General features: G+C 39.9%; 2 protein-coding genes and 5 long non-coding RNA genes across 40 annotated transcripts; 1 reads left to right on the plus strand and 6 right to left on the minus strand.

Annotated features, from left to right (window-relative positions):
- The first annotated feature begins 206 nt into the window (after nucleotides 1–206).
- Nucleotides 207–4492, plus strand: LOC145428949 (uncharacterized). The gene is made up of 3 exons (XR_013909303.1): nucleotides 207–348; nucleotides 445–576; nucleotides 4225–4492. It is a non-coding gene; the product is annotated as an uncharacterized LOC145428949 (long non-coding RNA).
- A 15417-nt stretch (nucleotides 4493–19909) lies between these two features.
- magi1b (membrane associated guanylate kinase, WW and PDZ domain containing 1b) lies at nucleotides 19910–161316 on the minus strand. Of its 34 annotated transcripts, none has more exons than XM_080302027.1 (39): nucleotides 160464–161316; nucleotides 100571–100687; nucleotides 77327–77446; nucleotides 75450–75692; nucleotides 72367–72592; nucleotides 71430–71512; nucleotides 70812–70847; nucleotides 67519–67576; nucleotides 66503–66618; nucleotides 65275–65394; nucleotides 62496–62681; nucleotides 61714–62373; nucleotides 51176–51207; nucleotides 50037–50081; nucleotides 49561–49605; nucleotides 48473–48517; nucleotides 48009–48053; nucleotides 47643–47687; nucleotides 47392–47436; nucleotides 46896–46940; nucleotides 46034–46078; nucleotides 45137–45181; nucleotides 44598–44642; nucleotides 44232–44276; nucleotides 43981–44025; nucleotides 43532–43576; nucleotides 43077–43121; nucleotides 42795–42839; nucleotides 42275–42319; nucleotides 39984–40230; nucleotides 35972–36063; nucleotides 34994–35186; nucleotides 33068–33445; nucleotides 31212–31415; nucleotides 28555–28648; nucleotides 28372–28456; nucleotides 27369–27512; nucleotides 25228–25366; nucleotides 19910–22046 (listed from the first exon to the last, which is right to left on the minus strand). In XM_080302027.1, the coding sequence occupies exons 1-39, from the start codon at nucleotides 160759–160761 to the stop codon at nucleotides 20728–20730; spliced, it is 5910 nt and encodes a 1969-aa protein (XP_080158153.1). In that variant the 5' UTR covers nucleotides 160762–161316; the 3' UTR covers nucleotides 19910–20727. The 34 variants fall into 34 exon arrangements, with proteins under 34 accessions (XP_080158153.1, XP_080158151.1, XP_080158152.1 ...); XM_080302025.1 differs by having other exon boundaries at nucleotides 66485–66618; XM_080302026.1 differs by having other exon boundaries at nucleotides 160452–161316.
- Nucleotides 161317–197381: 36065 nt separating this feature from the next.
- LOC145428952 (uncharacterized) lies at nucleotides 197382–198026 on the minus strand. The gene is made up of 3 exons (XR_013909309.1): nucleotides 197886–198026; nucleotides 197666–197769; nucleotides 197382–197561 (listed from the first exon to the last, which is right to left on the minus strand). It is a non-coding gene; the product is annotated as an uncharacterized LOC145428952 (long non-coding RNA).
- An 8757-nt stretch (nucleotides 198027–206783) lies between these two features.
- On the minus strand, nucleotides 206784–209853 carry LOC145428953 (uncharacterized). The gene is made up of 3 exons (XR_013909310.1): nucleotides 209088–209853; nucleotides 207956–207984; nucleotides 206784–207528 (listed from the first exon to the last, which is right to left on the minus strand). It is a non-coding gene; the product is annotated as an uncharacterized LOC145428953 (long non-coding RNA).
- A 21621-nt stretch (nucleotides 209854–231474) lies between these two features.
- Nucleotides 231475–234458, minus strand: LOC145428954 (uncharacterized). The gene is made up of 2 exons (XR_013909311.1): nucleotides 233344–234458; nucleotides 231475–233227 (listed from the first exon to the last, which is right to left on the minus strand). It is a non-coding gene; the product is annotated as an uncharacterized LOC145428954 (long non-coding RNA).
- A 607-nt stretch (nucleotides 234459–235065) lies between these two features.
- LOC145428775 (uncharacterized) lies at nucleotides 235066–241918 on the minus strand. The gene is made up of 5 exons (XM_080301515.1): nucleotides 241234–241918; nucleotides 239696–239826; nucleotides 239395–239542; nucleotides 235518–237654; nucleotides 235066–235195 (listed from the first exon to the last, which is right to left on the minus strand). Exons 1-5 carry the CDS (start codon nucleotides 241916–241918, stop codon nucleotides 235171–235173), a joined length of 3126 nt encoding a protein of 1041 aa, XP_080157641.1. The 3' UTR covers nucleotides 235066–235170.
- A 37007-nt stretch (nucleotides 241919–278925) lies between these two features.
- On the minus strand, nucleotides 278926–281311 carry LOC145428955 (uncharacterized). The gene is made up of 3 exons (XR_013909312.1): nucleotides 280615–281311; nucleotides 279851–279878; nucleotides 278926–279421 (listed from the first exon to the last, which is right to left on the minus strand). It is a non-coding gene; the product is annotated as an uncharacterized LOC145428955 (long non-coding RNA).
- Between the last annotated feature and the right edge of the window lie 7047 nt (nucleotides 281312–288358).

Raw genomic sequence — 288358 nt, forward strand, 5'->3', positions numbered from 1 at the left:
GCAGACTGCATGATGAGAAACCTGGCCTGTAATGGAGTATTGGCGATTTACCGGGTCTGCATGTGTGCAAATGGCTGCGGCTAGATTGAGCAACAAGACAAGGCCACCTACAGAGAGACAGCAATAGAGAGAGAGAGAGACAGAGAGCAAGAGAGAAAATCAGAGGAAGGGGCTGTGCAGATAAGACGGGATTAGATTGTGAGAGCAGAGAGAGAAATTGGTCAGCTCAAGCAGTAGTCTTTTCCGCTTTGTAAACTGCTCTCAGAAAATACACAATATCCTGACTGTGCCTTCTTAATCAACTGATTTAAGAAAGGAAAGGCTTCCCATTTACCTCAAGATAAGAAGGTAAAAAATATCATTTTTCCAACTGTCAAAATATTTCTTCATGTTCGTCTGTAAATGCAGCGCTGAAAAGACTTTTTATCTGTTTAACGCCTTCAGGGAGCAGAAGACACTGGGCTGGCCTAGGAATAAAAATAAAGACATATCTTCAAAGAGCATCTCAGTGGAGTCTTCGTCTCATTCTACATTTTCCATACCTTGTGGCTAGAATACACAAGCTCACAAAAAGTGGTAAGCATACAGTACGAGCGGGTATTAATTTAAGGAGGAAACGTGAGTGAAGGCGTGAATATAAAAACAGCTTTTTATGATCCCTGAGACGTTGGAAGATTGGAAGTACGGTGAACACGGAACAAAAACGTGCCGAGCAGGAGGAGGAAGAGAGGAAAACTAAAAGTGGAATAACATAATAATGTTGCCGCGTCTTCGCCGCCAGTTTATCCAGTGTTCTCAGCCTGATCGTACCCGCCTCACTGTTCCTCTGTTTACGATCAGGCCCCATAAATTCACACATAGGACAGACTCACGCAAGCTCCCACTCGCCCGCTGTTTGTGCTGCTGGCATCCTTTTACAGTACTGATAGTTTGAACACCCAGGGATTATGCCTTCATAAAACACTCCTTGTCTAATTAACAGCCTGAGAGACACATGAAAGGGAAAGGATTTTTTTCCCCCTGCCTCTTCTTCCCTTTTTTCTTTTTTCTTTTTTTTGCTCCTCTGGCCTACCTTTTCTGGCAAATTTGGAAAATACAAAATGATAAAAGACAAAAAAGAGAAACAGCTATCATGTTAGGATACAACATAGGAGATGTCCATCATTTGCAATGTACACTTGTAGTGTGGATTGCATGTTTTGTCATACTGTTGTACTCTGTAATCGATGCTCTCATTCATTTACTCAAACATTCATCTGCAGAGTCAGCCATATTATGTGCACTAGCTAAAGCTGCCTGTGTCAGCATCCGTGTGCAAAGTCAAGGACTCAAATGCATAACTTTAATACAATTAAAAACAGGTCACAAAGGGCGCCTGGCTCTACTTTAGCCAGGCTAAACACAGTTTCCACATTAAAAAAAAGTTGTGTATTTTAACCTTCTCTGGGGATCTACTTGGTATTCACAGTTACCCTTGAATGGTCATAGAAGAAACTGTGGTTCTTGGCACCTCTACTGTATGTTTGCTTAATTTTTAAGCCCCCAGATATTGATACGTGGCTGCACTGCACAACCTCAACCCACTCCGTGTCATAAATAAGAAACTACAAAAGTGGATGAGACTTTGTTCCTCAGCATCCTCCAAAATGAAAATGAAAAATATATTTAGAAAAAGAGACTGCAGACACTCTGTAGAGCCACACTCCAGACTCTTTTCATCTGGTAAATGATGGCTTTCCTCACTTCAAAGGGCAAACGCAACAAAACTCGATGACCCTTAGAAGCTCGACTCATCATCCACGCGGGCGCTCTGCAAGTTTACCAAGCTGTATGGGTGTTAAACATCTGAGGGCTCCTGGCAAACATCATCAGCTCCATAGAGAACTCACTTACGCCCAGAGCCTCTCACGAGTCACACCCCATTAAGATCAAAGGTCAAACGAAAAAGCCTTGTAGACCTTGAGAAGTAAAGTAGCGTAGAGAATCACCACACAGACACACACAGAAAACATCCAGGGTTAAGTCTAGAGACTCCAAATCAGGAGGTCTGCTAGTGCTCAAGGGCCACTTCATCCCTCGTGTGTGTGTGTGTGTGTGTGTGTGTGTGTGTGTGTGTCTGTGCTTGAGAACGGGGGACGCTGACTCAGCGTGGAGCGGCTTATTTGACCGCAGTCAGTCTCGTGGGAGCGTTCAGAACATCAGGGGCCAAACTGCTCTGAGAGTCATGCGATAACCTCTGGTGACCTCTTTGTCTGACATCATCACTGACAGATAGATGTAAGCGGGGCGCTGGAGTGACTTCCCTTATATACACAAAGGGGAGATTTAGGGTGTTTGAAGGAAAAGAAGGACCTTGTGTCAGCTCGTGCAGTCAGGCAGTTTTCGCTCTAGTGTTTTTAGCGGTTTTTATGTTTCTTTCACACAAGTGGATATAGAGCATTTTCACAGTGACAGCTCTAATAAAAAAAAGAAGGGAGAACAACCTCTAACTTGCTGCCAAAGTCAAACCCCAGAGTAGGAAGCAAAGCCAAAAAAACAAGTGCAACAGAATGTCTAATAATAACAAGGCCTAGCTACCGTAAACGCGTTGACATCACACTGCTGCTGTTCTTATGGGTGACTCTGTACCAGTGACACAAATCAGACCCCACTCCTTCACTCAGCAGACGTCACAGTGCTATTAGTCCCACAGTGCTTTCGCAGGCATGTGACATCAGCAGGGTGAAGTATGGGCGGGGAAATTTTGGGTTGGGTACACTCTTTAAGAAGATACGATCTTCTGAGAAGCATCTCTGCGAGTGTTTTGCTCACTTTGTACAGAGCTGTCTGTACTTTCTGTCCACACACAGAGGGCCGGACAAATACACAGCGATTAGAAGAAATGATGCACATAGCGAGCGTCAACATAAGCAGAAATTAAATAAACGTATCCTTCCTGAGAGAACTGCTGTGTAAAAACATGCAGAGAGAAAAGCAAAAAAGGGTTTTTTTCTGCACAGCAGGCAGAGCAGAGAAATGTCCTCTGGGGTTCTTCCTCTTGAGAAGTCCCCATCAGAAAGTGGACAAGCTGGTCAATGGGGGTCACGGAGTATGCTCAGTGCTTCTTTCCCACAGAACTGCCTCAGTTTATATCCTGGCTCCTACATACCGTGTAATGCTGCCCAGAGAACTGTCACTTCCTTGAAACCACTGGTCAGCAGAGGCCCTGCCAAGTCAGCGATTTTATAACACATTGTTGGCCCGAGTTTGCCTTGAGAATATTGCCAAAACACAAAACCTGTGATAAGTTGATAGCAGTGTCTTTCTATATTCGGGGGGGGGGGGTCAGTAGTTATAAATAACCCCTTCCCGTGCGCCATTTACTCCCTCCGTCTCAAACTTGTGGCTCCGTGAGTCGCTCCAGGATGTATGTCCCCAGTCAGACATGCATGGGGAAGTACACGTTTGAGCTCACAGGCGTTTCACACAACACATCCGGCTCCGCCAGGTATGAGACAGACCACGTTCTCGTCCAGCCACAGCCCTGTCCTGTTAATCACCAGCCCACCACCCTTGCATTGTCCAACACAGGGTGGGATGTGGGTGTGTATTGGCAGTTACCTTTGACCCACTGGAGCAACTTATGCACACACCTTTCACAGTCTTCATTCATCCCTTGACTGCCGGGCGTCAGATCCTGGACACACACGTGCTTACTCACACTTACCATCAGAGGATACCCTGGAGAACGGAGAAGAATTCATGGAAGGAACATGGACTCTCTCTCCTTTACACACACACACACACACACACACACACACACACACACACACACACAGAAACTTGTCCAATGCTCGTACAACATGAGACGCATGCGATATCATCACTCAATAACTTTTATTGCTCAAGAAAATATCAGAATCAGAATCAGAGTTTGCTGGCTTAAGATGCGGATTTCTAAACAGAAGCAGGAAGCGCTCCTGTTTGTTCTTCTGATCTTAGTACATGAAGTTTTTATGATTTCCCAACTGAAAGAGATCAGTCAGGATTTCTGGTACAAAACAGAGAAAAAAAATCCCCACCCCCTTTCCCAACTTTCTTACACCCCTTTAAAAACTATTGAGACATCCTGTGGAGGATCACCATACTCACACAAAAATGCACTACAGTCACACGGTTGCCAATAACAACATTAAATCCACAAAGAAATCGAAAATATTAAATGCAGTTTCTTTTTCTCCATAGCTGTGCCCTCTGTGATTCGCTGCCATGCCTCTACAACTGCACTGCGAGGATTTCCCGTGTAAATCAGTAACAGGTACCAGGGAGATATTTTCTGTTTGAGCCTCAGGTGACAAAGCTGATTCCTGAGAATGGCAAACTTAACAGTAAATGTGGACTTTCTCAGTCATTGACTGGCTATTGCCTTCTGTATTTTTACTGTAAATGTGGGCCTCTTACAATGGCAGTGATAATAAAACCACTTTTCACTCCAAAGATGAATAAACAAAAACTGTCTTCTCACTGCTTTAATTTGCTAATGGCTGTTATCAAATACAGAATTAAAAGGCACACATAATGCCCTCAAGGATAGTTGTCACAGAGATGCATTCTTATAAACATTGCCCCCTCTCCCAAATCACAGCGACAAACGATGTTCTCTGTGTTTGTAGAAATCAGAAAAGAAGGGAAGATTAATGAAGAGCGCCTGGTAACTCCTGTATTTTACCTGTAAGCCTCCTTGATTTATCTCCTCTCGCTTGAGGACTCAAACGGGCCTCTGTCTTTCAAATTGAAACTGAAGTTATTTCTTTTGGGCTGCAGCTGCCATAAAAGGGTGCACAGATCACTGGTCCTTTTAGATTATGGCCAGGACAACTCCTGAGATGTGAAACCAGCTTTTTAGCTGTTAAGTTCTGAATTCAGCAGGAACTTTGACTCCTGTGTGGTTCTGGTAGGCAGTCAGTCTATCAGATGTGATAACTGTATTTGATTTTCTGAAAATATCTGAAGATGGAAAAAAAAAACCCACTGAACTGAAAGATGAATAAATATTTTGTAGAGCTGAGGGAATCTACGAAGTGTTGTGACTTTATTGTTCCAGGTCAAACCTTTTTCATGCTTGGAATTTTACTGGAGAAATATGAATCATTGTTCTGAAAGAATACAGTAATCTCTTTTCTATCTACATTTTAATGTTGCTGCCATTGAAAATAGAGAAAGTCATCTCTTTGCTCCAGGATCTTCCATAGGTATAACTTTACTAACCTTAGTGAGTTTGATTCACAGTTGTTGCTACTCAGTAATTAGCCAGTCATTCAGTTGCATATATAACTTAAGCTGACAGAGATCCGACTGGGATCAAAATGTTAAAGCTGTAAGTAACAATGCAATTTTTTCACAGGGAGTGATCCAGACCATGATGTTTAAAGCTCCCTATTTTAACTCTTTTTCACCTTTGGATGTGTATTAGAGGTAACTTTTGTCATATTCCACCCATGCTTCCTGAGCTAAATGACTGGTTCTGCATCAGAAGTTAGTGAAGATAATCTCTGGGCTACTCTTGGAAAAACCCGGAACCTCTTCCTGTGCTAAAACGTGTCACTAAGGGTACAGCGGAGGTTGTCTAATGTCATCTTTATGGGGTAAAGAGTCAACAGTTCAAAAAATCCTTATTCATCTTCTATTGGGCCGCTGTGCTGTCCATTTATTCTACCTTCAGTTCGATGTTTAGTTCAGATCTGTTCTAAGGCCGCCCTCTCTTTAAGCCAGCTTTCTCCCAATTGGGTGTCCCTCACAAATTTGACAGCATTTAAGGCTAGGTCACCTTTCACAATTAATGTGTTTTGATCATAGCTAACCCAATGTATTTTAAATATACGCACAGCTGTAGCTCAGGGGTGGAGAGAGTTCTCTACCAATCACAAGGTCGGTGGTTCAGCCTTGGATGCTCCAGTCTGGTTGTCTAAGGAATTTTACTTGGACCTCAAGTTGCTCTCCGGTGCATTCATCAGCAGTGTGTATGAATATATGTGTGAAAGAGTTAGATAAGTAAGCGTTTGTGTGAATAGGTTAATGAGGCATGTTTTACGGAGCACTTTGAGTGCTCAAAAACAGTAGAAAAGCACTATATAAGAGCTAGTCCATTTACCATTTAAAATTTTTATAGTTAGGTATATATGCTGACACAACAGCTTCCTTTCTACAGTTAAAAAGAAAAGAAAAAAATAATAACTTACTAGTTTATCACTAGATCTTCCCAGCTGTAAAAATCTACCTACTAGTTGGGATGCAGCCTGGTTTTCTGAAAGGACCGCCTTTGCGTGCCCACTCCAAAGAACCCAGTTTCCTCTGGTCAGCCACTTTACACCAGTAGAGCACACTGAGCAGGAAGTTTACAGCCACCACAGTCAACTCAAAGCATGCCTATCTTTGTTCAAGCAACCAAACAGTCTTTGTTCTGCGCAACAAAGGAGAAGCCTTAAAAACAGAGAGCACAGAGAGTGTCTCAGGACTGTTTGGTGCCATGATACAACTCAATACTGTGCAGAAAACAACTACAGTCTCCAGATCTCCACAGCCTCAGGCACACTGACAATAATCAGGCCACACTAACTCTATCATTTGTGGAAATGTTTATTCCAAATGTATCGTTCATTATTTCTGCTTTGTATTATGCAGCAAGCCATTCGAGGTCAGAACGCAGATGTATATCTGATTTGTGTTTTTCTTGGCCGACTGCAGCCTTATTAGCATGCTGTGGAACTTCTTGCAATTCCCTCTGTGGTGGAGATCAACTGTGTGTATGTATGTTGCACTAAAAAACCAATTTAATTTGTGTACACAGTATATATATACTGTATGTGTGTTGTATATGTTAATGCATTCCCAGATTTGCAGCTTTAAGTCAGTTATTGCCTTATGTTCTCTTAACTTTGTGTGGATTATGCATTCCAACTTTATCTCATTGTGTTTATGGGGCTCTCTAATACAAGCTGTCACTCCACATGAATCTTTGCTCTTAACCAGAACTCCCTACAAAATGGTCCTTACAGTGGAGCTGCTGTTATAATGGGAATAAAAACTCTGAAAGGGCCCATGAGAAATCACTTAACTTGTGTTGGCTCAGCATAATTCTGTAGTGGGTTCTGCTGATGACTGTGTCCCCGGTCCTCACAGCCTGTCGTTAACTCTGCCGTGTTAAAGATGAACTAGCACTTTGATGTAGTGATGCATAAAGGGCCATGGAAAACGCACCGTGCAGTGGTCGGGTCATAACTCAACTTGAAAGCAAACCATGTGTTAATTGTCCGTGAGTGTGTTTGCTGGATAGACGCACAGTGTATATAGGGAGGCATGCAATCATTCTTTTTCATGTAGTAAACACCGAATCGACCCACGCAGGCCTTCCAGCCCTCTTTGCAGCCTAAGCTAGAAGACTTTTATATCACTCATTAAAGGAAACAGTCTAAGAGGCCTTATACAACCTTTGGCATTTGGCAATCTGTGATTTGAGTTTGCAGAGCTTCCAAAAAAAAGAACATGTAGTGTGCTCAACTCCACTGATAAGATTCATCCTCTTACCCTTGTACAGTGAGACCAGTGTATTACCAGATGGTCTGTGTTCTTTAAAATCCAAACAGGTCAACGGAAAATGGGAAACCCTGAACCACCGAGAACTATGCATGCTTCAAAAAGCACTTGAATATCCAAACACAAGCAACAGTAGAGGGCGTCTCACCACAATATCACTGACCCAGAGTCAGCATTTGCCCCAGTGGAATCTGCTCACACTCTGTTAGACTGAATCAATACTGTGAACAAAGAAGCTTCAGACGGTCATCTCCTCTCCAACCCTGGCTTTGATGAATACAGTCAAACACACATACATGCACAGAAATTCCTTCGGTGACATATTGATCCGTTTCTCTGATGGAGTCCTTGGCCTCAGATGTGTGACACACTGGCAGGGAACCCAAGGTTTTTATAATGGAGAACGGGGGCGGGAAACGCAGATTGCGCTTCTTTTCGAGCATCAGTCACACTCAGCTTCGTGAGTTATGGTTGGCGAGGCGACGGCATGTTGACACCATTTGCCACAAATCTGAAAACAGTCTGTTCACACAGCTTTGAGGGCATAAGACTGTGATGTCTAAAACTGGCCACAAGATGCCACTGTGGGACACAAACCTTAACTGATGATTTTCCCTGCTGAGACAGCATTTTATAATCATGCTTATGTTTATGTTTGTAAAATCTTTTCATTTATAAATCGGATATAAAGTAATCTGTCTTTTTTCAAGACAAGTGGTGGGTTAATTCTTTTTAACAAGTGCAATGTAACCACAGTCTTCTGTAGCAACTACAGTATTTAAACGAAAGTCTTTTTTTGGCATATCCCACATTAGAAACCAAAGAAAGTTGTAGTTTTCACTTTATTTTTTTTCAATTGTTACCAATACATAAACTGTCCCAATTGATTTTCAAGAAAGCTGATGCACAATAGGATCAATAATTTATTGCCTGTCTATTTTACCTTCAGAAATCTGAGTTTCATGTCATATTTTTCTTATATATTCATATAAGACTAAGAGTTTGTGAAAGTCTAATCTATTTTTATTAAAGTTTAAAATATTCCAAAGGAAGCATCTTAAATTTCCCGTATTGCAGCGGCTGTTTTTGTTTACAATTTTAATTACGGTTATGCTTTCAAACCCTAACATACTTAACCAAAGAACGGGTTGCCAACCCAAAATTGCAACAACCCTGATGAACAACAAGAGTTTTACTTCTGCTAAGAAAGCTTTGTGATTGATATGTCCATCTTTTAGCTAGAAGTGATTCATTTTTTGAGTTTATCTGAAGCCTTGAGTTTAATTTTTATCATTGTGGATTATGGCAACATTGTACATTTTGGATCGTATCTTTACAAATACAAACAGTGTGTGTACTTGCAGTGCTGGCCTTGATTGTCTGAAGAAAATGTAAAAACTAATCTGCAGCTGGATATCCTTTTTTATCCAGGAATGCCATTCGTGGATAGTATGAGAGGAATCTTCAGCCTTGTTGGAAGTATGCTGCGCTTCTTTAATAATGTCAAGTTACCAGTCATAATATAATAATTGTACCAATTTAAATTACATGAGTCATTTCACAGAAGAATTAGTGGAAATGATTAACAAGTGTGGGATATGAGGATATTATTATTTGTTGCTCTCTAGGCCTGGATTTTATAACGGAAACCATAGCAACATTGTGCAGGTTATACGGTTACAAACACTGAGTCGTTGCAGCTCAACTCCTTATGAAAATGTGTGTAAGTAATTAATGTATTCAGCTAATCAGCCGAGTTCAGATAAGCAGCTTTTTTGACTTTTAATAAAACACCTGCATTAAAGATAAATTGCAGCTTAATAACTGCTCGTTAAAATGCATTTGATTTTTACAACATTTTTGCATTTTGTATGCATTTTCTAGAAGATATTGGGATTTTAGTGTTGTGCCTTTAAAATAAATATCCTTTTTTTCAAATGTTTAATTATTAAATACAACCTGATCTATGACAGACTAAGTTAGGTGGCAGTGCAAAATCTTTCACACTGCCAGAACATTGTGATTTCGTGTCCTCAGCTGCTTCTTCTAGCACTAAACCTGCTTCTCTTCAGCACTGTCTTTGAAGTGTCACAGGAGTGTTCTGGGAGTTTTCTGCCATCTCATCAGCAAAAAGGAAAACCAGCACTCATCCACTCAGAATAACAATAATGAAGCCACTTCAGCTGGGTCCTCCACATCAGCCAGGTCAAACTGTAGAGCTCTTACTCCCTCTACTTATGTGGCCAACCGGTGTTGTTTTTTTCAGCCGAGGGACAAATTACACTCTGTGAGAGCTCATTTGAAGACATGACTGTAAATCAAGATTTTTTTTTCTTAAACAAAAACCCAACATCACCGAGACACCTAGTGGCCAGCTAGTGAAACGGTTTAGTGTCTATCAAGACCCTGAAATAGTTTATCACAACCTCATATAGCCTGAAGGAGCAGCAGCTGTTTGCAGGAGTTCTCATTAGGAATAACACGAGTTAGTCTTCAAACACCTGCCACCCCATTTAAACACGCCTGTCATAGCCTAATTACAAAAAAGCAGTCAGCCAGTAGGAGATCCAGATCATTTTAAATATTACAAATTCAAAACTTTGTGTCATATACAGTCCAAAAACGACTCCTAACCTAAAATACGTTTTTTTGAACTTTGGATTCCAGTGCTGTTCTTAGTGCATTGGTTTGATGTACAGTAAGTATTAGAATATTTGATTACAATGTAAAAATGTCAGCGGAAGAAATGTTTGCTTTTGCTGGAATATATTACAGCCCATTGTCCAAAAACGACTGGACCCTATACGAAAATTTACAAATTTTATAAACTCATGTTTTATTAAGGAGAACGTTAGAAAAAACATATGAAATGTTTAAACGTAGAAAATATCCCAGTTTACAAAAACATTAAACATCTTTGAATTTAATGGCAGTAATGTGATTCTCAACTTTTTTGAGATAAAGTCAGTAAAAAAAGAAAAAAGAGCAAGAAAAGTGAGCGGTACAAAAAAGAAACAGCTGGAGGGAAATTAGGTTAACAGGCAACAGGTCAATAACATGCTTGGTTGTAAAAAAAAAGAGCATCTTTGAGAGGCAGCATTTCTCAGAAGTGAAAATTGGCAGTGGTTCAAGAATCTGCAAAAAAAATGAATAAATAAAAATAAACATATCTTCAAATTTCAGAATAATGTTCTTCAATGTACAATTTCAAAGAATTTGAATATTTCATCATCTACATTACAAAATATCATGAAAAGATTATGAAAATCTGAAGAAATCTCTGTGCATGCAAAAAATCCACATTGGATACCCAATATGGAAATGTACCAAATGTCCCCAGGCGACCTCTGAGCATTGGCTCAGAAATCACTGTCCGTGAACATAATTTTCTATGCCATCCAAAACGCAGGTTAAAACTCAAAGATGCTATGATGTGAAAATGGTTCAGGAGAAAACCTCTGCAGTCAGTCAAATCCACACTCAATTAAAAAGCTTATTTTTGGTCCTCATAAACATAAAGCAACCATTTCGAATGACATGCAACTGAAATATATGAAATCAAAGATTAATTACATGGAAAATGTACATGTAATCAGATTACTTAAAGTCAACATTTAGGACATAAATGTAGAATTAGTTTTGGAAAATATGGATGCCCCATCCCTCCAACTGAAGAGGAGAATGACCATCTGGTCATCAAAATGACTATTTTTCCTTTTCCTTGTAAAACTTTTCCTTTTCCTACTCTTTTTTTTTGTGTGCCTGATCTAAAAACGTTGCAAATCACATTTTTGGCATCCAATTCATAAATGTGTTAACGTGTATTTTTAGGTACATTTTCCCAGGTTAAACATTTGATATGGTTTCGGTTTTCTATTGTAAATAAAATATGGGTTTTAGAGATTTAATTGCATTGCATTCGGTTTTCGGAAAATTTTTGAAAGCAATTTTCCTGCTACCCCGTAGTCTAGTGTCCTCCTCCACCTCTGGAGGTGTTCTGGGCATGTCCCACCAGAAGGAGGCCCAGGGTTGACCCAGGACACGCTGGTTATATCTCTCAGCTGGCCTAGGAAGACTGGGCAGAAACAGTTGCAGGTAAACAGTTTCATCACCAAACCGAATTACCAACTGTCATAAGATCTGAGTTGCTCATTTGTGGAACCAGGAAAACATTTTAAAACACTCACAGAAGTATAAATTGTATGTACATGTGTTGCCTGAGCATTACAATAAAAAGATTTGGCATTATTTTTGGAAACAATTTTCCTGGCACCCCCGTAGTCTAGTGTCCTCCTCCACCTGGTTTCAGTCTCCACTCCTGACTCTCCTCTTCTGTCGTGTCCTACATATGTGGTACTGTAACTCAGGCCAGAATTCTACTCTGCTTTGCTCACTTTCTCTCCAGTTACCTGAGTACCTTGTACTTGTGCTCGTCTTCTCCCTCCTTGAAATCCCAGTCTCACTCTGTCTCAGATACTTGCCAGTCTTGGAACTTGTGGGAAACTGGAAGCTTAGACTTTTTGCTGGAAGAGTGGAAATATATATATATATATATATATATATATATATATATATATATATATATATATATATATATATATATATATATATATATATATATATATATATATATATATATGGAACGCCATAACCAGGTGGCCGGCATAGTGTACAGGAACATCTGTGCGGAGTATAACCTGGAAATCCCGAGGTCAAAATGGGAGATGCCCCCAAGGGTGGTGGAGAATGACCGAGCTAAGATCCTGTGGGACTTCCAGATACAGACGGACAAAATGGTGGTGGCTAACCAACCGGACATAGTGGTGGTAGACAAACAGAAGAAGACGGCCGTAGTGATCGATGTAGCGGTTCCGAATGACAGCAATATCAGGAAGAAGGAACACGAGAAGCTGGAGAAATACCAAGGGCTCAGAGAAGAGCTCGAGAGGATGTGGAGGGTGAAGGTAACGGTGGTCCCCGTGGTAATCGGAGCACTAGGTGCGGTGACTCCCAAGCTAGGCGAGTGGCTCCAGCAGATCCCGGGAACAACATCGGAGATCTCTGTCCAGAAGAGCGCAGTCCTGGGAACAGCTAAGATACTGCGCAGGACCCTCAAGCTCCCAGGCCTCTGGTAGAGGACCCGAGCTTGAAGGATAAACCGCCCGCAGGGGCGTGCTGGGTGTTTTTTATATATATATATATATATATATATATATATATATATATATATATATATATACACACACACCGGTACTTTTTCATTGCTAGATAGTGCCAATATTTATTTCTTCCATTTCCACCATACAATGATGCATAAAAATCACAAATCGGTGCATTAAAATTCACCAGATGGTGGAAAATTAAGTATCTGATGGTCAAAATTTCTTGAAAGACTGTAGGCCCTAATGTGTTTTCCTCCAAAGCTAAAGCCAAACCTACACTGCTGTTGCCAGGTGCTATTTATTAATGTATGAAGGTTACCAAAAAGAAGTATATTCAAGCATTGCAAATATACCATTTGGTATCATCTGCATGCCGAGTAATGGAATACAGGTGTTTGGTACTTGAATAAAGGGATTTAGCCTTGAGAAGTAGTCTCATCCAAAAGATGTTTAAGAACAAGCCCGGGTGTAGTTGTGAATTCAGTTCACATCATTAGAACTGCGAGCGCTATTATCCAAGGACAACAACCTCCTATGTCTATGAATTTGTATAACACTCAGAACTAATAAATCCAATGTAAAAGGCATTACTAGAACTTGTTCACCTCTATGTGTATGAATGAGAATAGTCTATCTCAGGTCTTTTTGTTTCCTCCTTTTCCAAATTCCTCACCCAGTTAGCAAAACTCTCAGTACTCCTTTTGTACGTTGCCAAAGTAACGCTCACTCCCTCTCTCCTCAGCTCCTTTGAAGCAACTTCAGAGCATCAATATTTAACCTGACATTGTCAAAACTAAAAAAAGAAATGATGCTGAAGGGAAGGCAGCGCTTTGAAGCATGTTTGCCTGTAGACCTGCGCCGAACATGACTGATTTCCTCTCCGAGTTTGTTGACAACACAGGCAGGCAGTGCGGATCATACAGTCGTAACACACACATTACAGTCATTACTGAGGAAGTGCTTGACTACATAGCAACTAATGGGATTTGGTGTTAACCTGATGGATTGCTCACAATGGCACAAAACAGGAAGGCTACATCACATGCGTGACGGACTGTTCATGTGTCCTCCTTCTGCTGACAGGACAGGGCGGCCAATCTCACATGTAATACTGACAGAAGGACCAAGTTGCGTCCCGTGAGCTCATTGCAAAGTAAAACTCAAAGGTACCATGAACAGAAGTGGCAGATTTGACTCATACAAATGAGTGTGAATAGTGCGGCGCAGAGTAGAGGAGGAAATCTCGAATGAGTTTGCCGCTCGCTCTAGCTTCGCTCATTAAAGTTGAAAAATTAATGACCATCGACTATGTTGTCGTGCATATTCACCCCCCACAAACCAAGATGTTATATTACCTTTCAAACAAAATATTTCACAGTGAGCATCAGTAGCTGTGCACATCACCATTCAAATGCACTTCCCTGCACGTCAGCACTTTCAGAAGCACCAGACTTTCAGACTAGATACTGTGGCTCTGTTCAGAGTGCAAACATGTGGGCGTGAATGCATGTCAGCACCGCATCTGGATGAGGACATGAGTGAAGGTTACATGTAGGGCTACTGGTTCGAGCTTTGGTCTCGTGTGTGGTTTTAATCAGTATTGTCTAGTATTAATATTTCAGTATGCATTTCTCTTTTTTTTTTCTACAGTTGTTCGGGGTCTATGACACACCCAGATGTGACCCCATAAACCTTTGAAAACAAATGCATAAGACATAAATCACGTGCATCTTTTGAATGAGAGAAATACATTTTCATGTGTGACAACTGATATCTGGAACATGAAGGTCCCAGACCTAATTTGACAAGGGCCAAATTGTGGGCAACGTTCTGCTAGGAAACGTTGGGTCCTGCCATCCACGTGGATGTTACTTTAACCCATCCCACCAACTTTATCTTAGCATTTTTGCAGACCATGTACACGCTTTTCATACTCCATATGCATACTGTGCATGCTCAAAATATGGTGTAGAAGAAAGTCTTCCTGAAGTAACCATGACCAAATGGCCTCACACAAAGTTTTTCAAATGAATCATTCAACAGTGCAACAGGAAAGCTGACATCTCCACATGCATTTCTTATGAAAGTATAACTATTTCATTGCCTCAGCTCAGAGCACCTTTCAGTGGGCCACTTCTCTTCTGAAAGGGAAGAAGACAATCTGAAAATTCTATTATTCTTTCCATGAGGTGTTAGCCATACCTCTGATCAGGGGAACTGCTTGCATTCAAGGGGACACAGACCTGAAAAAGACTTGACGCACGCTAACTGCACAAAGTGAGAGATTTATTTATTAGACACTCACACATGGACACGTTTGAGCAAAGGAAAGCCAGAGGTGATGCCTCAAGGGAAGGCAAACGTTCAGTGTCTTGGCATTGCTGAAGGAAGGGTCATTCAGGGGACACGAACCCTCCACTTATGAAGTCACATATGGGACTTCAAGATCAAATCACAAGTGATATTTTGTCAACTTAAACAATCAAGACTTCCTCTAGATGAGCCCTGATTCTGATGCATGCCTCAGCTCTTGCGTGCTATTACTGGAGTCCACCGATCCTCTTTTTAAGAAAACAAACAAGTTTCAATATAATCACACGCCTCACCCACAGCAGCAACACTTGCACATAAATGAGTACTTACAGTGCTGTGAAAAAGTCTTTACATTTTGCTTTAATGGAGTCAGACTTTCTTGTACTTTTTAAAGCTGTCTTGAGCAACAGTTCTCCAGGCTTTCAAATCGTCTTTCAAAGTTTTTCTTTGGACATTGGTTGCTTTTACACTCATTTTCAGTCCAGTCTTCGGCCATTTTTCAGATGTAATTTCCTTTTTGTTGTTCATTAACCCTTTAAGACCTACCATAGAACCAAGGCCGCCAGAGCTTACTTTATATTTTTACATGCTGTAGTGCCATTTTAGGGAGCATTTCAAGTTGCTATACATGAATACAACTGTTATAGCCCACATTTTAATAATATGTATGCATTAAGTCCATAGTAACGACATAAATTGCAAAAAAGTGCAATAAACTACAAAAAAATTGAAAATCGTTTTTGATTTTTTTACATATATTTCTACTTGGAGAAATTTAAGAGGTTTATCCCTCAAAACTTTAAATACAAAAAAGTTGCAAAAAATAGTTTACAACAACAGGAAATTTATTTGGAGTGGCTTCATAGTTTTATTTTTGAGATACACCAATTTTTATATACTGCAGAAAAAACGAAAAACAATCTTATGATGCAAATTTGCAAAGAAAACAGCAGGTGCATCAAAATAAACTATTTTAAGCAGTGCAATTTGAGTTCTAAGCATCACAGAAACTATTCAGAAAAGCATAAAGTTAAACATGACTTATAAAAATACCAGTATAGGCTTTTAAGGGCTACAAGTAAAAAACTACATTTTCCGCGAAAATGACGTCACTTCCGGTTTCGGGCAGGTAATGGCGAACATGCGATCGTTCATGCTGACGTCTATTTCAATGTGGGAAGTGTTATGAACAGCTGATCGGATCGAAACATACTGAAAGTCATGCCTTTAAGAATTCGAATAGGAAAAAAACAGCAAAGACCTGACACAGGACCTGAGAGACACACTCGGTGTATAAATGCTCAGTCAACAATCTCTTTATTCCATACAACACTTTGAGCATTACAAACGTCCAGACGGGAGATGTGGACAGGAGGGTGTCCGTCAGATCTCGAAGTGTCTAACCGTTTTGTAATTCTTATAGCTTCAGCCCCCTCCAAAGTCATAAAACCTAAACATCCACATTCTTTCTCTCTCAGTGAGCCTAAGTTATGACCTCGGCTTCCTGTGCAGTATGTTCTGTTCTTTCTAATCAGACAAATAAGGCCATGATTCTCTGAAAACAGTATTTCTTATAAATCAGCAGTATAATGCATCATAAAACAGTATAATGATTTCACAATCTTTAATCCAAGGCATAATGTGGCCTGTAGCCGTATAATGATTCAACAATTCTTTGATTAGAAGTATAAGGTGGTATAAGATAGTATAATAATCTCACACAAGAAAACAGGACTGTTCAGGAAAAGGAAAAAAAACACCAATTATGTATAAACTAGCTCTACGCTGCTGATTATTTGACACAATGCTTGTGGATTTATTTTTTAACTGACTGATTACAGCTGGGACCAGGCTCCTCACACTTTGCTTTTGAATAGATAGCTTTAACTCTTTGAAAAAGATAAATAAATACAATTGTGAAACTTTTTCTTTCTTCTAAGTGAAATCATCTTGGTCCTCAGCACACAGCCAAAAATAACCCAGTGCTGTTGTTTTCTCTTCTCCCCCCAGCCTTCGTATGTGCACATCTACAATTCTTGTCTGCTGTCAGCTTAAGGGAAGAGCCCGTTGCATTAGTGTTGCCATGGCAACAGGGCAGTAGAGGATATCTAAGGTCAGAGCAAGAGCACCTGAAGCTTAGCTGATGGGAGAAAAGAGGCTGTCGGTGAACACTCATGTTGTTATTGGACATTTTATTACTGCTGCTTCCTCCTGCCTGACACTGACATGATAAATTGTCCCAAGACACGTGTTGTTAATCATTTCTGGGATAACACAAGAAATAAAACCAGGGGCTCTGCTCCTGCGTCAGATGATGGAGAGTGGAATAGGTCTTGATAAAGAGGGGGCAGAGATATTTAAAGAGAAGGGAGAAGAGATTTTCGGTGCTGGAAAGTGGATTGCATCCATTATTTAGGAATGGTTTCCTCTTCTGTGAGGGGACAGGGAAGAGAAATGTGTTTGCAGGATACAAACTCCAGCCCTCTGTATTCTGTAGAAATACTAAATAACACATGCTTCTCTAATAGGGAAAAATGTCGGCATCCAATGAAAACAATGCAAATCGTATAGCCTGCATTAAATATACTCAAATGGATATTTGCAACTTGGATTTTTGCACTTACTAAAAAGTGAGCCGAAGAATTTCCATGTAATGCTTCCACACTAGTGCACATCCCATAAATGTAGCTATGCAAAAACAGTTTCAGATCATTGCATCAAAAGGAGTGGAATGCATTGAGGCTCCCTTGAATTGCACAGAAACTGGGCCAGAAAAAAGCTCTGATATGTTACCGTTTGATCACGATGCTTTAACTCTGTTTCACATTTCCTCTTATGAGCTGCACAGATTGTGTCCGCAGGGTAATCTGGAATGCAGATTTTTGAACATATGGCATTAAGTACCTTGGCATGTGCTGCAGGAAAAAGCACAAACTTCATATGATGCAAGCTCAGAAAATCTTAAATTCTCCCCATATTTGTGTAAACATACAGTTAGCTCCATAACATTTCTTTTTCCTGGCTCATCTGTTTTTTTTCAACAGCAAAGTGGGCTTAAAAGCAAACGATCAATGCGACTGAAGTGCAGGCTTTCAGCTTGAGTTCAAGGGGCTTGCAAACAAACCGGAACGACAGCCATTTCAATAGTGAGCTCTAAAGCGATGGGACGATTGACTGACAAGGGGTTTCATAGACAGGTGAGGCCTGCTGCTGCCATTTCATTTCAGAGTTGATTCCAAGTCTTACATTTTGTAACTCTCAAAACGAGATTCAAAGTGAGGCTGACGCAAGAGACTGAATAAAGATAAATTTGAAGAAAAAAAAAAAGCAAAGAAAAAAAAAAAGCCTAATATCGCAAAAATGGACGACACAGAAGACAACTGAAGCAGATGACTGCAAATTCTTTCCTCTGTAATGAAAATCATTCATAACTTTTAGAACACTCAGAGGCATATCACTGTAAAAGAGACGCCTTCGGAAATTGGAATACAGAGTTTCATCTAAAAACAAGCTTTGGACAGATGAAACCACATGATGGGAAATAGTGGGAGGAAAACAGTATGGAGAAGGAAAAAAAACACATCATGATCTGAAACATATCACATTATCTGTCAAACAAGGTGGAGGCTGTGCGGGCATGTGTGCCTGCCAGTGGAGCTGGGTGACTAGTGTTTTTCCCTGACAGCAGCAAGTAGCAGGAGGAATTCTGAAGTTGCTCAGATTCATCCAAATGCTGTGAAAAAGAACAACAGACGTTGCTTCACATTTCAGATGGATAGTAATCCAAAGCATACTGCAAAAACAATCCAAGACTTTCTCAAGGCAAAGAAACGGGATATTATTCAACTGCCAAGTCTGCCTTGACTACAGCCACCTTCAGCCTGAGGGAGGAAACATTTGGTGACATCTATGAGTTTTAGACTTGAAGGATTTATCATTAAAAACAGATTTATTTCCTGTTTATTACCATAATCACCTTTGAGGTCTTTGAGAAGTTGGTGAAAATTCCTTTTTTCTTTTTGTAAATTAAAGCTGAAGTCGGTTCAAATGTTCAAATTAAATCCACTGTGGTGCAACACAAAAGGGTGTCATTGTCCTAATGTGTAGGGACAAAACTGTATGAGCATCTCATGCCTTAAATTAGAGTGTGAAGAAGGTAGATATGAGAGGTCATCCCGATTTCTTATCGCTGAATGTTAGGAAATGTTAAAGAGGTTAAAATGCACTTGTGTATCTTTCAGGGTTTTGTTTTTGTTTTTTATTGCCGTGGTGAAGTATATTGTGAATTGGTATTTACCGCTCACCCAGGGTGACTACTTGGTTTTTATCTAATCTCCACATTGTTTGTCCCAGCATCACCACCTTCCTTCTGCCGTCACCGTCCTGAAATAGACACGCAGCATCCCCGCTGTTTGTTCTGTATCAAATGACAAATCTCGCAACCACAAGAGTGGATGGAGGAGGAAGGGGAAGGACCGTAGAGGGCGATGGGAGAAAGAGGGCACTGAAAAGGCACAAATCAAAGTAAGCTGTGAAGAGGAGTGAAGGAACATTTTTAAGGTCGTCCTTTTGGGCTTTGATGTTGGGGAAAGGACAGAAGCTCTTTGCTTTACTTTTCTTCAAAGGCTTTATCTATATGCATGCACTTTTGGCAGGGCTGAGATAACAATGTTAGTCTCCCCACTGTTTTGTTTTCTGCCTGGCAAAATGAGAGCTCAAAAAAAAAAAAAAAAAAAAAGCTGTTAGTGTACATCTTTCTTCCCATCCAATATCTGCATTTTTTTCATGTTACTTAAGCAGGTCAATCAATCCCAGAATGACTCCAATGGCAATAACAAAGGAGAAAAAAGATAAAACAACTGTTCATTTGTTGAATATATTATTTTATTTTAACATCATCATCATAGTTTAACTTTTTCATTTTCCCTTCCTTCATTTAAAATGATCACCTCTGAATGTACACATACTGCAAACTGTCAAAAATATACAAACAAATGCAGGCTTGTGCTATAGTCTGGTCAAATGTCTAAAAAACAGTGGCACTGGAAGGAGAGAGAGTACGAAGGCAAGAGAGAGAGAGACAGAGAGACAGAGCGAGAGAGAGAGAGAGAGAGAGACATTGAAACCGGTAAAGACATGCACAGCATCATTGTGAGCACCTGTTATGGTGACCCAGGTGCGCAGTACTTCCAAGGGATCTTTGTGGAAAAGTACATATATTTCATCATCTGACAGTGGGGCACACAAACTGCCCTCCACATATCAAACCCGAAACAAAAATGTTGTTTGTTAATGGAACTGTTGTTAGGCACATCATTGTTTTTTATGGTTTTATATTTTCTGGAAAAGTCTGAGTATCTGTAAATGTAGAATACTTTAACAAAACAAAGAAACAAAAAAAAACAACAACCCCAAAACAAAATGAGAAAACAAAGAAAATCAAATATACAGTTTAAAAAAAAAAAAAAAAAAGAGGAAAAAAAAAACAGCTTTCAAAACTACGACCTTGTTAGTAACTCAGTGTTGTTACAGTGTGTGTGTGTGTGTGTGTGTGTGTGTGTGTGTGTGTGTCAGCATGTCTACACAAGTTGGGTGCGTTTCTGTAGAACAAAGTGGTAGTGATGGTGAGTATTTGAGGTGTTTTGTGGATGGTTGCTGTGATCAGCTGACAGCTGTCCAATCAGATGCTCAGGTCTTTGGGATTCTCCTTGTAGGTCTTCTTGGGCTCAGGGAGCGTGGGCTTGGATGAGCGACTGGTGTTGGTCTTGTTCTTGACCGTGCTGTAGTATTGCGTCACTTGAGCCGCCACAAAATTGTCATCGTCCTCTTCATCCTCCGAGTCGTCCCTTCTGAAGCTCCTGATCGGGGATATGTCTCGTCCGAGACTGCGGGAGCGGTACCAAGGTTCAGGGGTGCTGTCTCGGCTGGGGTAGCGCTCATCCCTGTCAAACCTCTCAGTCGAACGACCCCTCAGCTGTGTGCTGTCAAACCTCTCAGTCGAACGACCCCTCAGCTGTGTGCTGTCAAACCTCTCAGTCGAACGACCCCTCAGCAGCGTGCTGTACTTCTTGTAAGCTGAATCTGAATCTGGAGTGCGTACTCTGGGCAGGGTGATGTCTCTCTGGTTGCGAGACGCCATGTCCTTCAGCAGGTTATCCCCCCCTCTGTAGGACCTGTCCAAGGTAGAGGCTTTCATCAGCAGGCTATCTTCTCCATAGAGGCGGTCTTCCCTGCGCAGTGGCGGTGTGACCTCCCTGTTTAAGCGGTCTAGGGCTGGGGACTCTCGCAAGATGCTGTCTTCCAGACGGAAGGTGGATTCAGGAGTTTTGATTGGCTCCTTTAATACAGGCTCATCCACAATAGGCTTCTCGGTGCTGCGGGTCTGTCTCTCTGGGGAGCGATACCGGCGGTAGGGGTCTGAGGATTGGGCCCGGCGTCTGGTGGGGGACTGCTGCCGAGTGCGGTAGGGGGACCGATGGCGATGAGGGGAACGATAAGGGGAACGGCGAGGAGAGCGGTAGGGTGAGCGACGGGGTGAGCGGTGGGGCGAGCGGTTGGGTGAACGGTGGCGGCGGTGGCGCCTGTCTGGAGAACGGCCTCGGCGCTGACCCCCATGTCGGTCGTCCAGGACGTTATCTGCACTGCGCGACCGGGTGTGCCCCTTATGAGGTGACCGATGGCGGCTGCGGTGGCGATGGCGGCCATCACTTTTCTTGTCATCTTTCTTCTTGGGAGTGTTCTTCCCTGTCGACTTTTTGCCCTTGTGTTTTCCCGTGCTGGTTTTCTTGCTGGGGGAGTGGTGGCGGTGGTTGGAATGTGTGTGCCTGCCAGTGCCGTGGGAGCGGCGGCCTGGCTCCTTCTTGCTGCGGGATGATTGTTGGGGTTCTGGTGGGTCGCTTGACTCTGATGGTGCACCGTTCGGGGGAAGAGTGTTCACTTCCGCAGCGTTTTGTACCCCTGAGGCTGGGTTGGCTGCGCTGATGTTGTTGGTGCTGTCGTCTGCAACACATTGGGACATACAAACGAGGGCAGGGGGATCAAACATGCATCGACACACTAAAAGCTTCTATCTGCTTTCACATTTATCATGCTGAGTCACTCAGACATGAAGCCGAGAACACTTTCAATGGAAGCCATTCTGATGTTAATACCAGCAAAGATGGCAAGTTGTTGGATGGCACAGCAGCAGCCAATGGTAAAACAGTGTAGCTTACACAGATTAAAAAAGGCAGTGACAGAGTTATGAAGCAGCCATTTCTTGAAGAAACCCACAACAAACCTGCTCCTTGGTCTAAAGGGGGAAGTCACCTCTGTGAAGCAGAACGCCGGCTTCTCTGGTGGCTGGACCGGATGCTGGTTACAGTCAGTGTAACTGCTGCTTCATACTGATGATGCTGCTAGATTTGACTCATTAGCCATGCTCTTTCATGTACTGTCAGGGCACGTTGTAAATCTTTAGAATAAATTAAATGGTCGTGATGAGATCCAGAGACTAGAAGTTGCTCTAAGTGCATTGCAGTTGCAGCGGGTGAAATTTAGCATTTTGCTAAGAAAAAACAAAACTGTATGGAGCGCTTCCTCTTGCTAAATCTTCAACAAAAGCTGCGACAACAATGCTTTGATCAATATGGCATTTTTAAGACAAAACTTTACAAGTGCTGAGATGGCAGAAGAACCATTCACTGTTCTAAATACTTCACATCGTTGGCCCTGAGATATAGTGAGTGGGAGTAAAACTCTGGCTCCTGTCAATTAAGTAAATAGTCTCCACCTGTAAATATACACTTTTTAACATTATAGCTTAGTTTGAAAATGTACTGCAAATGATTCTGGAGACCTTCAACAATGGATCATGGACAACTCGAGGAGAAGAGTTGACTCCCAAAGAGAACCACTGGTCTGAAAGTATCAAAACTAATTCCCAAAGATAAAATAATCTGCATTTTCACTTTTGACTTGTTTCCAACAGGTTGACTGCAACTAGGACATGAATGAAGTATCCAAAAGAACGGCTATGGCAGCGGTGACACTGGAGATGTAGTTGGGTGAATGGATTTGTATGCATGAAGCAGCGCACAGGCACGGTTGAACTGAAGCGACACCACGCACATCAGGACATAGAAGAAGAGAGAGAGGAAGACAGGAAGTGGGAGAGAGAGCCGAGATGAGAGGGGAGGACAGCTACAAACCGTGGTCTGATTTTGGAGGACAGAGGCCTCCCCCATCTTGTCATTTCTCATACATGCAGTGAGATGGGGAGCGACCATCCCTGAAGGAAGACAAGAGCCCAGCACAATACGAGAGGAAAGGGAAGATACACAGAAACAGAAAGGAAAGAAAAAAAGAAGAGCACAGTAGTTTAGAAAAATATGGAACCAACTAGAAGGAAGAAAAGGAGAATTATTCAGTGTTGATTCTTAATGAAAAAAAAAGTGTTTATTTGATCATCGACTCATTCAGAATAAAGAGACAGTCCAGGAAGTTGCCCAAACCCAGTGAAGACCATCAGTTACAGAGTAAAGTCCCCTGGAAACAAGCGTGCACACATCGGACATAGGAGTTGCCACACCCACCCACAAACAAGCGCACACACACGCCTTAGACACGTTAATGAAGAAGCAGCAGAAAATCAAAAAAATGAAACAGTGAGACTGGTGCACAGACACACACACGCACGCACACACGCACACACACACACACACACGCGCACACACACACACGCGCGCGCACACCAGCAAATTAAGCAGTTTTACAGTGCTGATAGAAATCAAAAGAAATACTGGCGAGACTGTCAAAGGTTGTGCCAACTAAAAAAAAATAAAATAAAATAAAAATAAAGATTTTTAAAAAGTACAAACAATGATCCAAAATATACAAGTTCACATGATGTCACATCGGTGCAGGTTTTGACAGCACATTCTCAGCTCAAATAAACTTTACATTGATGAACTTTTCAAAACAGGCAAAATGTATCCAGTCAAAAAAAAGCAACAAAATGAAAAAGAAAACATTTAAAATGACTTGTGACTATCAAAACTAATCAATACGATTAGAAAAAAAAGGAAAACAGAAAAGAAAGAAATGTTCCATAAATATTATGGAAAGTAGACAATAGAAGGGGGAAAAACAATTTACACTTTTGACATGTTCATGCAGCAATAAACTTTTATCCATTAATATGTGGCTTTGATTCATGGCTCTGTACACTGAACAAAAATACTTGTAAAAATGCCTCTTTTTTTTTCTTTTTTTTTTAAAATCATCACTATAAAAAGTTAATATAACTGGAACGAATCAACGTCTTTTTAAACGGGGATGGGTGGAGTCCCTATCTTCACAGCTTTTCCATAACACTGACAGTGGGTGCAAAAAAAAAGTCCATGGATGAGTGAGTAATGTCAAGCACAGTATAGTGAGATTTACTGAAAATGGCAAAGTGGGAAAAAAAAGTCTTAGACTGTCTTTTTCTTCGCAACACAGTTCTCACTTGGAAAGGAGTTCAGTAGCTTACATTCACCTTCAATAAATATCATAAATATGTTTGTCACATCCTATCCAAAGCTGTGAAAGGTCCCATTTTATCACGGGATGCCACGGATCAAGTTTTCTCTTCCTTTTAATGCTAAATTAGCATGTAATGAGAAATGAGAGACATCCATATTACTTCTCACCCACAAGAAACATTGATTTTCTTTCCTTTTTCTTTACTACTCAGGTCAAACCCTGTAAACAGTTTCCTTTTTTTTTTTTTTTTCCATGTAGCACTGAAAATCAGACCCACCACCTTCCTGTTAAGTCCCAGCAGAGTGCTTTTGCTCAGTGCCCAGAAGGTGAAAAGTGACAGCGAGATGACATGACAAAACTGAGAGCAGGTGACAGCAGGAGGGGGTGAGAGCACCCACAGGAGCAGCCTCGACCCCCTCGCTCTCCCACGAAATCCCAAAAAAGCCCAGGAGTGACCGCCACCACAAAGAGACCAAAAGCGCGAAGCAACACCCCCCACCCCCCTGACTCCCCTCTCCCATCCCTGGTAGGTTTGCTCCAGGGAGGGGTGAAGGATCCTTGGGGAGGGGGAGCGATTTAGTTCCTTCACCTTCAACCCACCACCATCCGCTTGAGTGTCCCCTGGCTCAGGGTGTGAAGATGGGCGAGAAGGGAATGTTTTCGTAGATTGACCCACCATATTCAGGCACAGAGCCGTCACCCCTCTTGAGCACCAGATGGACTCGCCGGCCTCCATTCTTGATGAGCTCGATGGCTCGCGCGTGCTTCATGCCCTTGGTGCTCTCGCCGTTGATCTCCAAGATTTCGTCGCCGACCTAGTGGGAAGGAGACCAGGGGGGGACAAGAGTGACAGATGAAAATGGAAAAGAGAAGAGGTGAATCAGAGGGAAAGGTGAGAGACAGCAGGAGCCCAAATAAGGGGAGGAGACCGCAGAGCCACACGCGGTGCAAAAGAAAACAAGTGAGAGGAGGGAAGAAGGTACACAAGGAGAAAGATAAGGTTCAAAGGGAAACAATGACACGAAGGGAAGGGTGGAGGGGATGAGGAGGAGTTAATTATCAAATCTGCTGAATGGTAATCTGCACAATAAGAAAACAAGTATATATGGAGGGCAAACTGCATCAAAAAGCAGCAAGCGTGACACGGAGAGTCAGAGAGGGAGAACGACAGAGAAAAAACGAGAACTAGAAGAAACATTTTTGCTTCCTGATTCTTTGAATCCACTCCTCAGGTTATCTGTCAGTGCTGACTGCGTTAAGGGAATACTTCTCTGGCAGAATACGGATCTCTCGCTGACACCTCTCCCTGCCTCACAGAGCTGCGACTATTAATATCTCTGCTAACAAGGTGCACAAACACCAACGGCCGGGTCCATATATGCATATACTAATGTGCTAACGAATGTGCGCACACACACACACACGCTCCCACACACTCCCTAACTGCAGCATATTAATATATATGAAAAACTATATCTCAGATTCTAACAGTGTCTGCCAACAGGCTCCCTCCGTGCAAACGCACAGTGAGAGAATAAATAAAAACACCTCACACTTCATCAAGCACTCCGGGGAAAGTGCTATTATTTATGTACAATTAATCAGATGGAAAGGTTAAATATTGCAGTTTCATCACAGCTTTTGTGGCATGTATGAATGCCACTTTACGAGCTTGTCGTGAAACATAAATTAAAATGTGCATATTCTGTTTGCGTGTCTTCATATTACAATCAGTGAACCGTCTGCATGGCCGAGCCCGGAGGTGACTGTTTGCGAGTCAGTGAAGCATGGCTTGCAGTAATTGGGGGTACATTATGCAAAAGCAATTATACTGATAAATAATATTATTGCGATGGCTGTAAGGTCTACAAGGCTGCCATCAACCCCCCCCCTCCTGCCCCCAGCTAATCAATAAAGTCAACTGGCTTGTGCTGCACCTGAAGGCAAGGATTTATAAAATTATAATTGGTATTTATAACAACGGTTACAATCAGCAGTCGTTTTTCAGATATGCTGTTATGTGCACCCCCGACAAAAGATAATTTTATAGCGTTCAGGCAAGCTGACGGATTAAGGAATGAGAAAATTTGACAAATAGTTAAATTAAACATTCATTTTAAAAACACTCTGGATTACTAAGGAAAAAAAAACCCGGAAAGAGACGTAATTTTTCTTAGCTAAATTGCAGAGCTAATGTCTCGCACAGCTCCACCAAAAATAATGAAGTCCGAACATTTCTCATTAACATTACAATTATTCCACTAGAACGCTTTTTTCAGATGATTTCAAACTATGCTGACAAATGCCAAGACGACTATATTACAGAAAATTAACTAAAACAACCGAGGGAACTGTCCGCCGTTATTTCCAGACAATCTGTTGGCTGTTTCCAAAGAAAGCAGGCTGTTAAAAAATAAAACTTATTTGGAGGTATTCTAGCTACTGAGGGAATATTGGCATCCCTGTTGACACAGCTGCATATAACCTTAAATTGATAAAATTACATCACAGTTTTCCATAATTAAGTATAATATTAAAGGGGTACAAGCAGTGGTTACATTTCAATAGGCCGTCCAACATTTCCTGTAAAACAGCTCCATGTTATGTGGCTGCAAAAAAGGCTGTCTGTCATAAATTTGTATGGTCTAAATATGAGCACAGACGACGAGATTGCAGTGTTACTTGGGTAAGTGCTGTTTTTCCAGCACTAGTTCTTATGATGGTCAAACTAAACTTCAGTGTTTGGTGGCGTGACCCTTTCAAGACCCCGAGAAAACAACCTCTGAGCTTCTGCGTTTCCCATTTGTGTGTCCATACCATCATCTTTCCGTTGCGAACAGCTGCTCCGTCCTCGGCTAACCTCAGCACGTACAGGTCCATGTTGTACTCGCGGCCTCCTCGCAGGCTGAAGCCGAAGCCTTTGTTGTCTCGCTCCAGGTCCACGGAGTAGAACTCAGAATCCTGATGGAGTCAGACGCCATGTGTGGAGGGAGAGAGAGTAAGAGGAGAAAGGAGATGTTTGCATCAAAGTCACCTTTGTGATTCAGGTTTCAAGTGTGCGCATGTGTCTGCGTTTGTGTGTGCTTGTGTGTGCGTGTCTCCTTTGAAGGGGGATCCTATTTCAGAGGCAAGGGACAATTGCCACCTTCAGGCAAGTCTCACCTTAACAGTTGTGCTACGCTTTTCCCCTTGGTGTGTGTGCGGGTGTGTGCGTGCGTGTGTGTGATTGCGTGTGGACATGCATATGCTCAGGTGTAAGGACGCTGAATTATTGATGCTGTGGGCCCTGGCCTGAAAAAGTAGAGAGGGCGCAGACGAAGAGAGAGGAGGAGGTCTGGGAACCACACAAGGACGGGCAGACAGCCTCAGCAGCTCCTGTCTTTACGCCCTCCTAATCTCCTCTGCTGGAGGATCAATGCTATCTGTGAAAGCCATCTCCACACCAGCAGATTAATTCAGCGGTGAACAGAGTGGACTGAGGGGCTACTTTGAAAGCAAACAGGCTTTCCTTAATATGCACACTCAGATAACGCCAGCAGGTCGGCGTAAAGAGATAAATAAATAAAAATGCACTTGGTTTGTCCTTGGGAAGGTAAGTGGGTATATTAGTTGATAGATGGAGGGACAGGGGAGGGGATGAATGACTGTTTAGATATCGCGAAACAGCTGAATGGATGTATGAAGAGACAAATTTAGATTAGATGTGGGTAGAAAAGTTGATGGAGTGTAGAGGACTGGCGTGTTTTGATGGAGACATGAAATGGATGGGTGTCCGCATGACTGATGTAACTGCTAAGACTGCGGCGCCTCTCTTCCTCACCTGAGTGCTTGGGGGTTGCTGCGTGGGGGGCTGGGGAGGGGCGGCTTGCGGGGCAAATGACTCCTGTTTTGGTTTAGTGTTGGTCCTGAAACAGAAAAGGCGTGACATATGAGGCCTAAGCAAGGGGTCGCTCCAAAAGACATTTCATTATTAGGCAAGTCTGTTTTCTGCCGTGCTCCTCACCTGGCCTCCGGTGCGGCCTGTTGCTGAGCGGTGTGAGTAGTGGTTATAGTGGCGATCTTCTCTGCATTCGTCAACAGAGATGCGTTCGATGACTCTGCGGAGGGCGGAAGAAGAGCAAGTATATCGTCACATGAGATAACACACAAAACAAAAACAAAGAACGAGAATGATTGTGTTTTTCAACCAATGAGGAGACGGGGGAAAAGGCTTGTAATTGAATATGCTGTCATTTTGTATAGACATACTCTAACAGAAGCCTCTCCAGTTTCCTTGAAAGCCTGGGCGATATAATTTAATTTCACATGTGGAGACATTTCATTGTTTTCCTTGTGTCAACCCGACCTACAGGGTCCACCACGAGGCTCGAAACCAGTTTCCAGGCTTCTTTCACCACTTAGCCATGTTCCCGCACACTTGGGTAATACTGCGGTTTGTGCCATCAATCATTTGGTAAACGTCCAAAGGCTGTACATCACATTTAGGACTGAAACTAATCCTTTCTGCCTCTGAATTGTCAAGTAGGGAACATTTACGCCAGTGGCATTAGAGCTCGTGCTTACTCCGTCTTTTATCTCTGCACTGATCCACTCATTTTCAGTTATCAGTGAAAAACACCAGACAGGCCGTCATCACGCGACACCTGCTGCATAAAGAAACCTTTGTTTTATCTAACGACCTCATCCTTCTTGGCCATCTACCGGCATCCTACATTCGATTACAACTCTGCACCTCCCCTTCCCCAGTCTGCTACTCGCCATTCTTCTCATGGTCACTTCCCTTCTCACCTATTAATCTCCTTTCCCTCCGGTACTCCACTGGAGCCTGGTGGCTCAACCATTCCTTTGCCCGCTGCTCAAGATCTACAGTGTCGACCACTCGAGCGGGAGTGCAGGTGAGGTGAGCTTCACTTGAGACGGCAAAGAGGGGAACCATGAGGAAAACCTTCGACCACCCTTTCAGTTTTGCAGTCTCACGTTAAACTCCTGTAAAAACACTATCACTATCTTTCCCTCTGCCTGATTTGCATGAATCACTTCCTTCTTTTGTCGCCTCTCTTCATTCGTCTCTCCTCCGACTGCTTTCTCTCCGGATATTACTTCTATTCTGCGTGCGACCTACTGCCTGCTTTCCCCTTTCTCGCTTAACTAAATAAATAAGTAAATAAAACGTGCACAGAAAAGGAACTGAAGCGTTCTGGAATTCGTCTGTGGCTTTGACCACGCATTTGCCCTCCAGCCCTGAATGGCGTGAGCCGGGAAGGACAGCAGGTACAATCAATTCAAGGGAGGTAAAGAAAACGAGCACTACAGAGGGTAAAAGGATACGAGAGCTACAGATTACACTTAAAATACAACATGTGCTAACAATAAAAATCATATCACATACAGCACGTCTAGCTCTCTTTTCTCACACAGTGGAAAGAATGAGGAGGGCTTTGTCTGTGCTCCAAATTTATGCTGCAGAGACATCAGCTCTGATGAAGGTATTAGTTTCTTGTACACGTATTACTGAGCAGCAGCAGGGAGACTCCCATGCTCGTTTCCTCGACACTGCAGGCGTACCGAGCATCAGCTACTACAAAACTCCATCTGTGCTCTCACACGGTGAGGGGGTTGAGCTGAATCAGACTTCACCTTTAGAGGAAGCTCTCGCTATGGCGCTTGTTCCCATCAGAAAGCTTAAAGATTGGACTGATCCACAAAGAAATTGGCGATGCTCAGCCATTTGTAAACGGAGGCAGCCAGAACAGTCATTCAGAGGCACAAGTTTAGAAACACAAGCCACCATCTCTGCCCGACACTCTTTCTGCCTCTGTGTCAGACGGCGTCTGGTTGTTTGACACATGCACATAAACACAAACCAGAACTTTTCCGATAAAGCATATCCAGTTATTCCTCGCCAGCGCCTTCTCTCTTGCTCTGTGTCTTCTTGGCAGAGCAATTTTGGCTCACTGTTCTCATCAACTGCTCTGAAGGGAGAAACAAAAAACCCTCTCCATCCATAAGAAGCGAGGCGGAAAGCAACGAGCAGCGGACAAATAGCTCCTATTCCTACCAGTGTGCAGGTTGACAGGGAGTATTGCCTTTCCATGAGCACACACACACGCACGCTTAATTAAATAGCATTTGTGAAGCACGCTAGGGTGATATGTCAGCACAAAACACAGAAAGTTCTCAGCTGCACAGCGCAACATACAATGCACATAAACTTTTCCTTAAATCCACTTTGACAGAGGAGACACACCCACATGCACAGAGGAAATTCAGCATCTCTCGGTGCCTGTCTCGCTCGCCCTCTCTCCGCTCACGCACGCATACACACCGAAATCTAAACGGCTCTTGCATGTTTTAAAAATGTGGGCACGCCAAAGGCAGGAAGCTAAAAAATATCAAAAAAACAAAAAAACAAACAAAAACCCAGCAACCTCCCAAATATCCCCAAAGAATCACTCCTGTCAACACTGCGGAGGCGTTATAGTCACTTTGAAAGCCACTGAAGAAAGTGCACTTTACATAACGCCGAAGGAATACTTAATAACAACAACGACAACCCAGGAAAGTGAGAACAAGTCTCCTCAAACATAATCAGGAATCTAATAATAGCTGATATGAGGAAAAAATTCGGACCTGGTTTTGGATTCGCTTTTCTCTACTCACCATCTCCAGGAATGATGCGTAGTGTAACTGTGTTTCCAGCCTCCTTGATGAGGTTGACGATGTCCGAGTGGGACTTGTTGGTGATCGAGCATCCATTCACAGCCAGGATGCGGTCGCCGACTTTCAACTTCCCGCAGCGGTCTGCTGGGCTTCCCTCAATGATGCGTCCTATTTTGTGGGGCATGGCCACACAAGCATTTCCAGCTATGGTCAGCATCGATGTGGATGTGTAATGCATGCGTGATTGAGTGTGTGTTTGCGCGTGTAAATGTTGGGGGATTGTGTTTGGTGAGAGGAGGAAAACGGGAGGGAAAAGTGGGGAAGGAGCAGAAGAAGAGGACCAAGAAGGGTTAAGGTTAATTGACCCGCAGCCAACAGTCAGCCAAGCAAAAGTCACTGAGAAGAAGAAGAGGATAATATGCAAGCACTGGAAAAGAAGGGTCAATTTAAATGTGCACTGCAAAGAAATAGGAGGATTTGTCTTACTATTTTCTCTAAATAGTTTTTCCAAACGATTCTCAACATCTAAAAAACTCTTGTTAAGTTAGAGCTCTGTTTCATCTGCATCCCAAACACCTGCAACTGCAGAAAGTTAGACTCTGCAAACATACATCAGAGCTGACATCTCACCAGCTACCCTGAAGTCTCTCTGTTTGTTTCACTCTGCAGGCCGACATCAGTCACTACAGACTGACGCCCCCAATCACTCATTACTCTCGCCACCCTCTCCCCTCCTTACTTTTCATTATTATTCTTCCATCCTTCCCGCTGCATTCACACTTTTAATACACAACAAACTCATCTGATCCCAACCCGTTTCTGTCCCCCTGAATAAACCTGACCATCTAGGACTGTGAAATATCAAGAGCAGCGGAGAGATAAATCTTCCTTTACACGTTAACTGAAATGAAAGCTCATCTACTAGCCTATGCTTTCCGCTTTGGCCTGTGAAAAGGAGCTTCACTTTACAAAAAGAAGAAAAAAAAAAAAGCCAATCTGTAAAGCTAAGCGTTCACAGACCTTTCCAGTGCTGTACACCCACACAGGGAGAGAAGAGCATGGTGCAATGTCCTTCTAGTGTAGGTAGGAAGCCATAGCAGCGAGCAAAAAACGTACCGGTACATGGAATACGAGTAGAAAAGATGCAGTGCTACGAGTTTGTAAAAGCAACGCTGAATCTGATTTACTTGCGTTGCTGTGCAATATCAAACAGAGAAAAACGACACCATTCACCAGCTAAGCAATGAAAAAGAACCTCACAAAAAAGAAGAGAAAAGAAGATAACGTTTGAGTAAGCGAATATCTCTAATCACATGCTGGAAAATAAATAGAACCCATTCACGTTGATCATTTCCCCTATTTATCTTTCTTGCAGTGCTCATTCTCATTAAACTGCTATTAGGATTTTAGTGCCAACCTGCTCCGCACAAGCCATTTAAGTTCAGCTGAATAATACAAGTGGCTTTATGTAAGACCTACTTCACTTGTGATCAATTATGAAAGCCTTATGTGAGTGTGAGCAGCAGCTGCAGGCAAAGAAAGGGTTTCAGTGTCTTGGTTTGACAGGCTCAGATGAAAATGAGAAAGAAGAACCACTTCTTTGAAGAGTGTTGATATTGATCTGGTGGGACTGTAAATAGCCAGACTGTGCACTGGCTGTCAGGCTATTTAGCGTTCAGTGGTTTTTATAGAGGATTCAAAGGATTCCCGTAGTGCAGACGAGAAGATAAAAGGTGATGAGGCAAAAGCCAAAGTGTGATTCGGGTTTTTGCTGAGTAGAAGTGATTTTTGAAATAACAGCATGAGCCGCCATCAACGGTGCGCTGGTGGTGGTGTTTGCGGGTGCTCGTGCTTACCGAAGGTGGTGCCAGCTTCGGGCCTCGACACCGACGAGACGATGACGAAACCGAATCCTTCGTTCTCGCCGCGGCGGATCTCTACGTCGTAGGGCTGCAAACCGGATGAGACGACAGCGGGGGTGGCGATGGGCGGCTGAGAAGAGGTGGTGGCGGCCGCAGCGGCGACCACGGCGCTGCCGCCGCCCCCGCCACCCACTCCGCCTCCTCCACCGCTGCCGATGCCAGAGGTGGAGCCGCTGCCGGAGCTTACTGTGTTGAGGGAGTTCTGGCTGCCCTGTGGGGTGCGCTTCCCAATATCTTCTGTGAGACTGGGGGCCTGGGTGCTGCTGTGGTGCGAAGACGCCGGCGATGGAGGCATGTCTCCCTCTGCTTTAACTAAAAATGGCAGGAGGAGGAGGATATGGTGAGAAAGATACATAGATGAGGTGCAAAGTGCAAACAGGAGGGTAAGAAAAACACAGATATAGAAGATTAACAGTAAAAGATCACAAGGGAGGTGAAACCAAAGGTGAGACATTCAGGAGACAATCATGTACAAAACAGAGTGAGAACCTAATGTAATGAAAGCAAAGCTGTGCAAAAACATATGACAACATCCCTAAACGTTACGTGAGCAGTACAATATTAAAGGAGGCAAATAACAGATATTTAGCTCCTCTAGCACACCTAGTTTATCTTATGATTAAAAAAAAAAGGACAGCTTTGGAAGAAGGCCTCTTCACCAATCTCTGCTCTCATCTGTTTCCAAGAAAAGATGAACCGAGGACGTGTTCTGCCTGCTCTATCTGGACATTTCATTCCACATTTCATTTCCTGTACAGCTGCTCAAGGAAGGCGCCTCATATTCTCGACGCTCCGAGGCAGACAGGGAGCAGCAATGCACTAATGTCTGGCTGCTGTCACTGGGCCGAAGGTTGGCCACCCTCTCCATCATATTTATGGGCCTTTTTTTTTTTTTTTTAAAGGAGCAGAGCTGTGTTGACCGGAGTGAAGTCAGCGGTGGGGCGTGGGTGTTAGCTCGTGGTAGCGGCTGACCACTTCCACACCCACACTAAATTCTAAAAAGGTGAAAGGTTGACCTTAGATATATATTAAGAAGGCCTCTGGGCTCCTGATGGAAGTATGACTGACATAAATGTGGCTGTTGGTAAAGCAGGGAGTGCATTTCTAAAACTGAACAATGTTTTACTGTAAGCAAAGCTGCAAAAACCGAATATAAATGAAGCCATCTCAGACTGCTCTCAAAACTGATTCAATACACATTAAAATTCACTGACATGTTATCAGTGAATACACTATATGTAAACAAACTGATCAGTTAGAGATATTTATACTTTTTGCAATTTATAAAACAAAACAAAAAATTACAGTTCTGCTAATTCTGAATCCTGCATAAAGGAATCTAAATAGAGAAACAAATGATGGTCATTTTTGGACTATTGGTCAACAAAGCTACTAGCTTAACTTGAAACTACTTGAAATTGGATCCTGACTGTTTATAAGAGGATGAAATTAACTGACTTAATAAAACATGTTCTGATTGGTTGCACTGTGGACGGATATACCCGTTTGTCTTTTGCAGTACACTTTAAAAGTTCTGCAGTATTATTTGTCACTGTTATTTGAAGTAAAATCAGTAGAATTCAATAATAAATGGACTGCCACATTCTTACGGTACTATTTTCTATCCATCTGTGTATTTTCACAGAACCACATATTGGTGGATGATGTATCAGAATCAGTTTTCCTTTCAGTATCTTACACACTTTGCTATGTGGACTGGAGTAAATGACCTACTCTACGTCCTGAGCCACAACAACCTGAGTGTATTCTTGGACTTCAGTAAAAACCCTCTCTTGGACCTCTTAGGAGGTCTTTAAAAAGCTTAAACTACTCCTCCATCTCGAGCTGCTTGCTTCTCACCAGCGTAAGTGCTTTTGCGCCGCACTGTGAGGTTGACATGGCCCTGCTTGGCAGCCTGCTGCATCAGCTGGACCACCAGTTGGTGCGACTTTCCCACCACCGCCGTTCCATCCACGCATATCAGCTCATCACCGGATCGCAGGCGTCCATCTTCATCTGCAGCCCCGTACTTGACTATGTGGCCAATGTAGATCTGAAACGCAGCAGACGAATGAGGTTGCCGTGCATTCGAAACCACGCGTCGACAAAGACTGCGCAGCTATACGTTACGCCGCACCTTTGCAAAATAAATGCATGGAAAGCGATCAAGCGGTATTCTAAAAAGAAAAAGTACGACATTAAAGTGCATGACATATAAAAATGTGTCGATTTTCTCAGCGGCCATAAACTTGGCATGCTGCACAGCTACAATTTAAACTTCAGCATTAAATCTTTACTATTCTCTCAAGCCTGTAACAGCAGTAACCCAAGCCAAACTCTAAAGTAAATCATTATTTTTTTTCCCCCTTCAAGAAAAGCGGGGGGGGGGGGGGGGGGGGGGGGGGGGGGGGGGGGGACGGGGACGCAGTGCAGGCTAGTGTAAACAAGAACAAACAACTTTGACTCTTTAAAGGAAAAGAAAAAAAGAAATGGTGTGTGTGCAGGGGTTTTTTTTCTTCCCTGACTGGTTAAGGCTACATTGGTCAGATCAGAGAGAAGCAATCACAGATATGAAATTGCTGAATTCCAATACACAAGCATGGACACGCACACAAGGGGAAGATAAGAACTGTTGTGTTGAGACTGTTGAAAGAAAATCCTATAGCTGCTGCTCCCACTAGTGCTGGGAATATAGCATCCTTTTCATCATTCAAGCTACACAATCTTGTCAGTTTATCCATTTCTTCGGAGATGTACGGTGAAAAGTGAGGAAATTGAAACGCAAACTGGAGAGATTTCAGCCGTGAGATTGAAAAAGATTGAGGGAGAGAGACTCACAGGCTCTCCTGGCTCGTTGCCTCCGAGGATCCTGAAGCCGAACCCCGTGTCCTTTCTCCACAGGAAAATGTCCTGCTCCTGGAAGTCTGGAACTGTGAAATCAACAAGCTGCCATAAACACTTATGCACAAGCACAGTTGGCCTTGTGGGATCTCTATTCCTGCACCGTGATGCCTTCAGACATTTCATTTAATACCCTCAGGTACACAATAAGCCAACCACAGTGTGAGCATAATGAATACACCTGCTCTTCTGAGACAATCAGATATGTTTGTTTATGTCAGCATGTAAATACTGTCATCATTTGTGTTCAAAGCTTTGTCACTGTGGTAGCACACTGCACAAAGACAGTAAAAAAAAAACAAAAAAAAAAAAACGAGCCATCAAAAGATAAAAAAGATCTATTTTGGGCCAAGAGTATAATTTTAGAGCGAAAACAAACTGAAAAGACAGGCTGAGAAAAAAGATATCGTGTCCATCGTTCCCATAATTAGAAACGATCAGATTATAATTCCCTTCTGATCGTTTCAGAGTATAGTTTCACTTTCTTGCAGCTTTTTGAGACAACCTTAGAGATGCTCAAATGGGCTACAGTGTTTGTCTTGTGAGGTGATGTGTGACACGCGATGCATCATTTGGCTATGCTGGAGTGCACCTTCCACCTGACCCCCCCACCCTGAGTATGGCTAGTCACAGCACACTCGTAGCCACGAGGCAACCGTGTGCATACGCTAGTAATTCGAAAGGTGTCGCGATATAAAAAGAGGCATCGCACCGCAGCGAGTGACAGCTCATGGTTAATGTAGCAGGGGAGACTGAAGCGAGCTCAGAGCCCAGAGGACAGGAGGAGATGATTTGCATGCGTGTGGCCTTATCCCATTGTACATAGGAGCTTCTTTGCTTTAAATACGCGGCTTTGAATCCCCATATGAGTACGTGTGCATGCATTTCCATGGGCGCAGATGTGTTATGTGTGCAGACAAACATCTCTCAGGGAGATTTCCTTTTTTGCTCCAGCTGAAGCTGCTGCTGCCAAGGCCGCTAAAACCACTAAGAGAGGGTGGGATGGCAGAAAGCATAAGCAGTCTGCTTCCAATCTGCTCCTTCAGTCAACACTTAAAATCCCCACGGAGCGCAGCTATCTCTTCCAATCTATCACAGGGTTACTGTGGAGGAACCAGAGGAGGAAAGAGTCAAAGGCTAACTGTCGCAATCTGCACCCGCACTCAGGAAGGTCAACTGCACACGCTGCTCCTGCCCATTAATAGACCCATAAGTGATCCCCACAGTGAGGCAACTGGGCATGAACGGATCAATATTTTCCCAAGATAGACGGCCCTATTCAAAGCTGTGAGTGATGATGTTACAAAAAAGGAGATAATTTTTTTTTTTTTTTTTAAAACCCCAAAATAATCGTAATGAAGCCCAACAAAAGCACGAGCAAGCTTCCTCCGCTTTTACAGCAGGCTAATGCTGTGCGAGATTTTGGGACGTTTTCTTCCTGCAAATGGAAATCACTCCCTGCACGGTAAGTTTAAAGACCTTGATCTCGGCAGAGTTTTTCATTATAGTGAATGCTGCATGGAAAAATGTCTCTGCCCTATCCAAGGCCTGAGAACTATGGAGTGAGTTTTATGGAGAGAGCTCAATGAAGCGTGAGGAAGTGGAGGTTTTACACCTGCTGTTCATCCCGTGCTGTTCAAGGTATTTCGCCTTGTGACTCTATACCTCAGAGTGCTCAGCTTTCTCTTATATTTCTCTTTACATCCCCTTCAAATGTTTTGATCAACTCTCCTATTATTATTCTTTGTTTTTGCTTTTCTAACATTTTACCAGATCAAACTGGCTGGGCAATTTAGAAATCCCCTATTGGGATGTCATCATATGAGGGCGGGTATGTAGACAACATCCCTCCCACCCTTGGTTGTGGATTCTTTCACTCCATTTCTATTATTGTTATTCATTTATTTATTACAAAATCAAATACTATTGACTCAACTAATCATGGCAGCTTTCCAACAGGTGTCTGAACCACTGCCTACGCTCAGCCCTTCATTTTTCATTCTTCTTCATCTAAATAATGAAAATCCTCAACAAGTGCGCCTGGAAAACTGATTAGATCTTTAAAAAATAAATAAATGAAAGAATAAAAACCCTTTGCAGATGTCTCTCTCTTTTTTTTTAACTTGACAATGAATATGATGGTTATTCTTTTTAATTAGTGCAATCCCCTTGCTTTGCCAAGGCAGGGGGTGGGGAGGTTTACAATCCGCCAACATCTACTCCACTCTTGTACTAATTATACATCATGTGCCTCTTAAGGGAAGTCTAAAATAAAAGTGTGTCAGTGGTGCTGTTGTCTGGCACTGGGTGAAAGCGGCAACTAGTAATTTTAAGAGGACACAATCAACAACACACTGGAGGCCTACATGTCTACAGCTAGTAACAAAGTAGCATGCTAGCTCTTTTGGGAAATACTATTACTATTCAGTTTCTTGTGGAGTCTCAGTTTCAAAGATTGACACCACTTTGATAGCTGAATGCTAAATGTGAAAGAAAAGCCAATTAGCTTAGCTTGGGGGAAAAAAAACCAAGGAGATGCTTGCCATGGCTATGCCAGAAAAAAAATACATGTACCTGTAGACATAAAGCTAGATTCTAGTAATTTTACAAGACAGCCTATATACAAATAAATGTAAACTGCTTTCTTTATTAGCTAAGCTCCTCATCTACCATCACGGACATCTATCAGCAGTTTTCCTTCAAGGCAGTGACGGAGTACATATGAAAATATGTAGGTGAATTGATTTTACATTCTACAATGTCCTCCCAATGTAAGGTTTATGCCCTAAATTAACAGTACTGATAACTTCCAAAATCTTTATTTATATTTATTTATTTATTTTTCTGTAATGGTAAATCCACCAGCATGCACAAGCTCTTTTATCTAAACCAGCAGTGGGGAACTCCAGGCCTCAAGGTCCGGTGTCCTGCAGGTTTTAGATCTCACCCTGGGTCAGCACACCTGAATCAAATGATTAGTTCATTACCAGGCCTCGGGAGAACTTCAAGACATGTTGAGGAGGTCATTTAGCCATTTAAATCAGCTGCGTTGGATCAAGGACAGGTCTAAAACCTGCAGGACACCGGCCCTCGAGGCGTGGAGTTTGACACCCCTGATTCTAAACCATATATTTAACCTCCTAGGACCTGGCGTCCACATATGTGGACATCGCATTTTGGGTTATTTAGACCAAAATACTCAATTTTGCTCTACAAGGGCCTGATATCCACGTACGAGGACATTATACTGCTACTGTTCTATCGAAATTTTAAACGAATATCCTCATATGTGGATCTCATTTTTCTTAGAAACAAAAATTAGGTAAAAAAAATTAATCTGGTAATTCTTTGTTTTTACATTCATTGGGTCCCAATCAGCCCAAATATCAAAGAGAAGTTAAAAATGCATGCTGTGGAAGAGTTCGGGTCTTAGGAGGTTAATGCCAAATGTCAATATTTTACATTAAAGAAAGCTGAAAAAATAGCAAAGCTCAATTATGCTCATTAATTTGCACCCCTGAACAGAAAAGTTTTACTGGTTGATCAGAACATCAGACTTTAAAAAAAAATGTATATATAATTTCTGACTTCTCTGTGAAGTCCAGTGTGCCAGCTCAAATTTGGGTATAAAAATATGAATTCAATTTGTCATTTGCCTAATAAATAATAACAACAAACAAATTTCTTTGACAGACTCCTACAATATTTATGTTTTATCACAGGCGGTATAATATAGTTGTTAATCACTATGTGTAGTGGAGCATTTGAGCGCAAGCCAGTCTTTAGTAAAACATAGATCAATAAATAAATATAAATATCTGACCCAGCTTACTTACAAGCACAAAACGTTCCCCAAAATGAGCAGTACCACCAAGACACCAAGGGTCTGCACCGAGCCAATACCCCATGCTGCCCTCATCCAACCGCCACCAGAAATGAATATACTTACGCCTACTTTCATACATGCTCCTGGACTGGGCCCAAATCTTAAAGGGGTCCGGTTTTCTCTGGATGGTCCCGTCTCCTGGGGAGTCCTGGATTGGGAGTCCCGGCAAAGGCTGCGAGGGAGGTGGGGGCGCGTTGCTCTCACTGAGAGCGGGTGCCAGGGAAGAGTGCACAGGCGAGTCTGTGTGCGCGCTCCGGTGGCTGGAAACACTATGCTGGGAGCTGTTCTGGCTGTCCTTTCTTGACAACTGCTGTTGGAGAAGCAGATCAATATCATTTGACTGTTTCAAATCTTCTGCACAGGAGCATGGAAGCTGAACTCAAAAATGACTGACAGGAGGAGACAAAAACATAAAAAAAAAAAAAGAAGGTTATTGCATCGTCAACAGCGGAATAGAAAATATGAATCTGGGTTGTGGTTTGTGAGAGGAGGAACAGGGACAGCGGAGATGTGAATACAGAGCAATTCTGAATTAGAGTTCAAAAAGATTAAACATGGCTTCTCCTTGGGGTGAAAGGAAGCACATTCTAAGAGTATAATGTCAACCATTGTCGTATTGCTCCCTTATTTAACACAAAGAATAATCAAGCTGTTTTATGCAGAGAATTCTTTTAAAGCTAACAAAGAAGGAGAAAAAAAAAAGAGGACCTCAATGGTTTCTCATGATTAAGTCATTCAGCTATGGGAGAAAACTGTGGAACTTACAAGAGTACATTGCCTATTCCTTTTGTTTAACAGAGTGGAATGTATTAAGAAGGAGCTGCATTCCGTGCTGTATATGGAGGGATAGTCACAATGAATAAAGCACTCCAGGGTTTTAAAAAGAAGAGAGGACTTTACTGGTGAAGGTAGAAATGTAAAACTGCTTATAAATTGCCACTCGCCCCTCAATAACATGCGCACTTAAGCATCTGTTCGAGGATTCGAGTTGAGTAAACCTCACAATCCCGAGCTCAGGCACAGATACGCTGCGAGTATCGGTAAAGATCCTGTTTGTCATCCTTGTCACAGCATCTCTCCTTTGCAAGCATCACATCGTCACCATTGGTCTGCAAATTCTCCACTGCTGCGAAGAAGCCAGCGACGTGAAAGGGTTACGGGGCAGAGCTCGGGAAAGAAAGGCCGATATTTTAAGACGGTAAGCGAAAATGACAGCAGTTCAGTCTCTTCACGTCACGTGACTGCACATTACTTTGGACGCCGAGGACAAAAATATACCAGGAAAGGGTGGAGGCAAGTGGCTCGTCTGTTCTCAAATATCAAAGTGTTTGGCCTTCAAAGTGCAGTCATGTCTTCACACTCATTACTCGCTGAATCACTCTCCTACACCTCTGCAATTCATGTTTATATTCATCATCCTTGTTAGACATAAAATAAGCTTGATGCTTTAGGAAATATTAAGTCGGGGCTGTGGCTCCAGCTGGAATGCTTACTCTGCTGGTGCTGCAAATAACCTCACTAGGGTTTGTGGTGTACTTAAAAAAATAAAAATAAAAAAAATCAATAGAGTCATATACTTAATCAGAAATGCAGGTCGTGTTGATGCTAAAGTCAGACCTGAGGACTGATTCTCAAAAGAAAAAAAAAAAAAAACCCAGGCCAACCAATCTGTGTTTTTTTCTTGTTGTTTGATGCACGGAAAGTCCAAATCCTATCCCCCTCTTAAATGAAAACAAATCTCCTATACTTGATGAATCTATTAGATTTTGACCTTCTGCAGTCATTGCGTTGTTCCTCGGTGGCCTGCGAGTAGTTTAATACATGGGTTTGTGCTGCTCCAATAACTTATTAAAGAGACAGAAGATGGGACGCGAGAGGCATTGGTAGGTGGGGCAATGAAAGCAAATCCTCACTGCTTCCTAAGACTCAGCTCAGTCCTGCTTAACGTGACGCATCACTGGTTTAGCACACATACAACTTCTTAACATAACATGCATTTAAAAAGCATACCCATCACCTCGATTATCTGCTATAGAAATCCCATCATAATCATATACCCAGCATTAATATCATCACACATCCCAACAATTTTCTTCCCTAGCTAACTGAAATCAGATAGGGTGGTCTCTATAAGTAGAAGCCAGTGGAAAATCATCCTGCAAAACTATTCTATACTATTACTGTACTTTCACTCAGACACAGCTAATAGTGACTTGATGGTTTAGCACTGGCAACTTTTCCATCACCTCTGTTACGCTTTCAAGAACACCATCACCATTACCTAACTAGCACCACCATACATGACATCAATCTCCCACCAAAATTCTGTACTGTATCTAAATTATATCACATACCCTTCTAGAGTAATCGTTGTATGGAGGAGCCATCGCAAAATCATCCTGGAAAAAAAAATAATGATAAAAAAATGAAAATTGCAAAAAGCTCCTGAAATATGTGCAGAAAGTGGTTTAGGCATTGTCTCAACAAGGCATCAGATGAAAAGCAGCATTTTTGGTCGACAATCTGTTTATATTATACTCTACACCAATATAAGGGCAAATTCTGGCTTTTAAAACAGCACACTTATAACTTGAATGATGGTCCCTATCTTATCCTTAAGGACAAGGCATCTAAAACAAATTGAACATTATAGCTCTGTCCTGCTATGGCACCAATAGTTTTTCTGCAGCACCCAATCAGCCTCAGATATCCAAACCTGTTAAAAACATTATGATTTTTCACATTTATCAGTGGGAAGTTGTTCATCAGCTCTATTATCTGCTGTAAGAATTCAATTACTGTTATCAACCCATCACCGTTATCCAAACCGGTCATTCCCAAAACCTTCACCTTCTCTAAACAAAGATCACATACCCTGCTTCCATAAGCTCTGTACCGAGGATCCATCTCAAAATCATCCTGCAAAACAAAATTGGCAATCACAGATTGAGTCTACAAAGTGCTTTAATAATCAAAGTTCTAAACTTCGAGCATTTTAGCCTCATACACTAAATGCAATATTAAACATTATGTAATGCTAAAATGATCATCGGCACCTTTTTCGTTGTGTCATTTATCAGCCTAGGATTATCAAACCAACACCAATATCACAACTTATTTCTAAAGCCTTCACCCCATCTGAACAATATCACATACCCTCCTACTGTTATCTGTGTATGAAGATTCCGCATCAAAATCATCCTGCAAAACAAAACAAAGTTTAGCTCCTTGACTCTTTATTGAAGCCTCTTGATCTTGTAATATGTGCAGAATTTGGTTTAGCATTTGAAGGGCATCATCAAACGCAATGTTAAACATTATGCTAAAGATTATGCTAAATATTATGTAAGGTGGGATGCTAAAATCTACATATGTCATTCAGTATTAGTGGTGCTGTCACAGATATACACTATATCTGTCCATATGTACTACTAAATTAAGAGCAATAACTATATTAAAATATTAAAATTAAAATATTCTGTTGAAACTTCATGCATTAAACCCATGATCTTTGGCACCTTGCCCATTCCCTCTATTGTTTTTATAAGCACCATCTACGCACACAAGGTTATTCGCGAAAAGTTTCAATGTATCTAAATGACATCACGTACCCTTATTCTGTTATCTCTGTATGGAGGAGCCATCGCAAAATTATCCTGAAAAATATATATTTTTAAATGGATACAAATGAATACAAAAGAAGCTCCTGGAATACATACAGAATGTGGTTTGGCAATAACTTGCTTAAATAAGCTATCTGGGTAGTAGCATTGGTTGCTTCCAAAAAAAAAAAAAAAAAAAAATGCATTAATGTGTACAATACAATCATGAACACTGACTGTTAAATTATGTGCTTGTAGTGAGATAAATGTTCCTCTCTGTTATTGAGCCTGAAGGATGCAATATCTCCCCAAAATTAAAAGATTAGCTGTGTCATGCCAAGCTGCCAACATCATCACACAACCAAAGAGTAAATACAGTAAAAACATTATGCATTAACACATTTATCATTGGGAGCTTAATCCTAAAATCTTCACGTCATGTAAACAGCATCACATACCCTCCGAGTGTTATCTCTGTATTGAGGACCCGGCTCAAAATCATCCTGCAAAACAATATTGGCAAACACATTTTCAGTTACATACAGTCTGCAGAATCCCTCTATTAATAAAGGCATTACATCATGCAGCATTTACACTGCTCTCCCAGGCACCTTATCCATCACCTCTCTTATGAGCTAAGAATTATAGAACCACCACCAATGACGGCTCATTCCTAAAACCGTCACCCCATCTAAACAATAACACATACCCTCCTAGTGCTATCTGCGTATGAAGATGCCACCTCAAAATCATCCTGCAAAAGAAATTGGCAAACATGTCCAGTCTAATAATGCCTGAATGACACTTCTAAACTGCAACAAGGCCAGTGTAGCACCCGAGCTCCATGCTATGGCTCCATGCTCATGTAATATGTACATTTATGTAGCACAGCATTAACAGTCATAAGTAGTTTGTTGAGTCACACATAATATCGTTCTGTGTGAGACAATTTAAGCCTGAATGCATTAAAATATGATCACTTTGTATTAACATTATAAGAATACCATCTCTATCATCTGCCCAGCACCAGTATGATTACACCTCACTCTCAAAAACTTTAAATGGCATCACGTACCCTTCTTCTATAATCTCTGTTTGGAGGAGCCATTGCAAAATTATCCTGAAAAATAATAATAATATAAAAATTAATACAAAAAAAAGCTCCTGAAATACATGCACAATGTGGTTTGGCAATAACTTGCTGAAATAAGCAAGGCTGTCTTTTAAAGCACATTATCTGGGTTTGGCATTGGTTGCTTCACAAAAAAAAAAAAAAAAAAAAAATCATTTTTGTGTACAATACAATCATGAACACTGACTGTTAAATTGTGTTCTTGTAGTGAGATAAATGTTCCTCTCTGTTATTGAACCTGAAGGATGCAATATCTCCCCAAAATTCAAAGATTAGCTGTGTCATGCTAAGCTGGCATCAGGCCTGACTATGTTTTTTTGTCTTTATGGGCTACAGAATTAACAGCAATTTAGTTTTTGTGTCGCACACAGACAACATCACACAAGCAAACAGTAAATAAAGTAAAAACATTATGCATTAACACATTTATCCTTGGCAGCTTAGTCCTAAAATCTTCACGTTATGTAAACAGCATCACATACCCTCCTAATGTTCTCTCTATATCGAGGATCCGGCTCAAAATCATCCTGCGAAGCAAAATTAGCAAACACATGTTTAGACTATAGGACCCTTTTATATTATCAAGAGGAGGGTTCTATTTTAGTTTAGCAACTAGACTTTTTGCAATGTATTCATGATTGTGTAACATAGGCAGATTGTAGTTTGCTAACATCTTGCTAAAATAAGCAAGGTCTTCCATTAAAAAGCATCATCTCAATGATGGCATGCATTGCCACACCTGAGAAGCTAGCATTTGAACTCTAAATGGCTCCTTCCTTTTTAACATGATGGTATCGGCCTCCAACAGGAATGTTAAAGTTTAACTCTGTCACCAGCAGGAATGACTCATGTTCACTGTCTTTATGCACTGTAACGCAAGGAGTCATAATTTCTTTGAGGTGTGACACATAAATAGCCTCATACACTAAACGCAATGTTAACCTCCTAAGACCCGAAGTCTTTCATGACATGCATTTAAATGTTTTCTTTGCTATTTGGGTTTATTGGGACCTGATGAATGTAAAAACAAAGAATTACCAGATTTTTTTTTTACCTAATTTTTCTTTTTGAGAAAAATGAGATCCACATATGAGGACATTGGTTTTAAATTTCAATAGAACAGTGGCAGTATAATGTCCTCGTAAGTGCATATCAGGCCCTTGTAGAGAAAAATTAAGTATTTTGGTCTAGACATCCCAAAATGTGATGTCCACATATGTGGACACCGGGTCCTAGGAGATTAAACATTATGTAATGCTAAAATGATCATTGGCACCTTTTTCATTGTGTCTTTTGTCAGCTCAGGATTATGAAACCACCATCAATATCACAATAACTCATTGCTAAAACCTTCACCCCATGTGAAGAATATCACATACCCTCCTACTGTTATCTGTGTATGAAGATTCCACATCGAAATCATTCTGCAAAACAAAAATTGGCAAAGACATGGTCTGTTAGACACAGTCTACAGGGTCCTTCTAACAATATCAGAAAGAAAGATCTGCACTAAAACCAGCCCAGTTTAGCACTTGGCATTTTTGATATAGAGTCATGCTTGTGTCCTTTGTTATTTCAGCATTGTCTTGCTGAAATAATTTAAGACTTTCTTGAACCCGCCTTGAATATTATCTGTGAGAAGAATCCACATCAAAACCATCCTGCAAAAACAAATTGGCAGCCATGTTCTATCAGACAAAGTTCAAGCAGGCAAAGTTTAGCTCCTGGACTCTTTATTTAAGGCCTCTTGATCTTGTAATATGTGCAGAATTTGGTTTAGCATTTAATGGGCATAATCATGATGGTGGGATATGTTCCTCTAAAACCTAGATATGTTGTTCAGCATTGGTGGGGCCGTCACAGATATACACTTATACAGTGCAATACCATCATGAATGATAACTTGAACTGTATGCCGATCACAAGATGGAAGGTTTCCGTTTCATTTAGCCTGAAGGTACAGCACCCAAAGGGAGTCTTAGTGCGGTTCTGAAAAATGAGCAGCAGGCCTAAATTGGGTTCACTGTCCTTATGTACTACTAAATTAACAGCAATAACTAGAATGCAGGGCCTCACATAAACAGCATCTTGCATTAAAATATTCTATTGAAACCTCATGCATTAAACCCATGATCTTTGGCACCATGCCCATCCCCTCTATTATCTTTATAAGAAGACCACACCGTACGCACACATGGTCATTCCCGAAAAGTTTCAATTTGTCTAAATGACATCACGTACCCTTATTCTGTTATCTCTGTATGGAGGAGCCATCGCAAAATTATCCTGAAAAATAAGAATGTGCAGAATGTGGTTTGGCATCGTCTTGGTGAAATAAGCACGTCCCTCCTTTAAAAGGAATGATGTGGATCGCTCTAAAACCTATACATATTATATTGTAATCCAATGCTGTCACAGAAACAGCTTTTTAAAACGATTTGTTTTTAATGAGATTGATAGTTCCTCTCTTAATTAACCTTGAAAAACATTGGGTTAAGCAGAACTTCAAAGTTTACCATTGTCCTACTAAGCTAACAGCCAGCTTGACTTTGGTTAACTGCCTTTGTGTACTACAGAATTAACAGTCACATTTACTTTTCTGACAACCAGACAGTTAGTAAAACCAGTATGAACATGATTATCACTGACAGCTTATTCATTGCTTTCATCCGTTATAAGAACACCATAGCCATTGTCATTCACAATACTTCCACCACCTCTGATTAATATCACATACCCTCCGAGTGTTATCTCTATATCGAGGACCCGGCTCAAAATCATCCTGCAAAACAATATTGGCAAACACATTTTCAGTTACATACAGTCTGCAGAATCCCTCTATTAATAAAGGCATTACATCATGCAGCATTTACACTGCTCTCCCAGGCACCTTATCCATCACCTCTCTTATGAGCTAAGAATTATAGAACCACCACCAATGACGGCTCATTCCTAAAACCGTCACCCCATCTAAACAATAACACATACCCTCCTAGTGCTATCTGCGTATGAAGATGCCACCTCAAAATCATCCTGCAAAAGAAATTGGCAAACATGTCCAGTCTAATAATGCCTGAATGACACTTCTAAACTGCAACAAGGCCAGTGTAGCACCCGAGCTCCATGCTATGGCTCCATGCTCATGTAATATGTACATTTATGTAGCACAGCATTAACAGTCATAAGTAGTTTGTTGAGTCACACATAATATCGTTCTGTGTGAGACAATTTAAGCCTGAATGCATTAAAATATGATCACTTTGTATTAACATTATAAGAATACCATCTCTATCATCTGCCCAGCACCAGTATGATTACACCTCACTCTCAAAAACTTTAAATGACATCACGTACCCTTCTTCTATAATCTCTGTTTGGAGGAGCCATTGCAAAATTATCCTGAAAAACAATTTTTTAAACACATGAACACAAAAAAGCTCCAAAATACATGCACAATGTGGTTTGGCAATAACTTGCTGAAATAAGCAAGGCTGTCTTTTAAAGCACATTATCTGGGTTTGGCATTGGTTGCTTCACAAAAAAAAAAAAAAAAAAAAAAAATCATTTTTGTGTACAATACAATCATGAACACTGACTGTTAAATTGTGTTCTTGTAGTGAGATAAATGTTCCTCTCTGTTATTGAGCCTGAAGGATGCAATATCTCCCCAAAATTCAAAGATTAGCTGTGTCACACTAAGCTGCCAAAATCATCACACAACCAAAGAGTAAATACAGTAAAAACATTATGCATTAACACATTTATCATTGGGAGCTTAATCGTTAAAATCTTCACGTCATGTAAACAGCATCACATACCCTCCTAATAATCTCTCTATATCGAGGATCTGGCTCAAATTCATCCTGTGAAGCAAAATTGGCAAACACACATTACTCTGCAGGGTCCTTCTAATAAAACCTCAAATGAAAGTTATAAAAAGGGTCAGTTTTGTGCCTGGTCTCTGATGACAGAGTCATGGTTATGTAACATTTACAGAGTGTAGCGTGCGATCAACTTGCTTTAATAACAAGAGGCTTTCTTTAAAAGTCATGATCGGGATGGTTGCTCCAAAACTTGCATATATAATGTATCATTGGAGCTGCTCTCACAGATGTGTGGATCAACCATACTGTATGTAATAGCACCATCATGAGTGCTGGCTTTTCAACAGCGCACTGATAATGAGATCAATGGTTCATTTCATATTCAGCAAGAAGGACCCAGCATCCAGAAGGTCCAAAGCTTGTTGTGTCACACCTAAGCAGCCTCGTAGAGCTGAAATGTATTATGCAATAACACCAGCACTACTGGCACTTTATCCATAACCTTTACTATTTGCTGAAGGCACCAGAACCATCATAAACCCACCACAGCCTAAAGCCGTTCTAAACATGATCACATACTCTACTAGTGTATTTTCTGTAAGGCTGATCCAGCTCAAAATCATCCTGCAAAACAACCCCCCCCCCCCCCGTCCCCCCCCCCAAAAAAAACAAAAAACATGCTCAGTTTACAGACTCTTTCCCAGAACAGGTCAGGTCAGCACCTGGACTCTTTAAGAAGAGAGTCCTGCTCGTGTAATATGTGAGGAATGCCGTGCATTATTTTGCTGAAATAAGCAAGGGCTTTCTTAAAAAAAAAAAAAAGGCATCATCAAGATTGTGTCATGTGTTGCTCCGAAATATGTTTTTGTTCTTCAGCATTACTGGTGCTTTGAAAGACGTGGGGATTACTCCTGCACTAATGCACTCCATCATGATTGCAAGCTTTTGAACTGTGTGCTGATAACAAGATGGATGGTTTCTCTCTTATTTAGCCCGAAGGTACAGCACCCAAAAGGAATTTTAAGTTTTTCCAGTTTAGCTCAGTCAAACCTTCTCCCCATCTTAAAAAAAACATCACATACCCTCCTAGTGTTAACTCCGTATGGAGGATCCAGCTCAAAATCATCCTGCAAAATGAAATCGGCAAACACGTTTTGTTAGACACCGTCTACAGGGTCTTTCTGGTAATACCTGAAATAAAGACTTTTGAACTGTACGCTGATAAAACGATGGATGGTTCCCATCTCATCTAGCCTGAAGGTACGGCACCCAAAAGGAATTTTAAAGTTTAGCTCTGTACTGCTCTGTCACCTGCAGACTCATGTCTTTATGCACTGCATTATGTAGTGACATAAGAGTCATGATTTGATTTGTCACACATAAATAGCCTCATACGCCTAAACACAATGTTAATGTTAAACATTATGTAATGCTATAATTATCACCGGCAGCTTATCCACCATCTCTTTTATCAGCTAAGGATTATCAAACCAACACCAATAATATCATAACACCTCATTTCTAGAAACCTTCCCACCAACTAAACAATATCACATACCCTCCTACTGTTATCTGTGTATGAAGATTCCACCTCAGAATCATCCTGCAAAACAAAATTGGCAAATACATGGTCTGTTAGACACAGTCTACAGGGTCCTTTGAATAGTGCCACCAAGTAAAATTACTGAAAACATTCTGGTAGCTCACTGCCCAGACTGTCCTGTATTTATAAAACAAAGTTTTGGTTATTCATAGATTTTTTTAAAAGTTGGTTATAGATAAATATTTTAAAAAGAAAAATTAGTAGTAGATAGAAAAGCTCCTTTTTTTTTTTTTTTACTAATATTTAACAGTTTATGTCTTACGTAACTGCTTTGGTGTAGTGAGAATGGCAATGGTGAAAGTCTTTAAGCTGTAAAACTTATGAAAATACAGTTAAAAGTTTCCTTCACATTTTCCAAAGCCAGATTAGATTAGAGTCTTTGCTAGGCCATTTCTGCCCCCCTCGCCTTATGTTTAACATCGCTTCTCTATAAAACTGTAAAATATCCTGCACCTTTAGTGGTGCCTACACAGTGGGGGGGCTTACCCATGCTGTGCGCATCATGAGTGACGCTTGAACTGTACCACTTATGCACAGCTATGAGAATACCATTAACTACCCAACGCTAATACTACAGCACCATCATTTCAAAAGCACCACTGCATATCCTCCTAGTGTAATCTCTGTGTGGAGAGTCAAAATCATCCTGCAAAACAATATTGGCAAACACGCCCTCAGTTGCAAAGTCTACAGGGGTCTCTCTTTTAATAAAGACATTACAGGATGGAGCAGTCTCTCAGCTGTGATCATACATCAATGCTCACACTGCAAACTTAGCACCCAGTGTGATGCGATCATCAGCGTGTTAGCAACCCAGCTCACGCGGTGCATCAAAGCTCCTCGTCCCATCCCCCGTCAGAAGGGGGGGGGGGCTGATGTGAAGCTACAGGAATCTGCCCCCGCGCAGTACAGTATCCCATGTCCACAAACCGACCCACAACATGAGCACAAGTTGCAGCGCACAGAGAGGAGTTAAAGATGAGGTGGGAAAGGGAGAGATGATGATATTGAAACATCCCTCAGAAAGATGCACACATGTGGTTAGAGGACTGAGGTGGATGGATGTAAAAATTAAGATTAAAACAACTACTTACCAGTTTTGGGCTCTTCTTTGCAGGTGCCACTCCTGTGAAGCCAGACAGAGAAACAGAAGGAAAAAAAAAGAGAAAGAGAAAAATGTTACCAAAGGAGTTAGAACATTTATTTCACATTAAAATAAAGGGGAAATTTTAAAAAAGACATGGGTGGGGGAAAAAAGATTAACGCAGACTCCCCAACATTGTCACAACAGAGCAAATCTAGCTCTCGTCTCATTCTCTTTCCTTTCCTCTCTTTCCCTGCTTGATTTCATTCGCTCGCCCCTCCGTGGCTTACGTTTTGGAGGAGGGGGGGGTGTGGGGGAGGTGGGGAGCAGGCAGCGCGATCTATCTGCATCGCTGCCGCGGCCAGCGTTTTGGCTTGACTGGTGCGGCAGAAGAGCGCGGCCAGCGCCGGGGGGCTAACCCAGCGCTCCCGAGACCCTGGCTACCCAACGGAGGCGCGCACAAGTGAGCGTGTGTTTGAGGGAGGACGAGTGAGAGTTAAGGGGAAAGACAGGATCCTGGAAAGCACCTAAAGCGAATAAAAAGAAGATTGTCAAAGAGGAGAAAAGCAAGCTTTGCTCCGGAGTTCCTGGCCGTAGCATTACCCATGGAGAAGGAGTCCAAGATATTGAACATTAAATTATAGGCAACCGTCAGTTCCCCTCTTACTGAGACCATCTTCCTGTGTCCGCTGAGCACCGCGCTCCGCTGTCAAAGGCTCCAACATCTATAGGCAGTTGGCGCGTCCTCCCAGTCTTTCCCTTCCCTGCTGCCTTTTCCTTTTTTCCCTGTCCCTGTTCCTTTCTCTCTCTTCCTCTCTCTCTCTCTTACTTCACTGCACACTGTCCTCCCTCCCTCCCTTTTCTTCCCTCAGCATCATCACCCTCCCTCCCTCTTCTTCTTTTGTACGCTCCATCCCAGCCTCCCCTCCCACCCCCACATGCTGGTAAACATCTACGCAGCTACACATGCACTCTCACAGGCAGGCTTCTGACACAAATCAAGGTGTGCTTATGACAGCCACGCTGCTTCTGCCCAAGTGAGCAGTGACCAGAAAATATCGTTTGCAGCAAGATCGTTGTACCCGACAAAGCGCGCGCACAGACGGAAAAGACTGACAGATTACTGAAATACCAACACAGCTCAGCTCCGACCAGGTAAATGCGCTCCTTAAACATATCGCTCCCTCCCTCGGCTCTGCGTGAAAAAAGCAGCAGTGTGAAGTCACGGATATGAGAACGCGTGGAGGAGTGCGTGAAAGAAAGAAAATACAAGAAGTGTGGTTTTATTTCCCTCTACAACGTTACAGTTCAGCAGTGAGTGGAGTGCTGGCCAAACACAAGCTCCTCTGACATACAAAAGATGTGTTAAAGCACGCACAAGAGTAGGCTGTGCTTCATCTGCGAAAATGGGCCACTACTGTGTGTCAATCCTTTAGGGAAGATGAGAGGATAACATCTCTCTCTCTCACACACACACACACACACACACACACACGCTCTTGTCTTCTTTATCTCTCAGACATCTGGGTTCATTCACAACTGACAGCTCCAGCTGTGTTGCGTCTGCAGTTCTTCCTTCTTTCCCCGCTACTCCCCTTTTCAAATCGATAGGAATCGTTCATTCAGAAGTGCGAAACAATCTGATATATAAAAAAAAAAAAAAAGTTAAAAAAAAAGGATGCATACTAGACATAATCCCACTGAATCCCAAGGTTTTCTCTTTGGACCGAGGAGGCTGTCAGTCAAGGACTCAGGACAGTGTTTTACTATCCTTCATCTGTCCACTGCAATTGATCTGCCGCTGCTCCCTCTCAGTGCCTCTTAGCGGCTCTGCAGCCACACAAAATTCAGAATTTCATAATGTGCAGCACATGTTTTTTGCTTGCTTATTTTGATTAACAGCTTTAAAAATTGAAAGACAAACTGAATATGTTTGTTATTTAAACAATAACAACATGACAGGCGTTCATTTTTGTGCTTGCAAGCTGCATAGCGATATTTCTAGTCTTTTAATGATGCTGTACTCTAATTAGTTGCAAGATACTCCACTAGGTGTTTTGACAAGCGTGCCACAACTTCCTCAGTCTTTTGTTGCCTTCGACTCAAACCTCACTTGAACATCAAATTCCAGTTTAATAGACTGAAATCTGCAAGTGCATGAATTCCATTTAGAGTTTATGCTTTTGTTTAATATTCCAACTTTTTGGAGAAACTACATCGGATAGGAAAACCTGAGATAAATCAATTATTGAAATAAATGTCGGTTTCAATCATAAAGCAAATAAAAACAGGGAAAACACAACTGTGCAAAGGTTAGCTTTACATCTGTGTGCGTCTCTCAGATCAGAAGGGATTGTGAATGTTTGGGCCAACTTCCGGTCCTAATTACACACACGAGGAGGGAAAGAGCATTTTTAGACAGGTGGGCAATTTGGCCTGGCCGGCAGACTGACAGCCTGAGTGAGAGAGCTCAGCTAAATCCTCAGCGCCTCCAGCTCTCAAATAATGGACCAGAACCACTGTGGGCCCTTTTGCTCATTTTACTCTGCTTAACAAATCTTAAACACAAGTGGCACGAGACTCTTTCGTAAGAGCCAATAATCCAACTACTAGGATTTTTCTTTTTTATGATTGAAGATATCAACAGAGCGGCGTGAATTTCAAAGACAGGAAAGTAATGAACTCTACTGCATCTTTGAGGACTGTGACAGATTAATTTAAGTAGCTTGAAGTAATACTTTTGTTTGATTGCCAGAGGAAATAAAACACCTGAAGTTGAGGGAAGATGACTTGGTTTTCTTTTCATATGAACACCCTGAGTTTACCACAACAAAGAATTTTAGGCAAAAACTAGCACAGTTTAAAGTAAGAACTGTTACTAACAGAATCAATATATAAAAATCGAAGCACTGACACACCAAGTCAAAATCTGTGTGCAAAAAATTCAGCAAAACAAGCTGCCAAAGGTGGGTACAGTCTGACAAAAGGCAGTACACCTTGTACACGACCCTGCAACAGATAGGAACTGTTGCACCAACCTGGCAACCCAGCAGTTACTAAACGGAAGCCATTACTAAGCAGATTATGTTGTCTGTCCACAGTGCGTGTCTGTGTGTATGTGCTACTAGGTCTCGGCGAGGAGTGATAGCTTCCAACAGGCAGGTCCATCTGTCACCGTGGCGACAGTGCCTGGTGACCGTGGGGAACTGACAGATGGTCTCTAAGCAACGCTTGTTGTGGTGAGCTGCTTTCTGCTGTACAGTGAAGGAGTGAAAAGCTCATATCAGCCGTGTCCATCGGCATCCTGAGTGTGACAGTCATGCTAAGTGCAGCGTTACTGAGGATCCTTCTATGTGTGCCTGTGTGTAAATAGAGAAATTACAAGTGCCAGTGTGGCTAAATAGCAAAGAGGACCAGGTTGAACAGGTTAAAAAAAGAAAACGCAGTGGAAGGTAACAGGTTTTCTTATGGGGAAAGAAACTGTCCTTTTTTCCCTCTTTAAATTAAAAATGGTGAACTGGGGAGTGTTTCTCTTCTAGAACTTTAAATCTGGGGTGAAATCCCCTCCTCCCACAAATGCACACATCCGCCCAGGGGAGACCCCAGCGCAAATTATCTGCGGAGCATTGTCATGGAAACAAAAAGATGGTGCAATGTTGGAGATTTACGACTCGCCCAGTGGCTACAGAGGTGTGAAGACATGGGAGATTGGTATGGGCTCGGAGAGCGAGAAAGGCTCACTTCGTCCCCGCCGTGCAACAAGCAATGATTCACCAACTCGAGCCCCTAGCGAGCCAAAAAAACGAGCAGAGGTGAATCGTGGGCACCCGGTGGGCAGGCTGCTCCCGCGATCATTGCTTTTCTGAACTGCAATGCTGTTCGTTATGGTGCCACTGGAACGTTCAGTCAGCAGAATTTTTAATGCGAAGTGGGCAAAAATACAACACTTCCTGCCCATACAGTGAATTGATTTCCTGCTTTAGTCTGTGCAGGGAGCCATCATCAGCGTTTATCTCTTTCTAATGGCTGTGAAGAAGACTGGAGACACTAAACGAGTCTTATGAATGTGCGTGCCGGTAACTCCGAGTTTGTTTATGTGGGTTATGCAGTTTCACATAATTGTGTTCCCGTCTATCAGTGTGCGCCCTTAAAGAAAACAGATCCGTGGAGTGCTTTTTGACAGGAGGCACTTACAAGCCATCAGTGCACTTGCCCACCATTACGCCAATAAGAGCCATCTACAGTGACAACGACCCACTTGGTGTTTTTACCTTCATACCTTCCTTAATCCTAAGGTTACCCTCCTTATGTTCCTTGCATGCTGATGGAAAACACATAGGGAAACTTGTATTTAAACTGTGATTGTCTTTAAGGGTACATGAAGTCACCTGCATGCTGCATAGAGATAAATAAGGGGATTTTGCCCTCTTGCTATAACACCAAGGCTTCGATTACAGTCTTTTGTGGACCCGGACATGCTGGAGACACCACATCTCCTGTAACTTCTCTGACGTCCGTTACCTGGTTAGCAGGCACGCGGATGTTTTCACTGACCCTTGTGGTCGCTTTCAAATGAGGAAATTTACATCACTCGGTCCCAAGTGAACTCTAGTGGACTTGTGAATGCTGTTTCTAGGATGATTTGTAAGTGAATGCTAATAGAGTTTTCCAAGGAGCCATGCAGTTAATCTAAAGTCTTGGACACGTCTTTGGGCCCCTCATTTATTCAAAGGAAATAAAAGAAAGTAACTTTACAGGCAGCGGGGGGTTCATCAAATACTTTGACACATGAAATAATTTAAACCTCTTGGCTGTTTCACTCCTGTAACCCGTTGCTTGCTACGGAGAGAAAGGGTCCATATCTCACTTTGAGAGCAGAGACGCAAGAGGCCTGATTGCCAAGCAGGGACTGTTGTGTCACTGATGATTGATGAGTCATGAAGTAGAGGGAAAGAGAGGAAAAGACAGAGAGCAGAGCATCATGGGGGTTTCTACACTGCTCTTTCATCATCTCTCTGATCCTCTGACATCGTTCCTGCCACCATTTTTTTCCCCTTCTCCCCTCATCCACTGCGGCTCCAGTTAATTAAAGGAAAAGCCTAAAGCCTTGCCCCTACGGTAAGGGACTCCATGGGCTCTGTTATGCTTTACGGGTTTTTTGCTGGCTTGTTTTTAGGCCTTTTGTCCCCTTAGAGGAAATGGTCGGAGCAAATCAATGCAAAGTTGTTTTCACTGATTAGATTTATCCTATAATTAAACCTTTCCACAGTGGTTTAAGAGGTGTCTTTCAGCATGACAATGTCCTCATCCATAGAGCTCGAGGAGGTTACTGAATAGTTTGCAGACTATGATGCAAATGCTGGTAATCACATGATATACCTTTTACAGTCACCTGATCTCAATTCAATTAAATACCATTGAGTGACTTAACACGTGTTGCACAGCATTGTCCACCACCATCAAAACACCAAATGGGGGAATTGATTGATACACTGTATTAGTGGTTATTTAATGCTTTAAAAATAAGAAATTCAGTAACCTATTTTGTTCTGGACATAAACTGCTGTGGATGCTGGGAGGAGGCGGCACTGAGACAAGAGCACGCAGAGCAGAAGGGAGAGAATTTTCTCCTCTAATGTTAATTTAATTGGAATACCAGAGGAAAGCGCCATCAGAACATATCAACAGCCAAGGCATGTTGTTTTTAATTTGTTGGAAGAAAGTTTTAATTTGTTGAAGCTTCCGAATCAAGAACGTCACAAAAGCCACTGTATCCAAACCTTTATTATTAACCTTATGATATTTTTGTCCTTCTTCTTATTACTAGGACATCAAGCAGAGCTTTAATAATCCCTCTCAAAGAAAAAAACTACCAAGAAATACATGGAACTGTCAGCTTAACGACATTCAAATGACCATTTTCATTATTTCATTGTAATTAGTATAACAGATTTCCACATTTCCAAAACTGTCCCTTGTATCTGGGCTTCTCCACTGTTCACACAGTCACTTTAGCATTCACCTTGACCACAGTGGTGTTGAGAACTCCCTTTTTATGAGCCAGTTTAAAGTATTGTTTTCCTAAGTCGTTCCTCTATTAACACCTCCGGTTTCCACCATTCTTCCGCCTCCCCCTAGCCCGTGCTGCCAAGCTGCTTCCTGAGCGAAATGTGGGTAAAACCTACGCTTACATTATGTTGTCAGATTACAAGTAACAAGCTGTGTCTGTGCTGTTAGTCGATTACTCACACCCTCATCGGGCCTGCTTGTTTGCAACCCTATGCTCATTTGCGCTGCCATTAGTAAACTACATTAGGTTATTATTGAGCTGAAGTGGCTGCGCCTGTGTTTATAAATTTACACTGTGTTAATAGATTACCCGGAGGACTTTCCACTCCCATTGCTCCCATTTGCCCTGCTTAGTGAATCAGGCCCTTAATGTAAGTTGATTTTTCCTTTAATTTGTCATCCAGAGGTACGTATCCTTCCCCCTTCATGTACATTGGTATGACCAGTTTGCTGCTAGCCCAGCGCGCATTACCGTGCATTCCTGCCTAGATTTTCAAACAGGTAAAAAATGAAAGAAAATAATGCAACTCTGCATCCATGCTGAGACAAATAGACGTTTTTTTTTTTTTCCTGAGCTGACTAATGACACGAGCTGCCGGAGCTGCTAGGAAGCTATGTTTCAGAAAAACTGCACCGAAACTAGTTTTCACTGACAAACAGCTATACAACAGGTGTATGCACTCCTATGGACAAAAGAGAGTGGGGTAATGGAAATTAGCATCTATGCAACGGCAAGACATCAGGGGCCAAAATGAATTATGCTGGTGCATCAGTGGGGGCAGGAGAAGACAGGCAGGGGAAAATGAGCCCATTACAGGAGTGTAATTAGACAAATGAAAGCACAATGGATTAGGAAACCTGACTGAGGTAATAAATCATTCCTGCGCGCTTATAGGAAGTACATGACAGAGTGTCAAGTGTCTAAAACCCACTATTTAACCTACGAAGCACTGTTAAAGTGTCTCCACGCTGACCCATAGCTCTTCCTCCAAATCTATTAAATGAGGGAGAGAGGCAAGTGAGAGGGGGGGCATACTGTTGCACGCAGCGGCTTTAACGAGTTCGCTTCTTCGTGCGCTAGTCCTCAGGGATTGGCTCCCATCTTTACGTGGGCGAGCAGGTGTGAATCTCCATCCTGGCAGTGGGGGAACAGAAACGGAAAAGGAGGGACGGAGGGGCGGAGGAGAGGTGGATTTCCACCAATTAAGGCTGAACCAGAGTCTTTCTGCCTTTAATCTATAATTGGATGCATGATCATGAGACTGGCTGAGTGAATGCCTGTAAGCAAGCAGCGTTTGGTTGGAAGGAGAGAGACACAGAGAGAGAGAGGGAAGCAAAGAAAAGACGTATGTGTATTATAAGCAAAGCTGACATCAGGACCCCAATTAGAGGCCAGTGTGCTTTGCTGCTACTGGTGGAGTGATCCTGATTGAGACAGCAGTGAAGAGAGTGTGAGCAGGACAGTAATTAAGGCACCATGACTAGAGCCTTAGATGATGTGCTCCCCAGAGTGTAAATGTAAAAAAAAGAAAAAAAAGAAATACACATGACAATCGAATGATGAACAGCAGCACACACACACACACACACACACACACACACACACACACACACACACACACACACAAAATGTGCAGCCTAAACATGCTTAAAGACTCTAAAGGATGGGAAACGTGTGGGAGGAGGGGATACACAGTGGGACACTGTAAGCTTTGATGGAGAAAAAGGGACCCAGGTATTCGCTCATTCTCTTAAACTGATTTAGCCAGCCATAAGATCTAAACAAAGTCTACTCATCAATCCTGCCACAAAAAGGCCATAGGAAAAAATGATTTGTCCAGTGAGAACACATTGGAGATGCGATCAAAAATGGTGCTAAAGCAAACATTCAGCGAATCAGCAGAGAATTAATTAGGGGAAAATGAATTGTCAACTATTTTGTTAACTTCAAAGTGTCATTGCTCAAGTTATTTATCAAGACAATAAACATCAATAATCTGTGTCTTCCAGTATTGGAAAGGTCAGAATTTGCTTTGATAAAATTGAAAAAAATGATCAAAAGCAAGCTACACCTCACATCACGCTACTAGATTGGCGCTACATCATGCTCACATACCAGTATCCCTAAAAGAGCTGGAATTTAGTTTTTGGGTTTCATGAGGTTTATTCTTGACTAGCTAGCACCCAGGAGAGAACCACTGCTGTGCACCGGGTATTTTTAGTTGTCTTTGTGAGTTTATTCTGCAGGCTGCTGTCTGTTTAAATGAAAACTCATTATATATTGATTTCAGATTCACGGCCAGAAAAAACATCTGAGGATGTCTGCTTTATTTCCAGGAAACTTAAACTTACATTTTCTTTCCTTCTTTTTTGATAACTTTTATTCTTGCATAGACTTCATAGCTTCACAGCTCTCAGAATTCAATTGTTGGAAAGACATGAGATTTCTCAGTACTAATGTCAACATGACTGGAGTATTGTCATGAGAATTTCTGATGTCTTGCTTTTAGGAGCAGAAACATGAAAATCAACATAAAATGCAGTCCAAAGTCACAAAGACTGATTTAATTTGAAAAAAAAAAAAAGTTTAGATGAAGAAGGTGAAGAACTAATCTAATTTGTACCTTTGCTGTCCTATTTCTACATTAAAAGTTAGATATCTGATGTTGGAGCCATCAAGTCAGCGGATCACTTTCTAATAATAATCTGAAGGAAATGTGTTAGTTTCCTGCTTTTGTATCCACCCTTTTGTAAAAACTCTAGTGCAATAAAAGCCACCATAAAGCGCATTCAGTAATGTTGGTTCGCTTACAATGCTCCTCATACTTTATCCATACCATCCTTGTGTTTCCTCCAGTATCATTCTACTGTCATAGTCTGTCTGTGTCGATCGCAGCCAGCCAATGCATTTACAGAAGCCCAATTAAACTGACGTCTGTTTCCTTGACAGCCCATTAAGCTCCTGCCTGAGATGAGATGAGGCCGAATCGCTTTACGTGCTTGTGTACACAAGCGTGATGAGGAAATGCTACTCATTACCAAAAGCGAGAGGAGGGTAGAGAAGCCGTTTGGTCTGCATAGTTTTTGGAAGGTTTAGCCATTTGTTGAGAAGTCAGACAAACAGACTGTGGCAGAAAAAGATTGAGATACAACTTCAGAAAGAGGAAACAGAAAAAAGATTCCATGCGAGATTACAGTGCGAGCTGCCTGCCATTCATCTGACCAATTTCCCTTGGCAGTTCTGAGCACTTAACCTTATGACGGAGATAAACTGCATGCGTGTACACAGACACACACAAAACCTTTTAGTAACTAGAATTAATAAGCCCTAAAGCAAGCAAAAGGAGAGTCTGGCAGAGAAAATGGTCCAATTACTTGTATCACACGGGGCGTTTAGAGCGGCGGAGGTCTGCATGTCTGAGGGGGGATTGGAGGGAAAATACTGAAATTCAATCATTTCAGTTTTATCCTATTCACAGTTGCTTTGTTTCCATTTAGTGCTCCTCTGCTACCGTGATTTTCAATCAGAAGCCATGACAAACGCTGAGTGGCGCACGGCGAATTACAGGCATTTACACGCGGCTGCACCATTTTCACAGCACTAACGTTGACCGGCTAGCACCGAATTTTTTTACGTTAAGGGCAAAATGTCGCGGGCTTATATCGAGGCGGAGAGCCAGGTGGGTGGATAAAAGGCATGCCGGCACAATTGGTGGCATCTTCAAAGTGATGATCTTGAACGTGGGACTACACTAAAACCCCAAAACACACTAGACATTCTCTCTCCCAGCAAACACAGCAAAAAGAAACAGAGCAGACTGCAAATGAACAGAGACACAGAGAGAAACTGAGTTTTTCTTTTTGAAAAGGAGCGAGAATATTCATACTCTGACCTCAAAACACCAACTAAACCTGAATTTCTCTCCTCTGTTTATCCCTCTTTCGATACTTCTCCCATTTAACCTTTTAGTCTTCCTTCTCCACTTCCGCCTGTCTTCCATTTCAGGAAAGCAGCTATAACTGGCTTGTCAGAGCCGATAACTGTAAACACCTCGCTCTCTCTTCACACTACACTACACCACATCCTCAAATGTTATTTCAACTTCCTCTGCGGCTCCTTCCTTACCGTAATTATCCTTCTAGCTTTCCTCCTTTGCAATCTCTTGTATGCTTCCACCCTCTATTTGCATGAATAAATAAATGTGTGTCAATAAAAGAGCACGGTGAGCGGGAACAGCCTGTAAGGCAGAAGCCTATTATTTTTTTTCTGTCAACAGCATCAAGCAGATGCATGCGAAAGGTTTCTTTTGTTTTGCGCTGCTTCAACATATGGGCACATAACTCAGAAACTGCTGCATTTCTACTTGACACCTGCTCCCAACACGTTCCTCATCTCCATCTGCTGTCACAATTTACTAGACGAATGACAAATTTACCGACACGGCGAGTGAACGCAAAGAGAAGTTAGCCTTCACTCACCTCTTTGCACCAGCATGGTGACCTCACTGCCTTTGGGACACTTGCTGAGCAGGTCAACCACCTGGTTGTGGGACATGCTCTGCACATTTCTCTTGTTCACCTCCACGATGATGTCGCCCTCCCTGAGACCGCGGCAGCGTGGGTAGTCCACGATCTGTTTCACTCTTTGCCCCCCACCCCCGGGACTGTCAGCAATGGTGAATCCGAAGCCCTTGTCTCCTTTCTCCATGTGTACGGTGATGAGCTCTGGCTGCGTTGCGATGGATGAGGCCAGGGTGACTACATCACTAGGGTAGCCATGCTGGGAAGAGGTATCAGAAGCCACCTCTGTGGAGGGGCTGTGGGGTCGGGGGAGGCCGTTGACGGGGACCCCGCTGTTGGTTGGACCATTGTTGTTGTTCTGACTGCCGTGGCTGGACGGCGAATCGTAGCTGTTAGAGGGCTCCTGGCCGTTAACGATGATGGGCTCCTTGTTGTCGAGGATAGCCACTGAGGTAACCAGGCTGGTGTTTGGGTCGTCGGGGTCAAAAGGCAACGGATAGCCACGGCACAGCTCCAAGTTGACCATGGAACCAATTGGAATCGATTGGAAGATCTTCACAACTTGAGCATGGGTGTAGCCGAGCACACAGGTGTCGTTAACACTCACAATCACATCACCTTAAAGGGGTGAGAAAGAATGAAGTCCATTTATTTTTGTCAAGTAGAACATCCATCCATGCGTATCCAATTCAGGGTCACCTGATGCAGCTACCCTTTGTTAATAAATACAGGATACTTACCAGTCTCCATCTTGCCATCAAGGGCGGCAGGGCCATCTAGGACTAGGCTCTTTATCTGCAGGAACTCATCTGGCTCATCCCCTCCCACAACAGTAAAACCAAACCCCCTACGACTCTTCTTCAGTTTGGTATTTATGAATGTCCCCTTCAGCTCAGATCGGTTCCTGGTAAAGAAAGGCTTCCCTCCTAAAAACACAGACACAGATAGCTCAGCTTTCACCACATTGGATGCCACAGCAGATACTCAAGAACTGGGTTAAGCAGCAGTTGGATTCAGTTTGCAAAGCCCTGGAGCTACTAAACCTCCTCAGGTAAAGAATTATTGCTACAGTGAAGAGCCTTTGCTCGCTTGTGTCAAACCATCTCTGCGCAACCATCGCAGCAGGTATCATTAAATGCACAACAAATCTTCTCTGATTGGTGTTTGTCTTGAACAGGCAAGGACAACTGTCACTGCTTGACGATTGCTCACATGGTGCAAACAGGTCAAAACAGACCTATTACAATAAAATGATTAATCAGGTTAAAGGGAATGTCTGTCCCGTTTGTAGCAACTGAAAATAAAATAAATTCATAATTATAATAAAGGTCAATCAAATGGACCAATATGGCAAGGCCATGATGATCCACTTGGTAAAAATAAATCCGCTTGGCATCTTTCTTGGCCTTAAGACAACAATTCTGATGGCCAAAGATCCAAACGGGACAATAAAAAAAAAAAAAAAGTTAAAGGGAATGAACAGAATCATAAGCATCAAGTCAAACTGAAGGCTTAACTGATCCCATTTGGCAACTACATTAAAAGTTCATATAGAAAAGACTGAGTATGGTTGAATGACTTTCTTCAGCACATGCAACTCAGTGAAACATTGAGCAAAACCGGAAATAAGAAGCCCGAGTATAGACATGCAAAGCCTTTAAATCTGAACTCATCTACTGTTATCGCCGCTGGAATCAGTCCATATTAACTTTTTGATAATAATGATCATTTATTACTTATAATTTTAATTTACAACGTGATGATGTGATGGGACAAAAACAGTTTAGACAGGAACTTATTTCAAAATAGTATGACACCACTTCAGCTCTTTGAATGTCTAATATGCAGGCTGCTGTTTGCTTTCACTGGCGGTTTGGCATTTGAAGACACAACAGGCGCACCAGATATCTGTAGCCTGAATAGCAATGACATTGCTTCAGATGAAGGTCACATGACCGTCGTGTTCGCATAAGCGATGTCTCCGGCTTGTTTCAATCAGCTGCTGAAATCTCATCTGAGAAGACATCTGTATCACTCCACACTGGTTGTGAGGGTTTAACTGAGACACATCTATATGAAAAAAATTTGACAGTGATCTTGTGAAAGAACAACTGCTCAAACGACGACAACGACATCTAAACTCGATTCTCTTTTTCTTGACTTTGCTATCTAATTATACGGCATTAAGGATAAAGTTTATCTTTTCTACTAGGAATGAAAAACAAACAGATGAATACACAGGCACAGGCTGAGCTCCGCTTCTCTATTAAAGGACACGATGCATGCCAAACGCACAATACTTCGGATACACAAATGATTGAGGAGATGTTGGCAGAGAAGAAAATAAGAAGAGAGAGGATGATGAAGACTAAAGGAACGTCTGTGTGGTGACCTGCAGCACCACATTAGGTTATGGCAGTGCTACAGCTTACGCATTCAATGAAAAATGCATTACCCTTGGAGTCGGTCTGTGCCCTTGTGTTTTATTGTCTACATGCATGTGTGTTTTCATGCTCAGTGCCTTTTGAATTGGATTTTTTTCCCCTAGACTAGGGAAAATGTAACTAAACTGTGTGCTGATATGGGTGGCTTTATCCACCAGGGATCTAGAGATGTAAGAACAGACCAGGAAGCGGGGGGAACATGAAAAGCAAGTGTGTTAGATTAAAAGATTTCAAAAGTGATGTCTTTCTATGGAGTAATATGGAGTGCCGGCACAGTCGAGCTAGCAGGAGTTTGAGACTGGGGGTGTGGAGGGAGGGGTAAGACAAAAAGATGGACAGCACCAAGCAGTTAAACCAAAGCAGAAAGCTGGGCGGGACCAGACAAAAGGCAGCGAGACGGCAAATGTGCGCTATAAAATAAAGAGATCGATGAGGGAGAAGGAAAAGGCTGCCGACAAAGCAGCAAGAGAGAGTAAGAGGGAGAGACAGGGTGAGGCAGTTAATTCTCTGCCATGGCTGTGCTAATTAGACAAGCTGCTAGTGGGAGGCCGGTATAAAAGGAACTGGCAACCAGGAGAAGGAAACCCACTGTAATGGCGAGACTCTCTATTTGTGTGTGTTTGTGTGTCACTAAATGATGGGTGAAATCAGGCCATTATGTGGAACAACACAGCAGAGGTTTCCTGAGAATCAACACGTTGCCACGATAAACACAGGCAGAGGGACATTTATGGAAGGGCACTCGGCAGAGCGTGTCTTCGTAAAAATATGCAGACTGGACGCAATTTTGTTTAGTGCACATGTCACGCGAGTTCAGTTTGACTTATAAAAAATGCATGATGTGATTTATACAGAGAGCAGCTTTACAGTGTCAGTTCAGTTCTGGTCCTCCATCACGACAACTCAAACAGGGCCTGAGGCGCTGGCACAGGAAAACAAACTAAGCTGTAAAAGATGAATTTTGTTTAACTTATAATAAGTCGCTCTGGGTGACGCCGCCTGGAAACAAAAAAGTTATGCATAATCCTCATTTCGCTTGGTTGCAGGCTTTAGCTCTCTGAGGATGACAACTTACGTTTTTGTCCCATCGCGTTGGGCACTGCGGGCCCTGTCTGAGGGTCCCTGTAGGTCTCCTGGTGGTTGGCAGCATAGCTAGCCAACGGAGCCCCTGCCATCGTCGAGTCTTCGATCCATTCTGCAACAGCGAGAGGCACATGTTCTCGAGATGGAGTCTAGACAGGTGCAAAGTTGTCCTACTTGAACGAAACTGAGGCTAAGACAACACGTCCTGCTGTGCTGTGTGCTTGCAACAAAGCAAATGCAGCTCCGATGAAGCCGACAGAACTACTGTGCAGCGTGTTAATTACAGTGGATGAAAGATTGATGTGAAGCCTTCTACCCACTACAGGTTCATGTTTCACTACTGAGCTCAGTATGAACACAAGCATTAATATGGTTTCGCATCTCTCTTCTCAATAAAACTTGTGGTGTGGGAAACCAGAAACAACTGATTCCCTTTTTCTTGACTGCCTACCACCTTTGATTAATCACCTTGCTAGCCTGCAGTTTGTCATAATATTCATAACAGATAGATGAAGTAAACACGTGTTTGAAAAACTGATTGGGTTTTTTTTTTTTTTATCTTTTACAGAGAGATTCAACCTTCAATTGGGGGGAAAAAAAAAAATCAGCAGGTGAATCTAATGTTTTATGCTGAATGAGCAGAATGTGGAGTGCAATAGGAGAATTCCCTCTTGAGTTGACCTGCATTTGCAATTAATTTCACTGTAGGGTGTCCTGTGAATATGCAAAGAAAGGAGGACAAGAGCATCACTGAGCTACCCGTTGCTTGGTTTTGGGCAGCTGTCTCAGAAGAAGTGTTTGGGAAGAGTTCTTATTAGTGTTACAACTGGCAGCATTTTATTAAGTAACACAAAATTAAGGGTCTCCACTCCAGCTCTTAAGCAGGCAGGTGGGAGCCAAACTTACCTTCGTCCAAAGCAAACAAGAATCAAAAGGTAGCACAGAAAACTGAAATTAACTTCAAAAAGGCTGCGTGGTGCAGCCGCAAATAATAGTTATGCCTTTATGGGAGGGCACTTAGCAAATCATAAGGCAGGAGCTGGCAGCAAAAATAAAACCGTAGCAGTAATAGGCATTGGCAGATAAAGTCACACTCGCTCATACTCACACAGACAGACACGCAGAGCATGCAGGCAACTCATTTATACACATGAATAAGAAAGAAAGAAAATGACGCCCCTGGTGGGGGCTTGTGAACGAACCTCGGATGTAGCGCTCACCTTCAGGTGGCTGCTGGCTCTGGGGCTGAGGCTGCTGAGGCTGCTGCTGTTCCAGCTGCCTGCGCTTCTTAGCCTCTAGCACCGGATTTTCATACTGGGTCTTCCTGTTGATATGACTTTGGGACGGTGGACGGAGTGGATGAAAAGAACATAAGAATACAGAACAAGATGTAAGGGGGGGTAAAGATCAGCAGGAGAGTAGAGCACAGCAGGGACACGGAGAAGAGGATAAGGTAACAGCAGAGCGGGAGAGGGTCAACAAAGGGCGAGGGGATTGGGGTGGGGAGTGGAGAAACATGGCGATAAGCTTTGATTAATACATGGTGGCACAATGCACACACACCCACGCTTACACAGAAACCTCTCTTTGAGATGCACATGACACAGCCGTGCCTACAAATCACATCAAATAAATCCTTTTGTGCTGATGGCTTAATTTCGCTGAAACCACAAACATCTTTCACATTACAGCCTGGGAGGTTTCCTACTAACCTAACTAGCACTGAAAAATGGAACCTGAAAGTGCCAAATTATACAGCAAATGAAGGAAACTGTGAATAATGTATATTAGAAAAAATATTGCAGAAACAAAGAGGGGGGGGGATGCCACAGCCTTGGGCCCACAGGTGCTGCTTTGAACAACATAAAAAAAAAGAAAAACTAAAAAAACCCAGCATAAAACATATTTGTATTAATGCTGAGGCCCAGGGGCTTCACACAATATGAGATACGCACATATGTGCTCGCACAAACACGCTCGCTGCATATTTTTGTTCATTTATTTCCGAATGTTAATGACACAAACAATGGCCTACATTTTCCAGGACACAAAAGGACTGAAATAGCTGAAGCAAGAATCTGGCTGTGATGTCTTCCATTAGCAGTGAGGTTAAGAGTTTTTGTTGCTTGAAAGAAAAGAAAAAAAGAAATGTGTGGATGTACTTCTATTTATGCACACGAAGAAGAAGCTGGGAGCTATTTCTAGATTTTTCTGCGGCGTCAGCCTGTGCACTTACTCAACATAGTAGACTCCATACACTGGATCATCTATTTTCTCCCATCCTGGAGGAAGTTCTGTAAAGAAAAAAAAAAAAGATAATGAGACAAAGGAAGTAAGTAAATCTTGACTTGCAGGAAGCCGTGTATTGAGCCATTTGTGGCAAAGCCAGGAAAGACCTTTTGCCACGCCATTGTAATCGGCCCGTCAGTCAGTCTCCGAGGCCAGAGCAGCTCAACAGCTTCACAGGCTGTCTGGCTGTTCTCACCTCTGTCCCCCTCACAATGCTGACATTTCCACCCATCAGATAAGAACAGAGCAAGACCCCCATCGGCACAGGTGGATGTATGAATGCGGGGAGGGGGGTAGAGAGATGAAAGGCACATGAGAAGGAAATCGTGAGAAGGAAGTGGACAGGAGCACGGGAAGTGGGAAGAAATACAGGGAAAAAACGGCAATGAAGAAGAGGCAGCTAAAGTTATAAATGACAGGAAGCAGGTGGAAAATTCCAGGCTTAGAAACCTTTGTGCAAAATAAATTGAAGCTAAATTCTGTGAGATGATTGGTTGGTTTCTGAATGAACGACTTCTCTTCTTTTCTTTCCCCTCATACAGAAGAAAAACAACATTCTACAGAATATCACACAGAAACACACGTCTCTAATCAGTGCGCTGGAAAGGTATGGTCGAAAAGTACCTGTCCTTGGCTAAACAAAGGCTCTTTAGTTTTCACATGGATCGCTAAGTGTCTGGTAGAGATTGTTGCAGATTTGACTTCACATTCGTCTCTTTGTGGGCAGAATTAAAACCTGCTTGAGTAGAACTGAAAGGGACACTGTTCACACTGATGTAAGGACACGTGTGCGAACGCTAAAACAGGTGAAAAGGTGAAACTTAAAAGATGACCATAGAAAGACATGAATATGATGCCAATGTGCAATCATCCAGTGGTGCAAACTTGCTGCAGCGCAAAGCTGTTATCTTCAACTGAGCCATCTGATTCACTTCTCCCGCCTGATTACAGCAGCATTGATTACTGGCCATTCTCCACACAGATAATGTCAGACGCTTCTAATTGGCTACAAACAGAGATTGTCCGGTAATCCTCTCCTGTGACGAATAAGTTCTACATATTACCATTATAATTATTATTATTGTATATATATTTATATTTCTTCATACATTCTTATATATTTCTATACTGTGTATTTGTGTATTGTGTATTTTGTTGTACAGTTGTTTCATTTTATTTTATTCCTTCCTAGTTAAATTTACCCTTTTTAATTTTCATATTTATTTCCTATCTTATTCATAGCCTTTTTTTTTTCCTTTAGGTCACGAGCAGTTGTGTAAGCATTTCACTGCATATCGTACTGTGTATGACTGTGTATGTGACAAATAAAATTTGAATTACCCCCAGCCAATTTCTGCTCTGCCCTGCGTGCAAGTAGATAGTAATTACAATCATCCAACTTGGAGAGCTTCCCTCTGCTTTTTAATAAGGAGGACCTCGGCTGGAGTGGAATCAGCTGCAGATGCAGACACACAGAAACACGCCGCCGCGGTCTACATATTAATTTATCATTTGTAAGTGAAACCAGAGCCAACAGCTCCGTGCGTGTAAGCGGCTCGGGCTTCTGTGGGTTCCGTCTTTTTCTACACCTGCTGAAGTGCATCTAAAAGCACAAGCGGCAAAGAAGAAATGCAAGGTTACGGGAAAGAGATGTCGCGAGGGTGAACGTGCAAGGCGAGCACGGTAAATTATCATTTAGATGTTTTGAACTGGAACGTTAAATGGAATGCGGTCCCGCCTGGCGTCACGCACAAATTTTAATCACCCACGTTATTTCACACTGCACTAGTTCCAGTCCGGGAGGACCACCTGTGTGTGTGTGTGTGTGTGTGTGTGTGTGTGTGTGTGTGTGTGTGTGTGTAAGCGCACAGAGAGGACGTTCTGTGCTGCAAACCTACTGAAAGCCTGGTTTCGCTGTGTTTGCAAACACAGATGACAACAGCAAAGACAAAGGGAGGGAAAGTCGTCGCTCATTAAGCCGTGTTTTGCTCTCACCCCGTGTCCCTCTTCCCACTTTCTAGAACATATTGTGATTTCGAGGGGGAGACGAGCGTGATGAGTTACGCGTTTAACTGTTCGCATCTCATTCTGTTGATATAGAGCTGTGATTGATTTCTCCGGAGGAAGAGTCTGCCACAGAGAGGCACTTCTCGCGCACGTGGGTGTACGTGAGAATTTGGGCATGCGTGCCGGCGTTCATAAAAAGGCTTTCGTCTGCTCGTCTCCTTCAGGGGCAGGATTTAATTGCGGTTTCTGTGCCCACCTGCATCGGAGGGCGCCGATCGATAATTATTGAGCATGTTCATCCAGTTGAGGATGTCTTGTGGACAGGGTTGGGGGGGGGTTGTCTGACCTGAAGATTTAAGCGCTGTTGATGCTTAGCAATTGGAGTGGGTTTAAAAATAAAGAAATAAAAGCGTGATAGATTCTCCGTTTTCCTTGGCAGCATCTCATCAACCTGTTTGGATCTGGTGTGCTCTCTTTTTCCTGCTTTTATTGCTTTTTGCTGGAAACACCTTCTGCTGCTCGGGAAAAAAAGAGCTGGAGAGACTAAATCGAAGCAGTTTCTCTGTAGTTGAACCCTTTCATATTACATTTAACCATTTTAAACAGTGCTAATATAGAATATATTTACTAAAGCAGTAATGACGGTGATGAAAACATCCTACATTCATACAGATTTTCATCACAGTATTAGATGTGGGCGTTTATATTTTTCCCCCCTTGTATTGCACCGTGTACCCCCAAGTGAAGTCCAAACATGTCAATCATTATTCTGATATATTTCCTCTAATGGAATAATTCATTACAGGTGCATAACAGTGCGGGGCATCATCTCCAGACACCATTTATCCTGCACAGGTGGCCTCACCGCTCTGTCTGAGAGGCTAGTTAGTGTGCTGATGGGCATCAGAACAAAAAGACCTGTAGCTGTCTGGCTCAGACAGGCACATTAGGAAACCATCATTACAACAATCTTCTCTGGATCAGCTTTTTGCCTCTTATGTCTGATATGATGGCCTTCTGATGTGGGAGTGTTTTGTAAGGCTGTGTAGTGGGTGCATGGCTGGTGGCATGGGGGTTTGATGACAATTATGTTCAAGGCCGCATACAAACGCACATTTAAAAATCCCACGTACTAATGGAAGGGCAGACAAATGTCATGATGTGTCATTTCTGAATGATTAAAGTCACAGTAACCTAACTGATACATGTCAAAAAGATGAGAGAAGTTCCTACCTAGGTCATTATCCAGCTCCTCTGTATGTACCCCTTCTACTCAGTTGAGTGGACGGCACAGCAGCGCCACAGGATTGTTGTTGGGAAGGCAAAGGCAGGGGGGGTGAATTGAAGCAGAAAGACAAACATCTGTGAGTTAGGCGGCTGTAATAACAACATCTGGACACTGGGTGGCAAGATTTAACCAAAACCAGAGCAACAACCTCTGAAAAACCATGTTTACTAAAATCAGGCGGCACTAAAGACTGGATCTCTGAATGTGGTTTGACATCATAATGGAGTTGAGCTTGTGACCTTTTCTTTTTCTGTATACTGTAACAATAGACTACAAAATTGGGGAAGGCAATTAATGGAAGTTGTAGGTCTTGTTGCTCCAAGAAACAGCTGGAAGAAGAGCAAAGGTGGCACCAGCCAGTGGACTGCACACCATTTTCTGTGACCCAATACTGACACCTAAAGACTAAAAGGGTGAACCTCTCAGATGTGTTATGAGAGTCTGAGTTTTTGGGTGCGGTGTAGAAAAACATGCTCTAAACAACGGAACAAAACAAATGAAAAAATATCACCTCCTTTAGCTTACAGAAGATTTTGCACAAACATTGACAGACAGACACGTACCATCATCTTCAGATTCTTCCAGGGGTTTCTGAGGTTTGTCCAGGCACCGAGGGTCTATCCAGGAGGTCGTCCTTGTATTGTGGCTAAGCAGAACACACAAGACAGGCCAGACAAGACAAATTATTAGAGGGTAGCTAATAGACGTCGGAAATTTGACCCTGAAACAGGTGGAATGAATGATTTATAAAAAAGGAAAAAGTGACACACGGCACTTGATCATTAACTGAAAGCCCTGAAAGTCTGGTCAATATTGCTGAGAATAAACAGGAAACATTTAAATCTGAGCAAATTGGAATGCTTTTACCATGTTAATAATAGTAAAAAAAGAACATTATGATTGTTCATTTTAATGGGTGTAGAGAAGAATAACACAGCTGGAAGGATCCTAAAAAAAGAACAATATAAACGCAAGTAAGTTACAGTGGATATTTAAAGTTTTATGCCTCATATTAAGGAATTTCAAATCTATTAGAATCTGTTTGACAAGTAACAACAACAAGGAGTAAGGCATCATAGATGACCAGGTAATCTGTAATAAATTTCTTGCAGACTTTAAATTGGTTAAAGGTTCATGGCTGTAGGAGCGATGCAGGAGGAACTCTTTGGTATCCTGAATTATGCTTCATGTAGCCGCCGGTAATGTACGCTGCATTCTTTAAACTTTCATGCTTCCTAAAGCCTTCGAGTACTCTCCACAGCGACACACGTCTGTCACATTAAGATGAAACCTGGATCTGGTTTAGACGGTGCAGACGATGGTTAATACAGAAAGAGAGTCAGCCATGAGAAAATGTGTCACGTTAGATAAAGTCATGTCCCATTTTAAACAGAGTTTAATCAAAATGAAAGGAAGCTTCATTCAGCCACATTGACAGTGAACACTGATAATATCTGATTTAAGAGTAAGCACTACTGGAATCCGACCTTTGGTACTTACTCTATAAAATAGACCTCTCCGTTCTCGGTATAGGCCATCTCCCAGTTGTCGGGCAGAGGTCCCAGCGGATCCTCTGGGGGAGGATGGCTCAGGTGAGTGTGTGTCTGCTGTGTGCTCTCCGTGATGGCCGGTGGTGAGGGGGTTGTCCCAGCGTAGGACAGGTCACTCTGGCGGGGGGCGAAAGGGCGCACCGAGTGATGAATCTCGTCTAATTCACTAGAGTCTCCTGGAGGGACAAAAAACCCAGAACACACACAGCCTGGTGTCAAAAATCTGTCAACTAAAGGACGCCAGTAACACTTTCAAGGAGCAACAAGTAGCTGTGAAAACAATGAGTTAACCTTGGGACAATGGTGCGCTCCATTTCAAGCTGGGATTTCCAAGCTACCAGTTGTCAACCGGAAAGCTCCCACCAAACCCAACTCAGCAATCCAACATGGCAGCAGTGCACGTAAACATGAGTGAAACTGTAAAACTTGCAATCTGCTGCACTACTGTTGTGCATCTGTGACTCGCTGAATGATCCACACACAGAGCACTGACCGCACTTTACTAGGATGCACTCAATTAGGAAATTCCATTTGCTCTGGAAGATGGCCGAGGCAAATGGAACGCATCACGAGATCAACTAAAGAAAAATTTATTAACAACTGTCTTCAAACAAACAAGTGCTCCTGTTGATTACACCGTTTTTTTAAGTATCGTCACAAGATACAGCCTATTATGTAACCTTAAAGTCTGTGCGGTAATAGAAAAAAAACATACATTTCCTAATACATTAAGAATTATTGAAACATCATTTGAATGGGAGTTTGGAAGAATTCCAGTCATTTAGTGTATTTCTGTAATGTTTTAAATTTCCACAGGAATAAAAATATCACCTGCCTGAGCAGTCTGAATAATTTAAAGACTAAAATATTTGAAAAAAGTTTCATGAGGCTGTAAAAATCCACAACTAGATGACAAGAAAGCCTCATGTCAGTGAGTTTTTGCATCTACTTATTGAATGAAATCAGTTATGTTGCTATAGCATGTTTCCATTTAGCCCAATAACTTCCTAAAGACAGAAGTACTTTGGGCTTGTTTCTTTCCTCCTTCAGTAAAGAATGCTGAGTGGGAAGTTCACGCCTTGAAAGTGCTAGCACCTTGCTTCCTGCCGGTTCATTTCCACACTCACACTCGAGTGGCACTTGTCACACAATCACAGAGAGTTAAACAACTTCTGGTGCCACATTTGAAAAACACATGTCAGCCACAGCTTTAAGGCGGAAACTCCTTAAATTTCCTACTCACCGACTAACAAGGAAATCCCAAAAATTACTCCAGTTCATTTCTTTAATGTCAAACAAGCAGCACTGCTGTCATTTTACCAACTTAAACTTAATTTAATGGACTATTATCCCCCCAAAATCAATTTCACATATGGAATCTGCTCAGGTGTCTAATGCTCGCAGCCAGATGGCACTATTTTACATGTGTGGATGCAGATACGCAGGCAGCAGATGTAGTCAGAGCCAGAGACCACTTACTCACCAATCAAAGAAGTTCTTGTATTCTGCAGCCCCTCTCCACAGCAAAGGGCTCTTTCTCTCTCCACTTCTTTTGTGCTTTCTCCTACTTCTTTTCTGAGCTTATCCTTTTTCACAGTATAAAAACCTCCCCTGCTTGTTTCTTTCTCCCTTTTCAGTCGTTGCTTTTTTAGACTTGCCCTCTTTCTCAGTCACCTCCTCTTTCTATTTAATTTCCTGCTACCTTCTCTCCACTTCCATTCGCCTCCCACTTTATCCATCACCTCTCAAATGATTTTTCTCCCCCGCTTCTCCTCTCCCAAAAATTAAAAGTGAAAGAAAGTGATTCTCAGGCTGATCTGCAGGGTCTGTTTGCTTTGGTGTCCAAATCAGCTGAAGGAGCGGTGAGTCCCGTGAAACAAGGAGGAGTTAAAAACAACCACAGATGCTAGGTGGTTACAGGCAAAGTGTGAGAAAGAGGAAAGATCTCTTTGAAAATGCAGATAAGCATTTATAAGTGTCAGATGTGATGTATCACTTTGGGTCTTCTCTGTGAAAAGAAGGCAAATTTAATTTAGCTTTGGGTCTGCTGCCAGCCTTCTGGGTCCATTCTTTTATCTTCTGTCCAAAGTTGTATTCAAATGAATGTGAGACAAAAATGCTGCTCTTAACACCTGGCTTCAAAACATGGCTTACACGCATCTTGAGTGACCATTTGCTTTTTGATTTCAGGTGCCAAGCTCACACCCTACTTGAGAGAAGGACACACACATCTGTGCTGAGCTGGCCAGAGAAGATGAGTGCACTGTGTGGTGCCACAGCTTGTGTACACAGCTACCAAGGCGTTAGTGCGGGCAAATCAACTGTGCTTTGGTTTGGTATTCACATTATTTTATTTAGTATTTGCTTTTCTGGCTCCACTCATATAGTATTCAATACTATATTGGATAGAAATCAATTATCAGTTCCTCCAGGAAACACTTTTCAGATTAATATTTTTTATGGAGTTAAAATGAAATAAAAATGAACAGGAAATCATTTGAGATGCTTTAAAAGATCTTATTTTGTCAGATCACTTATCTGAAGTCTAACACCAATTTATGTAAAGGAGGGTTATCTGCAAGCAATCAAGTATTAATGTACTCAGTGTACACGCAAAAACAGTGCTCTGTCAGTGTTCCCTTCATGACTCAATAATGGGATATTCTCGTCTCATCAGTTTAAAATTTTAACCAACTATAGTTGTTATTCATTTAGAGTTATTCACTTCAGTCTCCCTCATGTTTCGCTAATCTGACTTGAGTAAATGTACCTTTGCAGATGGTTTAAACCGTGGCTCTTATTATGCATTTGTTATAGCAGAGGGTTATTTTCTTCAACATGGCAGCGTCCTGACAGAGCCATACATGGTCATTTATACACGTGCTGTTGTACTCTTCACTAAAAGCAAACAGCAGAGTGCTTCTTCAATGCACAAAATCATAGAGATACAATGCTCAGTGTTACTCGAGTGTCAATCTAAACTTATAAGAGACTCTCCGCCCATCCGATTTCCTCTCCTTCCTCCGCACGTACCTGTAAAGCTGCTGTTCATGTCATGGAGGTCCTCGTCGTCCTCCTGCTGCTGCTCTCCAGGCACTAATCCAGCATTGTGCATGTCATTGTAGGACTTGGAGCGTCGGGGAGTGGAGTGCTGTGAGCCCGGCAGGCTACTCCTGAGCCCGTCTGGCAGTGGGGCATCACCGCTGTTACCACTACTGCTAATCACTTTCCCACTGGGGGGCTGCACTGGTGGCTTGGGTGTCCCATAATAGTTACCTAGGTGATGAAGGAGGCAGAAGGGAAGATGGGCGGGGATCAGAAAGACACAGAAAAGAGTAGTGGGAGGGCATAAGAGGAGGGGTCGAAGGGCCTTTTGTGTGTGAGTGAAGTGTGTGTGTGTGTGTGTGTGTGTGTGTTGAAGGGGGTTTAGTCACAGTCTTTGTATGCAAATTGTGAAGTTGAGTTTGTCTGTGGGAGAATGCTAATCTCCAAAGCAAAACTGCTTTTGTTCTTTTTTTGTGTTTAATCTCAAAAAAGTTTCACAAGCAGCACCCCCCCCCCCCCCCTCCCTTTTTTGTTTTATAACTAAACAGTTACTTTATTTCTCAAATCACTTTTTACTGCTATAGCTTAATTAAGCTGATATTTTCTAAGTCAACCTTAAACACCAGTTTCTCAGATAACAGATACTCTGACACATGCACAGCACCTGCTTTCCTCCATAAAAAATCCTCTCCATTTCTTCAGTGCCAGTGCAACATTTTGGTTTAACTGAAAAATTCAAATTCAAACACACAGAAAATCACTCATGCTCATCCAAAGAGTAACCAGGCAGAGGTAAAGAGACTGTACCATCTGCAGACCAGCATCTAAAGCCACAGTCTTAATGAGCGAATGGTGTTTGCTCCAAAATATAAGTAAGCTATACTGAGCTAGTCTAATTATTTTGCATTGGCTTGAGTACAATTAATCAACCATGCTCACAGACCTAAAGGATAAAATAATTAAATTCTAGAAGCCGATAGTTACAGATGATTCATAGTTTGAACTTTACATTATCAGAGGTGAAGATATAATAACAGCGAAAAACCTGCAGTCAAACATGATGGAATTATCCAAGAGGATAATGTTTCTGCTTTTCTGTAAGAGCAAAACACCCAGGTTTACACCATGCACAGACTGAAGAAGGTGGACTGATGTTTACATACTGTAGTTTCAGTTGTCAGTTATTATACGCAGTCTCGAACCACATTTTAGATCCTAACCAAGCTTCAGACTTTACTCTCACACACTTCAGACCTGTCTGAGTTTGACAGGCATTTCAAAACATTATGTAATAGATATGATGGGAAAAGCAAACTACATGACGGTTAACTTGTCATGTTGCAGAGCTCTGTGTGTGCCCTCTGCTTAGTAAAGACACGGAGGCTTTTGTGCTCTCTGCAAGTTTCATTATGGGCGTATCTTTGTGTGGAAATAAATAAAGTTTAAAAACTCGCTCAGAATAAGAGTAAAAGCTGTCTGAGATTTTATAAAATGGGTCTGTGTTGAACAAATGTTCTGTGTAGAAGTATACGCCTGTGCCTTTGTATCTCTTCCAGGAAACTGTTAGCTCAGTACGGTATCTAAATGTTATTCAGTTAATTTCAACCTTTACACTGTGTCTCTTATTCAGAAAAATAGCAAAAGCTCCAACAAACTACAAAATGAGTCTTCTAATACAATACAAGCAGCAGGTTTTAAAGTGATTTAAACCCTGTTTGTGTTATATTGTTGTTGGTAGAGATGGGAGGCTCGATCTGCTGGTTCTACTTCTAAGATTCACCTGTCCAGGTGTCTGCAGGACGGTGGGTTTTTTTTTCTTTTATAGTTGGCAAGGTCCAACAACTACAGCAACCTTTCTAATTTACCATCATATGTTCCTATCTCCAAGAGGGTCCCACTTTTCTCCAATTCCAGGAATTGCTCTACTGAGAGGAATTCGTAGTCCACGCCAGGAACTTCTCCTTCACGTGGGGCACGGGTAGTACCTAGACAGAAAAACAGAGAGAAACGTAAAGTTAGACGACTTCTTTTTTTCCCATTTCATTATGTGACATTTCATCACCTTGGGAATCTGAGTGCTATGATGTCAAATGAACTGCCATGTGAACCCTTTGGGATTTCCCACACACTTCCTCCCCATAATGCTAATCTTTCTGTTCCTATATCCTCTCGTTTAAGTTGTGCATATATATCCACATGCATTAGAAGCCTCCATCGCAATTGGTGCAGAGCGAGTTGCAAACAGCAGAGCCTAAAAGAATGATTATCAATTGTCTGCTATGATGTTATTTCTCGGGTGGGGTGTGAAGTATTGTAGTGGCACCTCAGTGAGAGCCTGCCATATGTGCCGGGGTGGAATGGGAGTGTGTGTGTCTGTTTCTGAATTGGCATGCAGCCTGTGAAATTCTAGCACTTGCCTTTAATGGCTGCAGACAGTTGGCCGGTGTGGCACCAGCGGTAAACAGCTTTACACATGAAACGCTGTGTTTCTATTTAACCATTCAATGTTTGCCTGACTAATGCGATTTCCACGCTATTGTACGCGCCGCTCTGAAGTTCTCTTTAGCGTTATCTCACTCTCTACCTAATTGATTGTATCCTACTCCAAAAATCGAATTATTCTGGCACAAATAAAAGCATCCAGTGCCCATGGCAAAATATCTTTTTCTTCTATTTAGTGACAGCAGAGGGCTTTCCCTGCTTTGCCTTCTTCCCTTGAAACCCCTTTCTTCCATCTCCCGATCTGTCTTATCTTGCAATCATTTTGTCTCCAGTGGGCTGCTAAGCAATAAGCTGGTAAAAATAGATGTGTGAGAATACGGGGAGAGGCTCCCACTGCAGCCACGTTCGGTGACACTGGTGATAAATCACAGATGCGCACATCCTAACTCGAGCAAGCGTACAATGCACACAGAGAGTTTCCACGTCTGAAGATAATGAATCTCTTATACAAATATTCTTGACGTGCATCAACTCAATCATCTATTACAGTATATCGCCTATTCTATCACGGTTATATGCCATTGTATGAAGGACACAGACAGGGATAATCTTCTTGTGCATTACCAGAATTCGCAAGTAGCGCCCGCAAACATCTAATTGCTTGCGCACCAAGAGGAAATTGATTTAAAGTCAATCGGATACCAGTCGCTCTTTGCACGTTCCCAGGCAGAATTTCTTTTTGCCGAATGTCAACCGTAAAGAGTGCTCAGACAAGCCGGAGTGTCCAGCCGACTGTCAGTTCGCTTCGCATACAAAAGCGGCCATTGATTCGACTCCATTTAGACGGTGCTGCTCTTAGAAAACTAAATAGGAAGAATTGTGACCAGTGTTTCAAAGGGGGTGTTAAAAAAAAAAAAAGGGAGAAAAAAAAGCAGAGCCTTGGCTTATACCCAGGGTTGAGACACTGTTATCGCTATAGGCCTAATTAATTCAATATCCCCTCCCCACAAAAGCTCCATTGACCAAACTGTGGAATGGTACGAGCAAGAAAGACAGGTTGAGAGCCGAGCATAGAGACTCCTGCGACTGTGCTAAGAGTTAATATAATCCAGCTGCTGGTGCACACAACGAAGCCTCGGAGGGTGTTCATCTAAAGCTGGCTGCCTTGGGGCTTAATGGTTTCAGCGTATTCACGAGTTGAGTTGGGTAGGTGGGTGTTATGTAGAAAGAAAAAAAAAATCATCATTAGCATTTCAGGAAGATGATCAAGGAAAAATGGTAAGACACTGGCAGTCACACTGTAATGCTGCCGCTGCATCAAAAACATCCCTCCAAAAAACTTAAAGCATTGCAGCCTGCAACTGTATGACACACACAGCAATGAAAAACTGTTTTTTATAAGGACAGAATAGAAACATTTAAGTCATTTATGCTTCTACAAGCATCCCGGGCCTGAGTTTCTGCTAATGAGAGGAATAATACAATGTGGGCAGGAAAGTTGCTAACTTGTGAGAGAAAGAAGTTTGTTTTCCAGTTACAACTTCTTTAGCTTCACAACTTCCTTGTCAAAAATAGGACCACATAGTTATGGCTCCATTAGAGAAAGCATGCACGATGTAAGGCATGACACGCCAGCATTTACATCACGCACAGTCGGTTGACCCTCTGAATGGTACTTCCTGTGGTCAGTTTTGGAAAGCATCGATAAAGCTGCTCACCTAAACTGTTCAACTTACATTCCTGCAGGATACTGAGCACTACCCATTAACACGTTGCATCCCACTTCAAGATACTGCCACACTTCCCCTGAATACTGAACTTACCACTAACTGTGTGGAAATTCTGCAAAACACTACATTTCAAGCAATGTCAAGTTTCTTTTTCTGAAGTATGCAGTGGCTGTGACTAGTCAATCCCAAACACCTTACCTAATATCAATAGCTTCAAAACATGTGTATACAACAGCCATCATAGAGGTTGTACACAACAAAATGAAGGAATTGACGTCTTTTTAAGAACAGAATTCATCAGCAATCCATTTATAAAATTAGTGAGAATAAAAAGGTCCAAAAGCGAACACATAACCTCAACCTCCAAACACAATCTCGACAGACCGAGTAGAAGGTTTTTAATTTTATATTAGATTAGTGTGTCAACTACCTTAATCTCGCACAGCTGAGCTAACACTTATTTTAGGTGAAACTGCAAAAAAGCCAATAAGCCTGTGTTTGAGGGTCAGCACGGAGGCTTGGGACTAGTTTTATTCAGCAAGGGGCTCTCTGCTGTGATTGGTGAAAATATAATAATGCATATCTGACTGAAGGGTATTTAGACCTGTCCTCACAGACACTTCACTACAAGGGCAACTATCACTGCTACTACTGCAAATGGAGTAAAAGAAGCAGTACTATAAGAAAAAACACTTGCCCATAGTGAGAGCAGGGGTCCGTGTGCATGTCTGCACACAGAGCAGGTCAACAGCCTCAAAAATACTGTCGCTGTCATAATGTGTGTTTTTTTAAAAAGTGTGGCTTTAAAGCTCTGCAGGTTTTTAATTTCTCCATTACCTGAAAGTGCTTTCACTAGAGCTTATATTTGTTTGTTAATATGTGTATGATTGTTGTTTAGAAATATGTACACGACTTTTATTAATTACACTTGTTCAATTCCTCTTTAATTCACATATCTAATCAATGGCAGTGCATTCGGGTGTGTAGATATAATCAAAGCAACCTGCCCGAGTTGAAACTGAGTGTCAGAATGGGGGAATAGAGGTGATTTAAGTGGTTGGTGCTGCCAGATAAACTCTTGTGAGCATTTTAGGAACTGCTGATCTACTGGGAGTTTCATACACACAACAATCTATAGGATTTACAGAAAATGGTCTACAAAAGAAAAGATTTAATGAGCAGTGATTCCCTGGGTGAAAAGTCTTTCTTGGCGTCAGAGGAGAATGGCCTGATTGTTTTGAGCTGTCAGGAAGGCTTAAATAATGACTTGTTTCACTTTTTGTATTCAGAATAGCATCTCTGAATTTGCAAAACATCAAATGAAGCAGATGGTCTAAAAGCAGGAAACCGAAGCTACATATTCACATGGGCTGGGACATGAGAAGATGGGAAAACGTTGACTCGTCTGATGAGTCTCGATTTCTCCTGCAACATTGCTGGGGTCAGAATTTGACATAAACAACACGGAAGCAACCGGTTCATACTGCTGGTGCAATCGGTTGGGAGTTTTTTTTTTTAGCACACGTCGGGCCCCTTAGTACCAACTGACCCATCTTCTGGTGGCTGCTTCCAGCAGAATAACACACCATGTCACAGAGCGCAAATCATTGGAAAGTGCTTTCTTGAACATGACAGTGAGTTCACTGCACTCAAATGGCCTCCACAGTCACTGATTTCAATCAAACGGGGCTCCTTTGGGATGTGATGGAACGAGAGATTCACATCGTGGATGTGCAGCCGACAAATCTGCAGCAGCTGTGTGATGCTGTCATATCAATATGGATCAAAATCTCTGAGGAGCATTTCCAGCATCTTGTTGAATCTCTGCCATGAAGAATTAAAGCAGTTGTGAAAGCAAAACTGGATTCAAACATGTACTTGCAAGATGTAACTAATAAAGTGGCCATTAAGTTATATGCAGTATTTTGTTTTAACTTGGGGCCCACTTGCAAGCAAGATCTTGATCACAATTAAACTTCTTAATTAAATAAATAAAATAAAAATACATTTGCATATCCTCCTGGTAAAACAAACCACTTTGTGTAGGATCAAGACTTTTTGCGCATGTTTGTGTGAACATATGGAGCTGTGCCTGACCTTTATTCCTTCCTGTCCGCCTGACTATCCGATTGTCTGTTCCTTCCCACAGATAAGAAACCAGCAAGCTGAGCCCAGCAGAAGGTTGACTCAGATACCCACAGTCAGAAGCAGTCTTCTGGCTCATATGTGAATGGCAAACATGCGCGCGCGCGCACACACACACACACACACACACACACACACACACACACACACACACACACACACACACACACACCTTTTGGCCTGTAATAGTATAAACAGGTTTGAGAAGCAGACACTTCCTACTCAGTGTCCTTGTCATAATCAGCAGCTGTTCCCCCTCTGCCAGCCAAAACATGCATATGTAAGTGCCCGCACACAGACAGTGGGGAGGGAGGTGTCACCAAATGGCATGGTCTACGGATAATGGGGGTGTGGGTGGAGGGTAATCACCTAATGGAGCTTTATGCAACGATCTCCTTTGCAGCACACACATACACTCATAAACACCGCTTCATTATCATAACAGCTACAGAGGGGGCGCTGCCCTAGCTAAGCCGTGTACCACCTATGGCGATCGGATCAGACTCTACGAGGAGAGCAACTTAAATTCAGCACATCTGTACTTATTGGGTGCGGGGTGGAATGGATACTGGCCACCTTTGCTAAAAAAATGTTTTTGAAAAGTCAATGATCATATTGCTTCGATGCCCCTTAACTTATTGGCCAAATAATTAAGAAAAGTAAAAGCAGAAGGTAGACAAGAAGCAAAAAGGGAGACAGAAAAGATATACTGAAAGCATTCAGATGAGGCAAATAGTCAACATGGCACCCAAACTAGAACAGGTATTTCCACCCAAAAAATTTGATAAAATAAACAAATAGTGTAAATAAAAGTGGTACTAATGATTTTAACTAATATTGGATCAAAACATGGCTTATGGCAACTTAACTGTGTGAGAGCACAACAAGATGAAAGTCCTTTGAAAAGGAAGTTTTAAGGCTTTTGAAACATGAACACATTTATTATCGGCTTACTTTAGTATTTCAAAGCGTTCCAGCAAGGCCTGTAAAACTTCTGTGATTTTTAATGTTGCCATCCTCAACAGTTGGCAACATCATGTCCACTATCAAACATGGCCATGGCTGGCTTTATCAACTGTGAACCTAATTGTAACCAAGTGACAAACTTCACTTTGTACGTTGAGCTTAAAAAAAAAAAAAAAAAAAAAAAGGTAAAATACCATTTTCAGGTATACAATTGTTCCTGGCTAACAGAAGGCCCCTTCAGACTGAATTTCTCAATCATTTCAAAGTGAGGACATTCTGTCAATCAGACATGTGTCACCTTCACTATAACAATCTTCAGTAGTATCATCTGTCGTTTGTGAGATTTCATAGGACTCCGTCTGACCTATAACGCACGAGGTCAGATTTGTCAAACCTCGGCACCTTAATTCTGATACCAGATTTATGACTGAGGATTTCAAATTTTGAATTGGATCCATAAACTTTAGTAAATGGATTAGTCAACTATAACTGACAGCTCAACTGTCTGTAGTCAAATATATAATCAGTCATTTTCTGTTAGATATGAATCGATGCTGTCTTCATGACGGGATTAATTTAACCTACACAGGGATGCTGCTGCATCAGGGAGTGCAATTATTTCCCTGTTTGGTTTCCTCTATTTGGTGCAGCAGGTGTGGAATACAGTGGTTCCTCGCTGTTTCGATTGCTTTTGGTGCAATTTTGCACTTTTTTGGTGGTGGTGGTGGTGGGGGGGGGGGGGGGTGTTTGTGTTTGTGTTTTTTTTTCACAGCACATTGTGTTCTGCGTCCTGATCGACTGTAGACCATCTTCAGTCAATCAATCTCGTGCCGTGTCTCCTGTACAGAACAGAATCCGTCCAGCTTGTCAAATTTACATAAACCTTTGCTAGCAGAAGACAACAAACGCAACAGTGTTGACGTCAAAGGATTATAAGGCGCATTAAGTTAAACCAAACAGTCAGATAAGTCAAATTTTACTCATTCTTCTTGCTTCCTCCACTTCCGTACCATTGATTCATTAATGTTGAATTCTCTCGCAGCTGCTCTGTTCCCACGTTCTGGACCTGAAATCAGGTCTTGATCTTTGGTGTCATTCTATAATACTGGACTTGGTTTGAACTTTGAGAGCATTTAAACAAGAAACGTGTGAAAATGTCAACGCCTGTCTGAGAAAAGTGTAGAAAGTGTGCAGTGAGGGGTTTTACAGCCTTAAAACATCTATAATAATTGTAAAAAATAAAGTTAGCTATTTTGCGGATTTCACCTATTGCGGGTTATTTTTAGAACGTAACACCCGTGATAAACGAGGGACCACTGTAAACCCAGAGGAACTATTTCTGGAAACAAGTATCAGCAAGGCTTTGTCAAAACTCAGATTGAATGTCATTATTCTGAACTGTTGTAATGTGTGGAAGTTCCTTCCAGGAAGTTTGTTTTTCGGGGGGATTTTTTGTCAGGGAGTGAGCAAAAGCAACATACAAAAGGTATATGGTGAGGTCAGTGTGTGCCTCAACGTTTGTATTCGGTTGCATTTAGGCACCAGCGTTGATAACACGTTCATCTTTGCCGTCTGAACAAAAATTAGATTCATCTCTAAAGAAGGCAGTTTGGACAAAGTGAGACTGTGAGAGAGGTTAGAAAGCAGTCATTTCTTTATTTTGCTGTGCTTTAAATCAATCATTTCTGTCAGTGAGCTGCAAATATCACGACAAGACACATGAGCACAGCTGTTATCTTGTGCACGCCAAGCTCTTAATGGGATAGTGTTCAGATGTGCCGTGCTGAAAGTGATGTGTAAATGTTCGTAACACACTCTTCCAGAAATGTATTTAGGGTGTGCATCCAGCGAAGAAGCCGCCACGTTCAGATAGTGTCAAATTAACCGAAATGACTGCACGTTCTTACAGCAAAAGCATTGAAGTCCTCTGACTTTGAACTTTACTACATTCTAATAGGCACAATCAAAAACGTATTCACTCACTACAACAGTATCTGCTTCAGGGTCTACACAGCCCATCACCGACGAAACTAGATCACTCCGCTCTTCATTCAAGAAACACTCCCTGTAATTCTTTCCATTTTCTCCATGTTCCTCTAGCATTACAGTTAGAGGTTTCATAGGCAGATAAGCTCATGAACTCTGTGACCTCCCAGTCATCATCCTGAAATGTTTAACATCCCTCTTCCACTATAGCCTAAGACTCCACGTTCCTCCCTGCAGCAACTCCCCCAGCTCCTGACTCCAAAACAAGCCCATTGCCATTTTCTCGTAGCATTGCAACACTCAACATTAGTCAGCGTTCCTTGTAAACACTTGGGAAGATATTTGCAATGACAATTTTGTTGTCAGTGCTTTGAATTGAATATTGAATTGAATTAAGTGCTGTCAGGTTTCCAGTGTTGTCCACCTTACGGCTGCACTGAAAACTACTGATACTAGCTGAAGTTTTGTATAAGCCCCCCCTAGTTTCACTATATTAAAGTTGCTAAAACCTTAGTGATAAATTCCTAACTTGGTAAGCAGATAACATTTCAGGGCTTCTTATTTGAGTTGCTCTTGAACCTTTTCTTGAATGATGCAGTGTTCAAAAGTTGTTTATAACACTTTTAAATCAGCTATTTTGATCGTGTAAAGATCTGGATTGCACATGCATGTTTCTGTTGGCAAGTAAAAGTAAAAGAAACCTTCATAATTCTTGAACATCTGAAGTTTAATGTATTTACAAAACAAGTGAATGACGACTACTTTAGTGACCTTAGTAATAATCAGAATTTCGCAGAATCGGGTTTATCAGCAATCAAGGGCATAATGTTGCACGTGCACGTCTTTCAAACCACAATCAATAGATGACAGCAACTAGCCACGACCCTCACTGTGACCTTGGCCTGCCCACTTTGTCTAAACTGTCACTCGGCTTACAGCAGATCAATATCAGACTGCCTCCTTTTGTGCCAATGTCCCATTATCCAAACTGAACCGGGGTGTTCAGGGTTCATATTTTGGTTCAACGACGAGGAGAAAAATAATTTGATGTGTAATGGTGACACATATTACATACCAAAGGAAAAAAAAAAAATCAAGACTTCACACAAGATGACTAACAATAACTGTCTCTTTCACAAATACACGGCCTAAGAATTTACATGGAATCTCATTACTTATCAAACAAAACATGCATGCAGTACACCTTATGATTTCCTGCTCTAAAGCAAAAAACTGATATAATGATCTTTACAAACTAACTTCAAGCACAGCTGACACTAGTGCCAGAGAAATCCAAGCAGCTCATCCATATTTAATTGATGGTAGACTATTTTGAGGGATCGTCTCCCCAAAGCAACCAAGTTGCCAAATAAGTCGGGACGCTGTGTGGAGACTGAATCTAATGTTTTATAATCATTTATAAATCACTCGTGTTTTAATTGGGAAAAAAATATTATTTTGGGGGGGGAAACCCAACTTATTAAACTAGGTGATATGTTTGAGTCCAATTTTGACAGAGCCATATTTAATAATAATTATTAACCACCTCCTCGAGAATATGCATGGTAGACTTAACTGTTGACGAGGCAGTCTTTCACAGCATGGTGAACACTTCCACACCTTCACCTCTAAAAAGCTCAACCTTCTATAAGACACTAACCAATTATTGTTACTGACCTGTTTCTTAATAATGTCATCAGCTGTAAAATGTCCAAATAGCTGCTGTTTTGATCATTTGTCTCCATCTCACCCTATCCCTAATATCCTTTCTCACCCCAGCCCTCTGCATGTCCTCCTTCACCGCATCCACGAGTCTTCCTCTGCTCTTTCCTGCCAGTTTCCTCTTCAACATCCTTTGTCTAGTGTATCCAGTACTCTGTTCTGAGCGCGTCTGAACCATCTCTTGCCTCTCTAACTTTATCTTCAAATTGCTCAACCTGAGCTGTCCCTCTGATGTACTAATTTCTAATCCGCTCCCTCCATCCCCTACCGGGTCGGCATCCTGTCCAAACCACACATCATAGCAGGTCTCACGACCATCATGTGAACCTTCTTTTTCGCTCTTGCTGCCATCCTTCTGTCGCAGATTGGCACTGGCACTCATCTCCACCCACTCCACCCCACCTGCACTCTCTTCTTTACGCCCCTTGTGGACTGTCCATTGCTTTGGATGGTTGACCCCAGGTATTTAAACTCTTCTACCCTCACCACCTCTGCTTGTTGCAGCTTCACTGTTCCACCCATCTCCCTCTCATTCACACTCACAGCTATATGTATTCTGCCAACGTTCATTCCTCTTCTCTCTAGTCCATGTCTCCATGTCTCCAGGCTCTCATCCACCTGCTCTCTCCTCTCACTACAGATCACAGTGTCGTCTGTGAGCATCATAGTCCATGGAGACTCCTGCCTGGCCTCATCTGTCAACTTGTCCATCACCACTGCAAACAAGAAGGGGCTCAGAGACTATCCCTAACATAATCCCACCCCACCTTGAATCCATCCGTCACTGCTGCCCCAGACCTCACCAATGTCTCGGTGTCCTTGTACATGTGAAGTGTCATCTTTGGGGTATTTTTATAAACCACTACATTCTGTTTTAATTATATTTTATGTAGTTTTTTTTCTAACCTTACTGGATACAAGGTTGGACACTAGGTTTAGCAACATTTGAGAAGTCAGTGCATGATATCTCAGTTAGATTTGAGAGTACAATGACACAAGAGCATGACAACACTGTTTAATTATTCTTCACTTAAACATATTCCACAACACTATGAAGGACAGAAGTCTATGAGGACTTGAACCTTGATGAATTATATAGGAGACAGAAGACCTAACATAGGAGATGTTCTAGTAGACAGTAGCTGGGCAACAACTGAGTCAGATGATAGTCAGTGACAAAGTAAAAGACAAAAGTAATCTTAGCCATATTTCCTTAACACAATGACATTAAGGCAGATGAAAAAGAAGTAGAAGGAGGCTCTACAGGCACGCACACAGCTTCTAAAAATAGCCACGTGTGATAAATCTGTTTATTTCCTACACTTGCATTCCCCCAGAGCAACAGAGGACCCTGGGCACATATCCCCCCAGGCCGAGGCCGGGCCTTTCATTTTGGTGGTGACCTACATTTAATTCCTTCCACAAGGACAACGCAGGGCTTGACTCCATGGATGACTTTGTCATCATAGCTGGGAGCTGGGAAGTCGCCCTCCTTGACATCTTTATTTGATCCAGTTTGAAGCTTTAGTTTGGCAAAAATCATTAGGGCATCTTCAGCCCGCTTAAATCTTTAAGCTGTCATGGTTTAAAATGAGGAAAAAGAACCAGGCTGAAATATACTTCTTTGATATTACTATCAGCTGGTCTTTTAACTCTTAACCCCTTGGACGCTAACTTGGAGTAACCCTTGAGCTTTTTTCCAAAAGCAGTTTCAGTCATATTTCAGGCCTATGGTCTCTGCCTCTGCAGCTACCCTTGGAAAAACTCTGAAACTATTCTAATGATCATTAAATCATGTCTTTACTGATATAGCAATAAAGGAAGGGTCTTCAAATGTTGTCCTTAAGGGGGAAAGATTTACAGCAAGAAGGTTCTTAGTGCAAATCTCAAGGTTTGAGCGTTTCTAGATGATGGTGATGATGAAGGTCACCATGGAAATATAAGGTTCAACTTAAAAAAAAAGCAGTGACCCAGGTCAGGATATCCAAATAACACGATTATAATAGTTCTAACCTTGAAAAACTGTTCCACACAATTACTGTGTACCTGATATTTGAATTAAAAGACTTATAGGTCAAGCCTGTCCAAACGGCATTTCTTTATGAATTCTTTCACAACGACATCCAAGACAAATTACTGCCGCACACGTGCCGACTTTTTAAACATGTTTTTGCACGTGATCGATACCTGCCTAATCTGCAACAGCCACACCAGAAAGCAGAAGTTATTTTGTCACTGCTGATGACGCAACAGTATTGTTAAAAAAGCAACATGAACTGGGTTAATGCACACATGTCACACTGTATGGTTATAATTAGCAATAGTGTGCACACCGCAGCAATTTCTGTATAAAAAATTTGCAGCATCTATGTAAAACCATGATGTATTTGATTACACACACGCACCCTTTCAAAATAAAATAATTTTTGATCAATCACAACAATAAAGACATCTTTCTTTATTCAGTGCAATTGTTTAGATATCAGATATATCAATAAAGGATACTGTGCCACAGACAGGCACAAAGGAGTGTATTTGCAGGCTGTAGCAGTTCAGGTGAGCGGTTTAGGAAGCATGCAGAGGGTTCTTTCACGTAGAGATAGCATGAGAAAATACATTTAATGATTTTTTTTGTATGGAGTCATTTTAAAAACTGACAGCATGATTTTTGTATTTTTGGTTTGTTTGTTTTTTTTACTGGAAACTGTCAAATTGACTCCAACTAATCTGTATTGGTGCTGAAAATAACTTATCAGTTTTGTAATGGGGCACTTCAGGGTATGCCCACACTATATCAACAGACACGCTATATCAACAGAATGACCAGTGTTACCTAAAAAACAAATGTCATTCAAACATCGAGGTTCAGAGAAACAACATACAGATTAGTGGGTTTCTGGATTTAGAAATAAAAGCAGCATATTAAAACAATCATTGTTTGTTTCAACACTTTCACCACTGAAGTGATCAGTGCTGTGAGTGAAAAGTAGGCCATCATAAATGTGTTTGGCAATGATTCATTATCATAATTGTTCTATTAATAGAGCCAGCTGTTCTTATTCGGCTTCTGTGCTGCCATTCAGGTCACTCAGGACAGGAGTTATTTGAAACGGTGCATTTTAAGTGGTCTGTGACTGACACATAGACAATGGCGCCACTCCTAAACTCTGACAGCATATTTGGACAAAATGTTGTTTTTCTACACGTGATAAGACACACACACAGACACAATACAAGGCACAATGTATTCCAGGTTATATGTATGAGCTAGGGTAGAGCAGAAGCTGTTATCTGCAAAAGTTGGTTAAAACTTTCATGACACGACTCAGTGGATAGTCCACAGGGACTTGTGATGTTCACTCCCTCTGCTTCCATTCCCTCCATCACTCCTTTCTGCTTCCATCACTTCTCCAGTTCATTGATTAAGACCACAGGCTCCACCCAGTCTCTGATCTGCTCATTTGTGATTTCTCTCTCTGCAGTACGCTTGGCAGTTATAACAGCAGCTTGTGTGGTCGGGCAAAACTCTTCCTGTTTCGGGTTTGAATGGTGGAGAACTGTGGTTCTCCTCAAGTCTCACACCGGGTCCCACTGTAGGCCCAAATCTGTTTTTCTGCTCTAATGTTGCTGATGTCATACAATGCAGAAGTATAATTACAGCTTAATTCATTTTGGCTACAGCACTTATGTAAATGACCAGTGATACCGAAATCCAGATGTGAAGGATAAAGAGGATTCGCTTATGGTTTGCGTCAAGTAAAAGAGAAGACATTGTTTGTGCCTGGCTACTGAGATTAATACAATGCATGCTACCAATATTAACTCTTTCCCCATCAGATGCCTGCTAGATGTAACCTTTGTCCCTTTTCTCAACAGAGTGGTCCTATTTCATGGCTGCTTCACAAGTTAGTATAGTCAAACCACAACTTTATTGATATATATCAGGGGTGGGGGAACTCCATGCCTCAACGGTCGGTGTCCTGCAGGTTTTAGATGTGTCCCTGATCCAACACAGCTGACTTAAATGGCTAAATAACCTTCTCAACATGTCTTGAAGTTCTCGACAGGCCTGGTAATGAACTAATCATTTGATTCAGGTGTGTTGGCCCAGGGTGAGATCTAAAACCTTCACGACAACGGCTCTCGAGGCCTGGAGTTCCCCACCCCTGATATATAGTTATGTGCCAAAACTTGGGGGAGGTTGCCAGATGTCATCTTTATGGGGGTAACAGTTAACACTAAAAGGCATTCTGGTTAAAAATCTACACCAAACATTTCAGATTTTGGTCATTTTTTAGTCATAGGATGCTAGCAGCTGCAAATGAACTCTTGACCAGCTATCTTCTAGCAGCAATGAATAGCAGGTTAGAGAGGTCATGCAAGTTCATGTCCGTAAAACTCGATACACCAGGATCTTTTTAAAACATCTTCATAGACAAATATGATTGTCTTGACGTCACATGAGGCTGATTACCAGGGGTGGGCAATTCCAGGCCTTGAGGGTTTTAGATCTCACCCTGGGTTAACACACTTGAATCAAATGATTAGTTCATCACAATTCCTCTGGAGAACTACAAGACATGTTGAGGAGGTAATTTAGCCATTTGAATCAGCTGTGTTGGATCAAGGATACATCTAAAACCTGCAGGACACCAGCCCTCGAGGCCTGGAGTTGCCTACCCCTGCTTTATATGTAGCCCTTTTTACTAGTCTCCAACTCTTCCAATCAACTAGACAAGGCACCTAACACATAAACCTATGGGACACAAAGTGCCTATGGTTTGTTCTTATAACTGTGACAACATCCAGACAATTTATTTTTTAGTCAAACTCATTACAAAAATTCCATAATCGTTATAAAAGAGAAAAGCTTATTTTGGAAAGTATTTACGCATTTTGCTTTTGGTAGATTAAACACAAGACAAGAATAAGGGGGGGGGGGCACCACACACACAAGGTAACTATAGCCAAGTTTTCAGGGTTTTTTTCCTTCAAACGGGCCACATTTTGTTGATTCACTGTGGTTTATTAGAGCATCTGCTTTGATTAAATAGGTGCCAATTTAAAGAATACTGTATGTAGCTGGTGGAAAATGACAAGGAAGCAGCACGGATTATGGGCCTGCCTCAGAAATCTGGCTACAGTCTTAGACCCAACTGTTGTGCAGAAGCTATTACAAAAGCATTTCCCTCAGTCTCCACAATAAACATGCTCTCATGTCAAAGCTAGCCGGCTAGTCCAAGTCCTAGTCCATTTTCCAAGAAGATACTGAGGCATGTCTTCATGGATAATTTTCAAGACGCGCACAACCACATGCACAAGCACACACACACACACGTGGGGGGGTAGCAGACTGGCGCTATAGTCCAAAACCAAAACAGAGCCATCCACCATCTTGGCCAGAGCAAGCCTGCCAGTGTTTTTTTCCCTTCTTTTTTCTCTTCCCCTTTTGGTGTAAGAATGCACACACACACACACACACACACACACACACACACACACACACACACACACACACACACACACACACACACACACACACACACACACACACACACACACACACACACACACACACACACACAATGCAGGAGGGGTCACAAGCTGACTGGGGTTTGTCACCACGGCAGGGGGATAAGGCCATCTGTCTCAGTAAAGGGTTAATCCAACCAAAAGCACAAGCCACAAATTCCAGCATTTTCCAATCCTCACGTTTCTGTTTACATTACATCTTTTTTGTTTTTTTGTTTTGCTTTATGTTTTTTGACTTTTTTTAGGTTTGAGGAGAGGAGCAGTTGCAGTCCATTGTCCAGGCTTTCAAACAGCCCCAACACCCCAAACAATCTCCCTTATGTGGTGATGATGGGCAAACAAATATTAAAAGGGACCATTTTTGTTGGGGTTTTCTAGACCTATAGTTGGTTTTCATTTGCGATTGACTGCTTTGAGTCAGGGGAGGTAGTTTTCGCCACTCTGGTTGGCTGAAAGAGGTATGCAAATAAGAGACAACGCACACATAAAAATACAAATACACACACCACAATCAGATCAAAGCAGGATTTCTCTTGACCCGCTATGTTCTCCATTCTTTCCCTTTATAAGAAATTCATTCAGCCCCATATGATTCCCATACAGATAGATGAGGACCAGGTTAAAAGGAGAGAGCTAATAAAATCCACTGCCAGTAGTGCAGTGTGAAGCTAAATCAGGCAGAAACCTGCCTGAAAATGCCCCTGCGCACACACTCACAGCCGGCCTTTGTCTTTTTTATTCCACCCATAAAGGAAAAAAGCACCATGGGCTAGCTACTACCTACAGCAATATGAAAATGGAAAAGAAAGGCTCTAAAACGATCCATTTAGAGGGGCGGGGTGGGAGCAGGGATGGGGATGGGGAGGGGGTCATCCAGACATGAGATCGAAGAAAAAGAAAAAAAAGAAAGAAAAGAAAGGTTGGGGGGGAGAAAGAGGAAGGATGAAAGAAAGGCAAAAGCTAACCGTAGCATCCCAGAAGCTGCAGACAGACAAACATACAGGCGGCAGTTTGCTGCTGGAGGCAATGGCTTCCAATGTGATCACACATGTCAACAGATCACACAGCCTTAACAGAGCCATCACAGGGCTGAAGAGCTTCCACCACAAACACACATACTGTACATTCACAAACAGGAAGTGACACTTTGCGCACACAAACACACACGGGGGCAGCGTGTCGGGCCACAGACAAAAATACACACAGACACGAGCATACCTGAGACAGACAGACACAGACACACACAGCTTCCGTTTGACCACAACACATCAGCCTCCATTACTGCCAGCGATGTGCCTCCGTCTCCCTCGCTCTGCTCCTCATACCTTCCGCCTGATGCACAGCCATCCCCATCGCCTGCCTCTCCATCCCAACCCCCAACCATTAAATCACAGCAACCCTAGGTGTCTCTTCTGCAAAGAAAACTCAAATCAAAATACCTCAATCAGGGAGCCTTTGAGGGGGGGGTGGGCTTCTGCTCCTTCCACTACAGTCCACAGAACAACACCACGTCAACAGGAGACAGGAGGAAAAAAAAAAATCCAATCAGGTGTAGATGAGGAATGAGGAGGGGGGAGAGAAACAACCCAAAAAACAAACAGTGCAGCTCCACCGTTCCTTCTCCTTTCCACCTTCTCCTTCCTTCTCCTGTGTGTCTGTCCTCTGTCCAGCTTTGTGATGCTAAGCTAACGAGAGCTAAGCTAAGCAGCATCCACACACTGACTTATAATGCGCTCCCGTCTCATACCCACACACACCAGCGCTGAGCTGAGCTTCAGTCTCTCTCTCGCTGACTGAGCCCCGCTGTTTTCCGTCTCGCAGGCACCCACATGCACCCGCCCACTTCCCCCTGCTCCCTCCCCTCCTCTTGGCTATTCACCCCTATTCTTTCTTGTTCTCATAGATCCCATCGGATCCCAACGACACCTCTTGTTTCACCGCTCCTCTCAGGACACTGATGTTCTTATACACACAAACACGTACGCTTGCTCTGGCTGTTGAACAAGTTCCTGGCAAGTCATCCTTGACCGACATGTGACTAGGAACCTTTTGCAGCAAATAAAGATGTGGAGTTAGGAGGTGAGATGAGAGCTGGCCACAGAGGAATGGACTGAAGTGAGACTGAGGCTGCATAAATATATATGTCAAACGCAAAAGAAGGAGCTAAATAGCCTAATTCCTACACTGCTGATATTTATAGAGGTTACAAGTCTGGTAGATAGATAAGCAAACTATAACACAACTAATCAACCGGGATAACTGCAGAACAATCCCAAAAGAACGAGTTCAAAGGTCCTTCATGTGAGAGTCAAGCTGAAATATGGACAAACAAGAAAAAACATATTTAAACTTTCCAAGTGGAAGAAGCTGCTATGTTGTGCTTTGTTGTTAAGGAAGGGGGCTGGGAAATGCAGTGCAAAGATATACAATGGAGTAAGGTCAAAGGTCAATAAAATCTGCATGCATGGAAATCTCACTTTATTTTGAGTGTGGTGTTGATGGACTGCAGAGCTCAAAAGTTAAATTTTAAAATGTAATGAAGGAGCAACTGCCATCAGGAAAAAAAAAAACAAAGTAAATCACTGCTGGACACTTGCATTGGTGCGAGATTTAGCAATAATATTAGCATTTAATCTACAAGGTGTGCTGCTTCTTACGCTCCAAGGGACTTCATCTATCACAAATCCCCTTTATGGCAGCAATCCTTTGATCCTGATAATGGTTTTGTACCCCGGAGAAAAAAATAAAAAATAAAAACCATTTTGCCTATTCGGCAGTTACTGTTTCCTGCACAGTTGGCTTCATCTACCTGCAGCATGCTGGGAACCCCCCATTTTAAGTGTGCTCCAACTAATACAGAGATGCTGTTTTGTGACCTAGAGCCCTACCCCTGTGGTTTAAAAAAACAAAAGTCAGCAAAAACAGAAAATAAATCTGTACAACAACAATATTCCTATGTCTGCATGAAGCTACACCCAGCAGCTGGTTAGCTAAGCCTTGCAGCCGTTTTTGAAATGAGCAGACACAAATACTGTTTTGGCTACCGTTTCCTCCTCCTCCCAGTTGTCGGGCTAAGCTAACTGTCCCCCGGTTCTATAGCTTAACTTCTGACATAAAGAGATAAATGTATTTCAGAAGATTCTTTTAATTCGCAGATGTCAGCAGGTGTGGTGTGGATGGACTACTGAGATAATGCCAATGTATAGTTCTGTGTCAGTACAAAAGTTGCACTCAAGTATGGCCGTGGTGTAAGGTGTTTGGAGAAGTCCAGCGCGTGGCAAACTTGGCTTTGAGAGATGGTTGAATTCAACAAAGAACTGGTTTAACAGGTAGGATTAGTTGTTGAACAGACATGTTCGAATACACTTAGGAGAGCTTCCCTTACATAGTGCGTGACAGATACCGGACACACGGATTATTTGACTGACATGCATCCTCTTCTCAGGAAAAAAAAAAAAAAGAGCCTCAAGTTTAGATCTAGGTCTTGTTTTTACCTTGTAGTGCCTTTACTTGACTTCATTTGCTGCTTAGAAAGGGCACCGCCACTCTCAGAGCTTTGTGCATTTCTTTTGCTTTGTTGAGGTACCACTGTGTGATTGCATCTCCGACTGCAATTTTTAAAGTATGACTAGAGAGGCGGCTTGTGTGTCCGTTGTTGACACAGACGAAAACCCGCTCGTATTGGACAGGACAGTGAGCTCTGATCCAACCACAGGTTATACATCTAAATGCTTATTCATGTTTATGTTAGCTTGACTAGCTAGCTAGAATCAACACTGATTTGAGTGTGTTTGTCCCCCAATCTTTCCATCCCCTCTCTCTTTTCTCCTCTCTGCCCATCCCCCCCGCTTCTTGCCCTCCTCCCACACCCAAACTCCACCCTACCCCCATCTCGATCCCCACGGCTTCAGCCCACACCTCCCTCCAAGCCGTCCTCTTAGCCTATATACGGGTCGTCCAATTGTCTGCACTGCCAGTCCCGCAATTCATCATCACTCACACACACACACACACACACACACAGACAGACACACACACGTGAACACAGACTTGTGCAAACCCTGTCCATTTGAGGAGCGATCCCCAAGCCATCGGCATCACAACAACTACAGCAGACAATACTGCTTACTTGCCTTGATGCAGGCGAGATCAGAGCTCCCTTTTCAAGGCTTGTCGACACAGAACGGCGAGATTTAAATATCAGGTATTAAACCCACAGAGCAACCGTCTTCTTCTTGCTACTGCTCCGATCGTTGTAACTGGCAGGGAGGAAAAAAAGAAGAGGAAGACAAAGACTGATACAGAAGGAGAACGGGAGCAGCAGTGGCAGCGGGAGGACGAGAGGCAGTGGTGTCATGAGTTGGGGGGGTCAGGAATGAAGAGGAGGAGGATAGAGGGAGTGGAGGGTCGGTGGGGATAATGGGAGACTGGGAATGTTTGACGTACAGATGGGATGACCACAAGGGAAGCAGATAAATGCCTCGGCAGATGGGGGAGGGTGGGAGTGCTGTGCTTCAAATATTAACAGGGTTATAGGGACAGCTGACTTTTTTGGACATGCGAGTGAGGAAACTAGTTTATGGACAAATGACAACAACAACAACAAAAATTCTCTTGCACTTCTTGTTAGTCATTTCTCCAACCATGTTTTAAAAGTTCATTTTTATCTGGTTTTTACCCCTTAACTATATAATTAGTCCAATTCCACTGTGCCTTTTTAAAACTGCTGGTTGGATGGTAAAATAGCCTCCAATCATTTTTCTATGAAGCGAGTGTGTCTAACTGTTTTTTCTGAAACTGAACATTAGGATATTTACACCAGCTGCTTATGTTTTTTTTTTTTAATAAAGCTACATTCAAGTTTAAGATATAGTGAAGTGGCGTATGGACAGCAGACAGCAAACACGCACTGAAAACTGTTACAAAATACTGTTTAATCCCTCCGTTGTTGTGTAGTTGTTTAGGGAACCAGTGTGTGTGATATTCTTGCCGATTTCCAGAATAAATCTTAAATCAATTTCTTTACCTTGCTAAGAACCAAAGCAAAACCTGTTTTTCCATGTTTTTTCTAGAATGCACTGACTTTGGAACGACGTCACTCCCGAGTTCCGACATTGGAGCTCTAAAGAATCTGGATCCTGGTGTTTTTCTCGTCTCCCTCACCCAGTCGCAGCAGATAGCTCCCCCTCCATGAGCTTTCCTGTTAAAACAGAGTTCTTCCTTCCCACCATTGCCAAGTGCTTCCTCGCAGCGGGCCACCTGATTGTTGCGGTTCTCTCTCCATTTATTGTACAGTGTACCTTACAATGTAAAGAACCTTGAGGCGACTGTTGCTGTGATTTGGTGCTATATAAATAAAACTGAACTGAGCTAAATGTCAAGCAGCTCACAGGTAATACATGGATTTTGACCTATAGTGCTCTGACAGTGACAGGAGGACTATAAAAGTGTAGAAAGGTTGATTAAGCTGCGATACAATTTTTGCCAAATTACACCAGACCTCTCTCTCCTTCTGTTTCTCCACCTGCTGTTTGCTTTTTAAAAAAAAAAAAAAAAAAAAAAAAAAAAAAATCACACGAGCACAGGAACATGTGAAAGCGCCTTGATCAAGGATCCGACCATTATAAACAAAGATAAACACTGACCTCACACAACTGCAGGTCAAATGCAAACACACCCATTTCACAAACACGTGCTTTTTGCTCTGACTGTGATGGGCATAAGGATACATTTAGTCACTGCCCCATGCAACATGACCTCAAACAACACAAAGAAAATATTAAGCTGTTGCAAAGCATCTCTGAATTCAATATTCTGGTAAAAGATGGACTCTCCACTACGAGCCATGACAATGAAAACTTTAGAGTCCTATTAAACATGTGGCCCGGAGAACACCTTCATGCACAGTTTGCTGCCAACAGCAGCGAGGTTTTTACTGGTGTGCCTCGGACCACTCCGTAATTAAAACGGCTGGCCCCTCCCACCATCTACCAGTGTCTAGCTGACATATGGCAGTGGAGGTAATGCAGACAAAGTCAGATAGTAATTTGTGTGAGAGACCATGAATAAACTAATTAAAGAAAGCCAGCTGATAAGAACCATGAACATTTTCATCCTTCGGCAGATCCTTTTCAAATCCAATTCCAAAAGAATGAACTTAAAATCCAATATGGCGAGGACATGGAAACCATTTAGCTGTTGAATAACGCTGATGAACACTTTCATCGCAATTTGCATACTGTGGATTTTAATTTATACTAAAAAACAAAACAAAAAAAACAAGCAAAGTTTTTATTGTGGAAATTGTGAAATTATGTAATATTGCTATTGTGAGACTGATGGATATTACTAAAGATCACTATATCACTGCACCACAGATGCAAATATTAAAATGCTGAGTAGAGACATTTGCAGACAAGCCAATCATTTATGCAGTTTTGCTCTTTCCCCCTCGCTTATTATAAGTCAGGCATTCTGTAACCACGATAAGTAGGGATTTCCAACTCGAGCAGCAGGATAATGATTCACTATCCTCTGATTGGTCCAACTGGACCACTTTCAATGTCCTGTGCAATTCAAGGTTAAGTCAAAATTGGCAACAGGCATCAGGCATAAATCTACTCTAGGAATATCATCTGTCTATAAGAATGCTATTATGTTGTTTATACAATAACGCCACATCATTAGCACCAACACTGTATTCAAGTGGTTTTTTTCCTGGAGCAGAGAATGAAACTTCAAATGTCTAATTCCACTTTGAAGCAGTGGATATGAGAGAAATATGCGGCATTAGAAAATAAATGTGCTTTCAAATAACTGTTGCTATATCAACACTAAGAAAAAACACATCAAAGACACCAGGCCTCTATTCCTGGATTATCCAACCAGAGAAGATACTGGTTAGTGATAGAGGGATGCTGATGAAGCTACAGGTACTATATTTACTGCCTTTATTGATCCAGTGGTCATGAGATACTACTAGGCTATTCATCGTCTTATATGCTGGTAAAAAGAAGGCAAATCTACTTTTTGAGGTTTGCGAAGACATGTTATCTATCATCCAAGAGGCTTCTTAAGTAAAAAACAAAAAGGTGAATAGAGGTGGTGGCTTATGATATCAGCTATCAGCCACTTACAATGCAGTCTTAAGACCTCCTCCCAGGTTCTTTAACTCCAACACTCACACCTAACCTAAATGGATCTCAATAGGCAATATGATAGAGTGGGGCAAGGCCCTACATTGGTTTCACCTTTAACCCCTGGTTATGCTAATGACACCCCTTTCTTCACACCATGGCTTATGTGATGACTCACATGATTGATAGGTCAGGACCACCTCCAAAGATCGCAATCCCCACTAGGGGTTAATGCTGCATTCCAGAAACCACAGAACTCGGGAGTGACACCACTCCTGAGTTAGCATGTTCCCAAAAACACGAAAAACAAGGTAGAGCGATCCAGGCTTTACTAGCAGTTCAGCAAAACACTTGTTTTTTGCACTTAAAAGCACATTCATGGATATGGCCTGGTCAGTGCTCTGAGTATGGCTTATTTAGTGAGTCACAAATACACAACAGTGGCATTACAGAGAAGTTTCAAAGTTCTATGTTCAATGCCGCCATCATGGACTGTTAACTCTGGGCTGCTCAAACTTTGTGAGTAGGACATCAGAGTTGAGAGGGTGTTCCTACTGGGAGCAGGAAAAAAAATCCAACTTTCAACTTATTCAGGAACACACCATAAATGTGCGAATAAGTGAAGAATATTCTTGGATGAGCGGTAAAACGTCTTCACAAACTTGACCCTACACAGACTACACTCTCCATTGTGGAAACGGCAGATATTTTTTCCCTTGATCTAACTTGATCTAACGTTACTTGACAGGATGGGTGGTGCGTGCAGCATGCCTAACTTTGTGTCAACTAGTTGATGATTAGTTTGGAAAGAAGGCAGAAGAGCGGGATGAACAGAAATGTTGTGTGATTAAACAGATGAAGTCATGATTAAGGTTTTTCAGGAACAGGATATGAAGCAATCAGTCCTGCTAATTGCACGGCCAATATTGGTTTAAAGACAAACAATCAGGCTTAATTAGAAACAGCGGTAAAGGGTCTGTGTGAGGCAAGCAAACTCATTCATACATGGATCTAAAACTAATGAAGCCTGGATGTGAGACGGCGGTTTGCAATGACCTAAACGAAGAGTTTTCTGATTTTGTTTGGATGCTTACACAACACTGTCCCCTGGTAATGGTAATACGCTACTGCTTAAACAGTATTTAGGGATGGTTAATCATGTGCAAAAGACTGATCAATACTGATGTTCTTTAAGAATATCGTTGCTGATGTGAGGAAGAGGAAGAGCACTGGATAAATGACTGATGGTCACGTACCCTAGAATCTTCTGAATGTATACTGTATGTATGTATACTGTACTTGGACAGACTTTGATGTATGCGTTTGTATGATTCCTTTAATTATGTGTTTTGATGCAAGTCTCATACATTTCTTGAATGCATACTTATTAAAAAGAACGGAATGTGAAAGACACAAGAAGGATTCAGCAAAAGACATGTCATGAACTCACAAGGCACAGCGTGACGGTAGAGGTTGTCTCTGATGGTCTGCTGCAGTTCGTGGTCAGGCGAGGACTTCTGGAAGCGCTGGCTCAGATACTGCTTCAGGTCCTTGGTCAGCTTGCTTCCTGTGATTGTGAACACAAATGTATCAAAACAACTGAAGTAAAAAGCAGGCCAGCACACATAAAAACATCACAAGAGCCAAAATGACACTGTTAATCCACAGCGGAGTGTCAAATGACCACACCGCTTGGCTCCTGTGAAAAGAAATACACAGGTTTGTCCTGCAACTACAGTAAAGCTTGATGCTGAGCGAGTGCACAGCCGTGAATTGTACACTTGCCATCGTCACTGAGAGGGGGTAGCTGGCCGCTCACTCTCGCTCCAGCAGGCCAGGACCAGCCAAATCTAAGACTGCTAGCACCATGGCTAACACAGAAGCAGCCCTCCTACCGTTTAGCCATCTGCACCTCAGACACACATTAGGCAACTAAAGGGCAGCATGAGGGGAAAGTGTCCATATGTGTGTGTGTTTGCTCCCGAATCTGTGCCTGTGTGTGGTTATTACAGATACTGTCCACGTTAGTGGCAGTTCCACGCCTGTTCAAACGCATCACATGCAGTCTGAGAACATAACAGAAAAAAAAAAAGAGCCGAGATGTCTGCCGTCACCCTAAACAGACTGAAAAACTGGGTTTTATACTCAATTTATACTCGATGACAATTTCATGATCGAATTTCGTGACAAGACTCCTTCAGGCAACAACAAACATCTTATTTTCTTCATTAGTGTATGTCCCATTACTCATTATACAAATGATGTATCTCCCATCTTTGCATGGCTGCCGAGACCATTTTTGGTTGTCTTGGGCAAACAACCAATCATAAAAGGCCCTGGTTTCTGTTTCCATGGAAACTGTGTGTAAGTGTGTATGTGTGTGTACATGCGTGCCGGTGTGTGTGTTTAATAAGATGATTGAGATTGTTACCAAAGTACAGAAGAGCATTCTGCATTGGTTAGCAGAAAATATTGTTTTTGTTTTTAATGATGTAAACCTACAATGGAAGCACACCATGCACAGGTATGGTGCGCCTGCCTTTTATTTGATTGTGACCAAATATTTTGTCTGTGATGCATGACAATATACATGAAGAAGCACAAAGTAGATGCAGAAACATATGGGCAAATTATCAAATTGTGGTTTGGAAGCAGTCGGGTAATTAAAATGTCAGCATAGAACACATTTAACTGTTGTTCCTCTGAATTTGCAGTTTTTTTTCCTCATCTTCATTTTTCTGTTTTAAATAAAAAGTTCAAATTTAATATTTCTCTTAATTTGTATAAAAAATAAAAATTTTTTTTAAAAAAGCGTCTGTAGATCACACTCCTTACTAGGAGTTAATCCAGCTCCATGTATTGAAATGTAATTGACTCCGTTATAAATAAACTGAGGTCTTCGACCACTGCAAAGGTGAACCGTTATAAATCAGTTTTACTAATCGATGATGCGTAAGCTGTCTATAAAAAGAGGTCAAGTCTTCCATCACTATCTGAGCTTGCTGTTGGGAGGGTATGCTGCTCCTGGCACCGTCCCATACAGACATATCACTCAGTTGTAATCCTCACAACAGGTCACAAGCTAACTCTCACGCCAACAGAGAGCCTAACGCACTCTCTGATGTGCTCATGTACACAATTACTAGAGGGCCATGGGTACTCCTTCCTGCCAGACTTCAGACTGATTGTGTAACCCAATGTGAAATTTGGACTGGACTCCCTGCAATATCACTAAAAGGTCACCCAAAGTGAATGATGGCACAACATAGTACAATTTAGGTTTTTCCTAGTAATGTTAACTCAATATTGTGGTATATTTTTAGCCATAAAGAGGTGTAGCCACTAATATGAATCAAGATCCAAAAATGCTGAATTCTGCAGTTCCAATCAGGCTCAAAACCAAGTGCTCATCAAACTCAGCAGCAGCTTTTGTGCATCATCAGTACACATTATTTTGGCTGATTAAAAGATGAGTCACTCTTTCAGATGAAGCAGGCCGGCTTAAGAAAGCTAGCACAATCCTTTTACGTGGTTGGTGATGGGTGTGCCATCAACAGCACCTCAAGGAGCAATTGCATAAGAGCTAATCCAGTTACATTGAGTCTGTCCTCCCCCAACTCTCTCTTTGTGTGCCATTATCTTGATGGAACAACGATGCTTTCGTAAAAATGAGCAGCCATCCTTCAAAGTCACAAAAGTATGAATAACAAGACCCTAAAGGACTGCCAGAGTAGTAAATGATAAGAAGATAATCAACATGTCCCAATGTAATTAAGTAGATAGCGCTATCTGTCATCCTTCTGCTCCTGTACAGAGCTGATAATTAAGGCTATCCACTGATCCCCACCTGGTGTCAAAATATGGCATTTAACAGTAAGCATTTAGGGGAAAGTCTGACCCAATTTCAACTACCTGCATAGACCAGGCTGGTACTAAAGCTCACCATTACAAAGAAGCTGCTTAAGCCTTTTTTCCCTAAAACTGAAATTACCTGCTAGAGCTCCATATTAAGACTCTATGCCAAAAGTCAAGTCCTAATATATTTCATCTGGCACATCTGAAAGGAACACAATAAAACAAAGCAAAATAAAAATACAATTAGGATTTGTTCAGGATACAAGATCCAGATGTGAGAAGCAAATCAAGTCAACTTAGATGTTACTTGCCTTGGAACTCAAGGCAAATACAAAATAAGGAAAAAACAAAACTCTGAATCAGTCTCTTTTCAGAAATCACAAGGCCCACAAACTATTTTTTATCTAAAGTCTGCATTTGGCAGCCAAAAGAAACATACAGCTAGCTAACAGTAGAACCTGGCTGAAGGAGATGCTGATAATATTTACATCTTTTCAAACTGTCGAGCACAAGCTTCCCATCACACGTTAAATTATTCTTTTCTTCTAATGTAGTTGGACACTACGAATTCTCCTGACATTTAAACCTTGAGTGGCAAAGTTAATTTTAAGGTCCACCAGAAAGGACAGTAGAAGTACAGCCAAACCCCCAATCTTCCTGCACACTGTGGTACTATTACTTCCATGCTTTAAACGCAAGCCAAATAAAAGCACACCATCTTGAACAATGTTCTACAAGAAGTGCAGGATGAGTGACCACTAGCTTTTCCTTGGCCGGTACTTAGATGTCTGCTGGGACCAAGTATGCATGAGGTTCGGGAGTCAAATGAACCTCTTTCTGCAGCTACACGATGTACTCTGTTGTTTCTGGTATGAGGTCAAATACCATTCGACCACATTTCCTATTGCCTTTCCCTTCCCAGCTGAGTACTTTAAAACCACTATCCTTAAGTGATCCAACAACGTGAGATTCTTTTGTGTCTTTTGCCTCCAAATATGTTTTGGTTGATGAAACGGTAGGAAAAAAAAAAATCCACTGTTATTGAGTGGATAGTGTACCAGCAATGAGTCAGGTCAACATGATACCTCTCATGATCACCTCTCCTTAAACCTTAAAAACAGCTAGTCAGCTCCTTAAAAAGACTGCCAAGTATAAATTTAAACCATTAACTGCTACCAAGGTGCTGTTTTGGTACCATCTATACAATGACACAGCACTCTGGCTGTGATGGCAAATAGCGCCGCTTCTGTATGTAAAATGAACATCTTAAAAATCTTTCAGTTTTAGTTTTGAGCTTTAATTTCAGATCGTTTTAATTCTGATGCCCTGATGATTTTACCTGTAATTCAGTTAACACAAAAACATCACCGAACTCTATGAACCTGCCATGATGGAACAAAGAGCAGGCAGGCAGCAGACTAGAATTCAGAGACCATTTAGCCCAGAGGCCACCCACCCAAATCATACTGCAAACACATAATTAGAAAAGACGTATCCCTAAAACAAAGCCCACCTGTTATAGATTTTCCATAATCCCACTGAAACAAGCGAGATTTTCTAACCGGAGACGTGCGATCTACAACAGAAGGGAGGTGAGCGAGAAGGTTTTTTATACAAAACAGAGAGAGGCAGGGTCTGTCACACAGAACGTGAACATCAGAGTAAGTCAGGCAAAACATCAAAAGAGTTTTTAGACATAGCTGAAATGTGGAAAGCCCCTCTACTTTCCAGGCATCTTCCCCCACTGAACCCAGCCCGGCACCCCTCGGCTGTGATCAGCCAGCCAAGTCCCTGCTCAGACATGCATAGCCAGCCGTGGCACCAGCTAGACCCTCCACTGGCAGTTGACATCTGTATTCACAGCATGGAAAAAGAAAACTTCATTGAAACTCGATCCTCCTTGCTCGCGGGGCAGCCTTAGTAAGAAAGGAAAGGTTTGACCGATTTCTGCTGATTTAGTAATGGGAGGAGTCACGCACCCGTTACACTCTAGACAAGGAATGGCATTGCATAGTGGGGGAGCCCCCAAAAAGCTGGCTCGATATCCAGCAACCTACAGCTACACGTTGGCTACATAACCCTGCTGCTGATCCTAAAATTAATCTTACATGTTTGCACAGTTTTAAAGTAGCTGAGGCTGTCCATTTAGGACTTGGGCTCAGGCCAAAATCCAAACGTACTTAAAGTTGATTACTTTTTCTGGAAGAATCCCATAATGGAAGTTTGACATGCTCTACATGTAATTCCAGACAAGTACTCGCATAAGAGAGTGTGTTTTTCCCCGCTCACATTACTCTCAATAACTTGCAGAAAACAAACTATCATTTCTAATTTTCTCCGATGTGGCAAGAGGAAAAAGATGTCAAAACAGACTGAGTGCTCATGCCACAGCTCAAGGAAACATAGCACTTATAGGCCAGTTGGTACATCTTTCTGTCCACTTTGATACAGAGTGAGAAACCTCGGCAGCCGTTGGATTGATCATCAGTTTTCATCGATGCTGCTTGCAGGTAGAACCCACCATCTGATGGTGATGCCCTCACCTGATTTTTAACATTTTGCAATAGTCTGCATTGTGATTTATCACCTTTTTGTTCAATTGCAAATTATGTCCATGAAGTTATTTCATAGCTGCAAAATGACTTTGTAAAACATATTAACCCTGGTACTAAAACCTGCAGTAAGATAGAGTTTATTTACAGTTGGACATCAGCATGCTGGTCTTATTATAACCATAAATTCCCCACCGCTCTGACTTAAATGTATTTCCTGCACTGCTTAAAAAGGCTCTTTGTGCAGAGGCATCTAACGATTTTGACCGCAGGTTCGGTCTTCGCAGCGGGCAATGGTAGATGCAATCGTCCTCTTAACACAAAGCAACACAAAGTGACAAAGCAGAAAACACTGTCATATGCCAGCGAGGATGCCAGCCTGTTTTACACTTAGCCAAGCCAGACTTGGCAGTGCCACCATGTTTGGCTGGGCACTGGGTGTCGTATCGATGTAGAATACACAAAGAGTCTGGCACACAAGGTAACAAATAACTTTTTTTTCCTCCGTCCTCCTCTCACGAATTGTCTTTTGAACATCAAGGGGCATGTTGCCAGGCAAAAGCTATGATTAGAACTAAATCCTCCCTTTCTCTGGGCTGTTTATTGTTAAATTTAGTTCCTCCAAAGTGGGACATAACCGGCTTTAAAGTCAAATGGATTCATGCCATCCCAACTTGACCTACTACAAGTTAAATTTAGCTATGTACACAAGCTGCCCAGAGTCATGTCTTATATAATCACCTCTTAAGTGAGCAGTCCATCCATGGCTCTAGTTAATCAGATAATCGGGGCTAATCAGCATTTAATTGATTTAACTCAGCAGCTATCTACACTTAACATTTTCATCACCCCTGATCAAAGCTTAGCCATATGTCATAATGATTAAGAAACAGGCAGAGAAGTCAGAGAGAGCCGAATGTGACCCTCGACCAGTGACCTCTAGATAGTTCACATCCATATTATCACCGATAACTAAACCACCATGGTTAGGTCTGTGTGCACCAGCGGAGATTATGTAGATCCCTGCGGGTGAAAAACATGGTAAAATGAGGATGGCAGAAATACTTTCCCTTCTAAGTTTTTTATTAAGGTCGTTGTCAAGATATTACTATAATGAACAGCCCTTTGAAAAAGAACTCCCAAACCACCAGGCAGAGATTTCACATTCACAGAGCAGACAGGCATGTGTGTCTGTGCGAACAAGCCCGTCTTTGAACTCAACACTACCCCCTAGGTTGCTCTATTAGATGTGGCTTGCATCACAGCAATAGATGGGCTCTGTATCCATAGCAACAGCTGCCAGATGAGTACAGGCTGTGGTAAAAGGTGGTGATGGGAGACAGCAAGGCATAGTCTGCTGCCCCCCTCTGGACTATCAATGCTTTACAAAAATACAAGAAAAAGCAAAAAAATGGATCAAGAGCCACATTAAGAACAGTGACACATGGAACTGAGTTTTTAATGTAAATGTGCTGCTCGGTGCAATATAAAGAAATTACGACTTACTCTAAACGTATGCATGGCTACTTCACATGTAAAATATTGCTTGAACTGATAAAAATGTCAACAAAGAGACTGAAATACTACAGCTACAAAGACTTCACACTAAACAAGAACTAAAATGAAGTTTAGAGCTTAAAGGTAAAAGAAAATAAATAAATAATCTGCCGCAATAGTTACAAGATGAGCTACATGAACCATAAATCTGAAATGCCTATAGTGAGACATCGGTACTATAACCTCACGGACAAATTACCGATGCAAAACTGAATGAGGTGTGTGGATGCTAAAAAGATTAGTTGAAAAACAATGTTGAGATGTATACCTTACAGTTAACTGAACAATGTAATCAAGTCTGCACATCAGAGGTACTGGGAACTCTGTGAAACTCAAAAGTGGTCTTTGCAGTGACTAACTGAAGTGAAAAGATCACAGACTGCCTTCAGCGCTCTGAGACGTGAGTTTAAGTCAATGTGTTGGGTTTGCAGTTTTGTGTCACGATTTCTTTAAAAAGAACTGCTAGCGGCCTCGCGTACGCAACCATGCAATTGTTAGACACAGCATTATGGATACTGTTGTACTCGTGCGTTTGCAACAAATCGCGTGAATGTGTGACTGAATGAGTTTTCGGTCAGAGGTAGGGGTACGCCGCTTCTCAATCAATGCCTGCATGAGGCAGCGGAGATCTAAATTGAGGACTAAATGCACTCAGATGCTGAATAATGTATCTGGATATGACTTTGACTGAATGACAAAGCCATCTGTTTTCTCAGAGGAAAATCCATTTTCACCAGCATTTTTGTTCCCCCTAACCAGCCCAGTATAGCAAGAAAAACATCAGAGCCCATCAGGAAACATAGGTTATCCTCATAATGTCAGAAACGGTACTCAATTAAGTGCAAATCAGATCTTTTTTGTGAGAGGTTGCTACACAAATTGCTTGTTTGCTAGCATGTTTCTTGAAAATCTTCACAGCTGAGTGAGTCTCAAATTAGGTGCATCACTTTGCAGCCGAGGCTGTGAAAGCGCAGAAGATGCAGGACGAGATATGGTCTTTTTGGTGCAGCGGTGAAACAACAAATACAAAGTTTGGTACTTTGACAGATGCACCTCGTTGAGTCCAGATCAGAAGAAAAAAAAAAAAAGCATATCCAACACGATCAGGGTTAAGTCTCTGACACATTTTCAATCCTGTCTATATGGTTGCGTGTCCCAGAGCTGCTTGCCTGTTTACTATATTCCTAGATTGCTTTCATTGATTGCAGTCCTTCACAGAGGGGAAAGAAATCCTCAGAGGATTTACATCAGCATGTGGGGCGGCAAAAAAAGGCTGCAGTAGAGATATCACTTCCTCATCTGCAATCTGACAGTGGACTGTGAGAAGCACATCATGCAACCATTCACAGGTTTGAGCACTGTGTGTGTGCTGCATGCATGTGAGTGACGTCGAGTTGGTATTTGTAAAGGCCATTATTTACACAATATGAGCACCTGTCTGATGTGACAAACACCAGCAATCCGCTAGCCAAGGACTCAGACACTATAAATAATAACAACAGTGGCTGGATCCAGATTTGTGTGGGTGCTGAACAGTGCCATAAGTTCTGTGTTATTAATATTGCTTTGATGCCTCCTACATACAGTATGAGCCTGTGCGAACAAAGAGGCTTCCAGATTAGGCTTGTGAGTGAGAGGACCCATCATGCATGGATCTGTATATATTTACAGTCTCCATGATCACCACAGAACCAAAAAAAACAAAATAAAGTTAATATGCAAAGTAAATCAACATCATAATAACTGCTTAATTAAGAGGTTCATTTATTTAAAGCCAGGATTTACTCAGCTAACAATGAGATTATTGACTGACTGACGTAAAAGCCTCTGAGACAAGTATTTTGGAGATAATTGCCTCTCCATCACCGTCCCTAATGCACTGACAGGCAACATTTCAAGACCAATGAATGTTCTAGTCTCCTGTGACAGTCCAACTGATTGGCCCTCTGATACGAATAAGGTCCCCGGCTGGAAAGGAAGACCTGTGCTTTAAGCCAGACACAGACAAGGGAAGCACAGGACTGTGATACGAAGGAAAAATCCACTCAAAGTGGAAGATGGCAAAAACGTGTAAGATAAATAAGAACAGGCAGTAAAATGTTTACACTCAGTGAAAAATGTGATGGCAGAGGTCTCTGTGTGCACACATAGGAAAGACAGACACAGAGATAAGGGGGATCCTGGGACACAGCCACCTTAAACCTTCAAACACAACAACTGTCATTTAGCAAAGTGCTCTTCTTGTACAATCACAACCAGAAAGACATGTGGCAGCTGAAGAAAAGCCCATTTTAGAACAACTCGCCACTATAAATAAAAGCCCTGCTCTGTTATTAACCTGGTTACGGCATGACACATGGATTTTTCTACTCGATGATTTATGCAAAATAATACATCACTTAATGCAATTAAGGACAAGTTATGAAAAGCAACAACGACCATCAGGACCAATCAGACACAAATTGTACAATTTTTAACTACAGCATCATCAGTATCTCCCACCTCTGCAAAATGCATGCACAAGCACAGAGGTAACAGTGCTAATTACATGCCTCGTTGTGCTGCGGTTTCTCAGAGGTCCTAGATTTAGTCTGTATGTAACTAATATAATACAACCATAAGGATTATATCTGATGACACGAGCAACATCAGATTGTTGAGCTTTGAAAAGAACCTCCAGATAATAAAAAGAAACCTTTGGTCGTGATGACGCGGTTATCGAAATAGCTATACAGAACAACAAACTCCACAAAGGTCTCTAAGCTAACTTAACTATGTGCTGACCAATAAGCACCACCAAAGGCCTGTTTCCCCCACCCCAAGTCCAAAATTCCCATGTATGCAGCAAAAGCATGACAGTAATCCAAAGCAAAGATGTGCTCAAAATATCAAGCACAGACCACCAGAGGACTTGCTGGCAATTTCTGTGACTAAGCTGAAAATGTCCATCTTTATTGGCCCTTTAGATTGCTGAGATGAATTACCATAATATGTCCTGGCCTCTCTACACGCTCTATTCCATTTCAGAGAAAGATAAATTGGTCATCTGCTGGGGTGTAATCAGAGTCAGTGTGTGAAGTCACCCCAGGACCACAGTGGGCGAACACTGCATCGACAGGCCAACCACTGGTCAAAGCCACGGATGGATTAAAGGGAGGAATAACTTAAAGAATGGGGTGAAAAGTGGCAGAATTACAGCCGTGTCACAAGCAAACTAGTAAAGCAAAACACAAAAATGTAAACAAGTCAGGAAAACATCAAGTCATAAAGAAAATAATAAAGAAAAAAGAAAATCACAGAGAAATGGGAGGCTTATTGTAAGCGTGTTCATATTAAAGACAGACCCAGAGTGAGGTACGTCCCTCCTGCCTGTCTACAACTGTACAACCAGCTGTTGGGATTCCTTGTGTTCATTGCAGATTTCCTGGCTTCTAATTGGCCACATGGGGAAGACTCAGTTATTCTCTATGATTAAACAATGTCTGCCACAGTCGGCCTCACCTCGGAGCCCAGGGCGAGCTCATTAAGTCTGCCACCAGGGGGCACATGTCACTCAGGATCATTAAGTATGAGAGACTGTGAGTGCTGTGACTGTACAGCCTGTTTGCTGATTGTTGGCTGTGTTTGCTGATGCCTTCGGTTAGAGGTGTGGCCACGAATAACAACTGTAATTACAACAGACACCTAAACAGATTCCCCAAAAGAGTCTCCTGAGCTGATCTGACAACATGCCGAGTTCAGAGGAAGAGGAATCCCACAGAGCGTTTTAAGTGAATGAGAATTTGTTTTTATATAATTAAGCCTGACCACCCTTTGGAGTCTATCCCAGCTGCCATACAGCAAGAGGTGGGGTACGTCCAGGACAGGTTGCCAGGATAATAAGGATAATTCCAGTGTTTATTACGTGATTATTATTATTGTTTGATGCACCCTTTTGTTTGCTTCTGCTAAATTGCTTTAATAAAACATCCTGTGTTTAAAAAATCCCCATCGTGGACATTCACTTTTAACTCTTTGTGAAACAGGTAAAACTTGTGTATCTAGTTAAGTGTTCTTACAGGTTACAGGTTTCAAAACCCAAAAACTTTTCGGGATTTAAATCAAATTGGAGATAAGATGCTATAAATGCAAACAAGCTGGTATGCATGCATTTTTGGGAATGTGTCTGCCAACAAAAAAGTAGACAAAGTCAGTATAAACAAGAAGGTTCTTGTCATGCAAAATGTCAGTTCAATGTCACGTGTGCCCTTTCTGTGCTGGGCATCGTAGATTTATGGATATAAACTTCTTTCTATTACATATCTTGAAGAGCAGACCACCTCTTCCGGTTCTGTCTCATCTCTTTCCCCTCTTATGCAATTCCTTACTTGACCCGCCTTACATCATTAAAATACTAATTTCCTTCCCTCTGCCACATCCTTTGAGCCATCAACATCTACATCCAATCCTCCTCTTCTTTTTCCATCCATCTGTCCATCCATGTCTCATGCCTGAAGAGGGCATGACTGACCCACTTTCCCATCACACTGCTGACTCAAGACGCGCTCAAGATGTTGTGTGAACGCATTAAAAAAAAACAAAAAAACAAAAAAAACAAAACAAAGGCAACGCAGTCTTGCTCATGCGGATGAACACTGAAACGAACTACATCTGCTGGCCGATCTAATTTTAGAAACAGGATGAGAACGCACACGCGCGCACACTTGGAGACATACAGTGTGAACGCGAGAAACACAAACTTATCCGATGTGCACCATGCTGATCATCACTTTGTCCACCTTTGTAACGCTGTGTGTTATTCTGTTGTGGAAACGCTGACAAATGTTATCTGAATACCATAGTTAAAAAAGAACAAGTATTAGAAAATACCTACTTACACACACACACAATGAAATTTCAGAGTTGTGGGCTAATAGGGCAGCAGTCACTGCCGGTTACGTCTACAGTCGTTTCTGGGTCAGCATCAGGCATGGCTCATCCAGCCCTGCATCCCTTAACAGCTGACTCCAGGCCAGACAGGATGTGACACACACACACACACACACACACACACACACACACACACACACACACACACACACACACACACACTTACAACCAACAGGGACAGATGAGCATGAGCAGTGCATTGGGTATTAACAAGACATTTACTAAACACTCAGAAGCAAACTGTCATAGCAAACAGCAGTACACCAAAATTCATTAGTTAAAAAGTGAGGCGCTCTCATGCATTCAGCACCAAACACACACACACAAAAATACCAAACTCTTAAGCCCGAGTGCCTGCACAGGCAGCAAGTTCTCATGCATCAATTACTCCACATCACACTCCTGCCTCATGAACGCATGTGTCCTTGCACGAGTGCATCATGCATGTGTTCATCTGCTGCCCGTACGGTTATCTACGGTTATTTCCCAGCTGTATAACATAACGAGCAAGATGAAGCCCAATGAACCATGTGCTGCACTTTGTCTATGTGTGCGTGTGTACGGAGACACTTAAAGTGAATCTGCGTCTATCTGCGTATGTAACTCGAGTTGTTCTAACACACACAGAGCAGGAGGAGAATGTGCAGAATCCGACTGCACACATGCACGCACAGAGACATGTGTAGCACTTAGCACCACAGTATTACACCAGAGGCTCAGGCTGGAGAGAGCCCAGGTTTGAGGACACCAGTTCACCGCCTTAATCCACTGCAAAGGTCCAATTCCAAACCACGGTGACGAAGCACTGACGAACAGGACACATCCCCCCAACGCCGCCGCCGCCGCCCAACACTGTGCTCTGCCCGTGTCGCAGCTTCTTCTCCACTGCTTCCTGTCAACAGGAAAAGCTGAACTGCTCGACTGGCTGTCAAATGTGAAAGCTCAGATTTTCCTTTAAAGTGTGCTTATCATGGACAGACCATTTCATAACCGTAATTTAAAAACTGCTGCATTTCTACCACCACCACGTTTTTCTTTGAAGGAAATTACTGGAAGAGGCCATAAAGTAAACACAAAGACATGCATTCAAGGCCAACACTTTCTCACCCTCTGAGATATAAATTACCCTGTGGAAGGAGACCACCAAACTGAGACGGTATGCCTTATCCAACTGAAAAAGAGCCTGAAGGTGGGGCATCATGGTACCACTTATCACAAGCAGATTTCATCTCTGCAGCTGGGGCACAGCTTCAGTCATGCCATCATATTATGCTTGGACTTAAAACAACTAGCATCTTCTTTTCCCCAGCATGTGCACAACTTAAATCCTACACCACACTGCCTAAGAATAACCCTTAAATCATCCTCTCACCTAATCTTAAACCTGTCAGCATGGACGCTGTCCAGATACCACCTTAAATCTCCCAATTTTAGAGCCAAGACGTGACCATGTGATGAATCTTTGTGATCAACAAAGACGAGAGAGAAAAGAAACTCCTTGAAAGTATTTACTCTGAAAGTGTCTTTAAAAGTTACTCTAAATATGTTACAAATCATCTCCACTATATAAAAACATACTTGAGAATATCTACAATTTGTTTGTTATTCATTAAATCTTTGTTGTTTAAAACTCTTTTGGAGCCGTCGGAGCGGCCATGTTTTTTTGCACACAATGCATTCTGCGATGATGACATGTATTGGTTGTCAGCAGTATGGGCGCTTTTGTTCAGCTAACCCGTTTTGTTTTTTTATAGTGTAGCAACGATATTAATTAATTTGCCTATTAGTGACCTGGTTACGACCTGGTAGACCAGCACTATACTGGTCATGGAGGCTAACAAGGGCTGCCCAAAGAACATCTGGATTAAGACATACGGCTTCAACGTTCTGGTGCACTGTGTTGCATGGAGAATCTGTAAAAACAACGATATCGTAATTTCACTGTATAATAAAAATTAGAATTATATTAATGGGTTTTTTTTCATGTGGTTATATGATACCATGGATAGTTGCTGCCATAAAATTGAGCTCTTTAAAACAAACGTTCTCAGTCGCCGTTGCCATTGGCAAGCAGTAGCCGCACAGACACCAGTAGTTTTCCCTGACTCTCTCGTCCTCGTGTGACGGATCGTTTTCATCTTCATCTAAACTAAGTGCTGGTTGACTATTTTCATCCTCTGTCTCGGTTTGCTCTGGTTCAAACTGGAAAGGTTGAACAGAAGCCATTTCCAGTGCGCTGCCAACTGTGAACTCGATGCGGTGCAACCGTATGACGTCACTACCCAGAGTGCATTGAGAAGTAAATAACAATGGCGGCCTACTGGTAAACTAGTTTTATATAAAATGTGCTTAAAAGGAAAACATTTGGAGTATTTTAATACCACATATATATTATCGAAAGCACAGTACATATTTTAGAGCAAACATGTCTTAAAAGCCGGGGTTCTTTTTAAGTTCTAGTTGCACAGGCCTCAATCATCCGCTGCATATACTTTATGTATGATTAGAATCGTTGTGTGATTGCTGTGTCTCAGTTTGCTGTAGTATAAGGAATAAATCTTCATGTATATAAAGACCTTTACAGCTACCTCACTTGAAGTTGAATTTCCTCCTAAAATAAACTTACGGACAGCCTATTTAATCCATTAAGCTGACTTTTCCTTGTGTTGCTGGCCAGTGGTTTAACATAAGTGGTTATGGTTCTGCTTATTATAATACATTTAACCCATATTCAGTTATTATCAGTGCAAACTGCTTAATAATTATCATATTCCTTGAGATGATTTAACTAAAATCATTTTGTGTTCATTTTTGGTAGAAACGTAACAAAGAGGCCCAGAGCATATGAGCGAGCAGAGTCGCATGGATGATGGATGATGTTTATGTTGTCATTAATGGATTACTTTTTAAACAAAAGGCAATCTATTATGAAACGGTGCCCTTTGAATTTCTGCAACAAAAATGCTGGAGCTAAAATACTTTCAGATGAAGGACACTCGGTCTTAATGCAGCCTGATAAGAGCAAAGTCGAGAGTCCTGCAAAGCAGTGAGCCACTCAGCCGTGGGAGAACATTAGTCAAACTTGAGGATGAAACAGAGTGGAGCATGGAAGGTCTACGTTATTGGCAGACAGGGAATCAGCGGGCTGAGAGCCAGTCATCACCATCAACTCTTTACATCGTGCACCATCACGTGTTTGAGCCATGCAAAAGCATCCTAACGCGTGCAACTAAACGTCAACAGCTCATCTTTCACTGCGACGGCTCGGCAGGATAAACACTGGATCGATGCTAAACATCGCTCCTACGCACAGATACTAGGTTACATTTTTGCATCAGTGTGAGATATTGAAGGTCAGGTGTCAGTATGATATCATCTAAAGCCTCCAGGTTTGAATCAGTTCATATCCGACAGAATTGGTCATTCAGTGATGTTAAGTGGTGCCTAAGTAGACATTTTCTACCTCAAGTCCATCCACGGAGCATTTCCAGATATTTGGTGAATGACAAGCAAAGCAAGGGACCAAAATTTAAGGTCTCAGCTGCATGTTTCATTAGCAACAGCTTAAATTTTAATTTTCATCTTTGGCTCTCTATGGATGAGGAGCTGTGCTAGCAGCCTTTTCAAAATTAGGGTCCGTGAACCAGTGAAGCTCTGGGGATTCTCATGAGACAGCCCAGTTGGAGGTAGATGGAGACTGATGGAGGGGTGATGGGGAAGAAAGGTACAGGCGAGGGCAGTGAGAAAGAGGTGAGCACAACAAAAACCAAGAATTTAAAGTTTTAAAGTGACTACTTCCATCTTGCACATGAAGCTGTGAACAGTTATATACTGTTAATCTCTGAAGACAGTCGAACTGGTTCAGGCTGGGAGGGCACTTGGTAAATCAAAAGTTAGCAGCAAGGCAGAGCAAGTGAAATATTTAAAGAGAACAATATCTCTAGTGCCAAACAGGATGGAGTTGCTGTTGGAAGGCAGTAAAAGTAAAATTGGAGGGAGAGCAGAGACAAAACACAAAAGCAAAAAAAAAAAAAAAAAAAAGTGAAGGACAAGCAAAAACAGAGGAAGAGGAAGGCAAAAAGGCAGGGAGGAGAAAGCCTGGAAGGATGCCAGGAAAGGGAGTGTGTCACCGATGTGCCCCCGTTACTCAGGGGAGGATGCGATAGGTTGACCGGGAACGCCCCACAAACTTTACATGCCGAAGCTCCCGAGGTTCTCGTGTCGCTGAAGTCACCGATTGGACAAGAACAACTACATTACAGGCTGTGTGTGTCTGTCACACTGTTAACTGCTGCTCAGGCTTTACCTGACACACAGCAAAAGTTGACTAATAATTGACTCTGAATAAGAACTTGCTTTTTAACTCTGAAACCAGTGAGATTCAAAGTGAGAACAAGCATCAGGCTGCCACCTGGTCACCTGCCATTCAGTAAGATCCCCGTAAATATACTAAGAACGATATTTCTCCCAGTTTACTTTGTTATACAACAAATGACCCTTAATGACTTTTCATTCAAAAAAGATAAAGTTTAATTTATTCATGAATGTACAATAATAATCATTAAAGTGTCTTCAATTTAAATTCTTGACAGATTTCTTTTAGCAGTCCCAGATGCCAAAAACTGGCTTCCTGGGATCTCTCAAACTGCACTGAAATTGAGAGATGCGTTCAAGGTGCTATAAATGTGTAGGCAAATGCTATATTCATGAGATAAATCAGTGAAAACTGCTGTATAATTCGCCTCTTCCCCTTTAGACAACTCCCCATTGACAGCTTTATCATGCTGCTGCCCAATGTTGGATTTTTCCGCGGTTCTGTGGCCAACCTTGAAAGCTCAATTCTCACAGAGACCCTGGATTTCATGAAGATCAGAAGAATGGGATAAAAACTGTACTAAATATCAGTAACAGTGACAAAGTGAGCATGGTTGCAGGCCTTGTCACTGGATACAGGCAGATACAGTCTAAATATTATCATAATCCCCCCACTGAAAGATAAAGAAGTACGGAAAAATCTGCTCATGTTCACGACTTCCTTTCATTCTTCTGGATACAATTCATGGAGTGAAGTAATTTCTACATTGTTCTTCCTGTCACAACATGTGGATTAAAGGAAGCGTGTTCTGCTGAAAAACTGCATTCGTCACAGTTTATTTTCAACTACATGTGCAGGTGTGCCACATGTGCAAGTCAAAAACAATTTCTCTTACCTGATCGCGTGGTTGAAGAAGAGTCATGGTCATTTTCAAGGATCAACAAGAAAACCAGGAAAATGAAAAAGAGAAAAAAAAAGTCAGGTTAGAGTTCATGCCGAACCGAACTTACAGTAGCTTCTTCAAAGATTCTGTCTCAACACATCACGTCATCAGTTATGCGGCATCGTGAGCAGCTGCGATACTAGTTTGCTGACAAAAATCCATCTTCAAAGTATTCAAAGCTGCTTTTGTGGTTGTTCTCACTAAAGTTGTGAAAACATTTAATTCTGTGGCAGAAAAATCGCCAACAAATTTATTAGAATTGCGCCACTGAAAGATGTTTTTTCCTTAAATCAGGCTAAAAGGCACCATATTCCTCAAAATTCAGAACCAGAATTGGAAAAAAATATAAATAAAAGGTTAGCAGCAAGACAGAAAGAAAAGTGCATCTTAAAATTTTAAAATAAATGTATGATAATGATTGTATTACACTAAGATTTAAAGTTGATGTAAATGGTTGCATGTTCTGTAATAGTGGCTTGGAACATCAGCATCAGTGGGATCTACCGTGGGAAAAAAACGTAATTAACTTAAATAACTTTGATTTACTATGATTGTTTTTCTCTGCACATTTGCACTTTATTGATTTATACAAGATGAATTTGGATTTTTTATGCTTAAACTCCCAGATCGTTATATTTGCCCAACCAGTTTTATTGTTTGCCGTGTACTTTTGATTGGCAAATATCTGCCATTTTCTGTACATATGTTCAATAAAGTTTTTTAGGGGGGGGAGAAAAAAAAAGTATTTTGTGATTCCCCCCCCCAATGATTCTCGCCATTGTACAGTGTTAACTTACCAAGTTTACAAAACACTGGCAGTGGAAGTAGATACACCTATGGTATAAATTTTAAAATCCTAGGTGACTTCCTTCACACAGGTGACTTTCTTATCACTTTCACAATATTTTCAGAAAACCTGAAGTTGACCTTGAGGTTTCAGGTCACTGAGAGTCAATGTCGTTGAAGATTTTTTAGCAGATACACCTATGGTATCAATTTGACAGTCCTGCGTCACTTTGTTCTCAAGATAGCGCGTTCACAAACTTTGGCGTCCACGTCCAGACCAACAAAACCCCAAGTCAAACAGTGATCTTACAGTCTTTCTGTTATACTACAGTATCAATATACTTTGGGCACTATGGGATGGGAATCGATTTTGTGGTTGGTGAGATAAGTCTGGACCAAAGACTAACATACACCTGCTTAGCCGTACATTAATTCAGCAATCAGGCAAATGTGTAGCAACAGAGAAACTCAAAAGCACAGATCAGAAGTTGTAGAGGTTTACATCAACCATCAGAATGAGGGAAAATGTGATCTCTGTGACTTTCAATCTTTGTGACCTTGCTATAATTGATTGCAGCCAGATAAACTAGATTGAATATTTCTGACCTGCTGGGATTTTCACAGCTACACTCTCTGAAGTTTACCCAGAATAGTGCAAAAGCAAATATCCAGTCATGAGCAGTTGCACATATAGACAAACTTGTAGTACCTGTCCTACAATTGTTCTCACTTGCAATTTACCAACTCTGTCTGCTTGCGTGTTCAGAAGCTCTAGTAAAATTCATTGAAAAGGCCACGATCAGCAAAACTGCTGAGGAAAGTAATGTTTACACATAAACTGAGGTGTCACATGGGCCATAAGTGAGTTCTCATTATGCTGTGGTTCAACACAGCAAAGAATATCAGTGTCATTTCGGAAAAGCAGAATTTCGAGGGAGGTAAGTGAATAAAATCCCATTACAAATCTTCACAGCCTAAGAAATTCTAGCCTAGGTGAGCCAAGACAAACACTTAACGGGTCCCTGCAGCGAACGCCATCACAGCATGTCATCACTGCGGGCCCTGGCGAGCCGGAGGAACGGCAGATGAAAATGTGGGTCGTGCTGGAAATTGAATTTGTTTTAATTAGGTGGTGAGGGCTTATGGTGTTGATGTTAGCGCTCATGCTAAGTCCCGGATGCAGTCAGAAGAGTTAGCGTTAACTTGAGCAATGTGCGGGAGCCGGCCCCAAAGCTAACATTACGCAGAGCCAAGGCTGCTGAGGCTTAGAGCTGTGTTTACCTTGGAGTCTGGCTGGGCAAATGGAGAGTTATAACTCAGCAACGCTCGGCTCATAAAAGCTAAAGAAAGGCACAAAGATTCACCAGCATGAAGAAAACACAGTGGCACACCTAGAGCAATGACACAGTGGTGTTTAAACAGTAGCCGACTGAAGCGAAACCACTAGACATAGACAGGTCTTAAAAATCAAAATGAATCTGCCTCCCAAAAAGTAGAGAATAGACGTCGTTGCACTCACAAATCAAATCCACTAAAAACACTAATTAAAAAAAAAAGACCAAACAGAGGAGGAGGAAGAAAAATCAGATAGGGAGAGGTAAGTGCCTCGTTGATGAGAGCAGGTTATGAGTGTTTGCGATTTAAGCCTCGTTCCAGCAATTAATATTCTTCCAAACTGGGGCACGCTCACCAGCTCTGCCTACTCAAAAAGGTGGATCGTTAATCATCGTTTTGGAGGGGAAAGCAATCTTCCGCCAAAGAAAAACGAAATCTTCCGGCAACTGTGGGCAGGTAAGCCCCAATAAGTGTTGGGGTATTGCGACAAAAGACACAACACAGCTGATGAGAGATTGAAAACCAGGAAAGAGGAACAGACTGAGGGAGAGAGGAGGAGGGCGCCGACGCTGACAAGCCAATCTAGAGGATTCATCAAGCAGACGGGCAGACTGAGAGAAACAGACGAAGGAAAAAGGAGAGACAACCAGAAACACAAAGAGGTCAGGTATCATATCACTTGCCACACACTGTCCGTCAGAAGGATCCCCCCCTGCTTCCTCCGCCTCCTCTGAGACAGTCAATTAGTGGTTTAAAATGTTGTCAAAATGACACTGAGTATTAATCAGTTTATATAAATGAAAGACAACATGAAAGAAGCCTCAAAGAGTCGTATTTGAGTGAATATGAACTCAGGTCACCACAGGCTTGCTTGTACATAGCGGCTTCCAAATATTAACTATGGGACAACAAGGACCAAACCCCTCTTCTTTACCTCGCTCTCACACTTGATTTCTCTTTGTAAGCACTGGGAAGAAACAGAAAGAGAAAAGCCCAGCACCAGTAACATATGGGAGAGTGAGCAATACTTCTGGTTTTCCGATTCTCTCCTCCTTTGCTCTGACTGTAATAACACGTTAACCTCTGGGGAACATCAGGTTGCACCCACGATTCATAGGTTTCTGAGTGTATGTGAAGTGGAAATGTGTGCAAAGTTCAAGGTCAGGTCACAAATATGTACCCAGAATTTGGGAAGTAAGAGGAAACAAATTGTTCCTCTTCAGGAGAAGTTTCCTAAATGTTTAGCTACTATTAGTGCAAAACCTCACTCGGGTCATCTGAACACCACAATGTTACGCAGGCTTTACAAGCTGGCTACTTTCCAGCTCAGAGGAGCGGATGTTTTCACTCTTCAGCCATTGAACTAAAAATACTACTATGTCTTAAATTAAGTCACTGCGTGGTAAAATACTAGCTACTGCTACCAGAAAAAGGACTTGCAACTTCGTTTCCGAGAATCGAAATGGTTTTGGTGACACAAAGAAAGAAAAGCAGTGATGGTCACTTGTTGGGTGAGGAACAAGAGGACGAAAGAAGAGAAGGAATGCACAGAGGATGTGAGTCAGAGAGCAGGGGAGGAAAGAGAAGAGCTGAGGAAGAGGGTGAGCAGGAGAGCAAGCCACTTGTCCCCAAACAACTGAAACAACCCAAAAACAGAGCAAGCATGGCAGCCTACCATGACCTTGCTAATGGAGTCTAATGAACCACTTTAGCAGATCCAACCATAGACACAAAATAAACATCTCCCTAGTGCACTTCTTTAGTTTATTTCTTTAGGGTGCGGTGGGGGTGGGACTTTAATTTGAGGTCAAACATGAATACGTGCCTGAAAACTTTGCAAAAGCTGTTTTCTTTTGTGTCAAAATCTTTCAACCAAGAACTATTAAGGAGCGAAGAATTAGTTGTCCATTTATATGCAAATGAGCTTCAATCAGTGACAGCTCACTGAAAAGGATGAATGCAGTGAGGTGTGGCTAACCCCCGAATCCACTGGAGAACTTATTTTTTTGGGGAAGGGGTGTGGATGAGATGGTTGGGTGAGGGACGGGAGGTGAAACAGAGCACACAGTGATGGAGTTCTCTACTGATGAACCAAGACTTATTCCAGGCAAAACAATAAGGCTGTTATTGTAAAAGTAGCGGGTCTAGGATGTAAATGCATCAACATGAAAATATTAGAGAGTCATATACACAACTGATCAAGGAACTGTTTTCTGCTGGTGAGATTTTTGTAATTAGTAGTCTTCAAAGGTTCAAGTGCAATAGCTGAATAGTGTATTTATTCATTTATTTATAACTTGTCTGCATATACTCACTAACTACTAGTTAAACTGTGAAGAGCGTGACAGAAACTGCAAATGGAGACAGAAACCTGTTGATTTCAGTGGCAATGCACAACTTTTACTTTTCGGTTTGCATTGCCGTTTTTCACGTTTCGCTACAGCTCTGTGATTAGTTAGCAAGTGTTTGCAGGCCAATCGATGTCTTGCATGCAAACTGTGGGTGACTGTGGAAATCTGCCTGCAACCAAAGCAATCAAGCAGTTTTGGTGCAGCAACATTTTAGCCAAACTACAACCAGCAACCACTCGCCAACCAGTCAGGGAATATATGTTCTTGACAAAACCTCCAATTTTCTGTAAGGTGTGAGTAGCTTGTGTGGATGGTCGGCAAGATATGGCAGTGCTTCATAACAAGTATTTGATTCTGTTAAACAAAATATGGAAAATAAGTGAAAGTTTTGTAGATGCTTGTCTTTTCTGCCCCATCAATTATTTTGCATTGTTATGTCAAGGTTTCTTTAGTCTGTATAACCAATTTTTTGTTTTGTTTTTTATTTGAGAGTGAGATGACAAAGTTTTTTTTTTCAGATTTTTTTTGCCTCCCCTGGTACAAACAATATAGAAATAAAAAAGAAACAAAAAGAACAGAATTTTCATAAATTAAATCCAGGTTGTACCCTGCCTCTCGCCCTATGACAGCTGGGATAGGCTCCAGCGCCCCCCGCGACCCTGAAAAGGATAAGCGGAAGCGAATGGATGGATGGATGGAAAAAACGTGTTCATTAAAAATCTATCACAGATTTTGAAAACAATTTCAAAACTGCATTTGCAGATGTCCCTCCCCCTCCTACCCTACCTGCCCGGTGAACCTCCCTATCAATTACAACAGTTCTCAACTCTTAATTTACTGAGGAATGCAGGATCACGAGACATGCAAAAGATGTAGTAACTTCACAGCATGCAGTCCCCCATTACAGCTAACTAAGCAAGTCAGCAGCAGCCTTTCATGACGTAAGATGGAAAAGGAAAAAAAAAAAAAAAAAACCCTGAGTGGAAAAATCACATCTGATCACATAAATGTTGGAAAAACAAACATGGATAAACATAACAATTTGGGTTCAACTCGCTCAGGAGGCAAAAGAGGTGTTTAAGAGTGTGTGTGTGTGTGTGTGTGTGTGTGTGTGTGTGTGTGTGTGTGTGTGTATGTATATTAGTTGTGGTCGCTCATTTATCCATGCGTGCGTGGTAAAGTATGCATTCCAGTGAGTGGGGAGAGAAGCACTGTGAGGCAAGAGATTGAGTGAGTGAGAATCAGTCACCGTTAAACCACATTACAACAATTAGGCAAATGTGTCCCCCCAACCCATTCCCAATTGTCGTAATACCCCCTCCCTCCAATGTTCGCACTCTGCCTGCAGCAGAGTCTGTATGCAAGGCTGCTGAACTAGAAACAGCTCTTCAAACAACCCTCTACCTCCTAACACACACGTCAGCTACCAATGGTTTGATGACCCCGTGTCTTTCCTGGAAACTGCATTAGCAACTTCAGCAACACGGTGGAAGCATCTGTCTGCACATTCTTAAACACTTAGTGGTTCAATTTAGGATTAATACAGTGGATTCCAACAAGTCAACAAATTGGTGAAAAACCATATAAAAACCAAACCACCTCCAAGGTTTAATCTTTCTTGGATCCATTTCCTTGATAGTTTTAACAAGTTGAAGATTTATCACGACAGAATATTGCACACAACATTAGGAGGGTTTTCAAGAACTTCAACCTGATTGGTCAGTGCAAAACTAAAGTTGGCACCACAAACCTGAGAGAACTGCTCATCCATAAACCCTTTAAGGAATTCTTCATAAAGCAGTTCAACATAAAAGCGTATCATTAAAAGCTCATTTGGCCACTTGATCATTTAGCCTTGTGCCTTGTTAATGAGTTCTTAGTCTGGCAGGTACTTAGGGTAGGAGTTTTTGATAGCCTGCAACAGCACCTCAGTAACGCAATGACTGATTAATAAATTAGTAAACAAGTGATGACAGACACAGCATGGTTTGTGGGACTGCGTAGAATTTTTAGCGATTTATCGGTGGCGCCCCATCACAGTGGCCTCCACGCAATCTCCCCACCTCTTGAACTGCCAGGTTTCAGAGAAAGACGCCAAGCTGGAAATAAGCTGAAGATAAAGATGTAGAAATATGTTTTTGGAAAGGACTGGCAGAGTGGTGCGTGGGCAGAAACTAAAAGAGATCGCAAACCAAACATGTACAGGAAGGTTTGGCAAAACACCAAGAGTTCCCCCCCACATAACTTCATGATGTTTAACAGCAACGAAAGGAAACAGAACATCAAAATATCAGAACAGACCTTTAAAATGACCAGCCTGGCAGGTCAAATCGGTCAACTCACAGAAGAGAAACCAGTGAAATTACTGGTCGGAGGTCAAGAAGAAAGGAAAAGCACTACTGAGATAGGAACCACGTTACCACAGCAAAAATTAACAAATGGTCATGTAGTCTCATTCTCCACAGTAATAGTTTTAAAAGAGAAAACCAATTCTGGTAATCATTTATTAGAATCCAGTCAACTGCAGCACAGTTTCACTGTAGCATAACAGTCACAAATTCCTTCTCTCCACAACATCCCAAAATCTAGGCCAACTTGAGTAAGAAAAAAAAAAACAAAAACAAAAAAACCCAGAGTCCTCTAATTTGTTACCCAGTGACACAGCAGTGGTGCCAATGTAAAAGTCTGTGGCGAAATGCAACTGAAATCTGGATTTCGATTAATTACCACATTTGACAAAAGATAAAACAGTTTCTCTTATCTGTTTTCTAAAGTTCTAAAATCCTATATAATCCTTTTAATGCATTACTTACTTCAAATAGACTCCTGTGGTATTTCACTGGCTCAGTGGTCTGAAACCCTGCTAATAAGCCGACATTACTTTCAGACTCTCTTTGAATAAAAATATCACCTCGAGTCCTTTCCAATGTAAAATGCAAGCCAGTTTGAGAGCCGCTTCTAAATGTCATTTCCAAATCTTGGGGTTTCTAGGTGAGGTTTTGCATAACAAGACAAGTGAACGCCTGGAATCTTTATTCAGAACACACACGCACACAAAGGAGCGCCTCACAGAGATGTCACCTACAGTGCTAAGTGGTTGCTTTGTTACCCAATGGTTTGACACAATAATCCTTTGTAAAATTATCCAAATGCTAGAGTTATAGAAATAGCACAATATGCCATTTCTCATAAGTGTCATATGGTAGGGTGTGATTTGTAACCTTTAAGCAATATTTGCATGCATCTATAGCAACCCTCCTCTGAAGCTACAGGTAATATCCTTAAAATACATCAACAAACAGCAGCTATTAGAACTATTTAAATGTAGGGCTGAAGGATTATGGAAAATAATCTAATTGCGATTTTTTGCCCCAATATTGCGATTGCGATGCGATATGCGATTATTTTTTAAGGTCTTTGTCTTCTGTATTATTAAACAAAGACAAGCAATACATCATATAGTATGGCCAATACTATATTACATTAATTTGTGTATGAATGCGAGAGTGAATGAATAGTGGCATTGTAAAGCACTTTGGGTGCCTTGAAAAGCGCTATATAAATCCAATCCATTATTATTTATTATTATTATTATTATTTTAAACTGTTCTTTCCTGGAAGACAGACCTCTGTTATGATGACATGAGGTGATGCATGAATTGATGACTGACATTTTTATTTAACTTCTTCAATCACAACAGTATATTTGAACATACACAATAGTTTATTTTTAGCTTACAAACATCTGAGCATAAAGTGCTGACAAGGAACCCTGGTGTAAACATTAAAATGAAAGTCAGTACAATGTGCAGATTGCAGAAATATACATTAAAAAAAAATCAGTGGCTTTACCACACTCAGTTTTTCGACATCTGTGACAGTCATTCAATTAAAAAATAATATTAAATAAATAAAACTAATAAATAAAAAATACACACATCTTACTGATCTCTGCAGTCAGTAACATTACACATAAAGTGCAAACATAATAGCAATTGTATAAACACACACACAAACACGCCTTTAAAGTTTAAAGGCGTGAAATTGGACGGTCTAGCCTTCTGATTTGCTAATCAGAAGGCTAGTTCTGATTAGCGTCACCGCTGTCTCGGTGGAGTTTAATAAACTTGGCCGTCTGCTTCTTGCTATCTAAAATAATAATAACTTTAATCTCAGCCAAACCGATTTACTCACGAACAAACAAAACACTGAAAAAAGCCCAACAATAACATTTTTAGGTTGTCTAAGTGACTTATATATTACGTTTAACCCGAGCAGCGAAACTCCGCGGTGATCTGAAAATGATGTGCCGGGAGTTGTGCCGTTCTCGGCCGCATCAGTAATCCTCGAGCTCCCGGCTAGCTGTCGAGCTGGTGGGTAGCAGACGCCTCTGAAAACGTCGAAGCACTTTTGCAAATATGGGATATCTTGATAAACCGAGCAGATATTTGATGTTTACACAACTACTTTCTCGCCTGAAAATATGTTAAAAGTTTATTTTGTGACCCAGAAAGATTAGTATGAGTAATTTTAAAACTTAGTAGCGGCCGCCATTGCTGGAAACTGGAGTTTGGCTGGGCCGCGCTATGAATTCTGGGATATGGTAGTAATTTGGACAGCCTTATAATCGCAGTATAATCGCAGCCTTTGCGGTTAGAAAATTGCACTTGATCATGTCGCGATATTATCGCAAATGCGATATATCGTTCAGCCCTATTTAAATGTCATTTGAATATTTGAAAAACTCAGAGTAAAGAAAGTTTCTTTAAACTTTACTTTTGAAATTTCGCTAAGACTTTCACTTGGTGATCTCAGCGTTTTTTTGAGGTGTGATTTTTATCATTTTTATTGGTTATTACAGGGTCTTCATCATCATAATACTCATCTACTAATTTGTAGTTAGTAAGCATGTCTCTGACCCTTTCATTACAGTTGGGAAAACAAAACTTAAAGTCCTGTGATCTAGATCAATGCTCCGGTCCAAAGAAAACAAAAGGCGCCACACACACGTTTGCCAGTGATCACTCAGCGGCGACCACATTAGGCCATCAGCCTCATACTTGGCTAGCAGATCTATGCTAACAATGTAGCTGCAGGGACCTCGCAGAGGTAAAAAGGTCATTAGAAAACAGACATCAGACTGAATCCAACAGCTGTGAAGTAAAAAAGAAAAATCAATAGCTAACTGAGATGTATAAGGAAAGAGTGGTGAGCCAGAGGTGGAAAGAGCTCAGGGTGGCATGTGGTAGGGAGAAAGATGAGTTATACAACAAGGAGCTAGGGGGAAAATAAAATACCCAAACTGAGCCAATCAAATGCGAGATCAGGACAAAGAGAAGGTAGATGTGGGTGGGAGCCTGCTTCTTAAAAGTGAAAGAATAAAGAATATTACTGTCAACGAATTAGCTGATACGTCTTTCCCAAAAAGCTACGCAGCATCTGAAGCATGAAAACATGATGTTGAAAGAACAATTCTCACCTCTTAGAGTCACACCAAGAAGTAATCTGAATCTACTGTAAAACTGGGAAAAGCATGTATTAATGCTTCGATAAATGAATGAAATGAATGAAAACCTTCTATTGGTCATCAGGGCCGTGATTATTGCCAGGCTGAACCAATGTGTACACATTTCACCTTCTCAAGTTCCTCGTGCCTGAAGGACTGACATGCCGTGAAACTTAACTTCTTTTTGAGGAAGGTTTGGAGGAAGTAGCAGCTTTGATGGACCAATCATTTGAGGCACATGGTCTAAGATGTTTCATGACCACCTCTACGTCTACCAAACTGGTTAAATCACACACACAAAAAAGACACCCCTCCACAACACAGTTGCTTTTGGATTCACTGTAAAGTTATTTTATTATCGAACTTGGGGAGGGAAAAAAAAAACAAAAAACAAAAAAACGTGGAGAGACTAGAAGTTCCGATTTAATTAGTATGCTTTCGGTGCACTCACACTCCATTATTTGAGAGGCTCAAAGAGGTCTATCAAAGCCAACGCTGGCACCGTTTGCAGTTAAGGAAACAATAACGACAGAGATAACGCTCTCCATTACAGTCAGAGCTGGAGGAATCCATCTCCAGATAACCTCCATTTGATTGGACACTTTAATCAAAAGGACCAAATGTCTGTATTCCAATCTCATTATGCAGCAGAGCAGAGGAGAACACGCTATTGAATTAGCTTCAAAGTCAGCCTGGAGCCTTCGTGCAGCATTGTGTCTGCACATGCAGAGTACTCTGCCATGACTCTTGCTTATTAGCGAGTACCGTCTGGCACAGAAAGGACCGAGCACAAAGTGCATCTAAGAAACTTTACCAGAGATGCATTTTTGTCTTGGATCACTCACTTTTAACCTTTTCATTTATTGTAAACTATACAAATTGAAGCTGTCACCTTTTATGCATTTACATGTCGACTACTCTACCCTATTGAGATGGCCATGTAGTGTTACTGAGACAAAAAGCAAGTTATAAAACATGAGCCTTAATTGCCAGCTTCTAGGTGCCGGTGTTACCATAAACAACAGCTCAGGGCGCCTGGAACACTCTGCGGCCATAAACAAAAACCGATTGAAGGCTGAGGCAGGGAAATCGCTGGGAGGACAAAAAAGAATGCTGCTGTCAAAGTTGGAAAGCTGGCCAGTAAATAAAGTTAGCTTTCATTCCTGTCCGCCACGCCAGGAGGCTAAACTTCAGTTTCTCAGATGTGTGAACTTAAAGGTTGGAAAGTGAAGATGAATAGTGCAAACTCTGGGGCTGCCTGAATACTTTTCACTCTAATGACACACTCTCCCATAAAAACTAATAAAAGAAGGTCCAATGTGTCTAATATCAACATGATAACATACTGATTTGTGTCGGAAAAATAGGAAACCCGACTTTTTCTTCTCCAATACTATATATGCAAACTGATCAAACACAAAGCAGAACTATTAAAGCCAGATAAGGAAAGCAGCCTAAGTAATGCAGTGTGCAACATTATAAAGCATCAAATACATCTCGTATATTGCTTGTGCAGATGGTCTGCCAAGGGGCTGCTGGAAAAAGGCCCCTTGCATACGCCTTTGTATCGGTGTGCAGTACTATGGGATTTAAGCTTTGCGAGCATATACTGATAACATAAGAAAAATGGTTACGCCAGACACCCTGCATATGAGTTTAAAATAGGAATCATTGCTTTTTGCTTCTACTTTATCAAATTTGGGATTCAGTCTTTAAGAATTTATATATCAGCAAACCAGTAAAGGATGTACCAGAGTTCATCTATTTGAGCAGTAAGGTGACAACAGACAGTGATTTTGACAAGGAGCACAACATCATGACTAAGGCTGCCACAAACGATTATTTTGATAGTCGACTAGTCACTGATTATCTTTGCGATTAGTCGACTAATCAGATCATCATCCATTAGACGTAAAATGTACAGCTTATTGCACCAGCAGCATCTGCTCTTACAGTGGGGCAAAAAAGTATTTAGTCAGCTACCGATTGTGCAAGTTCCCCCACCTAAAATGATGACAGAGGTCAGTAATTTGCACCAGAGGTACACTTCAACTGTGAGAGACAGAATGTGAAAAAAAAAAAATCCATGAATCCACATGGTAGGATTTGTAAAGAATTTATTCGTAAATCAGGGTGGAAAATAAGTATTTGGTCAATAACAAAAATACAACTCAATACTTTGTAACATAGCCTTTGTTGGCAATAACAGAGGTCAAATGTTTACTATAGGTCTTTACCAGGTTTGCACACACAGTAGCTGGTATTTTGGCCCATTCCTCCATGCAGATCTTCTCGAGAGCAGTGATGTTTTGGGGCTGTCGCCGAGCAACACGGACTTTCACCTCCCGCCACAGATTTTCTATGGGGTTGAGGTCTGGAGACTGGCTAGGCCACTCCAGGACTTTCAAATGCTTCTTACAGAGCCACTCCTTTGTTGCCCGGGCGGTGTGTTTTGGATCATTGTCATGTTGGAAGACCCAGCCTCGTTTCATCTTCAAAGTTCTCACTGATGGAAGGAGGTTTTGGCTCAAAATCTCACGATACATGGCCCCATACATTCTGTCCTTAACACGGATCAGTCGTCCTGACCCCTTGGCAGAAAAACAGCCCCATAGCATGATGTTTCCACCCCCATGCTTCACAGTAGGTATGGTGTTCTTGGGATGCAACTCAGTATTCTTCTTCCTCCAAACACGACGAGTTGAGTTGATACCAAAAAGTTCTACTTTGGTTTCATCTGACCACATGACATTCTCCCAATCCTCTGCTGTATCATCCATGTGCTCTCTGGCAAACTTCAGACGGGCCTGGACATGCACTGGCTTCAGCAGCGGAACACGTCTGGCACTGCGGGATTTGATTCCCTGCCGTTGTTGTGTGTTACTGATGGTGACCTTTGTTACTTTGGTCCCAGCTCTCTGCAGGTCATTCACCAGGTCCCCCCGTGTGGTTCTGGGATCTTTGCTCACCGTTCTCATGATCATTTTGACCCCACGGGGTGAGATCTTGTGTGGAGCCCCAGATCGAGGGAGATTATCAGTGGTCTTGTATGTCTTCCATTTTCTGATGATTGCTCCCACAGTTGATTTTTTCACACCAAGCTGCTTGCCTATTGTAGATTCACTCTTCCCAGTCTGGTGCAGGTCTACAATACTTTTCCTGGTGTCCTTCGAAAGCTCTTTGGTCTTGGCCATGGCGGAGTTTGGAGTCTGACTGTTTGAGGCTGTGGACAGGTGTCTTTTATACAGATGATGAGTTCAAACAGGTGCCATTCATACAGGTAACGAGTGGGGGACAGAAAAGCTTCTTACAGAAGACGTTACAGGTCTGTGAGAGCCAGAGATTTTCCTTGTTTGAGGTGACCAAATACTTATTTTTCACCCTAATTTACGAATAAATTCTTTACAAATCCTACCATGTGAATTCATGGATTTTTTTTTCACATTCTGTCTCTCACAGTTGAAGTGTACCTCTGGTGCAAATTACTGACCTCTGTCATCATTTTAAGTGGGGGAACTTGCACAATCGGTGGCTGACTAAATACTTTTTTGCCCCACTGTATATAACTATCATTAGCTTACAGCTTTAAGTGTTTAAGGTCTGTGCTAACTAAAAATAAAAGGCAAGATGATAGTTTATTAAATTTTAATGAAATTTGCACATTGTTTCAGTGAAGTTTAATAAACTCCTTGCTATCTAAAATATAACAGGACACTGGAGTATATTCTCGAGCATCTCACACTTCTGATAATCAGCTGTCTGCTTGACGTTTATTCAGCTGAGCAAAAACTATAACTTTAATCTCAGCCAAACAGATTCACTCAGGAACAAATAAAATACTAAAAAAAAAAAAGCCAAACAATAACATTTTTAAGTTATCTAAGTGAGTTGTATATCATGTTTAACCTGAGTAGCGAAAGACGGCGGTGGGTTTGAAAACGATTTGCCGGGAGTCCGGTGTTCTCACGGGCTCTAGTGAGCCTTGCCCCCGGCTAGCTATCGAGCTAGTGGGTAACAGACGTCTCCGAAAACATCGGAGCGCTTTTGAAAATATGTGGTGTCTTGATAAACTGAGCAGATATTTGAGGTTTACACAGCTACATTCTCACCCGAAAACATTTTAAACGTTTATTTTGTGACCCAGAAAGAGTAATAAGAGTAATAATAAAACTAACTAGCTGCCGCCATTGTTGGAAACTGAGCAGGGCTGCGCTATGAATTCTGGGACACAGCTTCTTTTTCTTCGGGGTTTAACGGCAGCTGGCATCCTTGTACATGCAGTGCTGCCATCTTCTGTTTCAGTCCGTTATTACACTCTTAAATCCTACTACTTATTCCTGCGTCTTTTGGGATCTTACAAAGCTTCAAACAACGCGTCGACTATTAAATCAGTCGTCGATAGTCGACATAATCGTGACTAGTCGACTAATCGTGGCAGCCCTAATCATGATAAGGTGATGTTTGGAGATCCACTAGCAAGAGCTCTAAAGTCAAAGGCTATTATGAACAATGTCCTTTGTCAGTGTTCTCCCATCTTTAGGTTAAACATCCTCACAAATGAGTCTCTCTGAATGGATTTACACTCACTTTAAGACAGACAGTCCTATGCCACGGAGAGGACTTGACGTGTCTGATGTACACTACCCAGCTCACTAGCTAGAATTGCTCTGTACAGGATGCCTTAAATGTTGCGTCTACAATGTTATTTTCTTCTGTCTGTATAATAAAATATATATATCAGTAGTATATCAAATTTCTCATTTCAATGAGCAATTGCAACATTCCTGCAAACCCTGAAGCAGATGCTAAGAATGCATGTGTTGGCCAAACTATGTGAACAGATAAGATGCTCCAAATAAACTGTTACACTAACTACCCCTTTATAGATGTGAGGAGTTACTTTCCTGTCTAGCAATCTCGGAGGAATCTAAACACACTAATGGGAGGCACTGATGGCTACAGTCAGATGAATCACCAGACTTAAAAAATATGAGCAGAAAAAGGGACAGTGAGTAAGCTGAACGAGGTTAAAACAGAGAAAAATGCTCAAAATAGCAGTAAGGAGAATACATTAGTCTGTTAAACGTATCCCGCTTCGAGCACATTTGTCACAGCTAAAGAATATTCAACAAGCCTATACTTCAACAGCAACAGCAGGTGTTGCTGTCAGAGTATGGATCAATGTAACAGAGAACAAAATAAATGTTGAAGAGTCAAAATGTTCCAGAGAACTTTAAACCCCGAGTGTAAACCACTCTGCTCTGGGCAAGATGAGTGAAGCTGGACCGTCTCTGCCCATTCAGAAAATCAGCCACAGCTTTCCAAATGAAGCTCTTTAATTGGTCTTTCAGTGGGGACTGGGCATGGCTTTGTTGCCCCAATTCTCTCTGATCAATAGCATGACATTTCTGCTGTTCACTCTTCTAATTACATTTTGGGTCCAGGAGAGTTTTCATTCTGCAGCTGTTCCGATTTAGCTCCAGTAAAAATATCAAGAATAAGAACTGACAGTTTGATTAAAATATAATTTTGTGCCATACTATGCAAAAAATATTACTAAAAAAACTAAACTTTTGAGAAGCTTGGTTCTTTTCCTCAGCGATAACCAGTGTTACGGGCTTGCACTGAAAGTACAATGTGTTTCAAATGTTTTTTCAACCATCATTTAAACACGTGAAATGTCACAACTACCTTAGGGCACCACACTATTCCACTGAAGTACATTGCATTCAAAAAGGCAAAAATCCTTTGCAGAATTGCACGACTGGAGATAACAAAAGGCTGCATAAGAAGTTTTTTCCATCTTGATCCTGCATTTAATTACATAAATTTATGGATGAGCATGAACCCGATGATGAATGTATGCAGACGTGCATAAAGGAAGGGACAACAGAAGAATGTGAGAGTGTGTGAGTTTTATATACAACCCCAACAACTCAGCTGACACAGCAATCAGAACTCGTGGGGACACCGATGACTGTGTCACACAGGTAAAGAGGTCAATTACAGATGTACCAGTTGCACTCTTCTTGGTTGATTCCAATTTCTCATTTTTTAAAAGTCTGACATAATCCAGCTCTTGCTGATCGTCGCAAATTTTATGTTCACGCTCATATCAAACGCTTCTTAGCATAAGCTCTTTTTCCCAAGTCATCAACAGGTTATCAGACCTTTTACCATATCTTAACTACTAGACAGAGCTTGAGACACAGCTTAAGAACTAATTTGCAGTATACACCACTTCATCTAACATGTTTTACATGTCCACACGAAAAGCTTGAACTACACCTCCAGAACACTGCTGACTGTGCTGAGCAGATTAGTCACTTTAAAATTACTGACATGCCAAAAAAAGATTTGTGAACCAACTGAATCTAAACTCCAGGCATCGAGTGCCGGTGTCCTGCAGGTTTTAGATCTCACCCTGAGTCAACACACCTGAATCAAATGATTAGTTCATTACCAGCCTCTGGAGAACTTCAAGACATGTTGAGGAGGTCATTTAGCCATTTAAATCAGCTGTGTTGGATCAAGGACACATCTAAAACCTGCAGGACACTGGCCCTCGAGGCCTGGAGTTGCCTGCCCCTGCACTATAGCCACTATATTTTATTTACTGGAAGAAATGTATCAGTCCCCTCGCCAACAGTACCCCTTTGTTTTGCTTTAGATCTTTATATTGCATATTCCTACCAACGGGCGTTGCTGACCAGCTAAAAACGGTCCGATTCAGGTCAGCTCACAATCAACTGATGGATCTCTAGGGGTGGACGGTCCATTTGTGATCTGTGATCAACAGTGTGCACAAACACACCCATTTATTTTCAATTAAGTGAGCCAAGAGCGCCAGCGTGAAGCATTAGTATCAAGTTCATGCTAAGTCAACCCTTTTCTCCTGAGACAAAAATCAAGCTTCATATTGACCACATTACATCACCGACCTCATGAGGCTCCAAAGTAATCATGTCATCATAAAGCAAAGTGGAGTGCCTTGGGATCAATTACAGTATCAATTACAGTATCAATTTACAGATGAACACACACACACACACACTCTGAGCTTTATAGATGGTAGTGGTAACCTACTCCTGACCTCAGCTTGACTGAATGCAGTGAGCCACTGCCAAGTCTGCAGCTTTAGTCACAGCTGGAATAATAAGTCACACACTGCAAAGACACAGTCATCAAAAAGAATGCATGGAAGCCCAGAAAAGGAAAGATGAGCACAATATGCTGTGATTGGGGGGGGGGGGGGTGTTAATGGCCTTCTTCATTGAGATCCCTCAAGGCGAGTATTGGCATTGACAGAGATGTTACACCGACACGTCTGGTGATTCCCTTTCATTTTTCCATTTCTTCTCCTCTACCGGTCCGGCTAACTCAGAAATGCTGAGGCACCATATGGCTGCATGCTGCGGCATGTACTACTGGGGAAAATCATTTGGATAGCCTCTGTGATTGGAGCGTCATATATATTCATTTGATATGTGGCAGAAAAGGAGATGGGATGGAGGGATGTGATCCTCTCCGAGGAAAGCTGCTGATGAATATCAAGATCCAACAGCAGCAAGCAGGTGATGGAGTCCGTCTGAATTAGTTTGTTAACAGCAACTAAATCGTAGAAACAAGCATAAAGTGGTCGCGTGCAACTAAAAAAAAAAAATTGGGATAGTGTACAGACGAAGCTGTAGGACTACTGCTATGTCTGGTCTCACGTTCCCCAACATAATAATGAGAGCAATAAATGTATTTTTGGAAGTGAGAGAACCTTTTATTAAGTACAGTCTCTCTTCACGCTCTTAAACAATAAAATCACCAAGGGAAGGGCAAACAACAGGATCCTCATCGCAACATAAACCAACTGTTTTTATTGGGAATGCGGGTTGAGTTTGCAAGCACAACAAAAAGCCACCGTTCTCAGAGAGAGGTCCTTTCAGCAATGATCTACATCCTTTGATTTATCCATTTATTTTTTTAACTCAAAAGCTAGTTAACAAAGAAACGTCAGTTAGATTTGGCAAAGTTACAAACTTCCTGAATGCATATCTCCATTTCTCTGAAGCAACTTTCAACTTGAAAGTGACACTGATACTTGAAAACTAAAACGTGGCAAACGGCTGCAAACTTTTGATAACAGAAAAATACGCGGGACGGGAAATTCAGCACAGGCTAACTTGCACCTTCCCCGTACCTGGGCATCCACATTTCCTAACCACCGTTCTCATCATAAATATAAGCAGGTGAAGTTTCTCTGCCTCGCAGCACATTTATTAGGCCTCGTCAACAATTACGTCTACTTCAGCATTATGTCAAGCAATAAGGCCCTCGTAAAGAATATAACACAGCAAGGCCTTCATTTCTGAAATGTTGCCACTTCGCCTTGAAGAGCGCAATAAACACAAAGTAAAAGCAGCTTAGCATAACAGTGCTTACAATATTGAGAATGTCCCATAAGCAGCAAGTTAGGAATAAAATACCTTAACAAAACTCTTTTTTTAGGAAAAATAAATAAATAAATTAACCTAATAACTGCTAAACAGCTTGTGAGGTTTCTCTCTGGGGGGAGGGGAAAAAAAAGAGCCAGAGGTCCGATCTTACCTTCACCTCAACTTGTCCGGTGCAAATCGTTATGTGCAGTGTGGGAATTCAGGAAGAGATCGGGCACTTTTCTGTCTCCTCAGCAAGTCTAGTGTGATTAAACCTGTATGCGAGTGTGTACAAACATGCACACATAAGCATGCACGCTCAGCTGTCACATTGTCTCGGTGGGAAGGGCAAAGCACGGGCATGACTGTATCATCGCCAAACTACTAAAAAGAAAAAAATTGGAGAAGCCATTCCAAATCTCAGGAGCCATCAGCCCACCAACACACGAAGGTGGGCTGATGTGTCACAGTTTGAACACAAAAAACATTCCCCCCCTTTTCTCAACATACTTTGTTAACTTATGTCAAAGGCTGGGAACATACCATTCTTTCAAAAATGGATGTGGCGGCCTGGGATCAGAGCACACATCTGTTGTTTGTACAGCTATTTTTTTTTTCCAGAGTCCAGAGGCGTGGAGGAGACAAGGGGCTTTGAAAATGTTCTGCAAGTGTCCTAACAGTAGATGTGGAAGATCAAAGAGTAAGCAGAGGGAATTAAAACACATGTATGTATGCTGAAACCGAAGCGAGGCGGCGCAAATGGGAAGACAGAAACTGGCCGCATGTGTAGAGGATGACATCAGACCACCCACAATCCAACTGAGCAGGTCCGACCACATGCGTCGCATTCAGAGCCCTTTTCATCTGCTCCGTTTCACTCTGCCAAACTACCCCTGATTGCTCATTTTACATCCAAGCTTATAAAACTGTTTCTTGTTGCATTCCCGAGAGTTCACCAATACAAAGCCCTACCCAAGACAAAGTCGTCAACTAAACAGATCAAACACTAAAATATGTCCGGGCCATCAATGCTCCTTTTACTTTTCTTTTCTTTTTTTTTTTTTTTGGGGGGGGGGGGGGGATTTCTATAATGCAGATTGATGTCCAGAGGAAAATAAATAGTTGATTGGTAGACTTAAGAAAATCTTGTTTGTCAAAACAAACTGCAGGCATGATTAATGCAAAGCTATTAGCCTGGTAAAAGCAATCCATCACAGCCTCAGAAGAGAAAGCGTGGAGAGAGAAGAATAAAAGTGTGAAACTTCAGACATGGATGAGTTATTGAGCAAAAGTGACTGAAGGAGAGGAGACCAACCAGGAGAGAGACAAAGACAGCAGGTGGAAGGGAAGAGCAGAGAGAGTGATTATGCACGAGACACGGGTAGTGTCAAATGAGACACACACCAAGTTACCATCTGCCTGCCTGCCACAATAGTGGGGTGCACTGAGTCCTCAGATAACCTCTCTTTCTAACTGAACCTCGTGGAGCAGTGATTCATCAGCCAGTCAGTCCCACACAGAGCGGCACACAATGCTATTTCCACTATCTTTGGGTAACACTGAAGAGGAACACAAGGGCCTAACATCTGGAGTCCTCTAAGTACTCTAATGAGAAAGCACCCTGACTATTTCTCAGCAATGCTTCAGGAGAAGTGGAGGAGCTCCAGGAAAGTGAGGTAGGTCTAGCTGTCCAAGTATCCAAACAAACATTACACTGAATACTTTCTTTTTTTTTACTAATCGTTATTCACTAACAGTCTTTCTGCACATGTTCCAAATCAAAGCATGAAGTGCACGGCTCTTCATCAGACACAGTTTGTCCATGACTGGGATTAGCTATTCAAGCAGACAGTCCACCACTTTTGGATGAATTATCATTGAAACCTGACGCTGATTACCTCGATCCCCAGACTTCTCAGCTAGCACCACCAACAGGTGTTTTTCTTAAATGCCTTCAGTAGACACAAGCCACGAAGACAGGAATGTGGTGAACCACAGCAACGGTTAGATCAAACCAGCGAAAAACAAAACAGTCATATTTGACAGTATTTGGACTCTTGCAGTATGTGCTCCAACTCCATGGTCATCTGGATGCAGCACTAGTACTAGTTTCAACATTTGGATCATTAACAAGTACACAAACATACCAAACTATGTGATAAACACAGTACCGAAGAACACCACTGTGCCAAAGTACACTCTCTAAGAGAGGCAAGCAGACTTGTCAATTTCCAACTATGGAACAAGGTCAACATGATTCGGGGAAGTCTTTTGTCTGTTCAGTCAGCATTTCTCACACAGGGCTCCCACAATCCTCTGAAAACCCCGTTTCCAAGCTGATTCCGACACTCCCGAGCACAAGTTGGCTCGTTCATATGCCACACTCCTGCCTCCTCAGGTGTGATATGAACTCGAAAGTATACTGAAATATGATATTTTACAGGCAGTCTGTCAATTTCAGGTGTTTCAGCCAAGTAATTCAACAAGCTTGCTAGCAGATTGGCTGTCACATTACTGGCAGACTGTAGGCGGGCTGAGGGTTCAGGTACCGGGGACAGGAATGCAAGGCATATGGTTGTGATTAAACCAGGGGCGGCAGAGCGCGGCGTTTACATTAGCATGCTGCCTATGGGGCTGTGCAGCTTTATGGAGGTGCTGTGCCAGTCACCGCGCTCACTCTGCTGTGCTCTGTGTTTGCAGAGGCAGAACTGAAAACTGAAATAAGAAGCAGCAGCAGTGTGTTTGTCTACCTGTGTGCTGTACAGACCGAGTTTATTCCTTTGCAATGACTGGCATCACAACAGTTTTGAGGTCTCCAGACTGCAATTATGTTTAATTTGTTTAAAACAAACAAAAAAAAAAAAAAAAAAAAAAGTCAATTTCGCTGGACAATTTATATTGGGAAAAAAAGCTTTAAATCTGAACATCAATTCTTATTACAGTCACCAGAAAGGTGTTGACTTGCAATGGTTTGAAGGCAATAATCTTATACAGTACTGCCAAAGAAGGCCTTATTGTATCGACTTTGAACATAAAAGTGAAACGAGACCACCCCTGCATGAAAATTGATTCTATTACCACAGAAGGGCAGAATACAAGTGAATGTAACTGCAAGCCCGCTATAGGACTCAGACAGAAAGTAGAAATGACGGACAGACAGATGGAGGAACAGAGGGAGTGAAGGATGACCAGGGGAGTTGGTTTGAGTATGTTTACACTCCTCCTCTTTGAGCAATGGGAGGGAGTCATTAATACAGACGAGCACTCGCATCTGACACAAGCGAGCATGAATCAAATCCGTCTTACACACACACACACACACACACACACACACACACACACACACACACCACCCAAAATCCCTAGAAAGTCTCATGATCCATTTCATCAGCTATTCTGTGACACTGACATTGCTTCACTGAGGTTTGCTTTCTTCTAATATACTTCAGGCAGAAAAGGCGGATGAGCGTGTTGCATTCAGGTGTGAGCTCAGTGTGGGAAGAAAGAGCAATCGTGTCAAAGCAAGATTTACGTTAAATAAATGAATAAATATACTGCAATTACAGAGTGAAACACATGTTATAACAGGCCTACAGCCGACTCCTCTGAGACTTTTTGGTTTCTCGCCATAGTCCAGCTACTAATGACCAGTCGCATTTAAGCAGGCCCAAGAGGTTTTCAGGTAACAGTCAGTGGCTACCCAGACTATTACTAGCATGACACACAGAATCTCTGAAGTTTTGTTGTATTGTGGGTAATCTAAGAGCCTCATTTGGGTTAAAAAAAAAAAAAGTCTACAACAGTCTCTATTTTGACATCAAAATGCCAATAAAATCATCAATCATAAAACAGCTTGTGTGGATAGTTTAAATGTGAAGAATAATTTTAGTTGCCCACCTCCAACACAGTACCAGCACAGATGAATTAAGAAAGAGCTAAAAATGAAAGAGTTCTGGCAGTTATCTGCTAAACTCTGCTGCAAGTTGACAGCAATACCTGCACGGGTGTCTGAAGTGAGCGTAGCATTTACTCCACTACTTTTTCTTCTAATACAGATGATCTATTGACCAGGTGGATCAGTGGGGGAAAATATTATGTTAAACAATGCTGTAAGACGGTTGTTGACCCTTCCCAGTGTGCATGAACATTTGGAGTGAATGTGAACTAAAATGATGCTTGCTATTCAATATAAAAAATAAACAATACCCAAACTGAGTGTTCAAAAATCTGTGGGTGTTTTAGTACCAACTTGAAGCCATAAGCAAGCATCTTCCCAAGTCTCAAGTCATTATTTTTATTTTTCAAATAACACCACAGTCCTATATTTAAATGAAGCCAATCCAGTTTTACATAAGGAACAGATTTCATTAGGCTTTTCTTTCATGATTTGAAATTGTATTTTGTCTAACATCCATCGGAAAGGACGGTTTAGTAACTGTCCTGACAGAGATTGGACACCATCTGGTGAAAGATGAGGGGCACGGTGCACCTGCAAAACCATTTTTCCTGCTTTCTATCACAGTCTTAGATGAAATCTTAAATGAAACAGCAGGTCGACGTCTTTTAATATCATTCCACTGTTTTCTTCCTAAACATTAGAAAGCATTTTAAGTCTTAAAACACAGCCGGCAGAGGTACTTCGGACAGCTGGATTACTTAAAACACACGAGTTTAAATGGATTGAAGTCGTATTGAAGTTTCTGTGCAGCTGCTTTTAACTTTCCATCCATCAATCGTCTTCCGCTTATCCAGGCCCGGGTCATGGGGGCAGCAGCCTAAGCAGAGAATCCCAGACCTCCCTCTCCCCAGCCACCTCCTCCAACTTATCCGGGGGAACACCGAGGCGTTCCCAGGCCAGCCGAGAGAGGAGTAATCTCTCCTCCCCTTGAAAAAGAGGCATCCATCCATAGCCCACACTGTAGGTACCAGCAGATTTAAATTAAATTTATGTAAGCAATCACATATCATATTAATGGAAAACACGCATATATAATCTCTCAAAGAGAATTCAAACCGTCAGTCCCTGTAGTACAACAACACACCTGAAGCACAAACAGGACTTTAGAATGATTTGTAGCTGCTGTATATTAACACAGTCCACTTTGGGCTGATTAGGCGGGGGATCGACAGCACACAACCGTTCCTTTGGCCATGAAATATAGAGGTAATATCTGCTGGAGGATCCTGACAGCTTAACGATTCAGTAAGCGCTGTCTGACAAACATGGAGTGTAACCACCCAATCCACCTCGCTATAATTCCTGTCAAATAAAAAATACATTTGAACAATGTTGTTCTGCTGTTTTTGCTTTATTTTTTTACTTGGTGATACTTGTATTGATGGTTTTCAGTGGTTAGGACTTAAGTCCCATAAAACTTTTCTCACAGTCCAAAAAAAGCCAAACAAAAAAAAGAAGCATGAGAGGCAGTTATTGGCCTAGAGTGCTTCCATGTTTGCTTAACAAATGATCAAATCTAGACAATGCAAATTCCACAATGTCAACTGGCTGGGATTCTTACGCAACATCACCACAGCCACCATCCACCCAAGCCATGCATCCAGTGTCTTGTTTTGGCCTTGCTCTCATTCAAGGTTCACCTTCTGTGTGTAAGAAAACATGAGAGCTCCACCACAGTGTCAACAAAGGATCTGTTTGGTGTGGGAACACAACGAAAGCCAGGTGCCCAGGGACAACATAAGAGGGGCTAGGAGGTGGACCAGGAGAGAGTGACGAGTCTGAGTACACAAAGACAAAATGAAAAAGCATTTAAGACAGAAAGATCTGAAGGATGGAAGTAGTAGCACTACACTGGATTTATCCTCATGTGATGTAATTGTATTCATGGCAATATATGTTTGGAGGGAGACAGGAGCATGTGACTGAACACAAAGATAGACAGGGATGGAGATGAAAGGAGGAGGGGTTAAGAACAACAGAGGAGAAGGCTGATTTGGTTTTAACACTGGAATGAGTCTCGGGGGAGAGGAGGGAAGGAAAGGGGGCTCCAGGCCGCCTCAGAGCTGTCTTCTCTGTAAGGTTTGTTCAAGCTGACCGTGGCAGACGAAGGAAACTACGCACGCCCAGACTTTATGACCCGTGTGGATTCTGTTCAATCAGTCGAGGAAACAGACAGATCCCAGGAGAGACTGAGCAAGAGAGCAAAATTAAGTTAAAATGGGTGTGAACTAAAATGCTAATGAGAGAAGAATGAGGCGATCCTTCATCCTCACGGTTCCCACGCCTCAGGCCTCAGAACTCCCTGACCTCAGCTGGTAATTTTTATTTTTAAAGTGTTAAAAAACTAAACAAAACTGGGATTTGCTTTTTATTAAAGCACAAAATGAGGAGCTACGGAGATGAGTTTTGGGCTGAGGCATTGTGGAGGCATCGGTGGAGCTGGGCTGGTCTGTGTGACTGCAGCCAAAACTGGCACTGGAGTTACAGTGCTCATGAAAAGGTAATGTAAAGATCATATTGACAGTGACAGATGTTGCCAGCTTGCAACTGAAACAGCTGGAGAAATTTTCCAGGAGAACAGATCACCCAATACTAGCCGGTCGTGTCAGGAGGGCTGACGTTAATGAAGGAAAAGCTCAAGCGACGTCTCTCTAATTGGATTCTGAATTATTCACAAAACAAGAGTGAGAGACTCTTTAATTCTAAGATAACAACTTCTGTTCTACAAGACGCTGCGCTGACACTGATGAGCATGAACAAACTCTCCTCCGACTCTTCGTCGAGACCTACGTTGTCCTCTGCCTGTCACTCATCCTACTATAAATAGAGTGATGGGCTCTGTGGTTAGCCTAGCTGAGCTGCTGAACATCAGGTAGGCTGAAAAACCTCCCTGTACAGCTGGCACTTAGCAGGGCAGAAACACATCAGAAATGGACCAGATGAGCAGGTACACACAAACACGCACGCTTAAAAAAACAAAACAAAACGCTTGTCTCTCATCCTGTGTCTGCTCCAATTCATCCAAGTGTCAGGCAGATGGGATGTGTATGTTTGTCTGGGTGCGTGTGTGTCGTCTTTTCCTGCCAGGAACTGAGTGGAGGTTAAGCCAGGATTGCCGTTTGAATGGGTGACTTCCCCACATATACTCGACATCTGAGGGACTATGTGCTTTTAATAAACTTCCCCTGGGAACGGTGACATAGAGCCAAGGCGCATGCGTTAAAGCCTTTGGTTGACATTTCATTAGCAAACAGTAGCTGAATACAGATCCATTGCTGACTCACATCCAGCAAGACACAACCGCCTTTGGAAAACAGTATGAAAATATAGAGCCGATCCTATGTTTGGGACAGCAAAGCAAAGTCACTTTTATGACCTTGTTTGTGCCTCCTGGCGCTCGATGATTTAGGCAACATTAAAGAGCTGTATTTAGACCGCACAAAAGCATGTGTGCCAATGCACGGTTGCCAGCGCTCACACATAGAAACACACACACACTACACACCCTGTGGTCAAGAGTCTGGCTACTTAGGGAACAAAGCAACACATTTTCCTCTGCTGTCTTTTACAATGGAGCGCAAAGTATGACATCATTTGTTTAAAGTTGCATTCAAACACAACTGGCTTCCCTGCAACTGTTTTCCGGTGGAAACTTTAATGCCTTCCCATAGTAATCTGCTTCCCTTCAACTCTTTAAAGTAAACACTGCCTATTTTAAAGCGCACCCTGTAGTTGCTATGTGTTCACTAATTATGATCCCCAGCAGCTCTAGTAATAATTACACCTCTATGCTAAAGATTAATCATGAGTGAAGTAAGTTGCCATCACAGTGTTTTCCAATGTTAATCCCTTAGTCTTCTCTCTTTGGCGTGGCACAGATGAACAGAGGCTGGGACTAAGGAAAGCCAGCCTCCCTTTTGGGGAACAAAGCTACAGGAAAGCACAAATTTCCAATCAGAACTGTCGAATAAGGAAAAGACAGAATGTAAGTAAAATATAGAGAGCTTAGAGCAGCAGTCTCCAAAATGCTGTAAAATAATTTTCAAACTTTTCTGTTTTGGTCAAGTGACAGAATAGCAATTTCATTAGGAAACAGAATGCACTGACACCTCAGTGGAAAATTCCAATTTTGGTGATGTCTGGCACATTCAGGTTCCCCTCTGCGAATATCAGTCAGCCCACCCCAAAGCGCTGAGTACTTCACCCAAAACAGACCATTCATAAGCTCAGAACCTGAATACTTCACCCAGTAGGCCATCTCTACTGGCCTTAATGTGCTTCTGTTTAAAAAAAATAACACAAATGTCCACAAAACAAGAGTGTCTAAGACCCAACTCCAGCCAGATGTGCACAGGCTCTTGTACCCTGCTGTCTGTGAAGAGATATGGCAGGAATGTGCTCTGTCCATATTCAGGCAGCCAAACAAAGTTATCTGCCTGCAACATCATCAGACTAAAAGCTTCTCGCTCTCCCAACCACTGTTTATCTACCGCTTTTCCAAGGCCCTGTGTGTGTCCGGAAACATTTTATTTAGCAAATTAGCCATGCCCCCGGAGATGACCGGAGCCTTGGAATTCAGGACCCCGTTGCCAGGGCAACCTAAAGGTCACCTGACACCAATCACCTCGGACGTCATGTTTACCCTGTTCAGATGAGCAGCTGGGATAAAAGTGGAGGGGACGAAGAGGGCTGGAGAGTGGCATTTTAACCAAAGCTAAAGCCACGTCGGCCTCATTTAAGTGCCGTCCACAGTGCACATGTGACGCTTACACTTTAAACTACGACAATTCAAATATCACGCCCGCCGCGGTTTGACTGCCCACAGGAATTTGCATTCCCCAGCATGATAACATGCTGTGGAGGGAGGCGGGGTGAAAACAGGGACGTATCTAGGCGTGGCCACATTTCCAGGAAGCGTAGCAGTCTTTCTAGTCTTTATCTCGCTCTTAGAAGGCTTCTGTGACGGAGCACCTGCTGACAGGTGCCACGCAGGTATGCCGCAGTTTCACTCCAACCTGTCCAACTAGCTCAGCTACAGGAACAATGGCAACATATTACACACCACACACACCACCCCTCAGGGCAGTTTAAATTTGGAATTGTTTTCTCAGTTTTGCTCACTGATGAAAAACTAGTTCAGGATGCTGCTTACAAACTGAATCCTTACTGAGAATAACTTCTAGTCCGTCTTATAGACTAGCGTTCACTTATCCTGTTCCTACCACTTTCTTCCATTTAGCTTCACCCCCATCGCCCAAATAGTTTTGTACTGAACTTAATGTCTGACACAAGCCTGTCCCTCTGCTGTTTACTAACAGCAAGTCAGAGAGGCTGATGATGAACAGAGAAAACAGCCCCGACAGGCTGTAGAAGATTCCAACCATTCCTACCAAAAGGACAATGAACTGGCTGTCGGATGCGTGACACTAATAAAACACACCAACGCTCCGGCAGCACAGGCGGAGTCTTGAAAACGTGAGAGCTCAGGTTGATTTCAGACAGGTCTGGTGCTGTGTCTTTCATTTAGGTATCGGGGAATAAGCTCAAACTGCAGCCTATAAACCTTCGTACGTACGAGGCATTTTATTGTGAACTCTCAAACGGATATTGTCTTCAAAAAAAAAAAAAAAAAAATGCAGAGATAAAATTGGGACATAAAAAAGGGAAAGTTATGCAAGGAGAATGTTCTGAATGCTCAGTCTTGACGTGTACTGTGGCATCTTTTATCTGTCCAGGAAAACAATCTGAATAGAAACCAACCTGTGAGTCACATCATTTCATTATCATCAGCCAAAGACAAAAATAAAACAAACTCATGGCATGTGTCAGGTTTCAGATGAAAGCCCTGTAATTAGCAATGTTAGGCAGTCGGCAGCTTTTATAAACACACCCCTTCCGAATGTTTCATGTACTGTAAAACAGCGCCCTATCGATGAGTTAGGCAGGTCGCTGTGGTATTTTACCAGTCTCAAAGGGTATCTGGCAGCTCATTTTGCCTTTATACTTTCAACCCATCCAAAAGAATGACGCCATCTGCTATCACTTTGCTAGTGGACAACTCCCTTGCTCTTATTTTGACAGTTCAGTCACAACTGGCTAGACCCAGCCCTTTTCTAACTTCCTTGGCTCACTGGCCAGGTTTGCTGTTGTGACCGTCTTTGATATCTCCGGACTCTCTTCGCTTACAGTCAGACGGCCTCCAACTCCACCCTCTTGGACAGCAGCTGACAGTAGTCCTTGTTCTGCTCTGGGGACTTTTATCTTTATTGGCCAACATATATAAAAGAGCAGAAAAACACTGAATGCAGCTGGCAGGTACTTTTAAAGTGGAATGTTTTTTCTAACAGGTTTTATTTAATCCATGAGTCGATGCTGCGAGTTACACTCCAAATAGCAGTAGAACTCTTCAGTTTGTCTTTATTGGCTCTCATGCATTAAATACACCTCACACACTCACAGGCAGCATGACAATGCCATATACGGCAAATACCTTGCTTGTCATGATAAGCAAGGTAATGGCTTTGCTATGATAACATTGTTCAAATGTGTGTTTGGCACCTTCTTTGACCCTCAAGAGACTTGAGACTAACGCACTTCAACACTTGTAATAAACTCTCACAGTAACACTGTCCCCAGTTGTGAGAAGTCGACTCCAAGATGTTGACTCCACTCAATGTGACAGAAAGCGTGTACTACTTGTCCATAGTGACTCAGCACGCAACTAGGCCACAATCCAGTTCCAACTGTCCTCTTATCAGCCCATTTACATCAAGAAGATATAGAAATCAACTACCCCTGAAAAGAAACAGTGTGTCTGCGTGCACTCAGACCCAAGAGCCCCACAGGGAAATTAGATTTCTTGTCTAATTCATGAGCTCTGGAGCCCAGTAGAGCATGAGGACATGAAGGGCCTTCAAGTGCTCACCAGCAAGCTTCCCCCTATTTGTGCCAATGGGTTTTTAAGAAAATGGTGATTCTCAGTGTGTTAAACAGATTGGTGCAATACATCACCAGTATAGGAACTGTCATTTCACAGCAGTTCACGGTAAGGTGCATTCATTGGGAACATCGCAGAGGGAGGAGGAAGGGCTGGGGATCTCAAAGAGACATATTAAAAAAGCATGCTGATGCTGCACATTGCTGTTACAATGATGCAGTTGGCTGAGGAAGAGTCACTTCCAGGAGTGGTGAGAAAGAAATTCTGCTCAGCAGTCCGTATGGCACTCACTCACAGCGCATAGACTCATTTTTATGGGTTTTCTGCAAGAATACGCGTCACATTTGTATGAAGTATTTACGCTGAAGGCACAACTTTATCAACGCGCTCAAAGTTTTTATCCCCCTTCTTCTTTTAAACGGGCCACAAATTTTTCTGCAACAATAAATGATATTAATTTGGAATCTTTCTAGTAATTCAGAAGTCAATTTGCAGCAGCATTGGCTGGAGTACTGACTATACTGTGGCCTGTAAAATAACTGCTACTGACACACAGCAGACACCTGAGAGACCAAGTTACTGATATGGGCCAGGCCTAGCTATGTAAACACTGCATTCCTGCACACCGCAGAGCACGGGGAAACTGTGGGAGGGGGTGTTTGTGTCTGTGTGTGTGTGTGCGCTCATGCAAAGTTAATGTCCATTTATTAAGCAAAAAGAAAAAAAGTTGTGTAATTATTTTCATGTACGTTTATGCAAGTGTATGAATTTCACCCCACAGAAAAGGTAGTAATGGGTCATTACTTAGCGACAAGAATGTAAACTGAACATACAGGCATGATAACACAGGTTTATGTTACCATTTATGTGTATGGGTATCTGATAAGGCTCGATGCAGTGCACACAACTGGACACTCGGCATACCATCACATCACAAATGTAACACTACAGTTGGAGATTTGATTTCAGAGAGTTAAGTGACAAATTTAGATGCCATGAACACACACACACGTACACACAGCTCTGCCCCAATTTGATAATGCAGTCTCTAGTAAAGACCAGTTGTTAGCTTGTGATGCCTGCATTTTACTTCAGTTACAACTACAAAAGTTTACAGCCTGTTTTCAATGAGTCTACATTGTTTCAGTAAAGTCTATATTCAAATCTGAGCAGTAAAACAAAGCTTATGTCAGTATTTGTTCAGTGCAGTGTAGGAGAGGAAACAAAGCCAGTAACACGAGTAGTGGATGGTGTGAAGCCTATATGTTAGCCTATATAAGATAGAATGAAACATAAAAAAAAAGTTAATCAATACAAAATACATTTTAAGTAACCCTCTGCACTTTTTACTGACCTTGCAGTTGCAAGGACTTCACTTAGCTGTCATCGTGCATTTGTTAAAGGCATGCCTGGGGTGACTTATTTTTGCTGCATGAACCCATTATACTTTAAATAATACCTTTTTTTTTTTACTTTTAATTCCAGTATAGTGTACCTTATGTACCAGGATGTAATCATGTATTTGTTTTGCAAGTTTTGCATGTTGAGTCCCCCCTTCCCCCAGCTCATAATATAAAGTGGAGACTGAGCCTGACCAAAATAACTTTTGCCGACTAAAGCAAAACAACCTGTTGCATATGTTTGCCTGGTGTTTCATTGATACGAGTGTAAAGTAACCAATTCCGCATCAAACAGCGTGTTGTAGGCTCCAGTTGTGTCAGACTGCTGTGATGAATCCATATCACACCTGCTTTGGGAGGTAGTGCAAAATCTACCTTAAGATTTAACTGAGTCAAATGCACACAGGAGCTATGGAGAAAAAGAAAAGACAAAGTCATGGCAAGGATGTGCACTCTGCCTTTAAATAAGTGGATTATCATAATTGTAAAGGTGTTTAAGTTTGCATATAAGTGCTACAATACCAGCCTTAAACTTTTAATTCCTACATCTGTCACGATCGTAAGGAACTTCTGAAGTTTGACGCACGTGTATAGAGGGTGGTGGAGTTCTCAAATAAACAGAGGTTTCAGACGTTAACATCTGTAACTGATGACGACAGCAGTGAGAGTAGATGGACACCAGTAACCTCTTAATTAAGACTCAATCCTTTTCCTGTCTTTGCTAATTAGTCTCCGCTTGTCTAATTAAGATGCCATCATTAAGCTGTTACAATTTTACTCACTGCCTGAGCAGGCCTGTTGAAGAAAGTGGAGGACAAAGACTTTATAACGTAGCTTTCATACCATATTGTGTACTGACCTTTAAGGGTCCATATGAATTACTGACCTTTATGTTCCACTATCACACACACAAATGTTCAGCATAACTTTGTGCTGCTACGGTGCCCAGCGACACAAAGACAACCAAAGGAGCCAGCCTGTCCCAGAGCTGTACTGTGCTCTCAAGGCCGTGCCCAATCACTCAGAATCAGATCAGATGCTATCTGCAAATTATTTGTATAATCACAAATGAAACCACACTTGCTATGACCACAGGGTGGACAGGAGTCCTTAGACAGACATTAGCTGTTTGGATGATAAATTGTTAGTTGCGTGACCCTCATCAGTGTTTTGTGCCTGGTTTACTCAAGATCGCACAGAGTCAAAAAGGTTTATTAGACCTTCCACCTTGTTAGTTTTTCTCTGCATGTAGCGGGCAAATTACAGTGAGAATTTAACAAGTCAAAATTATACAAAAGAATTCCCAGAACTACAAAAAAATAAATAATGAAATTAAAAAGTCAGTTTAACTACTCAAATTGAGGCCTTTTAACTGAAACAAAGTGAGCTCATCTGGGTCAGCGCTGCATGCAATTCCATCTGAGCTCATTAAGTTTTAGTGAGACTTTAAAATATCTCTAAATGGTTCAAAAACACATTGTTTCAGAACTGTTCTAGACATTAGTAGTCTGCCTACTTACTGATATTTAGAAATTCAGTAGTATTTCTAAATATCAGTTCATGAATAGTTTCACTGAAGTGTTTGATGGTTCTGTTGATACGTATTGAGCCACAGGACCCCTATATTCAAATTCAAGTGCATAATCCTAGCTATGGTGGCTGCTGTAGGACATTCATCTCTGGCCACCGTTAATCTGTATTGCATGCAGGCTTTCACTTCGCTGTTTACCTCAGCTGTAAATATGTCTACATTGTCAATATGCCGGGTGTCCACATCTCTGTGCTCTGGATGAGGCTATAAAACTTTGTGATAGGAGTCCAGTATAAACTGATAAGTAACTGAAGTTAACTTCTGTCCAATAACAGTGATACTAAGTGAGTTATTGAGAATATCCAGAAGTTTTCTGCTGGGAAGTGCAGCTGTTTTAGCTGCTGGTAGCTGGCGTTAGCTGCTGTTAGTCACGCTAGTAAAACTTTCTTTCCAGCAGCTCTAACATTGTTGGACTCGGACACTTAAACTCTCATATGATGTGAGAATGTAATCAAACTGTTTATCAGAGTGAGAGTCTGACTTCAGGTCATTCAAGCCCCTTGCTGGCATGATGTGCTGCTGTTTAGCTGACTTGTTGTCAGCCATCTGGAGATCAGAGTAGGGAGGGCTAACTGCAAAAATATTGGGAATACATAAGCATTAGGGGTGCAACGATTTTCGTATCGATATTGAACCGTTCGATACAGTGCTTTCGGTTCAGTACACATATGTATCGAACAATACAAAAATTTTAATTTGTTTTATCAACTTTCCTTCTGACGATGCTGTCTGTGTTGAGCGCTCAGTGGATCTGCGCTCGACAGTGCAGTATAGACGGAGTAGTCGAACGCAGATTCACTGAGTGCAGGGCAAGCTAGCGAGACAGAAGTTAAGCTCTCCTTGCAACATGGCAAATTGAACCTCCCCCACCCTCATTCAGATCTGGCGTTTGGAATTATTTTGGTTTTCATGTGACGTATGACCCTGAAGGTAAGCGAGTCATGGACTAAAGTAAAACAGTATGTTGGATGTGCCATGCAATGCTCAATTACATGGGTGGGAGCTAGTGTGTTAGCGCAGTTAGCTCGTTAACATGTTGGCCGTCCAGCCCCACGCACGGAGCGATCGGCGGTAGCTCGTTAACGGAGATTTGCCGTGTTGTGGCGTTAAGGTCATTTCAACGAGATTTACGCTGACAGCACTAGTGGGAACACAACGAATATGACTGCACATTTACGCCGACATCATCCTAGTGCAAAGACAAGTGGAAGCAGACAAAAACAACAAGCATGCTACTAACTTTACCTGAGTCATTTAGACAGCCGTTAGCACATGAGTCTCCTTATGGGGACCTGATATGTTTTATATGCTGCTGAGAATATAGCCCAGAAGAAGCGGATAGTATAGCTTTTATTTGGGAAAGAGACATTTCTCTGTAATAAACTCTCTTTTCCAAAGATGAGTGATTCCTCAATCAGATACAGGGCTTGCAATATCGCTAGCCCGACGTCCCGGGGCTAGCGATTTTTCCAGTCGGGCTACCAGAATCTATCTCTGCCCTGCCCGTCGGGCTATTGTAGGAAGGAAAATATATGTCAATGCTTTTGCATTCTTTCAGAAATGTAGCTGGGTAATTATGTCATTGGCATCGGTGAGCCACTGTCAATATGTGACATATTGAAGTCGCGTTTGAATTTGCGCTTGTTTTTTGCTTTCACTTTGCAATCGCGCGAACTGTGTATAGAGAGCGACAGCACTGATCTGTGAGTGATGATAATTTGTGCACCAATTCCTCTGACATCGTCTTATTAATCGTTAGCTTACTATGCAAACATGACAAGTGAAATCTCCCGCAGCTTAAACATGTGAGAGGTTGATCGTGCAGAGAATCGCTGAGCATTATGTGAGTGTGTGTGTAAAAGCAGCAGGATATATATTTTAGTTCTGCTGAGCCAAATAAGACAGGTCAGGGTGAAGAAGTGACAGCCAAAGAAAAGCTTACCACAAAACGGAGAAGTTATGACAAATCAGACTATAAGGCAAAAAGAAAGTGCAGCTTTATGGTTTCACGGACAAAAGAATTTCTGTGGCTGCAATATGACGAGCTAAATAACCAGGGCTGCACATAAGTGGTCCGCAGGTGCGCATTCGCTGTCAAAATAAAAAACGCGCACAAGATAAGTTGCAACGAGTGTTTGCATACATAAGATTTTCAGGAGGAGGACAGACATTTGTTTAGAACTCTTAAAGATGTCGAAGAAGCCAACTCCTTTAAGCAATTACTGTGATGTTCCTCCACCTCCAAAGAAATGTCAGGAGTGCGAACCACAAAAGAAGCACGTATTCTCGGAAAAGTAGTTGCAGGAGGTGAGCTGGCTTCAAACAAATGATGAACGCACAGAGATGTGGTGCGGAATGTGCCGTGAAAATTTAATAAATGACAAATTAAAAAGGCATGAACATTTTTTTTGTATCGAAAAAATATCGAACCGTGACACCAAAGTATCGAACCGAACCGTGAATTTTGTGTATCGTTGCACCCCTGATAAGCATGTTTTATTGTGTTAGAGCAGCAGTCCCCAAACTTTTTTGCGCCACGGACCGGTTTATGTCCGACAATATTTTCATGGACCAGCCTTTAAGGTGTTGCAGATAAATACAACAAAATAAAATTAGTACCTGTACCAAAAAAAGAAGATTTATTCATAACACACGGGAAAAGACCCAGGGAAACAGAGTCAACAATAAAAAATAAAAAAAATAACAATAAAAACCCTGAAAACCATCAATTTCACACCTGAGCCTCAACTCTCACGGCCCGGTACCAAATGTGGCCTGGGGGTTGGGGACCGCTGTGTTAGAGCACCGACTTCAACTCAGAAGAATAAGCCTGAGGTGGGGAGGAAGAGGATGAGGTGGAAATGAACAAGGAGAAAAGAGACCAGTGGTGGAAGAGGAGAAAGACATTGTGAAAATATACGTGTTCAAATGTTAAAGGTAAAACATACATTTTGAATTGTGATCAAATGCAATCACCCAGCATGTGTAATGCTGTAAGGGCATTAAAAATACCAGAAACTTGAGTTTCACTTGCTTCTGAAGTGACTGAGTCATGCCATGAATGCACTGCTTTAGGGGGATACACAAGCACAGCCAATGCAATCACACAATCCAACCAGAAGAAAGCAGATAGTTGTGATAGAGGACGGCGTCACTTGGCTGCTAGCTGCTCAGGAAGTTTGCTGCTGGTTATTGCTGAACATCAGAGCTACCCCACCATAATAAAAATTATCAAATCCACTTGGCGTCTTGAAAGTTTCCAGCTAATTGTAGGAGCCACATGCTTTTCTAATCAAGGCTGCTTCAGCACCTGTTACGGTCACAATTTCAGATGGGACTGTCTGCATCTTCTTAACTCTGAATGTTCAAAGGAAAACAGCGGGATGTAATAATGGTTTTTGGGTTGCGAAAGCACATGTTATTAGGTAGTTTTCTTGACAAAAGGTTGCTTGTTTAAAAGAAATTTCAAACTCACTGCATTATTCTTCACATTCAAGACATTAGGTATGAGTTAGTGAGCTTTAGATGCTTTCAGGTCGGTTTTGTTAGCTCAAGACAAAAGCCAAGTCGGCTGCTAAGACAACCTTCTCCAGCTATAAACCACTGAATTAAATCTTCGTCTTTTTTGCCACGATCCATCACATTCTCACATCCCAGTGACTTCTAGCCACATGAGACACTCCTGAATGCTTTTCCATATGCTACCATCTGCAACTACTGAAAAATGGCCCGTTCAACTTCTCTTTTCATTAGGATACTTCTACAGAAAAAAAAAAAGGAAGTTTTTAAAAAAAGGGTTAGGCTTGGGGAGGGGATGTCTGTCATAACGGTCTGCCCATTATTAAGCCCCACTATTCCCACGTTCAGATGACAATAAGTAGGGAGGGAGAAGAAATTAAGGCTTGAGAAGGAAAAGATAAAGAGAGCAAAGGAGGGGAATGGAGGCAGGTAAGATGACCAAAAAGGCAGCAGCTTTGAGAAGTGTTGTGTGTCATGTAAGTCCTAGTTCAGGAACACTAAGACTTTAGGGCTGTGAGCATGGATGCGTGCTCACAGCCGTGGCCAAACAGACAGACTCAAGTCTAAATCCCCTTAATCAGGGCTGGACCGTTCCTTAAACTGTTTATACCCCCTTCTTTTGTCTACGTGTGCATGTGAATGTGCGTGAGTAAGCTTCCCAAAGACTTGACTTTAATGGGATTTGTGTAAACGGACCCCACAGCTTCAACCATAGTGTAATTAAAGGTAAAGAAAAGAGGAAACAGGTTGGGGAGGGAAAGGACCTTTACAGGAGGCTGAGAGGTAAAGGACAGACATTCTCGGTGCAACCACAACTACAACGATAACAAGCTGATTCGCTTTAATGACAATAATTAACTCCTTAAGTATCTCAAGAAGTTTAACGTGAGAAAGAAAAGTTACAGAGCCCCAACGTAAAATCATACAGTCTCTGTTGATTTAAAACAAGTTATAAAACCAACTTTTCAAGAGTCACCCTGCATTTTTTGTGGGCACATCAACTTGCTTCTAGGACTAGTCTCAACCATATTAATAATGCTCACAGCCACGACCGATCTCGTCATTTCGCTTCCTAGTTACGCCAGCTGGAGGCATAACCACATCTCATCTGAGCTTTACAGCAGCAGAGCTGACAGAAATACTTGGCCATGTCAGCCAATGTCGCACACAAACACACAGATGGGGATGCAAACAGACACACACACGCACACACACGTTCGCATTTCATCGAATTCCTGACACAAACAACAACAACAAAAGAAACAGAACTGATGTGACAAAGTTGGCATCTCGGTACAAAGTTTAGATAATATACATAAATATATACACACACACACACACACACGTGTGTGTACGTGCGTACATAAGCACATGCATACATACATGCATGAATACACATATGCTTCATTTATGCAACCGTAATAAAACGTCTTATTTAATGGAACATGGTGCAAAAAAAGAAAGACACATGATGCCGTCACACAGGTCACAAACCAAATTGCCATAGTTTACAATGCAATACCCCCGACTGTATGCAGCACGTGCAGAGTAGCATGACAGCTGAGCAGAGTCAACTAGCTTAGATGATTCATTGTTACAAACAAATTTAACGGACCCATTTATCAACATGATCTTTTTTTTTTTCTTTAAAATCTAGTACTGGTCGCGCTCTAGTAAAAAGGCAGATTCTGTAAGGCCAAGCAGTCTTAAATTTACAGATGTTTTCACCCATCAGTCCAGACGCTAAAAATCTGCGATTTAAAAAAAAAATACAAATAAAAAATACAAATTTAAACACTCAGCTTGAACCATATTGATATAATAGCAGAATCAGAGTATTAGTATCACCCTTTACAACCACCAATATGTGACTTTTTTGTAAAAAGGTAAAGAAGAGAAACACCCATCAAGCAAGTTATGAGTGTTGATGTTGTATAGTTTGTCTACCTGTAGGCGCTCAGCAACGTCCCTATTGGCAACACATCACAAGTGTAAATAAACAACGTGTTGTGACAATAAAACTGAAAAACTATCTTTAAACTGCATTGTTGTAATATTTTTAATAACTCATAAATAAATATACATAATGATGACATATGTTAGAAAAACTGTTTGTGCTTCATGTCTCTGACAGAAAGCCAAAAAAAAAAAAAAAAAAATCACCTCATCACCAGATTTTTAAAATCACCAAAATATCGGTGTCATTCTTAAAAGTCATATATGGGTCACGCTCTACCCTGTACACTCCACGAAGAAAGCATTTTATGAAGATGTTCACCTACTCTGATGATGGATTATGTTAACCAGGTATTGGGAGAATTGGTAAAGAGCTTTTGGGCAGATTTGTCAACTCATCCCACACTTTGACTAGGTCAAGAGTTACTTCACTGAACCAAAGCAGCACAATATTAAGCCTGTGGTTTTCCCCTTCAGTGTGTATGAAACTCATGAGCAGCTCATTATTTCATGGTTTGACAAATGACTCTGTTATAAACTGTCAAGCAGAAACCACTGAAAAAAGAGCAAGTTAATTGGTTTGTTAGAACTGGTTTGGAGTTAGACTAGTATCCTGGAGGAAGTGGGTGAACTCTTCACCTACTTCCTAAATAATAGCTACAAAAGTCACAACTCTGCCTAAAGGTTTCCATTTCCTGTGCAGAGGACACGTGATAAGGCAGTCAACTAAAGCTTAAAAGACCCAACGCTCCCGACATCACCTTTGTTTAAAAGTTTCGGAAACATTTCCCCCATCTCTACTGTACATTTGAGAAGGATGGATCAGGGCGGTCTTCAAAGACAACTTCCTCTCCCACCCTGCTGAACTACCATTAATTAGTTGCCCTTTCTCTTTTCCTGACAGGCTGTGTAACTGCAAATGCCAAGTGTGACCAATGCCCATTCATTGTCAATACAACAGACTACAATGCAAACAAGAGAGAATATGGCACATGCATACATACGTGCTCCTCTTAGTGGGATTATAAAAAGCGCTGCTTAAGTGAGACAGCATTTCATGGTCTATTTAGCTGGTGAGGGAGTGTTCCTCCAGTGCGTCTAAATGTAGAGATCAAGCTGAGCAAACTCAAAGTGTGCAAGATGCTTACACTGCACACACACACACACACACACACACACAACTCCTCTCATAGTCTCCTTTTCGCCCTCACCTGCACACACATTTGAGCAAATACAAAGACCCTGAAATTAACGCTGAAATTCCCTACGGCACACTATAAGGGAGGAAATAAAGTCGCTCCAAGCCATCAGCAGAGAATACAAAAGTAGAAAACGGGTGTGGGCAAAGAGGGTTGTTCAACACCCTGCTGAGAGAGAGGAAATAAACACTTCCATATGCGATCCCTGCCAGAAATGCTTGTGCGTGCACACACACACACGCGCACACACACAGGGAGTCTGGAGTTAATGCAGTGACACAGTGTTGTAAATTTGAGCACGAGAGTCGTAGTTAACAGCTCGCGCCTCCATACGAATGGGATGGAATATTTTCTGCTTCCAGGAATTTATAGCTGGTAAGGCCTCGTCCATCACGGGCAGCTCTGTGATATAATGAAGTTTGGAAAGAAATACACTGCTGAGAAGCTGTAAGACTGGAGTTTCCTGATTAGTCAGGTAGCAAAATGGCTGGTGAAGAGGAATCCAATCTTATTTCTTGTGTGTGTGATTGTGCCGACTAAAAGGAACACACACCATAACTCCTGCCTGGGGAAACCCGTGAACTCTGGGCCACTGTGCCATTGGTCATGTCCAGAAAACAAACATTAACAGTCACTTGCATTACAAACACTTCTGAGAATCGTCACTGGCTACACTTCCTAGCATAATACAATTACTATTATCAGTATACACTTCATCCACCCTCAACTTTAAGCCTAAATACAATCCCGACTGTAGATCATATACAGTATCGTTAAAGCGTCCAGCTTAAGTACTAACACCAGCGCGGGCACGACATTAATCTGGTCCCATCTCAAAGCCTCTCTGATGTGATTGTCTGTTCCTATAAGCATGTGTGTATCATCCATAGTTTGTTTACATATGTGGAGCAGACAGTCATCTTCTTAGGAAGATTAGCCATAAAGAAGTTCCAGGGTTGATCAGCTGGTGAAGTTTTTTTTATAATGTGCATGCTTTCTTTCAAACACAGCACTGTGTGTGTGTGTGTGTGTGTGTGCGCGCATTAAACTACATTGTGACAGAGTCATCAGCTGCTTGTTTCGAAAGGGTGAAGAGTTAAGAGTGCATGTCCATGTTTATAATAGTCCCTAATTACATAATCCAGTTATTCTCCCACAGCTTCAGTATACACTGAAGTGGACATCTGATGGTTTGGCCTCAGCAGTGGTTCTAAGGGTGTGTCTCCTGCAGTGTGTGTGTGTGTGTTGCTTTCTCACCGATACCCAAAACAAACATAACATAAAAAAACTCAGCAGTGGAGCTGGTTGCAGCTCCTTATCAGCTCAGATTAGAAATGCCCTTGCATGCTCACAGGTCTATAGAAAGTCCAGACAACACAGTATTCAGTATTGGAAACCCTCCCCCCTCCTCTTTATAGAGCTGGCAGTCAACATGAAAGTCTGAGTGTGTATCAGCGAGCCAAGACAACGAAGCAGTACCTCTCCTCACATCTCGCTTGATTAAAGTGAGAAAATGGCACAAGCTCCGGGTAAAATTAGGTGACTTAGATTTTACAGATGGCCCTTGTTGCCAAGCATATTTTCTCAATTAAGGCTGATTAGGGAGGGGAAATTCCCTGACAGCGTGAATTATTAAAAACTTGAAATGGAGTCTGATCATGTGACGTTGTACAGCAGTGACACCCGACATTCCCAGATGAATGAAGAAAACGAAAAAGGGATGGGGGTTCTGATTAGCCCAAAGTGAGAACAGAATCTCCTTCCTATCCTAATAAATCATTACAAACTAGAGAGAACGGGTCTGGACTTGTGCAGGTGATTCCCTAGAAAGTGATTAAAAAAAATTGACCAGTTACTTCCTGTTTACAGGAAGGAAAGATCTTAAAGCCTAAGACTCCACAGACAAACGACTGAAAACACAAGGGCACCAATCGCATCAGTTCCTTCACTTTTCCTTTCTATTCCACGCCCTCAGCAGGGCGACGCATGGTAGCGAGGCTTCTGCTGCTACAGCTCGACTAGATTTGCTTCTTTGCTGGAATCCCAAACATTTTGTTTACGCGCGTTTGACAATCCATTTCAGTTTGTTTTTGCTTCTTCACAGCAGCGCCACTGTTGGCATTAATCGGCATGTGATTTCATGGCTTATTTCTATCTAGTTGGTTACTGGGTTCAAGCAGCAGTCACGCTGCGAGACAGTCAGGCCTAGAATTTCACCACAAAAAAGAAATCGGGGTGTTAGTCAGCACATGAGCTGCCATATTTTACCTTTCGACCCCACTTTAGACTGTGTGAGAATACACAGACTGAGAATGATCGACAACTTCTTCTTCTTCTCTCGCTGTTCTTGTATTATTGTTCCTTCTTAAACGAGTCATTTGGACACGACACAGAAGGGAAAACATGGGCGTGAACTATAAAAACTTTATTTGAACAGAGACATTGTAAATTATATAAATAACACTCAACAGCATAAAATGGCTGCTGTGAAGTCAAGCCAACAGAATTCTGTGATGTTTTGGAGTCACCGGCAAAGCTACCCACCCACCTCCAACCTGAACACAGGTATAATTTAGCTGGTAAGTGAAAACAAGACCTTAAAATCTGGAGTGTCAAAAATATGGTTCAGGAGCCAGAATTGGGCCAGCAAACACTCATTGGATGGCTTTGGAAAGGGAACTTTTGGAGTTTTAATTGACTTTATTTAGTTTTACAGCTTTACATATTAACAAAGACCTCCCCCGTGGCCACACTGTTGAAATAGCACTTCTTTAAATGTGTAGTTAAACTTCTGTATAGTGGCAAAGAGGACACTTTCACTGGTCTGGCCCATGTGAGATCAAAAACAGGCTTTCTGTGGTCCACAACATAATATCAGTTTGACATCCCTGCCTAAATAAATAAATAAAGTACATCATCTGTGCCACAATAAAGATGCAAAATTCCAAAGACACGTTTCTAAATTTAAAGACCAAAGCTTGAAAGTTTCAATTCAAACATTACCACTCACAGTCTGAAGTGAGGAACTAATCGGTGGAATATGATTGAGCAGCATTTGTTTAAAATGAAAATCTGCTCTCGGAGCACGCTATTGTAAATAAATCTGAGCACCCAGAGGTAGCAGTGGCCTTTAGCATTGTTAAAATAAGCCCTCTGCTCCTCGTCTCTAAGAGGATGTTCAGATATTCAGTACCAGGTTTCCTTTATAATAAAAGATGTTGCGCAACAACAGAGCACCACACCTTAAGAACAGTGCACGATGATGATCGGAGGACTGTCCTGAAATAAATGAGAAAAGCTACACATTTACCAAAGCAACCTCAGAGCAGACCCACCAGCACGGCCGGCGGCCTTCACAGGTTATCTACATGTAAGGTCGCCCTTGAAAAGAGTTGTTGCTCTTTTGTCCATGTCTAAAAGAAGTCTCTGCGTGTCCCGGGCTGACTTCCGAGCATCCCTTCAGCGGTTTGCGTTGCCACGCTGGGAGCCTGTCAGAGCGGCTCAGTGTCAAACCTCCCAGCCCCGCTGAGTCAAGATGACCATAAACCGAAGGCTAGAGCAGCCACACTGGCCGGATGCTCGCATTTTTGTAAGGTGCCTGATGTTCCCTTTCCTGTTAGGTGTTAAAAGAAGTGCTCCCTGTCGAGCCTGTTTGAGAAGTCATCAGGTAAAGTATAGGAAACAGACACATCTTAAGAAGGCCTAAATGAATTTAAAGTAGCACCTCTAAGCATTACTGCTCCTAGTGCTGGATGTAATTCTCCAGTAGGTTGGAATGTACGCAATATTTTGGACTTTCTTCACCATTTGTGCTTCCTCAACAGCTGGGAAAGTGAGAACACACAAAGGAAAGCTGAATAAACAACGTGTGTGAAGCCTGTGGGGTTTCCATGTCCCTGAACCAGACAGGTGGCATTCCCTGTTGGGGAGAAAACCAGGCCCGGCTACTTCAACTTAAAAAAAGAAAAAGCCATTCACAAATCTGCCAATTAAATGTGACATTAAACGGTTCCGCAGCTATTAAATGTCACAACTTCCTCAAGTTTTAGTATTCATTGTAAAGTTCTATGGGTTTATTTCAACTGAAAATTAACCTCAATGAATCAAAAGTTTCCATTTAGATGAAGCTGTTTAAAAAAAGAAAGCAAGAAATCAAACTTGGGACAAAACCCGTTAAACGCACACCAATAAAAGCGCAGAAGTTTTGCAGCCTCACCTTTTGTCTTACCTTGCCTGACAGTTTTAAACCTGGCGGGTCCTTTGCAGTTCTTTAGCACGGTGTATATGTCGTACAGGGGTAATCCCGAAATCGAGAGATTCTCCACTTCGAGCAGCAGCTCCCCTTCACCCAGTTTCCCACTTTTGTACACCACCGCATTGTGGTTCAGCGGTCCAATGTAGGCGAACTCTCCGTTCTCCGCGCCGCCACGCAGCGGCACGTTGAGCTCACCGCGGGCATCTTTGGACACGGAGACCTCGTTCACCCTGGAGGTCCAGTGGTTCTTCTTCAGCGCGGGTTTGGACATTGCGAACAGTTAACGAGCCGACGCCAAACCGGCCGGACTCTGCCACCGGGGTTGGGGGGGGGGAACACAGTCACAGCAGTCCCTGTCTCTCTCCTGCTCGTTAAAAAGTAGATTTGTATCCGAGGGACGCGCAGAAAACTTTCTTTCTCTCCCACAGAAACATGAGCGCCTCTGACAGTACAGGTCCCGAATCAAGCCATTCCTGCCTGCGCTGAAATCACTCCTTACTGTGCGGTTATTCTCATCACTTTTCTTAACATCCCCTCCGGTTTAATCCTCCTTTACTGTTGTCACCCTACATCTGCCACGCTCCCACTCACGGCTCGCGTCCACTTCTTAAATCCTCTCGGTTGTTTTCAAAACTCACTTTTAAAGGTTTTCCTTCCTCTCTTCCTGCTAAAAGAGACTTCACTCCTCCTCTGCCCGTATCCGCAGACCCCACTTTATCCACAGTCGACTGCGTCCAGAACTCCTTTAACCAGGTACGTCGCTCTGGTGCGTGGAGCTGAAAATCATTCCCACTCTGGTGCTGGGGATGTGTTGCTGTCCGTGCTGCGTTCAGGTGCTGTCGGATTTTTATGCGTTCACGAAGAGGTCACGTGAATAACCTGTGCGAACTCTTCACTCGTCCACAAGCCACAGATACTACAGGTCATTTCCCAGTGTTTCAGCTTGGTTGTAGTTTGAAATTTACATTTAAGTTATATGTAATTATGATGGAACTTATAAAAAATATGGTACAGTGTGTATAATGCTCTGTGGTAATAATGTTCGACACCTTTAAATCACGACTGTAACCTAACGTAGCGCCTAAATTGACACTTCACTGTGGACTCAAGTACGCGACTTAAATAATTTATCATCGGGCACAAACTGAAAAAAATGACCCTTCACGTGTTTTCTTTAAAGACCTCTCTGCGTGATTTACAACATTAGTATTTACAGTATCAACATGGTCACGGTGAGTGGAAGTGCTGTCAAAATAACTTCGAGTACTGAATGTCAGACTCCAAAAAGGGTATTTGAACGCAGCGCTTTAAAGAGCGCATGCGTGCTGCTGTAGGGAGAAAGAGGTTTTTGGCTTTCCCTAAATTAGAGCCTGGTGTCAGTTTGTTTATTTCAGTCGGTTCAAATTAAATTAAAGTGCGCTTCCTGGTAAAATTATAGAATGTGCAGTATCCATCGAGCTTTGATATAATGAATCTGACTGAAATGCTGATTTCCTAACATAGTGAGTCAGAGGTTAACCCTGTGATCACACATACGTCTGGAATTCTTGTATTTCAGGTTAGACAGGTGTCAAACCATGTTTTAATGTTTGGCTGAAACCTCCCCTCTCTGCTTATGCAATCTCTTTACGCCTGAGACGGTACTATTTACATACTTAGTTGTATCCCTAGCTACTGTTTTTGTTAAACACAAATACTTGTTGATCCACATCTAAGAATCTGAGAGATGCTTAAAAATAATAATGGAGATGGACATATATAGATAGACTGCCTAATGGAATCACATGTGCCGGGCTTCTCACCTTGGGAGCGGCAGATGAACTTTTTTTTTCCAACCTAAAAATAACAGTAAAGCACTCTTAGTCCCAGCAGATTAAAAAAAAAGAGAGAGAAAACTAGTGGCCTGGATGGGACGGGGAAATAGTAAATGCACTTATATAGCTCAAACTGTAGCTTTCCCTCATCTTCATCTATTATTAGCTGCTCCATACATGAAATGCACGATTAATATTTGTTCCGTTCAGTGCAGGTCCGTTTCCAGGGGAAATTCTCTTTGCAAGCAAGTGATGAACAACAAACATTAATATGGAAAAAGTACTTAAAACATGACACAGGGCCCAAGTGTCATAAATTATAAACACCTTCATTCATCCACAGTGCACCATTAAACTAAACAGCCCTAACATTGCATTGCTAACTATGCCATAAAAAATGCATTAACCAGAGGTAAGCTATTATGTAGTACAAGAAACAAAGTTTGTCCTTTTCCTGAGAGACACGGTTATACTTTTAGTGGTGCTGATGAACTTAGAATAGGAGAGGATAGAGGATAGCACTTCTTCTTTTGTCTTCCATTTGACCGTCTTCTTCAGTTTTTTTAAGAACACACTACGAAAACACTGGTTCAACCCTTTAGCCCAATGTTAAATGGCTTAACAAACAAACAAAAAAACGTTTCCCTGGAAAGGGTCAGGTACAATGACTGAACCGAACATGAGGGAAAAGCAGCTGATGTACAAAGAAACACTTTGGAAACATCCCTGACCTGCCACAGTAGGTTGGTTGATATTGGTTGGCCCGTTGGCCTCCAGGAAAATGGAGTAGGGTTGGTTCATGGAAGTTCTATTCATGAAGTCAGGGTTAACTCTGAGATCATGTCTGCCTGAAGTCCAGTAAGAAGGAGGATGCTAAGGGGTTAAAAGAAGTTTAAGTGGTGGTGACTGGGTTTATGTATGCACGTTTGTGTCTGCATGTGTATATGTGCCAGTAACTTCTAATGTGACCTCCGTGGGGGTCAGCCAGCTCCTCTGCCAGCTTCCTGTCATACAGTGTCACCCAAATCAGATCGACAGAGGCAGACACAGTGCCACGGGCCCAAAGTTTCCTATTCCCTTTCCACACATCCATCACTCTGTATATGTCAACATCTTCTTCCTTAGCTTTTGCAGCCTCTCTCTATTTGACTGCCACGTTCTCTCTGCCTTTCACTCGCTCGCAAACACGAAGGAGCCACAAACCATTGGTGGCATCACAGTCATTGTTTCGGTATACCTACGCAGTCAGACAGCCATTCTCACGTTTGTCATTTTGCAACCGTGCATTATAAGTTCTAAAACACGTCCAGTTTCACACATGTAACACAAACCTGCTGATTATGTGCAGATTCTGTGGAGTTATTTATAAAAGTTATTACCTTGTCACTGACAGCTCTCATTAAAACAGCACTTGCGTACGCTCGCACTCTGCCGTTGTGCCCCCTTGTTATGACAGCATTTAAAGAAGAAGACACAGATAAGAATGGTTTGCGTGTCATAAACTATTATTAGCCACCGTATTCATTCACTCTGCGTGATGAGCTTAGCGATACCGCTGACAAGTAACGGCAGCTCGCGCTTAATGGCCAACAGTAATAAAGCACCCTTCAAATTTGACAGCTGTGCTCAGATGACTTTGGGACCGCTCTGTGGCAGACCTCCACTATTAGTAGCTTTCATTGTGTGCACAGCGGCCGAGCCATCCATCACTTCTGATTTTAAGTTGTGTAATGTGACACATGCATCGTGGACACGGAGGCTGCCCCTGTTGTAATTCAGCAGAAGTTTCACTCCCAGATGATTGCATAATGTAGGCAGAAACAATGTAAGTCTTTGGATAGAACTTTGAAACAAAACCAGCAATAAAAGGTGACAGATTAGCAAGTAAAAGGAGGAAAGTTGCAATCATATCGCTGTTGTTTATATCTCTATTAACATTAACAAGCAGGAGAGAAAGAGAGAGAAAAATGCTTTAACTTAACAATGGCCGCCACAGCTGTAGAAACAGAGTGGAGTGTATAATCTGACGGGGCCCACCACGCGACCTTTCAACACATTCCTTCCTGTAAGCGACTTCTCTTCTCTGGTACATCTCGTACCTCAAAGCTTCCTTCGATTTGAAAATTTCCAACAGCTTTCCCTCTGACATTCAACATCTCAATCTTTAATGATTTTGCTATCTTTGCACACTTTGTGTATGTGAATGAACTCCATATAAATTTTTAACAGAACTCCACACTTCTTTTTAATCCTTAGGATCTCTAATGGGTTAGCATGATCTCAAAATCCTAAGTCTGTAAAGTTTTTTCGAACCCGTTTTCTGTTTTGAGGGATGAATTCATCTGTGCACCATCCTCTATGCCAGGGGTGGGGGAACTCCAGGCCTCAACGGTCGGTGTCCTGCAGGTTTTAGATGTGTCCTTGATCCAACACAGCTGATTTAAATGGCTAAATTACATCCTCAACATGTCTTGAAGTTCTCCAAAGGCCTGGTAATGAACTAATTATTTGATTCAGGTGTGTTGACCCAGGGTAAGATCTAAAACCTGTGGGACACCGGCACTTGTGGCCTGGAGTTCCCCACCCGTGATACATGCCAAGAGGAAGAAAATGAGGTTCGGGGATGGAAACCTAGCAGCACATGCTTGTGTATATCTGAGCTGATTGCGTACTGATGTACAAGTTTGCACATCTGCATCATAATTCACGAAAACCGTGCAAACCTTCCCTGAGGTCTACATCACTGCATCATAGTCGAACCCACTGAGCAGCTCCCAGCATTGTACAACAAACGGGTTTTGTTCAGGTCACGTCAAAGCTGACCTGTGACCTTTCTGTGCTCATCACTTAACAAGCTCTGCAAATGAGGAGGATCATTTTTCTGCTTTAGATGTCACTTTAATCTGTTTTACCTCCGTGCTCTGATAATGCCTCATTCATCATAATAGCCACAAAGCATTGATGGCAAAGCGAGAGAGACGGAGAGCGAGGCAGGCCGAGAGGGAGTGAGTGAGAGAAAAAGAGCACAATCCTACTTTTAACTAAAGCAGAGCTGCAAAGCTCAGTGTTGCCCTGGAAGATTAAGGATGAATGGCTCAGCACAAAAAGGCCAACAGATTATCAACGGGGCTGCAGAGAGCTGTCATATCAAAGCTGGTGACAGGAGGGGAAGAGGCTGGGGAGTCAGTACAGAGACTAATGAGTTACTTGGAATAGTTACTGTAAGCTGTGCTGTGCTGGAGCTCTACTGTACTAAAATGCACTCTGAATTGAGGTCTTTTTTTTACTAAGGGCCAGACAGGAGAGGAATGAGTAAATTGTCCACATTCAGCATATTAAGGAGCCTAAATAAACGTCAGCACATTCTCAAAGTTGGCTGTGATCCCAAGAAATAAAACACAGGCTGGATCTGGATGCTGCGAATGTTTGGCTCAAGCGTCACTTTGATATAGGAATAGCCCAGGCTTCCAACCAGTGTTTTTAATACCTGCAGGAAAACGTCGTCTTTAAATTTCTTGTGTGCATAATTGTATTTGGATGCAGGAATGGTTGCATTTAAGCCCATCTGGGTTTCGAATATGCATCGCTCTAAAGGAGATAATTCAGTTGGAAGGTGTGTTTTGTTTTGTCGCTACGACAAATACACCTCGGCACGCTCAGGTCTACAAATGAGTTTTACTCTTGGACACCCTGAATATAAGAACCTCCAGCTACTGTTAACTTGCTAAACACTACTACTGCCTGCTTTGATGATGCCTTCAGATGTATGCCATATGGGTCATCATGTCAGCACTCTGTGTTGCCCTCCAAAGCTCGTCCTGTCAGTGGGAACCCAGAGAGGATCATCTCCTTTTTTGGACTGGCAGCTGAGCAGAGTTAAGTGTCTTTTTCTTTTTTTTATCTGTAATTTCAGGACCTTATGAAGGGGGACTGACTACATTTAAATAAAGAGACCAGGACATTGGTGCATTTACTTCAAATTAAGAAGTTCTGCTTGTTGCGCTGACATTTCTCATTTAGAATAAGAAAGTATATGTTCTGCACCAGTGCACATATGGTTTTATTGTATTGACATTATCCAGATTAAAGGCTGTCACTGATGCTACTCGCAGTTGTGTTTGGTAACAGTGAATTTTTGGTGTTAGCTTTAATTTAATGTTAGCAGTCACAGTTCCACAATAGACATTGGACTTAATTTGAGCTGTTACAATTGAGGAAAAAATCCTAAGTTCACCCACTTCCAAAGAAATGAACAGTCTCTATTTTTTATGGAAGTTTTATTTTAATGGATAGAGTGAAATAAGTATCTGATCCCAAAGATTTGCCATGTGCCCATGTGACACACAGGCTCAATCAAGCAAGCAATCAAATAATCCTGATCTCAACTTATTATGTGTCCACATAATCAATTTCTCCCATTACAACCTCTCCACCATCATGGGCAAGACCAATGAGCTGTCAACGGATGCCGGGTACAATATTGTAGACCTGCACACCAGCATGACAATGACCCAAAACATGCCACCAAGGCAGCAAAGCAACAGCTAAAGAAGAAGCACAATAAGGCCATGGAGTGGCCTGCCCAGTCTGCAGACCTCAATTCTGTAGAAAATTTGTCGAGGTAGTTAAAGTTTCGAGTTTCCAAGCATTGTTTTTGCTTGGGGATCAAACAATTATTTTACTTAATGACATGCAAATCAATTTATAACTTTCATGTAATATGTTTTTTCAGGATTTTTGTTCAGTATTCTGGGGGAAATAATTATTCTATCAAATAATTATTTCCCCCACCATTAGGGTACGAGTGGAGAACTACTCAGCTTCAAAACAATATGCAAACCTTTCTGTTCTGAAACTAAGCATGTCCTTAAAATGTTAAATGGAAAACAGTTTGCACTTATACAGGGCTTTTTCTTTTTATAACCTTAGCAGCAACACAGAGCATGTCACAGTATGATTCTCATTCACATGCAAACTCATACAACAATGATGAAGACAAAAAGGAAAAAGAATAATGAAAGAAATAAAGATAGAAGAAAAGCACAACATAAAAGCTTGGCAGCGTTGATGATGATATGCGCTGATGAGCTGGATATGACTGGGTCAGATCACGTGTGCCGTGTTAAAGCATAACTGAATAATTCAAAACAACATAAAGTCTGCACAGAACAAGGCTTTTCTTAGTGCTCTGCTACAGATCCCAGCACAGCAACCACACTGTCTAGAATAAAACAGAAGGAACTTAAGTGGACATTTTAGGGTCAGAGCCCAGCTGTACAGGCTGCTGATACTCTCTACTTGTGAATGTGCTGATGGGTGAAGCACAACCGTGAGGAACTATGTGTCTATCAACTAGCTTTGATATCCTGTGTTCTCCTGTGGTATGTTTCTAAGCCCGATAAAATACAGAAGAATTTGTGAAAGAAAAAGGCTGATTAAAGGGGTTGTGAGTGGAGAAGTGTGCTGTATTCACAGATGGATAATTCACATTAGGACCATATGAGTCCCTCCCAGCTTGCCCTCGATGCTCCCCCTCTCTTGCCTTTAGCAACTGTTTTGTGTTTCCTCCTGATTTCAGATGTGATTACTTAAAGCCGCTTGGCCAGGCCACATGAGATGGCATTTGCTCTCCTCCACCTCCTTCTCTTGTGCTATTCCTCTGCCTCTTTTGTTGCTGTCTACTCTGTGCAGCGGCATGTTTCTAATTATCCCAGCCGAAGAAGGCTGCCCCGAGAATCAGTGGAATTAGTTTAAAGTAACTGATTCCCTGCAAGCGCAACATGAAGGAATATTTTCGTGGGGGCTATGTGGTATCAGCTCATGTAAATGAAATGTGCATTACAAACGTAAAAATCTCACAAGGCTTCACATGCAACCAAAATGGGGAAAAAGGGGAAATATTTATTGTTATGTGGACTTTTATCTTCATACTTTTTATTCTTTATTTTCTATATTTGCTACAGTATCTATTTAATATACTGTGCTGTGCAAAAGTCAAGCAACCCCTCATTTCTTTATATTTTGCTGGGAAAGTGGGTACTAGGGGCAGAGATGTATTGAAATAGGTTCAAACATACAGGAACACAGCTGACAGAGTAGTTACTGTTCTATTTTTGGGCCTGAAAGTCGGTATTTGGTACGACCAGCTTTAATCTTCACCACAAACTTGAGTCTTTTGGACAAGGTTTTGTGTCATTTCTTTAACTAGCCTTCAGGAATAGTTTTCCAGGTTTCTTAAAGGACATTCCATAATGGATGTTGGCTGCCTTTTGTTCTGTTCTCTGTCAAGATGATCCCACTGCTTTAGTAACGTAGAGGTCCGGGGAGTGAGGAGATTAGTCCATGACCGATAGCGTTCCATTGTGAGTGTGTTTTATCCAGGTATGCTTTTACACCACTGGCAGTGTGTTTGGGATCATTTGGGATCAGCGGCCAGATGTATCGCTCAGGTCCTGTGTCAGGTCTGTGCTGGATATTTCCAGTTTCTTAAGAACATGACTTTTATCTCCAATTGTCTGCTTTCCCCAGATTTTAAGGACACACAGCACACCAAGCTGAGATATGCCAAGTTTTGAGTCAATAGGTGTTTGGAAATCCCCTTGTTGGTGTAGAAATGCTCATTTAGACTTGTGTCAAACTTTGCTATCATTAGTGATTTTGTAGAAACAACAAAAAAATTGGAATAAATGATGTTTTTGGCCACAGGCTGCTCGAAACAAAGATACAATTTAAAATCAGTTCTTTTCCAAGTTGTCTATTATGTGTAGACTCAACACTAGTTCATCCCTAGAGTTAGATGTCTTTTTATACTTGAATGATTCATAGGTCGGCGTTAAGTGGCTTAAAAAAATCCTCTGAAAATGGTCCGATACATGGACTGGACTGAAAATTTTAAAAAAGCAGCCAATAGCCAAAGAACTACTTAAAAGACATTCAGAAAGCCTCAAGAAGTTTTCTCAAGACCATTTTAAGAATTTACGAGACAGTCCGACTTCCTTAGGAAAATATAAAGAAATGAGAGGTGGCTTTTGCACAGTACTGTAATTATTTTGGATCATTACCACCAGTCCAACAAGCTCGTTGTTGCTTGGAAAATGCATCACTTCTTGATACAGTTACTGCTCCAGTGTCAACCTCTGGAAACCGATGATATGACACTTTCATGGATGAGGACATCTTCATTGTTATATGGATCTCAGGAAAATGTCTTCTAAAAAAGCTGTATCATTAAAGACTTGGTGGACAGCTAGCCGTATCCCAGTGGCGATGTTCCCACACTTTCTCACACTCTCTTCCCCCTTTCTGTATTATACAACAGGATATTAGAGTAGCTAAAATGCAGATAAAAGTTCTTTAATCCAAAAAAAAAAAAATGCCACACCTTTTCCACAGAGTGACCAGAAAATTTGAGTCACTGAAAAAGTCAGTTTTTCTTGAAATCTGTTGTGAGTGATTTAATTTTAACTAGAAAGTGCATTTTCTGAAGAAACTGCAGTGTGAATGCTTGAATCTGAATGTATGCATTGAAATGAAATAATTACTGAATTTAAGTTAAAAATTTTGAATGAGATAAAAAAAAAAAACAACCCGAATTTAACCTGAAAACAAAAGTGCTGAACTGCTAAAAGCTGAAGGTTACACAGAAGAAGAAGTTGGAAAAAAGCTGAAAATGTTTTAATTGTAAATTAGAAAAACCTAAGAAATGAGAAAAGAACATTTAGAGTCAGAAAACATCTGAAAGAATATTAAAAGGTCATATTCTTTGAATCACTGAATGACTCAAATGTGATCCCTCCACTTGGACCCACACAGTTTAAAAAGTTTACATCTCTGAGCTTTGAAAGACAAGATGTTGGAAAAAGAACAACGATGGCGACGTTTTGAGGGTAAAATGATGGCTTTAACACTGTGGACACAGCAGCAGTTGAAAGAGAAGTGTTTAAGATTAATTTTGGCAGAGTGGCAGAGAGAGCTCGTTAAGCAGGCAGGTGTGAGCCTGGTTGCTATAGTGACCGCACCCAATGGCTCCATACACACGGACACAGACATGCACCTCACTTTTGCTGCTTAAAATGAACAGAAAAGTCAGGCCGAAACAAATCGTTCCCAAATGAAAAGTAAAAGTCGTATTGACAAAATTCTTTCACTGTGAGCGACAGCAATGTCTAGTCTACCAAATTCTCAGTTTTCATGTCTGTGGAGTTTATTATATGGACGTGGTGACAGTGGAAAGACACCATGCTCTTCTGATTTTCAAACGAACCTTCTGAGCCATTTTAACATTAGAGTCTATGGAAGAGTTGGAGGGAGGATGCTGTGCATTGGTGACATTTATGAAAGAACCATAACACCTAGTACAATAGTAAACACATTGGATGAAAGAGGACAGCCATGGCTACGTTTTGAGGGTAAAATCATACCTGTAGAGCAAACGCTGCGGACACAGCAGCAGTTTTAAAAAAGATTTTAAGATTATTTTTTTTGCTCCTCTCACTCTAGCAGTTGAGCTGCCTCACTCTAGCCCCAACATTCCGTCCCATACACACCCATTATAAACTCTGAAACGGGTGAAAAAACATCATGAAACTTAAACTGGAACTGAAGAAAAAGTATAATAGATATTGAAAAGATAAATGCAAGTTGAATAGTTGAATGTCTTGTCTTCGTTTTAAAGTTTGAATGGTGGCTCTATGTCAATGTATGTGGAAGTAGTAAGAGTTTAAAAATGAGTAAGTTGAATGAGGATTTGAAGGGTCTCCCCATTGAAATACATTATAAATTTTTGTTGAATAAAGTTGAATAAAATTAAAAATATAAATGTTAAAAATATGAAAAATGGAAGCAGTGTTGTCCAAAAGAATAGGAATCTAACGGTGTTGGAATGGTTTTTCTAAGTTGAACGGTTTTGAAGGAGTAGGATTACAAAAAACGTACGGAATACAGAATAAAATATAATAACTAGAAAGTGCATTTTCTGAAGAAACTGCAGTGTGAATGCTTGAATCTGAATGTATGCACTGAAATGAATTAATTACTGAATTTAAGTTAAAAATCTTGAATGAGATAAAAAAAACAAACCCGAATTTAACCTGAAAACAAAAGTGCTGAACTGCTAAAAGCTGAAGGTTACACAGAAGAAGAAGTTGGAAAAAAGCTGAAAATGTTTTAATTGTAAATTAGAAAAACCTAAGAAATGAGAAAAGAACATTTAGAGTCAGAAAACATCTGAATGAATATTAAAAGGTCATATTCTTTGAATCACTGAATGACTAAAATGTGATCCCTCCACTTGGACCCACACAGTTTAAAAAGTTTACATCTCTGAGCTTTGAAAGACAAGATGTTGGAAAAAGAACAACGATGGCGACGTTTTGAGGGTAAAATGATGGCTTTAACACTGTGGACACAGCAGCAGTTGAAAGAGAAGTGCTTAAGATGAATCTTGGCCCAGTGGCAGGCAGAGCTCGTTAAGCAGGCAGGTGTGAGCCTGGTTGCTATAGTGACCGCACCCAATGGCTCCATACACACGCACACAGACATGCACCTCACTTTTGCTGCTTAAAATGAACAGAAAAGTCAGGCCGAAACAAATCGTTCCCAAATGAAAAGTAAAAGTCGTATTGACAAAATTCTTTCACCGTGAGCGACAGCAATGTCTAGTCTACCAAATTCTCAGTTTTCATGTCTGTGGAGTTTATTATATGGACGTGGTGACAGTGGAAAGACACCATGCTCTTCTGATTTTCAAACGAACCTTCTGAGCCATTTTAACATTAGAGTCTATGGAAGAGTTGGAGGGAGGAGGCTGTGCATTGGTGACATTTACGAAAGAACCATAACACCTAGGACAATAGTAAACACATTGGATGAAAGAGGACAGCGATGGCTACGTTTTGAGGGTAAAATCATACCTGTAGAGCAAACGCTGCGGACACAGCAGCAGTTTTAAAAAAGATTTTAAGATTAATTTTTTTGCTCCTCTCACTCTAGCAGTTGAGCTGCCTCACTCTAGCCCCAACATTCCGTCCCATACACACCCATTATAAACTCTGAAACGGGTGAAAAAACATCATGAAACTTAAACTGGAACTGAAGAAAAAGTATAATAGATATTGAAAAGATAAATACAAGTTGAATAGTTGAATGTCTTGTCTTCGTTTTAAAGTTTGAATGGTGGCTCTATGTCAATGTATGTGGAAGTAGTAAGAGTTTAAAAATGAGTAAGTTGAATGAGGATTTGAAGGGTCTCCCCATTGAAATACATTATAAATTTTTGTTGAATAAAGTTGAATAAAATTAAAAATATAAATGTTAAAAATATGAAAAATAGAAGCAGTGTTGTCCAAAAGAATAGGAATCTAACGGTGTTTGAATGGTTTTTCTAAGTTGAACGGTTTTGAAGGAGTAGGCTTACAAAAAACGTACGGAATACAGAATAAACTAGAAAAATTTGCATTTCCTGCGAAAATGCAGTGTGGATGCTTAAAGCTGAAGCTGTATGCAAAAAGTAGCTGAAAAAGCTGAAAAGTTGCAGAAATTGTAAAAACTTTGCAGAAGCAAAAGAAGTTTGCTAAAATGGAATAACTTAGCAGAACTGCAATATCTTAGAGGAAACATAATACTTGGCAGAAATACAATAGCATAGCAGAATTTAGCAGAAATATTGTAACTTACCAGAAACATGATAACTTCTCAAAAATACAAGAATTTAGGAGAAATAGTATAAGATAACAGAAAGAATATATTTAGCCAAAAATACTTAAACATTACAGAAACACTATGATTTAGAAAAATAGTACAACAGAGCAGAAATATTGTGATTTACCAGAGACACTGTGATGAACTATGAATATTGTAATTTTAAATTGAGACTATGTTTTAGCACAAATATTATAATTTGGCAGAAATACTATAATTTAGCAGAAATACTATATTAAGCACAAATCCTATAAAAAGCAGAAATGGTATGATTAAGCACAAATACTACATTTAGTAGAAATACTTTGTTTTAGCACAAATCCCATAAAAAGCAGAAATACTGTACTATGATTTAGTAGAAAAACTATAATTAATCAGAAATACTAAATTTAGCAGAAATACTATATTAAGCACAAATCTTATAAAATAGCAGAAACAGTATGATTTAGCACAATAGTAATTAGTTAAACAGAAAAATTGGAAAAGCAAAATGGACAGCTGAAAAAATGCTGAACATGCTGAGGGTCCCTCAAATATACTTGTTAAATGACAAAAATCTGCAAAAAAATTTATTACAGCCACACAATCACAAATATGTACACATGAGGAAACACACATGCACAGAGAGACCCACACACAAGATCCAATTCAGTCAACCAGTCTAAATATATTGAATTTAAATCTTAGAATGAGATCATCCCATTAAAAGCCTTTCTCTCTCTCTCTCTCTCTCTCTCTCTGTCACACACACACACACACACACACACACACACACACACACACACACACACACACACACACACACACACACACACACACACACACACACACACACACACACAGGGAGAGAGAAGTAAGTTTCTAGGTCAGCCTGGGAGCTGGTGAATTTGAATCCACCAATCAGAGAGGCTGTGCACTTTTCCCCACCAAAACAGGTGCATCTGTTTACACACGCAGCAGCACAGAGAGACACAGGATTTTTGCAGTCTATTTCTCATAGTGACGACTCCCCTCAAACAAATGACCGTAATTTCCTAACCGTAGGGGCTAGAACGGTCATTCTTACACCGTTTTGTTCAGAAGAGATGGGGGAATCTTCAAGTGTTGACAATTTAATATTAAAATATGAATTTTTAGAGATATATGACATGGATGACTTGTTGACTTAGAAGCCACGAATTCCCCAATATGCAAATTTGAATGCCTGAGACCACATATGTGATTGGCTGGCTGGGAAGCCGTGCAGGCCCTGATTTGTGGATTTGAATTCCTCAGCCCTCAGATATGATTGGCTGGCTTAGAAGCCACGAAGGCCCCAATATGCAAATTTGAATGCCTCAGGACACTTATTTGATTGGCTGGGAAACTGTGCAGGCCCTGATTTGAAAATTTGAATGTCTCAGTCCTCACAGAGGATTGGCTGCCTGGGGACCTGGCAGAAATATATAGAAATACTATTATTAAGCATAAATACTACATTTAGTAGAAATACTATGTTTTAGCACAAATATTATAAAAAGAAGAAATACTATAATTTAGAACAAATAGTATAAAAAGCAGAAATACTATAATTTGGCAGAAATACTATGTTAAGCACAAATCCTATAAAAAGCAGAAATACTATAATTTAGCAGAAATACTATGTTAGGCACAAATCCTATAAAAAGCAGAAATACTATAATTTAGCAGAAATACTATATTAGGCATAAATCCTATGAAAAGCAGAAATAGTATGATTTAGCAGAAATACTGTATTTAGCACAAGTACCGAAAAGTACCAGAAATACTATGATTTAGCAGAATAGTAATAACTTATTGAAACACAAATGCACAGAGGGACACACAAACACAGGCTCTAATCCAGTCAACCAGTCTAACTATATTCAATTTAAATCCTACAATGACATGCTGCCAAATAAGGGCAGGGTCCTCTCTCTCCCACTAAACACACACACACACACACACACACACACACACACACACACACACACACACACAGAGGGAGAGAGCTGCCGAATTTAAATCCACCAATCAGAGTGGCTGTTTACGTTTTCCCGCCAAAACAGGTGCATCTTTTTACACACGCAGCAGCACAGAGAGACACAGGATTATTGCAGCCTATTTCTCATAGTGAGGACTCCCCTCAAACAAATGACCATAATTTCCTAACCGTAGGGGCTAGAGCAGTCATTCTTACACTGTTTTGTTCAGAAGAGATGGGGGAATCTTCCAGTGTTAACAATTTATCATTAAAATGTGAATTTTTAGAGATATATGACATGGATGACTTGTTGACTTAGAAGCCACGAATTCCCCAATATGCAAATTTGAATGCCTGAGACCACATATATGATTGGCTGGCTGGGAAGCCGTGCAGGCCCTGATTTGTGGATTTGAATTCCTCAGCCCTCAGATATGATTGGCTGGCTTAGAAGCCATGAAGGCCCCAATATGCAAATTTGAATGCCTCAGGACACATATATGATTGGCTGGGAAGCCGTGCAGGCCCTGATTTGAAAATTTGAATTTCTCAGTCCTCACAGAGGATTGGCTGCCTGGGGACCTGGCAGAAATATATAGAAATACTATGATTAAGCATAAATACTACATTTAGTAGAAATACTATGTTTTAGCACAAATCCTATAAAAGCAGAAATAGTATAATTTAGCAGAAATACTATATTAAGCACAAATCCTATAAAAAGCAGAAATAGGATGATTAAGCATAAACACTACATTTAGCAGAAATACTATGTTTGAGCAAAAATCCTATAAAAAGCAGAAATACTATATTAGGTACAAATCCCATAAAAAGCAGAAATAGTATGATTAAGCATAAATACTACATTTAGTAGAAATACTATGTTTTAGCACAAATAGTATAAAAAGCAGAAATATTGTAATTTAGCAGAAATACTATATTAGGCACAAATCTTATAAAATAGCAGAAATAGTATTATTTAGCACAATAGTAATAAGTTAAACAGAAAAATTGGAAAAGCAAAATGGACAGCTGAAAAAATGCTGAACATGCTGAGGGTCCCTCAAATATACTTGTTAAATGAAAAAATCAGCAAAAAAAATGCACAGGGAGAGAGAAGTAAGTTTCTAGGTCAGCCTGGGAGCTGGTGAATTTGAATCCACCAATCAGAGAGCCTGTGTACTTTTTCCCGCCAAAACATGTGCCTCTTTTTACACACGCAGCACAGAGAGACACAGGATTATTGCAGCCTATTTCTCATAGTGAGGACTCCCCTCAAACAAATGACCATAATTTCCAAACCGTAGGGGCTAGAGCGGTCATTCTTACACCGTTTTGTTCAGAAGAGATGGGGGAATCTTCCAGTGTTTACAATTTATCATTAAAATATGAATTATTAAAGATATTTGACTTGTAATGCACCATAACTGAGTAGAGCGAAGCAAAAACTGCCTTGACTTGCCCTCAAACAACGCTTTCTAACTCGAAATCTATTTGGAGTATCGATATCATTCTTTCACCGTAAGAGACAGCAGGCTTTGGTGAACAATCATGGAAATTTTCAGGTCTCTGTGGAAATCCAACAAAAAGTTATGACGAGAGAAAAAAGTGGTTCATTTCCACAGTTTGAAATCTGAAGAAATCTGAGCGAAGGACGAATTTCCTACCCTCAAACAAGTCCAACTCATTTCAGAACGGTAATAGGTGAGAAAGAAATTCTTGAATTGTGAGCGTCAGGGGTGTCTGAAGATATTCGGGGACAAGCCTCATGTCTTAACTTTGCTTCGTTAAGGAGATATGACGATTCGAATATGCCTCTCATTACAGAAATCCAGCGGTGATTTTGAACAAACTCTCCATTCACTTTATATGGAGAGTTTTCTGACCTTGTGTTAGTCTGAGGAGATTTGCAAAAATTCTATAAATCCCACAACAATGATAGTTACATTTTCTGAAAGCCAGCAAAAATACCTACATTTTGATGTATAATTTGTGGAAATTGAGTGAAAATTGAGCAAGTAGCAAGAAGTTGTTCGGACATGAAGAGAAGACTGCAAAAGCTTCAGTGGCACACTGGAAGCCAAGAGCATAGCAACCATAACAACGCATGTATTTTGTGAAAAATCACAATTGTGCAACTCAAAACTTTAAGAGGCATAAAAGTAAAACGGTAAAATATTTGAAAAAGCTGAATCATACATGAATAGCCCAATAATTTGTGAACATTTTAAAGTTTGAATGGTTTTTCTAGGCGAAAGTATGAGGAAGTAGTTAAGTTTCAAAAACAAGCAAAATTTAGCAGAATTGCGGAAGTTTTCCATTCATTTCAATGGGACAAATTAAAGGAAAAAAGCTTAATATTTTAAAAAGTATAATAGCAAAAAATAGCAAAAGTCATAGCCCGCATTAGCAGAAATAGTAGAATAGTTTAAAATTTGAACGGCGAAAATTGGCTGAAAATTGTGGGACTAGTTAAGTGCCAAAGAAGTACAAAAATTGGCAACTAGAATAATAAAGAATAAAGAGAAACAGGAACTCAATAGTGTGGATGCTTAAAGCATCCACACAAATATAACTAGAAAGTGCATTTTCTGAAGAAACTGCAGTGTGAATGCTTGAATCTGAATGTATGCATTGAAATGAAATAATTACTGAATTTAAGTTAAAAATTTTGAATGAGATAAAAAAAAAAACCCGAATTTAACCTGAAAACAAAAGTGCTGAACTGCTAAAAGCTGAAGGTTACACAGAAGAAGAAGTTGGAAAAAAGCTGAAAATGTTTTAATTGTAAATTAGAAAAACCTAAGAAATGAGAAAAGAACATTTAGAGTCAGAAAACATCTGAAAGAATATTAAAAGGTCATATTCTTTGAATCACTGAATGACTAAAATGTGATCCCTCCACTTGGACCCACACAGTTTAAAAAGTTTACATCTCTGAGCTTTGAAAGACAAGATGTTGGAAAGAGAACAACGATGGCGACGTTTTGAGGGTAAAATGATGGCTGTAACACTGTGGAGACAGCAGCAGTTGAAAGAGAAGTGTTTAAGTTGAATCTTGGCAGAGTGAGAGAGAGAGCTCGTTAAGCAGGCAGGTGTGAGCCTGGTTGCTATAGTGACTGCACCCAAGGGCTCCATACACACGTACACAGACATGCGCCTCACTTTTGCTGCTTAAAATGAACAGAAAAGTCAGGCCGAAACAAATCGTTCCCAAATGAAAAGTAAAAGTCGTATTGACAAAATTCTTTCACCGTGAGCGACAGCAATGTCTAGTCTACCTAATTCTCAGTTTTCATGCCTGTGGAGCTTATTATATGGACGTGGTGACAGTGGAAAGACACCATGCTCTTCTGATTTTCAAACGAACCTTCTGAGCCATTTTAACATTAGAGTCTATGGAAGAGTTGGAGGGAGGAGGCTGTGCATTGGTGACATTTATGAAAGAACCATAACACCTAGGACAATAGTAAACACATTGGATGAAAGAGGACAGCCATGGCTACGTTTTGAGGGTAAAATCATACCTGTAGAGCAAACGCTGTGGACACAGCAGCAGTTTTAAAAAAGATTTTAAGATTAATTTTTTTGCTCCTCTCACTCTAGCAGTTGAGCTGCCTCACTCTAGCCCCAACATTCCGTCCCATACACACCCATTATAACCTCTGAAACGGGTGAAAAAACATCATGAAACTTAAACTGGAACTGAAGAAAAAGTATAATAGATATTGAAAAGATAAATACAAGTTGAATAGTTGAATGTCTTGTCTTCGTTTTAAAGTTTGAATGGTGGCTCTATGTCAATGTATGTGGAAGTAGTAAGAGTTTAAAAATGAGTAAGTTGAATGAGGATTTGAAGGGTCTCCCCATTGAAATACATTATAAATTTTTGTTGAATAAAGTTGAATAAAATTAAAAATATAAATGTTAAAAATATGAAAAATAGAAGCAGTGTTGTCCAAAAGAATAGGAATCTAACGGTGTTTGAATGGTTTTTCTAAGTTGAACGGTTTTGAAGTTATAGGATTACAAAAAACGTACGGAATACAGAATAAAATATAACTAGAAAGTGCATTTTCTGAAGAAACTGCAGTGTGAATGCTTGAATCTGAATGTATGCACTGAAATGAAATAATTACTGAATTTAAGTTAAAAATTTTGAATGAGATTAAAAAAAAAAACCCGAATTTAACCTGAAAACAAAAGTGCTGAACTGCTAAAAGCTGAAGGTTACACAGAAGAAGTTGGAAAAAAGCTGAAAATGTTTTAATTGTAAATTAGAAAACCCTAAGAAATGAGAAAAGAACATTTAGAGTCAGAAAACATCTGAATGAATATTAAAAGTTCATATTCTTTGAATCACTGAATGACTAAAATGTGATCCCTCTGCTTGGATCCACACAGTTTAAAAAATTTAAATGCCTGAGCTTTGAAAGACACGGTGTTGGAAAGAGAACAACGATGGCGACGTTTTGAGGGTAAAATGATGGCTGTAACACTGTGGACACAGCAGCAGTTGAAAGAGAAGTGCTTAAGATGAATCTTGGTACAGTGGCAGGCAGAGCTCGTTAAGCAGGCAGGTGTGAGCCTGGTTGCTATAGTGACCGCACCCAATGGCTCCTACACACGCACACAGACATGCACCTCACTTTTGCTGCTTAAAATGAACAGAAAAGTCAGGCCGAAACAAATCGCTCCCAAATGAAAAGTAAAAGTCGTATTGACAAAATTCTTTCACCGTGAGCGACAGCAATGTCTAGTCTACCTAATTCTCAGTTTTCATGCCTGTGGAGCTTATTATATGGACGTGGTGACAGTGGAAAGACACCATGCTCTTCTGATTTTCAAACGAACCTTCTGAGCCATTTTAACATTAGAGTCTATGGAAGAGTTGGAGGGAGGAGGCTGTGCATTGGTGACATTTATGAAAGAACCATAACACCTAGTACAATAGTAAACACATTGGATGAAAGAGGACAGCCATGGCTACGTTTTGAGGGTAAAATCATACCTGTAGAGCAAACGCTGTGGACACAGCAGCAGTTTTAAAAAATATTTTAAGATTAATTTTTTTGCTCCTCTCACTCTAGCAGTTGAGCTGCCTCACTCTAGCCCCAACATTCCGTCCCATACACACCCATTATAAACTCTGAAACGGGTGAAAAAACATCATGAAACTTAAACTGGAACTGAAGAAAAAGTATAATAGATATTGAAAAGATAAATACAAGTTGAATAGTTGAATGTCTTGTCTTCGTTTTAAAGTTTGAATGGTGGCTCTATGTCAATGTATGTGGAAGTAGTAAGAGTTTAAAAATGAGTAAGTTGAATGAGGATTTGAAGGGTCTCCCCATTGAAATACATTATAAATTTTTGTTGAATAAAGTTGAATAAAATTAGAAATATAAATGTTAAAAATATGAAAAATAGAAGCAGTGTTGTCCAAAAGAATAGGAATCTAACGGTGTTTGAATGGTTTTTCTAAGTTGAACGGTTTTGAAGTTATAGGATTACAAAAAACGTACGGAATACAGAATAAAATATAATAATAATAATAACTAGAAAGTGCATTTTCTGAAGAAACTGCAGTGTGAATGCTTGAATCTGAATGTATGCACTGAAATGAATTAATTGCTGAATTTTGAGTTAAAAATATTGAATGAGATTAAAAAAAAACAAAAAAAAAAACGAATTTAACCTGAAAACAAAGGTGCTGAACTGCTAAAAGCTGAAGGTTACACAGAAGAAGGAGTTGGAAAAAAACTGAAAATGTTTTAAATGTAAATTAGAAAACCCTAAGAAATGAGAAAAGAACATTTAGAGTCAGAAAACATCTGAATGAAAATCAAAAGGTCATATTCTTTGAATCACTGAATGACTCAAATGTGATCCCTCCACTTTGATCCACACAGTTTAAAAAGTTTAAATGCCTGAGCTTTGAAAGACACGGTGTTGGAAAGAGAACAATAATGGCGACAATTTGAGGGTAAAATGATGGCTGTAACACTGTGGACACAGCAGCAGTTGAAAGAGAAGTGTTTAAGATGAATCTTGGTACAGTGGCAGGCAGAGCTCGTTAAGCAGGCAGGTGTGAGCCTGGTTGCTATAGTGACCGCACCCAATGGCTCCATACACACGGACACAGACATGCACCTCACTTTTGCTGCTTAAAATGAACAGAAAAGTCAGGCCCAAACAAATCGCTCCCAAATGAAAAGTAAAAGTCGTATTGACAAAATTCTTTCACCGTGAGCGACAGCAATGTCTAGTCTACCTAATTCTCAGTTTTCATGCCTGTGGAGTTTATTATATGGACGTGGTGACAGTGTAAAGACACCATGCTCTTCTGATTTTCAAACGAACCTTCTGAGCCATTTTAACATTAGAGTCTATGGAAGAGTTGGAGGGAGGAGGCTGTGCATTGGTGACATTTATGAAAGAACCATAACACCTAGGACAATAGTAAACACATTGGATGAAAGAGGACAGCGATGGATACGTTTTGAGGGTAAAATCATACCTGTAGAGCAAACGCTGCAGACACAGCAGCAGTTTTAAAAAAGATTTTAAGATTAATTTTTTTGCTCCTCTCACTCTAGCAGTTGAGCTGCCTCACTCTAGCCCCAACATTCCGTCCCATACACACCCATTATAAACTCTGAAACGGGTGAAAAAACATCATGAAACTTAAACTGGAACTGAAGAAAAAGTATAATAGATATTGAAAAGATAAATACAAGTTGAATAGTTGAATGTCTTGTCTTCGTTTTAAAGTTTGAATGGTGGCTCTATGTCAACGTATGTTGAAGTAGATACAGTTTAAAAATGAGTAAGTTGAATGAGGATTTGAAGGGTCTCCCCATTGAAATACATTATAAATTTTTGTTGAATAAAGTTGAATAAAATTAAAAATATAAATGTTAAAAATGAGAAAAATAGAAGCAGTCATGTCCAAAAGAATAGGAATCTAACGGTGTTTGAATGGTTTTTCTAAGTTGAACGGTTTTGAAGGAGTTAGATGCCAAAAAACGTACGGAAGATGATATAATAATAAAGATTAGAAGAACAATACTGTGAATGCTTTTCAAGCATTCACACTAACTAGAAAGTGCATTTTCTGAAGAAACTGCAGTGTGAATGCTTGAATCTGAATGTATGCACTGAAATGAATTAATTACTGAATTTTGAGTTAAAAATATTGAATGAGATAAAAAAAAAAAAAAAAACGAATTTAACCTGAAAACAAAAGTGCTGAACTGCTAAAAGCTGAAGGTTACACAGAAGAAGAAGTTGGAAAAAAGCTGAAAATGTTTTAATTGTAAATTAGAAAACCCTAAGAAATGAGAAAAGAACATTTAGAGTCAGAAAACATCTGAATGAATATTAAAAGGTCATATTCTTTGAATCACTGAATGAAGAAAATGTGATCCCTCCACTTTGATCCACACAGTTTAAAAAGTTTAAATGTCTGAGCTTTGAAAGACACGGTGTTGGAAAGAGAACAATAATGGCGACAATTTGAGGGTAAAATGATGGCTGTAACACTGTGGACACAGCAGCAGTTGAAAGAGAAGTGTTTAAGATGAATCTTGGTACAGTGGCAGGCAGAGCTCGTTAAGCAGGCAGGTGTGAGCCTGGTTGCTATAGTGACTGCACCCAATGGCTCCATACACACGTACACAGACATGCGCCTCACTTTTGCTGCTTAAAATGAACAGAAAAGTCAGGCCGAAACAAATCGCTCCCAAATGAAAAGTATAGGTCGTATTGACGAAATTCTTTCACCGTGAGCGGCAGCAATGTCTAGTCTACCTAATTCTCAGTTTTCATGCCTGTGGAGTTTATTATATGGACGTGGTGACAGTGTAAAAACACCATGCTCTTCTGATTTTCAAACCAACCTTCTGAGCCGTTTTAACATTAGAGTCTATGGAAGAGTTGGAGGGAGGAGGCTGTGCATTGGTGACATTTATGAAAGAACCATAACACCTAGGACAATAGTAAACACATTGGATGAAAGAGGACAGCGATGGCTACGTTTTGAGGGTAAAATCATACCTGTAGAGCAAACGCTGCGGACACAGCAGCAGTTTTAAAAAAGATTTTAAGATTATTTTTTTTGCTCCTCTCACTCTAGCAGTTGAGCTGTCTCACTCTAGCCCCAACATTCCGTCCCATACACACCCATTATAAATTTTGAAACGGGTGAAAAAACATCATGAAACTTAAACTGGAACTGAAGAAAAAGTATAATAGATATTGAAAAGATAAATACAAGTTGAATAGTTGAATGTCTTGTCTTCGTTTTAAAGTTTGAATGGTGGCTCTATGTCAATGTATGTGGAAGTAGATACAGTTTAAAGAGGAGGAAGTTGAATGAGAATTTGAAGGGTCTCTCCATTGAAATACATTATAAATTTTTGTTAAATAAAGTTGAATAAAATTAAAAATATAAATGTTAAAAATGAGAAAAGTAGAAGCATTCATGTCCAAAAGAATAGGAATCTAACGGTGTTTGAATGGTTTTTCTAAGTTGAGCGGTTTTGAAGGAGTGAGATGCCAAAAAACGTACGGAATATATAATAATAACTAGAAAGTGCATTTTCTGAAGAAACTGCAGTGTGAATGCTTGAATCTGAATGTATGCACTGAAATGAATTAATTGCTGAATTTTGAGTTAAAAATATTGAATGAGATAAAAAAAAACAAACAAAAAAAAACGAATTCAACCTGAAAACAAAGGTGCTGAACTGCTAAAAGCTGAAGGTTACACAGAAGAAGAAGTTGGAAAAAAGCTGAAAATGTTTTAATTGTAAATTAGAAAAACCTAAGAAATGAGAAAAGAACATTTAGAGTCAGAAAACATCTGAAAGAATATTAAAAGGTCATATTCTTTGAATCACTGAATGACTAAATTGTGATCCCTCCACTTGGACCCACACAGTTTAAAAAGTTTACATCTCTGAGCTTTGAAAGACAAGATGTTGGAAAAAGAACAACGATGGCGACGTTTTGAGGGTAAAATGATGGCTTTAACACTGTGGACACAGCAGCAGTTGAAAGAGAAGTGTTTAAGATGAATCTTGGCAGAGTGAGAGAGAGAGCTCGTTAAGCAGGCAGGTGTGAGCCTGGTTGCTATAGTGACCGCACCCAATGGCTCCATACACACGCACACAGACATGCACCTCACTTTTGCTGCTTAAAATGAACAGAAAAGTCAGGCCGAAACAAATCGCTCCCAAATGAAAAGTAAAAGTCGTATTGACAAAATTCTTTCACCGTGAGCGACAGCAATGTCTAGTCTACCTAATTCTCAGTTTTCATGCCTGTGGAGCTTATTATATGGACGTGGTGACAGTGGAAAGACACCATGCTCTTCTGATTTTCAAACGAACCTTCTGAGCCATTTTAACATTAGAGTCTATGGAAGAGTTGGAAGGAGGAGGCTGTGCATTGGTGACATTTATGAAAGAACTGTAACACCTAGGACAATAGTAAACACATTGGATGAAAGAGGACAGCCATGGCTACGTTTTGAGGGTAAAATCATACCTGTAGAGCAAACGCTGTGGACACAGCAGCAGTTTTAAAAAAGATTTTAAGATTAATTTTTTCGCTCCTCTCACTCTAGCAGTTAAGCTGTCTCACTCTAGCCCCAACATTCCGTCCCATACACACCCATTATAAACTCTGAAACGGGTGAAAAAACATCATGAAACTTAAACTGGAACTGAAGAAAAAGTATAATAGATATTGAAAAGATAAATACAAGTTGAATAGTTGAATGTCTTGTCTTCGTTTTAAAGTTTGAATGGTGGCTCTATGTCAATGTATGTGGAAGTAGTAAGAGTTTAAAAATGAGTAAGTTGAATGAGGATTTGAAGGGTCTCCCCATTGAAATACATTATAAATTTTTGTTGAATAAAGTTGAATAAAATTAAAAATATAAATGTTAAAAATGAGAAAAATAGAAGCAATGTTGTCCAAAAGAATAGGAATCTAACGATGTTTGAATGGTTTTTCTAAGTTGAACGGTTTTGAAGGAGTAGGCTTTCAAAAAACGTACGGAATACAGAATAAAATATAATAATAAAGATTAGAAGAACAATACTGTGAATGCTTTTCAAGCATTCACACTAATAATAAAGATTAGAATAACAATACTGTGAATGCTTTTCAAGCATTCACACTAACTAGAAAGTGCATTTTCTGAAGAAACTGCAGTGTGAATGCTTGAATCTGAATGTATGCATTGAAATGAAATAATTACTGAATTTAAGTTAAAAATTTTGAATGAGATAAAAAAAAAAAACAACCCGAATTTAACCTGAAAACAAAAGTGCTGAACTGCTAAAAGCTGAAGGTTACACAGAAGAAGAAGTTGGAAAAAAGCTGAAAATGTTTTAATTGTAAATTAGAAAAACCTAAGAAATGAGAAAAGAACATTTAGAGTCAGAAAACATCTGAAAGAATATTAAAAGTTAATATTCTTTGAATCACTGAATGACTAAAATGTGATCCCTCCACTTGGACCCACACAGTTTAAAAAGTTTACATCTCTGAGCTTTGAAAGACAAGATGTTGGAAAAAGAACAACGATGGCGACGTTTTGAGGGTAAAATGATGGCTTTAACACTGTGGACACAGCAGCAGTTGAAAGAGAAGTGTTTAAGATGAATCTTGGCAGAGAGAGAGAGAGAGCTCGTTAAGCAGGCAGGTGTGAGCCTGGTTGCTATAGTGACTGCACCCAATGGCTCCATACACACGCACACAGACATGCACCTCACTTTTGCTGCTTAAAATGAACAGAAAAGTCAGGCCGAAACAAATCGTTCCCAAATGAAAAGTAAAAGTCGTATTGACAAAATTCTTTCACTGTGAGCGACAGCAATGTCTAGTCTACCAAATTCTCAGTTTTCATGTCTGTGGAGTTTATTATATGGACGTGGTGACAGTGGAAAGACACCATGCTCTTCTGATTTTCAAACGAACCTTCTGAGCCATTTTAACATTAGAGTCTATGGAAGAGTTGGAGGGAGGAGGCTGTGCATTGGTGACATTTACGAAAGAACCATAACACCTAGTACAATAGTAAACACATTGGATGAAAGAGGACAGCGATGGCTACGTTTTGAGGGTAAAATCATACCTGTAGAGCAAACGCTGCGGACACAGCAGCAGTTTTAAAAAAGATTTTAAGATTAATTTTTTTGCTCCTCTCACTCTAGCAGTTGAGCTGTCTCACTCTAGCCCCAACATTCCGTCCCATACACACCCATTATAAACTTTGAAACGGGTGAAAAAACATCATGAAACTTAAACTGGAACTGAAGAAAAAGTATAATAGATATTGAAAAGATAAATACAAGTTGAATAGTTGAATGTCTTGTCTTCGTTTTAAAGTTTGAATGGTGGCTCTATGTCAATGTATGTGGAAGTAGTAAGAGTTTAAAAATGAGTAAGTTGAATGAGGATTTGAAGGGTCTCCCCATTGAAATACATTATAAATTTTTGTTGAATAAAGTTGAATAAAATTAAAAATATAAATGTTAAAAATATGAAAAATAGAAGCAGTGTTGTTCAAAAGAATAGGAATCTAACGATGTTTGAATGGTTTTTCTAAGTTGAACGGTTTTGAAGTTATAGGATTACAAAAAACGTACGGAATACAGAATAAAATATAACTAGAAAGTGCATTTTCTGAAGAAACTGCAGTGTGAATGCTTGAATCTGAATGTATGCACTGAAATGAATTAATTGCTGAATTTTGAGTTAAAAATATTGAATGAGATAAAAAAAAAAACAAAAAAAAATCCCGAATTTAACCTGAAAACAAAGGTGCTGAACTGCTAAAAGCTGAAGGTTACACAGAAGAAGGAGTTGGAAAAAAACTGAAAATGTTTTAAATGTAAATTAGAAAACCCTAAGAAATGAGAAAAGAACATTTAGAGTCAGAAAACATCTGAATGAATATTAAAAGGTCATATTCTTTGAATCACTGAATGACTCAAATGTGATCCCTCCACTTTGATCCACACAGTTTAAAAAGTTTAAATGCCTGAGCTTTGAAAGATACGGTGTTGGAAAGAGAACAATAATGGCGACAATTTGAGGGTAAAATGATGGCTTTAACACTGTGGACACAGCAGCAGTTGAAAGAGAAGTGCTTAAGATGAATCTTGGTACAGTGGCAGGCAGAGCTCGTTAAGCAGGCAGGTGTGAGCCTGGTTGCTATAGTGACCGCACCCAATGGCTCCATACACACGTACACAGACATGCGCCTCACTTTTGCTGCTTAAAATGAACAGAAAAGTCAGGCCGAAACAAATCGCTCCCAAATGAAAAGTAAAAGTCGTATTGACAAAATTCTTTCACCGTGAGCGACAGCAATGTCTAGTCTACCTAATTCTCAGTTTTCATGCCTGTGGAGCTTATTATATGGACGTGGTGACAGTGGAAAGACACCATGCTCTTCTGATTTTCAAACGAACCTTCTGAGCCATTTTAACATTAGAGTCTATGGAAGAGTTGGAGGGAGGAGGCTGTGCATTGGTGACATTTATGAAAGAACCATAACACCTAGGACAATAGTAAACACATTGGATGAAAGAGGACAGCGATGGCTACGTTTTGAGGGTAAAATCATACCTGTAGAGCAAACGCTGCGGACACAGCAGCAGTTTTAAAAAAGATTTTAAGATTAATTTTTTTGCTCCTCTCACTCTAGCAGTTGAGCTGCCTCACTCTAGCCCCAACATTCCGTCCCATACACACCCATTATAAACTCTGAAACGGGTGAAAAAACATCATGAAACTTAAACTGGAGCTGAAGAAAAAGTATAATAGATATTGAAAAGATAAATACAAGTTGAATAGTTGAATGTCTTGTCTTCGTTTTAAAGTTTGAATGGTGGCTCTATGTCAATGTATGTGGAAGTAGATACAGTTTAAAGAGGAGGAAGTTGAATGAGAATTTGAAGGGTCTCCCCATTGAAATACATTATAAATTTTTGTTGAAAAAAGTTGAATAAAATTAAAAATATAAATGTTAAAAATGAGAAAAAATAGAAGCAATGTTCTCCAAAAGAATAGGAATCTAACGGTGTTTGAATGGTTTTTCTAAGTTGAACGGTTTTGAAGGAGTAGGCTTTCAAAAAACGTACGGAATAGATAATAATAACTAGAAAGTGCATTTTCTGAAGAAACTGCAGTGTGAATGCTTGAATCTGAATGTATGCATTGAAATGAAATAATTACTGAATTTAAGTTAAAAATTTTGAATGAGATAAAAAAATAAAACCCTAATTTAACCTGAAAACAAAAGTGCTGAACTGCTAAAAGCTGAAGGTTACACAGAAGAAGAAGTTGGAAAAAAGCTGAAAATGTTTTAATTGTAAATTAGAAAAACCTAAGAAATGAGAAAAGAACATTTAGAGTCAGAAAACATCTGAAAGAATATTAAAAGGTCATATTCTTTGAATCACTGAATGACTAAAATGTGATCCCTCCACTTGGACCCACACAGTTTAAAAAGTTTACATCTCTGAGCTTTGAAAGACAAGATGTTGGAAAAAGAACAACGATGGCGACGTTTTGAGGGTAAAATGATGGCTTTAACACTGTGGACACAGCAGCAGTTGAAAGAGAAGTGTTTAATATGAATTTTGGCAGAGTGGCAGAGAGAGCTCGTTAAGCAGGCAGGTGTGAGCCTGGTTGCTATAGTGACCGCACCCAATGGCTCCATACACACGCACACAGACATGCACCTCACTTTTGCTGCTTAAAATGAACAGAAAAGTCAGGCCGAAACAAATCGTTCCCAAATGAAAAGTAAAAGTCGTATTGACAAAATTCTTTCACCGTGAGCGACAGCAATGTCTAGTCTACCAAATTCTCAGTTTTCATGTCTGTGGAGTTTATTATATGGACGTGGTGACAGTGGAAAGACACCATGCTCTTCTGATTTTCAAACGAACCTTCTGAGCCATTTTAACATTAGAGTCTATGGAACAGTTGGAGGGAGGAGGCTGTGCATTGGTGACATTTATGAAAGAACCATAACACCTAGTACAATAGTAAACACATTGGATGAAAGAGGACAGCGATGGCTACGTTTTGAGGGTAAAATCATACCTGTAGAGCAAACGCTGCGGACACAGCAGCAGTTTTAAAAAAGATTTTAAGATTAATTTTTTTGCTCCTCTCACTCTAGCAGTTGAGCTGCCTCACTCTAGCCCCAACATTCCGTCCCATACACACCCATTATAAACTCTGAAACGGGTGAAAAAACATCATGAAACTTAAACTGGAACTGAAGAAAAAGTATAATAGATATTGAAAAGATAAATACAAGTTGAATAGTTGAATGTCTTGTCTTCGTTTTAAAGTTTGAATGGTGGCTCTATGTCAACGTATGTGGAAGTAGTAGGAGTTTAAAAATGAGTAACTTGAATGAGAATTTGAAGGGTCTCCCCATTGAAATACATGGGAAATTTTTGTTGAATAAAGTTGAATAAAATTAAAAATATAAATGTTAAAAATGAGAAAAGTAGAAGCAGTCATGTCCAAAAGAATAGGAATCTAATGGTGTTTGAATGGTTTTTCTAAGTTGAACGGTTTTGAAGGAGATAGATTACAAAAAACGTACGGAATAGATAATAATAAAATAGAATAAAGATTCGAATAACAATACTGTGAATGCTTTTCAAGCATTCACACTAATAACTAGAAAGTGCATTTTCTGAAGAAACTGCAGTGTGAATGCTTGAATCTGAATGTATGCACTGAAATGAATTAATTGCTGAATTTTGAGTTAAAAATATTGAATGAGATTAAAAAAAAAACAAAAAAAAAACACGAATTTAACCTGAAAACAAAGGTGCTGAACTGCTAAAAGCTGAAGGTTACACAGAAGAAGGAGTTGGAAAAAAACTGAAAATGTTTTAAATGTAAATTAGAAAACCCTAAGAAATGAGAAAAGAACATTTAGAGTCAGAAAACATCTGAATGAATATTAAAAGGTCATATTCTTTGAATCACTGAATGACTAAAATGTGATCCCTCCACTTGGACCCACACAGTTTAAAAAGTTTACATCTCTGAGCTTTGAAAGACAAGATGTTGGAAAAAGAACAACGATGGCGACGTTTTGAGGGTAAAATGATGGCTTTAACACTGTGGACACAGCAGCAGTTGAAAGAGAAGTGTTTAAGATGAATCTTGGCAGAGAGAGAGAGAGAGCTCGTTAAGCAGGCAGGTGTGAGCCTGGTTGCTATAGTGACCGCACCCAAGGGCTCCATACACACGTACACAGACATGCGCCTCACTTTTGCTGCTTAAAATGAACAGAAAAGTCAGGCCGAAACAAATCGTTCCCATATGAAAAGTACAAGTCGTATTGACAAAATTCTTTCACCGTGAGCGACAGCAATGTCTAGTCTACTGAATTCTCAGTTTTCATGCCTGTGGAGTTTATTGTATGGACGTGGTGACAGTGGAAAGACACCATGCTCTTCTGATTTTCAAAAGAACCTTCTGAGCCATTTTAACATTAGAGTCTATGGAAGAGTTGGAGGGAGGAGGCTGTGCATTGGTGACATTTATGAAAGAACCATAACACCTAGGACAATAGTAAACACATTGGATGAAAGAGGACAGCGATGGCTACGTTTTGAGGGTAAAATGGTGGCTGTAGAGCAAACGCTGTGGACACAGCAGCAGTTTTAAAAAATATTTTAAGATTAATTTTTTTGCTCCTCTCACTCTAGCAGTTGAGCTCTCTCACTCTAGCCCCAACATTCCGTCCCATACACACCCATTATAAACTCTGAAACGGGTGAAAAAACATCATGAAACTTAAACTGGAACTGAAGAAAAAGTATAATAGATATTGAAAAGATAAATACAAGTTGAATAGTTGAATGTCTTGTCTTCGTTTTAAAGTTTGAATGGTGGCTCTATGTCAATGTATGTGGAAGTAGTAAGAGTTTAAAAATGAGTAAGTTGAATGAGGATTTGAAGGGTCTCCCCATTGAAATACATTATAAATTTTTGTTGAATAAAGTTGAATAAAATTAAAAATATAAATGTTAAAAATATGAAAAATAGAAGCAGTGTTGTCCAAAAGAATAGGAATCTAACGGTGTTTGAATGGTTTTTCTAAGTTGAACGGTTTTGAAGGAGTAGGCTTTCAAAAAACGTACGGAATAGATAATAATAATAAAATATAATAATAAAGATTAGAAGAACAATACTGTGAATGCTTTTCAAGCATTCACACTAATAAAATATAACTAGAAAGTGCATTTTCTGAAGAAACTGCAGTGTGAATGCTTGAATCTGAATGTATGCACTGAAATGAATTAATTGCTGAATTTTGAGTTAAAAATTTTGAACGAGAAAAAAAAAAATCCCGAATTTAACGTGAAACCAAAAGTGCTGAACTGCTAAAAGCTGAAGGTTACACAGAAGAAGAAGTTGGAAAAAAAAGCTGAAAATGTTTTAATTGTAAATTAGAAAACCCTAAGAAATGAGAAAAGAACATTTAGAGTCAGAAAACATCTGAAAGAATATTAAAAGGTCATATTCTTTGAATCACTGAATGACTAAAATGTGATCCCTCCACTTGGACCCACACAGTTTAAAAAGTTTACATCTCTGAGCTTTGAAAGACAAGATGTTGGAAAAAGAACAACGATGGCGACAATTTGAGGGTAAAATGATGGCTGTAACACTGTGGACACAGCAACAGTTGAAAGAGAAGTGCTTAAGATGAATCTTGGCAGAGTGAGAGAGAGAGCTCGTTAAGCAGGCAGGTGTGAGCCTGGTTGCTATAGTGACCGCACCCAATGGCTCCATACACACGTACACAGACATGCGCCTCACTTTTGCTGCTTAAAATGAACAGAAACGTCAGCCCTAAACAAATCGCTCCCAAATGAAAAGTATAGGTCGTATTGACAAAATTCTTTCACCGTGAGCGGCAGCAATGTCCAGTCTACCAAATTCTCAGTTTTCATGCCTGTGGCGTTTATTATATGGACGTGGTGACAGTGTAAAGACACCATGCTCTTCTGATTTTCAAACGAACCTTCTGAGCAATTTTAACATTAGAGTCTATGGAAGAGTTGGAGGGAGGAGGCTGTGCATTGGTGACATTTATGAAAGAACCATAACACCTAGTACAATAGTAAACACATTGGATGAAAGAGGACAGCGATGGCTACGTTTTGAGGGTAAAATCATACCTGTAGAGCAAACGCTGCGGACACAGCAGCAGTTTTAAAAAATATTTTAAGATTAATTTTTTTGCTCCTCTCACTCTAGCAGTTGAGCTGTCTCACTCTAGCCCCAACATTCCGTCCCATACACACCCATTATAAACTCTGAAACGGGTGAAAAAACATCATGAAACTTAAACTGGAACTGAAGAAAAAGTATAATAGATATTGAAAAGATAAATACAAGTTGAATAGTTGAATGTCTTGTCTTCGTTTTAAAGTTTGAATGGTGGCTCTATGTCAATGTATGTGGAAGTAGATACAGTTTAAAGAGGATGAAGTTGAATGAGAATTTGAAGGGTCTCCCCATTGAAATACATTATAAATTTTTGTTGAAAAAAGTTGAATAAAATTAAAAATATAAATGTTAAAAATGAGAAAAATAGAAGCAATGTTGTCCAAAAGAATAGGAATCTAACGGTGTTTGAATGGTTTTTCTAAGTTGAACAGTTTTGAAGGAGTTGGCTTTCAAAAAACGTACGGAATAGATAATAATAATAAAATATAATAATAAAGATTAGAAGAACAATACTGTGAATGCTTTTCAAGCATTCACACTAATAATAATAATAATAAAGATTCGAATAACAATACTGTGAATGCTTTTCAAGCATTCACACTAATAAAGATTCGAATAACAATACTGTGAATGCTTTTCAAGCATTCACACTAATAACTAGAAAGTGCATTTTCTGAAGAAACTGCAGTGTGAATGCTTGAATCTGAATGTATGCACTGAAATGAATTAATTGCTGAATTTTGAGTTAAAACTTTTTTAATGAGATAAAAAAAACCAAAAAAAAAAACCAAATTTAACCTGAAAACAAAAGTGCTGAACTGCTAAAAGCTGAAGGTTACACAGAAGAAGAAGTTGGAAAAAAGCTGAAAATGTTTTAATTGTAAATTAGAAAAACCTAAGAAATGAGAAAAGAACATTTAGAGTCAGAAAACATCTGAAAGAATATTAAAAGGTCATATTCTTTGAATCACTGAATGACTAAAATGTGATCCCTCCACTTGGATCCACACAGTTTAAAAAGTTTACATCTCTGAGCTTTGAAAGACAAGATGTTGGAAAGAGAACAACGATGGCGACGTTTTGAGGGTAAAATGATGGCTGTAACACTGTGGACACAGCAGCAGTTGAAAGAGAAGTGTTTAAGATGAATCTTGGCAGAATGAGAGAGAGAGCTCGTTAAGCAGGCAGGTGTGAGCCTGGTTGCTATAGTGACTGCACCCAAGGGCTCCATACACACGTACACAGACATGCACCTCACTTTTGCTGCTTAAAATGAACAGAAAAGTCAGGCCCAAACAAATCGTTCCCAAATGAAAAGTAAAAGTCGTATTGACAAAATTCTTTCACTGTGAGCGACAGCAATGTCTAGTCTACCAAATTCTCAGTTTTCATGTCTGTGGAGTTTATTATATGGACGTGGTGACAGTGGAAAGACACCATGCTCTTCTGATTTTCAAACGAACCTTCTGAGCCATTTTAACATTAGAGTCTATGGAAGAGTTGGAGGGAGGAGGCTGTGCATTGGTGACATTTATGAAAGAACCATAACACCTAGGACAATAGTAAACACATTGGATGAAAGAGGACAGCGATGGCTACGTTTTGAGGGTAAAATGGTGGCTGTAGAGCAAACGCTGTGGACACAGCAGCAGTTTTAAAAAAGATTTTAAGATTAATTTTTTTGCTCCTCTCACTCTAGCAGTTGAGCTGCCTCACTCTAGCCCCAACATTCCGTCCCATACACACCCATTATAAACTCTGAAACGGGTGAAAAAACATCATGAAACTTAAACTGGAACTGAAGAAAAAGTATAATAGATATTGAAAAGATAAATACAAGTTGAATAGTTGAATGTCTTGTCTTCGTTTTAAAGTTTGAATGGTGGCTCTATGTCAATGTATGTGGAAGTAGTAAGAGTTTAAAAATGAGTAAGTTGAATGAGGATTTGAAGGGTCTCCCCATTGAAATACATTATAAATTTTTGTTGAATAAAGTTGAATAAAATTAAAAATATAAATGTTAAAAATATGAAAAATAGAAGCAGTGTTGTCCAAAAGAATAGGAATCTAACGGTGTTTGAATGGTTTTTCTAAGTTGAACGGTTTTGAAGGAGTAGGCTTACAAAAAACGTACGGAATAGATAAAATATAATAACTAGAAAGTGCATTTTCTGAAGAAACTGCAGTGTGAATGCTTGAATCTGAATGTATGCACTGAAATGAATTAATTGCTGAATTTTGAGTTAAAAATATTGAATGAGATTAAAAAAACAACAAAAAAAAAAAACGAATTTAACCTGAAAACAAAGGTGCTGAACTGCTAAAAGCTGAAGGTTACACAGAAGGAGTTGGAAAAAAACTGAAAATGTTTTAAATGTAAATTAGAAAACCCTAAGAAATGAGAAAAGAACATTTAGAGTCAGAAAACATCTGAAAGAATATTAAAAGGTCATATTCTTTGAATCACTGAATGACTCAAATGTGATCCCTCCACTTTGATCCACACAGTTTAAAAAGTTTAAATGCCTGAGCTTTGAAAGATACGGTGTTGGAAAGAGAACAATAATGGCGACAATTTGAGGGTAAAATGATGGCTGTAACACTGTGGACACAGCAGCAGTTGAAAGAGAAGTGCTTAAGATGAATCTTGGCACAGTGGCAGGCAGAGCTCGTTAAGCAGGCAGGTGTGAGCCTGGTTGCTATAGTGACCGCACCCAATGGCTCCATACACACGTACACAGACATGCGCCTCACTTTTGCTGCTTAAAATGAACAGAAAAGTCAGGCCGAAACAAATCGTTCCCAAATGAAAAGTAAAAGTCGTATTGACAAAATTCTTTCACCGTGAGCGACAGCAGCTTCTAGTCTACTGAATTCTCAGTTTTCATGCCTGTGGAGTTTATTATATGGACGTGGTGACAGTGGAAAGACACCATGCTCTTCTGATTTTCAAACGAACCTTCTGAGCCATTTTAACATTAGAGTCTATGGAAGAGTTGGAGGGAGGAGGCTGTGCATTGGTGACATTTATGAAAGAACCATAACACCTAGGACAATAGTAAACACATTGGATGAAAGAGGACAGCCATGGCTACGTTTTGAGGGTAAAATCATACCTGTAGAGCAAACGCTGTGGACACAGCAGCAGTTTTAAAAAAGATTTTAAGATTAATTTTTTTGCTCCTCTCACTCTAGCAGTTGAGCTGCCTCACTCTAGCCCCAACATTCCGTCCCATACACACCCATTATAAACTCTGAAACGGGTGAAAAAACATCATGAAACTTAAACTGGAACTGAAGAAAAAGTATAATAGATATTGAAAAGATAAATACAAGTTGAATAGTTGAATGTCTTGTCTTCGTTTTAAAGTTTGAATGGTGGCTCTATGTCAATGTATGTGGAAGTAGTAAGAGTTTAAAAATGAGTAAGTTGAATGAGGATTTGAAGGGTCTCCCCATTGAAATACATTATAAATTTTTGTTGAATAAAGTTGAATAAAATTAAAAATATAAATGTTAAAAATATGAAAAATAGAAGCAGTGTTGTCCAAAAGAATAGGAATCTAACGGTGTTTGAATGGTTTTTCTAAGTTGAACGGTTTTGAAGGAGTAGGCTTTCAAAAAACGTACGGAATAGATAATAATAATAACTAGAAAGTGCATTTTCTGAAGAAACTGCAGTGTGAATGCTTGAATCTGAATGTATGCACTGAAATGAATTAATTGCTGAATGTTAAGTTAAAAATCTGAATGAGCTGGAAAATACAGAATTTTTAACCTGAAAATAAAAGTGCAGAACTTTTGAAAGCTGATGTTCACACAGAAGAAGTTGGAAAAAGCTAAGCATGTTTAAAATGTAAATAATAAAAAGATGAGTAATGACAAAAGAAAATTTAGAGTCAGAAAACCTCTGAATGAATATTAAAAGTTCATATTCTTCTAATTGAAATGAACTTAAAAGATGAACAAACATTCTGCAGAAAATACAAACTTTAATATACAGCATGATGTTTTTCAGACATATACACATGTGTATATCATGTTTAATAGTATTACATACATCAATTTGTTTTGTATGTCATAGAAAATAACATAAAAATCTTAAGTCATATTTTACAGCTTCTTTCTGAAAAGGACTGGTAGAATAAAGAAAAATAACTAAATTAAATAACTAAATAAAAAATAATGAGCAACATATGAAATACATGAAAATTCAACTTTTAAAACCACAATCCTGAACCTTTAAATTGTGTTGGTTTCTTAGAACATGGCTGAACAGCTGTTTCTATCGGTCTACTTAATCTTCTGATCTGTCTACACATCTTTTTATTACTCATTCTTTTTTATGTTTTAATGTAAACAGAGTCCACACAGTGGTAAAAGAGAACTGTATAGAGATTTGTGAGTAAACTCAAATGAAAGCCTAAGGTGGTGACACAGTTTAACACATGCAAATAATCAAATAAACACATTAGTCCTTTTTGTGAACATGGATAAATAAGTATCAATACAGCATTGTTCAGCCATGCCACTAAAGGCTTTTTTACACATTGTTTTAACCTGGGCTCAGACACAAAGTCCCAAATTTAGTTAGTCCCTGACTTTGAGTTGTGGTTATGACTAATTATTATACACAAGGCTTTATCTATCTAAACTCTAAGGACACAAATATGAAAAAACCTATACTTACCAGCTGATACCCCACACTACACACTAGGTGTGCCATGTGACCTGAAACTTTGGTACAAAATCATCATAATCATTCTGTTAACACTGTTTTTTAACGCTGTTTGTGTTGCTGTTCAGCAGTTTAAAATGTTTTAGATTGGATTACATGGAATGAATTTGAATTTTCTTGGGGGGTTTTGTGTGTGTTTCGTTCTCAGCAGATTTTTTCTTCCATAACGTTGAATTCCAGTTACCACATTTCTGGTCATATGACATCCCAAGTGCCCACTTAAAAAAATCCCTACAGTTAATTCAACATTAAAACAAAATAAAAAAATGTTAAATAAATAAAGGTTTGCTCTGTGATGAAATATTAAATAAGCATACATTGTACAGAGCACTAACAATGAAAACAATCCTTTAGCCTGTTGATCAGAGAGAGGCAGTCATTATGTCCATTTAAAACCTGTAATCACAGAGCACAATGTTTCTGTGAAACTATGAAGTCCCATATGATCCTCATCACGTCCAGTGACTTCAGAGTGGATCCTCCCTGTCATCCGGCCAGTGTTTGATGTGTGGCAAGCAGCACAGAAGCAGGATAGCTGAGGACTTTAAAAGAAGAGCAGAAAACGGGAACATATGTAGTTGTAAATGTAAATATCAGTGATACTTGTCTTGTCAAAGGGAATAAAATAATGAAAATGTTAACTTACACACTCATTTAGAGAGGATCTTGACACTGCACAGAGGAGGCACAGTCAGTCTGACAATGATGGTGATCTCCAGGGATGTTTTCCTGCAGCAACATTCCTGCCAACTGGCCATATGATCCAGAGTAGTTGGTTTGTAATGAACAGAAAGGTGTATATGTTAGGTAGTGTGCACTCAGAGCTGGTCCTAAGAAACAAACACATCCTGTAATAAACTGAATACCTGTAGTAGTGCTGCTGCAAATATGAAGCCCTTCTATCATGAGTGGTTTCAAAGAAGGTGTTTTGGAGGCTCGGTCACAGAAACTGTGCAGTCTGTTCAGTCCTGAGTGTCTCAGCTCTGATGGGGATGGATCACAGAGGGAAACACCTGAGTACAGACATTACAATACACTCTAACACTCCTAAGGTCAAGTGAAAACACAATTTAAACACTTTACAAAGAATGAATACATGTTTTCATGGAAATAATGTCATTAACCCTTTTTGTTGTGAGTAAATCTCACCGACTGCTTGTGGGACAAGCTAGAAGGAGGACTTATCACAGAATGTCTCCTGTGCTCCAGATGTGAAGTCTCACGCTCTGATCGTACGGCGATGAAGATGGTGATGATGAAGCCTCTCTGATCTGTGGCATTACAGTTTCTAGCTGCTATGTGCTTCACACTGTTGGATCTTACATGTGAAGCTTGGAGAAGACACAGGAGGACTGTGTCTCTCTTAAAAAAGAAAAAGGGAAACCTAACACCCCCCCCCCCCCCCTCAGCTCCCACCGTAAACCCCCCCCTCAACTCCCCAACCTCACACCATCCAATGTCTATACAAATGTAGGGTATCAGCTGGTAACAGAAAGCAAGTGTTACATATGTACTACTTATGTAACACTGCTGAAACATTTCTGGCCAGAAATGTGCAGTTATCAACCCAGACCCACCCTGATGATTGCACTGGCCGAAACATGATAAAAGCTCATAAAAATGTATGTTTCATCGAAATATTTGTCCAAAAATATAATCGTATACTTTTGAAAAAGTTTAAAGTTTATAACAAACCAAAATAATAACATTTTTGTAAATAGTATTTCAAAATAGAGGCACACATAAAGTGGCTTAACTGTCATTATTGCTGTAATTAGGTTTGTTTGTTTGTTTGTGTTTGTTTTTTTAAAAAGCAACCTTTAGTCATTATTGTTCTCTCAGAAACAATGAAGAAGCTGTTGAACATTTATGTGTTGTGTAGGCAATCCTCTGGTCCACCCTCCCTCCCTCCCAGCCACGGTGAGACTGGGGCAGCCTGGCAGGATGTTGAAGCCTGGCTGCAGAGAGGATATGCCTACACTATTCATTTTAAACTGCTATATTTGATTTTTCTGACATTTATAGGTTACTGTTAGTGAATTTTAGATTTTCTGTGATAAATAAAATTGTCATCTTTTACTGATCATTACTTAATTCATGTAATTGTATTTTATGTAAACAATTCAACCATTATACTGCAATGCAGAGCGTCAACTTTTAAATATCGCTCTACTTTCTTAAGTCATTCAAAAATATAGAAATTACTTACTGTATTCAAAGATCTAGATCATGAATCATCACAGGACAATACACAGTATACTGGGTCATGGTAACTATGGTAGGTCTTCAAGACTCCAGAATGGAGACATCGATCTGGCTGAGAAATGAAAATTAGGTCAAGCAGTGTGTTCTTCTCTGTGGTAGGGGCAGTGATGACCTGTGCGTATCCCCTAGACTCAAACAACTCCATGATTGGTTTGTTTGCACTGGATAAAACATTCTCATTAAAATCACCACAAACTATGATGGGATGACAGTCCATGATCTCCAATGAGTCTAATAGGCTTACCAGGTTTTTCAGGAATTGCCTCAGAGTGTAGTCTGGAGGTCTGTATACAACTGCAATCAGAGCACTGACTGGTGCTTCAACCTTTAAAGCCAGAAATTCAAGGTCAGTTACATTATGGATGTACTGTTTTTCATGCACTTGAATGTCACTTTTCACATAAACAGCAACTCCACCACCACTTCTGTTTGCCATTTGGGGAAAGTTTGTGTAGGACAGGTGTCTGTTGCGTTTGAACAAATTGTAATTTTCCAAGTGGAGACTCTCTGCGACAAAAGAGCCCCGCAGGTGTGTTTCTGTTAGGCACAAAACATCTGCTAGACACAATTCATGGTGACTTTTGATGTCATTAATGTGAGCTGGCAGTCCCTCTGTATTATGATGAACAATGGTGAAAACCTCTGACCTGCTGAGGGTTTGTCTCACGTGTAGAAGAGGCATCATGTCATCAAGGTTGGCTTGTCTCATGTTCTCAAGTGCTGCAGTGATTTCTGGGTTGGTGAATATTTTTTTCTCCTCCATATCAAGAAGATACAGTCCACTGAGAGACGTCACTCTACTGACAGCTACGTAGGCCATGCCGGGCTCAAAAATGCTCTTAAGAGAGACAACAGCTGATGTAGTTGTCATACCCTGTACCTTATGTATTGTACATGCAAAGGCCAGCTTCACTGGGAACTGTCTTCGTACCACTCCTTTCTGCTTCAGATTCTCCTCTGCTCTCTCAATGTACACCATGTCGTCTGCTGGTGTGCGGTTATTCTTTCCAGATGTCTCATTATCCATTTTAAGTCCAAGTTTGATGATGTGTTGGTCGTTTTCAGAGTGAACTACTCTAAGTAGTTTTCCAAAAGCTCCATTAACCAAACCATTTTGTATGTCAATGTTTCTGGTGAGCATGACACGAGCTCCTTCTGCAACTTTCAGTGTGTCTGGTAACTCGTTTTTACCTCCTTTCAATGGTCTGTCTTGAAGTGCCATTCTGCCAGTTCTAGGATCTTTTCTATAATCATCTGCATGGATGTCAATGATATGAGTGTGGAGCAGAGCCAGTGTTGAAGAGTTGTGTGCATCCACTTCTTTATTAGTTGCAAAAATGTGCAATGCATCAGTCGGACAATGGGCTGGTTCAGTTATGGCCTGTAACAACAAATCTCTATCTGCTTCGCAAAGCTCATCCAACTTTCCTTTTACACGAATTCTGTTCAGCATCTCAGCAAAGACAACATCATCTTTCTGACGCATAATCTCAGTCAGAGTGATCATCTGAAAATGCTCCCGCCACAGGTCGATCTCGGACGGGTCGTGCACACAGAGAGGTTTAGACTGTCGCACTGGGGGTAGCTGATAGAAGTCTCCGACAGCAATGACTGACATGCCTCCAAAGGGTCTCCGAGTCCCTTTGATCTGTTTGAGTCTTGCATCTACATATGCAAAGAGATGTCTTGACACCATAGACACTTCGTCAATGACGATTATTTCAGCATTCAAAAGTTCTGATCTGACTTCATCCAGCTGATTGCCAAGTCCCTGAATGGGAGGTTTTAAGCTTCTAGGCAGCTTGAGAAGAGAATGCAGTGTTGTTCCAGAAATGTTAAAAGCTGCAGTCCCAGTGAAAGCAGTTAACAGGACAGTGGGTTTTGATATGTCAACGTCGTCTGCATATCTGGGCACTTTGCTCAGTATCTTAGATGCTTCTGAGTAGATGCATTTGATAAGATGTGATTTTCCTGTTCCAGCACCACCATTAATATAAAAGAAAAACTGCTCTGGATTTAGAGCACAGACTCTTTTAATGCACCAGTCTCTAACTGCATAAAATATGCAGGCTTGCTTCTTGTTCAGATTCTGAAACATCTGACGTAACAATGTGGGATCAATAGCAGGGGGTTCCCTGATGGCTCTGACTTCTGTTGAAGCATCAGCCTGACGGCTGTAGTCGGGCACATCTTCCTGTTCATTTTCATTGTCTCGCTCTCTTTCTTGTTCGACAAGTGGCAACCTTACGAGATCTGATTCAGGTGCCAGATTACACCATTCGTCAGTCACACCTCTGTTCTGCTCATATTCCTCAACAGCGCTCTCGATCTCCTCACTGTTTTTCTCATATTTTTCTCTGTTTCTTTTGACAATGTGTTGCACGTACTCAAGACGGTCAGTACCTGGTAGCTGTACACAGCCAGCACCATAGAAAGCCTGATAGGATGGCAACGATGGTGTTTTCAGTTCGTGGTCTGAACGATGAGGAAGGTACAGTTTAAGCAGTCTTCCGTAATATTGCTCTGGATGTTTTTCTTGTGAGCAGCGGTGAAATCTGATGATAGCAGGCTTATTGTTTTTGCGCCTTTGCACAAACCCCATCTCATTGAGAAGGGGCAAAACATCTTTACCTTTTTTCTGTTGGCCATAGACAATCCTGCAAGTAGCAGCAAAGTCTGCCATGCACATCTCCTCATACTCTGGTGTTTCAGGTCTGGCTTTGTATTTGTCATTCAAAGATGTCATCCAAACATTGGAAGACTCAGGTGTTGTGTTGTCCAGAACTGACAGGGGACGACTCATTTTCACAGGATTATCATCAGTTGGAATGAATATTACAGCACGTGAGCATTGCTTCATGTGAAGACCACATGCACGAGCAACACACTCCTGTGCACTGATCTCTCGCTTCTTTGAATATGCCTGCATGACGGCTCTCATTTCATCGCACTCATTTACACTGTCCTTATGGGAGTTCTCAATGACAGTTTTCAGGTACTCAGATAGCCCGCCCTCTTTTTTTGATATATATTTCATTAAATAATTTGCAGCACCAAAAGCATCTAAAACAAAGCTTATGTCGATATTACTGTTCCAGGCTTCAAGCAGATGTGGATTATAGCCGTTTATCCAAGAGTCTTTTGGATCACGCTTTAGTATGATCGTACTCCTCATGTTCATTTTATTCAGGTATCTCTGATATTCTGCATGTGTCAACTTGCATCTTTCCAAGAGCTGCTCTAAACTCATGGAAGCAGTTTCAGGTTCATTCAGCAGCTGGTTCAGTGGTCTGAGCTTGTTCTTTGCCGTTTCTACTTCCAGTGCATCATCCTCACTGGGTCTTGTGATCATTGTCTCATTGCAGGGTGGTTTGGGAAAACCAAAACGGCACCCGGAGCTTAAACTCCTAAAGCACGTCTTTGTGTGGTTCTTACTGTGTTTTTGCACTTCTGTTACTTTTTTGTACAGTTCAGGTTGTTTATGTGGATCAGGCAGCTGAGCTGTGATGTATTTGTTTATAAAATCAAGAACAGTTTGCTCATCATCCTCCTCAAACACAGGAGCACCTTCTACCCACAGGAGGCAGTGTATGTGTGGGCTTCCTCTGTGCTGAAACTCAACTCTGTAAAAGTAGTCAATGACTTTGCCAAGTGGCTCTGCGGGAGATAAGAGTAAATCTCTGAATAATGCTTCAACTCTCTTGTCAAACATGCGCATTGTTGTGACAGGATTGCTTCTCAGGATGTCACACTTTGCTGACCAGTCGAGTCCTTCAAAATTCACTTGTTCACCTTGCTGCCTTGTTATTGCCTCGATCACTTCAGGCCAGCGCATTTCAGCAGCTGAAAATGTGCAAAAGAACGTGGGAGTTCCCAACTGTCTGATCATGGCAAAAAGATCTCTTGTTGTTTTCTCCCAATAGGCTGGGGTTCCTCTCAGAGGCTGCATGAATCTCACTGCATCTTTATTTCGCACCAGTTTCTCCACCTCATGTTTATCTTGTAACATGCCTGAGGTTATTTTTCTACCATCTCTGGTCAGAGGCTTTGCCTTCCTTAACTGTACTGTCATGCTGGATGTAGCCAAGTGTATTTCAGTCACAAACTGTGCAAAGAATAAATAGTTTGTGTCTTTGGCAAAACGATCATCAATGCAGAAAAGTCTTGATTTGAAATACCCACTGGGGGATACTTTGATCAGCCTTCTTTCATCAAGTGTGTTTTGGCCTGTAGGAAACTGCACAGGGAAGGCCATGGCCTCCAGTTTAGGTGTTTTGAAAAAACTTATTGGATTGTTTCTCTCTGCAGGAGCAACAGAGTAGATTCCTTCACTGAAACATAATATCTCCTCAGCCACATCAGGGGGCTGCAAACAGGACTCGAGTGCAAAACCACCATTAGTCAGTCCATCTGCTTGCTCTGAATCATCTCTCATCTGTTCATGCGATTGTTCACCATCACAGGGTAACATGTCAATGTCCTGTTCATTTATATTTTGTGCTTCACTCAGTGCATTTTTCTCACAGCTGTCAATTTCCATTAAATCAGCCTCATCATAATCGTCCTCATTCATGTTTTCATCATCATCCTCATCATCTTCATCAGGAAGAGTTGGATCACACAGCTCAGCATCATCTCTGATGCTCACATCCTTATACTGTGGATGAATCTGCTTGAGTTTATGCAGTGCTTGCACAAGTTTAGACCAGCTTACAGTCTGAAACAGCTGATGACCTTTGTAAGACAAGCGTCTCTTCAATTTTACTCTCAAGACCTGAGAATTAATTCTCAATCGAGGTAGTGTTTCAACAGTTTCCTGTACCTCTGATGGGACACAGACCACATTTCCTCTAATTGCTCTTTGTCTGCCTTTGGGAAGAGGAATGATCTTGGCAAATGGTATGCACTTGGCTATGAGATGTCTCTCCAGTATGTTGAGATCAGAAAGTTCAGCTGGAATATCAGCAAGATCCAACTTATTGGCAACAGCAAGTGCTGGCATGGATCCATTTTTAAGATGATCGTGGCAGGTGTGACATATCCACTCTCTCTTTCTCTCATCAGGCACTTTGCACTGCTCATTTCTGCAGTTTTCATCACAAACATGAACAAACTTTCCTGTCAAACATGTTGCAACTACATGTGGGTTTTTGACATACTTTGACCTTGTGCAGGGTCGCACTTGGTTTGGAAATGAAGCCTTGAAGCATACAGTACATGGGTATGATGGTCCAGCTTTGATTTGTGATTTGAACACAGATATGGCCTCGTTGATCACACTGTTGTCACTCTCTTGGGTTTGTCTGTTCACCCATCTGTATTTCCTTTTTATTTTCATTGCACATCTCATGTTGTGCATAATCCTGAAGGCAAGATTACTTTGATACCTGTCTCGCATTAGTTGTTTCATTAGTTGTCTGTGTCTTACTCTGAATGCATTGTCACGTGCATAACGCTGAGTCACTCGAGATCTCTGTCTCTCTCTGAATTCAGGGTTTTCTTGATACCTTTTAGTTATATAGTTTTTTTGTTTTTGTCTAAATTCAGCATTGTCACAGTAGCGTCTTTTAATATATTGTTGTTGTTTCTTTCTGAATTCATCGTTCTCACAGTAGCGTCTTTTAATATATTGTTGTTGTTTCTTTCTGAATTCATCGTTCTCACAGTAGCGTCTTTTAATATATTGTTGTTGTTTCTTTCTAACTGTAGCATTCTCAGAAAAACGTTTTTTAACATATTGTTTTTGTTTCTTTCTGAATTCATCATTTTCACAGTAACGTCTTCTAATATATTGCTGTTGTTTCTGTCTGAATTCATCATTTTCACAGTAACGTCTTCTAATATACTGTTGTTTTTTCTGTCTGACTTCAGGATTGTTTTTATATGCCTCGCTTGTGCAAGACTTTTTCTTTTCTTTGTACTCTTTGTTTGAAGCATACTTTTGTCGTTCTTTCCTTTTTTGGTTTTCTTTTCTCTGATTTCTGGGTTTCTCTGATGCCATTAATCTTCTTCTCATTTTTTGCCTTTGTTGTTTATTAACTTTTTTCAGTTTTTGTAAAACTATATCAGAAAGATCACAGGAAGCAACATTTGTTATTGCAGCATTTGATTGACATAAAAAAGCATCCCTTGATGGAAGGAAACTTAATTCACTGCATAGTTCTTCAGTTGGTATATTAGGAGGTTCATTCTGATCTTCATATGATGTGAACTGAGTCACGTGGACTTCTTTTTGTTTCACCGGTGGCGTACAAATGGACATTTGACAAAAGATGTTCTCAGTCAGATCAGTCGTTGTGTTTCTCCTTGGAGTAGAGGAGTTTGCTTCATCAACAGTTGTATCAGAGTGAGTAGATGCCACAGCAGTGGCAGCTGTTGGTCTGCAGACTGTGTCTGTGATAGTATCACTCAGGTTCACTGTGCTCATACTGTAGAACTGCACAGGCTTCAGTTCATAGTTACAAGAGGGTGATATCTCCATCATTTCATAAGAATCTTGGATCCTCTTAATCATGTCACTGAGGAGAGTGAATTTCAGCATCACTGCTGTACCACGATTACGTGACTGTAGTAGTAGAGGAAGACCACTGGGTGTTCTGGAGTGTGGATCAAAGAAACCATATTTGCCTGATGTGGATCGGAACACTGCGATACACAATCCACTCATAATCAATAAGGCATACTGCACATCTGACAACAGGCAGCTCAGTCCTGCTTCTAAGCTGAGAAAGGTATCTACTGCCTCCTCTGGAGGTTCTTCAAATGTCCCATACCGGGAAGGCTGTGTCATGTCGACATCATACATAGACCAGCGAGCATCAACTTTGTCTGGCAGCTCATCGGTTGCCAAATGAATATTTTTAGGAAATCTTTTCTTGGCCTCTTTGTACATCACATCACCTTTATCCAAGACCAGATTAAGGTCAGCTGTAGTCATGTTATCATTCTCATGAAGGAAAGCAAGAAATGTGAGTGAGTTACATGTGCACTGCTTGTTTCTGGAGTCTCCATATTTGGGATGAGCCTGGCTGTGAGATGCACAGATATGTGTAACAGAGGGCTGGTTTTCAAAGTTCACTCTTTCTGCATGAGATGGTCCTGCCACATCACTGTGACGGCCTCTTTTTACAATATCAGCATAACCCACCTGTGGGGCACTTGACACCTCAGGTTGGTCTCTATGGTTTACCTGATGATCATTAAATTCATGCTGCAATCCAATCTTTACAGCATCTGCATAGGATACCTGTTGTACATGTGCAGGAACATGTTGACCTGCCTGTTTGACACCATCAGCATTGGTCTTTGCAGACACAAAGTCTTCTGCAGAGCTCTGAGGAAAATCACACTCAGCTTGTTCACATGTTGGTACTTCATAAAACTCATGGAACTTCTTCCAGCGTTGTTTTGCAGCTTGTGACTTTTTCTGCTTCCTTGGCATTTTTACACAAGTGTTTCTCTTAGTCTTTAGAAAATATGTTTATAAAATAAGAGTGGCACAGAGCAGGAGATGTTTTCTTTGTCTTTATATTTCAGTTTTTATTTCTCAGAAACAGATGTCTTTGTTTGTTTGACAGTTTGTCAGTCAAGAGAATAATATGCACTCTCTTTATTGGCTTGGCACAACTTAGCAGCAAGCGCAAAGTGAAAAACAGCTAGAGAGAAAATTTAGAAGAGAGAACAGACAGAGCAGGAGAAACACGGCTGGGAAATCACAATCAAACCGTGAATTAGAGTTTTCTTTATTTGTTCAGTTTGTTCTCAGGTAGAGGCAATATGCACTCTTTATTGCTTTAATGGCTTGGCGTTTTTCAGCAGCAAGCCAAGAGTGAAAAACAGGTAGAGAGAAAATTTAGCAGAGAGAACAGACAGAGCAGGAGAGACACGGCTTTAAATCAAACCGCAGAGTTTTCTTTGTTTGTTCAGTTTGTTCTCAGGTTGAGGCAAAATATGCACTCTTTATTGTTTTATTGGCTTGTGCATTTTTCAGCAGCAAGCCAAAGAGTGAAAAACAGGTAGAGAGAAAATTTAGCAGAGAGAACAGACAGAGCAGGAGAGACACGGCTTTAAATCAAACCGCAATAAGATTCTTGGTTTGGCAAAATTTCTCACAAACCACAGGGTGAAATACAGATGGAAAGAAGGCAGAGACAACAGGTGGAGTAGGACAGAAGATAGAGGGGTTGGGGGGTTGGGATGTGAGATAGAAGACTGGAGATCTGGTCCTTGTTCTTCTTCTGCACACTGTGAACAAAAAACAAGAAAAAAAATTTTTTAATAAAATTATATCACATGGTAATTGTATGAACTAATTGTGACTACTGAAAAAGGACAAAACAAATATTCAAGCTAAACTGTTGTCGGCTGCCATGTGCAAAAAGTTGAGCAATTTGGCACTTTTTAAAAGAATAAATATTTAATTAAATTCAGCAATAATATTTTTAAATACAAATATGACTGAGTGAATTGTTAACTAATCACATGTAATGTGCAAAAATGTACGAAAAAAATATTTTAGCCCAATTGTTAAGCTGAACTTATGTGTCTTTATTATAAAAATGTGTTTAAAAGGTCTAGCACAAAGTTTGAACCCATCACTTTAAAGCTTATATTAGTCAGATTATTTTTTTAAAATTTTGGTGTACTTCTCTAACAGTATGTGCACACCTACCAGGCAAAGCACAGATGTGAGTCAAGTTCCTGAAAGTGTAAGACAAGAAATAACATGTTAGTTGTCTGTACAGTTTTATCAGACTAACAAAAAAACAAAGCCCACACGACATGATACACTGAACTTATAGTCAGCAGGGTAATTATAGAGTAATATAGCACACCAGCTGATACAGCAGCCATTTTATAATTCAAACTAATTAACTGAAGTATTTATTTAAGTACTTATATAAGGCTACTGTTAGACTGTTACTACCCTTAGCATCGCTAAGTGCTAACACTAACTTCAGTTAGTGTTAGCACTGCTGGTAGAACTAGCACTCTTACTGTTAAAACTGAGGCACAATGGCAATAATAAAGCTCATTTGTTACTTTTGTCTCACTGACCGCCAATAAATATCACAGGAATATCACAGGAATATTCTTTTTGTCAGTTAAAAACTGCTAAGGCTAGTGTTGGCACTATAGCTAGCGTTAGCATTGATGCTAGCATTAGCATCGAAGCTAGCATTAGCACTGCTACTAACAGCAAAAGTCATGAAGTACTCTTACTGTTAAAACTGAGGCACAATGGCAATAATAAATCTCATTTGTTACTTTTGTCTCACTGACCGCCAATAAATATCACAGGAATATCACAGGAATATTCTTTTTGTCAGTTAACAACTGCTAAGGCTAGTGTTAGCACTATAGCTAGCATTAGCATTGAAGCTAGCGTTAGCATTGAAGCTAGCGTTAGCATTCCTGCTACTAACAGCAAAAGTCATGAAGTACTCTTACTGTTAAAACTGAGCCACAATGGCAATAATAAATCTCATTTGTTACTTTTGTCTCACTGACCGCCAATAAATATCACAGGAATATCACAAGAATATTCTTTTTGTCAGTTAACAACTGCTAAGGCTAGTGTTAGCACTATAGCTAGCATTAGCATTGAAGCTAGCGTTAGCACTGCTGCTAACAGCAAAAGTCATAAACCTATATAAATGGTAGCAAAGGTTCTTTTTTTGCTTTCTTTATTCTTTGAACTCTGTTGAACTTTAAAAAGACTTGATATGTGAGTTTAAATGTCAAACATGTATTTTTACCATCATAAAATTAAAACAGTGCTGTACTGAGTGTATTGTACTTACCACAGCAGAGAGCAAAGCGGAATGACGGCAGTTGGTGCAGTGATTAGTTAAAGACTGATGAGGCGTTCAGGTGGTGCTTGGAAATTTGAGCATCAGTTTGAACATCAATAATGAGCATATATATTTCTCTGTCATAGAGAGACAGAGAAAAAAATACACAAGACTCACCAGCATACAAATTGGTACTTTTTCTCTTTATGTCACTCATTCGCTTATACTCAGGAAAGAGGGCAACTGGCATTAAATTAGCAAATAAAAAGTATGTCATCTTGAACTGTTTTATGGATTTTATTTTAAGACTACTTTGAGCGTATTCGTGGGGAGATAAACTATACAGACTAAAAACAGAGACATTAAATGAGATTCGATTATTTAAAATGTGGGAAAATACACTACAGACAGGTAGATGCTGTGAGCTTTAATTATCCAGTCAGAAAAGATTATTTTAAAGTCATCAACTGACTAAAACTGCCGAGGTATGAAAAACCTGTGTGGAGAAGACAAGTCCACCAATACACAATCAACTTGAATTTAACAGGGCAATAATTCAGGTCTCTATTCAGTTAGCCTATATTAACTACTGACATACTGTTAATCTGTGGCAAAAGCCTGTCAAACCTGTCTTATTGTACCTATTGAAAAAGTTAATCTTACTACAACTGCTTAGATGTAACACACATTTTTGATTTAATCTTGGCAGAGTGAGAGACAGAGCTCGTTAAGCAGGCAGGTGTGAGCCTGGTTGCTATAGTGACTGCACCCAAGGGCTCCATACACACGTACACAGACATGCACCTCACTTTTGCTGCTTAAAATGAACAGAAAAGTCAGGCCGAAACAAATCGCTCCCAAATGAAAAGTAAAAGTCGTATTGACAAAATTCTTTCACCGTGAGTGACAGCAATGTCTAGTCTACTGAATTCTCAGTTTTCATGCCTGTGGAGTTTATTATATGGACGTGGTGACAGTGGAAAGACACCATGCTCTTCTGATTTTCAAACGAACCTTCTGAGCCATTTTAACATTAGAGTCTATGGAAGAGTTGGAGGGAGGAGGCTGTGCATTGGTGACATTTATGAAAGAACCATAACACCTAGTACAATAGTAAACACATTGGATGAAAGAGGACAGCGATGGCTACGTTTTGAGGGTAAAATCATACCTGTAGAGCAAACGCTGTGGACACAGCAGCAGTTTTAAAAAAGATTTTAAGATTAATTTTTTTGCTCCTCTCACTCTAGCAGTTGAGCTGTCTCACTCTAGCCCCAACATTCCGTCCCATACACACCCATTATAAATTTTGAAACGGGTGAAAAAACATCATGAAACTTAAACTGGAACTGAAGAAAAAGTATAATAGATATTGAAAAGATAAATACAAGTTGAATAGTTGAATGTCTTGTCTTCGTTTTAAAGTTTGAATGGTGGCTCTATGTCAATGTATGTGGAAGTAGTAAGAGTTTAAAAATGAGTAAGTTGAATGAGAATTTGAAGGGTCTCCCCATTGAAATACATGGGAAATTTTTGTTGAATAAAGTTGAATAAAATTAAAAATATAAATGTTAAAAATGAGAAAAATAGAAGCAATGTTGTCCAAAATAATAGGAATCTAACGATGTTTGAATGGTTTTTCTAAGTTGAACGGTTTTGAAGGAGTAGGCTTTCAAAAAACGTACGGAAAAATAATAAAATATAATAATAACTAGAAAGTGCATTTTCTGAAGAAACTGCAGTGTGAATGCTTGAATCTGAATGTATGCACTGAAATGAATTAATTGCTGAATTTTGAGTTAAAAATATTGAATGAAATTAAAAAAAAAACAAAAAAAACCAACCAAATTTAACCTGAAAACAAAGGTGCTGAACTGCTAAAAGCTGAAGGTTACACAGAAGAAGAAGTTGGAAAAAAGCTGAAAATGTTTTAATTGTAAATTAGAAAAACCTAAGAAATGAGAAAAGAACATTTAGAGTCAGAAAACATCTGAATGAATATTAAAAGGTCATATTCTTTGAATCACTGAATGACTCAAATGTGATCCCTCCACTTTGATCCACACAGTTTAAAAAGTTTAAATGCCTGAGCTTTGAAAGATACGGTGTTGGAAAGAGAACAATAATGGCGACAATTTGAGGGTAAAATGATGGCTGTAACACTGTGGACACAGCAGCAGTTGAAAGAGAAGTGCTTAAGATGAATCTTGGCAGAGTGAGAGAGAGAGCTCGTTAAGCAGGCAGGTGTGAGCCTGGTTGCTATAGTGACCGCACCCAATGGCTCCATACACACGTACACAGACATGCGCCTCACTTTTGCTGCTTAAAATGAACAGAAAAGTCAGGCCGAAACAAATCGTTCCCAAATGAAAAGTAAAAGTCGTATTGACAAAATTCTTTCACCGTGAGCGACAGCAGCTTCTAGTCTACCTAATTCTCAGTTTTCATGTCTGTGGAGTTTATTATATGGACGTGGTGACAGTGGAAAGACCCAATGCTCTTCTGATTTTCAAACGAACCTTCTGAGCCATTTTAACATTAGAGTCTATGGAAGAGTTGGAGGGAGGAGGCTGTGCATTGGTGACATTTACGAAAGAACCATAACACCTAGGACAATAGTAAACACATTGGATGAAAGAGGACAGCGATGGCTACGTTTTGAGGGTAAAATCATACCTGTAGAGCAAACGCTGCGGACACAGCAGCAGTTTTAAAAAAGATTTTAAGATTAATTTTTTTGCTCCTCTCACTCTAGCAGTTGAGCTGCCTCACTCTAGCCCCAACATTCCGTCCCATACACACCCATTATAAACTCTGAAACGGGTGAAAAAACATCATGAAACTTAAACTGGAACTGAAGAAAAAGTATAATAGATATTGAAAAGATAAATACAAGTTCAATAGTTGAATGTCTTGTCTTCGTTTTAAAGTTTGAATGGTGGCTCTATGTCAATGTATGTGGAAGTAGTAAGAGTTTAAAAATGAGTAAGTTGAATGAGGATTTGAAGGGTCTCCCCATTGAAATACATTATAAATTTTTGTTGAATAAAGTTGAATAAAATTAAAAATATAAATGTTAAAAATATGAAAAATAGAAGCAGTGTTGTCCAAAAGAATAGGAATCTAACGGTGTTTGAATGGTTTTTCTAAGTTGAACGGTTTTGAAGGAGTAGGCTTTGAAAAAACGTACGGAAAAATAAAATATAATAATAATAATAATAATAATAAAGATTCGAATAACAATACTGTGAATGCTTTTCAAGCATTCACACTAACTAGAAAGTGCATTTTCTGAAGAAACTGCAGTGTGAATGCTTGAATCTGAATGTATGCACTGAAATGAATTAATTGCTGAATTTTGAGTTAAAAATATTGAATGAGATTAAAAAAAAACAAAAAAAAAAAAACGAATTTAACCTGAAAACAAAGGTGCTGAACTGCTAAAAGCTGAAGGTTACACAGAAGAAGGAGTTGGAAAAAAACTGAAAATGTTTTAAATGTAAATTAGAAAACCCTAAGAAATGAGAAAAGAACATTTAGAGTCAGAAAACATCTGAATGAATATTAAAAGGTCATATTCTTTGAATCACTGAATGACTCAAATGTGATCCCTCCACTTTGATCCACACAGTTTAAAAAGTTTAAATGCCTGAGCTTTGAAAGATACGGTGTTGGAAAGAGAACAATAATGGCGACAATTTGAGGGTAAAATGATGGCTGTAACACTGTGGACACAGCAGCAGTTGAAAGAGAAGTGTTTAAGATGAATCTTGGTACAGTGGCAGGCAGAGCTCGTTAAGCAGGCAGGTGTGAGCCTGGTTGCTATAGTGACCGCACCCAATGGCTCCATACACACGTACACAGACATGCGCCTCACTTTTGCTGCTTAAAATGAACAGAAAAGTCAGGCCGAAACAAATCGTTCCCAAATGAAAAGTAAAAGTCGTATTGACAAAATTCTTTCACCGTGAGCGACAGCAGCTTCTAGTCTACTGAATTCTCAGTTTTCATGCCTGTGGAGTTTATTATATGGACGTGGTGACAGTGGAAAGACACCATGCTCTTCTGATTTTCAAACGAACCTTCTGAGCCATTTTAACATTAGAGTCTATGGAAGAGTTGGAGGGAGGAGGCTGTGCATTGGTGACATTTATGAAAGAACCATAACACCTAGTACAATAGTAAACACATTGGATGAAAGAGGACAGCGATGGCTACATTTTGAGGGTAAAATCATACCTGTAGAGCAAACGCTGCGGACACAGCAGCAGTTTTAAAAAAGATTTTAAGATTAATTTTTTTGCTCCTCTCACTCTAGCAGTTGAGCTGCCTCACTCTAGCCCCAACATTCCGTCCCATACACACCCATTATAAACTCTGAAACGGGTGAAAAAACATCATGAAACTTAAACTGGAACTGAAGAAAAAGTATAATAGATATTGAAAAGATAAATACAAGTTGAATAGTTGAATGTCTTGTCTTCGTTTTAAAGTTTGAATGGTGGCTCTATGTGAACGTATGTTGAAGTAGTAAGAGTTTAAAAATGAGTAAGTTGAATGAGAATTTGAAGGGTCTCCCCATTGAAATACATGGGAAATTTTTGTTGAATAAAGTTGAATAAAATTAAAAATATAAATGTTAAAAATGAGAAAAATAGAAGCAATGTTGTCCAAAATAATAGGAATCTAACGATGTTTGAATGGTTTTTCTAAGTTGAACGGTTTTGAAGGAGTAGGCTTTCAAAAAACGTACGGAATAGATAATAATAAAATAGAATAATAATAAAGATTCGAATAACAATACTGTGAATGCTTTTCAAGCATTCACACTAATAATAAAGATTAGAAGAACAATACTGTGAATGCTTTTCAAGCATTCACACTAACTAGAAAGTGCATTTTCTGAAGAAACTGCAGTGTGAATGCTTGAATCTGAATGTATGCACTGAAATGAATTAATTGCTGAATTTTGAGTTAAAACTTTTTTAATGAGATAAAAAAAAAAACAAAAAAAAAAAACCAAATTTAACCTGAAAACAAAAGTGCTGAACTGCTAAAAGCTGAAGGTTACACAGAAGAAGAAGTTGGAAAAAAGCTGAAAATGTTTTAATTGTAAATTAGAAAAACCTAAGAAATGAGAAAAGAACATTTAGAGTCAGAAAACATCTGAAAGAATATTAAAAGGTCATATTCTTTGAATCACTGAATGACTAAAATGTGATCCCTCCACTTGGATCCACACAGTTTAAAAAGTTTACATCTCTGAGCTTTGAAAGACAAGATGTTGGAAAGAGAACAACGATGGCGACGATTTGAGGGTAAAATGATGGCTGTAACACTGTGGACACAGCAGCAGTTGAAAGAGAAGTGTTTAAGATGAATCTTGGCAGAGTGAGAGAGAGAGCTCGTTAAGCAGGCAGGTGTGAGCCTGGTTGCTATAGTGACTGCACCCAAGGGCTCCATACACACGTACACAGACATGCACCTCACTTTTGCTGCTTAAAATGAACAGAAAAGTCAGGCCGAAACAAATCGCTCCCAAATGAAAAGTATAGGTCGTATTGACGAAATTCTTTCACCGTGAGCGACAGCAATGTCTAGTCTACCTAATTCTCAGTTTTCATGCCTGTGGAGCTTATTATATGGACGTGGTGACAGTGGAAAGACACCATGCTCTTCTGATTTTCAAACGAACCTTCTGAGCCATTTTAACATTAGAGTCTATGGAAGAGTTGGAGGGAGGAGGCTGTGCATTGGTGACATTTATGAAAGAACCATAACACCTAGTACAATAGTAAACACATTGGATGAAAGAGGACAGCCATGGCTACGTTTTGAGGGTAAAATCATACCTGTAGAGCAAACGCTGTGGACACAGCAGCAGTTTTAAAAAAGATTTTAAGATTAATTTTTTTGCTCCTCTCACTCTAGCAGTTGAGCTGTCTCACTCTAGCCCCAACATTCCGTCCCATACACACCCATTATAAACTCTGAAACGGGTGAAAAAACATCATGAAACTTAAACTGGAACTGAAGAAAAAGTATAATAGATATTGAAAAGATAAATACAAGTTGAATAGTTGAATGTCTTGTCTTCGTTTTAAAGTTTGAATGGTGGCTCTATGTCAATGTATGTGGAAGTAGTAAGAGTTTAAAAATGAGTAAGTTGAATGAGAATTTGAAGGGTCTCCCCATTGAAATACATGGGAAATTTTTGTTGAATAAAGTTGAATAAAATTAAAAATATAAATGTTAGAAATGAGAAAAATAGAAGCAGTCATGTCCAAAATAATAGGAATCTAACGGTGTTTGAATGGTTTTTCTAAGTTGAACGGTTTTGAAGGAGTTAGATGCCAAAAAACGTACGGAAGATGATATAATAATAAAGATTAGAAGAACAATACTGTGAATGCTTTTCAAGCATTCACACTAACTAGAAAGTGCATTTTCTGAAGAAACTGCAGTGTGAATGCTTGAATCTGAATGTATGCATTGAAATGAAATAATTACTGAATTTAAGTTAAAAATATTGAATGAGATAAAAAAAAAAAAACCCGAATTTAACCTGAAAACAAAAGTGCTGAACTGCTAAAAGCTGAAGGTTACACAGAAGCAGAAGTTGGAAAAAAGCTGAAAATGTTTTAAAATGTAAATTAGAAAACCCTAAGAAATGAGAAAAGAACATTTAGAGTCAGAAAACATCTGAATGAATATTAAAAGTTCATATTCTTTGAATCACTGAATGAAGAAAATGTGATCCCTCCACTTTGATCCACACAGTTTAAAAAGTTTAAATGTCTGAGCTTTGAAAGACACTGTGTTGGAAAGAGAACAATAATGGCGACATTTTGAGGGTAAAATGATGGCTGTGACACTGTGGACACAGCAGCAGTTGAAAGAGAAGTGCTTAAGATGAATCTTGGTACAGTGGCAGGCAGAGCTCGTTAAGCAGGCAGGTGTGAGCCTGGTTGCTATAGTGACTGCACCCAATGGCTCCATACACACGTACACAGACATGCGCCTCACTTTTGCTCCTTAAAATGAACAGAAAAGTCAGGCCGAAACAAATCGTTCCCAAATGAAAAGTATAGGTCGTATTGACGAAATTCTTTCACCGTGAGCGACAGCAGCTTCTAGTCTACTGAATTCTCAGTTTTCATGCCTGTGGAGTTTATTATATGGACGTGGTGACAGTGTAAAGACACCATGCTCTTCTGATTTTCAAACGAACCTTCTGAGCCATTTTAACATTAGAGTCTATGGAAGAGTTGGAGGGAGGAGGCTGTGCATTGGTGACATTTATGAAAGAACCATAACACCTAGTACAATAGTAAACACATTGGATGAAAGAGGACAGCCATGGCTACGTTTTGAGGGTAAAATCATACCTGTAGAGCAAACGCTGTGGACACAGCAGCAGTTTTAAAAAAGATTTTAAGATTAATTTTTTTGCTCCTCTCACTCTAGCAGTTGAGCTGCCTCACTCTAGCCCCAACATTCCGTCCCATACACACCCATTATAAACTCTGAAACGGGTGAAAAAACATCATGAAACTTAAACTGGAACTGAAGAAAAAGTATAATAGATATTGAAAAGATAAATACAAGTTGAATAGTTGAATGTCTTGTCTTCGTTTTAAAGTTTGAATGGTGGCTCTATGTGAACGTATGTTGAAGTAGTAAGAGTTTAAAAATGAGTAAGTTGAATGAGAATTTGAAGGGTCTCCCCATTGAAATACATGGGAAATTTTTGTTGAATAAAGTTGAATAAAATTAAAAATATAAATGTTAAAAATGAGAAAAATAGAAGCACACCATTCCAAAAGAAGAGGAATCTAATGGTGTTTGAATGGTTTTTCTAAGTTGAACGGTTTTGAAGGAGATAGTCGGCGAAAAACGTACGGAATAGAAAATAATAACTAGAAAGTGCATTTTCTGAAGAAACTGCAGTGTGAATGCTTGAATCTGAATGTATGCACTGAAATGAATTAATTGCTGAATTTTGAGTTAAAAATATTGAATGAGATTAAAAAAAAACAAAAAAAAAAAACGAATTTAACCTGAAAACAAAGGTGCTGAACTGCTAAAAGCTGAAGGTTACACAGAAGAAGGAGTTGGAAAAAAACTGAAAATGTTTTAAATGTAAATTAGAAAACCCTAAGAAATGAGAAAAGAACATTTAGAGTCAGAAAACATCTGAATGAATATTAAAAGGTCATATTCTTTGAATCACTGAATGACTCAAATGTGATCCCTCCACTTTGATCCACACAGTTTAAAAAGTTTAAATGCCTGAGCTTTGAAAGACACGGTGTTGGAAAGAGAACAATAATGGCGACAATTTGAGGGTAAAATGATGGCTGTAACACTGTGGACACAGCAGCAGTTGAAAGAGAAGTGCTTAAGATGAATCTTGGCACAGTGGCAGGCAGAGCTCGTTAAGCAGGCAGGTGTGAGCCTGGTTGCTATAGTGACTGCACCCAATGGCTCCATACACACGACACAGACATGCACCTCACTTTTGCTCCTTAAAATGAACAGAAAAGTCAGGCCGAAACAAATCGTTCCCAAATGAAAAGTAAAAGTCGTATTGACGAAATTCTTTCACCGTGAGCGACAGCAGCTTCTAGTCTACCAAATTCTCAGTTTTCATGTCTGTGGAGTTTATTATATGGACGTGGTGACAGTGGAAAGACACCATGCTCTTCTGATTTTCAAACGAACCTTCTGAGCCATTTTAACATTAGAGTCTATGGAAGAGTTGGAGGGAGGAGGCTGTGCATTGGTGACATTTATGAAAGAACCATAACACCTAGTACAATAGTAAACACATTGGATGAAAGAGGACAGCCATGGCTACGTTTTGAGGGTAAAATCATACCTGTAGAGCAAACGCTGTGGACACAGCAGCAGTTTTAAAAAAGATTTTAAGATTAATTTTTTTGCTCCTCTCACTCTAGCAGTTGAGCTGCCTCACTCTAGCCCCAACATTCCGTCCCATACACACCCATTATAAACTCTGAAACGGGTGAAAAAACATCATGAAACTTAAACTGGAACTGAAGAAAAAGTATAATAGATATTGAAAAGATAAATACAAGTTGAATAGTTGAATGTCTTGTCTTCGTTTTAAAGTTTGAATGGTGGCTCTATGTCAATGTATGTGGAAGTAGTAAGAGTTTAAAAATGAGTAAGTTGAATGAGGATTTGAAGGGTCTCCCCATTGAAATACATGGGAAATTTTTGTTGAATTTTTGTTGAATAAAGTTGAATAAAATTAAAAATATAAATGTTAAAAATATGAAAAATAGAAGCAGTGTTGTCCAAAAGAATAGGAATCTAACGATGTTTGAATGGTTTTTCTAAGTTGAACGGTTTTGAAGGAGTAGGCTTTCAAAAAACGTACGGAAAAATAATAAAATATAATAATAATAATAAAGATTAGAATAACAATACTGTGAATGCTTTTCAAGCATTCACACTAATAAAGATTAGAAGAACAATACTGTGAATGCTTTTCAAGCATTCACACTAATAAAATATAATAATAAAGATTAGAAGAACAATACTGTGAATGCTTTTCAAGCATTCACACTAATAATAATAACTAGAAAGTGCATTTTCTGAAGAAACTGCAGTGTGAATGCTTGAATCTGAATGTATGCACTGAAATGAATTAATTGCTGAATTTTGAGTTAAAAATATTGAATGAGATTAAAAAAAAACAAAAAAAAAAAAACGAATTTAACCTGAAAACAAAGGTGCTGAACTGCTAAAAGCTGAAGGTTACACAGAAGAAGAAGTTGGAAAAAAACTGAAAATGTTTTAAATGTAAATGAGAAAACCCTAAGAACTGAGAAAAGAACATTTAGAGTCAGAAAACATCTGAATGAATATTAAAAGTTCATATTCTTTGAATCACTGGATGACTAAAATCTGATCCCTCCACTTTGATCCACACAGTTTAAAAAAGTTTAAATGTCTGAGCTTTGAAAGACACGGTGTTGGAAAGAGAACAACAATGGCGACGTTTTGAGGGTAAAATGATGGCTGTAACACTGTGGACGCAGCAGCAGTTGAAAGAGAAGTGTTTCAGATGAATCTTGGCAGAGTGGCAGGGAGAGCTCGTTAAGCAGGCAGCTGTGAGCCTGGTTGCTATAGTGACTGCACCCAATGGCTCCATACACACGCACACAGACATGCGCCTCACTTTTGCTGCTTAAAATGAACAGAAAAGTCAGCCCCAAACAAATCGCTCCCAAATGAAAAGTATAGGTCGTATTGACAAAATTCTTTCACCGTGAGCGGCAGCAATGTCTAGTCTACCAAATTCTCAGTTTTCATGTCTGTGGAGTTTATTATATGGACGTGGTGACAGTGGAAAGACACCATGCTCTTCTGATTTTCAAACCAACCTTCTGAGCCATTTTAACATTAGAGTCTATGGAAGAGTTGGAGGGAGGAGGCTGTGCATTGGTGACATTTACGAAAGAACCATAACACCTAGGACAATAGTAAACACATTGGATGAAAGAGGACAGCGATGGCTACGTTTTGAGGGTAAAATCATACCTGTAGAGCAAACGCTGCGGACACAGCAGCAGTTTTAAAAAAGATTTTAAGATTAATTTTTTTGCTCCTCTCACTCTAGCAGTTGAGCTGTCTCACTCTAGCCCCAACATTCCGTCCCATACACACCCATTATAAACTCTGAAACGGGTGAAAAAACATCATGAAACTTAAACTGGAACTGAAGAAAAAGTATAATAGATATTGAAAAGATAAATACAAGTTGAATAGTTGAATGTCTTGTCTTCGTTTTAAAGTTTGAATGGTGGCTCTATGTCAATGTATGTGGAAGTAGTAAGAGTTTAAAAATGAGTAAGTTGAATGAGGATTTGAAGGGTCTCCCCATTGAAATACATTATAAATTTTTGTTGAATAAAGTTGAATAAAATTAAAAATATAAATGTTAAAAATATGAAAAATAGAAGCAGTGTTGTCCAAAAGAATAGGAATCTAACGGTGTTTGAATGGTTTTTCTAAGTTGAACGGTTTTGAAGGAGTAGGCTTTCAAAAAACGTACGGAATACAGAATAAAATATAATAATAAAGATTAGAATAACAATACTGTGAATGCTTTTCAAGCATTCACACTAACTAGAAAGTGCATTTTCTGAAGAAACTGCAGTGTGAATGCTTGAATCTGAATGTATGCACTGAAATGAATTAATTACTGAATTTAAGTTAAAAATTTTGAATGAGATTTTTAAAAAAAACCCCGAATTTAACCTGAAAACAAAAGTGCTGAACTGCTAAAAGCTGAAGGTTACACAGAAGAAGAAGTTGGAAAAAAGCTGAAAATGTTTTAATTGTAAATTAGAAAACCCTAAGAAATGAGAAAAGAACATTTAGAGTCAGAAAACATCTGAATGAATATTAAAAGGTCATATTCTTTGAATCACTGAATGACTAAAATGTGATCCCTCCACTTGGATCCACACAGTTTAAAAAGTATACATCTCTGAGCTTTGAAAGACAAGATGTTGGAAAGAGAACAACGATGGCGACGTTTTGAGGGTAAAATGATGGCTGTAACACTGTGGAGACAGCAGCAGTTGAAAGAGAAGTGTTTAAGATGAATCTTGGCAGAGTGAGAGAGAGAGCTCGTTAAGCAGGCAGGTGTGAGCCTGGTTGCTATAGTGACTGCACCCAAGGGCTCCATACACACGTACACAGACATGCACCTCACTTTTGCTGCTTAAAATGAACAGAAAAGTCAGGCCGAAACAAATCGCTCCCAAATGAAAAGTAAAAGTCGTATTGACAAAATTCTTTCACCGTGAGTGACAGCAGCTTCTAGTCTACTGAATTCTCAGTTTTCATGCCTGTGGAGCTTATTATATGGACGTGGTGACAGTGGAAAGACACCATGCTCTTCTGATTTTCAAACGAACCTTCTGAGCCATTTTAACATTAGAGTCTATGGAAGAGTTGGAGGGAGGAGGCTGTGCATTGGTGACATTTATGAAAGAACCATAACACCTAGTACAATAGTAAACACATTGGATGAAAGAGGACAGCGATGGCTACGTTTTGAGGGTAAAATCATACCTGTAGAGCAAACGCTGCGGACACAGCAGCAGTTTTAAAAAAGATTTTAAGATTAATTTTTTTGCTCCTCTCACTCTAGCAGTTGAGCTGCCTCACTCTAGCCCCAACATTCCGTCCCATACACACCCATTATAAACTCTGAAACGGGTGAAAAAACATCATGAAACTTAAACTGGAACTGAAGAAAAAGTATAATAGATATTGAAAAGATAAATACAAGTTGAATAGTTGAATGTCTTGTCTTCGTTTTAAAGTTTGAATGGTGGCTCTATGTCAATGTATGTGGAAGTAGTAAGAGTTTAAAAATGAGTAAGTTGAATGAGGATTTGAAGGGTCTCCCCATTGAAATACATTATAAATTTTTGTTGAATAAAGTTGAATAAAATTAAAAATATAAATGTTAAAAATATGAAAAATAGAAGCAGTGTTGTCCAAAAGAATAGGAATCTAACGGTGTTTGAATGGTTTTTCTAAGTTGAACGGTTTTGAAGGAGTAGGCTTACAAAAAACGTACGGAAAAATAAAATATAATAATAATAATAACTAGAAAGTGCATTTTCTGAAGAAACTGCAGTGTGAATGCTTGAATCTGAATGTATGCACTGAAATGAATTAATTGCTGAATTTTGAGTTAAAAATATTGAATGAGATAAAAAAAAAACAAAAAAAAAAAACGAATTTAACCTGAAAACAAAGGTGCTGAACTGCTAAAAGCTGAAGGTTACACAGAAGAAGGAGTTGGAAAAAAACTGAAAATGTTTTAAATGTAAATTAGAAAACCCTAAGAAATGAGAAAAGAACATTTAGAGTCAGAAAACATCTGAATGAATATTAAAAGGTCATATTCTTTGAATCACTGAATGACTCAAATGTGATCCCTCCACTTTGATCCACACAGTTTAAAAAGTTTAAATGCCTGAGCTTTGAAAGATACGGTGTTGGAAAGAGAACAATAATGGCGACAATTTGAGGGTAAAATGATGGCTGTAACACTGTGGACACAGCAGCAGTTGAAAGAGAAGTGCTTAAGATGAATCTTGGTACAGTGGCAGGCAGAGCTCGTTAAGCAGGCAGGTGTGAGCCTGGTTGCTATAGTGACCGCACCCAATGGCTCCATACACACGTACACAGACATGCGCCTCACTTTTGCTGCTTAAAATGAACAGAAAAGTCAGGCCGAAACAAATCGCTCCCAAATGAAAAGTAAAAGTCGTATTGACAAAATTCTTTCACCGTGAGCGACAGCAATGTCTAGTCTACCTAATTCTCAGTTTTCATGCCTGTGGAGCTTATTATATGGACGTGGTGACAGTGGAAAGACACCATGCTCTTCTGATTTTCAAACGAACCTTCTGAGCCATTTTAACATTAGAGTCTATGGAAGAGTTGGAGGGAGGAGGCTGTGCATTGGTGACATTTATGAAAGAACCATAACACCTAGGACAATAGTAAACACATTGGATGAAAGAGGACAGCCATGGCTACGTTTTGAGGGTAAAATCATACCTGTAGAGCAAACGCTGCGGACACAGCAGCAGTTTTAAAAAAGATTTTAAGATTAATTTTTTTGCTCCTCTCACTCTAGCAGTTGAGCTGTCTCACTCTAGCCCCAACATTCCGTCCCATACACACCCATTATAAACTCTGAAACGGCTGAAAAAACATCATGAAACTTAAACTGGAACTGAAGAAAAAGTATAATAGATATTGAAAAGATAAATACAAGTTGAATAGTTGAATGTCTTGTCTTCGTTTTAAAGTTTGAATGGTGGCTCTATGTCAATGTATGTGGAAGTAGTAAGAGTTTAAAAATGAGTAAGTTGAATGAGAATTTGAAGGGTCTCCCCATTGAAATACATGGGAAATTTTTGTTGAATAAAGTTGAATAAAATTAAAAATATAAATGTTAAAAATATGAAAAATAGAAGCAGTCATGTCCAAAATAATAGGAATCTAACGATGTTTGAATGGTTTTTCTAAGTTGAACGGTTTTGAAGGAGTAGGCTTTCAAAAAACGTACGGAAAAATAATAAAATATAATAATAAAGATTAGAAGAACAATACTGTGAATGCTTTTCAAGCATTCACACTAACTAGAAAGTGCATTTTCTGAAGAAACTGCAGTGTGAATGCTTGAATCTGAATGTATGCACTGAAATGAATTAATTGCTGAATTTTGAGTTAAAAATATTGAATGAAATTAAAAAAAAAAACAAAAAAAACCAACCAAATTTAACCTGAAAACAAAGGTGCTGAACTGCTAAAAGCTGAAGGTTACACAGAAGCAGAAGTTGGAAAAAAGCTGAAAATGTTTTAAATGTAAATTAGAAAACCCTAAGAAATGAGAAAAGAACATTTAGAGTCAGAAAACATCTGAATGAATATTAAAAGGTCATATTCTTTGAATCACTGAATGAAGAAAATGTGATCCCTCCACTTTGATCCACACAGTTTAAAAAGTTTAAATGTCTGAGCTTTGAAAGACACGGTGTTGGAAAGAGAACAATAATGGCGACAATTTGAGGGTAAAATGATGGCTGTAACACTGTGGACACAGCAGCAGTTGAAAGAGAAGTGCTTAAGATGAATCTTGGTACAGTGGCAGGCAGAGCTCGTTAAGCAGGCAGGTGTGAGCCTGGTTGCTATAGTGACCGCACCCAATGGCTCCATACACACGTACACAGACATGCGCCTCACTTTTGCTCCTTAAAATGAACAGAAAAGTCAGGGCGAAACAAATCGCTCCCAAATGAAAAGTATAGGTCGTATTGACGAAATTCTTTCACCGTGAGCGACAGCAGCTTCTAGTCTACTGAATTCTCAGTTTTCATGCCTGTGGAGTTTATTATATGGACGTGGTGACAGTGGAAAGACACCATGCTCTTCTGATTTTCAAACGAACCTTCTGAGCCATTTTAACATTAGAGTCTATGGAAGAGTTGGAGGGAGGAGGCTGTGCATTGGTGACATTTATGAAAGAACCATAACACCTAGTACAATAGTAAACACATTGGATGAAAGAGGACAGCCATGGCTACGTTTTGAGGGTAAAATCATACCTGTAGAGCAAACGCTGCGGACACAGCAGCAGTTTTAAAAAAGATTTTAAGATTAATTTTTTTGCTCCTCTCACTCTAGCAGTTGAGCTGTCTCACTCTAGCCCCAACATTCCGTCCCATACACACCCATTATAAACTCTGAAACGGGTGAAAAAACATCATGAAACTTAAACTGGAACTGAAGAAAAAGTATAATAGATATTGAAAAGATAAATACAAGTTCAATAGTTGAATGTCTTGTCTTCGTTTTAAAGTTTGAATGGTGGCTCTATGTCAATGTATGTGGAAGTAGATACAGTTTAAAGAGGAGGAATTTGAATGAGAATTTGAAGGGTCTCCCCATTGAAATACATTATAAATTTTTATTAAATAAAGTTGAATAAAATAAAAAATATAAATGTTAAAAATGAGAAAAATAGAAGCAGTGTTGTCCAAAAGAATAGGAATCTAACGGTGTTTGAATGGTTTTTCTAAGTTGAACGGTTTTGAAGGAGATAGATTACAAAAAACGTACGGAATACAGAATAATAATAAATAAAATAGAATAAAGATTAGAAGAACAATACTGTGAATGCTTTTCAAGCATTCACACTAATAAAGATTCGAATAACAATACTGTGAATGCTTTTCAAGCATTCACACTAATAATAATAATAATAACTAGAAAGTGCATTTTCTGAAGAAACTGCAGTGTGAATGCTTGAATCTGAATGTATGCACTGAAATGAATAAAATGCTGAATTTAATTTAAAAATTTTGAATTAGATAAAAAGAAGAAAATTTAATCTGAAAACAAACGTGCTAAAAGCTGATGTTCACACAGAAGTTGGAAAAAAGCTGAAAATGTTTTAATTGTAAATTAGAAAAACCTAAGAAATGAGAAAAGAACATTTAGAGTCAGAAAACATCTGAAAGAATATTAAAAGGTCACATTCTTTGAATCACTGAATGACTAAAATGTGATCCCTCCACTTGGACCCACACAGTTTAAAAAGTTCACATCTCTGAGCTTTGAAAGACAAGATGTTGGAAAAAGAACAACGATGGCGACGTTTTGAGGGTAAAATGATGGCTGTAACACTGTGGACACAGCAGCAGTTGAAAGAGAAGTGTTTAAGATGAATCTTGGCAGAGTGGCAGGCAGAGCTCGTTAAGCAGGCAGGTGTGAGCCTGGTTGCTATAGTGACCGCACCCAAGGGCTCCATACACACGGACACAGACATGCACCTCACTTTTGCTGCTTAAAATGAACAGAAAAGTCAGGCCGAAACAAATCGCTCCCAAATGAAAAGTAAAAGTCGTATTGACAAAATTCTTTCACCGTGAGCGACAGCAATGTCTAGTCTACCTAATTCTCAGTTTTCATGCCTGTGGAGCTTATTATATGGACGTGGTGACAGTGGAAAGACACCATGCTCTTCTGATTTTCAAACGAACCTTCTGAGCCATTTTAACATTAGAGTCTATGGAAGAGTTGGAGGGAGGAGGCTGTGCATTGGTGGCATTTATGAAAGAACCATAACACCTAGTACAATAGTAAACACATTGGATGAAAGAGGACAGCCATGGCTACGTTTTGAGGGTAAAATCATACCTGTAGAGCAAACGCTGTGGACACAGCAGCAGTTTTAAAAAAGATTTTAAGATTAATTTTTTTGCTCCTCTCACTCTAGCAGTTGAGCTGTCTCACTCTAGCCCCAACATTCCGTCCCATACACACCCATTATAAACTCTGAAACGGGTGAAAAAACATCATGAAACTTAAACTGGAACTGAAGAAAAAGTATAATAGATATTGAAAAGATAAATACAAGTTGAATAGTTGAATGTCTTGTCTTCGTTTTAAAGTTTGAATGGTGGCTCTATGTCAATGTATGTGGAAGTAGTAAGAGTTTAAAAATGAGTAAGTTGAATGAGGATTTGAAGGGTCTCCCCATTGAAATACATGGGAAATTTTGGGAAATTTTTGTTGAATAAAGTTGAATAAAATTAAAAATATAAATGTTAAAAATGAGAAAAATAGAAGCAGTCATGTCCAAAAGAAGAGGAATCTAATGGTGTTTGAATGGTTTTTCTAAGTTGAACGGTTTTGAAGGAGTAGGAGTACAAAAAACGTACGGAATACAGAATAAAATAGAACTAGAAAGTGCATTTTCTGAAGAAACTGCAGTGTGAATGCTTGAATCTGAATGTATGCAGTGAAATGAATTAATTGCTGAATTTTGAGTTAAAAATATTGAATGAGATAAAAAAACAACAACAAAAAAAACCTGAATTTAACCTGAAAACAAAGGTGCTGAACTGCTAAAAGCTGAACGTTACACAGAAGAAGAAGTTGGAAAAAAGCTGAAAATGTTTTAATTGTAAATTAGAAAAACCTAAGAAATGAGAAAAGAACATTTAGAGTCAGAAAACATCTGAAAGAATATTAAAAGGTCATATTCTTTGAATCACTGAATGACTAAAATGTGATCCCTCCACTTGGACCCACACAGTTTAAAAAGTTTATATCTCTGAGCTTTGAAAGACAAGATGTTGGAAAAAGAACAACGATGGCGACGTTTTGAGGGTAAAATGATGGCTGTAACACTGTGGACACAGCAGCAGTTGAAAGAGAAGTGTTTAAGATGAATCTTGGCAGAGTGAGAGAGAGAGCTCGTTAAGCAGGCAGGTGTGAGCCTGGTTGCTATAGTGACCGCACCCAAGGGCTCCATACACACGTACACAGACATGCACCTCACTTTTGCTGCTTAAAATGAACAGAAAAGTCAGGCCGAAACAAATCGCTCCCAAATGAAAAGTAAAAGTCGTATTGACGAAATTCTTTCACCGTGAGCGACAGCAATGTCTAGTCTACCTAATTCTCAGTTTTCATGCCTGTGGAGTTTATTATATGGACGTGGTGACAGTGGAAAGACACCATGCTCTTCTGATTTTCAAACGAACCTTCTGAGCCATTTTAACATTAGAGTCTATGGAAGAGTTGGAAGGAGGAGGCAGTGCATTGGTGACATTTATGAGAGAACCGTAACAGCTAGGACAATAGTAAACACATTGGATGAAAGAGGACAGCCATGGCTACGTTTTGAGGGTAAAATCATACCTGTAGAGCAAACGCTGCGGACACAGCAGCAGTTTTAAAAAAGATTTTAAGATTAATTTTTTTGCTCCTCTCACTCTAGCAGTTGAGCTGTCTCACTCTAGCCCCAACATTCCGTCCCATACACACCCATTATAAACTCTGAAACGGCTGAAAAAACATCATGAAACTTAAACTGGAACTGAAGAAAAAGTATAATAGATATTGAAAAGATAAATACAAGTTGAATAGTTGAATGTCTTGTCTTCGTTTTAAAGTTTGAATGGTGGCTCTATGTCAATGTATGTGGAAGTAGTAAGAGTTTAAAAATGAGTAAGTTGAATGAGGATTTGAAGGGTCTCCCCATTGAAATACATTATAAATTTTTGTTGAATAAAGTTGAATAAAATTAAAAATATAAATGTTAAAAATATGAAAAATAGAAGCAGTGTTGTCCAAAAGAATAGGAATCTAACGGTGTTTGAATGGTTTTTCTAAGTTGAACGGTTTTGAAGGAGTGAGATGCCAAAAAACGTACGGAATATATAATAATAATAATAATAATAAAGATTCGAATAACAATACTGTGAATGCTTTTCAAGCATTCACACTAACTAGAAAGTGCATTTTCTGAAGAAACTGCAGTGTGAATGCTTGAATCTGAATGTATGCACTGAAATGAATTAATTACTGAATTTTGAGTTAAAAATATTGAATGAGATAAAAAAAAACAAACCCGAATTTAACCTGAAAACAAAAGTGCTGAACTGCTAAAAGCTGAAGGTTACACAGAAGAAGAAGTTGGAAAAAAGCTGAAAATGTTTTAATTGTAAATTAGAAAAACCTAAGAAATGAGAAAAGAACATTTAGAGTCAGAAAACATCTGAAAGAATATTAAAAGGTCATATTCTTTGAATCACTGAATGATTAAAATGTGATCCCTCCACTTGGACCCACACAGTTTAAAAAGTTGACATCTCTGAGCTTTGAAAGACAAGATGTTGGAAAAAGAACAACGATGGCGACGTTTTGAGGGTAAAATGATGGCTTTAACACTGTGGACACAGCAGCAGTTGAAAGAGAAGTGCTTAAGATGAATTTTGGCAGAGTGGCAGAGAGAGCTCGTTAAGCAGGCAGGTGTGAGCCTGGTTGCTATAGTGACCGCACCCAATGGCTCCATACACACGCACACAGACATGCACCTCACTTTTGCTGCTTAAAATGAACAGAAAAGTCAGGCCGAAACAAATCGTTCCCAAATGAAAAGTAAAAGTCGTATTGACAAAATTCTTTCACCGTGAGCGACAGCAATGTCTAGTCTACCAAATTCTCAGTTTTCATGTCTGTGGAGTTTATTATATGGACGTGGTGACAGTGGAAAGACACCATGCTCTTCTGATTTTCAAACGAACCTTCTGAGCCATTTTAACATTAGAGTCTATGGAACAGTTGGAGGGAGGAGGCTGTGCATTGGTGACATTTACGAAAGAACCATAACACCTAGGACAATAGTAAACACATTGGATGAAAGAGGACAGTGATGGCTACGTTTTGAGGGTAAAATCATACCTGTAGAGCAAACGCTGCGGACACAGCAGCAGTTTTAAAAAAGATTTTAAGATTAATTTTTTTGCTCCTCTCACTCTAGCAGTTGAGCTGCCTCACTCTAGCCCCAACATTCCGTCCCATACACACCCATTATAAACTCTGAAACGGGTGAAAAAACATCATGAAACTTAAACTGGAACTGAAGAAAAAGTATAATAGATATTGAAAAGATAAATACAAGTTCAATAGTTGAATGTCTTGTCTTCGTTTTAAAGTTTGAATGGTGGCTCTATGTCAATGTATGTGGAAGTAGTAAGAGTTTAAAAATGAGTAAGTTGAATGAGAATTTGAAGGGTCTCCCCATTGAAATACATGGGAAATTTTTGTTGAATAAAGTTGAATAAAATTAAAAATATAAATGTTAAAAATGAGAAAAATACAAGCAACAGTGTCCAAAAGAATAGGAATCTAACGGTGTTTGAATGGTTTTTCTAAGTTGAATGGTTTTGAAGGAGTAGGCTTTCAAAAAACGTACGGAATAGATAATAATAATAAAATGGAATAATAAAGATTAGAAGAACAATACTGTGAATGCTTTTCAAGCATTCACACTAATAAAGATTAGAAGAACAATACTGTGAATGCTTTTCAAGCATTCACACTAATAATAAAGATTAGAATAACAATACTGTGAATGCTTTTCAAGCATTCACACTAATAATAATAAAGATTAGAATAACAATACTGTGAATGCTTTTCAAGCATTCACACTAACTAGAAAGTGCATTTTCTGAAGAAACTGCAGTGTGAATGCTTGAATCTGAATGTATGTACTGAAATGAATTAATTACTGAATTTTGAGTTAAAAATATTGAATGAGATTAAAAAAAAAAAACTAAAAAAAAAAGAATTTAACCTGAAAACAAAGGTGCTGAACTGCTAAAAGCTGAAGGTTACACAGAAGAAGGAGTTGGAAAAAAACTGAAAATGTTTTAAATGTAAATTAGAAAAACCTAAGAAATGAGAAAAGAACATTTAGAGTCAGAAAACATCTGAATGAATATTAAAAGTTCATATTCTTTGAATCACTGAATGACTCAAATGTGATCCCTCCACTTTGATCCACACAGTTTAAAAAATTTAAAAGTGTGACCTTTAAAAGACACGGTGTTGGAAAGAGAACAACGATGGTGACGTTTTGAGGGTAAAATGATGGCTTTAACACTGTGGACACAGCAGCAGTTGAAAGAGAAGTGTTTAAGATGAATCTTGGCAGAGTGGCAGGCAGAGCTCGTTAAGCAGGCAGGTGTGAGCCTGGTTGCTATAGTGACCGCACCCAATGGCTCCATACACACGACACAGACATGCACCTCACTTTTGCTGCTTAAAATGAACAGAAAAGTCAGGCCGAAACAAATCGTTCCCATATGAAAAGTACAAGTCGTATTGACGAAATTCTTTCACCGTGAGCGACAGCAGCTTCTAGTCTACTGAATTCTCAGTTTTCATGCCTGTGGAGTTTATTATATGGACGTGGTGACAGTGTAAAGACACCATGCTCTTCTGATTTTCAAACGAACCTTCTGAGCCATTTTAACATTAGAGTCTATGGAAGAGTTGGAGGGAGGAGGCTGTGCATTGGTGACATTTATGAAAGAACCATAACACCTAGTACAATAGTAAACACATTGGATGAAAGAGGACAGCCATGGCTACGTTTTGAGGGTAAAATCATACCTGTAGAGCAAACGCTGCGGACACAGCAGCAGTTTTAAAAAAGATTTTAAGATTAATTTTTTTGCTCCTCTCACTCTAGCAGTTGAGCTGTCTCACTCTAGCCCCAACATTCCGTCCCATACACACCCATTATAAACTCTGAAACGGGTGAAAAAACATCATGAAACTTAAACTGGAACTGAAGAAAAAGTATAATAGATATTGAAAAGATAAATACAAGTTGAATAGTTGAATGTCTTGTCTTCGTTTTAAAGTTTGAATGGTGGCTCTATGTCAATGTATGTGGAAGCAGTAAGAGTTTAAAAATGAGTAAGTTGAATGAGGATTTGAAGGGTCTCCCCATTGAAATACATTATAAATTTTTGTTGAATAAAGTTGAATAAAATTAAAAATATAAATGTTAAAAATATGAAAAATAGAAGCAGTGTTGTCCAAAAGAATAGGAATCTAACGGTGTTTGAATGGTTTTTCTAAGTTGAACGGTTTTGAAGTTATAGGATTACAAAAAACGTACGGAATACAGAATAAAATATAACTAGAAAGTGCATTTTCTGAAGAAACTGCAGTGTGAATGCTTGAATCTGAATGTATGCACTGAAATGAATTAATTGCTGAATGTTAAGTTAAAAATTCTGAATGAGCTGGAAAATACAGAAATTTTCACCTGAAAACAAAAGTGCAGAACTTTTGAAAGCTGATGTTCACACAGAAGAAGTTGGAAAAAAGCTAAACATGTTTAAAATGTAAATAATAAAAAGATGAGTAATGACAAAAGAAAATTTAGAGTCAGAAAACCTCTGAATGAATATTAAAAGTTCAAATTCTTCTAATTGAAATGAACTTAAAAGATGAACAAAAATTCTGGAGAAAATACAAACTTTAATATACAGCATAATGTTTTTCAGACATATACACATGTGTATATCATGTTTAATAGTATTACATACATCAATTTGTTTTGTATGTCATAGAAAATAACATAAAAATCTTAAGTCATATTTTACAGCTTCTTTCTGAAAAGGACTAGTAGAATAAATAAAAATAACTAAATTAAATAAGTAAATAAAAATAATAAGCAAGATATGAAATACATGAAAATTCAACTTTTAAAACCACAATCCTGAACCTTTAAATTGTGTTGGTTTCTTAGAACATGGCTGAACAGCTGTTTCTATCGGTCTACTTAATCTGTCTACACATCTTTTTATTACTCATTCTTCTTTATGTTTTAATGTAAACAGAGTCCACACAGTGGTAAAAGAGAACTGTATAGAGATTTGTGAGTAAAGTCAAATGAAAGCGTAAGGTGGTGACACAGTTTAACACATGCAAATAATCAAATAAACACATTAGTCCTTTTGTGAACATGGATAAATAAGTATCAATACAGCATTGTTCAGCCATGCCACTAAATGCTTTTTTACACATTGTTTTAACCTGGGCTCAGACACAAAGTCCCAAAATTAGTTAGTCCCTGACTTTGAGTTGTGGTTATGACTAATTATTATACACAAGGCTTTATCTATCTGAACTCTAAGGACACAAATATGAAAAAAAAAACCTATACTTACCAGCTGATACCCCACACTACACACTAGGTGTGCCATGTGACCTGAAACTTTGGTACAAAATCATCATAATCATTCTGTTAACACTGTTTTTTAACGCTGTTTGTGTTGCTGTTCAGCAGTTTAAAATGTTTTAGATTGGATTACATGGAATGAATTTGAATTTTCTTGGGGGGTTTTGTGTGTGTTTTGTTCTTAGCAGATTTTTTCTTCCATACTGTTGAATTCCAGTTACCACATTTCTGGTCATATGACATCCCGAGTGCCCACTTAAAAAAAATCCCCACAGTTAATTCAACATTAGAACAAAATAAAAATATCCATCCATCCATCCATCCATTCGCTTCCGCTTATCCTTTCCAGGGTCGCGGGGGGCGCTGGAGCCTATCCCAGCTGTCATAGGGCGAAAGGCGGGGTACACCCTGGACAGGTCGCCAGTCTGTCACAGGGCCAACACACAGGGACAGACAACCATTCACACTCACATTCACTCGCACATTCACACCTAGTGACAATTTGGATTAATCAATTAACCTATCCCCACAAATAAAAAAATAAAAATATGTTAAAGAAAAAAAGGTTTGCTCTGTGATGAAATACTAAATAAGCATACATTGTACAGAGCACTAACAATGACAACAATCCTTTAGCCTGTTGATCAGAGAGAGGCAGTCATTATGTCCATTTAAAACCTGTAATCACAGAGCACATCGTTTCTGTGAAACTATAAAGTCCCATATGATCCTCATCATGTCCAGTGACTTCAGAGTGGATCCTCCCTGTCATCCGGCCAGTGTTTGATGTGTGGCAAGCAGCACAGAAGCAGGATAGCTGAGGACTTTAAAAGAAGAGCAGAAAACAGGAATATGTAGTTGTAAATGTAAATATCAGTGATACTTGTCTTGTCAAAGGGAATAAAATAATGAAAATGTTAACTTACACACTCATTTAGGGAGGATCTTGACACTGCACAGAGGAGGCACAGTCAGTCTGACAATGATGGTGATCTCCAGGGATGTTTTCCTGCAGCAACATTCCTGCCAACTGGCCATATGATCCAGAGTAGTGGGTTTGTAATGAACAGAAAGGTGTATATGTTAGGTAGTGTGCACTCAGAGCTGGTCCTAAGAAACAAACACATCCTGTAATAAACTGAATACCTGTAGTAGTGCTGCTGCAAATATGAAGCCCTTCTATCATGAGTGGTTTCAAAGAAGGTGTTTTGGAGGCTCAGTCACAGAAACTGTGCCGTCTGTTCAGTCCTGAGTGTCTCAGCTCTGAAGGGGATGGATCACAGAGGGAAACACCTGAGTACAGACATTACAATACACTCTAACACTCCTAAGGTCAAGTGAAAACACAATTTAAACACTTTACAAAGAATGAATACATGTTTTCATGGAAATTATGTCATTAACCCTTTTTGTTGTGAGTAAATCTCACCGGCTGCTTGTGGGACAAGCTAGAAGGAGGACTTATCACAGAATCTCTCCTGTGCTCCAGATGTGAAGTCTCACGCTCTGATCGTATGGCGATGAAGATGGTGATGATGAAGTTTCTCTGATCTGTGGCATTACAGTTTCTGGCTGCTATGTGCTTCACATTGTTGGATTTTACATGTGAAGCTTGGAGAAGACACAGGAGGACTGTGTCTTGCTTAAAAAAAAAAAAAAGAAAAAAAAAGGAAACCTAACAGGAAAGGAAACCCCCCCCCCCCCTCAACTCCCACCGTACCCTCCCCCCCCCCTCCCACTCAACTCCCCAACCTCACACCATCCAATGTCTATACAAATGTAGGGTATCAGCTGGTAACAGAAAGCAAGTGTAACATATGCACTACATATGTAACACTGCTGAAACATTTCTGGCCAGAAATGTGCAGTTATCAACCCAGACCCACCCTGATGATTGCACTGGCCAGAAACATGATAAAAGCTCATAAAAATTTATGTTTCATAGTAAAATTGGTCCAAAAATATAATCGTATACTTTTGAAAAAGTTTAAAGTTTATAACAAACCAAAATAATAACATTTTTGTAAATAGTATTTCAAAATAGAGGCACACATAAAGTGGCTTAACTGTCATTATTGCTGTAATTAGGTTTGTTTGTTTGTTTGTTTTTTTAAAAAGCAACCTTTAGTCATTATTGTTCTCTCAGAAACAATGAAGAAGCTGTTGAACATTTATGTGTTGTGTAGGCAATCCTCTGGTCCACCCTCCCTCCCTCCCAGCCACAGTGAGACTGGGGCAGCCTGGCAGGATGTTGAAGCCTGGCTGCGGAGAGGATATGCCTACACTATTCATTTTAAACTGCTATATTTGATTTTTCTGACATTTATAGGTTACTGTTAGTGAATTTTAGATTTTCTGTAATAAATAAAATTGTCATCTTTTACTGATATCATTACTTAATTCATGTAATTGTATTTTATGTAAACAATTCAAACATTATACTGCAATGCAGGGCGTCAACTTTTAAATATCGCTCTACTTTATGTCTGTGAAGGTTCTCAGTCATCCAGGTCATCGTAGTCAAAGGAGCTTGCAAAGAAAAGCGTCTGGACTTCTTTCTGGAGTTCAAGCATCGCTCTACTTTCTTAAGTCATTCAAAAATATAGATATTACTTACTGTATTCAAAGATCTAGATCATGAATCATCACAGGACAATACACAGTATACTGGGTCATGGTAACTATGGTATGTCTTCATGACTCCAGAATGGAGACATCGAACTGACTGAGAAATGAAAATTAGGTCAAGCAGTGTGTTCTTCTCTGTGGTAGGGGCAGTGATGACCTGTGCGTATCCCCTAGACTCAAACAGCTCCAGGATTGGTTTGTTTGCACTGGATAAAACATTCTCATTAAAATCACCACAAACTATGATGGGATGACAGTCCATGATCTCCAATGAGTCTAATAGGCTTACCAGGTTTTTCAGGAATGGCCTCAGAGTGTAGTCTGGAGGTCTGTATACAACTGCAATCAGAGCACTGACTGGTGCTTCAACCTTTAAAGCCAGAAATTCAAGGTCAGTTACATTATGGATGTACTGTTTTTCATGCACTTGAATGTCACTTTTCACATAAACAGCAACTCCACCACCACTTCTGTTTGCCATCTGGGGAAAGTTTGTGTAGGACAGGTGTCTGTTGCGTTTGAACAAATTGTAATTTTCCAAGTGGAGACTCTCTGCGACAAAAGAGCCCCGCAGGTGTGTTTCTGTTAGGCACAAAACATCTGCTAGACACAATTCATGGTGACTTTTGATGTCATTAATGTGAGCTGGCAGTCCCTCTGTATTATGATGAACAATGGTGAAAACCTCTGACCTGCTCAGTGTTTGCCTCACGTGTAGAAGAGGCATCATGTCATCAAGGTTGGCTTGTCTCATGTTCTCAAGCGCTGCAGTGATTTCTGGGTTGGTGAATATTTTTTTCTCCTCCATATCAAGAAGATACAGTCCACTGAGAGACGTCACTCTACTGACAGCTACGTAGGCCATGCCGGGCTCAAAAATGCTCTTAAGAGAGACAACAGCTGATGTAGTTGTCATACCCTGTACCTTATGTATTGTACATGCAAAGGCCAGCTTCACTGGGAACTGTCTTCGTACCACTCCTTTCTGCTTCAGATTCTCCTCTGCTCTCTCAATGTACACCATGTCGTCTGCTGGTGTGCGGTTATTCTTTCCAGATGTCTCATTATCCATTTTAAGTCCAAGCTTGATGATGTGTTGGTCGTTTTCAGAGTGAACTACTCTAAGTAGTATTCCAAAAGCTCCATTAACCAAACCATTTTGTATGTCAATGTTTCTGGTGAGCATGACACGAGCTCCTTCTGCAACTTTCAGTGTGTCTGGTAACTCGTTTTTACCTCCTTTCAATGGTCTGTCTTGAAGTGCCATTCTGCCAGTTCTAGGATCTTTTCTATAATCATCTGCATGGATGTCAATGATATGAGTGTGGAGCAGAGCCAGTGTTGCAGAGTTGTGTGCATCCACTTCTTTATTAGTTGCAAAAATGTGCAACGCATCAGTTGGACAAAGGGCTGGTTCAGTTATGGCCTGTGACAACAAATTTCTATCTGCTTCGCAAAGCTCATCCAACTTTCCTTTCACACGAATTCTGTTCAGCATCTCTGCAAAGACAACATCATCTTTCTGACGCATAATCTCAGTCAGAGTGATCATCTGAAAATGCTCCCGCCACAGGTCGATCTCAGACGGGTCGTGCACACAGAGAGGTTTAGACTGTCGCACTGGGGGTAGCTGATAGAAGTCTCCGACAGCAATGACTGACATGCCTCCAAAGGGTCTCCGAGTCCCTTTGATCTGTTTGAGTCTTGCATCTACATATGCAAAGAGATGTCTTGACACCATAGACACTTCGTCAATGACGATTATTTCAGCATTCAAAAGTTCTGATCTGACTTCATCCAGCTGATTGCCAAGTCCCTGAATGGGAGGTTTTAAGCTTCTAGGCAGCTTGAGAAGAGAATGCAGTGTTGTTCCAGAAATGTTAAATGCTGCAGTCCCAGTGAAAGCAGTTAACAGGACAGTGGGTTTTGATATGTCAACGTCGTCTGCATATCTGGGCACTTTGCTCAGTATCTTAGATGCTTCTGAGTAGATGCATTTGATAAGATGTGATTTTCCTGTTCCAGCACCACCATTAATATAAAAGAAAAACTGCTCTGGATTTAGAGCACAGACTCTTTTAATGCACCAGTCTCTAACTGCATAAAATATGCAGGCTTGCTTCTTGTTCAGATTCTGAAACATCTGACGTAACAATGTGGGATCAATAGCAGGGGGTTCCCTGATGGCTCTGACTTCTGTTGAAGCATCAGCCTGACGGCTGTAGTCGGGCACATCTTCCTGTTCATTTTCATTGTCTCGCTCTCTTTCTTGTTCGACAAGTGGCAACCTTACGAGATCTGATTCAGGTGCCAGATTACACCATTTGTCAGTCACACCTCTGTTCTGCTCATATTCCTCAACAGCGCTCTCGATCTCCTCACTGTTTTTCTCATATTTTTCTCTGTTTCTTTTGACAATGTGTTGCACGTACTCAAGATGGTCAGTACCTGGTAGCTGTACACAGCCAGCACCATAGAAAGCCTGATAGGATGGCAATGATGGTGTTTTCAGTTCGTGGTCTGAACGATGAGGAAGGTACAGTTTAAGCAGTCTTCCGTAATATTGCTCTGGATGTTTTTCTTGTGAGCAGCGGTGAAATCTGATGATAGCAGGCTTATTGTTTTTGCGCCTTTGCACAAACCCCATCTCATTGAGAAGGGGCAAAACATCTTTACCTTTTTTCTGTTGGCCATAGACAATCCTGCAAGTAGCAGCAAAGTCTGCCATGCACATCTCCTCATACTCTGGTGTTTCAGGTCTGGCTTTGTATTTGTCATTCAAAGATGTCATCCAAACATTGGAAGACTCAGGTGTTGTGTTGTCCAGAACTGACAGGGGACGACTCATTTTCACAGGATTATCATCAGTTGGAATGAATATTACAGCACGTGAGCATTGCTTCATGTGAAGACCACATGCACGAGCAACACACTCCTGTGCACTGATCTCTCGCTTCTTTGAATATGCCTGCATGACGGCTCTCATTTCATCGCACTCATTTACACTGTCCTTATGGGAGTTCTCAATGACAGTTTTCAGGTACTCAGATAGCCCGCCCTCTTTTTTTGATATATATTTCATTAAATAATTTGCAGCACCAAAAGCATCTAAAACAAAGCTTATGTCGATATTACTGTTCCAGGCTTCAAGCAGATGTGGATTATAGCCGTTTATCCAAGAGTCTTTTGGATCACGCTTTAGTATGATCGTACTCCTCATGTTCATTTTATTCAGGTATCTCTCATATTCTGCATGTGTCAACTTGCATCTTTCCAAGAGCTGCTCTAAACTCATGGAAGCAGTTTCAGGTTCATTCAGCAGCTGGTTCAGTGGTCTGAGCTTGTTCTTTGCCGTTTCTACTTCCAGTGCATCATCCTCACTGGGTCTTGTGATCATTGTCTCATTGCAGGGTGGTTTGGGAAAACCAAAACGGCACCCGGAGCTTAAACTCCTAAAGCACGTCTTTGTGTGGTTCTTACTGTGTTTTTGCACTTCTGTTACTTTTTTGTACAGTTCAGGTTGTTTATGTGGATCAGGCAGCTGAGCTGTGATGTATTTGTTTATAAAATCAACAACAGTTTGCTCATCATCCTCCTCAAACACAGGAGCACCTTCTACCCACAGGAGGCAGTGTATGTGTGGGCTTCCTCTGTGCTGAAACTCAACTCTGTAAAAGTAGTCAATGACTTTGCCAAGTGGCTCTGCGGGAGATAAGAGTAAATCTCTGAATAATGCTTCAACTCTCTTGTCAAACATGCGCATTGTTGTGACAGGATTGCTTCTCAGGATGTCACACTTTGCTGACCAGTCGAGTCCTTCAAAATTCACTTGTTCACCTTGCTGCCTTGTTATTGCCTCGATCACTTCAGGCCAGCGCATTTCAGCAGCTGAAAATGTGCAAAAGAACGTGGGAGTTCCCAACTGTCTGATCATGGCAAAAAGATCTCTTGTTGTTTTCTCCCAATAGGCTGGGGTTCCTCTCAGAGGCTGCATGAATCTCACTGCATCTTTATTTCGCACCAGTTTCTCCACCTCATGTTTATCTTGTAACATGCCTGAGGTTATTTTTCTACCATCTCTGGTCAGAGGCTTTGCCTTCCTTAACTGTACTGTCATGCTGGATGTAGCCAAGTGTATTTCAGTCACAAACTGTGCAAAGAATAAATAGTTTGTGTCTTTGGCAAAACGATCATCAATGCAGAAAAGTCTTGATTTGAAATACCCACTGGGGGATACTTTGATCAGCCTTCTTTCATCAAGTGTGTTTTGGCCTGTAGGAAACTGCACAGGGAAGGCCATGGCCTCCAGTTTAGGTGTTTTGAAAAAACTTATTGGATTGTTTCTCTCTGCAGGAGCAACAGAGTAGATTCCTTCACTGAAACATAATATCTCCTCAGCCACATCAGGGGGCTGCAAACAGGACTCGAGTGCAAAACCACCATTAGTCAGTCCATCTGCTTGCTCTGAATCATCTCTCATCTGTTCATGCGATTGTTCACCATCACAGGGTAACATGTCAATGTCCTGTTCATTTATATTTTGTGCTTCACTCAGTGCATTTTTCTCACAGCTGTCAATTTCCATTAAATCAGCCTCATCATAATCGTCCTCATTCATGTTTTCATCATCATCATCCTCATCATCTTCATCAGGAAGAGTTGGATCACACAGCTCAGCATCATCTCTGATGCTCACATCCTTATACTGTGGATGAATCTGCTTGAGTTTATGCAGTGCTTGCACAAGTTTAGACCAGCTTACAGTCTGAAACAGCTGATGACCTTTGTAAGACAAGCGTCTCTTCAATTTTACTCTGATCACCTGAGAATTAATTCTCAATCGAGGTAGTGTTTCAACAGTTTCCTGTACCTCTGATGGGACACAGACCACATTTCCTCTAATTGCTCTTTGTCTGCCTTTGGGAAGAGGAATGATCTTGGCAAATGGTATGCACTTGGCTATGAGATGTCTCTCCAGTATGTTGAGATCAGAAAGTTCAGCTGGAATATCAGCAAGATCCAACTTATTGGCAACAGCAAGTGCTGGCATGGATCCATTTTTAAGATGATCGTGGCAGGTGTGACATATCCACTCTCTCTTTCTCTCATCAGGCACTTTGCACTGCTCATTTCTGCAGTTTTCATCACAAACATGAACAAACTTTCCTGTCAAACATGTTGCAACTACATGTGGGTTTTTGACATACTTTGACCTTGTGCAGGGTCGCACTTGGTTTGGAAATGAAGCCTTGAAGCATACAGTACATGGGTATGATGGTCCAGCTTTGATTTGTGATTTGAACACAGATATGGCCTCGTTGATCACACTGTTGTCACTCTCTTGGGTTTGTCTGTTCACCCATCTGTATTTCCTTTTTATTTTCATTGCACATCTCATGTTGTGCATAATCCTGAATGCAAGATTACTTTGATACCTGTCTCGCATTAGTTGTTTCATTAGTTGTCTGTGTCTTACTCTGAATGCATTGTCACGTGCATAACGCTGAGTCACTCGAGATCTCTGTCTCTCTCTGAATTCAGGGTTTTCTTGATACCTTTTAGTGATATAGTTTTTTTGTTTTTGTCTAAATTCAGCATTGTCACAGTAGCGTCTTTTAATATATTGTTGTTGTTTCTTTCTGAATTCATCGTTCTCACAGTAGCGTCTTTTAATATATTGTTGTTGTTTCTTTCTGAATTCATCGTTCTCACAGTAGCGTCTTTTAATATATTGTTGTTGTTTCTTTCTAACTGTAGCATTCTCAGAAAAACGTTTTTTAACATATTGTTTTTGTTTCTTTCTGAATTCATCATTTTCACAGTAACGTCTTCTAATATATTGCTGTTGTTTCTGTCTGAATTCATCATTTTCACAGTAACGTCTTCTAATATATTGCTGTTGTTTCTGTCTGAATTCATCATTTTCACAGTAACGTCTTCTAATATATTGCTGTTGTTTCTGTCTGAATTCATCATTTTCACAGTAACGTCTTTTCATATACTGTTGTTGTTTTTGTCTAACTTCAGGATTGTTTTTATATGTCTCGCTTGTGCAAGATTTTTTCTTTTCTTTGTAATCTTTATTTGAAGCATACTTTTGTTGTTCTTTCCTTTTTTGGTTTTCTTTTCTCTGATTTCTGGGTTTCTCTGATGCCATTAATCTTCTTTTCATTTTGTTCCTTTGTTGTTTATTAACTTTTTTCAGTTTTTGTAAAACTATATCAGAAAGGTCACAGGCAGCAACATTTGTTATGGCAGCATTTGATTGACATGAAAAAGCATCACTTGATGGAAGGAAACTTAATTCACTGCATAGTTCTTCAGTTGGTATATTAGGAGGTTCATTCTGATCTTCATATGATGTGAACTGAGTCATGTGGACTTCTTTTTGTTTCACCAGTGGCGTACAAATGGACATTTGACAAAAGATATTTTCAGTCGGATCAGTGGTTGTGTTTCTCCTTGGAGTAGAGGAGTTTGCTTCATCAACAGTTGTATCAGAGTGAGTAGGTGCCATAGCAGTGGCAGCTGTTGGTCTGCAGACTGTGTCTGTGATAGTATCACTCAGGTTGACTGTGCTCATACTGTAGAACTGCACAGGCTTCAGTTCATAGTTACAAGAGGGTGATATCTCCATCATTTCATAAGAATCTTGGATCCTCTTAATCATGTCACTGAGGAGTGTGAATTTCAGCATCACTGCTGTACCACGATTACGTGACTGTAGTAATAGAGGAAGACCACTGGGTGTTCTGGAGTGTGGATCAAAGAAACCATATTTGCCTGATGTGGATCTGAACACTGCGATACACAATCCACTCATAATCAATAAGGCATACTGCACATCTGACAACAGGCAGCTCAGTCCTGCTTCTAAGCTGAGAAAGGTATCTACTGCTTCCTCTGGAGGTTCTTCAAATGTCCCATACCGGGAAGGCTGTGTCATGTCGACATCATACATAGACCAGCGAGCATCAACTTTGTCTGGCAGCTCATCGGTTGCCAAATGAATATTTTTAGGAAATCTTTTCTTGGCCTCTTTGTACATCACATCACCTTTATCCAAGACCAGATTAAGGTCAGCTGTAGTCATGTTTTCATTCTCATGAAGGAATGCAAGAAATGTGAGTGAGTTGCATGTGCACTGCTTGTTTCTGGAGTCTCCATATTTAGGATGTGCCTGGCTGCGAGATGCACAGACAAGTGTAATAGAGGGCTGGTTTTCAAGGTTCACTCTTTCTGCATGAGATGGTCCTGCCACATCACTGTGACAGCCTCTTTTCAAAAAGTCAGCATAACCCACCTGTGGGGCACTTGACACCTCATGTTGTTCATTAACTTTATGCTGCAGTCCACTCTTTACAGCATCAGCATAAGATACCTGTTGTACATGTGCAGGAACATGTTGACCTGCCTGTTTGACACTGTCAGAATTGGTCTTTGTAGACACACTGTCTTCTGCAGAGCTCTGAGGAAAATCAAACTCAGCTTGTTCACATGTTGGTACTTTGTGAAACTCATGAAACTTTTTCCAGCGTTGTTTTGCAGCTTGTGACTTTTTCTGCTTCCTTGGCATTTTCACACACCTGCAAGTGTTTCTTAGTCTTTAGAAAATATGTTCACAAGATAAGAGTGGCACACACCAGGAGATGTTGTCTTTGTTTTTATATTTCAGTTTTTATTTGTCTTAAACAGTTGTCTTTCGTTTGACAGTTTGTTCTTCAGTTGAGAGAATATTATGCACTCTCTTTATTGGCTTGGCATTTTTCAGCAGCAAGCCAAGAGTGAAAAACAGGTAGAGAGAAAATTTAGAAGAGAGAACAGGCAGAGCAGGAGAGACACGGCTGGGAAATCACAATCAAACCGTGAATTAGTTTTCTTTGTTTGTTCAGTTTGTTCTCAGGTAGAGGCAATATATGCACTCTTTATTGCTTTAATGGCTTGGCGTTTTTCAGCAGCAAGCCAAGAGTGAAAAACAGGTAGAGAGAAAATTTAGCAGTGAGAACAGGCAGAGCAGGAGAGACACGGCTTTAAATCAAACCGCAGATTTTTCTTTGTTTGTTCAGTTTGTTCATAGGTTGAGGCAAAATATGCACTCTTTATTGCTTTGTTGGCTTGGCGTTTTTCAGCAGCAAGCCAAGAGTGAAAAACAGGTAGAGAGAAAATTTAGCAGAGAGAACAGACAGAGCAGGAGAGACACGGCTTTAAATCAAACCGCAATAAGATTCTTGGTTTGGCAAAATTTCTCACAAACCACAGAGTGAAATACAGATGGAAAGAAGGCAGAGACAACAGGTGGAGCAGGACAGAGGATAGAGGGGTTGGGGGGTTGGGATGTGAGAGAGAAGACTGGAGATCTGGTCCTTGTTCTTCTTCTGCACACTGTGAACAAAAAACAAGAAAAAAATTATTTTATTAAAATTATATCACATGGTAATTGTATGAACTAATTGTGACTACTGAAAAAGGACAAAACAAATATTCAAGCTAAACTGTTGTCGGCTGCCATGTGCAAAAAGTTGCATAATTGGGCACTTTTTAAAAGAATAAATATTTAATTAAATTCAGCAATAATATTTTTAAATACAAATATGATTGAGTGAATCATTAATTAATCACATGTAGTGTGACTACAAAAATGTACGAAAAAAATATTTTAGCCCAATTGTTAAGCTGCACTTATGTGTATTTATTATAAAATTGTGTTTAAAAGGTCTACCACAAAGTTTGAACCCATCACTTTACATCTTATATTAGTCAGATTATTTTATTATTTTGGTCTACTTCTCTTACAGTATGTGCACACCTACCAGGCAAAGCACAGTGTCAGTCAGGTTCCTGAAAGTGTAACACGAGAAATAATACGTTAGTTGTCTGTACAGTGTTATCAGACTAACAGAAATACAAAGCCCACACGACATGATACACTGAACTTATAGTCAGCAGGGTAATTATAGAGTAATATAGCACACCAACTGATACAGCAGCCATTTTACAATTCAAACTAATTAACTGAAGTATTGCCACTTATGTAAGGCTACTGTTAGACTGTTACTAGCCTTAGCATTGCTGCTAGCGCTAGCATTCCGGCTAGCATTAGCACTTCAGTTAGTGTTAGCAATGCAGCTAGCGTTAGCATTGCAGCTAGCGTTAGCAATGCTACTAACGCTAGCACTCTTACTGTTAAAACTGAGCCACAATGGCAATAATAAAGCTCATTTCTTACTTTTGTCTCACTGACCGGCAAGAAATATCACAGGAATATTATTTTTGTCAGTTAACAAGTGCTAAGGCTAGTGTTAGCACTATAGCTAGCGTTAGCATTGTTGCTAGCATTAGCATTGTTGCTAGCATTAGCATCGAAGCTAGCGTTAGCACTGCTGCTAACAGCAAAACATCATAAACGTATATAAATGATAGCGAAGGTTATTCTTTTTTCTTTCTTCTTTGAATTCTTTTTAACTCTGTTGGACTTGATATGTGAGTTTAAATGTCAAACGTGTATTTTTTCCATCATAAAAATAAAACACTGCAGTACTGAGTGTACTGTACTTACCACAGCAGAGAGCGAAGCGGAATGACGACAGTTGGTCCAGTGATAGGTTAAAAACAGATGAGGCGTTCAGGTGGTGCTTGGAAATTTGACCATCAGTTTGAACAGCAATAATGAGCATATACATGTCTGTGTGTTGGTCTCTGTGTGTGACAGACATAGAGAGATAGAGGGAAAAAATACACTATACTAGTGTACAAATTGGTACTTTTTGCCCAAGTATAAGCGAATGAGTGACATACAGAAAAACAGGGCAACTGGCATTAAATGAGCAAATAAAAAGTATTAAATCTTGAACTGTTTTGTGGGTTTTATTTTAAGACTACTTTGAGTGTATTCGTGGGGAGATAAACTATACAGACTATAAACAGAAACATTAAATGAGATTAGATTAGTTAAACGTTAGTTAAAAGGTGGGGAAATTAACTACAGACCGATAGATGCTGAGAGCTTTAATTATCCAGTCAGAAAGGATGATTTTGAAGTCATCAACTGACTCCAACTGCCCAGATCTGAAAAACCTTTGTGCCAATCACAATGCTCTACTTAGTTGGCATATACTAACTGGTGACAAACTATTAATCTGTGGCAAAACCCTGTCAAATCTGTCTTATTGTACTATTGAAAAAGTTAATCTTACTACAATCTAACATTTTTAGGTTTAACCTTGGCAGAGTGAGAGAGAGCTCGTTAAGCAGGCAGGTGTGAGCCTGGTTGCTATAGTAACTGCACCCAATGGCTCCATACACACGACACAGACATGCACCTCACTTTTGCTGCTTAAAATGAACAGAAAAGTCAGGCCGAAACAAATTCTTCCCAAATGAAAAGTACATGTCGTGTTGACAAAATTCTTTCACCGTGAGCGACAGCAATGTCTAGTCTACTGAATTCTCAGTTTTCATGTCTGTGGAGTTTATTATATGGACGTGGTGACAGTGGAAAGACACCATGCTCTTCTGATTTTCAAACGAACCTTCTGAGCCATTTTAACATTAGAGTCTATGGAAGAGTTGGAAGGAGGAGGCTGTGCATTGGTGACATTTATGAAAGAACCGTAACACCTAGGACAATAGTAAACACATTGGATGAAAGAGGACAGCGATGGCTACGTTTTGAGGGTAAAATCATACCTGTAGAGCAAACGCTGTGGACACAGCAGCAGTTTTAAAAAAGATTTTAAGATTAATTTTTTTGCTCCTCTCACTCTAGCAGTTGAGCTGTCTCACTCTAGCCCCAACATTCCGTCCCATACACACCCATTATAAACTCTGAAACGGCTGAAAAAACATCATGAAACTTAAACTGGAACTGAAGAAAAAGTATAATAGATATTGAAAAGATAAATACAAGTTGAATAGTTGAATGTCTTGTCTTTGTTTTAAAGTTTGAATGGTGGCTCTATGTCAATGTATGTGGAAGTAGTAAGAGTTTAAAAATGAGTAAGTTGAATGAGAATTTGAAGGGTCTCCCCATTGAAATACATTATAAATTTTTGTTGAATAAAGTTGAATAAAATTAAAAATATAAATGTTAAAAATGAGAAAAATAGAAGCAGTCATGTCCAAAAGAATAGGAATCTAACGGTGTTTGAATGGTTTTTCTAAGTTGAACGGTTTTGAAGTAGTAGGGTTATAAAAAACGTACGGAATAGATAATAATAATAAAATAGAATAATAATAATAAAGATTAGAAGAACAATACTGTGAATGCTTTTCAAGCATTCACACTAATAACTAGAAAGTGCATTTTCTGAAGAAACTGCAGTGTGAATGCTTGAATCTGAATGTATGCACTGAAATGAATTAATTGCTGAATTTTGAGTTAAAAATATTGAATGAGATAAAAAAAAAACAAAAAAAAAAACGAATTTAACCTGAAAACAAAGGTGCTGAACTGCTAAAAGCTGAAGGTTACACAGAAGAAGGAGTTGGAAAAAAACTGAAAATGTTTTAAATGTAAATTAGAAAACCCTAAGAAATGAGAAAAGAACATTTAGAGTCAGAAAACATCTGAATGAATATTAAAAGGTCATATTCTTTGAATCACTGAATGACTAAAATGTGATCCCTCCACTTTGATCCACACAGTTTAAAAAGTTTAAATGCCTGAGCTTTGAAAGATACGGTGTTGGAAAGAGAACAATAATGGCGACAATTTGAGGGTAAAATGATGGCTGTAACACTGTGGACACAGCAGCAGTTGAAAGAGAAGTGTTTAAGATGAATCTTGGTACAGTGGCAGGCAGAGCTCGTTAAGCAGGCAGGTGTGAGCCTGGTTGCTATAGTGACCGCACCCAATGGCTCCATACACACGTACACAGACATGCGCCTCACTTTTGCTGCTTAAAATGAACAGAAAAGTCAGGCCCAAACAAATCGTTCCCAAATGAAAAGTATAGGTCGTATTGACAAAATTCTTTCACCGTGAGTGACAGCAATGTCTAGTCTACTGAATTCTCAGTTTTCATGCCTGTGGAGTTTATTATATGGACGTGGTGACAGTGGAAAGACACCATGCTCTTCTGATTTTCAAACGAACCTTCTGAGCCATTTTAACATTACAGTCTATGGAAGAGTTGGAGGGAGGAGGCTGTGCATTGGTGACATTTATGAAAGAACCATAACACCTAGTACAATAGTAAACACATTGGATGAAAGAGGACAGCCATGGCTACGTTTTGAGGGTAAAATCATACCTGTAGAGCAAACGCTGCGGACACAGCAGCAGTTTTAAAAAAGATTTTAAGATTAATTTTTTTGCTCCTCTCACTCTAGCAGTTGAGCTGTCTCACTCTAGCCCCAACATTCCGTCCCATACACACCCATTATAAACTCTGAAACGGCTGAAAAAACATCATGAAACTTAAACTGGAACTGAAGAAAAAGTATAATAGATATTGAAAAGATAAATACAAGTTGAATAGTTGAATGTCTTGTCTTCGTTTTAAAGTTTGAATGGTGGCTCTATGTCAATGTATGTGGAAGTAGTAAGAGTTTAAAAATGAGTAAGTTGAATGAGGATTTGAAGGGTCTCCCCATTGGAATACATTATAAATTTTTGTTAAATAAAGTTGAATAAAATTAAAAATATAAATGTTAAAAATATGAAAAATAGAAGCAGTGTTGTCCAAAAGAATAGGAATCTAACGGTGTTTGAATGGTTTTTCTAAGTTGAACGGTTTTGAAGTTATAGGATTACAAAAAACGTACGGAATACAGAATAAAATATAATAATAATAATAATAATAAAGATTAGAATAACAATACTGTGAATGCTTTTCAAGCATTCACACTAATAATAATAATAAAGATTAGAAGAACAATACTGTGAATGCTTTTCAAGCATTCACACTAATAAGAAAGATTAGAATAACAATACTGTGAATGCTTTTCAAGCATTCACACTAACTAGAAAGTGCATTTTCTGAAGAAACTGCAGTGTGAATGCTTGAATCTGAATGTATGCACTGAAATGAATTAATTGCTGAATTTTGAGTTAAAAATATTGAATGAGAAAAAAAAAAAACCAAAAAAAAAAACCGAATTTAACCTGAAAACAAAGGTGCTGAACTGCTAAAAGCTGAAGGTTACACAGAAGGAGTTGGAAAAAAACTGAAAATGTTTTAAATGTAAATTAGAAAACCCTAAGAAATGAGAAAAGAACATTTAGAGTCAGAAAACATCTGAATGAATATTAAAAGGTCATATTCTTTGAATCACTGAATGAAGAAAATGTGATCCCTCCACTTTGATCCACACAGTTTAAAAAGTTTAAATGTCTGAGCTTTGAAAGACAAGATGTTGGAAAGAGAACAACGATGGCGACGTTTTGAGGATAAAATGATGGCTGTAACACTGTGGAGACAGCAGCAGTTGAAAGAGAAGTGTTTCAGATGAATCTTGGCAGAGTGAGAGAGAGAGCTCGTTAAGCAGGCAGGTGTGAGCCTGGTTGCTATAGTGACCGCACCCAATGGCTCCATACACACGGACACAGACATGCACCTCACTTTTGCTGCTTAAAATGAACAGAAAAGTCAGGCCGAAACAAATCGTTCCCATATGAAAAGTACAAGTCGTATTGACAAAATTCTTTCACCGTGAGCGACAGCAATGTCTAGTCTACTGAATTCTCAGTTTTCATGCCTGTGGAGTTTATTATATGGACGTGGTGACAGTGGAAAGACACCATGCTCTTCTGATTTTCAAACGAACCTTCTGAGCCATTTTAACATTAGAGTCTATGGAAGAGTTGGAGGGAGGAGGCTGTGCATTGGTGACATTTATGAAAGAACCATAACACCTAGGACAATAGTAAACACATTGGATGAAAGAGGACAGCGATGGCTACGTTTTGAGGGTAAAATGGTGGCTGTAGAGCAAACGCTGTGGACACAGCAGCAGTTTTAAAAAATATTTTAAGATTAATTTTTTTGCTCCTCTCACTCTAGCAGTTGAGCTCTCTCACTCTAGCCCCAACATTCCGTCCCATACACACCCATTATAAACTCTGAAACGGGTGAAAAAACATCATGAAACTTAAACTGGAACTGAAGAAAAAGTATAATAGATATTGAAAAGATAAATACAAGTTGAATAGTTGAATGTCTTGTCTTCGTTTTAAAGTTTGAATGGTGGCTCTATGTCAATATATGTGGAAGTAGTAAGAGTTTAAAAATGAGTAAGTTGAATGAGGATTTGAAGGGTCTCCCAATTGAAATACATTATAAATTTTTGTTGAATAAAGTTGAATAAAATTAAAAATATAAATGTTAAAAATATGAAAAATAGAAGCAGTGTTGTCCAAAAGAATAGGAATCTAACGGTGTTTGAATGGTTTTTCTAAGTTGAACGGTTTTGAAGGAGTAGGCTTTCAAAAAACGTACGGAATAGATAATAATAACTAGAAAGTGCATTTTCTGAAGAAACTGCAGTGTGAATGCTTGAATCTGAATGTATGCACTGAAATGAATTAATTGCTGAATTTTGAGTTAAAAATATTGAATGAGATAAAAAAAAAACAAAAAAAAACGAATTTAACCTGAAAACAAAGGTGCTGAACTGCTAAAAGCTGAAGGTTACACAGAAGAAGGAGTTGGAAAAAAACTGAAAATGTTTTAAATGTAAATTAGAAATCCCTAAGAAATGAGAAAAGAACATTTAGAGTCAGAAAACATCTGAATGAATATTAAAAGGTCATATTCTTTGAATCACTGAATGACTCAAATGTGATCCCTCCACTTTGATCCACACAGTTTAAAAAGTTTAAATGCCTGAGCTTTGAAAGATACGGTGTTGGAAAGAGAACAATAATGGCGACAATTTGAGGGTAAAATGATGGCTGTAACACTGTGGACACAGCAGCAGTTGAAAGAGAAGTGCTTAAGATGAATCTTGGTACAGTGGCAGGCAGAGCTCGTTAAGCAGGCAGGTGTGAGCCTGGTTGCTATAGTGACCGCACCCAATGGCTCCATACACACGTACACAGACATGCGCCTCACTTTTGCTGCTTAAAATGAACAGAAAAGTCAGGCCGAAACAAATCGCTCCCAAATGAAAAGTAAAAGTCGTATTGACAAAATTCTTTCACCGTGAGCGACAGCAATGTCTAGTCTACCTAATTCTCAGTTTTCATGCCTGTGGAGCTTATTATATGGACGTGGTGACAGTGGAAAGACACCATGCTCTTCTGATTTTCAAACGAACCTTCTGAGCCATTTTAACATTAGAGTCTATGGAAGAGTTGGAGGGAGGAGGCTGTGCATTGGTGACATTTATGAAAGAACCATAACACCTAGTACAATAGTAAACACATTGGATGAAAGAGGACAGCCATGGCTACGTTTTGAGGGTAAAATCATACCTGTAGAGCAAACGCTGTGGACACAGCAGCAGTTTTAAAAAATATTTTAAGATTAATTTTTTTGCTCCTCTCACTCTAGCAGTTGAGCTGCCTCACTCTAGCCCCAACATTCCGTCCCATACACACCCATTATAAACTCTGAAACGGGTGAAAAAACATCATGAAACTTAAACTGGAACTGAAGAAAAAGTATAATAGATATTGAAAAGATAAATACAAGTTGAATAGTTGAATGTCTTGTCTTCGTTTTAAAGTTTGAATGGTGGCTCTATGTCAATGTATGTGGAAGTAGTAAGAGTTTAAAAATGAGTAAGTTGAATGAGGATTTGAAGGGTCTCTCCATTGAAATACATTATAAATTTTTGTTGAATAAAGTTGAATAAAATTAGAAATATAAATGTTAAAAATATGAAAAATAGAAGCAGTGTTGTCCAAAAGAATAGGAATCTAACGGTGTTTGAATGGTTTTTCTAAGTTGAACGGTTTTGAAGTTATAGGATTACAAAAAACGTACGGAATACAGAATAAAATATAATAATAATAATAATAAAGATTCGAATAACAATACTGTGAATGCTTTTCAAGCATTCACACTAATAAAATAGAATAATAATAAAGATTCGAATAACAATACTGTGAATGCTTTTCAAGCATTCACACTAATAATAAAGATTAGAATAACAATACTGTGAATGCTTTTCAAGCATTCACACTAACTAGAAAGTGCATTTTCTGAAGAAACTGCAGTGTGAATGCTTGAATCTGAATGTATGCACTGAAATGAATTAATTGCTGAATTTTGAGTTAAAAATATTGAATGAAATTAAAAAAAAAACAAAAAAACAAATTTAACCTGAAAACAAAGGTGCTGAACTGCTAAAAGCTGAAGGTTACACAGAAGCAGAAGTTGGAAAAAAGCTGAAAATGTTTTAATTGTAAATTAGAAAAACCTAAGAAATGAGAAAAGAACATTTAGAGTCAGAAAACATCTGAAAGAATATTAAAAGGTCATATTCTTTGAATCACTGAATGACTAAAATGTGATCCCTCCACTTGGATCCACACAGTTTAAAAAGTTTAAATGTCTGAGCTTTGAAAGACAAGATGTTGGAAAGAGAACAACGATGGCGACGTTTTGAGGGTAAAATGATGGCTTTAACACTGTGGACACAGCAGCAGTTGAAAGAGAAGTGTTTAAGATGAATCTTGGCAGAGTGGCAGAGAGAGCTCGTTAAGCAGGCAGGTGTGAGCCTGGTTGCTATAGTGACCGCACCCAATGGCTCCATACACACGACACAGACATGCACCTCACTTTTGCTGCTTAAAATGAACAGAAAAGTCAGGCCGAAACAAATCGTTCCCAAATGAAAAGTACATGTCGTACTGACAAAATTCTTTCACCGTGAGCGACAGCCATGTCTAGTCTACCTAATTCTCAGTTTTCATGCCTGTGGAGCTTATTATATGGACGTGGTGACAGTGTAAAGACACCATGCTCTTCTGATTTTCAAACGAACCTTCTGAGCCATTTTAACATTAGAGTCTATGGAAGAGTTGGAGGGAGGAGGCTGTGCATTGGTGACATTTATGAAAGAACCATAACACCTAGGACAATAGTAAACACATTGGATGAAAGAGGACAGCCATGGCTACGTTTTGAGGGTAAAATCATACCTGTAGAGCAAACGCTGCGGACACAGCAGCAGTTTTAAAAAAGATTTTAAGATTAATTTTTTTGCTCCTCTCACTCTAGCAGTTGAGCTGCCTCACTCTAGCCCCAACATTCCGTCCCATACACACCCATTATAAACTCTGAAACGGGTGAAAAAACATCATGAAACTTAAACTGGAACTGAAGAAAAAGTATAATAGATATTGAAAAGATAAATACAAGTTGAATAGTTGAATGTCTTGTCTTCGTTTTAAAGTTTGAATGGTGGCTCTATGTCAATGTATGTGGAAGTAGTAAGAGTTTAAAAATGAGTAAGTTGAATGAGGATTTGAAGGGTCTCCCCATTGAAATACATTATAAATTTTTGTTGAATAAAGTTGAATAAAATTAAAAATATAAATGTTAAAAATATGAAAAATAGAAGCAGTGTTGTCCAAAAGAATAGGAATCTAACGGTGTTTGAATGGTTTTTCTAAGTTGAACAGTTTTGAAGTTATAGGATTACAAAAAACGTACGGAATAGATAAAATATAATAATAATAATAACTAGAAAGTGCATTTTCTGAAGAAACTGCAGTGTGAATGCTTGAATCTGAATGTATGCACTGAAATGAATTAATTACTGAATTTAAGTTAAAAATCTTGAATGAGATAAAAAAAAACAACCCGAATTTAACCTGAAAACAAAAGTGCTGAACTGCTAAAAGCTGAAGGTTACACAGAAGAAGAAGTTGGAAAAAAGCTGAAAATGTTTTAATTGTAAATTAGAAAAACCTAAGAAATGAGAAAAGAACATTTAGAGTCAGAAAACATCTGAAAGAATATTAAAAGGTCATATTCTTTGAATCACTGAATGACTAAAATGTGATCCCTCCACTTGGACCCACACAGTTTAAAAAGTTTACATCTCTGAGCTTTGAAAGACACGGTGTTGGAAAGAGAACAACAATGGCGACGTTTTGAGGGTAAAATGATGGCTTTAACACTGTGGACACAGCAGCAGTTGAAAGAGAAGTGTTTAAGATGAATCTTGGCAGAGTGGCAGAGAGAGCTCGTTAAGCAGGCAGGTGTGAGCCTGGTTGCTATAGTGACCGCACCCAATGGCTCCATACACACGGACACAGACATGCACCTCACTTTTGCTGCTTAAAATGAACAGAAAAGTCAGGCCGAAACAAATCGTTCCCAAATGAAAAGTAAAAGTCGTATTGACAAAATTCTTTCACTGTGAGCGACAGCAATGTCTAGTCTACCAAATTCTCAGTTTTCATGTCTGTGGAGTTTATTATATGGACGTGGTGACAGTGGAAAGACACCATGCTCTTCTGATTTTCAAACGAACCTTCTGAGCCATTTTAACATTAGAGTCTATGGAAGAGTTGGAGGGAGGAGGCTGTGCATTGGTGACATTTATGAAAAAACCATAACACCTAGTACAATAGTAAACACATTGGATGAAAGAGGACAGCGATGGCTACGTTTTGAGGGTAAAATCATACCTGTAGAGCAAACGCTGCGGACACAGCAGCAGTTTTAAAAAAGATTTTAAGATTAATTTTTTTGCTCCTCTCACTCTAGCAGTTGAGCTGTCTCACTCTAGCCCCAACATTCCGTCCCATACACACCCATTATAAATTTTGAAACGGGTGAAAAAACATCATGAAACTTAAACTGGAACTGAAGAAAAAGTATAATAGATATTGAAAAGATAAATACAAGTTGAATAGTTGAATGTCTTGTCTTCGTTTTAAAGTTTGAATGGTGGCTCTATGTCAATGTATGTGGAAGTAGTAAGAGTTTAAAAATGAGTAAGTTGAATGAGAATTTGAAGGGTCTCCCCATTGAAATACATGGGAAATTTTTGTTGAATAAAGTTGAATAAAATTAAAAATATAAATGTTAAAAATGAGAAAAGTAGAAGCAGTCATGTCCAAAAGAAGAGGAATCTAACGGTGTTTGAATGGTTTTTCTAAGTTGAACGGTTTTGAAGGAGTTAGATGCCAAAAAACGTACGGAATATATAATAATAAAGATTCGAATAACAATACTGTGAATGCTTTTCAAGCATTCACACTAACTAGAAAGTGCATTTTCTGAAGAAACTGCAGTGTGAATGCTTGAATCTGAATGTATGCACTGAAATGAATTAATTACTGAATTTAAGTTAAAAATCTTGAATGAGATTAAAAAAAAACCCGAATTTAACCTGAAAACAAAAGTGCTGAACTGCTAAAAGCTGAAGGTTACACAGAAGAAGAAGTTGGAAAAAAGCTGAAAATGTTTTAATTGTAAATTAGAAAAACCTAAGAAATGAGAAAAGAACATTTAGAGTCAGAAAACATCTGAAAGAATATTAAAAGGTCATATTCTTTGAATCACTGAATGACTAAAATGTGATCCCTCCACTTGGACCCACACAGTTTAAAAAGTTTACATCTCTGAGCTTTGAAAGACAAGATGTTGGAAAAAGAACAACGATGGCGACGTTTTGAGGGTAAAATGATGGCTTTAACACTGTGGACACAGCAGCAGTTGAAAGAGAAGTGTTTAAGATGAATCTTGGCAGAGTGGCAGGCAGAGCTCGTTAAGCAGGCAGGTGTGAGCCTGGTTGCTATAGTGACCGCACCCAATGGCTCCATACACACGCACACAGACATGCGCCTCACTTTTGCTGCTTAAAATGAACAGAAAAGTCAGGCCGAAACAAATCGTTCCCAAATGAAAAGTAAAAGTCGTATTGACAAAATTCTTTCACCGTGAGCGACAGCAGCTTCTAGTCTACCGAATTCTCAGTTTTCATGCCTGTGGAGTTTATTATATGGACGTGGTGACAGTGTAAAGACACCATGCTCTTCTGATTTTCAAACGAACCTTCTGAGCCATTTTAACATTAGAGTCTATGGAAGAGTTGGAGGGAGGAGGCTGTGCATTGGTGACATTTATGAAAGAACCATAACACCTAGTACAATAGTAAACACATTGGATGAAAGAGGACAGCCATGGCTACGTTTTGAGGGTAAAATCATACCTGTAGAGCAAACGCTGTGGACACAGCAGCAGTTTTAAAAAAGATTTTAAGATTAATTTTTTTGCTCCTCTCACTCTAGCAGTTGAGCTGTCTCACTCTAGCCCCAACATTCCGTCCCATACACACCCATTATAAACTCTGAAACGGGTGAAAAAACATCATGAAACTTAAACTGGAACTGAAGAAAAAGTATAATAGATATTGAAAAGATAAATACAAGTTGAATAGTTGAATGTCTTGTCTTCGTTTTAAAGTTTGAATGGTGGCTCTATGTCAATGTATGTGGAAGTAGTAAGAGTTTAAAAATGAGTAAGTTGAATGAGGATTTGAAGGGTCTCCCCATTGAAATACATTATAAATTTTTGTTGAATAAAGTTGAATAAAATTAAAAATATAAATGTTAAAAATATGAAAAATAGAAGCAGTGTTGTCCAAAAGAATAGGAATCTAACGGTGTTTGAATGGTTTTTCTAAGTTGAACGGTTTTGAAGTTATAGGATTACAAAAAACGTACGGAATACAGAATAAAATATAATAACTAGAAAGTGCATTTTCTGAAGAAACTGCAGTGTGAATGCTTGAATCTGAATGTATGCACTGAAATGAATTAATTACTGAATTTAAGTTAAAAATCTTGAATGAGATAAAAAAAAAACCCGAATTTAACCTGAAAACAAAAGTGCTGAACTGCTAAAAGCTGAAGGTTACACAGAAGAAGAAGTTGGAAAAAAAGCTGAAAATGTTTTAATTGTAAATTAGAAAAACCTAAGAAATGAGAAAAGAACATTTAGAGTCAGAAAACATCTGAAAGAATATTAAAAGGTCATATTCTTTGAATCACTGAATGACTAAAATGTGATCCCTCCACTTGGACCCACACAGTTTAAAAAGTTTAAATGCCTGAGCTTTGAAAGATACGGTGTTGGAAAGAGAACAATAATGGCGACAATTTGAGGGTAAAATGATGGCTGTAACACTGTGGACACAGCAGCAGTTGAAAGAGAAGTGCTTAAGATGAATCTTGGTACAGTGGCAGGCAGAGCTCGTTAAGCAGGCAGGTGTGAGCCTGGTTGCTATAGTGACCGCACCCAATGGCTCCATACACACGTACACAGACATGCGCCTCACTTTTGCTGCTTAAAATGAACAGAAAAGTCAGGCCGAAACAAATCGTTCCCAAATGAAAAGTAAAAGTCGTATTGACAAAATTCTTTCACCGTGAGCGACAGCAGCTTCTAGTCTACCTAATTCTCAGTTTTCATGTCTGTGGAGTTTATTATATGGACGTGGTGACAGTGGAAAGACACCATGCTCTTCTGATTTTCAAACGAACCTTCTGAGCCATTTTAACATTAGAGTCTATGGAAGAGTTGGAGGGAGGAGGCTGTGCATTGGTGACATTTATGAAAGAACCATAACACCTAGTACAATAGTAAACACATTGGATGAAAGAGGACAGCCATGGCTACGTTTTGAGGGTAAAATCATACCTGTAGAGCAAACGCTGCGGACACAGCAGCAGTTTTAAAAAAGATTTTAAGATTAATTTTTTTGCTCCTCTCACTCTAGCAGTTGAGCTGCCTCACTCTAGCCCCAACATTCCGTCCCATACACACCCATTATAAACTCTGAAACGGGTGAAAAAACATCATGAAACTTAAACTGGAACTGAAGAAAAAGTATAATAGATATTGAAAAGATAAATACAAGTTGAATAGTTGAATGTCTTGTCTTCGTTTTAAAGTTTGAATGGTGGCTCTATGTCAATGTATGTGGAAGTAGTAAGAGTTTAAAAATGAGTAAGTTGAATGAGGATTTGAAGGGTCTCCCCATTGAAATACATTATAAATTTTTGTTGAATAAAGTTGAATAAAATTAAAAATATAAATGTTAAAAATATGAAAAATAGAAGCAGTGTTGTCCAAAATAATAGGAATCTAACGGTGTTTGAATGGTTTTTCTAAGTTGAACGGTTTTGAAGTTATAGGATTACAAAAAACGTACGGAATACAGAATAAAATATAACTAGAAAGTGCATTTTCTGAAGAAACTGCAGTGTGAATGCTTGAATCTGAATGTATGCACTGAAATGAATTAATTGCTGAATTTTGAGTTAAAAATATTGAATGAGATTAAAAAAACCCAAAAAAACCCCGAATTTAACCTGAAAACAAAGGTGCTGAACTGCTAAAAGCTGAAGGTTACACAGAAGAAGGAGTTGGGAAAAAAACTGAAAATGTTTTAAATGTAAATTAGAAAACCCTAAGAAATGAGAAAAGAACATTTAGAGTCAGAAAACATCTGAATGAATATTAAAAAGTCATATTCTTTGAATCACTGAATGACTCAAATGTGATCCCTCCACTTTGATCCACACAGTTTAAAAAGTTTAAATGCCTGAGCTTTGAAATATACGGTGTTGGAAAGAGAACAATAATGGCGACAATTTGAGGGTAAAATGATGGCTGTAACACTGTGGACACAGCAGCAGTTGAAAGAGAAGTGTTTAAGATGAATCTTGGTACAGTGGCAGGCAGAGCTCGTTAAGCAGGCAGGTGTGAGCCTGGTTGCTATAGTGACCGCACCCAAGGGCTCCATACACACGTACACAGACATGCGCCTCACTTTTGCTGCTTAAAATGAACAGAAAAGTCAGGCCGAAACAAATCGCTCCCAAATGAAAAGTAAAAGTCGTATTGACAAAATTCTTTCACCGTGAGCGACAGCAATGTCTAGTCTACCTAATTCTCAGTTTTCATGCCTGTGGAGCTTATTATATGGACGTGGTGACAGTGGAAAGACACCATGCTCTTCTGATTTTCAAACGAACCTTCTGAGCCATTTTAACATTAGAGTCTATGGAAGAGTTGGAGGGAGGAGGCTGTGCATTGGTGACATTTATGAAAGAACCATAACACCTAGGACAATAGTAAACACATTGGATGAAAGAGGACAGCGATGGCTACGTTTTGAGGGTAAAATGGCGGCTGTAGAGCAAACGCTGTGGACACAGCAGCAGTTTTAAAAAAGATTTTAAGATTAATTTTTTTGCTCCTCTCACTCTAGCAGTTGAGCTCTCTCACTCTAGCCCCAACATTCCGTCCCATACACACCCATTATAAACTCTGAAACGGGTGAAAAAACATCATGAAACTTAAACTGGAACTGAAGAAAAAGTATAATAGATATTGAAAAGATAAATACAAGTTCAATAGTTGAATGTCTTGTCTTCGTTTTAAAGTTGGAATGGTGGCTCTATGTCAATGTATGTGGAAGTAGATACAGTTTAAAGAGGAGGAATTTGAATGAGAATTTGAAGGGTCTCCCCATTGAAATACATTATAAATTTTTGTTGAATAAAGTTGAATAAAATAAAAAATATAAATGTTAAAAATGAGAAAAATAGAAGCAGTGTTGTCCAAAAGAATAGGAATCTAACGGTGTTTGAATGGTTTTTCTAAGTTGAACGGTTTTGAAGGAGATAGATTACAAAAAACGTACGGAATACAGAATAATAATAAATAAAAAAATAGAATAAAGATTAGAAGAACAATACTGTGAATGCTTTTCAAGCATTCACACTAATAACTAGAAAGTGCATTTTCTGAAGAAACTGCAGTGTGAATGCTTGAATCTGAATGTATGCACTGAAATGAAATAATTACTGAATTTAAGTTAAAAATATTGAATGAGATAAAAAAAACAACAAAAAAACCCCGAATTTAACCTGAAAACAAAGGTGCTGAACTGCTAAAAGCTGAACGTTACACAGAAGAAGAAGTTGGAAAAAAACTGAAAATGTTTTAAATGTAAATTAGAAAACCCTAAGAAATGAGAAAAGAACATTTAGAGTCAGAAAACATCTGAATGAATATTAAAAGGTCATATTCTTTGAATCACTGAATGACTCAAATGTGATCCCTCCACTTTGATCCACACAGTTTAAAAAGTTTAAATGCCTGAGCTTTGAAAGATACGGTGTTGGAAAGAGAACAATAATGGCGACAATTTGAGGGTAAAATGATGGCTGTAACACTGTGGACACAGCAGCAGTTGAAAGAGAAGTGCTTAAGATGAATCTTGGTACAGTGGCAGGCAGAGCTCGTTAAGCAGGCAGGTGTGAGCCTGGTTGCTATAGTGACCGCACCCAATGGCTCCATACACACGTACACAGACATGCACCTCACTTTTGCTGCTTAAAATGAACAGAAAAGTCAGGCCGAAACAAATCGTTCCCAAATGAAAAGTAAAAGTCGTATTGACAAAATTCTTTCACCGTGAGCGACAGCAATGTCTAGTCTACCAAATTCTCAGTTTTCATGTCTGTGGAGTTTATTATATGGACGTGGTGACAGTGGAAAGACACCATGCTCTTCTGATTTTCAAACGAACCTTCTGAGCCATTTTAACATTAGAGTCTATGGAAGAGTTGGAGGGAGGAGGCTGTGCATTGGTGACATTTATGAAAGAACCATAACACCTAGTACAATAGTAAACACATTGGATGAAAGAGGACAGCCATGGCTACGTTTTGAGGGTAAAATCATACCTGTAGAGCAAACGCTGCGGACACAGCAGCAGTTTTAAAAAAGATTTTAAGATTAATTTTTTTGCTCCTCTCACTCTAGCAGTTGAGCTGCCTCACTCTAGCCCCAACATTCCGTCCCATACACACCCATTATAAACTCTGAAACGGGTGAAAAAACATCATGAAACTTAAACTGGAACTGAAGAAAAAGTATAATAGATATTGAAAAGATAAATACAAGTTGAATAGTTGAATGTCTTGTCTTCGTTTTAAAGTTTGAATGGTGGCTCTATGTCAATGTATGTGGAAGTAGTAAGAGTTTAAAAATGAGTAAGTTGAATGAGGATTTGAAGGGTCTCCCCATTGAAATACATTATAAATTTTTGTTGAATAAAGTTGAATAAAATTAAAAATATAAATGTTAAAAATATGAAAAATAGAAGCAGTGTTGTCCAAAAGAATAGGAATCTAACGGTGTTTGAATGGTTTTTCTAAGTTGAACGGTTTTGAAGTAGTAGGATTACAAAAAACGTACGGAATAGATAAAATATAATAATAATAATAACTAGAAAGTGCATTTTCTGAAGAAACTGCAGTGTGAATGCTTGAATCTGAATGTATGCACTGAAATGAATTAATTGCTGAATTTTGAGTTAAAAATATTAAATGAAATTTTTAAAAAACAAACAAAAAAAACCAAATTTAACCTGAAAACAAAGGTGCTGAACTGCTAAAAGCTGAAGGTTACACAGAAGAAGAAGTTGGAAAAAAGCTGAAAATGTTTTAATTGTAAATGAGAAAACCCTAAGAAATGAGAAAAGAACATTTAGAGTCAGAAAACATCTGAAAGAATATTAAAAGGTCATATTCTTTGAATCACTGAATGACTAAAATGTGATCCCTCTGCTTGGATCCACACAGTTTAAAAAATGTAAAAGTCTGAGCTTTGAAAAACAGTGTTGGAAAGAGAACAACGATGGCGACGTTTTGAGGGTAAAATGATGGCTTTAACACTGTGGACACAGCAGCAGTTGAAAGAGAAGTGTTTAAGATGAATCTTGGCAGAGAGAGAGAGAGAGCTCGTTAAGCAGGCAGGTGTGAGCCTGGTTGCTATAGTGACCGCACCCAAGGGCTCCATACACACGTACACAGACATGCGCCTCACTTTTGCTGCTTAAAATGAACAGAAAAGTCAGGCCGAAACAAATCGTTCCCAAATGAAAAGTAAAAGTCGTATTGACAAAATTCTTTCACCGTGAGCGACAGCAATGTCTAGTCTACCTAATTCTCAGTTTTCATGTCTGTGGAGCTTATTATATGGACGTGGTGACAGTGGAAAGACACCATGCTCTTCTGATTTTCAAACGAACCTTCTGAGCCATTTTAACATTAGAGTCTATGGAAGAGTTGGAGGGAGGAGGCTGTGCATTGGTGACATTTATGAAAGAACCATAACACCTAGGACAATAGTAAACACATTGGATGAAAGAGGACAGCGATGGCTACGTTTTGAGGGTAAAATCATACCTGTAGAGCAAACGCTGCGGACACAGCAGCAGTTTTAAAAAAGATTTTAAGATTAATTTTTTTGCTCCTCTCACTCTAGCAGTTGAGCTGTCTCACTCTAGCCCCAACATTCCGTCCCATACACACCCATTATAAACTTTGAAACGGGTGAAAAAACATCATGAAACTTAAACTGGAACTGAAGAAAAAGTATAATAGATATTGAAAAGATAAATACAAGTTGAATAGTTGAATGTCTTGTCTTCGTTTTAAAGTTTGAATGGTGGCTCTATGTCAACGTATGTGGAAGTAGTAAGAGTTTAAAAATGAGTAAGTTGAATGAGAATTTGAAGGGTCTCCCCATTGAAATACATTATAAATTTTTGTTGAAAAAAGTTGAATAAAATTAAAAATATAAATGTTAAAAATGAGAAAAATAGAAGCAATGTTGTCCAAAAGAATAGGAATCTAACGGTGTTTGAATGGTTTTTCTAAGTTGAACGGTTTTGAAGGAGTAGGCTTTCAAAAAACGTACGGAAAAATAAAATATAATAATAATAAAGATTAGAATAACAATACTGTGAATGCTTTTCAAGCATTCACACTAACTAGAAAGTGCATTTTCTGAAGAAACTGCAGTGTGAATGCTTGAATCTGAATGTATGCACTGAAATGAATTAATTGCTGAATTTTGAGTTAAAAATATTGAATGAGATTAAAAAAACAACAAAAAAAAAAAACGAATTTAACCTGAAAACAAAGGTGCTGAACTGCTAAAAGCTGAAGGTTACACAGAAGGAGTTGGAAAAAAACTGAAAATGTTTTAAATGTAAATTAGAAAACCCTAAGAAATGAGAAAAGAACATTTAGAGTCAGAAAACATCTGAAAGAATATTAAAAGGTCATATTCTTTGAATCACTGAATGACTCAAATGTGATCCCTCCACTTTGATCCACACAGTTTAAAAAGTTTAAATGCCTGAGCTTTGAAAGATACGGTGTTGGAAAGAGAACAATAATGGCGACAATTTGAGGGTAAAATGATGGCTGTAACACTGTGGACACAGCAGCAGTTGAAAGAGAAGTGCTTAAGATGAATCTTGGCACAGTGGCAGGCAGAGCTCGTTAAGCAGGCAGGTGTGAGCCTGGTTGCTATAGTGACCGCACCCAATGGCTCCATACACACGTACACAGACATGCGCCTCACTTTTGCTGCTTAAAATGAACAGAAAAGTCAGGCCGAAACAAATCGTTCCCAAATGAAAAGTAAAAGTCGTATTGACAAAATTCTTTCACCGTGAGCGACAGCAGCTTCTAGTCTACTGAATTCTCAGTTTTCATGCCTGTGGAGTTTATTATATGGACGTGGTGACAGTGGAAAGACACCATGCTCTTCTGATTTTCAAACGAACCTTCTGAGCCATTTTAACATTAGAGTCTATGGAAGAGTTGGAGGGAGGAGGCTGTGCATTGGTGACATTTATGAAAGAACCATAACACCTAGGACAATAGTAAACACATTGGATGAAAGAGGACAGCCATGGCTACGTTTTGAGGGTAAAATCATACCTGTAGAGCAAACGCTGTGGACACAGCAGCAGTTTTAAAAAAGATTTTAAGATTAATTTTTTTGCTCCTCTCACTCTAGCAGTTGAGCTGCCTCACTCTAGCCCCAACATTCCGTCCCATACACACCCATTATAAACTCTGAAACGGGTGAAAAAACATCATGAAACTTAAACTGGAACTGAAGAAAAAGTATAATAGATATTGAAAAGATAAATACAAGTTGAATAGTTGAATGTCTTGTCTTCGTTTTAAAGTTTGAATGGTGGCTCTATGTCAATGTATGTGGAAGTAGTAAGAGTTTAAAAATGAGTAAGTTGAATGAGGATTTGAAGGGTCTCCCCATTGAAATACATTATAAATTTTTGTTGAATAAAGTTGAATAAAATTAAAAATATAAATGTTAAAAATATGAAAAATAGAAGCAGTGTTGTCCAAAAGAATAGGAATCTAACGGTGTTTGAATGGTTTTTCTAAGTTGAACGGTTTTGAAGGAGTAGGCTTTCAAAAAACGTACGGAATAGATAATAATAATAATAAAATATAATAATAAAGATTAGAAGAACAATACTGTGAATGCTTTTCAAGCATTCACACTAACTAGAAAGTGCATTTTCTGAAGAAACTGCAGTGTGAATGCTTGAATCTGAATGTATGCACTGAAATGAATTAATTGCTGAATTTTGAGTTAAAAATATTGAATGAGATTAAAAAAAAAACAAAAAAAAAAAAATGAATTTAACCTGAAAACAAAAGTGCTGAACTGCTAAAAGCTGAAGGTTACACAGAAGAAGGAGTTGGAAAAAAACTGAAAATGTTTTAAATGTAAATTAGAAAACCCTAAGAAATGAGAAAAGAACATTTAGAGTCAGAAAACATCTGAATGAATATTAAAAGGTCATATTCTTTGAATCACTGAATGACTCAAATGTGATCCCTCCACTTTGATCCACACAGTTTAAAAAGTTTAAATGCCTGAGCTTTGAAAGATACGGTGTTGGAAAGAGAACAATAATGGCGACAATTTGAGGGTAAAATGATGGCTGTAACACTGTGGACACAGCAGCAGTTGAAAGAGAAGTGCTTAAGATGAATCTTGGCAGAGTGAGAGAGAGAGCTCGTTAAGCAGGCAGGTGTGAGCCTGGTTGCTATAGTGACCGCACCCAATGGCTCCATACACACGTACACAGACATGCGCCTCACTTTTGCTGCTTAAAATGAACAGAAAAGTCAGGCCGAAACAAATCGTTCCCAAATGAAAAGTAAAAGTCGTATTGACAAAATTCTTTCACCGTGAGCGACAGCAGCTTCTAGTCTACTGAATTCTCAGTTTTCATGTCTGTGGAGTTTATTATATGGACGTGGTGACAGTGGAAAGACCCAATGCTCTTCTGATTTTCAAACGAACCTTCTGAGCCATTTTAACATTAGAGTCTATGGAAGAGTTGGAGGGAGGAGGCTGTGCATTGGTGACATTTACGAAAGAACCATAACACCTAGGACAATAGTAAACACATTGGATGAAAGAGGACAGCGATGGCTACGTTTTGAGGGTAAAATCATACCTGTAGAGCAAACGCTGCGGACACAGCAGCAGTTTTAAAAAAGATTTTAAGATTAATTTTTTTGCTCCTCTCACTCTAGCAGTTGAGCTGCCTCACTCTAGCCCCAACATTCCGTCCCATACACACCCATTATAAACTCTGAAACGGGTGAAAAAACATCATGAAACTTAAACTGGAACTGAAGAAAAAGTATAATAGATATTGAAAAGATAAATACAAGTTCAATAGTTGAATGTCTTGTCTTCGTTTTAAAGTTTGAATGGTGGCTCTATGTCAACGTATGTGGAAGTAGTAGGAGTTTAAAAATGAGTAAGTTGAATGAGAATTTGAAGGGTCTCCCCATTGAAATACATGGGAAATTTTTGTTGAATAAAGTTGAATAAAATTAAAAATATAAATGTTAAAAATGAGAAAAGTAGAAGCAGTCATGTCCAAAAGAATAGGAATCTAACGGTGTTTGAATGGTTTTTCTAAGTTGAACGGTTTTGAAGGAGTAGGAGTACAAAAAACGTACGGAATAGATAAAATATAATAATAATAAAGATTAGAATAACAATACTGTGAATGCTTTTCAAGCATTCACACTAATAATAAAGATTCGAATAACAATACTGTGAATGCTTTTCAAGCATTCACACTAACTAGAAAGTGCATTTTCTGAAGAAACTGCAGTGTGAATGCTTGAATCTGAATGTATGCACTGAAATGAATTAATTGCTGAATTTTGAGTTAAAAATATTGAATGAAATAAAAAAAAATAAAAAAACCAAATTTAACCTGAAAACAAAAGTGCTGAACTGCTAAAAGCTGAAGGTTACACAGAAGAAGAAGTTGGAAAAAAGCTGAAAATGTTTTAAATGTAAATTAGAAAACCCTAAGAAATGAGAAAAGAACATTTAGAGTCAAAAAACATCTGAATGAATATTAAAAGGTCATATTCTTTGAATCACTGAATGAAGAAAATGTGATCCCTCCACTTTGATCCACACAGTTTAAAAAGTTTAAATGCCTGAGCTTTGAAAGACACTGTCTTGGAAAGAGAACAATAATGGCGACATTTGGAGGGTAAAATGATGGCTGTAACACTGTGGACACAGCAGCAGTTGAAAGAGAAGTGCTTAAGATGAATCTTGGCACAGTGGCAGGCAGAGCTCGTTAAGCAGGCAGGTGTGAGCCTGGTTGCTATAGTGACTGCACCCAATGGCTCCATACACACGTACACAGACATGCGCCTCACTTTTGCTGCTTAAAATGAACAGAAAAGTCAGGCCGAAACAAATCGCTCCCAAATGAAAAGTAAAAGTCGTATTGACAAAATTCTTTCACCGTGAGCGACAGCAATGTCTAGTCTACCTAATTCTCAGTTTTCATGCCTGTGGAGCTTATTATATGGACGTGGTGACAGTGGAAAGACACCATGCTCTTCTGATTTTCAAAAGAACCTTCTGAGCCATTTTAACATTAGAGTCTATGGAAGAGTTGGAGGGAGGAGGCTGTGCATTGGTGACATTTATGAAAGAACCATAACACCTAGGACAATAGTAAACACATTGGATGAAAGAGGACAGCCATGGCTACGTTTTGAGGGTAAAATCATACCTGTAGAGCAAACGCTGCGGACACAGCAGCAGTTTTAAAAAAGATTTTAAGATTAATTTTTTTGCTCCTCTCACTCTAGCAGTTGAGCTGTCTCACTCTAGCCCCAACATTCCGTCCCATACACACCCATTATAAATTTTGAAACGGGTGAAAAAACATCATGAAACTTAAACTGGAACTGAAGAAAAAGTATAATAGATATTGAAAATATAAATACAAGTTGAATAGTTGAATGTCTTGTCTTCGTTTTAAAGTTTGAATGGTGGCTCTATGTCAACGTATGTGGAAGTAGTAAGAGTTTAAAAATGAGTAAGTTGAATGAGAATTTGAAGGGTCTCCCCATTGAAATACATGGGAAATTTTTGTTGAATAAAGTTGAATAAAATTAAAAATATAAATGTTAAAAATGAGAAAAGTAGAAGCAGTCATGTCCAAAAGAATAGGAATCTAATGGTGTTTGAATGGTTTTTCTAAGTTGAACGGTTTTGAAGGAGTAGGAGTACAAAAAACGTACGGAATAGATAAAATATAATAATAATAAAGATTAGAAGAACAATACTGTGAATGCTTTTCAAGCATTCACACTAATAAAGATTAGAAGAACAATACTGTGAATGCTTTTCAAGCATTCACACTAATAAAGATTAGAAGAACAATACTGTGAATGCTTTTCAAGCATTCACACTAATAACTAGAAAGTGCATTTTCTGAAGAAACTGCAGTGTGAATGCTTGAATCTGAATGTATGCATTGAAATGAAATAATTACTGAATTTAAGTTAAAAATATTGAATGAGATAAAAAAAAAAACCCCGAATTTAACCTGAAAACAAAAGTGCTGAACTGCTAAAAGCTGAAGGTTACACAGAAGAAGAAGTTGGAAAAAAGCTGAAAATGTTTTAATTGTAAATTAGAAAAACCTAAGAAATGAGAAAAGAACATTTAGAGTCAGAAAACATCTGAAAGAATATTAAAAGGTCATATTCTTTGAATCACTGAATGACTCAAATGTGATCCCTCCACTTTGATCCACACAGTTTAAAAAGTTTAAATGCCTGAGCTTTGAAAGACAAGATGTTGGAAAGAGAACAATAATGGCGACAATTTGAGGGTAAAATGATGGCTGTAACACTGTGGACACAGCAGCAGTTGAAAGAGAAGTGCTTAAGATGAATCTTGGGACAGTGGCAGGCAGAGCTCGTTAAGCAGGCAGGTGTGAGCCTGGTTGCTATAGTGACTGCACCCAATGGCTCCATACACACGTACACAGACATGCGCCTCACTTTTGCTGCTTAAAATGAACAGAAAAGTCAGGCCGAAACAAATCGCTCCCAAATGAAAAGTATAGGTCGTATTGACGAAATTCTTTCACCGTGAGCGGCAGCAATGTCCACTCTACCTAATTCTCAGTTTTCATGCCTGTGGAGTTTATTATATGGACGTGGTGACAGTGGAAAGACACCATGCTCTTCTGATTTTCAAACCAACCTTCTGAGCCGTTTTAACATTAGAGTCTATGGAAGAGTTGGAGGGAGGAGGCTGTGCATTGGTGACATTTATGAAAGAACCGTAACACCTAGGACAATAGTAAACACATTGGATGAAAGAGGACAGCCATGGCTACGTTTTGAGGGTAAAATCATACCTGTAGAGCAAACGCTGTGGACACAGCAGCAGTTTTAAAAAAGATTTTAAGATTAATTTTTTTGCTCCTCTCACTCTAGCAGTTGAGCTGCCTCACTCTAGCCCCAACATTCCGTCCCATACACACCCATTATAAATTCTGAAACGGGTGAAAAAACATCATGAAACTTAAACTGGAACTGAAGAAAAAGTATAATAGATATTGAAAAGATAAATACAAGTTGAATAGTTGAATGTCTTGTCTTCGTTTTAAAGTTTGAATGGTGGCTCTATGTCAATGTATGTGGAAGTAGATACAGTTTAAAGAGGAGGAAGTTGAATGAGAATTTGAAGGGTCTCCCCATTGAAATACATTATAAATTTTTGTTGAAAAAAGTTGAATAAAATTAAAAATATAAATGTTAAAAATGAGAAAAAATAGAAGCAATGTTGTCCAAAAGAATAGGAATCTAATGGTGTTTGAATGGTTTTTCTAAGTTGAACGGTTTTGAAGGAGTAGGCTTTCAAAAAACGTACGGAATAGATAATAATAACTAGAAAGTGCATTTTCTGAAGAAACTGCAGTGTGAATGCTTGAATCTGAATGTATGCACTGAAATGAATTAATTGCTGAATATTAAGCTAAAAATGTTGAATTAGCTGGAAAATAAAGAATTTTTAACCTGAAAACAAAAGTGCTGAACTTTTGAAAGCTGATGTTCACACAGAAGAAGTTGGAAAATAACTGAAAATGTTTAAAATTTTAATTAGAAAAAGATGAGTAATGACAAAAAGAAAATGTAGTCAGCAAACCTCTGAATGAATAACAAAAGTTCATATTCTTCTAATCACTTAAAGAGTGGAATTATGTTTTATAAATCTCTAATTCATAAAAAAAATAATAAAAATAAATGTAAAAACAAATTTGTTAAATTGAACTGAAAAGATGAACAAACATTCTGGAGAAAATACAAACTTTCATATACAGCATAATGTTTTTCAGACATATACACATATGTATATCATGTTTAATAGTACCGGTATTATATACATCAATTTGTTTTGTATGTCATAGAAAATAACATAAAAATCTTAAGTCATATTTTACAGCTTCTTTCTGAAAAGGACTGGTAGAATAAAGAAAAATAACTAAATTAAATAACTAAATAAAAAATAATGAGCAACATATGAAATACATGAAAATTCAACTTTTAAAACCACAATCCTGAACCTTTAAATTGTGTTGGTTTCTTAGAACATGGCTGAACAGCTGTTTCTATCGGTCTACTTAATCTTCTGATCTGTCTACACATCTTTTTATTACTCATTCTTTTTTATGTTTTAATGTAAACAGAATCCACACAGTGGTAAAAGAGAACTGTATAGAGATTTGTGAGTAAACTCAAATGAAAGCGTAAGGTGGTGACACAGTTTAACACATGCAAATAATCAAATAAACACATTAGTCCTTTTTGTGAACATGGATAAATAAGTATCAATAGTTTACAGCATTGTTCAGCCATGCCACTAAATGCTTTTTTACACATTGTTTTAACCTGGGCTCAGACACAAAGTCCCAAATTTAGTTAGTCCCTGACTTTGAGTTGTGGTTATGACTAATTATTATACACAAGGCTTTATCTATCTAAACTCTAAGGACACAAATATGAAAAAAACCTATACTTACCAGCTGATACCCCACACTACACACTAGGTGTGCCATGTGACCTGAAACTTTGGTACAAAATCATCATAATCATTCTGTTAACACTGTTTTTTAACACTGTTTGTGTTGCTGTTCAGCAGTTTAAAATGTTTTAGATTGGATTACATGGAATGAATTTGAATTTTCTTGGGGGTTTTTGTATGTGTTTCGTTCTCAGCAGATTTTTTCTTCCATACTGTTGAATTCCAGTTACCACATTTCTGGTCATATGACATCCCAAGTGCCCACTTAAAAAAATCCCCACAGTTAATTCAACATTAAAACAAAATAAAAAAATGTTAAATAAATAAAGGTTTGCTCTGTGATGAAATATTAAATAAGCATACATTGTACAGAGCACTAACAATGAAAACAATCCTTTAGCCTGTTGATCAGAGAGGGGCAGTCATTATGTCCATTTAAAACCTGTAATCACAGAGCACAATGTTTCTGTGAAACTATGAAGTCCCATATGATCCTCATCATGTCCAGTGACTTCAGAGTGGATCCTCCCTGTCATCCGGCCAGTGTTTGATGTGTGGCAAGCAGCACAGAAGCAGGATAGCTGAGGACTTTAAAAGAAGAGCAGAAAACGGGAACATATGTAGTTGTAAATGTAAATATCAGTGATACTTGTCTTGTCAAAGGGAATAAAATAATGAAAATGTTAACTTACACACTCATTTAGAGAGGATCTTGACACTGCACAGAGGAGGCACAGTCAGTCTGACAATGATGGTGATCTCCAGGGATGTTTTCCTGCAGCAACATTCCTGCCAACTGGCCGTATGATCCAGAGTAGTTGGTTTGTAATGAACAGAAAGGTGTATATGTTAGGTAGTGTGCACTCAGAGCTGGTCCTAAGAAACAAACACATCCTGTAATAAACTGAATACCTGTAGTAGTGCTGCTGCAAATATGAAGCCCTTCAATCATGAGTGGTTTCAAAGAAGGTGTTTTGGAGGCTCGGTCACAGAAACTGTGCAGTCTGTTCAGTCCTGAGTGGCTCAGCTCTGATGGGGATGGATCACAGAGGGAAACACCTGAGTACAGACATTACAATACACTCTAACACTCCTAAGGTCAAGTGAAAACACAATTTAAACACTTTACAAAGAATGAATACATGTTTTCATGGAAATTATGTCATTAACCCTTTTTGTTGTGAGTAAATCTCACCGACTGCTTGTGGGACAAGCTAGAAGGAGGACTTATCACAGAATGTCTCCTGTGCTCCAGATGTGAAGTCTCACGCTCTGATCGTACGGCGATGAAGATGGTGATGATGAAGCCTCTCTGATCTGTGGCATTACAGTTTCTAGCTGCTATGTGCTTCACACTGTTGGATCTTACATGTGAAGCTTGGAGAAGACACAGGAGGACTGTGTCTCTCTTAAAAAAGAAAAAGAAAAAAGGAAACCTAACACCCCCCCCCCCCCCTCAGCTCCCACCGTAACCCCCCCCCCCCCCCCCCCCCCCCACTCAACTCCCCAACCTCACACCATCCAATGTCTATACAAATGTAGGGTATCAGCTGGTAACAGAAAGCAAGTGTTACATATGTACTACTTATGTAACACTGCTGAAACATTTCTGGCCAGAAATGTGCAGTTATCAACCCAGACCCACCCTAATAAATGCACTGGCCGAAACATGATAAAAGCTCATAAAAATTTATGTTTCATCGAAAGATTTGTCCAAAAATATAATCGTATACTTTTGAAAAAGTTTAAAGTTTATAACAAACCAAAATAATAACATTTTTGTAAATAGTATTTCAAAATAGAGGCACACATAAAGTGGCTTAACTGTCATTATTGCTGTAATTAGGTTTGTTTGTTTGTTTGTTTGTTTTTTTAAAAAGCAACCTTTAGTCATTATTGTTCTCTCAGAAACAATGAAGAAGCTGTTGAACATTTATGTGTTGTGTAGGCAATCCTCTGGTCCACCCTCCCTCCCTCCCAGCCACAGTGAGACTGGGGCAGCCTGGCAGGATGTTGAAGCCTGGCTGCAGAGAGGATATGCCTACACTGTTCGTTTCAAACTGCTATATTTGATTTTTCTGACATTTATAGGTTACTGTTAGTGAATTTTAGATTTTCTGTAATAAATAAAATTGTCATCTTTTACTGATATCATTACTTAATTCATGTAATTGTATTTTATGTAAACAATTCAACCATTATACTGCAATGCAGGGCGTCAACTTTTAAATATCGCTCTACTTTCTTAAGTCATTCAAAAATATAGAAATTACTTACTGTATTCAAAGATCTAGATCATGAATCATCACAGGACAATACACAGTATACTGGGTCATGGTAACTATGGTATGTCTTCATGACTCCAGAATGGAGACATCGATCTGACTGAGAAATGAAAATTAGGTCAAGCAGTGTGTTCTTCTCTGTGGTAGGGGCAGTGATGACCTGTGCGTATCCCCTAGACTCAAACAGCTCCAGGATTGGTTTGTTTGCACTGGATAAAACATTCTCATTAAAATCACCACAAACTATGATGGGATGACAGTCCATGATCTCCAATGAGTCTAATAGGCTTACCAGGTTTTTCAGGAATGGCCTCAGAGTGTAGTCTGGAGGTCTGTATACAACTGCAATCAGAGCACTGACTGGTGCTTCAACCTTTAAAGCCAGAAATTCAAGGTCAGTTACATTATGGATGTACTGTTTTTCATGCACTTGAATGTCACTTTTCACATAAACAGCAACTCCACCACCACTTCTGTTTGCCATCTGGGGAAAGTTTGTGTAGGACAGGTGTCTGTTGCGTTTGAACAAATTGTAATTTTCCAAGTGGAGACTCTCTGCGACAAAAGAGCCCCGCAGGTGTGTTTCTGTTAGGCACAAAACATCTGCTAGACACAATTCATGGTGACTTTTGATGTCATTAATGTGAGCTGGCAGTCCCTCTGTATTATGATGAACAATGGTGAAAACCTCTGACCTGCTCAGTGTTTGCCTCACGTGTAGAAGAGGCATCATGTCATCAAGGTTGGCTTGTCTCATGTTCTCAAGCGCTGCAGTGATTTCTGGGTTGGTGAATATTTTTTTCTCCTCCATATCAAGAAGATACAGTCCACTGAGAGACGTCACTCTACTGACAGCTACGTAGGCCATGCCGGGCTCAAAAATGCTCTTAAGAGAGACAACAGCTGATGTAGTTGTCATACCCTGTACCTTATGTATTGTACATGCAAAGGCCAGCTTCACTGGGAACTGTCTTCGTACCACTCCTTTCTGCTTCAGATTCTCCTCTGCTCTCTCAATGTACACCATGTCGTCTGCTGGTGTGCGGTTATTCTTTCCAGATGTCTCATTATCCATTTTAAGTCCAAGCTTGATGATGTGTTGGTCGTTTTCAGAGTGAACTACTCTAAGTAGTATTCCAAAAGCTCCATTAACCAAACCATTTTGTATGTCAATGTTTCTGGTGAGCATGACACGAGCTCCTTCTGCAACTTTCAGTGTGTCTGGTAACTCGTTTTTACCTCCTTTCAATGGTCTGTCTTGAAGTGCCATTCTGCCAGTTCTAGGATCTTTTCTATAATCATCTGCATGGATGTCAATGATATGAGTGTGGAGCAGAGCCAGTGTTGCAGAGTTGTGTGCATCCACTTCTTTATTAGTTGCAAAAATGTGCAACGCATCAGTTGGACAATGGGCTGGTTCAGTTATGGCCTGTAACAACAAATCTCGATCTGCTTCGCAAAGCTCATCCAACTTTCCTTTCACACGAATTCTGTTCAGCATCTCTGCAAAGACAACATCATCTTTCTGACGCATAATCTCAGTCAGAGTGATCATCTGAAAATGCTCCCGCCACAGGTCGATCTCAGACGGGTCGTGCACACAGAGAGGTTTAGACTGTCGCACTGGGGGTAGCTGATAGAAGTCTCCGACAGCAATGACTGACATGCCTCCAAAGGGTCTCCGAGTCCCTTTGATCTGTTTGAGTCTTGCATCTACATATGCAAACAGATGTCTTGACACCATAGACACTTCGTCAATGACGATTATTTCAGCATTCAAAAGTTCTGATCTGACTTCATCCAGCTGATTGCCAAGTCCCTGAATGGGAGGTTTTAAGCTTCTAGGCAGCTTGAGAAGAGAATGCAGTGTTGTTCCAGAAATGTTAAAAGCTGCAGTCCCAGTGAAAGCAGTTAACAGGACAGTGGGTTTTGATATGTCAACGTCGTCTGCATATCTGGGCACTTTGCTCAGTATCTTAGATGCTTCTGAGTAGATGCATTTGATAAGATGTGATTTTCCTGTTCCAGCACCACCATTAATATAAAAGAAAAACTGCTCTGGATTTAGAGCACAGACTCTTTTAATGCACCAGTCTCTAACTGCATAAAATATGCAGGCTTGCTTCTTGTTCAGATTCTGAAACATCTGACGTAACAATGTGGGATCAATAGCAGGGGGTTCCCTGATGGCTCTGACTTCTGTTGAAGCATCAGCCTGACGGCTGTAGTCGGGCACATCTTCCTGTTCATTTTCATTGTCTCGCTCTCTTTCTTGTTCAACAAGTGGCAACCTTACGAGATCTGATTCAGGTGCCAGATTACACCATTCGTCAGTCACACCTCTGTTCTGCTCATATTCCTCAACAGCGCTCTCGATCTCCTCACTGTTTTTCTCATATTTTTCTCTGTTTCTTTTGACAATGTGTTGCACGTACTCAAGACGGTCAGTACCTGGCAGCTGTACACAGCCAGCACCATAGAAAGCCTGATAGGTTGGCAACGATGGTGTTTTCAGTTCGTGGTCTGAACGATGAGGAAGGTACAGTTTAAGCAGTCTTCCGTAATATTGCTCTGGATGTTTTTCTTGTGAGCAGCGGTGAAATCTGATGATAGCAGGCTTATTGTTTTTGCGCCTTTGCACAAACCCCATCTCATTGAGAAGGGGCAAAACATCTTTACCTTTTTTCTGTTGGCCATAGACAATCCTGCAAGTAGCAGCAAAGTCTGCCATGCACATCTCCTCATACTCTGGTGTTTCAGGTCTGGCTTTGTATTTGTCATTCAAAGATGTCATCCAAACATTGGAAGACTCAGGTGTTGTGTTGTCCAGAACTGACAGGGGACGACTCATTTTCACAGGATTATCATCAGTTGGAATGAATATTACAGCACGTGAGCATTGCTTCATGTGAAGACCACATGCACGAGCAACACACTCCTGTGCACTGATCTCTCGCTTCTTTGAATATGCCTGCATGACGGCTCTCATTTCATCGCACTCATTTACACTGTCCTTATGGGAGTTCTCAATGACAGTTTTCAGGTACTCAGATAGCCCGCCCTCTTTTTTTGATATATATTTCATTAAATAATTTGCAGCACCAAAAGCATCTAAAACAAAGCTTATGTCGATATTACTGTTCCAGGCTTCAAGCAGATGTGGATTATAGCCGTTTATCCAAGAGTCTTTTGGATCACGCTTTAGTATGATCGTACTCCTCATGTTCATTTTATTCAGGTATCTCTCATATTCTGCATGTGTCAACTTGCATCTTTCCAAGAGCTGCTCTAAACTCATGGAAGCAGTTTCAGGTTCATTCAGCAGCTGGTTCAGTGGTCTGAGCTTGTTCTTTGCCGTTTCTACTTCCAGTGCATCATCCTCACTGGGTCTTGTGATCATTGTCTCATTGCAGGGTGGTTTGGGAAAACCAAAACGGCACCCGGAGCTTAAACTCCTAAAGCACGTCTTTGTGTGGTTCTTACTGTGTTTTTGCACTTCTGTTACTTTTTTGTACAGTTCAGGTTGTTTATGTGGATCAGGCAGCTGAGCTGTGATGTATTTGTTTATAAAATCAAGAACAGTTTGCTCATCATCCTCCTCAAACACAGGAGCACCTTCTACCCACAGGAGGCAGTGTATGTGTGGGCTTCCTCTGTGCTGAAACTCAACTCTGTAAAAGTAGTCAATGACTTTGCCAAGTGGCTCTGCGGGAGATAAGAGTAAATCTCTGAATAATGCTTCAACTCTCTTGTCAAACATGCGCATTGTTGTGACAGGATTGCTTCTCAGGATGTCACACTTTGCTGACCAGTCGAGTCCTTCAAAATTCACTTGTTCACCTTGCTGCCTTGTTATTGCCTCGATCACTTCAGGCCAGCGCATTTCAGCAGCTGAAAATGTGCAAAAGAACGTGGGAGTTCCCAACTGTCTGATCATGGCAAAAAGATCTCTTGTTGTTTTCTCCCAATAGGCTGGGGTTCCTCTCAGAGGCTGCATGAATCTCACTGCATCTTTATTTCGCACCAGTTTCTCCACCTCATGTTTATCTTGTAACATGCCTGAGGTTATTTTTCTACCATCTCTGGTCAGAGGCTTTGCCTTCCTTAACTGTACTGTCATGCTGGATGTAGCCAAGTGTATTTCAGTCACAAACTGTGCAAAGAATAAATAGTTTGTGTCTTTGGCAAAACGATCATCAATGCAGAAAAGTCTTGATTTGAAATACCCACTGGGGGATACTTTGATCAGCCTTCTTTCATCAAGTGTGTTTTGGCCTGTAGGAAACTGCACAGGGAAGGCCATGGCCTCCAGTTTAGGTGTTTTGAAAAAACTTATTGGATTGTTTCTCTCTGCAGGAGCAACAGAGTAGATTCCTTCACTGAAACATAATATCTCCTCAGCCACATCAGGGGGCTGCAAACAGGACTCGAGTGCAAAACCACCATTAGTCAGTCCATCTGCTTGCTCTGAATCATCTCTCATCTGTTCATGCGATTGTTCACCATCACAGGGTAACATGTCAATGTCCTGTTCATTTATATTTTGTGCTTCACTCAGTGCATTTTTCTCACAGCTGTCAATTTCCATTAAATCAGCCTCATCATAATCGTCCTCATTCATGTTTTCATCATCATCATCATCATCCTCATCATCTTCATCAGGAAGAGTTGGATCACACAGCTCAGCATCATCTCTGATGCTCACATCCTTATACTGTGGATGAATCTGCTTGAGTTTATGCAGTGCTTGCACAAGTTTAGACCAGCTTACAGTCTGAAACAGCTGATGACCTTTGTAAGACAAGCGTCTCTTCAATTTTACTCTCATGACCTGAGAATTAATTCTCAATCGAGGTAGTGTTTCAACAGTTTCCTGTACCTCTGATGGGACACAGACCACATTTCCTCTAATTGCTCTTTGTCTGCCTTTGGGAAGAGGAATGATCTTGGCAAATGGTATGCACTTGGCTATGAGATGTCTCTCCAGTATGTTGAGATCAGAAAGTTCAGCTGGAATATCAGCAAGATCCAACTTATTGGCAACAGCAAGTGCTGGCATGGATCCATTTTTAAGATGATCGTGGCAGGTGTGACATATCCACTCTCTCTTTCTCTCATCAGGCACATTGCACTGCTCATTTCTGCAGTTTTCATCACAAACATGAACAAACTTTCCTGTCAAACATGTTGTAACTACATGTGGGTTTTTGACATAATTTGACCTTGTGCAGGGTCGTACTTGGTTTGGAAATGAAGCCTTGAAGCATACAGTACATGGGTATGATGGTCCAGCTTTGATTTGTGATTTGAACACAGATATGGCCTCGTTGATCACACTGTTGTCACTCTCTTGGGTTTGTCTGTTCACCCATCTGTATTTCCTTTTTATTTTCATGGCACATCTCATGTTGTGCATAATCCTAAATGCAAGATTACTTTGATACCTGTCTCGCATTAGTTGTTTCATCAGTTGTCTCTGTCTCTCTCTGAATTCAAAGTTTTCTCGATACCTTTTAGTGATGTAGCTTTTTTTCTCCTCTCTGAAATCAGTATTCTCATAGTAACGTCTTTTTATATATTGTTTTTGTTTTTGTCTAACTTTAGCATTCTCACAGTAACGTCTTTTAACATACTGTTGTTGTTTCTGTCTGAATTCTGCATTCTCACAGTAACGTCTTTTAACATACTGTTGTTGTTTCTTTCTGAATTCAGCATTCGCATGGTAACATCTTTTCATATACTGTTGTTTTTTCTGTCTAACTTCAGGATTGTTTTTATATGCCTCGCTTGTGCAAGATTTTTTCTTTTCTTTGTAATTTTTATTTGAAGCATACTTTTGTCGTTCTTTCCTTTTTTGGTTTTCTTTTCTCTGATTTCTGGGTTTCTCTGATGCCATTAATCTTCTTTTCATTTTGTGCCTTTGTTGTTTATTAACTTTTTTCAGTTTTTGTAAAACTATATCAGAAAGGTCACAGGCAGCAACATTTTTTATTGCAGCATTTGATTGACATGAAAAAGCATCACTTGATGGAAGGAAACTTAATTCACTGCATAGTTGTTCAGTGGGTATATTAGGAGGTTCATTCTGATCTTCATATGATGTGAATTGAGTCACGTGGACTTCTTTTTGTTTCACCAGTGGCGTACAAATGGACATTTGACAAAAGATATTTTCAGTCGGATCAGTGGTTGTGTTTCTCCTTGGAGTAGAGGAGTTTGCTTCATCAACAGTTGTATCAGAGTGAGTAGGTGCCACAGCAGTGGCAGCTGTTGGTCTGCAGACTGTGTCTGTGATAGTATCACTCAGGTTGACTGTGCTCATACTGTAGAACTGCACAGGCTTCAGTTCATAGTTACAAGAGGGTGATATCTCCATCATTTCATAAGAATCTTGTAGCCTCTTAATCATGTCACTGAGGAGTGTGAATTTCAGCATCACAGCTGTACCACGATTACGTGACTGTAGTAGTAGAGGAAGACCACTGGGTGTTCTGGAGTGTGGGTCAAAGAAACCATATTTGCCTGATGTGGATCTGAACACTGCGATACACAATCCACTCATAATCAGTAAGGCATACTGCACATCTGACAACAGGCAGCTCAGTCCTGCTTCTAAGCTGAGAAAGGTATCTACTGCCTCCTCTGGAGGTTCTTCAAATGTCCCATACCGGGAAGGCTGTGTCATGTTGACATGATACATAGACCTGCGAGCATCAACTTTGTCTGGCAGCTCATCGGTAGCCAAATGAATATTTTTAGGAAATCTTTTCTTGGCCTCTTTGTACATCACATCACCTTTATCCAAGACCAGATTAAGGTCAGCTGTAGTCATGTTTTCATTCTCATGAAGGAAAGCAAGAAATGTGAGTGAGTTACATGTGCACTGCTTGTTTCTAGAGTCTCCATATTTAGGATGAGCCTGGCTGCGAGATGCACAGACATGTATAACAGAGGGCTGGTTTTCAAGGTTCACTCTTTCTGCATGAGATGGTCCTGCCACATCACTGTGACAGCCTCTTTTCAAAAAATCAGCATAACCCACCTGTGGGTTACATGACACCTCATGTTGTTCATTAAATTCATGCTGCAGTCCACTCTTTACAGCATCAGCATAAGATACCTGTTGTACATGTGCAGGAACATGTTGACCTGCCTGTTTGACACTGTCAGAATTGGTCTTTGTAGACACACTGTCTTCAGCAGAGCTCTGAGGAAAATCAAACTCAGCTTGTTCACATGTTGGTACTTTGTGAAACTCATGAAACTTTTTCCAGCGTTGTTTTGCAGCTTGTGACTTTTTCTGCTTCCTTGGCATTTTCACACACCTGCAAGTGTTTCTTAGTCTCTAGAAAATATGTTCACAAGAGTGCCACACACCAGGAGATGTTGTCTTTGTTTTTATATTTCAGTTTTTATTTGTCTTAAACAGTTGTCTTTCGTTTGACAGTTTGTTCTTCAGTTGAGAGAATATTATGCACTCTCTTTATTGGCTTGGCATTTTTCAGCAGCAAGCCAAGAGTGAAAAACAGGTAGAGAGAAAATTTAGAAGAGAGAACAGGCAGAGCAGGAGAGACACGGCTGGGAAATCACAATCAAACCGTGAATTAGTTTTCTTTGTTTGTTCAGTTTGTTCTCAGGTAGAGGCAATATATGCACTCTTTATTGCTTTAATGGCTTGGCGTTTTTCAGCAGCAAGCCAAGAGTGAAAAACAGGTAGAGAGAAAATTTAGCAGTGAGAACAGACAGAGCAGGAGAGACACGGCTTTAAATCAAACCGCAGATTTTTCTTTGTTTGTTCAGTTTGTTCATAGGTTGAGGCAAAATATGCACTCTTTATTGCTTTGTTGGCTTGGCGTTTTTCAGCAGCAAGCCAAGAGTGAAAAACAGGTAGAGAGAAAATTTAGCAGAGAGAACAGACAGAGCAGGAGAGACACGGCTTTAAATCAAACCGCAAAAGGATTGTTGGTTTGGCAAAATTTCTCACAAACCACAGAGTGAAATACAGATGGAAAGAAGGCAGAGACAATAGGTGGAGCAGGACAGAGGATAGAGGGGTTGGGGGGTTGGGATGTGAGAGAGAAGACTGGAGATCTGGTCCTTGTTCTTCTTCTTCTACACACTCTGAACAAAAAACAAGAAAAAAAAAATAATTTTATTAAAATTATATCACATGGTAATTGTATGAACTAAATGTGACTACTGCAAAAGGACAAAACAAATATTCAAGCTAAACTGTTGTCGGCTGCCATGTGCAAAAAGTTGCATAATTGGGCACTTTTTAAAAGAATAAATATTTAATTAAATTCAGCAATAATATTTTTAAATACAAATATGATTGAGTGAATCATTTATTAATCACATGTAGTGTGACTACAAAAATGTACGAAAAAAATATTTTAGCCCAATTGTTAAGCTGCACTTATGTGTATTTATTATAAAATTGTGTTTAAAAGGTCTAGCACAAAGTTTGAACCCATCACTTTACAGCTTATATTAGTCATATTATTTTTTTATTTTGGTCTACTTCTCTTACAGTATGTGCACACCTACCAGGCAAAGCACAGTGTCAGTCAGGTTCCTGAAAGAAACGAGAAATAATACGTTAGTTGTCTGTACAGTGTTATCAGACTAACAGAAATACAAAGCCCACACGACATGATACACTGAACTTCTAGTCAGCAGGGTAATTATAGAGTAATATAGCACACCAACTGATACAGCAGTCATTTTACAATTCAAACTAGTTAACTGAAGTATTGCCACTTATGTAAGGCTACTGTTAGACTGTTACTAGCCTTAGCATTGCTGCTAGCGCTAGCATTCCGGCTAGCATTAGCACTTCAGTTAGTGTTAGCAATGCAGCTAGCGTTAGCATTGCAGCTAGCGTTAGCATTGCAGCTAGCGTTAGCAATGCTGCTAGCGCTAGCAATGCTGCTAGCGCTAGCACTCTTACTGTTAAAACTGAGCCACAATGGCAATAATAAAGCTCATTTCTTACTTTTGTCTCACTGACCGGCAAGAAATATCACAGGAATATTATTTTTGTCAGTTAACAACTGCTAAGGCTAGTGTTAGCACTATAGCTAGCGTTAGCATTGTTGCTAGCATTAGCATTGAAGCTAGCGTTAGCACTGCTGCTAACAGCAAAACGTAATAAACGTATATAAATGATAGCGAAGGTTATTCTTTTTTCTTTCTTTCTTCTTTGAATTGTTTTTAACTCTGTTGGACTTGATATGTGAGTTTAAATGTCAAACATGTATTTTTTCCATCATAAAAATAAAACACTGCAGTACTGAGTGTACTGTACTTACCACAGCAGAGAGCAAAGCGGAATGACGACAGTTGGTCCAGTGATAGGTTAAAAACAGATGAGGCGTTCAGGTGGTGCTTGGAAATTTGACCATCAGTTTGAACAGCAATAATGAGCATATACATGTCTGTGTGTTGGTCTCTGTGTGTGACAGACATAGAGAGATAGAGGGAAAAAATACACTATACTAGTGTAAAAATTGGTCCTTTTTGCCCAAGTATAAGCGAATGAGTGACATACAGAAAAACAGGGCAACTGGCATTAAATGAGCAAATAAAAAGTATTAAATCTTGAACTGTTTTGTGGGTTTTATTTTAAGACTACTTTGAGTGTATTCGTGGGGAGATAAACTATACAGACTATAAACAGAGACATTAAATGAGATTAGGTTAGTTAAACGTTAGTTAAAAGGTGGGGAAATTAACTACAGACCGATAGATGCTGAGAGCTTTAATTATCCAGTCAGAAAGGATGATTTTGAAGTCATCAACTGACTCCAACTGCCCAGATCTGAAAAACCTTTGTGCCAATCACAATGCTCTACTTAGTTGGCATATACTAACTAGTGACAAACTATTAATCTGTGGCAAAACCCTGTCAAATCTGTCTTATTGTACTTTTGAAAAAGTTAATCTTACTACAATCTAACATTTTTAGGTTTAACCTTGGCAGAGTGAGAGAGAGCTCGTTAAGCAGGCAGGTGTGAGCCTGGTTGCTATAGTGACAATGGCTCCATACACACGACACAGACATGCACCTCACTTTTGCTGCTTAAAATGAACAGAAAAGTCAGGCCGAAACAAATCGTTCCCATATGAAAAGTACAAGTCGTATTGACGAAATTCTTTCACCGTGAGCGACAGCAGCTTCTAGTCTACTGAATTCTCAGTTTTCATGCCTGTGGAGTTTCTTATATGGACGTGGTGACAGTGTAAAGACACCATGCTCTTCTGATTTTCAAACGAACCTTCTGAGCCATTTTAACATTAGAGTCTATGGAAGAGTTGGAGGGAGGAGGCTGCGCATTGGTGACATTTATGAAAGAACCATAACACCTAGTACAATAGTAAACACATTGGATGAAAGAGGACAGCCATGGCTACGTTTTGAGGGTAAAATCATACCTGTAGAGCAAACGCTGCGGACACAGCAGCAGTTTTAAAAAAGATTTTAAGATTAATTTTTTTGCTCCTCTCACTCTAGCAGTTGAGCTGCCTCACTCTAGCCCCAACATTCCATCCCATACACACCCATTATAAACTCTGAAACGGGTGAAAAAACATCATGAAACTTAAACTGGAACTGAAGAAAAAGTATAATAGATATTGAAAAGATAAATACAAGTTGAATAGTTGAATGTCTTGTCTTCGTTTTAAAGTTTGAATGGTGGCTCTATGTCAATGTATGTGGAAGTAGTAAGAGTTTAAAAATGAATAAGTTGAATGAGAATTTGAAGGGTCTCCCCATTGAAATACATGGGAAATTTTGGGAAATTTTTGTTGAATAAAGTTGAATAAAATTAAAAATATAAATGTTAAAAATGAGAAAAATAGAAGCAGTCATGTCCAAAAGAAGGGGAATCTAATGGTGTTTGAATGGTTTTTCTAAGTTGAACGGTTTTGAAGGAGTAGGAGTACAAAAAACGTACGGAATACAGAATAAAATAGAATAAAGATTAGAAGAACAATACTGTGAATGCTTTTCAAGCATTCACACTAATAACTAGAAAGTGCATTTTCTGAAGAAACTGCAGTGTGAATGCTTGAATCTGAATGTATGCACTGAAATGAATTAATTGCTGAATTTTGAGTTAAAAATATTGAATGAGATAAAAAAAAACAAAAAAAAAAAACGAATTTAACCTGAAAACAAAGGTGCTGAACTGCTAAAAGCTGAAGGTTACACAGAAGAAGGAGTTGGAAAAAAACTGAAAATGTTTTAAATGTAAATTAGAAAACCCTAAGAAATGAGAAAAGAACATTTAGAGTCAGAAAACATCTGAATGAATATTAAAAGGTCATATTCTTTGAATCACTGAATGACTAAAATGTGATCCCTCCACTTTGATCCACACAGTTTAAAAAGTTTAAATGCCTGAGCTTTGAAAGATACGGTGTTGGAAAGAGAACAATAATGGCGACAATTTGAGGGTAAAATGATGGCTGTGACACTGTGGACACAGCAGCAGTTGAAAGAGAAGTGCTTAAGATGAATCTTGGTACAGTGGCAGGCAGAGCTCGTTAAGCAGGCAGGTGTGAGCCTGGTTGCTATAGTGACCGCACCCAATGGCTCCATACACACGTACACAGACATGCGCCTCACTTTTGCTGCTTAAAATAAACAGAAAAGTCAGGCCGAAACAAATCGTTCCCATATGAAAAGTAAAAGTCGTATTGACGAAATTCTTTCACCGTGAGCGACAGCAGCTTCTAGTCTACTGAATTCTCAGTTTTCATGCCTGTGGAGTTTATTATATGGACGTGGTGACAGTGGAAAGACACCATGCTCTTCTGATTTTCAAACGAACCTTCTGAGACATTTTAACATTAGAGTCTATGGAAGAGTTGGAGGGAGGAGGCTGTGCATTGGTGACATTTATGAAAGAACCATAACACCTAGGACAATAGTAAACACATTGGATGAAAGAGGACAGCCATGGCTACGTTTTGAGGGTAAAATCATACCTGTAGAGCAAACGCTGCAGACACAGCAGCAGTTTTAAAAAAGATTTTAAGATTAATTTTTTTGCTCCTCTCACTCTAGCAGTTGAGCTGCCTCACTCTAGCCCCAACATTCCGTCCCATACACACCCATTATAAACTCTGAAACGGGTGAAAAAACATCATGAAACTTAAACTGGAACTGAAGAAAAAGTATAATAGATATTGAAAAGATAAATACAAGTTGAATAGTTGAATGTCTTGTCTTCGTTTTAAAGTTTGAATGGTGGCTCTATGTCAATGTATGTGGAAGTAGTAGGAGTTTAAAAATGAGTAAGTTGAATGAGAATTTGAAGGGTCTCCCCATTGAAATACATGGGAAATTTTTGTTGAATAAAGTTGAATAAAATTAAAAATATAAATGTTAAAAATGAGAAAAGTAGAAGCAGTCATGTCCAAAAGAATAGGAATCTAACGGTGTTTGAATGGTTTTTCTAAGTTGAACGGTTTTGAAGGAGATAGATTACAAAAAACGTACGGAATAGATAATAATAAAATAGAATAAAGATTCGAATAACAATACTGTGAATGCTTTTCAAGCATTCACACTAACTAGAAAGTGCATTTTCTGAAGAAACTGCAGTGTGAATGCTTGAATCTGAATGTATGCACTGAAATGAATTAATTGCTGAATTTTGAGTTAAAAATATTAAATGAAATTTTAAAAAAACAAACAAAAAACCCCCGAATTTAACCTGAAAACAAAGGTGCTGAACTGCTAAAAGCTGAAGGTTACACAGAAGAAGGAGTTGGAAAAAAACTGAAAATGTTTTAAATGTAAATTAGAAAACCCTAAGAAATGAGAAAAGAACATTTAGAGTCAGAAAACATCTGAATGAATATTAAAAGGTCATATTCTTTGAATCACTGAATGACTCAAATGTGATCCCTCCACTTTGATCCACACAGTTTAAAAAGTTTAAATGCCTGAGCTTTGAAAGATACGGTGTTGGAAAGAGAACAATAATGGCGACAATTTGAGGGTAAAATGATGGCTGTAACACTGTGGACACAGCAGCAGTTGAAAGAGAAGTGCTTAAGATGAATCTTGGTACAGTGGCAGGCAGAGCTCGTTAAGCAGGCAGGTGTGAGCCTGGTTGCTATAGTGACCGCACCCAATGGCTCCATACACACGTACACAGACATGCACCTCACTTTTGCTGCTTAAAATGAACAGAAAAGTCAGGCCGAAACAAATCGTTCCCAAATGAAAAGTAAAAGTCGTATTGACAAAATTCTTTCACCGTGAGCGACAGCCATGTCTAGTCTACCTAATTCTCAGTTTTCATGCCTGTGGAGCTTATTATATGGACGTGGTGACAGTGTAAAGACACCATGCTCTTCTGATTTTCAAACGAACCTTCTGAGCCATTTTAACATTAGAGTCTATGGAAGAGTTGGAGGGAGGAGGCTGTGCATTGGTGACATTTATGAAAGAACCACAACACCTAGGACAATAGTAAACACATTGGATGAAAGAGGACAGCCATGGCTACGTTTTGAGGGTAAAATCATACCTGTAGAGCAAACGCTGCGGACACAGCAGCAGTTTTAAAAAAGATTTTAAGATTAATTTTTTTGCTCCTCTCACTCTAGCAGTTGAGCTGCCTCACTCTAGCCCCAACATTCCGTCCCATACACACCCATTATAAACTCTGAAACGGGTGAAAAAACATCATGAAACTTAAACTGGAACTGAAGAAAAAGTATAATAGATATTGAAAAGATAAATACAAGTTGAATAGTTGAATGTCTTGTCTTCGTTTTAAAGTTTGAATGGTGGCTCTATGTCAATGTATGTGGAAGTAGATACAGTTTAAAGAGGAGGAAGTTGAATGAGAATTTGAAGGGTCTCCCCATTGAAATACATGGGAAATTTTTGTTGAAAAAAGTTGAATAAAATTAAAAATATAAATGTTAAAAATGAGAAAAATAGAAGCAGTCATGTCCAAAAGAATAGGAATCTAATGGTGTTTGAATGGTTTTTCTAAGTTGAACGGTTTTGAAGGAGATAGAGTACAAAAAACGTACGGAATCCATAATAATAAAATAGAATAAAGATTCGAATAACAATACTGTGAATGCTTTTCAAGCATTCACACTAATAACTAGAAAGTGCATTTTCTGAAGAAACTGCAGTGTGAATGCTTGAATCTGAATGTATGCACTGAAATGAATTAATTGCTGAATTTTGAGTTAAAAATATTGAATGAGATAAAAAAAAACAAAAAAAAAAAACGAATTTAACCTGAAAACAAAGGTGCTGAACTGCTAAAAGCTGAAGGTTACACAGAAGAAGGAGTTGGAAAAAAACTGAAAATGTTTTAAATGTAAATTAGAAAACCCTAAGAAATGAGAAAAGAACATTTAGAGTCAGAAAACATCTGAATGAATATTAAAAGGTCATATTCTTTGAATCACTGAATGACTCAAATGTGATCCCTCCACTTTGATCCACACAGTTTAAAAAGTTTAAATGCCTGAGCTTTGAAAGATACGGTGTTGGAAAGAGAACAATAATGGCGACAATTTGAGGGTAAAATGATGGCTGTAACACTGTGGACACAGCAGCAGTTGAAAGAGAAGTGCTTAAGATGAATCTTGGTACAGTGGCAGGCAGAGCTCGTTAAGCAGGCAGGTGTGAGCCTGGTTGCTATAGTGACCGCACCCAATGGCTCCATACACACGTACACAGACATGCGCCTCACTTTTGCTGCTTAAAATGAACAGAAAAGTCAGGCCGAAACAAATCGCTCCCAAATGAAAAGTAAAAGTCGTATTGACAAAATTCTTTCACCGTGAGCGACAGCAATGTCTAGTCTACCTAATTCTCAGTTTTCATGCCTGTGGAGCTTATTATATGGACGTGGTGACAGTGGAAAGACACCATGCTCTTCTGATTTTCAAACGAACCTTCTGAGCCATTTTAACATTAGAGTCTATGGAAGAGTTGGAGGGAGGAGGCTGTGCATTGGTGACATTTATGAAAGAACCATAACACCTAGGACAATAGTAAACACATTGGATGAAAGAGGACAGCCATGGCTACGTTTTGAGGGTAAAATCATACCTGTAGAGCAAACGCTGCGGACACAGCAGCAGTTTTAAAAAAGATTTTAAGATTAATTTTTTTGCTCCTCTCACTCTAGCAGTTGAGCTGCCTCACTCTAGCCCCAACATTCCGTCCCATACACACCCATTATAAACTCTGAAACGGGTGAAAAAACATCATGAAACTTAAACTGGAACTGAAGAAAAAGTATAATAGATATTGAAAAGATAAATACAAGTTGAATAGTTGAATGTCTTGTCTTCGTTTTAAAGTTTGAATGGTGGCTCTATGTCAATGTATGTGGAAGTAGTAAGAGTTTAAAAATGAGTAAGTTGAATGAGAATTTGAAGGGTCTCCCCATTGAAATACATGGGAAATTTTTGTTGAATAAAGTTGAATAAAATTAAAAATATAAATGTTAAAAATGAGAAAAATAGAAGCAGTCATGTCCAAAATAATAGGAATCTAACGATGTTTGAATGGTTTTTCTAAGTTGAACGGTTTTGAAGGAGTAGGCTTTCAAAAAACGTACGGAATAAGAAAATATAATAATAAAGATTAGAAGAACAATACTGTGAATGCTTTTCAAGCATTCACACTAATAATAATAATAAAGATTAGAATAACAATACTGTGAATGCTTTTCAAGCATTCACACTAAATATAATAACTAGAAAGTGCATTTTCTGAAGAAACTGCAGTGTGAATGCTTGAATCTGAATGTATGCACTGAAATGAATTAATTGCTGAATTTTGAGTTAAAACTTTTTTAATGAGATAAAAAAAAAACCAAATTTAACCTGAAAACAAAAGTGCTGAACTGCTAAAAGCTGAAGGTTACACAGAAGAAGAAGTTGGAAAAAAGCTGAAAATGTTTTAATTGTAAATTAGAAAAACCTAAGAAATGAGAAAAGAACATTTAGAGTCAGAAAACATCTGAATGAATATTAAAAGGTCATATTCTTTGAATCACTGAATGACTCAAATGTGATCCCTCCACTTTGATCCACACAGTTTAAAAAGTTTAAATGCCTGAGCTTTGAAAGATACGGTGTTGGAAAGAGAACAATAATGGCGACAATTTGAGGGTAAAATGATGGCTGTAACACTGTGGACACAGCAGCAGTTGAAAGAGAAGTGCTTAAGATGAATCTTGGTACAGTGGCAGGCAGAGCTCGTTAAGCAGGCAGGTGTGAGCCTGGTTGCTATAGTGACCGCACCCAATGGCTCCATACACACGTACACAGACATGCGCCTCACTTTTGCTGCTTAAAATGAACAGAAAAGTCAGGCCGAAACAAATCGTTCCCAAATGAAAAGTAAAAGTCGTATTGACGAAATTCTTTCACCGTGAGCGACAGCAATGTCCAGTCTACTGAATTCTCAGTTTTCATGCCTGTGGAGCTTATTATATGGACGTGGTGACAGTGGAAAGACACCATGCTCTTCTGATTTTCAAACGAACCTTCTGAGCCATTTTAACATTAGAGTCTATGGAAGAGTTGGAGGGAGGAGGCTGTGCATTGGTGACATTTACGAAAGAACCATAACACCTAGGACAATAGTAAACACATTGGATGAAAGAGGACAGCGATGGCTACGTTTTGAGGGTAAAATCATACCTGTAGAGCAAACGCTGCGGACACAGCAGCAGTTTTAAAAAAGATTTTAAGATTAATTTTTTTGCTCCTCTCACTCTAGCAGTTGAGCTGCCTCACTCTAGCCCCAACATTCCGTCCCATACACACCCATTATAAACTCTGAAACGGGTGAAAAAACATCATGAAACTTAAACTGGAACTGAAGAAAAAGTATAATAGATATTGAAAAGATAAATACAAGTTGAATAGTTGAATGTCTTGTCTTCGTTTTAAAGTTTGAATGGTGGCTCTATGTGAACGTATGTTGAAGTAGTAAGAGTTTAAAAATGAGTAAGTTGAATGAGAATTTGAAGGGTCTCCCCATTGAAATAC

The sequence above is a fragment of the Astatotilapia calliptera genome, chromosome 5 (assembly GCF_964374335.1).
Source record: "Astatotilapia calliptera chromosome 5, fAstCal68.1, whole genome shotgun sequence".
NCBI classification, from domain to species: Eukaryota; Metazoa; Chordata; class Actinopteri; order Cichliformes; family Cichlidae; genus Astatotilapia; species Astatotilapia calliptera.

What these genes read in the sequence shown, in the direction of transcription:
- magi1b (XM_080302021.1), bottom strand. Translation starts at nt 160,761, where the DNA reads ATGTCCAAACCCGCGCTGAAGAAGAACCACTGGACCTCCAGGGTGAAC. An exon ending in ATAGAGATAACACTCGGAGG is followed by an intron (nt 46,941 to 47,391) that starts GTATGTGATATT and finishes CTTATTTTTCAG; the next exon opens with GATAATTTTGCGATGGCTCC. An exon ending in ACAGAGATTATAGAAGAAGG is followed by an intron (nt 44,277 to 44,597) that starts GTACGTGATGCC and finishes TTTCTTTTGCAG; the next exon opens with GATGATTTTGAGGTGGCATC.
- LOC145428775 (XM_080301515.1), bottom strand. Translation starts at nt 241,918, where the DNA reads ATGACTACAGCTGACCTTAATCTGGTCTTGGATAAAGGTGATGTGATG. An exon ending in TGGTCTGTGTCCCATCAGAG is followed by an intron (nt 239,543 to 239,695) that starts GTACAGGAAACT and finishes AAACTCAAGCAG; the next exon opens with ATTCATCCACAGTATAAGGA. An exon ending in GTGAGGCAAACACTGAGCAG is followed by an intron (nt 235,196 to 235,517) that starts GTCAGAGGTTTT and finishes CTGGCTTTAAAG; the next exon opens with GTTGAAGCACCAGTCAGTGC.